The sequence below is a fragment of the Saccopteryx leptura genome, chromosome 1, assembly GCF_036850995.1.
Source record: "Saccopteryx leptura isolate mSacLep1 chromosome 1, mSacLep1_pri_phased_curated, whole genome shotgun sequence".
NCBI lineage: Eukaryota > Metazoa > Chordata > Mammalia > Chiroptera > Emballonuridae > Saccopteryx > Saccopteryx leptura.
Genome location: NC_089503.1, coordinates 108,826,808 through 109,030,576, shown reverse-complemented (window position 1 = coordinate 109,030,576; position 203,769 = coordinate 108,826,808). Strand labels below are relative to the sequence as shown.

Here is a 203,769-nt window from a genome sequence, read left to right as displayed (position 1 = left end):
TTTCTTACCACAAAACCTGAGGAGGAAGTGAATCTCTTAAGAAATAGGATAATTTGAGACTGTAGCTGAATATTTAGCAGTAGTGTCCTGTAAGTATCAAGGTAGAGCAATATTTTCCTATAATTATGACTCTTTGACCTCATGGAAACAATAAGTCACAATTCTATTATTCTGCCTGGGTCTAACTTCCTTCCCACAAAGGTTTCAGGTCAAGGACCAGGGTCAACACAAATGATCACTACAGAAAAAGAGAAGTTTTCAGCTCACTTTTCACATTGCCTCTGTCCTGATATTAGAGTCAATGGTGAGAAGCATGGAAAGGGGGAAGAGGTAAAACTTTAATATTTGCTTTAATCCCCGAGAAACTAACAATCAGTTAACTCTAAGCAGATTGCTTTTATAGGTTGTTTCAGGAACTTTGAAGCCTTTTGGTGGTTTTTTCCCCCTCTATTCAAAGAGGAGAACTTCTTTAGGCCACAAAGATGTTCACTGGAGTAAGCTAAAATTATAAAAACATTAAGCTATGGTGCATAAATTTTAAAAACATTAAGCCATGGTGCATAAGTAAAGTCCCTTCATTTCATGGTCACTTTCTGCTAAAAGGCTTAGAAAATATTTGTCCTCAAATTTAAAAAAACTAGTTTTGGGAGGAGAAGAAATGATGTCTTCAGGGAACCATAAGAGAGGGGTTCTGAGCACCAGAAACGGTTTTTTTAATAGCGCTTCTCTTAGTTTCATGGTTTAGGTGCATAAAAGGAGATTCAGATACAAATGGACCACATATCAGATATAAATTGACTTCAATTTTCTATTCGATTTTAAATCAGCATAAAAATCTGTGGTTGAGTTTTCATTTTCAGCTCCCAAAACATTGTGCAAAAAGTTCTTAAAAGTTGACTCTGTAGTAGAAGCATCAAAATTCTATGGATCCAAATTAACTTGAGAATGTTTCCATTATTTTCATTGTCAAGCACATAAATTTTAGATATCCTGATTTGCTGAACAGTATCAAATGTTTTGTCTTGAAATGTGTATTTATTGGAGATAATAATGTATAAACTATGACCGGGCATTCCTCAATTCTGTATAGTTGAGTACCAAAAAGATTATGCGATTGAAAGAATAGAGTTGAATCCTGAGAACAAACATAATATTTAAATATACAACCTAATATATTTTCCCTAGGAAATTCACCACCAAATGAATTATTGTATCCTAGTCACTCATTTTGATGTAGTATAGTTACTTTGGAAGAACACTAGAAAAGGTCACGATCCCCAATATTTGGAAAGGTATCCTCTGAAAAGGATCATTGCAGTGCGATTTTGTTTCTTATGTTTTCATCTAGATGAAATCTTTTTTTGAATTTGTGACAGGGGACTAAAATCTAAGCAGTCTACCGTGTTTACATTAATGAGTCAGCCTTCTTTATCAGGTCATGAGAGTGGAAAGGTTAAGACTTTGTGTGTGGATCTCCAGGAATATGAACTCTGTCGTCAGCTCTGACAAGCAGCTTTCTTTTTTCCATGGCTGTATGGTCTCCTTAAGGGTTCAGTACAATTACAGTTGCAACATTTTTAATCTCCCTCTGGCATCTTTATGGAATAATTTTCTAAAGGAATAATTCTCTACTAAAATATACCAGACCCCGGCCATATTTAATGTGCAGAGCAATCCCCTCTTAGAAAAGAAATACATTGGCTCGTACACTTCTTACAAGTTAATAAAGGAATAGCTCATTTTTAAAGCCACAAGTTTATGGTCTCTGCATCGTCAATTTAATTTAAGCATTGCCAAGACAATCTTTAATCTACTCCCCATTTTGTAATACCTTATTTATGATGCATTTTCATTTTTTAATTTGGGGGGAACATTAGCCCGACAGAGCCAGCAGATGAAAGTGCCGAAAGGAGGTCATATGGAAACAGTGCCTATTAACCACTGTGTTTCAGACAGGACCGAGGCACTTAGCTCAAGAGCCACTGGGTTATTAGATTAATTCCAAAAGAGCTTTTACAAGTGACTTAATTATATTTTTTCCTTTTTTTTTTTTTTTTGAAAACCCGTGGACCACAAATTCAAATTTCTCCTCAAATAGGGTTAATCTGACAAATGAGGCATGGACCCAGTGTTATGGAAAAAGCATTCCACTATAATGAGATCTTGGTCTTTCTTGCAAGACCATGCTATTCATGTAAATATGTCTACAGGCACCTTCTATAAGCTTTTAGTTTTCTATGATCTATTAGTTTTAGCATTTATTAAGGAATCAAATGTATAGAATTACTAGGCATTCCAGGGGAATGCTGCATAGCAAACATAAAGCTGATCTGCTCGAAAGAAACATAGGAACGCTTTAAAACCACTCTACTGTTTTGTTTGTGATTATTTCCATTGCTTTGAAAGTAAACTGCATAAGAATAGGCCTTATAATAAATGCTACACGCGTCTTCAGTAGTATCAAGCTAAGGCAATTTGGCATTCTCCTACTGTGATTTGTGATTTTCAACTCAGAAAATCAAAGCTTTCGGGTATTGATTATTTTTAATTAAAAATACTGCCAAGTACAAATTGAAGCTGATGCCACCCTTGAAGATTTACTGGCTGGAGTGCTCAGTTCATATTTTTTTTTTCTCAGTATTGCTCGTTTCTTTGGTGACAAGGACACCTGTTGAAAACCATCACTGCTCAGCTTTCATCAACATTTCTTGTTAGGGAGACTTTCCAGCCTCACAGGTTCCATGAGAAAGTTTTCTGTACTAGAAGATAGAGGTTGAGACGATTACTTTTTAATTCAATGTGGCCAGGCTTTCTGTTGTAGTCCAATGGCAAATACACGCTCCTTAAAATGGTTTATTTCCCTTTGTTTTCTTAGACGTATAAATTTGAAAAGAATGCAATTTAAAAAGTGATTTCTCACAAAGAGTAAATATGCCTTTTGCAAATCAATTTTTGTAACAAGTTATTTATATGATATTACTTAATAAACTGGTTTTTTTTCTAACTTGGTTTTTTTTTTTTTAATTCTCTGACACTATTGTTTGTAATCAAAGTTTTTAAAATGTACATGTGGATGCACACTTGATCTTCCCCAATCTGCTGTTTGAACCTCCCAGATGGCTCACTGAAGCCAACAATTAGCTTGTAAAACTGCGGTTTCTTCCAGCCAGAAATAGGTGTATCGTGGGCACTGCCCTGCAGACTTCTTTTCTTACCAGTGGGACACCGAGAATTCGGCTATTATTTATGGAGTTGCTGTATTGGGAAGAAAGTTGTTTATCCTCATAGTGATTTCTTTAGATGAAAAAAAGGACAGTTCTATATTTTTGCCCATCCCAAATCTCTATCCATTATTTCACTCCCATAAAAACAATTGTCTGTGGACCTCTAATTTAAAAAAGAAAAAGGAAGAGCAAGAACTAAACCAGAGGGAAATACTAAAATCCTTCCAGTATTCTGATACTATTAGTAAATAAAGTGTTTTTAGTAGAGCCAGAGCTATAATATTTTACATGCTTACTCCATTTTAAGCTGTCGCCTATTTCCACAAAGACTATTTCATAATTTTTTTCAAACTGGGAGAATTCACAGCTTTGCAAAGAAGATTTTCACTTATTCATTCATTTGTTCAGTATATCCCAGGCACTCCGCTGTGTGCTGTAGATTATTCGACAGTAAACCAGAGACCTGTATTCTCCCCCAGCCCCTTTCTGGAAGCTCCTGGTCTGGGAGGAAGGGCTGCCGTAGGTATAAGTATTATAAGTACATAACTGTAGTATCCACCAGAAGCTGACGTGGAGATGCCTTCTGAGAGGTACAAGTGAAAGCTCATAGGAAGAAGAAACTGCTTCTGCCCAGGAGGAGGGGATGGCGGAGATGTAGGAATTAGTAAGGTTGAGATAAAGGAAAATATGAAATCATAAAGAATAGCTGGGGAAGGGCAGAGGAGTGTTTCAGCAGTGCCACTAATCTCAGCTGAGGTTCCTGAAGGGTCTAGGCTAGGGAGAGTGCTGTAGGACCAGAGCACAGAGGACCACCAATGCCAGAGCAGCTGGTTTGGGGTGCTGTTTTGCTTTTACCTTTTTTTTTTCCTATTTGGTTTAAAGTTAACTTGGTCAGGTACAGAAATCCATAGAAAGGAATGATGCTGTTAGGAATACAGTTTTTGAAGGATAAGTCCATTGTACCTGTGCAGGATGCACGGGAGTGACATCCCACCTGCGCGCTCTGCACCACCAGAGGGCAAGAACAGCAGGATCCTGGAGAGTCCCACAGGCAGGAAGTGCAGTGTGCTGTCTCAAGGACCCAGTTCAGGAGGCAGATTCCCGCAAACATTCAGAAAGGCCAAGCCCTTTCCCATCACCAAAATAAGCCCTTCTCGTTATAATTATTAGTATGTGTTAGGGTAATTCACTCTACTGCTGCCACAGACAAAATCCACAGTCTCTGTGAAGTTTGTCTCTCCGTCTTATGACTTTGGGGTGGTTGCAGGCCTTTTTCCCTCTTGGAAGCTTTGCCATTTGGAGCACCATGTTCTGAGGTTTAACATGGCAGGGAGGAGAGTTTTCCGGATGATCATACGTTGCTAAGGGGCAGAGCCTACACATGGTTTGTACCACTTCCCATTGGCCAGAACTCAGTTTTATGGCCCAAACTAACTGGACAAGGATGGGAGATGTACACACTCTAAACATGAGTGGTGAGCATAGTTTCTGCCAGGCGTGCAATACCTTTTCCAGTTACCCCAATTTTAGTCACTATAATAAGCCATAGCCCATAATAACCACGAGGCTATTATCAGACAAACAGGTAGGAAGTCATTTACAAATTCAACCTCCAAGTTGAAAACCCCTTTAAGAGGTGTTTGTGGACCATCCCTGACTCCAGTGCCCATGGTAGATATTTCTATCAACTGACTCACGGGTCTCCTAGAGGTATCCTTAGAATTCCTAACAGAAATGCCCCAGCAGCCAACAACAGAATAATGCTGACCTATTGGCCATCCCAAACCTAAAAGATGCAGTTCTCCAGTGAGACTTGCTTTCTTTCATTCTAAGATTCATTGACTACTCACAACTGATATTTGGGAAGAGCAATCTGATCCTGAGAGTGTCAAAAATATGGAATAATCAAGGAAGCTAAAAAGCTCAGTCTGACATTGTAATTAGCTCACACCTTTATTTCATACATCTGAACCAACAAGCATGTATCTCTTTGAACAATTCAGACACAGTATCAGTTTGGTTGATGTATCACTTGTCAGCGATACCCCTGAATCTTTACTTTCATTCTGTAAAAGTCATTTGACAACCTACTATGGGGTCAGGCATAGATCAAAGTGATAGGAATATAGGGGTGAAATACACAGACACACACGTTGCTCTCTACATATTCTTTCTTCTAGGACTGCCATGATTTAATCTCCTACTATTAATCTTAGTTAGCCTGACTCAACATTTTATACTGAATGACACCCTGATTCTTTAGATCACTTTTCTAGGTCTCATCTTCCTGAATTCGATATTTTTCCAAATATGCTATGAATAGATACGGCTCTTTAAAAGAAGTAGATTGTCTCCTACATCTCTTTATAATATACTTATCCCTTCCTTTAAAAAAAAAAGTCTCCCTTGACATATTTGATCATTTTTATTGCTTCCCGAGCCATCTAGTCTCAAAAAACTTAACTTTCAATGGCAAATACATCTTATTTGCACATTCGTAAGAAAATGTCTCCTTGTAGTGAGTAAAAAATGGGTTTTATTAAAGCTGTTAACTTTGCTTAGCTGGTAACAATGCCTTACTTTTACACAGCACTTTTGGAATAAATATCCTACATCTGACTTACTGTAACTCTCACAAAGCCCCACGCATTGGCTGTATCATTCCCGTTTCACAAAGTAGGGTCATTTGTCCTTAGGTGCCATCACAGGAATTAGAATTACACTCACTTCTCTTAACTCAGCCTTGACCCTGAACCCCATCTTTTCCCCTTTGAATGCATCTCCCAATCTCATCCGTTTGAGAGAAATACTAGGAGAACAAAAGGGTTCTTTTTTCCTTTGTACAAATTCAGATGAGTTTGGAACTTAAGACATTCCTTTCTATAAGATCAGGCCGAACGCTCCATGAAGATAAAAAAAAGAATCTGAAAAAGCAAAATTCTGCCTATTAACCCTAATTTTACCCAATTGATTCCTATTATAAAATTGGAACAGGCTTCCCAAGGGAAAATATTGCCAAGAAATTAAAAACTCCACCCAAGACTGCAAAAGCTCTCATTGATTATATAATAACGATCTTGACAATATTGATATTTCAATATATTTGAAGATATTTTAATATCTTGACAATATTGATGTTTCAATAACACAAATATTGACTTGTGCTATGCCCTTTGTAGGGTGGCAATGCCCGACGGCAGGAGAGGAAAAAGAAAGGAATTGGAACTTCCTGTTGCTCTTTAGGCATTTCAGACGCCATGACCACAGGAGGAGGAAGGAGGGAGAGCCTGCCTGCCCAGGAGCACCCACTGAATCCAGATGCCTACCCCAATAGCGTGGTGGCTGTGATGTCTCTGGAAAACCCAACTGCCCACTCAGGTGGTATGGCAGAGTAGTAGCTACAAAGCTTTGCTAACAGACTAAACTTAATGTATTTATTTTCTATACTGGTCACAAAAATTAGGGAATATTTCAAAATGAACATGAAGCGATTAAAAAAAAGAAGCATTTGATTTTTTTTTTTATTAAAGAAGAACATCAGAAAAGCAAATGACAAGTCAAAGAAAGTTGTTTGATTATACCAATGAGATGCAAAACCAACTTTTATTTCATTGGCGAGAGTGCACTATACAAAAGGCTGAAAGTACTGGAGTATCGGCACGTTCCCTGACCCCTTATATTTGTGAACAGTGTATGTATTTCTACCACTGAATTTAACTTAAGTTTTGAACCCTGATTCCTAAGAGCACCAGAAACTCAACTTGAGTCATTTAGAGTTTCTTTTCACAAACTTTCCCTGATATTACAGCAAGGTTTTCAGGGGCTAAGGTTGCAAACAGTCAGTGTCTGAGGGAAGGTGGGCACGGTCAGAGCTTACAGCTGGCCTGCCAAGGGAGTTAGAAGAGTAGACGGATTCCGGGAAAAAATACGATAATTCTTTGAACCCTCCCTGTCTATCCTCTCAGCCATCACAAAATGGGGAGGCTGAAGTTTATTGATCTGAAGTGTTTTATGTCATTGTCATTATTTCTCATTCTCAGAATGTCAGGAGCAAAAGCTTAGGAAAGACACCTGATTCTGTCCTGATGTATGGCTTTGCTGAGATTCAGAAAGCTGAAAGTTACTGCAGAATGCCATCATTTCAAATTTAATGCAAACTTATAACCATTTTCTTATGCTTTACTATGTCAAGCTTTATAACAAGTATCCATTTATAGTATTAAAATATATTAAATAAGTATGTTAAGACTGAACCAGTCTTCAACTTCTGAACCTCTCTTTTGTGCTGAGAACTTTATTTCATACGTAAAATATATTTTTCTTTATCATAAATTAAGAAGAATGTGACAAAGTGTTTTCTGACTTGTGGATACATTTATATAAAAAACTCTTGCAAAGTTACCAAAATTAAAATTGAACATATATTTAACAAATAAATTGTATTGAACAATAAATGTATTCAATCCAGACTGCTCAGTTCCCTTTGGATCCAAAGAAATATATCTACCTGACAAGAATTTGGCAAAATGACACCAAGATTCAAATGATAGCTCTGAAGTGAGAGAAGGTGGTATGGTAGATTGCCTTTGGCATTAAGACTTGAGCTGGGCTTGGGCAGGAGCGTCAGAAGCTGCAGCAAAGAGCCTGCATACTTCTGTAACATGCAAATTCCCGGCTCCTGCTCCCCAACATAACCAGGGCTGTTCTATGTACTACACGGGCTGCAGGCATCCCCAACTCTGGAGGCTCCACCTTCAGGATTTTAAACATATTAAAATGTACCCACGCTTTCTTTATAGACGTGAATCAAGTTGTAGTTTGCTGCTTTACATAACACAGTTATACGAACCCTTAGGCTTTTATTGATTTTGTCTTTGCAATTTTCCTTCTGTATTTTGAAGCCTCCTTTTTTTTATTTTGGCTTTTATTTGGCTGTAGCTCATCCGAGAGCAAATAGGTACTAGTGCGTATTGTGCATAATGAATTCAGACATAACAGAGAAAATAAGAGTAGGATTTGGAAATCTGCATTTATAGCAGGTTTCCTGGTGATTTTTATGCACACCAGAGTTTGAGATACAAGCAAAGTTACTGAGGTAGCAAAGGCAAAGGCATGCTCACGGTGCTGTGGACAGATCAGTTAGACTAGCAAAGAAGGTTCTGGGAGGGATCGGGAGGGATGAAAGGTCTGCAATTTTACACATGCCTTCCAACTTCCCTTTACCTGTTGCATGTAAAGTATGCTGGCTTCTCTAGCAAACGATAAGGGGATTGAAACAGGTGCCCTCCCTAGAAAAGGTGGAAAGTTTCCAATTAAAATACCAGGAGTAGTTCCTACACATTTACCCCAAACCTCAGGTGAAGCTCTCCACTCTCCCACCTTCTTTTCACAACTTTCCTAGCTATTTTCCCTGCATGTGTCAGTCAATAAGTAAATAATTAAAATCTCTCCAGAGTTGATTCACCAGTCTTCCGACGACGCATTTGCTTCTACCTCTCATTTTAAAATCAGCTTCGTTACTCTCTGAGTCTCAGCTAGGGAACTCCTCCTCTCCCAGGGCCCAATCAGAGTTCCACTTTAATTAGCTTAATTGGAAGAAGACACAACCGTATTTCCAATTAGAGTTCTAAATGAGCTATTAGAACAGACTATTTTTGTCTTCTCAGAGAAAGCTCTCCTAATAGTCATTTTCTTAAAGGTAAAAATCCTTAAAGATGGAGGGTGAGCACAATCAGATCAATTACTGCTATTAACCATCCTTCAAAGGGAAGTGGGATCTTTTCACTTAGGTAATTTGGAAATAAGCCACTTATTCATTCTTTTCATAAATTTAATTTTTTATTAAATTAATATATGTATATTATCTAAAATGCCAAATAATTCTACAAAACTTAGCAAAATCTTCCCATCCCCCCCCCATTCACACACCCAGAGTTAATGCCCTTCAACTATTCCAGATAGTTCTTCTTGTATTTATTTCCATATTTCTAAGTAATGCTGATCTTAGGTTGGATCATAAGAAAGTTTCATTGTTGTGGGTAAAAAGTGGTCAGTATCAATAATTTCAGATGGTTCAACTTAATACTACTGTTTCTTAGGTTTATAGTTTTGAACATTACTATTGACTTTTCACTATAGAGAGTAAGGATTTAGATTTACTACACCACCAACACACACACACACACACACACACACACACACTCATTTCACCCTCATTCTTCTAATATAGTTATAGCACAATTGGTAATTGAGAGTTTACATTATTATCCTATGCATATATTGCTCATAGTTGAGCAATATTTTGCTTCCTTTCTTATTCAGCTGTTTTTTCCTGAAATTAATAATTGCTTAGTGTTTTTTTAACTTGCTTATTTTCCTATATATCTGTCATAATTCAGCCACGGATTTCCCGACAAGCTTCTTAAATTCTTCTCTACCGTATAGGTAATCTCTATCAGTTTTCTTTTGCTTGCAAAGCACTTTAGAAACGCTCCATCTCTCTGATGTCATGAATAATTTTTTAAAACATTTTCTTCTCTGCACAGTGCTTATCATTATTTTTTTTTCTTAATTTCTTTTCTCTGTTTGCTTTGGTCTTTGTCACATTAGAAGTCTTCCTTGCCTGACCAGGCAGTGGCGCAGTGGATAGAGCGTCGGACTGGGATGTGGAGGACCCAGGTTCAAGACCCTGAGGTCGCCAGCTTGAGTGCAGGCTCATCTGGTTTGAGCAAAGCTCACCAGCTTGGACCCAAGGTCACTGGCTCAAGCAAGGGGTTACTCGGTCTGCTGAAGGCCCACAGCCAAGGCACATATGAGAAAGCAATCAATGAACAACTAAGGTGTCGTAACGAAAAACTGATGATTGATGCTTCTCATCTCTCTCCGTTCCTGTCTGTCGGTCCCTATCTATCCCTCTCTCTGACTCTCTCTGTCTGTCTCTGTAAAAAAAAAAATAAAAAAAGAAGAAGAAGAAGAAAAAGTCTTCCTCAAACGTCTGGTGACCATTAGCTGTCTATTCATAGTTCACAGTGAGGTCCTGAAAAGCCAAGAAGCTCTATGTGTCAGCTAATCGGCCTCACCATAGGGTGGTTGAAGGAAAATGATGTTTTCACTGGAGCACCCAAATGTCGGAATTCATAAATCTTTTGTCCTGCATCAATCAGTTTCCACCAGGAGGACTCCTCCAGTCTCCTCCAGGTAGCATTAAGGTCCAAGTTGGTGTTCAAGACTATGAATTTGTAGTAGCTCCAATCACTAGCCTGATGGATTAAGGTTTGAATTATCTCCTTTTATTTCCAAATGCTAAAGGATGTAATGTAATATGAAGCCATGCACCTTTCCATCAATCTTGTAAACTACATAGAAAATTTAGGGGAAAGAGTAATACTGTACTTTATAGAACAATTCAGTTCTGAATTATAGAATAATTCAGCAGTGTTAAAATTTCATTCTCTTGACAACTTAGCTCACAATTTGAAAGGTCATGTTTCTTTGTTAAAAAAAAGAAAAAAAGAAAACTTTTAAATGATTCTCTTAAGCAACCCACTGGATTATTGTTGCTCCCTTCGTTTCGAAGGCTATTCACTAGGTGCTTAGAGAATGAGTAGCTCCAAACATACAAAATCTCCCCTCCTAATCATGGGGTCTCAATGACACATTGCATTAACACCTTTTGCTTTAAATCTGTATAATTAGCTCAGAAAATATGACCCTTATAATTAAGTCAGGCTGATCTCATTTTACTTGGAAATTTTTTAAACCATTGGTGTTCAGGTTATCTGTCCTCAATCAAATATAGTCTAAGTCCACTTCTTTCATACAAGAGTCTTTTTAAAATTCTCCTTGATTATTGGTAATATATAATGTATCTTTGACGGGACAAAGTTGTTAAGCTTTGCCTGGTCATGCTGCTACTGTACACAAAGAATAACTTCCAACACCATTTACAGTAATCAGTCCTATTTATTTCTGCTTTGTTGGTAAAAACCCTCTAGGAAATGATACACACACGGACCATATAATACGTTTCACATGTTTGCTATCCATTAGTGTACCTGCTGCGTTATGTACACAACAGGTTCTCAATGAATATTTACTGAATATCTAAACGAGTGAATTTTCATATCTTTGAAGAAGAGTTACTCTTTAATATTTATTCTTCAGGAATGTCAAGCTGTGTCTAACATAATCAAATGTGACAATTGTAATATTTTCCTAAGCTTTTGTACCTTCAATTTTACATGCTTCCACATTCACTTTCAGACAGCAAGTACAGAAAAGCATCTTTTTCATGCTTGCAATGATCCCACATAGTCAAGATTCTCAATGTGGAGCTATCACACACATTGTCCTTAAAATCCCCAGGTACAATATTGGATGGTGACTCAGGAAAAGACATTAAATTTTTATTTTTTTTTTAGTGTTGCACTTTGCAGCTGAGCTTCTTAATCAGGAGAAAAGAGGCTAATACCTGGGGAAAAGCATTGAACACACACTGAAAGGCAATGCTTGTCTGTTCTGAATACATGATAACGGAGAGGGGGTGCGCTGCTGAGCGAGCAGCGTGTTCAGGATAATAGTGTGGACCAGGAGGAAAGCCTCCACAATCAAAACCGAGGAGAAAAAGTTTCACCCAGGAGCTTTGGAAATGTGTTTGTTTGTTTGTTTGTTTTTTAATTTTAAAAGGTAATTTTTAAGAGTCTGGATTAAGACTGCATTCTAAAAATTTGGCTCTTTTTAGGAAGAAAACATTGTTTTCTGAATTTGGCTACTTATATCGATTGGTCTATTGTTGGGGTGAGGCTATTACAAGGTGAGATAACTGAGGCATAGCACCAGAAACTTCAGGCCAGGAAAAAAATGTCAAATCACTGGTTTAAACAAAAATAATGATTTCCCAAATGAAGGCCAATGAAATAGATGACTTTTCTTTCGCATATAAAAGCTATTTTTTTAAAGTTTACTCACAATGTCCCAACCATTCAAGACATTTTTTGTGGGTTTTGCTTTCAGCACAGTCTTGTCCAACTTTGTTTCTGCAACCATTTATTCAACTGTTACTAACCATCGTGCACCTACACCACGCAAAGTTCTCTGCAAAGCCATGTTAGAGATAAAAAGAAAGACGGCCTCTTATTTATCCTGGAAGAGTTGTTAAATATTTTCATGCTGAGCATGGCTCAGCATTGTTCATTAAAAATGGTTGCATATACTCTCACCAGTTAGAAGAAAAAAATTACTTGATTTCTCTAGCTATTTTACCTCTAATGGATGTTTTTCTAACTGTGATGTGGCTTGAAATTAATAGGCTTCCTTTCCATTTGCAGAATTAGATCCACTGAATGATGCTTCCAAAGTATTTCAAAGTCTTCTACTTTGCATTATTTTACATAGAATGAGGAAAGAAAAACGGTTTACAAAAAGTATTTTTTTCTAAATGAGGGTGATAAATAGTGACAGAAAGAGACCTGACTTGGGGTGGTGAACATACAATACAATATATTGATCAGTATACCTGAAAATAGTATATCTGATCATACTCCCTGGAAATAAAGTAAATGGCTTAATGAGGTGGTGAACACACAATACAGTGTACAGATGAGGTGTTGTACACATATATAGAACAGTATACCTGAAACCTATATAATTTTATTCAGTGTCACCTCAATAAATTCAGTAAATAAATTTTAATAAAATAAATAAATTTTCTATACATTATGATTAAGAAGATAACAACAATTTCTAGTACTATTATTGTCGTTGTTTTGCCCCCACTGGAGCTCATGGCCCTTCTGGCATTCGCTGTTAAGGCTTACTAACAGGTGAGTGGGCTAGCTATGTAGTGACTTAGTTATGTGTTCTTTTTCTACCCACTTGGGAAATCTGAGGGGGAAAGTATTTCCCCATTTGTAGGAAAACTTTAAAACTAGAATAATAGTTCAAATGACCAGTATCATTCCTTTATCATATGTCATAAAGTTAGAAGGAAAATTACTATAAAAATGAAATAGTCAAGCACTTTATTGATGTAAAATAGTGTTTGATATAGCTAATATGTTTAATATAATCATTTGATGTGTATTTCTGATTATTAGCTTATTTCTATATTTCCTATGGAGAAAGACCTTATGTGGTATTTTTAGATAATTTTCAAATTTGGAACAAAACAATATACCTTAAATGTGTCAACAGAGCAGGTTTTTATTATAACTTTCATAGTATTCATTTGATTAGACAAAATTATGTTACCAACAGATCTGCCTCAAATATTTTTCTCAAGTATCAAAATAACTTGTAATTAAGGAGCATACTTAATTATTACAGTTCATCAATCTTTGAGAATGCAGGTTATATCTGTAAAACCAAGTATGATAAAACATATGAACAAAAATACAGTATACAAAACCCTGAATTTTTAAAAATTGGTTTGCTATTTTTGAATTGCCTATTTTGAGTCAGATACTCCCTGGAAATAGATAAAGTGAATGACTTAATGAGGTGGTGAACATACAATACAGTGTACAGATGAGTGTTGTAGAACTGTGCACCTGAAACCTGTATGATTTTGTTAAACAGTGTCACCACAACAAATTCAGTAAAAAGGAAAAAAAAAGAAAAAACTGAATGACTATAAGATGTGTACTAGCTGGTTGGAGAAACAAACAGGTAAACCAGTGAATACAGTACAGCGTTCTTGTCAACACCTTCGAGACATCTGCTTAGCCCTGATTACCTGAGGACTGACAGTCCCACCCCAGCACCACTGGAGTCTCCTGGCCATAGCTGGTTAGATAAATGCTTTTGGTAGTTCATGTTTTGTTTCTGTTACTTACCCAAACAAAATGTTACTAAGAAAACTACGAAAGTGGTAGTTTGTGGTTTAACGGTCAGGTCCCAGAGTTCCTTATTCAAACATCAACATGCTGGTAGCAGAGGGAAGTCCATCCTATTGTGGCACCTCCAACCTAGAGAAGATGCTGTGACAGAGAAGTAGAGCTGGCTCTGGAGGATCATGTCCAAAGCACCACAGGTGGACAAAGACCCTAAGCTACTAGCCACCAGAGCAATAATAGTCCCACAAGGGGGCCTGCCCACTGCAGCACGTTCTCTGAGAAGGACACCTCTTTCCACTTCCTCCCTTAGCCACTTGCACAGGTGAAAGGCTGCTACTTCAGGTGCAGGTGGAATGAGTTCTGGTGTCTGTCACCTCATAGTCTACAGAGGGCAGATAACTTTAGGCAGCAGTGAAAAAAAATTGCTTTAACAACCTAAATGCCCATCAGTAGAGGAGTGGATAAAAAAGAAATAGAACATATATACAATGGAATATTACTCAACCATAAAAAAGAATGAGATCTTACCATTTGTGACAACATGGATGGACCTAGAAAGCATTATGCTCAGTGAAATGAGTACCATATGATTTCACTTATGTGCAGAATGTAAAAAAGAAAATAAATGAACAAACGAAACAGACTCACAGGTACAGAGAACAGACTGATGGTTGCCAGAGGGGAGGGTTGGGGGACTGGGTGAAACAGATAAAGGGATTAAGAAGCACAAATCGGCAGATACAAAATAGCCACAGGGATGTAAAATGCAGCACAGGGAATATAGTCAATAATATTGTAATAATATGGATGGTGTCAGTTGGGTACTAGACTTATGGGGGGATCACATCATAGATTATATGACTGTCTAACCACTATGCTGTACACATGAAACTAATATAAAATACTATTGAATGTCAAATGTAATCGAAAAAGAAAAAGCATTGCTTCAGGATGAAGAACGCTTCCTGGAGTAAAAAATACCAGGGATGGTTGCAGCAGCTGACTGTCGTGCCTTATGCTAAGTGCCCTGCTCCTCGGCGCTTGTGAGGGTGTTCTTCAGGGGAAGGTGGTCCATTTCACACACCAAGGCAGGCCATGCTGTTCCAGGCCTGAGACACCAGCCCTTTCCATTCCCAAATAACCACATCTCAGGGCAAGAGCAGACTCCAGATTAACCAGATCAAGGCCATTTCAGTAGCGGCTAATAGACTAGAACCATCATCCTGTTGCCTTAACCTTCTACATCTCTATCTGGACTGAAACCAGTGTTTTATGAAAAGCCTGTTGTCCTTCCCTATCATTAGACATTCATTGGGTCAAGCCTGTAAACCCCAAGTTCATCCAAAACCCAGGTTTCAGAAGAGATAGAAGAATGATTAACCATCTTTCTCAGACAACTCTATGCAAGTTGCCCAATCTCTGCACCAAAGCTGGTCATACAGTAAAATAACAATAAAGATTGAGTTATACATTTGAACCTGAACTAGGCCCTGTCTAATGCACATCTGCATGACCTTGGTCTAAGTCTAGGGTCTCTGCCTGCTGGGAAAGTGGTTATCAGGGTCTGTTAATGATGAAGGGAAGAAAGCCTCTATTAAGGCACCCAGCTATATAAGTATGAAGAGGGCTGTGTGCAAGAAGTGTCCGTATCTAACTTATAAAACACTTTCTGGAAGGCATGATGTTTGGATTGAGTTTTAAGGATGGATAGCAATTTTCCAGATGGAATTGGAAGTAGCCTTTCAAGCACAAAGTGATAAAAAAAAATGCTTTATTATAGCAAAGGCAAGGAATTTAATATGAATAGAGCCAATAATGTGAGAGAATTTCAAGCTGGAAATACTATGCCAGCGAGTTTGAATTTTCTGCTGAAGTCTAGCGGATGTCCTTGAAGGCGTTGAAATAAAAGAGTGACATAATCAAATTAGGGATTCAGAAACTTCAGAGCAAGAGCAATGTAAAGAATTGAGTAAAGCCCTGAGTTAGGAGGCTATTACACTAATTTAATCAAGAAAGTAACGAAGTTTTCTAAATCAGACGATTCAGTGAGAATAAGAAATAGGAAAGACATTTGGGATGGCCATGTAACAGAATGCGTTGACTAACTGAAGGTAAGGAACAGAGAAAAGTGGAGGCAAGGGTGGACACCAGCTCTTTCTATGACTGCAAGGACAACTGGCAGGTATGGAGGAAAAGTCAACACACTATTTTGGTTTATCTGCTCTTTGCAAAAGTGTAGTAATATTCTCTAGCCTCTTCCATCCACAATTGATCATCAGCTATTTCTCTGGACACTAAGCTAGTGAACAATGTTTGTGTATTAGTTTTTCATTGCTGTGTAAAAATTACTGCAACCTTGGTGACTTAACACCCACTTATTAGCTCAGAGTTCTGTAGGTCAGAAGCCTGCCATGGCATGTCTACTTGCTCTCTGCTCAGGACTTTACAAGACTGAAATCAGCTGTCAGCTGGGTTGGGCTCCTTTATAGAGGCTCTGGGGAATAACCTGCTTCCATAGTCATTCGTTGGCAGAATCCAGTTCCTTGCGGCTATAGGACTGAAGTTCCGATTATGTGCTGGCTGTCAGCCAAAGGCTACTGTCAGCTTCTAGAAACCACCTGCCTTCCTGACATATGGCCCCTTCCATCTTTAATCCTCATGCTTTGAATCTCTCTGACTTCCCACTTCTGCCACCAACCAGAGAAAAGTCTGCTTTCAAAGTGCTCATGTGATTAGGCATATCGAGATAATCTCCCATTTGCCATATAACATAACACAAACATGACTGTAATACAAGGGGACAAAGGTCATGGGAGCCATTTTAAAAACCTGCTTACACATCTTATAAGAATGGAACTAAAAGAAGTGATTCTCCTCTAAGATCACGGTAGTACAAAGAGGAGTTTTAAGATTGGAGTAGAGAGTTGAATAAAAAGCCAAAATCAGAGAGTCAAATGGAGAAGTCAAAGGGTCTCCAAGGAGAATGTCTAAAACCAGAATGTGATACAAGGATATGAACCCAGAAAAATAAGTGCCAAGAATATAAGAATCCAATGAGTCGAGAGAAAATGAAAAATGGAACTCTAGATAAAATACAAAGATGTCTAACCTTCCTCCTGGAAATTTGTTACAATGACACAATGCTTTTGAAAATAGTGAAAAATTTATCCCAACACTTGATCTAGGGACACTTCCTCCACAGGGCTTAACTTCAAAGAGACACAGTAGAGATGAAACCAAATGAACATAAATAAAGGAAGTTTGAAGCCTGGCTGCTGAAGAAAAGAATGAACCATAGAGCAAGCAGGAAGTACGTTACAAGGAACCAGAATCATTTGGAAGCAAATGTTCTGGGAGCCGAAGAGCACGGGCCAACCAACCCCACAGAGAGCTGGGCAGCAGGTGGGCTGGAGAACAAGATGAGTAGAAGGAACAGGAAAGGCACAACTCCATGGCTTGTGCCAAAAGTACAGGTCTGACTACACCAAAAACTATATATATATTTGGCTCCTGGAAGACAGCAGAGATATAGATAAATGGAATTTATATAGACATGGAATTTCTGAAAGAAAGACTAGAACAAATGGAACACAAACAAGGCTCAAAACAATAGCAGAATAGCTAGCATGTACTGAGAAGTTAGGTACTGTGTTCCAGGCACTATGCTGAGCACTGAACATATGCCATCTCTACTTGTTCATGTTTCATTGTGCTTGGGGACTATCACAACCTTGTTGATGACTCAGCCAAAATTCTGTCTTCTCAGTTCTTCAGTAGTTCACTTCTCTGGGCTGTCATTACTAGTCATCTTGGGTGATAACATTTTTTTTTGCATTTGCCTTGGTTTGTTGTGGGGTTAGCGTGGGAGTGGGAAGGTTTCACTCCCTTAATTTTCAACCTTGCTGGGGCACTTTGTTTGAGATGTATCTCTTCTATACTTCATCTTGTGAAATTATGTTTCTAAACAATAGGAAGTATGGGGATTTTTTTCTTTTTCTCTCAACAGATTGCTTACTTCATTTACCTTTATTAATCTGATCATAACTTTAGTCTAAGTTTTATATTTTATGTTTTTAATACTTCCATTGTTCTCTATTTTTCTATGTGATCTGGGTTTCCCTATTTTGTTTTTGTGTGATTTTATGTTTGTAATAAATTTTTAGTGCTTAGGTTTTATACCTTTGAAAAATACATTTAAACAACTTTTAAAATTTATTCATCAATCTTAAGCAGTATCTACAAACTTCCTCTGAGGAAGATGAGGAAATTGTCATACATCTCTCTCCTCCCAAATTTACATACTCCTCCCCACACTGATTTGGTTGGTTATGTTGCTTTTTCAAAATATTCTGGTGTTAGGCCCTGGCCAGTTGGCTCAGTGGTAGAGGGTCGGCCTGGCGTGCAGAAGTCCCGGGTTTGATTCCCGGCCAGGGCACACAGGAGAAGCGCCCATCTGCTTCTCCACCTCTCCCCCTCTCCTTCCTCTCTGTCTCTCTCTTCCCCTCCCGCAGCGAGGCTCCATTAGAGCAAAGATGGCCTGGGCGCTGGGTATGGCTCCTTGGCCTCTGCCCCAGGCGCTAGAGTGGCTCTGGTCACGACAGAGCGACACCACGGAGGGGCAGAGCATCGCCCCCTGGTGGGCAGAGTGTCGCCCCCTGGTGGGCGTGCCGGGTGGATCCCCGTCGGGCGCATGCGGGAGTCTGTCTGTCTCTCCCCGTTTCCAGCTTCAGAAAAATAAAAAAAATAAAAATAAATAAATAAAAATTCTGGTGTTATCTTTATGAATTGATACACTTAAACCTTCAAAATTTTAATTATCGGCATTGGTTAGAATTTCTTGGCCCTGGCAACTCAATGGTGCAGCAGTTGGCTCAGCAATAGAGTGTCAGCCAGGAGTGTGGAAGCCCTGGGTCCAATTCCTGGTCAGGGCACACAGGAGAAGAGACCATCTGTGTCTCTACCCCTCTCCTATCTCTCTCTCTCTCTTCCCCTCCCACAGCCATAGCTCAAATGATTCAAGCAAAGTTGGCCCAGGCACTGAGGATGGCTCCATGGCCTCACCTCAGGAGCTAAAATAGCTTGGTTGCTGAGCAACAGAGCAGTGGCCCAGCCAGGCAGAGCATCACCTGGTAGGGGGCTTGCCTGGTGGATCTCGGTCAGTAGGGAGAGCATATGTGGAAATATGTCTCTGCCTCCCTGCCTCTCTTTTAACAACAACAACAACAACAACAACAAAGAATTTCTTAAGCTCCATAATGAAATAAGAGGAAATGATATGAACATGTTCTCCCATCTCTACTTCCTCCTGACTTTCTGATTATTGTCCTGAGACCATCATTTCTGTGCTGTTACAATGTATAACCTTTACATTCTCTTCTAACACTTTCCTTCCCAGGTGTTTAGTCTTGGTGCTATATTTAAATAGTGTCAGTCTTCACATCAATATTCTTAATCTTCTATAAGTGAACTCTTTATTTTTATTCATCTCATCTCTCGACTAGATTTTATAATCAAGTACTTTATTTTTTGCCAACAAAAGCCAAAGAGAATTATATTTCCTGTGTTCTTTTGTGTGTCAAAATAATGTTTGTTTTTTGTATACTTGAATGATATACCTGAATATAAAAATCTTGGAACAGACTTTCTTTCCCTGAAGACTCTGTAGTAATTGCCTCACCATTTTTCAGTACTTTTACTGTGAAATTTAATGCCAACTTGGTTTTCCCTTGATATAGGTAAATTACTTTATTTTCTGGCTTGGTTTTATTCATTAGTTCCACAAGTATTTGTTGAATATCTGCTGTGTAATAGGCACTATTTTAACTACTAGGTTTATATCAACTTTACCTACTATAACTGTCCTAAGACATAAGGACATAGGTGCACCTTCAATCCACAGAATCGAGTCTTCTTTCAGGCTGTGAGTTGTTGGGTTTTTTTTTTCTTTTTAACCTTGAAATCTGTTCTTATCTATGTGGAAAAGTATTTGACATTTTATTCAATTCATGATTTAATTTATCTTCTGACATGTATTATCCATCTGGTTGTTTAATGCTTATTTCTCCACTCACCCAACTTTTTTTCTCTTTCCAATATTTATACAGTAGTCTATGCTTGTTTCTTTCTAATTATGGCTGATTTTTAAATGAGGGCAGACCCACCTTGTTAAGCTTTTTGCTCAAGTGTCACATGAAAAAGGAAAGGGGAACAGAGCCAAGGTCGCCGGAGCCCAGTTTCAGCAGCGTTGTCTCAGATGACCTTCTCATCAGCTCCATTATGCCTTTGCTCCAAGCACAGGTCTCCTCCCAATGACCCACATCCCTTCCGGAAGTGAGCAGAAGTCTCTGTGGCTCACAGTGAAGCCCCACAGGCTCGTGTTCTCTGTGGGAGGACTTGCCATTTATTGTCACTCTCCTCAACTTGACAATGAGCCACTGATCAAAGCCGACTGCACGCACACCACAGAAGTGCAGGCAGGAGGGCATGGAGGTTAAGCGTACAGGGTCTACAACTGACTAGTAAAATTGGGATAAAGATAGTAGTCTCATCATAGGAATACTGTGAGGGTTACCTAGGTTGCTACACGTAAACCATTTAAAGCAGTGCTTAGCACATAGCAAGCCTTCAATAAATATTGGCCATTGTGATGGTCAATACTGTTATTAATAGCATTATTGTGACCATTATATGCCTCCAGGATGTTTCCTGCAAAGTTTCTGGATTTTTCGCCGTCCAATACCATCTGCTCTGCAGTTCTTCAGCGTGGGATGTGGAATGAATGGTTTCCAGTAAGGGGTAAATTGGTGCAGCCCTTCCAAGTGTCCCACCTACTACCGGAAAACTGAGTGTGTGTGTAGACAGTCGAGTATGAATCTCCTTTTGCATCCTCCTGGAATTTGGGCCAAATGTCTCTATATTTAGAAGCAATTCTTCATAGTTTGGGGTTGTGTCTGCCTCCTGGTTTCATTAAAGATGGTCTCTTTTGTTAGAATTTGTGTTGCTTTCAGTCGATATTAGAGAGTGGAGCTTAATATAATTATCTTTATGCTGCCATCTTCAAGCAGAGCTCTTAATATTTTTAAATCCAGAAATATTTTTAAATAAATGAGAGAATGGTGAGCTTCTCTCTCCACTGAAGCTTAAATACGAAGATATTATAAGAAGGATTTAAGAGTTAATACAGTGTTCATAAAAAGGACAGTTTAAACCTTAAAATAAGTTTCTAAGGGAGATTATTAAATCTTATTCCAAGTCTGTACTTGTGACTAAATATTTTTTATTTAGAAAATGGTTTTGCTTCAGAAATGAAAGTATAGTTATAAAATCTTGGTAAATACATTTCAAGCTGTTATTTAAAACTTCTGTGACATTACAACTGAGTATAAATGGATATATTTTTATATTTCTATATAAGTATCTATGTATGTGTCTGTATATATATATATGTTCATATGTATGGATATATATGAATATAAAAATTCAAAAGATATTTTCAAAATTATATGAATCTGGTTTCAATCCATTTTTCCCAGGACACAGTTTGAATTTTCTGGATTTCACTCTCCCTTTGAGTCTAAGACTTAGTTAATATATTAAAGGAAGAAAAATAACTACACTAGTTAATGGTTATTTGTTATTTCTATCATGATGATGACCATCATCAATGATCTCACATTTATGGTATGCTAGGCACTTGCTTGCAAATTATTTCATTTTTTTTTCAAACAACTCCATGAGAAAAGAGCAATTATTATACCTACTTCACAGATAAGGAAACTGAGGCTCAGGGGGTTAAGTCACATACTCAGCATCATCCAACCAGCAAGTAACAGATTTACCAAGCAACTGGCTCAAAACCATGCTCCTAAATAAATAATGTGCTAAACTACCTCCCATCTTTCTCTAACACCGCCTACTTAGTAACATGAACATCACAATACTCATTTTACAAGGGAAAAGAGTACGTTTCAATTCAATAATTTGCTCAAGGTCAATCAATTCAAAACAGAGAAAAGATGCTTTTTTTACTATATCTCTTAAAAATTAGATAATTGAGGTATGTGTTCCAGAACACAGAGCAAGTGAGAAACTATTAATCAATATTTTTAAATTTATTTAAAAATTTTAAGACCTATTATGCATGAACTAAGGTGTGGTGAGAAAAGTACTCTCAAGAGTGTTCTTTTCCATTGGTGGCCAAATCTTTCAAAGCATGAACGCATCTCCAAAGCAAATGACCACCTGGCTACTAAATGTATGGAAAAAGAAATTGCTCTGAACAGTGGTGCATATAAACTGAATTTTTGAGGTATAATAAATATGACTCCCCTTGAAGTGATTTTTTTAAAATTCAGATAGCCGAAGTAAGTCGAAAGAGACAAATATAGCTCTTTGCTTCTATATGCCGAGGTTAATCAGAGAATGCATCTTTGTTTTAAAATTCGTGAATGTCAGAAGAGGAAACCATGCAGTGTCAGTTCATAAATGGACCATTCTGTTAGAAACCTTGACAAATGACTCCCTGGCTTTGCTTCTCTTGGCCGAAGAGGGAGGCAGTGGCCTTCTGGGGCAGCTCCTTAAAGATATTTCTCTGAGATTTATGTGGCACAAAGTGCTCTCAAAGACAAATCAATATATCCAAGTTGAGCATCCTAATATAATCACACTGATCAAGAAAAGTGCTTCATTGCCTCAGATCTGTCATTTCTTCCTTTTGCTGTGTGGAAACACCTAAAGGTTTGATGTCCCAGAAACAAAGGTCTGAATGACTACCTTCAGTCACGTTGGATTTTAACAGAATTTCATAAAATCAAGCTATTACCCCAGATGCCTAATTTCCCTTCAGAAAACCATTTGAGCTCAAACTTGGTGGGCGAAATCTCAAACAACAAAACTAGTGAAGAAGCACAGGCCTGCATTGCAGCCTTATAATTAGTTGTGAACCTAAAAACACGCACAATGTTGACCTCGGATATTCTGGCAAATCGCTCCTTTCATAGGGTTGGAGAAATGATGCTCTCATTGGTCCCCACTGCTTCTGAGGGAAGGCTTGAGACATGATGACTGTCAGGGGGCCAGGTTCTCACCAGGCCCTGTCTTGAGAACTCTCCAGGCCCGGATGATGCATAGCCTGGCAAGCCTGCCCCTACTGGGCTCCAGCCTCTGACTGTCACTGCCCTGCTTTTTCTTTAATGAAACTAAACTGTGCCCTCATTAAAATCTTTCTGGTTCTTGGCATTGAAATAAACAGAGGGAGGAAAAAAATCTGTCTCAAATTTGTATAGGAGATTGAATTTTAGAAGGAAGACAGGACAGGGGCTGTTGCTAGTTTTAGAGGATCAGTATGTACCATTCTCTCTGTTACAAGCTGAATATGACCCTCCCAAATTCATATATTGAAGCCCTAACCCACAGTAACTCAAAATGTATTTAATCACCCTTTAATCAACCTTTAAAGGGGCGATTAAAATAAAATTAGTCAGTGGGCCCTAATCCAATATGACTGGTGTTCTTATAAGAAGAGGAAATTTGGTCACAGGCAGCTACAGAAGGAAGACCCTTGGAAGACACAAGGAGAAGGTGGCCATCTACAAACCAAGGAGAAAGGCCTCAGAAGAAACCAATCCTGCCAATGCCCTGATCTTGGATTCTAGTCTAGACCATGAGAAAATAAATCTGTGTTGTTTAAGCCATCCAGTCTTTGATACTTTGCTTTAACAGCCCTAGTAAACTAATACACTCTGATAAATACAAGAAAGAAACCGAGAAATAGGAGCAAAGTGTCAGCCATACTTATGATAAAACCAATTTGAAGATGTGGTGTTAGATCAGAAATCAAGAGGACTCTCAGGGACATCAGAGAGCAGCCCATCCCTGGAAGCACAGCAGAGTGGGGAGCTAAGGACGCACTCTGGGCGGGCAGACGTACCTGAACCAAAGAACACCCGGGCCAGCTGGGAGTGCAGGAGTGAGAGGGTGGAGAGAGTCTGGGAGAGTTCTTCCCGCCCTTTGTCCTCTGGGTGGGGTGGAGGAGCCCCTCCCCTCCATGAAAATGTGAGGATCGAGAATCAAGTGTCTCCATGCTCCCATCCCCCTGATCTCAAGCTTTATTTTGTCCTGTGCTTCACAGACAAGTCATCTGTGGTCATCTTTACTTGGAAATGCCATACACAACTAAAGCGCCAGAAAATGAAATCCCGTGTTGCCCCTCCATGTGCTCACCTTTCTCCGATTCTTTTCTCGGAGGAAAGATATCCTTGTCCAACCATGGGACCCAAGGCTAGTTTTCCCTTTCTGTCCACTTGTAGTCTTGTATGTTTTTCTCTTAAGTGGCTTGACAACCTGTCACCCCACTCCAGCCCCCTGCCAATGGTTTACAACCCCTCACTGACCTCCCCTGGATGCCAGCTCCATCTTCCTTAGTGGCCTCACCTTCTGCCATTAGCCACATTGTCACAGAAGTGAACTTCCTCAAACCCCAAGCTGACCACAGTGTGTTCAAGCCCCTTGTGTGCACAACCAGGAACCTGCCTGACCTGGCTTCCTCTACTGCTCTGTCTTGCCAGAGCCATGGACAGACAGGGTTCAGAGGCCAGCCTAGATCTGGGACACCAGGCTTTGAGGGAACAGAAGACAAGTTCAGCACAAGGCCAGGGGTGAGTCCCCATTCTTAGTGAGGAACCAAACCTCTGCCCTCCCTGGGAGAAGAGGAAGGATCTTACTGGTAAATGAAAGAAAGGGACCACTATGTCCCTATTCTCTCTGGTACCGGCCTGGCCATAGAGGAGTGTCATCCTTTTGGGATGCAGTGTAAGTTTTCATTTGAAGGCTCTGTCCCTGCAGGAGAAAATTTGCATCCCAAGCACTGACCGTAAATCAGTGAGTTGTTTTAATTCTCAGGGGCAATCTAAGTCCATCTGATGCTCACAGTAAGCCTCATTCTCCTACGGTTGTATCAGCACTAAAGGTAATATTTTGATCTCCATCTACCTGTCTCTAGAGTTTCAATTATGAGCCTACTTAAGGGGAAATGGATGTCTTTCTAACCCACTCAGACCCCAACACTTTGGAAGGCTCATGATTCTGCCCCTGGGTTATGACTCTGAGATATTAAGAGCTAATGAACTGACACAGTAAAAAAAGGTCACAGCTAACTACTTTTGCTCATACAAGAGGTGAATTATAGATGAGGGGCCCCTTTGCTTTTCCAGCAACTAAAGAGCAGCGGCCACAGAGGCAGGCGGTCGCTACTGCTCCCTGCCTGTGGAGTTTGTCGTTCTGCAAAACACCTGTGTCTCTGAGTTCTCGATGTTCACGAATGATACAACCTTCTTATAACAGTGGTAACATCAGAGCTCTATGTCACCCTGATCTGCCTGCTTTAACCCTTTATAACTAATTTATTAGCAATCTATGAAGAGTCCACCATCTTAAGCCTCTCACACCCATCATCCCCCTTCTTTGCTGCTACCCTAATTCATTGCTTTTTTGTCAGAACACTACAATATCTCCCTAACTGGTCTCCCTGAATTGTGTCCCTCTCTGCTGCAATGCATCCAATTCATTGCTGGCAGATTAACATTTCCAATGGCCCTATTTGGTGACATCTTTCCCCTATTCAAACCATGTCAATGGCTTCCCACTGGTTTCTAAATCAAATATGACTTCCGCTAGAATCCCAGGTAAGCCCTTTAACAGTAAGGTTCCAACTTCCCTTTTCAGCTCTGTCCTCCAACATTTTGTATTGCAGTCATGCTACATGAATTAGTGTCACCACGCCACCACGCTAGTTTTCTGCCTCCTTGATTTTGCTCTAGCCTATGTTGAAGGATGTCTTTTGCCTTCTCCAAGATGAACCTTTGGAGGATAAGAAGGAAACAGGCAAACCAGAAGTAGTTAACACAATCTTTTCTTGTCTCTGCAACCCTGACGAAAGGTTGAGCCTTTCTTTTCTGACACTACAGCACCATAGTACTTGGTGCTTATCTTTCTGCATTCATTTTACTCTAGTATTGTAGACACGTATTGATTCCCTCGTCTCCACAACAGCACCCAAATCTTCCATTAGACGGACAATTTCGCCTTTCCTTTTCTTAGCCATGTGATTTGGGTGCAATTTAGTCCCCTTCTGTTTTCATGTGGAACACAAACCAATCCACTACCTCACCTTCTCCCCACCCCTATCCCTGATATTTTGTCTTGATATTTTGTTTAGGGAAGAAGATATGATTTATTTAAGACCCATGAAGCATGAAAGATACATACTAGGGCTTGAAGAATAGGCGTCTTCCTTATCTTCCCAAGGAATTCCAGGAAGGCGAGTTCTCACGTCTCAGAGGGGGGAGGGTGTCAGGGCTGGAACCGTGGAAGTCATTGCTAACTGGGAGGAGCAGCCTGAAGATAAATCCAGCCCAAAGAGGAGGGGACAGCTAGAACAATCGTGGGAAAATGTAGTCTCTTGAACTTCTGGGTAAGATAGCACTTGGAGCCAGGCCTGATTTTATACTTTTCAGCTGTCAATTAATGCCCATAGTTATGATGCTGTATCGTGCTTTCGAGAGCTGCTGAACCAGTGGGTCTAAAGAGTTCTTTCTCATCACAAGGAAAAGTACTTTTTGGAGGTTAACTAAATTTGTGGCAATCATTGCACAATACATGGCTATGTCACAGCATTAGGTTGCATATCTAAAACTAATACAAGGTTATAGGTCAATTATATCACAATTAAAAATAAAACATTCAGTGAATCACAAAACCAAGTGATAAATGCTGATGTCAGCCAGAGATAAGAAACTGTACAGAAAAAAAGGGTCCGCACAGACTCACATCTCACTAACGGACTGTCAAATCAACTAGTTTGCCATACTGGCTCTTAAAAAATAAACTTTTCAATGACTCTTTAAAAAACAAATGACTTATATTAGTTTCCTTTTGCTCCTGTAACAAATTATCACAGACGTAGCGGCTTTAAACAACACAAATGTATTACCTAACAATTTTCGAGATGAGAAGTCTAAAATGGAACAGCAGGACTATGCTCCTTAAGGGGCTCCAGAGGAGAATCCATTTCCCGGCCTGTTCGGCTCCGAGAGCCCGTCTGTGCGCATGCTTGCCCCGTGGTTTCCTCCCAGCATCACGCTGACCTCGGCCGCCATCCTTACGGGGCTCTCTCCTGCCCTCCCACCTCTGGATTACCCTGGGCCCACCCGAGAAACCAGAACAACCCTCTCCTCTGAAGGTCTTTCACTCAATCACATCTGCAAAGTCTCTTTTGCCATATAAAGTGACACAGTCCCTGGTTTGGGGGATTAGGACACGGCATCTTAGGGGGGGAGGGGGGACGTTATTCTGCCTACCACTCCTTTTCGTCAGTATGATGACTTTTGTATCCCAACACATATTAAATAAATGAGCTATGAGAAGTGATACTCTGAAATTATACTTTCAGGCAAAGACACACTCACCGATTTTCAGGCCGACAGCTTCTAGTTAGAGAACATCATCTGGAACAAATTGAACCGTGCGCACGTTGGGATGTTTTGCTTTGCGCACCTACACTGAGCAAGAACAAGGAAAAGGCGGCCTCTTCTCCTAACCCTCGCTCCGTGGTACCTTGCCCCGTCTCCGTGTCCTTCAAAGTGCTCTCACGTTAGCCCTCATTTTTCCTGAAAAACATTTGCCTGTACTTCAATTTATTTTTAAATACAGTTTGCATGCAAGATAGCTATGAGGCCTAAGATAGTTGAAAAACTGGTAAAGAAAATGGTGCAGAGACCAAAAAAAGGATAATAAACCTTCATTATACTTTATATACAAATTCTATGTGTTTTACAATTATTGTTTATTAACTATTTAATCTCGTTTTCATTATCCAATTGATATAGTTCTCTCTGATATATTTGAGAGAGCCTTCATATTTGAGAATGAAATTCATTACAACTAATGGGACTGTTTTTCATGGAACAGCTTTTCACTAAATGGCAGGGGTTTCAGGGAAGAATTCAAATGATAGAAGAGGGTTAGGTGTATCTGCCTTTAGTTGACTAAGCGGCCCATCCAGGTATTTCACCCAGAACAAAAGGATCATCTTGTTCAGAAAGGAGTCCAGAGCCCCCACTGAACTAGACAACTGCGGGCAGCTTTTAAATGACAGGTTTCCAACTCCTACCTATCAAGACGTCAAAAATCCGAGTGTTGAATTTCACCCCAATCACCCTGTTGTGGGTATAAAATATGTGTATGGAGCTTGGTTTTGATTAAACCTCTTTCTGTATTGTCAGCTGAGCTGTGAGCAAGCCCACTCCCAGCTGGCCAGACAGATGGACAGGAAGCAAAGGCCAGTTTTCAGCACCGCGTTCCAGCAAAAGCAATCTACCTACTCACAGTGCCTCCTGGTCGCTGCTGTTGGGAAAGCCAAACAGCACGGTAAGAGGTCAGAAGCTCCTCTCACCTCTCTGTGGCCACAAGAACGGACTTTGTCTTTGGTGGAACCATAATGGAGTAGTGAACAGCATGATTATACCCTGGGTGTCATGGGTTGGAATCAATGTTGACAAATAAATCTCAATTTGTTCTCTGATTTTTTTCAAGAGTTTCTGAAATAATTTCAGGAAATTCGTCAGGCGGAAAATTTTAACTAAACCCACTGATTGTTGTTACCAGTCATAAACCAACTTGAATTGATTTGGGATCAAGAATATATACAACACTTTATTGACTCTGCAGACTCTGTGAGAATGAACCTGGTAACGTGCAGAAATGTTATTTGGCCCGGGTTGCCTGAAGAAGCAATTAGAGAATGCAAATCCATATCACTAATTCACCTGCCCAGAATGTCTCTCTCCTGCTACAGTCCATCAGCCCAAGAAGATAATGAAAACCGTGCCAGAGTTAGTGCAAGAATCCTTCAGACTAAAAACAAAACAAGTGGTCTCAGTGTTACTACCGCACAGGGGTCATGGGCCTGACAACTTTACAAACATTCACTGAGCTGTTTCCTGGACCCATGTGAAGTCAGAGTCAAATAACCACCCATTTCAGTCATAAGTCCTCTACCTCCTGTCTGTCAGCCTCTGCCTATGAGAGAGGACATGGCAAGGTAGGGAGATCACAGTGTCACCGACTGTTACTGCTGGGGCCTCTAATTAGACTCTGGAGACTCAAGAGCTAAATAGGAAAAAATGATGATTAGTGGGCTAGGGTGCAAGCTAAACCCAACGTGTGTGTGTGTGTGTGTGTGTGTGTGTGTGTGTGTGTGTGTGTGTGTTTAAACTCCTGGTACATTTCACAAAAGATGATATAAATGTTACATTATTCATCCCACAGCCCCAACTGCTGTGCCACAGCCTTTCACACAATCTCTCCCACAATAACTACTTTGAAAAGTCTCCCTATATAAGCTTCCTGGGTTATTTGCCCTCTGGTCTGCCTCCTCCCCCATAGTTTCCGTTTCCTGTGCGTCTGGCAGTTGCCACAGTTGCCCGTAAAGTCCAGGAATTCTTGCAGAGCTCTGCAAAGCCGCTCTCTAGGGCATGGTATTCCATATTCTTAGAACACTTAGTTGTGCTTTTATCTTTAGTGTGTACATTCTCTTAGCATATACAGCTGCAGCACTCAGCACACACATACACACAGAGGCTGCTGATGACTCTCTTTCTAGTGTAATTTATATCAAAGTAACACCAGTATGTTGTGAGAAGAAAATTAAATAGTGAAGAATTTATGATGAAAAGAAACAATCTCCTGACTGACCAGGCAGTGGCGCAGTGGATAGAGCATCAACCTGGGAGGCTGAGGACCCCGGTTTGTAACCCAGAGGTCACCAGCTTGAGCACAGGCTCACCAGCTTATGCATGGGATCATAGACATGACCCCGTGGTGCCTGGCTTGAGCCCAAGGTCACTGGGTTGACCAAGGGGTCACTGGTTCAACTGGAGCCCCAAGTCAAGGCATGTATAAGAAAGCAATCAACGAACAACTAAGGTGCCGCAACTATGAGTTGATGCTTCTCATTTCTCTCCCTTCCTGTCTCTTTCTCTCTCTCGTTAAAACATAAAATAAAAGTCTCCTATCGGCCCTGGCCAGTTGGCTCAGCGGTGGAGCGTTGGCCTGGCGTGCGGGGGACCCAGGTTCGATTCCCGGCCAGGGCACATAGGAGAAGCGCCCATTTGCTTCTCCACCCCCACCCCCTCCTTCCTCTCTGTCTCTCTCTTCCCCTCCCGCGGCCAGGGCTCCATTGTAGCAAGGATGGCCCGGGCGCTGGGGATGGCTCCTTGGCCTCTGCCTCAGGCGCTAGAGTGGCTCTGGTCGCGGCAGAGCGATGCCCCGGAGGGGCAGAGCATCGCCCCCTGGTGGGCGGAGCATCGCCCCTGGTGGGCGTGCCGGGTGGATCCCGGTCGGGCGCATGCAGGAGTCTGACTGTCTCTCCCCGTTTCCAGCTTCAGAAAAATAAAAAAAAATAAAAAAAAGTCTTCTATCTACATCTAGTTCCTTTCCCAAGCAACAACCTCTTATCTGTTTTTTAATTCTTATACTTATTACCTTCACAATACTAAATAACATGAGAATGAGATTTCTGAATTATCAAATTTTATATTTAGCTTATTGTCTTCCAGAAATGAAAAATGAAGATTTAATTAACTTTTATAACCATCCTCTCCTCTCCTACCTCTTCCTCCTTATAGTATATATTTAATGTATCATCATTTTTATTTCTTTGCTTATTTATATTCAATTACTTTAAATAATATACTTACGCCTCAATTTCTTATGTAGCAGGTTACAGTCTCTGCAAGCATGTTGTTGGGCATAGAAAGGATTAACTTATTTATTTTCTGTACCTAAATGACCCATTTAGAAGCAGGCAGCAACTTTATCATTGTCAATAGGGAAAACTTGGTCACTTTACATTTAAACTATAGTCAGATGTAATCCCTCCATTCTCACCCACTTTTCATGGGAGGGCAGATCGTTTCCAGGAGTTATGTGGTGCTAGAGAATTGGGGATACGTAGGCTTCAATCTATGGTTAACTTCTGTCCTCCTCAGCATCTCCCCATCTCTGGTCATCAGCCTCTCTGTTGACATCCAATAAGCTGATCAAGATGCAGCATAATCTGGTTACTGCTTGTAAGGCCAGTAGCCAGGGCCACCATCACAGCCGCCTGGCCCATGTAGGTTCACATTGGATTTGGACAGTTGGTAAAGAAACAACGGAGCCAAAAACTGATGGGCCATCATTTTTAATCCTAGCTTGCACCCGGCGGGCAAGTAAAAACACACTGGGCTCCAAAAACCACTCACATTCAGTGCTCACAAAGCTACTGACTTATCTGAGTTTCCTAGAATCAAAGGTTTCTAGCTCACCAGACTTATTCACCTCTGTTCCCCATCTCCTTCCTTCTCACAAACTCTGCACAAACTGGCTTCTCACTCAGCACTCCGCCATCTTGGCTGCTTCTCCTGGCCTCTTCCACGTGGCCTTTCTCTGCTCTCTGCTCTCTAATGCTAATCTCAGGAACCAAGAGAGCAAGCTCCCGTTCTGCCCCCATTTTATAGTGTAGAAATCAAAACTTTAATCCAATATACAAAATAGGGAAGTCTCTAATACAAAGTCACCTATCTGGGGCATGATGGGATTGCACCACCCCACATCAAAAAGGGTGGGAAAGGCATAATCCCAAAACCAAGCCCCAGGCTACAAGGATCCTGCCTGCCCACAGCCCGCCCCCAACACACATTAATATCACCTGGGCGACGGCTTCCATGTGGGCAGCACCATCTTTAACAAAGTGAGCATAATATATTTTATCTGCCAACACTGCTCCACATGGTTTGTACCTCCATATTCTGTAAGCACTCTCTTCAGATCCACCAGGCATCTCAACCATTCTGAGGCTCTCTCAGCAGCACACGAACTGTTTCCTGACTCTCCTCTATGACTGTGGGGATACAGGAAACTCAGCAGGGCTGTCTTGGGCCCTCTTTGCCTCGGCCTGCTCTGCTACAATTTCCGATTCATGGCAAAGGCACCATTCCGCCAAGCACTGAGGGGTATGTGAGGCTCGCTGCTCAGCTTGCTGCCATCCAGTGGCGGGGCGCAGGGAGGAGGGCACTGGGCCTTTCTCCGCCCTCACTTTGCACCCCCCCCCCCCCCGCCATCCCAGGGCTGGTGGGCAGAGCACAGACACGTGCCCCAGTACTGGGTTTCTCTATGAACCACTGTTGGGCGGATAAAATGTATTATGCTCACTTTGTTAAAGATAACACGAGGAGGCAGTCGCCCAGGTGATATTAATGTGTGTTGGGGTGGGCTAGGGGCAAGCAGAATTCTTGTAGCCTTGGTTTTGGGATTAAGCCTGTCCCACCCTTTTTGGTGTGAGGTGGTACAATCCTATCATGCCTCAGAGAAGTGACTTTGTATTAGAGACTTCCCTGTTATGTATATTGGATTAAGGGTTTGGATTTCTACACTATAAAATGGGGACAGAACGAGAGTTTGGGCGCTTGGTTCCTGAGATTATCATTAGAAGAGAGAGCAGAGAGAGCAGAGAAAGGCCACGTGGAGGAGGCCAGGAGAAGCAGCCAAGATGGCGGAGTGCTGAGTGAGATGCCAGTTTGTACAGAGTTTGTATCTGGGATAAGGAAGGAGATGGGGAACTGAGGAGAATAAGGCTAGTGAGCTAGAAACCTTTGATTCTAGGAAACTCGGATAAGTCAGTGGCTTTGTGAGCACTGAGTGTGACTGGGTTTTGGAGCCCAGTGTGTATTTTTACTTGCCCGCCGGGTGCAAGGTAGGATTAAAGGCTATGGCCCACCAGTTTTTGGCTCCATGGTTTCTTTACCGACTGTCCAAATCCAATGCGAACCTGCATAGGCCAGAAGGCTGCTGTGATAGTGGCCCTGGCCTTGACTGCTGGCTTTACAACCACCAATGTCTTTCCTTACTTCAGAGAACCTACTGTTATGCCCTGATTCCTTCAGAAATTTTAGTTTTGAATGCTCAGACCAAGTGTTTGAAATTCAATGATATAGCCTTTCTCAGAAGGCTGGTTCTTGCAAATTAAGTCTTTGAATTTCAAGACAATGAATTTCAAAAGCATGCTTAGAATCTCAAAAGCCTAGACCTTGATTGTGTGTGTGGCTAGGCCAGACCTCCTCTATGCAATCAGTCCACAGGTCCCGGCCTAATACAGCATATTTGGTAGAGGAAAGATAAGGGGACTAAAACCAAACAAAACAAGAGTGAGGGCAGGTGGGGATTGTCAGACATTACTGGAGACCAGGCGGCTAGGGCAAAGGTCACAATCTCAGTTGTACTCATTGTACTATTGGCATCCCTAGCCTTCATTCCACCTTTCCCCCTTCAAGCTACCTTCTTTATGTTATTGATCAGTTGCTGTTCAGTTTCAAATGAAAGAATACCTGACTTATAATGACTCAAATACTTGATGTTGGGCAGATAAAATATATTATGCTCACTTTGTTAAAGATGGCGCTGCCCACATGGAAGCTGTCGCCAAGGTGATATTACTGTGTGTTGGGGGCGGGCTGTGGGCAGGCAGAATCCTTGTAGCCTGGGGCTTGGTTTTGGGATTAAGCCTTTCCCACCCTTTTTGATTTGGGGTGGTACAATCCCATCATGCCTCTGATAAATGACTTTGTATTAGAGACTTCCCTATTTTGTATATTGGATTAAAGGTCTGGATTTCTACACTATAAAATAGGGGCAGAGTGGGAGCTTGCTCTCTTGGTTCCTGAGATTAATATTAGAGGAGAGAGCAGAGAGGAAAGCAGAGTAAGACCACATGGAGGAGGCCAGGAGAAGCAGCCAAGATGGCAGAGTATTGAGTGAGAAGCCAGTTAGTGCAGAGTTTGTGCAGGGAGAAGGAGATGGGGGACAGAGGTGAATAAGTCTGGTGAGCTAGAAACCTTTGATTCTAGGAAACTCGGATAAGTCGGTAGCTTTGTGAGCACTGAATGTGAGTGGGTTTTGGAGCCCAGTGTGTGTTTTTATTTGCCCGCCGGGTGCAAACTAGGATTAAAGAAGATGGCCTATCAGTTTTTGGCTCCGTTGTTTCTTTGTTGACTGTCTGAATCCAATGTGAACCTGCATGGGCCAGGCGGCTGTGATGGTAGCCCTGGCTACTGGCCATACACTTGACTTATAAATTACTCAATTATTGGTAAGTGCAGAGACAGACACAAGAACTGATGCAGTGAATAACGAGGTTCTAGAAGACCCAGAATCTGTTTTCCCACTGTGTCACCCTTAGTATGTCGGCCAGGTCCCAGGAGACATGTGCTTCCTTCTTCCTGCAAGGCCAGAAAGTGGCAGCTGCCCCGGTGGCAGCAGCAGTCAGCTGTTCTAGCCATAGCACCGCTGGCTTCAGCCACCACAGTGGGAAGCCCTGAGCTCTGTGGCTGTCTTCCCTGCAGAAACCTAGCATCTCTGGCCACTTCAGTGCTTCATACCCTGCAGGAAACATGCCCAGTGGGAAAACCATTTCATTTTCACTTTCTTGCATCTATAAACACCCACATATATTCATTGTAAGTCGAGTTTTAACCAAACTCCTTTGAGAACTGTGTAGATGCAATAGTACTAAATAGGTTTTTTTTTTTTTTTCTTTTTAACCAGCCCTTTAAAATGGTTCCAGCGTGGACATATTTTAAAGCTCTCCAGGTGAGAGAGCAACTACTTATTTGCTGGGTTGTGCTGGGCACTTACTCCCCTGTAGTCTCTTGATGGCATCTAGTTATCTCATTACTCTAAAAGAGAAGAGATCACGTGGGGGGAAATTCTGCATGAGATTGTCACAAAGCAACCTAGGCGGAAAATAACAGACTATTAGTGAAATGCTAAACTAGAAAAGAAGTACCTGAATACTACATTTGCAACGTAGCATGGATAGAGAACAACACTGAACTGTTTAAGCTCTAATCAGTCTAAAAGGAGCACCAAAAATATCCAAAAACAAGCCTGGAGACCCATTAGAGTCTTTAAAAAGTTGTTTGCTTCCAATTAAGTGGGGAATTTTCCACTCAGGCTTAGTTTTCTTGGGTTCTTTTTTTTTTTTTCAGATTCTCATCGTAAGGCAGTTTTCAGTGACCAATTATTCTTAAACAAATTTTCTGCCTGTGCATGTGTGTATGCATGCACGCACGAGTGTGTGTTTTCTGCAAAGTGAAGAGCTTGTTGTAGTTCATGACCCTGCTAACACATGGTCAGATGACAACGGTACATTCCTGGAAGGTCTCTGCTAACTATTGCTTCAGTTGCCTTTTCACACCCATGATTCAAACTGTTCAGTCAGCTAAAATGTATAACAAGTGACCTGGTGCAAATTACAGGAATTTGCAGGACAAGCTCCAGAAAGCACTGGGCCAAATGCCTGGGCAGTTCTATTAGACAACCCACAAATTCTTCTGGGAACAGTCCAGGGGCCCCTTTGACAAGAGCATCTGTGATTCAGGGCACTGTTAAGCCGATCTGCAAGTGAAGGGAGAGCATTACTTTGAGAAGTGAGTCACTTCCGGGGCTGAAGACTGTGTTTTTAATTTATCTATTGAACTGCAGTCACAATGAGTGATAATCCTATCAGTTCTTCACAGGAATGTCAATACCTGGAGTAGAGTGTTTTGTGGGCTTCCTCATAGGACTCAGAAACACCGGATCGTAAATGGCAAATGCAAAATGCCCAGAGACCCTTTCCAGTTATGATAACACAACAGAACATTGAGGTTTGGTACCTGGGTTTTGTGCTTGTTCTTTTTGTGTTCACTGGTAAGCCCGCTAAAGCATAACTCATAAAATATATTCTTGATTTATAAAAGCAAGGAAAATTGAGTGTTCCTTGACTGCATTTCTTCACCCATAATTGAATTTCTGTTTGTGATGCTGCTCACAGGACAGGGAGGGAGGGAGCTGAATTCCCCTGAACACTTAACTCTGTCCTATCATACGTTCAGGATTCACATATTTTATCTCATTTAACTTGTATGCCACCCTAGGATATACTTGGCATTGCCTTCAATTGTATAGACAAAGGGGCTGAGATTAGCTTTCCAAGGTCACAAAATTAGGACGTTTTATATAATCTGACTTAAAAGACCACACTCCTTCAATGACCTTATTTCCTTGAACTAAAAATGGTGAGATGGTGATTTTTCTTCTTGCTCTACCTTAGAGATGAAACCAACATTGATTGTGCTCTTGTAGATGACACTATTACATTGAGCCACAAAAAAAGCAAAGAAACTCATTGTCCCTATTCTTTTATTTTATTTTTAGTAAGTGCAGTGTGCCTCTTTGTTTCATAGATTGAATTCAAGATTAATACTCAGTGTACTTCTGAGATAACCCAAAGTAACTTATAAGCTGAAACACGATGTAAAATATGACATTTATATCAGAAATAGAACTGAGTTGGTCCAAAGGAACCAACCATTCTTTCCGTAATACAGCAAGCGCATATTAAAACCAGGTACATCTCTAAAAGTCATCTTACCAGGACAGACGTGAATACATTATTATAATTAAATACTGAGTAAAGCTCTGGTAATAAGGAGAAATGGGAAATGCATGACATAGTACAAAGTTTGCATTTTCTAATAAGTTAAAACTCTAAATTTCACACTAAAAATAAAATATCCCCAAAACAAAAGTCAAGTAGATGAGTCATGTGAAGTCCTTATAGAAAGGGCATTGAGAAACCTAGTGGTAAAAATCAAAACTGCCGTTTTCCAACCGACACAACACGCTGTTCTAATGGACAACTCTTGAATTGATCTCCCTTTTAGTGACGCTTTATAGGAAGTAAAGGTTTCCTCATCAAACAGCATAGATCAATAACTGGCACCTAGAAGGAAATCTTTTCCTGTACAACAGCATGAGTGGACCTGGCGAGCATTACGCTAAGTGAAATAAGCCAGTCACATGATCTCACTCATATCTGGGATCTAATCAACAAAGCAAACTAACATTTTATTTTTTAAAAAATGGCACCAATAAGCATTTCTGAACTATCAGACAACAGTACAAGTTTATAGTGCCCCCACTAGGCAAAAACATATCTATATCTTTACCCTAGAAAATTTGTTTCAAAAGTGAATTCAATAAAGATTAATACCAATCATCTACTTTTTTTTAAAAAAAAGCTGCTATGATATGCTTTCAAAAGCAGATATGCATTAGGCCTAAAATATTTAACATAACATGTATTAGGTATTGTTTATTTTTTGTGTTGTGGGGTTAGGATGACAACTTGTCAAGCTACAGAAAGAGGGAAAATGTCCACACATACAAAGAGCACTGCTCATTTCTTTGTGATGGACCCTGATTCTTCCAGCCTCCTTCCTGGTCCCGTCCACTTTCTCCTGTCTTGGAGGTGGGGAGCTGAACGTAGTAAGCTGCTCTTCCTGGAAGTGTAGGGAGGAACCAAACCCAGAGGAAACAGACTGGTAAGGTGGAGTCTGTCAAACGATTTCTTTCGTCTTGAAGTACAGCTATCTTCCTCAGACCTCTCCCTACTGGATACTCTGCAAGCGTTGTTCAGTTTTGACAAAGCCACTATTTCTTAAGCCCTATACTCATTGCCTTTAGGATGTAAGCCCTCAGTGATGACCTCCTTTTTGCCGCTCATACCCCTCAACAGTGTGCCCGCCCTGTCACTCCCAGCGCCTCCGCCTCCTGAGGGAAATGTCTTCCTTCCTATTGCCACTGTTTCCCCCTCACCCTCTCCGTGAAAAAGCTCTCTCACAGAGAGGCAGCTCCCCCCCCCCCCCCCGCCGGGGTCCCCGAGCTCTCGGCTTGCTCAGGAGCTGTTCAACGGCTCTCTCACCAGCATCTAAAACACACCTGGCAGGGACCGGGCATATTCTTTTTTTTTAATGTTTATTTTTGATTTTAGAGAGAGGAAGGGAGAAAGAGGAAAGAGGAGAGAGACAGGAACATTGATCTGTTCCTGTATGTGCCCTGACCAGGGATCGAACTGTCAACCTCTGTGCTTCTGGACGATGATCTAACCAACTAAGGTATCTAGCCAGGGGGAGGCACATTCTCTTTGCTGTGTCTCCTCCTGCACATTCTGTATTGGATGATGGCCCGATTTTGGGAAATGCATTACAGTCCAAAGTTTGCATTTCATAATAAGTTAAAACTCTAAATTTCACACTAGATATAAAATATCCCCAAAACAAAAATCAAGTAGATGAATCATGTGGGTTCTCATACAAAGGGCTCACCATTTTCCCAGATATGCAGAAAATTGTTTGCATATGTTGTTAATTTTACCTTAAAAATTTCTATGAAGGTAATGCTTTAACCCTGTTTTGGTCATGAGCCTATATGGGAATACGATAAAGACCAGGTGCCCTGGAGGGGTCTTGGGAGTAAGCCTCTCTGATCTCCAGCTGCAGGGGAGGGGTGTCACTGACCGAGGACCCCAGCTGTTGTGCTCACAGATAGTGCTGCACGTGTGCCACAGCCACAGCACAGACAGGCTGTTCCCACAGAAGGCTACACCCAGCAGGGGTACCAAGGCACAGCGGCTCCATGACAGTAGGCACTCCTTTAGTCATACTGTGGCTGGAGAATTCCCCTCGTCTTCACTGTACTTCCTTAGGTGTCAGGGCATTCCAAAAGGCTTCCACCAAAATGTCCTTCACTCTCTCCCGGCCTCTCCCAACTCCCTCCCCTTCCCCTCCCACAGCATTTCCTCCAAGAAGTTCTTCAGTGTTTGATACCATCTTGGCATCTGCTTGTTGGGGGCAGTGGGCTAACAGAGTCCTCTCTCCAGTGAAGTCACACTTGTACATCCATGAGACTAGATGTGCATCCCCGGGAGCCCCCCGGCCACGATGTGAAGCACTCTGCCGGCAACCTGCTCCTTTCTCTCTACTCCTAACACCTTCCCTCCAACCTCCAGTTCAGACTTTTCCTCGCCTTTCACACAATATGTAACAGTTTATACTTTATATCACTACTCCTCTTCAATGTCTTCTTCATTCATTTTAATGATTCTCTAACTTTTTTTATTAATAGAAATAAAATCTATTGGCATCACTTGCTTATTCACAAACCACCATTACTTACAGGATAGCCCAATGACCAAGGCCGTCTCTGCATCTCTGCTCCACCCAACCGTTCCCCTTCCCATACTTGTCGCCCCTCTTCAGGCACAGAGGATTTTTTGTTTTGTTTTTCTTTGTTTGTTTGTTTGCTTGTTTGTTTTGCCATCCCTTATGTTGCTCCCCTATCCTGAAATGTCCTTTCCCCTAGTTCAGCCAGGTAAAAATTGTTGCACTCCTTTTAGGCCCAGCTTAAAGGCCACATCCTCCCTGAAGTCTACATTCTCCACAGAGAGTGCTTATCAGCACTTTCCTCCCCAGCAGAGCCCTTCCCACGCATGTGCTCAGTGCACATCAGGTGGCCAGGACCACACGCAAATACCTACATGCAGAATAAACTCAGTACTCATCACACTGGCATTTAAGACCCTCCGGAATCATGCTCCACACAGCACTTTCTCAGCAAGTGTGTTCTCAAGAAGCCTTACACAATGATGACTTCGTGCCAGAGAGCTGGCCGCCCTCCGGGGTCTGGTGGTCAGCCGCAGACACCAAACGTGGTCTTTCCACTTAGCCACACTCGTGAGTATGGCTAAGAAGAAAACCAGAAGACCAGTTTATTATTTTACATGATGCAATTCTTGTTGTAGAGGTTAGCATACTTAAGATAGCCATGACCGGTAATTGTTTCTCTCTGCAGGCAAATCTAAAAGAAATGCTAAGTTACAATAAAAAGAATACTTGGTGAGTATAGAAAGAGAAGAAGCAGATTGAGTATTTAGCAAGATAAGTTATCTCTTCATCTAAGCAAATATCAACCGAAGCCCCTGATCTGGGCATCTCCCCACACCATGCTCTTAGCAATGAGAGCAGACTTTATCCCCTTTTAGACAGGGTGGGACAGGGTTGGTCAAATTTCATTGGCTAGGCTTCTAAGACTGGCCTAGCCCTACTTTTTCTGATTGCTTTCTTCACACGTGTTAGTTCTATAGATTCTATCTTGTTACGATGAAACCCTTTACACAGTCTGGTGTTTAAGCAGACCTGACCTACCTGAGCTCTGGCCCACTGTTACCGACAGCCTTCTTCCCTCCATGCTCTCGGGTTACATCACTGTGGCCTCCTAGAGATCCTCCAAGCATTCTTCACTTGTCCCCTTCATAGAGTTTCCCTCATGGCCAGCCCCACATAACATGCCTCACCCAACTCCGCCATGATGCGTTCTCCCTACCTACCCCCCGCCTGCCTCCCCACAGCCTGCCCCACACTTCGAGATTCAGCTCAGATCCCAGCTTCTATAATGTTGTCTGCTCCAATCACTCTGCCTCATTTGTTACTTCTCCTGCATTAGAACACCCACTCATTCTGGATATCACTTATTAGGGTTTTTTTGTTTTGTTTTGTTCTGTTTTTTAGTGAGAAGCAGGGAGGCGGTCAGACAGACTCCCGCATGTGCCCAACCAGGATCCATCTGACATGCCCACTAGGGGGCCATGCTCTGCCCATCTGGGGCTGTTGCTCCATTGCAGTCAGAGCCATTTTTTTAGTGCCTGAGGCGGAGGTCATGGAGCCATCCTCAGCACCCGGGGCCAGCTTCGCTCTAATTGAGCCCTGGCTGCAGGAGGGAAGAGGAAGAGAGAGATAAAGAAAGAACAAGAAAGAGAGAAGTGATAGAGGGAGGGGTGGAGAAGCAGATGGTTGCTTCTCCTATGTGCCCTGGCCGAGAATTGAACCCGGGACATCCACACACCGGACTGATGCTCTACCACTGAGCCAATCAGCCAAGACCATATTAGATCCTTTAGTAAGTGAATTTGTCATCAGCTAAATTGTAATATCTTTGGAAACAAGAATTTTACCTTAGAAAGCAGCAGTTCAGATGGCTATCATGCATTTACAGAGAGAGGGGAGGCATTCCCAACAGCCCCTCCCCGGACCTCCTGCCTTCGCTACATTGCAACCTCCAGACAACTTTCCAGGCCAAGTCTCCCCTCTGGCCCTGACATTCCTCCCTCTCACCCTGGGCCTTTCTGCAATCGTCCAGGCCCCCTTCCTGCCTCCTACCCCCACCTCTGCCTTCCCCCACCCTCTAGCATCTCTAGCCACCGTGGAAGTCCCCATAGCTCCTCCTGTCTGTTTCCTGCCCCCAGCTGGCTCCTTGGAGCACCTGGGCCCCCCACCTGGGAACCGCAGTCCCAGGCACCTCATCCTCTTCCCCATCTGTGCTTCCATCCAAAACGAGACTCTGTGCTGTGGCTGAATGTGCTGCCCTCACAGGCCCTACCCCCCACTCTCCCTCCCTGAGCTCAGCTAAGGTAGGGTCACCTCTGCAGACCCCAGAAGCACAGTGAAAACTGTGCCTCCCAAGCAGCTGGCGGTCATGGGACATCCAGTCAGGACAAGGTGCCCAGCTCCATTCCCTTGCAGGAACTTTTTTGTGGGAAGACCTCTGGGTTCTCACTCCCAAGTGATCAGCACCTTGGCCAGCACCAAAAGAGCCACTGGCTAAAGTCCTGGGACAACAGGGATTTTCCCAGGCCAGGGCCACGGTTAGGACCAGGAGTGACTGGGTCATAAGATGTGGGTCCAGGACCTGAACAGAGTCACAGTGAACTAGCCGGTGCTCTCCAGGAACAAGTGGCCTGCCATGCAGAGGAAGAAGAGGCTCTGGGCAGCCCTGATTCTCACCTGTGCATCCTCTTGCAGGAGCTAATGACTGCGCACAACCAGCTCTGCCGCTGGCTCGGGCAGCAGCAGTCAAGGTTATGGGCAAGCAACAGACAGAAGAACTTAAAGAAGACAGAGGCAGGCGGGAAAGAGAAAGCTCTCCAGAACCCATCCGGGAGGAAGAGAGGCAAAGGAAGAGGCTGCCCACCTCAGCCTTACTTTCCCCAAGACACACCCTCAGCAAGGTCTATTCTCTATACAGCTCTACTCTGCGAACCCAGATATGCTGAATCAATAGGAAACCTACAGGAAGTGGCCCTATTTCTCGTGCAACCCTGGGCCAGTCCTTCTGAGCATAACTCTTAAACTTCCTCACCTTTTCCTTAGAGAAAGTCAGACTGAGAGAGGGTGAGACTTCTATCACAACCAGAAAATAATAATAAAATTGCTAGCCCTGGCCGGTTGGCTCAGTGGTAGAGCGTTGGCCTGGCGTGCAGGAGTCCCGGGTTCGATTCCCTGCCAGGGCACACAGGAGAAGTGCCCATCTGCTTCTCCACCCCTCCCCCTCTCCTTCCTCTCTGTCTCTCTCTTCCCCTCCCGCAGCCGAGGCTCCACTGGAGCAAAGTTGGCCCAGGCACTGAGGATGGCTCTATGGCCTCTGCCTCAGGCGTTAGAATGGCTCCGGTTGCAAAGAACAACGCCCCAGATGGGCACAGCATCGTCCCCTAGTGGGCATGCCAGGTGGATCCCATTTGGGCACATGTGGGAATCTGTGTCTCTGCGTCCTCACTTCTCACTTTAGAAAAATACAAAAAATAATAATAATAAAATTGCTTTGTAAAGGTGTTCACATGCCACAGCTGAAGAGCTCTTCGGCAGCCTCTATAAATTCTCATTCGCTAGGTGGGACGCTGCTACGACCGTACCTGGGGACCATCCTCTAACCCCTTTTCCCCAGAAGTCAGAGGAGCACTGGGAGGACCTGACACCCACCAAGCATAGGACGTCAGAGTCAAGGAGGTCGGCAGACAGTGGGGTAGAGAAGCCCATCAGATGGAACACAGACATTCTCAGGCACACCTCTGCCAACGGCATTCATGGTTTCAAAATGGTCTGTCATTTTCTTTTATTTAAAAGAAGAAAAAAAAGGATAAAGTATTTAAAACTTGCCTGGAGTCACACAGCTAGTAAAAGGCAAAGCCAGGTCTTGACCTTGTTTTGTCAGACACACAACCTCTGTACAGCATCACCATGGAAAAGCTCAAAGATGCTTTTTGATTGTATTATTTTAAATATATTTTAATAAAAATCTTCCAGAGATGGATCGTATACATCTCAAAATTCAAAAACAGAGAAAACTAAGCAGGGCCAGCACCCCCTTACTTCCGCTCCTTAGTCACTGGACAGAATCGGTGCTGGTTTGGTGTGATCTCAGCGGAACTTCCCAGGTGCTCCCCAGGCCTGGCTGATGGGCGAGCACGAGGGGAGAGAGAGGAACCTTCGTCTGCCTGCACTGCTTCCTTTACACTGGCTCGGTTCCCGCCAAATGTTCAAAAGGCACATGCCTGGGCTTTATATATTCATACAGCTAGTTTCCATACAGCACACCAGAGCCACCTGGACCACCCCGGGAGTCCCACGGTGCTGTCGCTTCGGGGCCCACATCTCCCTCCAGCAAGTTCCTCCTCGCAAGAACACGTCTCCCCTAGAGCACCGCGTGCCCTGAGCTTCCGGGCTTGTTGCCTGGCAGCTCCCACGTGATGGAAACCCTCACTCCAGTGGTTTCTTCTGAGTCACGTGGGCAAACACGCCAAGCTTCTGCGATGCAGATTTTGTGAGAAGCCAGATGTTTACTTCCAGTGACATCCTGTGAAAGGTAGCTGTTGTTAAACTAACGTTTTTCATTTTCTTCTTTCTTTAATTTTTATCTGTCTTTGGTGTAAATCTGTTTTTTTGTCCATATGTTATCTACTGCCTGCTGAAATATTTGATTTTGAGCTTACAAACATATTTTTATGGTCAGTTTTAACACATTATTTCATGCCCTGGAAAACAGGCCTTTTTTTCTTTGCCAGTTCTTGATTCAGAATTATCATGAATACACAATATTTGATTCTTATACAAAATATGATTCCACGTCTAGAATTGGATTTTCATTTGACTCTGCACTTAACACCTCCCTGGCTCTGACCGTGTCTGGCTGGTACCAAGTCGTTCTCCTCCTCCGTCTCATCGGAAACCGGATGCGCATAGTAAAGCAGCCTGGTCCAGGAGGGCCAGTGAATCTGACAACTAAGGAAGTAAACAGGAGGCTTTGCACAGGCAGAGTTTCTTAAGGGAGGCTTTTTAATACATCTGAGTCAGAGCTGTATTTTGGACAATTGAACATGTGAGGCAGGTAAGTGGGATAGGACAGTCCTTGAGTAACCCTACGGCATCCCACAGCACAGAGATAACCTTTTCTTTATTGACAACAGACTGGGACTCCGGAAGGCCCTCATCTGTCTGCGGCCTTTCCTTGAAAACACTTGCATTTTGGGTTATGCTACTGGTACCCTGACAGAGCAAAAAAAAGTACAAATAAAAGACCAGAAATATGTTGTATTTCCCCATGTATAAGACGCTCCCATGTATAAGACACACCTTAATTTTGGGGCCCAAATTTTGAAAAAAAAAATGTATTACATAAAGTTATTGAACTAAAGTTTTATTCATCATAAAATTTATACAACTCCTCATCACTGTCAAACTCCCAACCATTAGCTTGTCCTCATCTGTGTCTGATGAGGAAATCACTGTCTTCATATATTGCTTTGTCCTCAGTTCCATCTATGGCATCTGAAAGGCCACACTTCTTAAATGACTTGACCAAACTTACGTTCAGCAGCACGATTTCCATTCACTTTTGCAAACTGGATCACTTTTAACTTGAATTGAGCACTGTATAAAAATCTTTTCTGAGCCATTTCTGGGCAGAATGTAGCAAAACATAACCTACCGTAATACACCGGTAACAAGTGCGAAACAATGAACACAAAGACAAGTGCAAAAAAAACAGGAAATGCAAGTAAAATGATCTACAACAATGAGCGCAAAAACAAGCATGAAAAAGTGGGAAATGCAAGTAAAGAAATCTAAAACCACTGTATAAGACACACACAGTTTTTAGACCCCAAATTTTTTGGAAAAGGGTGCATCTTATACACGGGGAAATACGGTAATATGCAGCCATTACAAATTCACTCCCAAAACTAGACTGTGCTTCGCAGAGGGATTACAGATTTACTTGTGAAGTGCAGGGGCTTCTTACTTACTAACACGGTATTCCAATTCATCCGGGCAATGCTGGGCCTGGGAAATGTTCCCTCACATTGTTTTTTTTTTGTCTTGGTCATCTTATATTTTGTCTTTCTTCACTGGCCCTATTCTGTGAATGCTTATCATTCAAACTAGAGGCAAGGATTCCACTTGGGCCGTCTCTAAAATACCATGACTAAAGTTGAATGATCCTCACAGACAGGGATTTATGGCCCAAATTCCTCCAAATTACATTTGATAACAAGCAAACCCTTCTGATTCAGAGGACTTCCAGCTAATTAATTATAGGGCCCAACTAAAATCATTTTTGGCAGATGTCTCCCAAAATGTAATTGGTTCATATCCAATTATCTCATAAAACAGATACATTTATTTAAAACTAAAACAAGCATATCTTTCAATTAATGCATCCTGGAAGTTTCATCAGAACATGGCTTTGATCAAGACCGTGTCATCTGCGGGCACATTATCCAGGTTTTATGTGGTCATTGAAGGGAACCAGTAACAACTGCTCTAACATTTTATAGGCCCAAAGCTTCTCGTCATGCTCTGCAGTGTTAAATTTTCAAGACTTAATCATTTTTTTTCAAGTAACAGAAAAGCCCCAGAACTATTTCCTAAGAACAACTTCTAGTCCACTGCCCCATGCAGTGGTCGAATGGCTATGAATCCAAGTAGACAGCATATTTTGCCTCCTCCCATGTCATAAAATAGTGTCAAATTTCCATCTGTTTATCCATTATTACCAGAGGATATTGTTCTATCCTCAATTGACATACTATCCAAAAACATAACACCAAACTGTTGATGGTCCGATTTTTATGAAAAGCTCAGGTTTAGAAAAGCGATGTTGATGGACAGTTATTTTAAAGATGTGGTGTATACAAGCCAATGCGGCACAAGTCTATCCTGTCAGCAAATTCGACAGCAGAAAACATGGAACTGAGCTATGAGGTCTCAGCCTGTGCAGATCTGCCTTCCCTGAGCTATACTGTCAGTGTCAAGCCCTTGGCTTTGACAAGAAACAGTAGAAGAAAAAGGCTTAGGAGACTGGATGCCACACGTGCTGCAGGTAAATAAATGGCTTGAAGACACTGCAGTCTCAGTCACTCAGTGCCTCTCTGATGAGCCTACTGAGGAACGCGTTCTGGAATCCATGCTAACACAATCGATAGCCAAGCGAAGAGATATAAACCTTGCTGCAATCCAGGGGCCACTTACTGTGGGCTGCATTGATGGGAAGGCTCCTCTAGACCCGATATCAATATGATGGTGCCTGAAGGAGCTCCTTAACTCAGGACTTTATGGATCTATTAACAAGGCCAGTGGGAACTATGTACCTCACTTAGTTACGATGCCAGGGAATGATGGACAATGGAGTGGTGGTATCCGTTACTGGACCCGAAGAAGAGGTTGGCTGGTTGGTACTTGAAGAATCGTTTTGTCTTCCTCCTCTTCTTGCCTGTCCCATTCGGCCGATGGATGTGCTCTCCACTGCTCCTTCCTGTTTCAGGGCACTTCCTGTGAGATTGTGCTGGGCCCGCAGCAATCGTTGGCTGAGGACACCCCTGCACGTGCCCTCTGCTAAGTTCATTCATGAGCCCAAGGACAGTCAACTGCCTTTCTTTCCTCGGTGTCCCAAGAAGATGCCCTTCGTGAAGGCTGGCTCTTCTTGCCCAGCACTGAGCCAATAAGAGGGTTCACCTCTCTTCTTTGGTCTTGAAAAGTGATTTTCTGCTGAATCACATGTTGGGCTGAGAGTTGGGGCACCATAACAGTCCCCCGCTAACTCTCTAGAAAACAGCTTCCCCACTGCTGCAGCCCAGGAAGGCTCTTGCTGAACAATTTTATTGAGGAGTAAGGGCTTTGGGTACCCTAGGAATTGAATTTGAATCCCAGCCTTGCCTTCTATTAGTTGTGTGACCTCAGGCAAGCTAGCGACCTCTCTGAGCCTTGGTTTCTTCATCTACTTACTTTGGCAAGGTTGTAGTAAGGGTTGCAAACTAATGTTTCCCTTGAAAAATGAAGGGGGGGAGGAAATGAAGGAAGGAGAGGAAAGCAGAAGGGGAAGAGAGGGCAAGATAAAAGTGTAAATGTTTTTCAAAACAAATTAAAAAAATCACATCTCCCCGTTTTTCCTTTGACTCTCAAGAAAACTAAGTGATAAATTATTCAGTTTGAACAGTAGACAAAATCTCCTGACCCACAATTTTAATGTTTCTTTCTCCTAGATCTTTTGTTCCTACTTTTACCTATTCCCGAGTCCTGATTTTTAAATCATATTTATAGTCCATTATTTTGTGTGCATGTTTATTTATGTGGGTGGATTCTTCTCATGTATTGAGCTTTGCTTGAGGTTTAAAGACTACCTCAAATCTTTTAACACATGAGATGCGGTGTACATATAAATATGTATATATTGCTGTGTTTAGCAATATATAATAGAACACTTCTGTGGCACGATGTAATAATACAATATAGCCAGCAACCTCGCACCATCTTACTTAGTCCTCCCAGTGACCTTGTGAAGTAGACGTTATTATCTTCATTTCTAAGAGGAGACCACTCAGGCTCTGAGAGCGGCTTGCCTAAGCTTACCTTAACCTTTTCCCAAGGGTCAGAATTTGACGTGCAGCCCAAGTCTTTTGAATCCCAGCCCAACGCTTTTCCTTCTGCCATCAAGCTGCCTCTCCAGAGTCATCAGCCATTCCAGGTTTGCCACTGGGTTTGATTAACAACACCCATAACCACAGGGCACATGCATTGTGCTCCTGCTACGTGCCAGGCAGCTTACGTGCACTAACTCGTTTAGTGCTCCTCACGAGCTGACGATACAGTGACTACATCACCCTCCCCTATACTCCGTGTACTCTGGGAAGGCGGGCTCCCCAAGGTCAAGGCCGGGAAGGGGAGGACTTGGGATGTGAGCCCCGGTTAGTGTGACTCCAGAGCTCGCTCGCTCTTAACCGCTACCCTTGAGTGCATCAGTTCTGTCACCAAGCGGCACTTCCTGAGGGCAGTGTTCAAAGTGCTCTGGGCTTGTGTGATGTCACCGAGAGGCTGTGATAGAAGCAGGCAGCAGCAGCAGGCTGTCCCAGCTTCCCTGACCTCTCCCCAGAAGGAAGCTAGCCCCACACAGACAGTCGGGTGGCCTCGCCACTCACCTGCCGCCGCTCATAAAGGCAGCGGGCCTCTGTGATCTCACTCAGATCTGTGAGGAAGGGTCACCGTCGCTGCCTCTGTGTCTTTCCTTCAGGTCAACCTGTGACTGTGATTTTCTTAATATTCTCTTTGCTGCCTGCTTTAAGACCTTAACGCAGATGGTAACGACAAAGCATGCATCCTAGGCACTGGCCGTAGAAGCATCCTGGGACTGTTTTTGGAAGTATAATTATTACCTTGAAGTCTGTTCTTTTTATCTTTTGGATATATTCAGACTTTGGAGCCGTTTACCTTAAGATATGCTTTTAGGTTACAATAAACAAAGCTAAATATTTATGGAAACATTCAAAGAGGGAATGTTTTTTTTTCATCTCCATACATGAACCCAATTCCTTTCATGTGAGCGGGATTACTTTATTCTCGGTGGGCTGTCGCTCCTCTCCACTGAGCCTGCGGTGCCGCCTTTGTTGCTGCCCCCCTAGCCCCGAGCCACCCGAGGTCCCATCTCGACCCACGACCAGAGGCCTGATCTCAGACAGCGCCATGACTTCTTGAAGCCTTGATTTTGTTTAGGTCCTTTTCAATCATAAAATGAAGATAATAATTACCCTTTCAACCTCTCCGGTTGTTAAGAAAATCAAATGATACTCAATGTTAAAACACTTCAAAAATCGTCTGTGGTCATGAAAATGGAAGGTCACCGCTGTGGTCCCGGGTGCAGACTTCAGACAAAGGGCACATGCTGAAGGCTACGCCAGCATTCATTACAGAGGCATTTGGGCCCGCGGCCTAATTATCTGGAAGAGGAGTAGAAAATTCTATAATTTCTTCCATTGTCCCTACCTGCCCCAAATCACAGGCACTGACTCTGGGACTGAGGTTTTGATGAGATCACTATGACTGAGTCTGCAGAGCTACAGGAAGAACGGACGCTGTGAGTGCAACTACATTTACAGAGACATTTTCATTTTCTTAAAACAGAGGTGGTGGCAAACGACAGCCCAGGGCGAAACCCAGCCCACCACATGATCAACATCCCCCAGCTAAGAAAAGGTTTTACCACTTTAAATAATTGGGGGGAAAAAAAGATCAAAAGAAGATAATTTTGTGGCATGTAAAAGTTATATGAAATCCAAATTTTGGTGTCTACAAAGCTTTGAATGCTACCAATAAAAATTCTGTGAAAATTTGTTCTCTCTCTCGTTCTCGAGGTATCTACATAATATTCTCAGTTTTCTTTGTTGGCCCACGGTGCCTAAAATACACACTATCAGGCCCTTTACACGAAAAGGTTGCTGACCCCCGTAGTAAAGCATTCATTCTGCACTTGAATCCAAGGCATCTGGAGGATCTCATCAATTTGAATGCTGCCATGACCCCCAGGGACTTAATTTGGGCAAAACCCTAAGGGATAGGTGTTCTCTATACAGAGAAGGCTGAAGCTTGGGGACAGAAGGGCAGAGGGCTGGTGTAGGGCTCAGTCAGGAGGAGAATGACCCAAAACAGAAATGTGACAGAGGAGGAGAGATGTAAACGACTCGCAGTGGGAAGCCCAGTCCCCCTGGCGATGTGATATGATGAGGCCCAGTGGTCTGCTTTCTCCCCGTGGGCAGTCTGGGCCTTGGACTCGGCGCTGTTGATCCTGTTGCTGTCTTCCATCACTGAGAAGTGGGTGTTATGCAGATGCTCTCTCCAAGGAGACAGAAAAAGGGATTTTGTGATGCTGACCACACAGCTATGTGCCCCTGAAGCTGCACTGAACTTTTCTCCGTGTCCAGCCCAGACCCCTCCCTGTGCCTCCTCTGCTCTGCTGCCCAGCCCCCTTGCTCACCGCCCTGGCTGTGCCCAGATGCTGAGAACCGGCAAGCCACTTCATCCTGCTCTCCTGCCTTCTCCCCTCCAAGCCTTTGGTTTTTCTCCCTTCCTGAGTGATTTAGCTTTGTCCGGGCCAATCTCACACCCCACACTCACCACCTAACTCTGCCTTGAGGGCTACCAGCAAGTGCCCTTCTCGGGGAGCCGTCCACAAGCACCCTCCACGGCCTGGGCGCAGGCGCCCAGGCCGCGGAGCGCCGCGGCGGGAGCTGGCGCCCAGGCCGCGGAGCGCCGCGGCGGGAGCAGGCGCCCAGCACCTCCGTCGTGGTTTGGAGGGATTGGCGACGGCTGCTGTCTCTACGGGTTTCTTGCACAGGGAAGGACAGAGATGGGGCTGAGGAAAATGGAGCCAGGTCCATGCCAGCGGAGATGAGAGATCAAAGTAAGAGGGAGATCTTTCCGGCACTTGCCAACACCCAGTGCGTGGGGCTGAGCTCTGGGAAATCTGAAACGGCGACCTCAGAAGTAACTGTGACAGTGTCAGGCTAGATGAAAACAAAATTGCTCTGGTTCTGAGAGGTGTTTGCACACCAAGGTTGCCTTGCCACTGTCAGGGACTTATCCGGTCTGCAGTTTGCATTTGCTAGGTATGTTGTGCGATGTGGCAACATCAATTAAGCTACTTAATGTAGCTTTGCTCAGAGCTCTGGACCCGGGAGAACGGAAGAAGGGCGAGTGGTGCTCAAACCACCAAAGCCCCGCACAGTTAATGACCTGGGTAAATCCACAGAACAACGCTTTGATTAAGGAGGGACGCATTCCTGGGGGACCTTGGAGAACAACTGAGCCACCTGTGGACCCAAGGACAGAATGTCACTGACGAATCTTCGACAAGTGCCCTTTCCTGGGAATACTCAATTGTAAGAAAATGAAAGCCTATTTCCACCAGCAGCTCCTTTCAGCAGGACTGAAATATCCGTGAGTGGAATAACCCTGATTAGCGCAGCCCACAGACGCCTCCAGGGTCTGATTTCACGGCCCCCCTAGACCTTCTCCGCAGCAGTTAAGCGTTCAGGAGAAAATCCCTTCTCCTTATGTGGCGTCTTCGGCTGCATCATTTTGAGAAACAATTTTTAAGAGGCGAAGCACAATAAACCCCCACACTTTTATTTCTCTTATCTGAGATAGCTCTTGAAGTTTCCAACTAATCTTTAAAACGGTTCATTTCTCCCCACTTCCAAGCCTTAACCAATACATTTTTTTAAAAAAAGAGGAAGGGAAAAACAGACCTCCCCTGAGCTACTGGGCAAAAGGGTGTGATTTGTAAGTTTCTAAAAACCCTCCCAGCCTTCCTTATTTTGACAAAGCTACTTAACACTTCAAGCAATGAACTACAGGGCATAAAAGTATAATCTGCGGAGAAAACCTTAATCCTCTGTAGTAACCTATTTGAATCTCCTCAAACACATTGCGGTGTATGGGCCTGGAGAATTAAGTCAATTGTTTGATCTGAGAAGAAAGGCAATTAGGGCTCTCTCTTGATCTTTCTGGTTGAATTCTAGTCAGGGGCAGCCACTGTTCTCAACAGCTTCATTTGAGACCCCTATTATTATAATAATAGAGGTGAGCTACATTGAAGGGCCCTTTTCATTACGAGTTGTTTTATCTGAGAGCTTCCAGCTTCCAATCGTGATGGGCTACTATTCCGCATACAAACGATCAGCTAGCTGTATGGGTTTTTTTTTTCTTAAAGTTCAGTTAAAACTTCTTCCTTAACCTGACAAATATTCCAGCTGATATGGAAAAAAAAAAAAAAAAAAACTTTCAGAAGCAACTATCTGGGTGATGGGACTGCCGTGTTCATTCACCGCTCGGTTATTAGCAGAGATCCGATGAGGGTGTCTCTGGGGCCACTGACAGACAATGGGCAAGGCAACAACGGAGAATCTCGCTGGGTTGGTCTTGGGAGAACACTGAGCCTTCTGTCCTTATTTGCTAACAGCAACTCCCCATTTTCTAAACAGAAGCAGCAATCTAGTTGGAGGTGGCAACTCGGAACTGTGCTTCCATTATACAATTATACGAAACTGAATGAAGATCATTTGTCCACAGCAAGGAATATTGGAAAGGGACTTGCGGCTGGAGATTATAGGGGTCAAATGACTCAAGCCCGTCCCAAGCCACCCATTGGTGACATCACTGATGACCGAGCCCTCCCTTGGGCTTCTGTGGCCGGATCTCATCATCTATATAGAATGAGGCTCCTGAAGCTGGCCCACTTGTCCATTTATGTGAGCTCCCGCGGAGAGGTCTGAGAGCCAGTACTGGGGGAGACGAGAGGACAAGCTCCTCTGCTCCTTGCTGGGGGCCCTGGACTCATGCTGTCCTGCCCTAGCATCTTGTTCCTCACCAAGTCCAAGTGCAGACCAGAGAGGGTGCAGAAGTCCTGGCCTCCGTGGGGCAAGCTCCTCGCCACAGCCTCAGAGTTTGGCAGGAAGGCTGCTCAGAGCAAGCTGTTCTGCTCCAAGGTCACTGAGGCTTGTGGCAGGATGGCAAGGGGCAGTCTGGTTACTTTTATTCAGCCAACAGTAGAGAGCCCACGGTGCCAAGGCAGATCAGGGCCAGTCCTGTGCACCAGGAGCTTGTGGTCCTAGTGAGTGGAGCTGGGGGAGGCAAGAGATTGTAACAATATGGTGAGACAAAAGTGACTTGGGAAAGAACCCAAGATTATATATTTGACTTCAATTTAAGTCCAAGGAAAGGCTTGCAGGAGAAGGTTCTGAGCTGAGACCCTAAACATGAGTAATAGATCGTTAGCAAGGAGGTGGCCAATTTCAAGCAGTATGAAGTCTTTGAGAAAAAGCAGAATGTGTTTAAATATCTGCCACCTGCTCTGTAAGGTGGCACATAGTGTGAGGGGGTGGGGGCCAGAGGAGAGATGGATGTCTGATCCTGAGGGAATTTCATGCTTTATCGGACAGGCAATGGGGAACTCACGAAATATTTTAAACAGAATAGCCTGAACAGATCAATTGTTTAGAGAAAGAACAAGAATGTATGTTTTAGGTTGCTGCATAACAAATGACCACAAATGTAGCTAGCTACTTAGAATAGCATCTCTTCCAGCTAGGTTGGCACATACAGTTAACCATCCAAAAGAATGCGAGCACTGGCACTGTTGGAGTAATTGTTGGGGTGAGGGTGAGGGGAGAAACACTACCATATACATTTGCCACAAGTTTTGAACCTAAATCTAAAATCCAACCTTCCTATGTAATACAGAGGATAAAGGAAGAAAGTACAGGAATACCCCACATCTGGAATGTGGAAAGCCTAGGGGGCAGCTGACTGGATTTCCTCAATTAAAAACAAAGGAGAGCAGAGAAATGTTTTAGATGTAAAGAGATGTGACATAAAAATCAAAGGAAATGCATGGATCAATAATTGCCTGGACAAACCAGCAGTCCATGTGAAGACAGATTGATTATTAGAAGTTATTAAGAAGTTTTTAATCATTTTGTTAGGTATCATAATGATACTGTGGTTAAACAATAAAGTAGCATGGTTGGCCTGAAAAAGGTCTCTTTGTCATGAGGAATAGAATCAACAGCCGGGTAGAGTGACATCCTCTCTCATGGAGGTCCGACCTCCTGACTCCCACCCTTCCTTTGGAAGGAAAGATCCTTCCTATGGTACTTTATGTACATGGGTGTATTTCCTTTTTTAACAGTAAGCTCCTTGAAGACAAGGACTCCGCTAATCTTCCATGCCCAAAATATAAGATGCTATAAATACTAATAAATCTTAGAATGTTCCCCAAACCCTTAATTCCTAAGGATTTGCTTTATTTCATGATGGTTATATTTTAACAGCTGACCTAAACTAGGGGATATCAACCAGGGGTGATTTTGTCCTTAGGGGATATTTGGCAATATCTGGAGATACTTTCAGCTGTCACAACTGGGGGAAGGGATGCTCCTGAATTAGTGGGTAGAGGCCAGGAATGCAACTGAACACCCTACAAGCACAGGATTGTCCCTCCTGTCCCAACAAAGTCAACAGTGCCAGGTTGAGATACCTTGTCCTGCTCAGTGTCCTGCAGGGTCTACCTTAGGCATGGCCAACATATGGCCCACGGGCCGGATTAAATTTTTAATATTCTCTGCTACTTTAAAATCTCAGCTACTCAGAAATGAAAGTGTCTTTGATTATTGGAAATCGAGATATTTAAGAAGATAGTGATACGCAAAAAAGAATTCCACGTGACTAATCTAGGATTAACTTCCAATAATTAGTCTAATGGATTCGCGATTAAAAAATTCCATTATAAAGATTTACAACTTCTTTTTTTTAAAAATTCCATTATAAAGATTTACAACTTTTGTACTAGTCTGTACTCGATATGAACTGTTTGATGTTTAGCGGTGATGTGAAACCCACATTCTTTTAGGCAGAGTTTGCCAGTGCGCACCTAAGGTCAAACAATTCATTATTTTTGTGGTCAAGTGTATTGAATCAAGTGGCATTAAAGCATAGACAATAGCTGCAGTTGATAACTGAAAACGTGTCCAGGCTGTTTGTAAAACAAAATAATTGTTTTATTTGCGATATAACTTCTTCAAGCTTATTCTATTAATTAAATATTGTTTCGATTGCGATAGTTTGGATATTTATATGGTATGTAATTATATTATTAAAATAATATTGTATATTAAAATTTTTTCACTCCCATCTATTCATAAACAAATTACATAATAAAATTTTGTTTACTTAAACGAACGTTTTTGTATTTAACATTTTAAATTTTAATATTTCGTCTGGCCCATGAAGAAAGTTTTCTAATCTGTCCCGGGCGCAAAAACTGTTGGCCACGCCTGGACTACCTCCTCTGTAGCCTCCAGATCTGTTCTACCCCAGCTCCCCAAGCCCAGTGCGATTCAGGCCTTCATCACAGACAGTTCCCATGGAATAACACAGGTTCCTAACCCACATTCCTCCCACCTAATCCTGCTGCTCCCTTGGAAGGAAATGTCTTCCCCCATCACACAAGCTCCCTCACCTTCAAAGTTCAGTGACCTCAGGCAGAAACTGCTCTGTGAAGCTGTCCCTGTCTGGTCTCCTCTCCCTCCCTCCCAGTCTCATTCAGGGGCACTTTGTCTGTAGAGGCACCACAATTTGATGCTGGCTTTGGCATTTTGATGCACATGAAAGGGTAGTAAAAGTGCTTGTTTTAAAAAAAAGTTCAAATTTTTCCCTTGCTTTTTTGCTTTTGCTCATAACATTTTCAAGAACACTCAATGAAACCAGGATTCTTCCCCTTCCAGTTCTGCTATCTGTGGGGAAAGGTGGACACCAGGGCTGTCTTTTCTTATAAGTACCGTCTCATATTTTTATGATTAACAAATGTAAAACCCTTAGAGAGTTCTCTCTACCTCGGAATTCCCTCTAACGTGTATGCAACATGCGTAGGTGCATGTGTTTTGTTCACTGCTGTAGCCCCAGAGCCTAGAACAGTTCCTGAAATATATTAGGCACTCATTATATATATGCTAAAATAACAAATGAAGGCACATTTTTAAAAACGTTTTGCTTTTATTAATAAGAAACCAGGAGTGTTCAGTTTAAAACAACATTTTTTTTTCAATGTCATGTCTTTTAATGTAACATTAGCCCTTTGCTGCAGGGACCACTTTGAACTGATGCAAGCTATGAACCCTGTCTTCCAGTGCCCCCTCAAACCCAAATACACACATAACATTTCAGAAGGTTCTGAGCCTTCCCTAAAGTCCATTAATAAACTTCTTAAAGGGTCTGCTGACCCCAGGGTGAGAGAGTGTGGCTTAATGTGTCATTTGGCTTAGAATCATGATTTCGCCCCTATTCTAATGATTCAAAGAATATATGTGACTCAAATACATCTTTCCCCCTCCCATCGGCTAGTTAAACGTTAAGAGATTCTATCTACAAAGGATTCACTGCTTAGAGAAGTTTAAATTCAATATTTGCAGCTGAGAACTTGTAAACATCGAGATGAAGGCTAAAAAATCTAGTTAATAATCCAGATTTCAGAAAAGGATGTTAGTAGAGAACAGTCCAAATATCTGGTAAAGGGAATTTTCCACTTGTTAGCTAAAAGTCTAGAGTAACAATCTCAGACAGAGATAGAAAAACAGGATCTATTCCACATAGAATAAACTTCTTAAATTTTATTGTTTAAAGAAAAAAATAAAAGAGAATATGCATATTCACTAAAGTGAAGCTTTCCATTAAAAAGAAGAGAAATCAAATACTTGGTAATAAAAACTATCCAGCTAAAAACAGAATATAATATCAGTAAAACAACAATAGTGATTTCACTTTGGGTTTTATTTCAACGGTCACACTTCATTCATTGAATGTAGGAAAACTAGGCTAACTCTCAATGGGCAACAGTCACAGTTATTAAGCAAGTAAATACTCCAGCACTTCCGTGTCCTCCTTTATTTCTTTATGTCTTCGGTCTCATCTGGTTCCTTCTCTTGATGTTCTCTTTCCCACCTCATTTCTTTTAACTCTTGTCTGTATTTCCGTTCAATGAACCGCTTCTGATGGGCCATCTGGGGAAAGTTATCTGACACGAGGAGATATATTTTATACTTAATAAAGGATAGCCACTAGTGCAAAGAATGATGCAAACTAAACACATGCAAACACATATTCATATCAATACAGACAGCTGTATTTTGTAAGGCAGGGAGAAAAGAAAACATTGCACATTTTCTTCTCTTATTCTTTTCTCACTCAGAAACACCCTGGATATGTGGCTCAGCACCCTGATCCTAGACTGCAGTGTATGACGTGACCTTGAGTTTTGAAGGCACCAAGACGTACTGAAATGTTAGAACACGTACATGCAGTGTCTGACTGAGTCCAGGCAGACATTTTAACACAGTTCTCTAAGCAAGAAGTGATTTTCAGTGAGATAGTAAAGAATATAGTAAAATGTAGTAGTATGTTTTCACAAAGCTCAAATCAAAAAGTTCAAGAAAGTAAGAATATCACACCATTATTTACAAAGAATTAAAGTTTCTGAAAAAAGCAAAAAAAAAACGATATTGTGGACTAAAGGAGGCTATATTCTAAGTCACTATTTCTGATCATTTTATTTCTAAAGTTTACCATGAGAAGCCCAGAATTATATCAGCAACAACTCAAATAAAGGAAACACATCACATAATGTTACTTTGATTTTTAACCCTGTGCGAGAGTGTTGACACAAGTAAAAATCCTGATTTAAGATTTTTTACATTTACTACTTTGTAATATAATATATTATATGTAATATAACTCGGTTTGTAATATAAACCGAGTATAGCAATACAGTAAGAAATCAAGTACGGAACGAGAAATAGTCATTTCACAGTCTCTTGGTCAACAAACACATACTTCAACAACAAACTCACAACAGGATGCAAGCATGAATAAGAGCAACACAAGTTATTCGGTCATGTGGGGAAAATGACACGGTCCTGCCCAGCCGGGTAAGGGCCTGTTACATATAAGAGGTTCTACTTCGTATTTAAAGCACAAAGCAGCAGAGATGCAGAGAACACAGACTGCCTGGTGAAAAGCAATGTTCTTTGTGAAGGATGAAGCATAATAAAAGTGGATATAAATATAAACCATATTCCTAACACCCCCCCTTTATACAGCATCTTACCCTCCCCCCAGACAAGGGCGGGGACAGGGACAAGGGGGACAGGAAAAGCACCTGAAAGGCAGATGGGTGAGTCAGGAAAGACCTTGAACATCTGAGAGTCAGTGATTATTTTAAACAAAAGGGAAACATAATGACATCTGTGTTTTAGAAATAAAGCAGTAATAAAATTCTAACCCCCAAATGATATTAAACTGAATCCTCTTATACTGTATAAAACATAGGTTTCAAGTATTCTATGTATTTTTAAAATTATAAGTCAAACAAATCCCAAAAAGTTAGCCGTGGAGCAAGTTTCTACAAATAAGCCTTATTTCCTCAGTAGCTTCTACCATAAAACTAACAAATCCCACCACTCAGAGCTAGTCAGTGATAACCTTTTAGGATATATCCTCATAGCCCTTTTCCCATGAAGTCGTTATACTCCACACTGTAGATGTGTACATGTATTATTATTACACATACACACAAATACTTAAAATTATTCCCCCTCCACCCTTACACTGTGACAGTACACAATAGGTTTTATGGGTATACTTATTTTCACTTATTCTAGCATATGCATTTTCTCATATCATTAACCTTCAAATATACAGGGTGGAGCAAAAGTAGGCTTACAGTTGTTTGTATGGAAAATAATACAATAATTAATAAATAATAAAAAAAAATAAACTGTTTTGTATACTCATAATTGTAAACCTACTTTTGCCACACCCTATATTATTTTAATGGCTGTAAAATATTACATGTGAATAAAGGAAAAGTTGGTGAACTGCTGCCTGCAGGCCAAATACAGCCCCCACCCATTTAGGTAACTAAGGTGTTAATAGAACCAACACCCAACATTTGCATGCTCTCCAGGCCTGTGGGCCACAATGGCAAAGTCCAGGCAGGGTGACAGCCCACCTGGCCTGCAAAGCCTAACTATTTACTCTCTGAATCATTACAGAAAATGTGTGCCAACCCCAACAATATCCTATAGTTTATTTAGACACGCAGTCTGATTTATATATTTCTGTTTATTGACTATTATATATCAAGTTGTCACGATTATCATGGTACGATTACTGGTTGACTCCAAAAAATTAAATCTCTGGACCAAAGGGTATGAAACTTCTTTACGAATCAGATACATAGAGCCAAAGTGCTTCCCAGCAGTTTAAACAATTCACTCCTACCAGTTCAGGTGTGGGGGTCAGACTCCGAACAGGTTCTCTCTCCAGTACTGTTTTATCATTGAAAGCAAACAAAAAAAGAAAACTCTAAAAATAACCTTTAACAATCTTAGAGTGGAAAATGGAATCTCACTTCTATTTCGGTATGTGCTTGTGCATTTATATATAATAAATGAGCAAGTTCGCCCACAGGGTCAGGAGAACAGTGTCAGTGAGGAGTCCTTGGACAGCGGCCCTGAGAACGCTAGCTTCTCCCCCATGGACAACCCCCCCCCCATGCCCAGGATCAATGCGGTGCTGACTACACATGGCTGCTGGCCCTCTGTCCTTCCTGGAACCTCTCCCACGGCCGAGACTCGAGGACCTTCACTCGCAGCCTTTGCACTGTGCTCTCTCCCAATGTAGCTGGCACTTGAAGCAATTGGACTTGCTTTGTCATGCTTTGCCCCCTGGTGCTGCTGTGCAGCACAGTACAGACACCTCAGAAGGAAAGTTCCTTGCACTAAACCAGGGGTCCCCAAAATTTTTACACAGGGGGCCAGTTCACTGTCCCTCAGACCGTTAGAGGGCCAGACTATAAAAAAACTATGAACAAATCCCTATGCACACTGCACATATCTTATTTTATTTATTTATTTTTTATTTTATTTTATTTTATTTTGTATTTTTATGAAGTTAGAAACGGGGAGGCAGTCAGACAGACTCCCGCATGCATCCGACCAGGATCCACCTGGCATGCCCACCAGGGGGAGATGCTCTGCCCATCTGGGGCGTTGCTCTGTTGCAACCAGAGCAATTCTAGCACCTGAGGCAGAGGCCATAGAGCCATCCTCAGCGCCCGGGCCAACTTTGCTCCAATGGAGCCTTGGCTGCAGGAGGGGAGGAGAGAGACAGAGAGGAAGGAGAGGGTGAGGGGTGGAGAAGCAGATGGGCGCTGGGGAAGGGCGGAGAAGCAAATGGGCGCTTCTCCTGTGTGCCCTGGCCAGGAATCGAACCCGGACTCCTGCATGCCAGGCTGACGCTCTACCACTGAGCCAACCGGCCAGGGCCACATATCTTATTTTAAAGTAAAAAAACAAAATGGGAACAAATACAATATTTAAAATAAAGAACAAGTAAATTTAAATCAACAAACTGACCATTATTTCAATGGGAACTATGCTCGTCTCACTGACCACCAATGAAAGAGGTGCCCCTTCCAAAGTGCGGCGGGGGCAGGATAAATGGCCTCAGGGGGCCGCAGTTTGGGGACCTCTGCACTAAACCTTCCATTTACAAAGGCTAGGGCCCTCCGTGGTCAATCATGGAATGAAGTTTCTTCTCCCCAGCCATCTCACTCTTGGGTATCTCCCTCACAGAACTCAAAGCATCAATATATAGATACTTATTGTCAATAGTGATAAAGAACAAAAAACAAAGTGTCCACCAATAATAAGAATAAAACCAGAATAAACCAAGGCACATTCTCGGCATGAGCGTAATGCAGATGTTAAGCGAGAATGAACTAAAGTCACCATAAACTGCAAGGCTGCCCAAAATGAGCAGAAATAGATGAGTAAGAAAAGAAAGATGAATAGAAGTATGTAAATATCATCCCGTTTTAATAAAACAATGGCCAAAAACGAAAAAGAAAGATTCTTTGCATGTGTAAGACCTTAGAAATACTTGGAAAGAAACACGTTGGGCTGCTCACCTGGGCTGAGTGCGACTGTGCAGAAAAGGAACATGAACATCAGAGGCAACCAGAAACACTTTTTAAAATTATAAGCCCAATTTATACATACCTCACATTCTACTACACTCTCCGTGAAGACTTCAATGAAGAAAAGATCACATTTTATCAGTACTTACCATTTTTCTATTTTCCCATTTTCTTTCCATAAAACACTCATTACATTATGAACATATAATTAGAGAAAAAGAGATAGGCTTACATTTTTCAAGTGCATCCATCGCTGCTCCCATTTCCGCTTGCTGAATACTATTAAGTAAAATATAGGTAAGATACACTTTAATTCAAAGTTGTTGTTTTTTTCAAAAACAAATGGTATGGGTACAAATTATTCAGGCTGATTTTCATGTTTGGTACATAAAATTTCATCTGATTACTTCTGCTGTCACACACCGAATTGCACAGATAGGAACAGACACAGGGGCACGCAGAAATGTCATTTATATGCACAAAGCCTGTTTGAGTTATTCATTCCACACTCTTAATACTGCAATAAAATGCCTTCCATTTACATTACGTTTGAAGTATTTCCTACTTAAATTTTCACACCCTCTGTGGAAAGCTTAAAAAGGCAGAGCAAACAAATATATGGATAGACAGACTTCTAATCATTTCTCAGTTTAACATATAGATTAGAGGGTTCAAAGAAAGGTGATAATACACATAATTCTTGCACCTGAAGATGTTAGCATTTCCACAAAGCTCGAATAGCTCTAAGAGGTCAAATGTTTAATGACTGTGTCATACAGGACATGTTTCCTAAAACGCTTGCAGCCATGTGGGGTTCTCTACTGGGCAAATGAAACAGGACAGGCCTTACCTGTGCACTAGGTAATGCGGTTTTCTCTAGGCAGCCAAAGCCCCCTAGGCAATGGTATTCCCACTGTCCCAGGCAGACTCTCAAGTTTGGGGCTGGGCTTGGTGGGGACATAGGATTTACTTCTTTACCCTCGGACATTCTATACTCTAACTTTAACAAGTCAGTAGATTGAAAACACCAAGCAGGGACTTGTCAGACACACAGGATGTTCATCTGAAGGAGTTAAAGCATCGTCATCGTCATCGCATACCTTGGTCCCTTCCCACAGCCTATCCTTTCTCCCTTGAAGTAAACAGCCACCGTGTAGGTTCTCGCGTGGGAGGGCCCCACCGTTTGCAGGGTCCTGAGAGTGAAAAGGAAAAAGATGATTAGTTGCTCTTGCTAATCTATAACTACAAGAAAAATCATGTCCTTATTGCTTAGACAGAGAAAGGTAAAAATAACAAGACAATTAGAGGTGCAAGATTTTTATTTGCTAAGCCTGACAAATATAGAGAGCTTGAAATAGGAAATTTTAAAAATTCTAACACTAGATTTACATATATTTTCCCCGAAAGTATAAATAGCATAAATTATAAATAGCATCTGAAGGCTACCAGTGAAGTGTAAAGTGTTTTTAAGTAGTTTCAAAGAGTTCATATTCCAAATGTCATAAAAGGACAAACTTTTATCAGTGAAAAGTTAACAACTGCAGTCTATTCATTGTTCTTCAGTGCTAATCATGGCTAAAAACAATAAGTATCTAGTCTGACCAGGCAGTGGCGCAGTGGCTAGAGCATTGGACTGGGATGCAGAAGGACCCAGGTTCAAGACCCTGAGGTTGCCAGCTTGAGCACGGGCTCATCTGGCTTGAGCAAAAAGCTCACCAGCTTGGATCCAAGGTCGCTGGCTTGAGCAAGGGGTTACTCGGTCTGCTGAAGGCCCGCGGTCAAGGCACATATGAGAAAGCAATCAATGAACAACTAAGGTGTCACAATGAAAAACTGATGATTGATGCTTCTCATCTCTCTTCGTTCCTGTCTGTCTGTCCCTATCTATGGCTCTCTCTGACTCTCTCTCTGTCCCTGTAAAACAAACAAACAAACAAACAAACAAACAATAAGTATCTGGCAATACACCTCAAAGCCATGTCTGAATGGCTCCACATCCTTTATGGACTCTTTCTGATGCCCGTTATCTTATCTGAAAGATCAGAAAATCTGTTTAATTTCTGAGACATCTGAGATCATTTCAAAGGTACTCCATTGTGCTGAGGACACAACACAACTGCTGAAAAACAAAACTCCAGGTCCTCCGGACTTTAATGCCACAGTGCAGATCTGAAATGCAGGGAAACTGATAACTCCACAGGAAAGGGAAATTAAAAGTAGCCCACAAAAGATAACGGAATAAACACGTTCATCGTGAAAAAATTATGTAAAACAAGCCTTCATCTCGATGAGAAAGAACAAACTGCGTCCCTCCATCTGGGGCTTTATGAGAAGGGAGCAGTCATTTCCTCTGGGCGTGTGCTCTCCTGGGATGAAAGCCCCCGGGGCTTCTTCAAGGCAGCACTTACACGGAAATCATCCTGCGCCCGGAGAACTTGTCCATCCTCATTTTATTTATTGAACATTAATATCACTTTGATGAGAAAATACTGTGAGCCTTATATGTAATACAGTTGGGATATTCATTATTAGGCACATATTAAAGTACTCTTTCTAAACATTTGGAGTTTTTTTGCAATAAAGGAAGTATTGTTTAGCGGTGATGGCTTCTTGGGACAATTTATAGTAGCTTGTTGTGGGTTGACACACATTTCTCTTGGCCTCTTTTTCTTTTAGCAAAAAAGCCTATATCATGTTGTGGCCATTAAATAAAAACATAAAAACATAATGAAATCCCCTGCTGCCCCTCGGTGTGTTCCCTTGAGAGTTCTGAAGTTGGAGAAAGTCCACAGGGAACACTCAATATTCCCAGACGTGCATGCCGACGACCCTGTGTGCGCAGACAAGGGGCAAATGGCTGTGGTAACAGAATTTTAACCATCCTCAAACATGCACATCCAGGTAATGCCTTGGGAGGCACCTCACCTATTTTGATAACTCTTCCTTTTTGTAATTCCTCTTTGAAACCATTTCTGAATCAACGGACGAATGCCTCAAGATAATTACTCTACTTCAGAGTCAAACCTCCTGTTTTCATCAAAGGTGGTATTATGTGTGGAGTGACCTGCATTCCTTTTGAATATCTGGCTAACACTCAAAGAATACAGATCTGTCGCTAAACGTATTCAAAAGTACTCGCAGCTTTTGATATACATTCTGAGAAGGAAAGTTCCGAATATCTGAATAACACAGCAGCCTGCAGCCGGAGAGGCCGCTGGGCCCCACAGAGGGGAGGGACACCCAGGTCCCGTAACAAATTAAGCAGATACAATCTTCTGATCAAATGAACAGCAGAGGTTACAGGAAATAAGAAGACAAATATAAAAATGTATATAAAAACAACCTCATCTAAATTGTTCTTATCTTGGGTCTCCTAATCTTAGTATGTCTTCCTTGGAGGAAGTAGTTCAAACAGCATTTTAGAGATGAAAAAAAAGCTTGATACTCAAATGTGACCCATTTACTTAAAGCTAAAAGGCTGAGAAGCCCAGAGAGTTTCAGGGTGGGGTGAATCAGAGTTGAAAGTCTCACGGCAGACCTTCATCAGGGTCATCCCTCCGTGATTAGCTTTCCTCCAACCAACCTGGGCATCAACTCTGAGCTCATGGGATCCCACGGCCTGTGGGCAGGCAACACTCACTTGTACAGAGGAATGTCTGGCTCCTTTCCTTCCGTCCTAAGTGTCAAGCAACACTGCTGAAGCTGGGATTTGGGGTCATTCCAATCCTGATTCAAAATGAACTCCTGTAACAAGTCCCCAAAAAGCATTTAGTAATGGCTTCTGAGACCATCAAGCGTAAAGTGTACAACCAATTTAAATTTTATATGAACTTACTTTTAATCGTGGAAAGAAACAAACATTCATGAAAGTATGAACATATTCCAAGTCCTTGTCAATGTACAGAGCTGCAATAAATGCTGAAAAAGAGAACATTTAAAAATAAACCACGACTCACTGCCATTTACCAGAAGGAGTAAGAGACCTAGAGGTTTAAGGAACATTTTAATAAGGTTTTCAACTTCCAGGCCCTCTGTATTCTTCAGCATTACCATTTCATCTTTCTTGAGACAAGAACTACTCTTTACCGCTAATATTAGAAGCAACAATATAGATGTGTGATTAAGATGCAAAGTCACAGAGTACAAAGACTAAATTACGTTTGGCAAAGGGCTAAATGAATAGTTAGTTAAAATGATAGGCTAAATGCTATTGTACAGCAGGGGAAGAATGATGTCTGGGAACACAGCCATGTTAACACCAAATGAATCAAAATGAAACGTGAAGATCAGATAGGACACCAGAATGAGCACACCCTCGGGACTGCCATACTCAACACCGATTTGAGGAAGTCGCCTGTTTACAAGGGTCTGTGTTACATTCCATGAACAGAAATAATACAATTTATAATTCAATCTACCAAAACACAGAAAAATATAATCCTAGGCCTGATAACTGTAACAGTATAGCTAACTTCCCATTAATAAATGGCGACCTCAAAAAGCACTTTCTTAAAAGATACCTTAACCACGTAAACAATAGCAAGTTTAAAAGAATAAAAATAGCTTTCATTGAGCTAAAAAAAAAAAAAAGCCAATGAGAAGGATCACTAAACTTAATTTTTTAAATAATTTTTATCTTTAAGATACTTTTCTTTTATAGAAAAAGATGCTTTTCCAGGTTCTTAGATTGCCTTTGCACTTTGTAAATGAGCTGCTTTTGAATGGAAGACTTCCATATCTGCATATAATTCCATTGTCAAAAATACCCTAACACTGAAAAGTTCCAAGGCCCAGTGCACGGCCCACTCATTTTAAAGTAATATCAGAAGGGCCCTGGCCGGTTGGCTCAGCGGTAGAGCGTCGGCCTAGCGTGCAGAGGACCCGGGTTCGATTCCCGGCCAGGGCACACAGGAGAAGCGTCCATTTGCTTCTCCACCCCTCCGCCGCGCTTTCCTCTCTGTCTCTCTCTTCCTCTCCCACAGCCAAGGCTCCATTGGAGCAAAGATGGCCCGGGCGCTGGGGATGGCTCTGTGGCCTCTGCCTCAGGCGCTACAGTGGCTCTGGTCGCAATATGGCGACGCCCAGGATGGGCAGAGCATCGCCCCCTGGTGGGCAGAGCGTCGCCCCTGGTGGGCGTGCCGGGTGGATCCCGGTCGGGCGCATGCGGGAGTCTGTCTGACTGTCTCTCCCTGTTTCCAGCTTAAGAAAAAAAAAAAATAAATAAATAAATAAATAAAGTAATATCAGAAACAATCAATTCCGTGTATAATCCTTTAGTTAGCTGTAATAGGATTATTCATCATGCTAACAGACCGTATCAGAAAGTGTAAAAGATGACTTTATCCACAGAACTATGAGCCCAGACAAAACAATGGTTAATAGTTTTAGTACTCAGTGAGTAAATTATCTTTCTTTCTTTCTTCTATGTCCCTATATAAAGGCAGCTTGGTGGCAAAATAAATAAATATCTAAGATTCACTACTAGCAATCTTTATATTCTGTTAGTGTTTCCACAAAGGGATGTGATGCCCGAGAAGGATAAATGTTGGTCCTTTTGATTTAAACCCTGAATTTGCAGGTTAAGAGAAAAGCTTCATGCTACAGGACTCACATTCCAGAAGGTCTGCCAACGTCTTGGTCCTGAGGGCCACAGGCCTCTTGGTCTTGTCGTTGGTGATGGCGTATTCCTGCATGCCCAGCTCCTCTGCAACCTTGGCTTGAGTTCTGTTATTCACCAAAGAGCTTCGCAGTAACTGGCCAAAAGGAATCAAGGTGCATTTAGAAACCATTTCACTGTTGGGGTCTCCTTTGCTTCTGGTGCTGGGACCAGCCGGCGTGAGACCACTTCCCTGAGAGGGACACAGGGGAACTGACCGCTTATACCCTGACCCACGCCCTCCAGGCAGCAGGGACAAGCTGCATACGCTCCTAGCTTCTCCTTACGAACTTCCTCTGCTCCTGGATTTTACCTGACATTTAAACAGTTCACTTCATTGTTTAGTTGCAGTGACCAATGTTGCAGGGGATGTACTATTTAAAGGTCAAAGTTTCCATTAACTTTAATGCTATTAAATGAAGGAGCATTAAAATTTTTTTTAAATCAACTTTACAGAAGTATAATTCACATAATAAATGTGCCCATTTAAGTAAGCTAGATGAGTTCTGATAACCTTCTAAGTTTCTGTTACCCCAAACAAGTTCCCTGTGGCCCTTTGGAAGCAACTAATACATACAATCCCTCTTGCCTGGCACACTCGACCTGTTTTCCAACACAACCATTAGTTTTAAAAGTATTTTTAAAAAGTCTAAAGTAAGCTTCAAGTTTCACAGCACTGATGCTAATTTTGATATTATACGATTTGGGGAAGTGATGTTTTAGTAAGTATTATTTAAAATACTTAAATGACTTACTACATTTTTGCTTGTATTATTTTAAAGATTTCTACTACATAACCTGAGTTGCAGTTTTTCAAACAGAGACCCTTTATCTTTAATCAAATGAAAACATAATTTTCATACTTCAACTTCAGAAATTCAAAATAAAAATTTCTACTAGGAATTTCAATCAGATAAGAGTCCTCCAAGAACTATCCAAGTAGTGACACTAATCAGTGAATGAAAATTAGGCAACTGACCCACGGAAGAGGTGCCCATGCAGCAGGCACGTCTGGTTAAGGTTCAGAATAGTAACTAGCTACTTATTCACACAGGGGCAGCATGGAGGGAGGCGCGTGGAGGGAGGCGTGTGGAGGGAGGCGGGTGGAGGGAGGCGGGTGGAGGCAGGCGGGTGGAGGCAGGCGCGTGGAGGGAGGCGGGTGGAGGCAGGCGGGTGGAGGCAGGCGGGTGGAGGCAGGCGGGTGGAGGGAGGTGCGTGGAGGGAGGCGGGTGGAGGCAGGCGCGTGGAGGCAGGCGGGTGGAGGCAGGCGCGTGGAGGCAGGCGGGTGGAGGCAGGCGCGTGGAGGGAGGCGGGTGGAGGCAGGCGCGTGGAGGCAGGCAGGTGGAGGCAGGCACATGGAGGGAGGCGCATGGAGGCAGGCGCGTGGAGGCAGGTGCGTGGCAGGAGGGGTGGGAACAAAGATGGGAACCCACCAAACAAAAGCTGAAAACTGTCACCAATCTCGAAGATTTGGGGGAATAATGGACCAATAACAAGAACTTTTCTCACAACAACATAACAAATTCTTAGTCTATCACAATTCCTCACTACTGCTCGCTCGTGGACCCCAGGACCCCGGGGCAGGAAGTGGCTGCGAGCTGGCGGGTTTTATGCCCCTCCCGCTCCTCAGCGCACTCTGTTTATTAGATGCAAGTTTTATGCTCTGTGGCATCACAGTGTCAACTGAGCTTATGAAAACCAAGATTTATTCTCAACGCTTGAGATTGCATCCTTGACAATAGATAAATAAGAAACAATATGTTCTTAATTTGTCTGACAATGATTCATGAAGCAGAATTACAACTTGATCCTCGTAAGCCACGCTTGCCATGGAGTTACAGGCTGCTGTTGTTCTGTTTGTCTCTGCTCCCTTCCTCCTCCTATTTCCCCCAACTCTATCTTTTCTTCAATATAGCGTTTCATTAAAATTAATATCCACAGAGAAGCTCAAAATTAAAAAGACCTGGCATATAACATTAATAGAAGACCCAACCAATAGGGAGCCCACCAGCCTAATATCTTGTAATTACAGAATAATTGAGCTGGAGATATCTTTTCTGGTTTGGATTTCTAATGGGAGAGGCAGGGTTCTCAAAGTAGAGGCCATGGGAGAATAGGAGGGCCATTTTCAGAATCTGGCTATGCTGAGCAAGGTGGATTCTCTTTCAATATATGCTTTTGGTGAGAGGAGAACACTAATTCAGGCCGCATATATGGAGATTTCAGGCCTCAGAACCAGCAAGCCTGAAGTGCACATGAGCACATGGGAACCACAACACACCACTGGGTACCCGCCCAGCGGACACCTTCCAGCGTAAGGGCCCCTCACGTAGCACTGTGGAGAAAGGCTGTCTGGGGGTGGGAGGGGAGAAAGCAATGAAGATGGAAACAGAAATGCTTCCACTTTTATTTAAAATACACCGACAGGTCTTAAAGCAGCAGAATGGCCAGCAGAAACTGAAATCGCTAAATTCTTACCAAACCCAGCGCCTGAACTGAAAGTAAGAAAAAAGGAAGCTAAAAATCACCCATATTTTTAGCGTCAGTGCAAATTTAGAAGATGAGTTGAAAAGAGGTAAGACCTTGCTCTTTCCCTAAACAAAAAAGTCTGAATGACAATTCTTTCATTGACAACTTCCATCCTTGGCCTTCGCGGAGCTCTGGTTCAGAAGGAACTGTACTGCTGGGCAGCCTGGGGATCAAAGGGCATCACAAGGGGAACAGCCCCGAGGTGAGGGCAGTCCAGTGGAACAGTTGTGGAGGCCGGTTCTATTTGACGCCCTGCGCTGAAGGCTGAGATCAAAGGCTGGTCAACAACCTGCTGCTGCCCTGGCTCTGCTAACTCCGAGGAATCAGCACACAACCTGGCCACCGCACCGCACCGCACTGTGGTGGCCATAGAGACGGCAGAATCCACGGTACACACAGGTGCTCTTCTCCCTCCCAGCCTCCTAAAGACCTTCTCGGAGGCTCACAGACCTAGCAGTTGTATCAGAATCATTAAGTACTTTTCAGATATAGTGCTTAGGCCTCTTCCAAGAACCAAAGAATTAGAATTTCTGTGATGTCACCTGGACAAATGCATTTAAAAAAAAATTCATGTTGGCGGATGCTGGTTAACATTGAGTCAGAATTGAAAAAGAATGAGTTTGCCGGTAGAAGGGTGGGTGCTAGGGTCTGAATGTTTGTGTCCCCACAAAATGCATATGTTAAAATCCTAACCCCTACAGATGATGGTGTTAGGATGTGGGCCTGTGGGAGGTGATTAGGTCATGAGGGTACAGCCCTCACGAATGGGATTAGTGCCCCTGTAAAAGAAGCCCCAGAGAAATCTCTAGCCCCTTCCCCACATTAGGGTACAGTGGAAAAGTCTGCACTCAGAAGAGGGCCCTCACCTGATCATGCTGGTACTATATGACCTTGGACTTCCAGCCTCTAGAACTCTGAGCAATGAATTGCTCTTCATAAGCCACCTGATCTGAGATATTTTGTTACTGCAGCCTGAATGAACTGAGACCATGAGAAAGCGTTTTCAGGAAGAGAGAACAGCTCTGGCAGAAGCAGGGGATCATGGCACAGCAAGGTGACTGCTCGGTGGAAGTGGAGGAGAAATCAGAGCCAAGCAGAGGAGAGCTGACACAGGTGGGGCTGGCCAGCCTCAGGGCAGAGAGGGTCCTGCAAGTTGATGTAAAGAAGTTCGTATTTGCCTGTTGGGGGTGGGAGAGATCCCAAAAGGTTCAAAAGAAAACAGTGGCAAAGTAATTTTTTTTATTTCAAAAAGACCATTTTGGTGGATGAATTTGAAGGGAGCAAGACATGACGTTGGGAAAGCCTGCAAATGTTGATGCTATAAATGTCTGCTTTTTATTTTTTAGTTGAAGTCTAGAAAACAACACTAAACATACAACTGGGCAAAAATAGTTATCAGACTATTTACAAAATTGGCTCATGTAATGAAATGCGAAAGATTTGGCGCCAAGCTGCCTGGGTTTAAACTGTGGCCCTACCATTTCTTTGCTAAGTGACCCTGTATAAGTTACTAAATCTCTCTAAGGCTTAGTTGCTGCATTGATAAAATAAAGAAAGTAGCACCTGCCACATAGGATGGTAATGAGAATTAGAGCGAATGAATCTACAACCTAAGTACGATGACCACCACATAATAAACACACAGGCAACGTTCGCTGATGTTATCCATAATGGCCTCCATCCTTAGACAAGACACACTTCCTCTCTGGTTACAGGAAAAAGGTTATAGAAAGTTCTAGGAATTCCTCCAAATTTGTCTTCAATGCAGAATGTTCTGTATACCTGCCCACTCGTCTTCAAAGCTCTACATTTTACCAAATGCCAGGCTGTCTTTCTTTTAACCTCCCCCCAAAACAAAAAGTTTCATTGGGAATCACTGGAAAAAGTGACGAAAGTTGTAGTTAAGGGCTCTCTGTCAGCCTCAGAAAAAAATCGCCGAGTTCCCAAGGCGATGGCAGGGACCCAAGAACGTATCACAAATCTCAAATTCTGACTCTGAGAGTTCAGGATGTTTTCCATTATCTCAGCACAGCAGTTTTTTATAATTAGTTTAAACTTAAATTTTAATGAGAAAAAGGTTTATTGTTTTAAAACAAATTTAAAAAAAAACACTGGCATTCTCCCTTCAACCACTCTCTCCATTCTTGATTCTAAAAAGGAAACTGCAGCTGTGGGAAATGAGCTACCAAAGGGGGCCACCTAGTGTGAAATAAGTAGACTGATTATTATTTGGAAGACTTTAATGTAAGAGCATGGGGTGAAAGCAGAATATATTATTAAAAGTGACAGTGATGTGCCACACAGACCTATTCTACCAAGAGTGGTAGCCAGATGGTCCCCATTTCCCGTGATAACTAAAGAAAAGGTACACAAATCCTAGCAGGCAGAATGCAAAAGCCAAATTATACCAGTGACAGAGAAATTTCCAACCGGGAGGCGGTGGAACCCATCCTCTCAGAGAGATGTTGTAGATGAGACACTTTGAATGATTTATGCTTTGTGATGTAGGAATGCAGCAGGAAGGGCCTGGATCCCTAGTTTTCAATCTTTTTATTTGTAGTCCTTGCTCTCATTATCCCAAATCATTCCACTAAGAAGAAAAATGCATGCAAGTTCATCTTGCCAGTGCACGCCACGGCTGCACAGAGTGCCTTGCACACAGAGGGCATGGGGTTAGCAATAATTCTAGCTCAGTAACTTGCAGTAAAGGCTAAGAGAGAAGAACAAGAGTTAAAACTTGAAAAGTTAAAATTTGAAAATGTGGCAAGGCAGGCATTCTGGTCACAGTAAATGCTCTTTTGAGACTCTCTTACTACCTTCCCTGACTCTACTGAGTAGGTTCTACCCTAAAAAGACTTCACTCTATGAACTAGAACCTCTTCCTTCTACATTCCAATTCAGATTTGGTCATCCTAGATTTAGAACAACTAGAGAAGCCTGACATTCCTTACCAAGCAGACCTTTCTGAACACTCAACTTGTAAAGCACTAGGTTTTCTGCATCAGCATTCAAACGTGACACCATGATTCCATCTGCTCTCCGGTCCTCGTTCACCATAAACCAGGGTGCAAGGGAAGAGCTCAGAGTAATGCCTCAGGGTGAACGACTGCGTGGTGTGACTTTAGTCACAATCATGAATCATTTGCCATCACCTTCCAACAAATGCAACTGTAACAAGTAATCCTCTACAATTTTTAAGTTCACTTTAATCTTTAGACGTTCATGAATAAGTTTTCAGCTCCTTTCCCATATATGAGACAGCCGCTCCCTCCAGTACCACTTCCTCTCTGTAAGACTTAGCCGCCTGCAACACTCACGTTCACTTACATGTTTACAAATGTGCACAAGGAGCCTACCATATGCCATGCACTGCTGGACATGCAGTAATAAATAAAAACATGCTCCCTCAGAACTTCCAGGTTAGTGGGATGGGTAACTGAAATGAGGAAGGAAAAGAACATTGCATTTTGACTGGGGGGCCATCAGCGAACACTTTCCTAGTACCCAGAAGTCACGTCAGAAGTGACATCTAACAGAACCATAGGAGGAACCAGGTAACTGAGAGCAAGGGCTGGAAGGAGAATAGGCTCTAGACAGAATGGCATGTGCATAGCCCGATGGCAGGAAGGGACTAGGAGCACAAAGCAGGCCAGTGCAAAGGTGCAGCGTGAAAAGAACACAAGCCACGAGGCCAGGCAGGTGGGCAGGCCAGGCAGGTGGGCAGGCCAGGCCACGCGGGCCTTGCTTGTTCTTCAGTCACTACCCAAAGAATAACTGAAGAGCATTTGACTGCAATATAGCAACCATTCAGTCATTCAGAGCATATCTGCTGACCATGGATAGCCAGGAACTCTCCAATGACCCAGGAATCAGGAATGAAGAAAACAGACAAGAGACCTCGCTCTCCAGGAAGTTTCCACTCTGATGAGAGAAAACATACAGCAAACGAGTAAAATATATAGTATGTGCTAAGGACAAGATGGAGATGAGACACCAGGCTTGTTATGGGGCTGAGACAAGGGTACCATTTAAGCAGGTAGGTTAAAGAAGTTCTCACTGATGTTTGGGCAGCAAGATGGCGATGGAGTAGGCGGATGTACCAACTTCCACCTCCCAGAACCAAAGTGGATTACAACTTAATTTTAAGAACCATCATCTGGAAAAACCAACTTTGGACTAAACTAAATGGACTCTTCAACCAAGAAACACTGAAGAAGCCACATGAGACTGGTAGGAAAAGTGAAAACGTGGAGAGGGCTGCCCAGCTCCCGGGAGCGAGCAGCCTGAGGAGACTCACATGGTGGGAAGAGAGGTTAGAGGAGAAGGGGGGGTACTGGGCCCCAGGAACAAATCCCCAGCCTGCAACCCCAGAGCCTAGAAGAAGCAAATGGGCAGTATTTAGTTGCAAAACAAGTCAGGATACTGTTTGTGAGAAAGAGACAGATTTCTCAGACCCAGGATTCTTCTTAAAGGGACCGTGCAGAAAACCTCTCTAACAACCACCCACCTGGGGCTCCAGGGGATGGGAGAGAGGAGAGGACCGGAGTAGCAGGAAGAGAGTGTAATCTAGGAGGCACAGGGAGAAACATTTTAAAGGAGAGCCACCCTAATCCCTGGGCTGAGTCACCCCATAAATCTGAAGTGAATATTTCCCCTGGAAACAGCAATACCAGCAAAGGGAAGAGGGACACTAGTCAAACAAGCTCTCCCACAGCACTCAGAGCAGAGTAGCTTAGAAGGAGGGAGCTTTCGGGACTACAATATTGAGTGTTAGGGTCTGAGCTGCAGCACCCCCACCCACACGGCTGAGGGCTCACCTGAGGGTGGGTGGCGGCAGGACATGGAAGCACGGTCCCGTCCACGGGGGCGGAAGCCAGCTGGCCATGACTGAGGCCTGGCACTAGCTCAGTCTTGCCCGGCTGGGGCAGAAGGGACGCACTAAAGCAGTCAGACCCAGCTGCAGGCCAGGCAAGCAAGAGCAAGAGCAGCCACGCCTGCAAACCAGCCCGCAGGGGAAAGGCGAAAGCCTGGGAACTGCAGAGACCTGCGGGTGAGTGCAGGCACGCAGCCCCACCCGGCGTGGAGCTGGGGCTTGCGGCTGATGCACTAGCGTGGCTCCACCAGCCAGCGTCAGCAATGCTCATACCCAAACAGCCGAGGCAGTGGGTGGTGGGCCTCCAGCAGACCACACCTAGGGAACACAGAGCCCACATCCATTGGACTCCAGTGGCCATACCTTTCTTATACACAAAAAAAAAGGGAAGGCAAAGAAATGCAACACAAATGAATCAAGAGAAATCCCCACCAAAAAACTTGCACGAGTCAGATATAACCAAATTACTGGATGCAAAGTTTAAAATAATAATTGTTAGGATGCTCCAAGATCTTAAAACAACAGATGATCATAACGAACAACTAAATAAAGAGATAGCAAATATGAAAAAGGACACTGAAATAATAAAAAAGAATCACTCAGAAATGACAAATACAATATCAGAAATGAAGACCACAATTGAAGGAATTAAAAGCAGGATAGATGAAGCCGAGGATTGAATCAGCGAGTAAGAGGACAAGATAAACGAAGGCATGGAAGCAGAGCAGCAAAAAGAAAAAGAGACTCAAAAAGTCTAAGGAAACTCTAAGATGAAGAGAAATAACATCTGCATCATAGGGGTTCCTGAAGAAGAAGAGAAAGAACAAGGAATAGAGACTTTGTTCAATCAAATCATAGCTGAAAACTTCCCTAAATTGATGCAGGAAAAAGTGTCACACAAGTCTAAGAAGCACAGAGAATTCCATTAAAGAGAAACCCAAAGAAATCTACACCAAGACACATCATAATTAAAATACCAAAGCTAACTGATAAAGAGAAAATATTAAAAGCTGCCAGAGAAAAAAAGGCTATCACCTACAAAGGAGCCCCCATAAGGATGACATCCGACTTCTCAACAGAAACACTTGAGGCCAGAAGGGAATGGCAAGAAATATTCAAAGTAACGCAGAACAAGAGCCTATAACCAAGACTACTTTATCTAGCAAGGTTATCATTTAAAATTGAAAGAGAAATAAAAAACTTCCCAGACAAAAAAAAATTCAAGAAATTCATTACAACCAAACCAATGCTACAAGAAAAGTTAAGGGGCCTGTTGTAAACATATCAAAGGGGAAAAAGAATATAGCAAAAGAGGAATACAGCTTTAAAGAATAAAATGTCAATATACAACTATATATCAATAATAACCTTAAATGTAAATGGTTAAATGATCCAATCAAAAGACATAGGGTAGCTGTGTAGATAAAAAAACAGGACCCATACATATGCTGTCTACAAGAGACACTCCTTAAAACAGAAGATGCACATAGACTGAAGGTAAAAGGATAGAAAAAACATATTTCATGCAAATGGAAATGAAAAAAAAAGCTGGGTAGCAATACTTATATCAGACAAAATGGACTTTAAAACAAAGGCTATAGTAAGAGATAAAGGTCTCTACATAATGATAAAGGAGCAATCCAACAGAAAGATATAACCATTATAAATATCTACGCACTTAATATAGGAGCACCTAAATATATAGAGCAGACTTTGATGGATATAAAGGGAAAGATCAACAGCAATACTATAATAGTAGGGGATTTCAATACCCCACTAACATCACTAGATAGATCCTCAAGAAAGAAAATAAACAAAGAAACAGCAGATTTAAAGGATCCACTAGATCAACTGCATTTAATAGGTATCTTCAGAACCTTTCACGCTAACGCAGTAGAATAAACATTCTTTTCAAGTGCTCATGGTATATTCTCTAGGATAGACCACATGTTAGGGTACAAAAACGGTCTCAACAAATTTAAGAAGACTGAAATCATATCAAGCATTTTCTCTGATCACAATGGCATTAAACTAGAAATCAACCACAACAGAAAAACTGAAAAATACTCAAACACGTGGAAACTAAATAGCATGTTATTAAATAACGAATGGGTTAACACTGAAATCAAAGAAGAAACAAAAAAAATTCCTAGAAACGAATGATAATGAACACACATCAACTCAAAATTTATGGGACACAGCAAAAGCAGTCCTGAGAGGGAAGTTCATAGCATTACAGGCATACCATAAGAAGCTAGAAAAAGCTCAAATAAACAACTTGACTCTGCATCTAAAAGAACTAGAAAAAGAATAGCAAGTAAAGCCCAAAGGTAGTAGAAGAGAAAAAAATAATAAAGATCAGAGCGGAAATAAATGACCTAGAGGCTAAAGAAACAATACAGATGATTAATGAAACCTGGTTCTTTGAAAACGTAACAAGATTGATGAATCTTTAACCACACTCACCAAAAAAAAGAGAGAGAGGACTCAAATAAAATTAGAAATGAGAGTGGAGAAATAACTGGCACACAGAAATATAAAGGATTGTAAGAAAATACTATGAAGAACTGTATTCCAAAAAATTAGATAACCTAGATGAAACATACAAATTCCTTGAAACATATAATATTTTAGAAATCAATCTGGAAGAATCAGAAAACCTAAACAAACTGATTACAACAAATGAGACAGAAACAGTTATCAAAAACACTCCCAACAAACAAAAGCCCTGGGCCAGATGGCTTTACAAGTGAATTCTACCAAATATTCAAAGAAGAACTAACTCCTATCCTTCTCAAGCTATTTCAAAAAAAGTCAAGAGGAAGGAAGACTTCCAAGCTCCTTTGATGAGGCGAGCATAATTCTGATTCCAAAACCAGGCAAAGACAACACAAAAAAAGAAAATTATAGGCCAATATCCCTGATGAATTTAGATGCTAAAATCCTCAACAAAATATTAGCAAACCAGATCCAGAAATATATGGAAAAAATCATACATCATGATTAAGTGGGATTTATTCTGGGGAGGCAAGGCTGGTACAATATTTGCAAATCAATCAATGTGATTCATCACATAAACAAAAGGAAGGAGGAAAATCACATGATAATTTCAATAGATACAGAAAAAGCATTTGATAAAATCCAGCACCCATTCATGATCAAAACTCTCAGCAAAGTGGGAATACAGGGAACATACCTCAACATGATAAAGGCCATCTATGACAAACCCACAGCCAACATCATACTCAATGGGCAAAAATGAAAAGCAATCCCCTTAAGATCAGGAACAAGGCAGGGGTGCCCCCTTTCACCACTCTTATTCAACATAGTCCTGGAAGTCCTAGCCAAAGCAATCAGACAAGAAGAAGAAATAAAAGGCATCCAAATTGGAAAAGAAGAAGTAAAACTATCATTATTTGAAGATAATATGATATTGTATATAGAAAACCATAAAGTCTCAGTCAAAAAACTACTGGACCTGATAAATGAATTCAGCAAGGTGGGAGGATATAAAATTAATACTCAGAAATCAGAGGCATTTTATACACCAACAATGAACTCTCAGAAAGAGAAATTAAGGAAACAATCCCCTTGCAACAAAAAAAAATAAAGTACCTAGGAGTAAATTTAACCAAGGTGATTAAAGACTTGTACTCGGAAAATTATAAAACATTAATAAAAGAAATCAAGGAAGATATAAACAAGTGGAAGCAGATACCATGCTCATGGTTAGGAAGAATAAACATCATTAAAATGTCTATATTACTCAAAGCAATTTATAAATTCAATGCAATACCAATGACATACTTCAAAGATATAGAACACATATTCCAAAAATTTTTATGGAACCAAAAGAGAACATGAGTAGTCTCAGCAATCTTGAAAAGGAAGAATAAAGTGGGAGGTATCACACTTCCAGATATCAAGTTATACTAAAAGGCCACTGCACTCAAAACAACTTGCTACTGGCATAAGAACAGGCATATAGATCAATGGAACAGAATAGAGAACCCAGAAATAAACCCACACCATTATGGAGGTAAGAGTATACAATAGAGTAAAGACAGTCTCTTTAAAAAATGGTGTTGGGAAAATTGGATAGCTACCTGCAAAAAAATGAAACTAGACCACCAACTTACACCATGCACAAAAATAAACTCAAAGTGGATAAAAGACTTAAATGTAAGCTGTGAAACCATAAGCATCTTAGAAGAAAACATAGGCAGTAAGCTCTCCGACATCTCTCGCAGCAATATATTTGCTGATTTATCGCCACAGGCAAGTTAAATAAGACAAAATAAACAAATGGGAATATATCAAATTTAAAAGCTTTGCACAGCTAAAGACAATAAGAACAGAATAAAAAGACAAACCACACAATGAGAGAACATATTCGATAATACATCTGATAAGGGGTTAATAACCAAAATTTATAAAGAACTTGTAAAACTCAACACCAGGAAAACAATCGAAGAAAAAAATGGGCAAAAGAAATGAATAGACATTTCTCCAAACAGGACATACAGATGGCCAATAGACAGATGAAAAAATGTTCAACATCACTAATAATTAGAGAAGCAAATTAAAACCACAATGAGATTTCACCTCACACCTGTCAGAATGGTGCTCATTAGCAAAACAACACAGGACAAGTGCTGGCGAGGATGTGGAGAAAGGGGAACCCTCCTGCACTGCTGGTGGGAATGCAAACTGGTGCAGCCACTGTGGAAAACAGTGTGGAGATTCCATAAAAAATTAAAAATGGATCTGCCTTTTGACCCAGCCATACCACTTTTAGGAATATATCCCAAGAACACCATATCACCAACTAAAAAAAAGAAATGCACCCAACCCACATGTTTATAGCAGCATTGTTCACAATAGCGAAGACCAAGAAACAGCCCAAGTGTCCATCACTGGATGAGTGGATTAAAAAGCTGTGGTACATATATCCAATGGAACACTATGGGGCCATGATAAAGAAGGAAATCTTACCTTTTGTGACAACATGGATGGACATGGAAACTATTATGTTAAGTGAAATAAGCCAGGCAGAGAAAGAAAAATATCCTATGAGCTCACTCATTTGAGGAATCCAATAAACAATGTGAACTGAGGAATGAAATTGAGACAGAGGAGAGATCAAAGGGACCAGAGGAAAAGAGGACAGAGGGAAAGGAGATCACAGGATGGGATAAACCTGAAGGGAAGGGGGGAGGGCATTAAGGGGAGGGGGACAAGGGAGATGTTGAGGGGAATACAGGGGAGGGGAGATGCACTCAGGGCAAACTAGAATCTATGTAAACACAAAAAATTAAAATCAATAATAATAAAAAAAAGTTCTCATTGATAACTGGCATTAGAACAGAGACCTGATATATATATGTGCAAAGGCCCCAAGGCAAAGGCTTGCTTAGCATCCTGAGGAATCACACAGAGGCCAACACAAGGTCAGACACAGCAGCAAGAAAGCAGGTCAAACAGTGTCTTGCAGGTAAAAAAAAAAACTTTTTTACTCTTGAGATGGGAAATCTTTGGACGGTTTTACAGAGAAAAGGGTTGTAATCTGACTTTTCTTTAAAAAGTATTGCTCTAAGCCTTTTCAGGTAGCTCAGTTGGTTAGAGCATCATCCCAATATGCCAAGGTTAGAGGTTCAATCCCTGGGCAGGGCACATACATATAAGAATCAAACAATGAATGAATAAATAGAACAACAAATCTATGTTTCTCTCTTTCTTCCTCCCCCCCCTTCCTTCCTCTAAAATCAATAATTTAAAATAAAATAAAAATGATTCCTCTATATCAGGGCTAGTCAATCTTTTTATACCTACTGCCCACTTTTGTATCTCTGTTAGTAACGTAACTTTATAAAATTTATAAAGCAGAGCTACAGCAAGTTAAAGCATATAATAATAATTACTTACCAAGTACTTTATGTTGAATTTTCGCTAAGTTTGGCAGAATAAATCTTTATAAAACAACTTACTATAGTTAAATCTATCTTTTTATTTATACTTTGGTTGCTCCGCTACCGCCCACCATGAAAGCTGGAACGCCCACTAGTAGGCGGTAGGGACCAGGTTGACTACCACTGCACTATATAATGTGCTAGAAGGCTGTGGAGGAGTGGAGGGTAGGAATGAACCAGTTGGAAGACTATGGCTGTAATTTAGGGGAAAGATAACAGTGGAGCCAGTCAAACATTACAGAAAAACTTTTCAGGTACAATCAACAGGATATGCTAATGGCTGGGAGGTGCAGTAAGAGAGAAAGAGAAGATTTAAGGATGACCCTAAGGGTTTTAGCCCAAGCAATTAGAAGATTGTATCAATCCTTACTGATAGAACACCTAGAGAAATGCAGGTTTGGGCTGAAAATTAGTTTTGTTCTGGACATGTTAGGTTTGAGATGCCTAACAGAAATCAACTAGGGATTCCAGTATAAGATTATACATAGATATATGAGTCTGAGTTAGAGGTAGAAGTAAAGGCCAAAGACACAAATTAGGAAGCAGTGTACAGATGCAATCAAAGCCATGAGACCACTCACGGGAGGAAGTCGGAAGAAAGGAGAGGTCTGAGAACTGGACACTCCAATATTAAGAGGTTGGGCAGACAAAGAGGAACAACCAACTGGACTGAAGATGAATGGCCTGTGTGGTCAAAGGAGATGGGTCATGAAAAACTGCCCGGTGCAGCATAGACCAGACTGGATGGGAGCAAGAGCGGACACAGGAAGACCAGTGCAGGACGCTGCAACAGTCACACAGGCCTGCGGCCTGGGCCAACTGAAGGGCTTCTGCCTGATTCAATGTCCCCCAAGGAAGAGTACAAAAATGCCCACAAGACTGACAAAGACTGGCATTCAAAAAGGAGCCTGCATCTCAAAGGGATATCTGAGCCTGCTATACTGCCTAGTGCTTTGTATAAACACAATCTTTACGATTTCATAAATGCCACCGCTTCTAACTGGGTCTCTTGTTGATCAAATCCCCATAACATCTGACAGTTATGCAGAAACCAGGACAGCAGCACAGGTGACATAAGCTGGCAGAGAGGATCTGGGTGACCAAGATGAGGCAGTTACTCAAGGGTAACTGCCAGGATCTGTGAATGGTCTAACTAAGGGGAAGGGCAGTAGAGGGAGGAATCAAACATAACTCCCAGGTTTCTCTGTCTTACAACAGGTGATGCTACCAGTCAATTACTCAGAGGACCCAGGTGGGAGAAACTTGTAAAAAGTTCAGTCTTAAACTTGCAGAGAGGCTGAGAAGGCAGCTGCTACTGGAGCACAGAAAAGAAACGAACTGATGAGATCCGTCATCTGCCTATGGAGTGAAACTGGTCACATACACGGGAAAAGGTTACCTAAGAAAGACTCAAGCAAGAAAGAAAATAGCCTCAGAGTGAGCCTTTTGGGCACCAGAATATTCATCAGCTATACAGGATAAAGTAAGCCTTCAGAGGAGGGAGAGGAGCTCAAGAGGAGAGAGAAAACCCAAGAAGGTGCAGCATGACAAGCTCGCACAAGACGGTGTTCAAGGAGAAAGGAGGCAACCACACTCATCACTGAGGTCACATCTTTTGAAATATATATAATATTTAACTGAAGATAGGTCATCTTTGTTTTGCCAGCAGAATTGGTAGTCCTGTTGATTATTACCACAGCTTTCTGTGAATACAGTTAATAAAAACTACTCTAGTAAGATTTTGTCATTTGTTAACATCTTTCTAATAAGCCATCCAAAATTGTGTAATTTTAAGACAGCAAGGCTGATAAACATATTTTGGATACAACTACAGTTAAGGCATTGAAACAACTTTGGAAAGAACACAAAACTAGAGTCTGTCACAGTCCTGCTTTTATCTTTACCTAGACCAGGGATCCCCAAACTACAGCCCATGGGCTACATGCAGCCCCCTGAGGCCATTTATCCGGCCCCTGCAGCACTTCATGAAGGGGCACCTCTTTCATTGGTGGTCAGTGAGAGGAGCATGGCTCCCATTGAAATACTGGTCATTTTGTTGGTTTAAATTTACTTGTTCTTTATTTTAAATACTGTATTTGTTCTCGTTTTTTTTTTTTACTTTAAAATAAGATATGTGCAGTGTGCATAGGAATTTGTTCATAGTTTTTTTATAGTCTGGCCTTCCAACGGTCTGAGGGACAGTGAACTGGCCCCCTGTATAAAAAGTTTGGGGACCCCTGACCTAGACCTTGGACAGAGCTTAATAAGTTTTGGTTTCATTGTGTGCTCAACGCTGGGGATGCAGTGTGAGAGAGAGAGAGTGTGTGTGTGTGTGTGTGTGTGTGTGTGTGTGCGCGCGCGCGCGCGCAGTGACTAAGACAGGAAGCCGTAACCCTGTTGATCTATATAACATCCCACCTCCATAAAATCTGAGAGTCCATTAATAATTTTGTGTGTGTTTAAGTCACACCAATTTCAGCAGTGGCCTCTATATGGCCAAAATATGAATTACTACTTCAAACCGTTTGGTTTGGTTTGGCCATTTCTCAGATCAACCAGATTGTCTGACAGCTACAAAGTCTATTCCCTAGTGGAGGATCCTGAAAAAGCATTTACTGATTCCCCAACACAGAGAAAGAGTCAAGAGATGCTAGTTTATTTCTGGTGCATGCTTATATGTTCTTAAGGATCTAATATTAATTCAAGAAGAAAGCACTTTCTTTTCCATCCAAAAGCAGTTAACTTTAAATGGCAATCAAACTAATTTAAACTTAGAGTACTGCTGATTTCCCATATAATGACACATGGGGTTTGGTAGAAGCACAATAAATATTCATTGAGTGGGTAAATGAAAGGACTGTATTTGGTTGGGCTCAGAAATTCTGCTGAAAAATTACATTTAAACATAGCCAAATCACCATATTCTCCCTAATTCTAATATTTGTATCTCATATAAACTATTTCCAGGGTTGATAGTTGCAGATATAAGATCCAATTCTATTCAAAGCAAAGCAAGCATAAAATTTGTAGAAATGCAAAGTACAAAAGACTTACCATTCATTGCTTCAAGCATAACAAAAAAGAGTCTACACTAATAAACCATAATATAGTGTTCTACTACCGTAGCCCTCCCACTTCCAAAGGGAATACTTACCAAGATCCCCAATGGATGCCTCAAACTGCAAAAGGTACCAAAACCTATACATACTATGTTTGTCTATACATACATATCTATGATAGAGTCTAGTTTATAAATTAGGCACAGTAAGAGATTAACAATAATAAAATAGGAAAATTATAACAATATACTGTAATAAAAGTTTTATGAATGTGTTCTGTCTCTCTCTCTTAAAATATACTATTGTACTGTACTCACCTTCCCACTCGAAGGAAGCACTTTCTGGCTTTTCTTTGGCATTTCCGAATTGCCAGCATCACTACTCCTGCACTCTGGGGCCATTAGTAAGTAAAATAAGGGTAACCTGAACACCGCGTTTATTGATTCCCTAACATGATAGTCAGTCTACTGAGTGACTAGTGAGTGAGGAGGTAACATATACGGCAGGATACACTAGACAAAGGGATGACTCACATCCTGGGCAGGAGCAGAACGGCACATTTCATCACACTACTCAGAACTGTATGCAATTTAAAACTTATGAATTGTTTACTGGAATTTTCCATTAAATATTTTCAGACCACGGTTGATCACAGGTAACTGAAACCGCAGAAAGCAAAACCGCAGATAAGGTGAGATGACTGTATTTTTCCCTTGCCCTGTAACGTACTTGCCTTCTCAATGCCCAACTCTAGAGGTACTACTCAAAGGTTATTCCTTATGGCTTGGGAGACCATCATGACCAGCTTCCAATGTTTTGTTCACCACTCCAGTTATATTACTGATCAATAATAAGCTCAATAAAGTTTTATACAATGAGACAAAAGTGAGAGGAATGGGGACTTTCACTTTGTCCATAAATCAAACCTGGTCTCTGTAAGTCTCTTTCAACTCCACTGTATTCTACAAACTGTTGAGTAACCCTATGGCCTATCTTCTCATTTTTCATGTTTAATATTTGCTCCCCCCATGAAGCCTAGCTCAATGTCTTGAACAAAGCAATCATTAAGTGAAAAAGTATGAGTTCTTAACAGTATTCTTTTGCCTTGTACACAATTTGCATAATGAAATAAAAAATTCAATACGCTATACATGCTAAAGTCACCAAGAACTAACTCATCGATTCTATAAATAGATATTTGACTCTTCTGACCTTCACTCTCTATTTTACAGCAATCTAATTGGAGGGAATTAAGATAAACTCACAGTTAAGTGTCCTTCATGATGATCTGGGAAATGAATGAATAAGTACTCTGTGGCGACCAGTTGCATTATGGAGTCACCTAGGAATTCCATTCTCTGGTTGTGGCCTCTGAGTAAAGAAGCATCAGTGTAAAGGGGTCAATAAGTACTTATGTGTTTCAAAAAAAAAAAAAAACACCAGAATTTTTTAAAACACATTTTAAAAGGTAACATATCTATTCATCTTGCTTTAAAGCAGGGGTTGGGAACCTTTTTGGCTAAGAGAGCCATGAACGCCACATATTTTAAAATGTAATTCCGTGAGAGCCATACAATATGTTTAACACTAAATACAAGTAAATGTGTGCATTTTATGTAAGACCAACACTTTTAAAGTACAATAAGTCTCTGAATCTGAATTCTTTTTTTTTTTTTTTTTGCATTTTCCTGAAGCTGGAAACAGGGAGAGACAGTCAGACAGACTCCCGCATGCGCCCAACCGGGATCCACCCGGCACGCCCACCAGGGGCGACGCTCTGCCCACCAGGGGGCGATGCTCTGCCCATCCTGGGTGTCGCCATGTTGCGACCAGAGCCACTCTAGCGCCTGAGGCAGAGGCCACAGAGCCATCCCCAGCGCCTGGGCCATCTTTGCTCCAATGGAGCCTCGGCTGCGGGAGGGGAAGAGAGAGACAGAGAGGAAGGCGCGGCGGAGGGGTGGAGAAGCAAATGGGCGCTTCTCCTGTGTGCCCTGGCCGGGAATCGAACCCGGGTCCTCTGCAAGCTAGGCCGATGCTCTACCGCTGAGCCAACCGGCCAGGGCCATAACGTTGTTATGCTGATGCTAACCAATGATGAATAAAGTACTTCCTACCATTAATGCGACTTCTGGTGCTGCATGGTTTTGCTGATGGCTTTGTAGTCTGGTTTATAGGTGGTGAGGTTAAGCTTCAGGCAGGCATTGAGACTTCCATCCATTAAACATGATCGTAGGTTGGTCTTAATGTTCTTTAGATGTGAGAAAGACTGATAATATGTACATGTAGAGCCAAACATTGTCAGTACAGCAATACTCACACACTGCAATATGTGATATGTGACAGGAAGTGCGTTCCAAGTTTTGACAATCAGCTGGTCCACAGGTTGAAGTTTTTTCATTTCTCCCCACCAGTGTTTGCTTGCCAACTCTGCTTGCTGTCCTGCAAGTCTTTCCAAATCTTCATTCAGTGACTTGAACTTATTCACCCACATGTCTGAGGCCTTAAGGTCAGCAGCTTGTAGCTCAAAATCTCTGATGGAAACACCAGGGATGTAACTCAGGTTGGCACTGTCCATTGCACACTCGTGTGGATGGGTGATGAACTTAAAAAGACGAGTGCACTCACAAAATTTTCCAAAGTGTGCTTTGAATGACTGCAGGAGACTAGATGTGAAGCCCGCTAGCTGCTGGAGATCAAGGTGTTGAGCAAGGTCACTTGCTGTGCATGCATCTCTAAACTCTCCCAGTTTTTCAAAGTGTAGTAAACCAGTGGTCCCCAACCCCCGGGGTCACGGACCGGTACCGGTCCGTGGGCCATTTGGTACTGGTCTACAGAGAAAGAATAAATAACTTACATTATTTCCGTTTTATTTATATTTAAATCTGAACAATGTTTTATTTTTAAAAAATGACCAGATTCCCTCTGTTACATCTGTCTAAGACTCACTCTTGATGCTTGTCTCGGTCACGTGATACATTTATCCGTCTCATCCTAAAGCGGGTCCATGAAAATATTTTCTGACATTAAACCGGTCCGTGGCCCAAAAAAGGTTGGGGACCACTGTAGTAAATGACCTGTTTCAATGTTGGCGATGAAGAGTTCCAGCTTGTTTTCAAATAAATGCAAACACTGCTTGTTGAAGGGATAAGACTGTATTTCCAACGCCTTGCATTTTCACATTAAGCTGGTTCAGATGTTCAGTCATGTCCACGAGGTAGTAGAACTTCAGGAGCCACTCAGTATTAGCTAACTCAGGATGCTCGACGTTTTTCATTTCAAGAAAAGTCCAGATTTCACTCACACAAGCCGTGAAACGGCTGAGCACCTTCCTTCTTGACAACCAACACACATTGCTGTGCAGAAGCAGACCAGGATAATTATTCCCAACTTCATCCAGCAGTGTTTCAAACTGGCGATCATTTAAAGCTCGGGCAACAATAAAGGTGACCACCAGAATGACCAGCGACATCACTTCACCAAGCTGCTTGCCACACATCTGAGCATAAAACGCCTCCTGATGTAGGATGCAGTGAAAATTTAGGATGGGTCTCTTTTCATGTTCACGAAGAAGCGCTATGAATCCTCTGTTTTTCGCCACCATGCACGAAGCACAATCAGTACACACCAAATAAGTTTATCCATCGGTAGATGTTTTTCTTTAGTGAACTCAGTGAAAGACTTGAATAAATCTTCCCCTCTTGTTGTCTCTTTCATAGGCAAAACAGCAAGACTTTCCTCACGTAGTGTGTCACCAAGGGCATACCCTGCAATCACGCTGAACTGGGATAAATGGCTTACTTCTGTTGACTCATCCAAAGCGAGAGAAAAGAATGGTGCTGCATTTATGTCCTTCACTTGTGTTGCCTCAATTTGATTTGCCATCATGATGGTATGATCATGAACAGTTCTTGCTGACAGAGGCATGTCTTTTATTCGTTTATCTTGTCTTTATCTGAAAAGTCATCAAAAAGTTCACTGGCAACATCAAGCATGAATGTTTTGGCATACCCCCATTGTGAATGGCTTTCCGTTTCTCACAATTGCTAAAGCACCAGCAAAGCTAGCCGAGTTCCAGTCACCCTGTTGGGTCCAAACACAGAGTTGCTGCTGACTAGCTTGCACTCTGCACAGTAGCTCTTGACATACTCTCTTCCTGCTGTCCCCCGCTGGATATTTCAATGCAAATGTAGTATGGCATGTATCGAAGTGCCGCTTTATATTTGACCGTTTCATCAATGCAATTTTATCACTGCATATTAGACACACTGCAGAACCTGCTCTCTCCACAAAGGCAAATTCCTCTGGCCATTCCTGCTGAAAAGTACGATACTCCTCATCTTTTTTTCTTTTTAGCCATCTTCTTTGTCAAAAGGGTTTCTGCAATTAGCTAGCTAACTACTTGATTAAAAAGGAGGAAAGTTTACTTCCTGACCTCACAATGACCCATGTACGTTATACATTATCCAATAAAAATTTGGTGTTGTCCCAGAGGACAGCTGTGATTGGCTCCAGTCACTCACAACCATGAACATAAGTGGTAGGAAATGAGTAGATTGTAATAAAGAATGTTTTATATTTTTAGTGTTATTTTTTTTATTAAGGATTTGTCTGCGAGCCGGATGCAGCCATCAAAAGAGCCACATCTGGCTTGTGAGCCATAGGTTCCCGACCCCTGCTTTAAAGCATAAAACAAAATACAATTACCTAAGATCCCTCAACTGAGAAGAGCTCTATGGCAACACAGGTTGAGTTTCAAAAAAGAGTAAAGTGAGTACTATCTAAGGATTAAACAACTGCTCCAGTAAAGAATTGTATATACTGTCAAACCAGAACCCAAGGAGTATCAAGTGAAAGATAAAGTAGACAACAATCTTGTACAGACAATCTCTATATAGACAAAACAAGTAAAAAGTCCAAGAATTTCCTCTGCTTTAACTTTTTATTGAAATAAAGGGGTGGGCAAAAGTAGGTTTATAGTCGTGAGGACACGAAACAGTTTATTCGTGTGTTATTTTTATTAATTTGTACTTTGCCATATGAACAACTGTAAACCTACTTTTACCCAGCCCTGTATACACTCCATTAATCAAATCTGGAATCTAGGTTAAGAACACTGAAAAAACTATTATAAGGTTCTTTAATCTTTACAGTTTAAAGAACATTTGACTTGAAGAAGAGAGCCAAAAATTGAATAAAAAACAGCAAGCAAAGAAATAACATTTTGGTTATTTTATTTATTATTATACTAGCCCATCTTCAAATAACTGATCGAGCAAGGGTTGGAGGGCCAAACTCAGCCCATGGCCTGTTTCTGTCAATACATTTAACTGGGACCCAGCCATGTTCACTCTTATACCTTTTCTATGGCTGCCTTTATGCTACTACGGTAGAATCACACCACATGCCCTATACAGACCAAAAGATTTAATATCAGCCCCTTCACATAACAAGTTCTTACTTCCTTCACACTTCTCTTACACTTTATGAAGAAATGTGATGCGTGACAATAGAACCAAACATAACTGATTGGAGCCTATCTCCTTGTCCATGCCAGTGTCTGGCTATTTATCCATCTCACAATTTCCTAGAAATATGTTAGAAATCCCATTTGTTTTGAAGGGTACACAGCAACGGTTTGGGATTGCTTATTTAAATGGTCCCAATGGAACTACATGGGTACTTTTAACTCACAGGGTCAGATGGTTAAATCCCACAGTTCTCAATGTGAATGCTCTTGCCAGAAGTCGAACATGGGTAAAAATTACTCCAATTGCTTCTTCAAACTCAGTAAGTTTCTGTAGCACTGGAGAAGTCTCAATAAGTTGTCGATCAGTATTTGGCTCTTGTAGCTACAGGAAAAGAGAAATAAATAAAAATCACATACAGTTTTTGGTTACAAGAGTAATTATCAATTCTAGGATAGTGTCTTGTAAATTCTTTCTTTCATAGGCAGAAATTTTTGAAAGGCCAATAAAACATGGAAGCTTCTCTCTCATCCCTTAGAATGGCAAACAAACCTAATATTTAAAGAAGTTTCAAGTAATATTTTCCAATCTTCTATCAAATTTCAAGGCCAAGTACTGTACACAGTTCAAACTCCCAAGTATTCTACTAACTCTCCTAGGAAGGGGTGAGCCAAGGAACTGCCAGTGGACAAGACACACAGTGGTTCTCAAACTCAGAGGTCATCAGAACCCTTGTAGGGCTTATTACATACACATGGCCAGCACTCCCCCCCCCCCCCCTCGCTCCCTTGAGTTTCTGATTCAGCATGTTTGGGGTAAGGACCAAAATAGGCCTTCCTGGTAAGTTCCCTGGTGACAGAGATGCTCCTGGCTGGGGGCTGCCCTTTGAGAACCACTGCATTAGTCACTTGACTACTGTGTGTCTTCTAGGGACCAACCTATTTCGGCAAATGAGCATCATCTCTAGAACTGTTTCACCTTACAATAGAGAGTATTATATCAGTAGGCAGGTGCTCAACATAATAATGAGCCTTTAACAACTGGCAGAGAGCAAATAGAAAAGTATAACTGAACATTTCCAACAACTCTGGGCAATTTCACATTAATAAAATATTTCTAAAGTACTTTGAATTAATGCCATTTATTACTGTAAAGGTTCCCATGAGAGAGGTCGGTCACTAGTAATTATTCTTAGTATATATAATATACATATATCCATATATAACAATATGTATATATGAGGATAGATACATCTATCTCCAAAGTAAAATAGAAAAAAAGCAAAGAATAGCAAAAATTTTTAAACCAACTGGGGAAGAGGATGTCACCACATATAGATCTTTTAAATTCTAAAATCCTGAGTAAAAAGTTATCATACTGTAGTAAAGTTTTAACTTATAATATGTTTTCTGTAATCTGAGTCTAAGCCTGCAATTTCTAAGGTTCAAATCAGGTGACACTTTTGCAATGTTAATTTAGTATTTGTTCTTCTTTGCAATAAGTCCAGACTTGCTTCTATATCTTGTCTCCAACAGCAAGCATGTAGATATACAGGCATCAGCATATACTTTGAGTATTACTCTTGGGGGGAGGGTAGGGGCCAAACCACAACCACAGAAATAGTTCTTCCTGCCTCGTAAGGGAAGGTGTCCCAGGCCCCACGCCATCCAGACCACATAAATGCAATGTATGGGATCATTTTGGTATTTGTTCTGAAGTTTTCCACTTCTGACACCCAGCTTAAAGTCATAATGCCACTGAAGGGAAGCTAAGGATAAAAGCAGGAGGGGAAAAAGCAAACTGAAGTAAGACGATTACCGAGAGTCACAAAGCTCGCTGCAGACCAGGCGCACTTACCTGGAGTGGGTGCAGAGGATAATTGAGCCAGACTTCGCGCAGGTCCTGGAAAATGGAGTGGGGCCTTTAGTGCTCAAGGGAGCCATTTACCACCTCTAGAGTACTAAATAAAATGCCATTATGTGAAATACCGAACTATTTCAGATGCTGACTCCACTTACTGCAAATTCAATAGTGCTAGCAAACTAATTTTTATCTAAAGTGTAGTCACCACTCAAACCGCCTGTAGTGACTCTAATTAGCCTATTAAGCTGGGTAGGAAAAGAGCCACCCCATCCCCAGGAGTCAAAGACACCTCTGAAAACTAAGTTATACATTTGCTTAACCTAATACACTGGATTAAGTTGCTATTTTAATCATATTTTTTTAGTTTACCATTCCCCAGAACTGTGCATCAGCTGTGCCTTTTGTAATGAAAACCCATCTCAAATGTCCTTTATTTCAGGTACTTATTCATTATCATAGGAGCTGTCTGAGACGGAGTGAAAAACATCCTGTACCCAGTCCATAAAGTCTTAGATCGATAAGACCACACTTTTACTGTGAGTCACGGCACACGTTTACGTAAAAAAAGGGAAAGAGTGACTTTTATGGAGAAGCCTAGTACGTTATTTCCTCAGGATTAAAGTGTTTTTCCTTCAGTTTCAGACTCTAGGGAGCATCTGACTGAATCTATTTTCTGGCCTTGATGATAGGTTTTTGAAATAAATGAGAGGGAAAATATTTTTTTTTTAAAATCTGGGGATTGGGAAGAAGTACAGGAAAATTTGCTATCGCTTGTGACACACATGATGACAAAGTGAAATAAAACATCTGACACTTCTGTACAACTGGAATCATAATAAAACATACTTAGGGCTTTTTTTTTTTTTTTTTTTGCCAATATTAAAAATGCTTAAATATCAAACTGTTCTTTTAAAGCATTTTTAAAAACTTTTCTTAACCAAATCAATAACGTTTCCCTTGAATTCTCTGTGGCATGAATCACACCGAATGTCACTCCCTTGCAACTTGCCCGTTTTCTGGGTGCTTTATTTTCTCCTCCTATACCCAAAGGAGCCTTTCCCGGACCTCTGCCTCCCTCCCAACCTCCCCATCACCAGCTCCGCTGCCGAGCTCCACACCCCCACTACTGCAGCTACGGTCTCAGTGTGCATCACTTGTTCATCTCTGCTGCCTCATCCAAGCTACCAGTTCGTAACTCTACATGACTTAGTGAGCATCTTTGACCTCACACCCAAACGGCCAAATAATAACTTTATGCCTTTCCTTAAACTGGGGAGTGTGGTGATAGGAAAGGCCGCAGGCTCAGGAGTCAGGCAACCCGGGTGCACTTGAGTCCATGCTGGCAAACAAATAACTGCTCAAAATACCCCTTTCCTCAAGTGTAAGACAAGGACAATCACAGCACCTACTGCAAAGTGCTTTCAGACACCCCAAAGTACTAAACCAGGGCTGGCACACAGAACACGCTACTATCAGTAATGAGGATATTAACAGTAGTGACAAACAGCTATCTCTTCCAACCAACTCCAATCTTCAACGCTCAAAGTTCTCAGATTTCTTGATTCACCTTCTCCTGTGTGTTTCTCACTCAAAAACCCCAATTTCTGCTTTAAGATCTGCTGCCAGCCATCATGGTGTAACAGCTTAACTCCTCCCTCACAACACACTATTTCTTTTCTTTAAATAAGAGAGGGAGATAATGGGACAGACTCGCACATATACCCCAACCAGAATCCAGTCAGCAACCCCTGATGCTCCAATCAACCAAGTTATTTTTAGTGCCTGAGGCTGATGCACTCTGACCAACTGAGCTATCCTCAGCACCCAGGGCCGATGCTCGAACCAACTGAGCCACTGGCTGCGAGAGATGGAGAGGGAGAGAAGGGGGAGAGAAGCAAAGAGTTGCTTCTCATATGTGCCCTGACTGGGAATCGAACCTGGGACCTCCATATGCCAGGCTGATGTTCTAACCACTAAGCAAACCAGCCAGGGCTACAACACACTATTTCAACTGCACCCACCACCTTAATCCACTCTGCACACAGAGATGAGGTTCTTCTGTACCTCGATGTCAGAGAAAAATTCCTAGAAAAGATCTAGATTGGAATCCCAGTTCTACCCTTTCCTAGCTTTTAGGTAAAGTCTCCACCTTCAGTTTGCACTTCTGGAAAATGTTCGATGACTTTTGGGACACTTGTTCATGCATATGTTTTTAGTGAATACCTCTTATGTCTTAGCTTACTCAGATGAATAAGACACTATCCCTGTCCTCAAAGAAGCCTAGTGGGGAAGAATAAAGGTAAATAAGTATAATTTAGTAAACTTAGTTCAGCTCTATAATAGAGATACACACTACGTGCTAGGACAATGATGCCTGCAGGTGCCAGATAAAACTACAAAGAGAAGGTGACTCTCCAGATGTATCCCGAAGAGCACGAAGAACTAAGTGAACAGCAGCGGGAGATAACTAAAAACAGGGCACCATCAATGCACAAATAAGCCTTGCCGTGTGCAGGCACAAAGGGTAGCCTAATAGGCAGAGCACAGGGCAGTGAAAATACTCTCTATGACATGATGCTGGATACTTGTATTGATACATCTGCCCAAACCTACAGGATGTAGAGTAGCAAGAGTGAATCCTCACTGTGGAGTATGTGGAATCCTCACTGAATCCTCTGTGGAGCTTGTGGAATTCTGTGTCAATGTTCACTGAGTGTAATGAATGCACCACTCTGGGCAGGGAGCTTGATAGAATGGAGGAGGCTATGCCCGTGTGAGGCAAAGACTATATGGTCAATTTCAGTGGCTTCTGCTCAGTTGTGAACATAAAACCGCTCTTTGAAAAAATTTTTAATTAAAAGAAGGTAAATCCTAGAATGGCACAGAGGGAGTAAAAAGAAAGGAGACTGAAAAACTAGGTGGGCGTTGAATTATGAAAACTATTAAATGCCATGTTGTGTAGTACACAGACTGGCAGGCAGTACAGAAATCAAGGATTTGAAACTGGAAAGACTGTAATCAAATCTGTGCCTTAAAAAGAAGATGACACTAAATGCAGAATGAAGGATTGGCGACCAGTGAAATATCCCAGTGGCGACGAGGAGGACAAACATTACAGCAGCCGAAGGCCAAGAGCAAACCAAGTCGAGAGATATTGGGAACAGAACCGACAGGAGTTCGCAACTGAATGGATAGAGAGAGAAAAAAGTGTATGGATAAAAGAAGATCCTCAGATTTCTAGTTTAGGTCATAAGAGTAAAAGAAGAGAAGGATGTTTAGGGCGAAGGTGATGAACTTGAACACTGAAACTGTTGAAATGAAGTGCCTATGAAACACCTATGTGAATCAACCCAGTGGCAATTTGAGGACATTTCTTCCAGTTTCTAGACACCGGTACAGATGTGTAAAGACAAAAATCGATGGGGGTGTAGGAGACAAGGAAAGTCTACCCAGTAACTGCTCCCATCTTTCTAAGAGGGTCACTGGGACGACCAAACTGCAACAATGGCTCCGAATGTACTGGGTAAACCGTGAAGGGACACACAAACCAGAAAACACAGAAATGACAAAAACTATCTGGGTTGAAGGGTGAACATCAATCCAGGCGGAGAAAGAGGAAAAAGCCCCGCTATTACAGGGCAGAGAGGACAACACAAATACACCAGCTGCAAGGTTTGGGAGCCACGTTTCCCTCAGGGCCTGGAGCAGCTGTAAAACTCCAGGGCCACTGCTTTCCTGCCAGCGCTGCCCTCTGACCTGCTTTGCCACGTCTTATCCCCTAAATAAAGATTACTGGCGACATTCAAACTGCCCTCAGCTCCTGACAGCACCCAATCCCAAAGTAATCCCTTGCCTCTTCTAATCCAGCCTCAGATAAGGCAACCAATCAGGAATGGACCCTTGCTTCCCTGGCCCTCCTTAGCACCGGTCAGCACCAGCCCGGGTTCAGCCAGGGCAAGGATGCCCACTTCCCTCTCATGAGTGCCTTCCCCCCACACACGGAATCAGTAATTCTGACTTTGTCAGCCTACAGATCTGTCCCTGGCTGTCTTGGGCTGATTAGGCTTTCACAATGCCATTACTTAAAAAAATGTACAAAGGTCTGCAAACATCTCTCACAGATAGTACTATAACCAACAGATGTAAACATATATGCAGATGTCAAATGAGTTAGAATGCCTGGGTGTGCGCACCTGACCCTGCTGAAGTGGGAAGACCATCTATTACTAAGCCCTGTTCTATTTCATGAAGGGCACACTAAAATGACTTCTGAATCTCAGCCGTGCCATTTGTAAGATAATGTTCAAGATTCGGCTTCTTCATTTAGTCATTTATTCATTTCGTTCCTTTAACAAATATTTATTAAACACTGCACATGCCAGCCTTGCACTTGGTACTGGAAATAGAAGATAAGCCTGCTAAGGAGACAAGTGGGAGAGAAGCAATTTAAAGAGAGAAAAGAATCCCAACAAAAACTCATGCAATTAAGAACACAAGGTGTAAAGCTGCATGACTTCAGAGAAACAGGAGCGCGTGGATGGCGCGTGCAGATAAGACGGGAGAAAGAGCAGTGCGTGGGTGGGGGAGGCCGGCGGGTGTGCGGGCGAGGGGGCACACAGGAGCAGCACTGGCAGGAGGAAACGACACAAAGAGCTCACTACAACTGCCAGCAGAAGAGAAAGGCAGAACAAAGATATCTGCAGACTGGAGAACAGGACTTCAAATACATGCCATCTGCTACGGACATAAATCAAGATTCACACTTGTTTATGGTGTAGGACAAAGTGGGGGACATGGAACATCTGTAGATAATTTTCCCATCAGGGAAGAAATTCAAACATATAAAATCATCACATATCTATAAAAACAGATTTAAAAAAAAACCATACCCTCAGATACAAACATCGTCCAGGTCCCATATTTCAAAACTATTGATTCTTTTTTTTCAACTACCCTAAGTAATACGGTAATAACATCTGACAGCCACTTAAGCTGAAGGTTGCACAACAGCTTAAAACACTGGCTCCCAATGTTCTTTATTACTCCATGAGGGCTATTTCATTCAATTATAATGACATTTCAATTTGGAATACAAAGCTGCCTCTCCCTTTAAATGTTAAATTGACTTGTTTTGGTACAAAAAGCATCCAGTATGCTCTATTACATGCAGGATTAAAAAAGGTAGCTCTAGCAATATTCATAGCTTAAAACTTTAGTAACAACAGAAACTGTTTCAAAATCTATCATTTTTTCTTAAACTATAATTTGCTTTAAAAAAACATATTGCCGTAGTTTTTATTAATAGCCCTATCAGAAACTCCCTATGAACTGAATTCCTGAAGTATGCATTTATCTAGTCTACATAACATAGAAACAAATCATAAACAGAAGAGCCAAAGGCAGAGATTCAACTAAGCCTGCAAGGGGCCGGTACCCAACGACGATAAAACAGAAAATCATAATTAGCTCCAAGATACTTCAAAATAAAGCAAAATCCTGCTATATTAATATTCACATTTCATTTACAAATGACCAGGAGGGAAGAGAGAACTGAATAAGCTATTTCTGGTGCATTCGCCTCTCCTACACTCTCTTTAAAACACAAAGACTGATATAAAAATCTTCTGTAATGATATGTAACTGAGAAAAATCAAATGGGTAGAGATAAATACCGGATCATTAAAGAGTAAGCGTCCAAATAGCTGCTTGGCTTCCTCCAGGCTTCCCTCCAAGTAAACAGCCCCTAGATAGAAGAGAGTACCCGGAGGAAGGCTGCATTAATACACAAAGAAAATTACATATCCCGAGAAAAAGCAAAACGGCAAGCCAGAACCCACTCCAGAAGTAACTGACAAGATCAGAAGCAATTGTTTTAAAGGCAGTACTTTTCCTCTCTTGGCTATCCTTTGTATCATAAATATGAGACTGAAATACGAAATTCAATTTACTAAAATCTAAATCGAATAGTGTAAGTAGAAGAGGACAAATGTGAGCTATAAGGTATAGGTATGAACCTTACTACACTGCACACAAACACCTAACTTTACAAAAATGCTGTTTTATTTCCTATATTTATAGTTTGTTTCAGACCACAGAGGAAACCTGAGTTCAGATCAATGAGGGCTTCTGCAAATCAAAATCAGGACAACCTTTACCTTCAATTTGAAATAATTATTTTAAAATATTTTGAAATAATTAAGCACTGTACACACATTTACCATTAATTATAACCAGTAAGTACTACAGTAACATTTTAACTGCATATCAAATAACTCTGGAGTAGGGTAATCATATATTCTTATGTCTGTCTTCACAAAGGCCATTTTTCATATAAAATATTAAAGACACTTAGCCACTGGAGCTTTTGATGACTAAACACCTGTATTCTCCATCAACATTTGTAGAAATAACAACAGTAATAATAATAGGCCTGACCTTGAGTGCTTGATCTCTGATCTGAAGGAGCAGATGGAGGAACAGGGAAGATGGGGATTGGATCTCAGTGACCCCACCAACGAGCGGGACAGGACTGAAGCCAATATTTTTGGAGACCTGGGACTGTCTCTATTTGTATTTTAACAACAGACTTCAACTGAGCATAAGAATCTCTCTTTATCTTCCCTTAACTGAAAGCATACAGAGTATGAAAACCAGATTTGCAAGAATAATAAAGCAAGTTTTTAAAGCCTGTTGAAAAAAAAATATCTGGACTACTAAAGAGTAAGAGTCCAAATAGCTGTGTTGTAATGAGAACAGATCTTTTTGTGGTAAGAACTGGGGGCACGAATCACATCTGCCTGACTCTGAGGCCAATGGTAACACTAACTATCAAAAATATTATGTGTACATGGCTCTGCCCAGTTGGCTCAGCAGTAGAGCATTGGCTTGGAGTATTGAAGTCCCAGGTTCGAAAGCCGGCCAGGGCACACAGGAGAAGCGCCCATCTGCTTCTCCACCCCTCCCCCACTCCTTCCTCTCTGTCTCTCTCTTCCCCTCCCGCAGCCAAGGCTCCATTGGAGCAAAGTTGGCCCGGGTGCTGAGGATGGCTCTATGGCCTCTGCCTCAGGTGCTAGAATGGCTCTGGTTGCAACAGAGCAAGGGCCCCAGATGGGCAGAGCATTGCACCCTATTGGGCATGCCAGGTGGATCCAATTTGGGCGCACGCAGGAGCCTGTCTCTCTGCCTCCCTGCTTCTCACTTCAGAAAAATACAAAAAATAAATAAAAAATATTATGTGTACAGAGAACAGTGACTCCATGCGACAAACTCTAAAAATAAGACATATTTGTGCAAAAAAAAAAAAAAAGACATAGCTGTGAAAAGACTGGATAATTATTAAACATTCTTGCTACCATTATCAGCATAAAACTATAAAGGGAAGCTTTTATATTCATTTTCAAAGGAAGAGGGCAAAATTGATAAGGAAGTACAAAGGCCTTTGAAAAATAAAATGCATTCAATCATTCACCTAAAAAAAAAAAATCAAGGACCTGTCAATCTACTGTAACATTTCATTGTAAAGCATACTTGCAATCACCAGCTAATTAACGCTTCGTCACTTTCCTGCACCTGTATTCTGGGTGCAGTAAAAAGAAACTGAGGAAGTACAGTGTCTGCATCAGTCTTACATCAAGAGAATAAATAATAGCTATATAGACTCAAGCCCTGGGGTTTTAAAAATGCCATGTTTTTAAGAAGTTTAAATCAAAGAATCTTGTAAATAGTTTAAAATGTGATCAAAAGCAGTATTAGGGGCCTCCCCAGTAACCAAATTACTGTTTATTTATGGATGTGATCCTGAATCAAATCTGGAAAGTAATTTGTCTCCATATTAATTCACTTCAATTCAATTCAGTATATATATATCCAAGCATGAACATGACATCAGACCATTTCAGGGACCGGGGATATGAGAAAAGCAAGCACAACTCTGCCTGGAAGAACCACAAAAACTTCGGCACAATGAGAGGGTATTATTCTAGGGACCTCACATACTTTGAGAACAAGTCATTCTGTCCCAAGTCTGCAGAATGAATTTTATGTGCTCTCCAGACATTTCAGACATGCAAGAAATAAGATTATAAAAAAGAAATTACCTATTAATGCTTCAAAACAATTAGCCATTGCATGTCGAAGATCTGATTCTCTACAAAGGTCAGGTCCGTGGGCATAAAGCATAAATCGATCCAGCTCGAGTTTCTATAAAATTCAAAATGACAAAGACAGAATTTGGCAAAAATCATAACTATAGTAACTCAAACTCCTAGGGGTAAAGGGTGATGGTTACAAAATAACTGACTTCTGTCAGTATATTAAGAAAGTCCAGTCTACCATTTTCTAGGAGCTCTTACATAGGGTTCAGCACTGACAAACCTTAACTTTTCCCCAAGCAGGCTTCTATAAACTCCATGTTAGGTTCAGACCAAGTACTAGCCAAACTGGAATAAGACTTCACTAAAAGACTGTGGGTTCACCCAATATGTCCGGGGAGACACAAACCCAACCCAAAGTTAACCTCTTTGATTCCAGTTACGTGGTACTGATGATGCTGGTACCATACAGAACTGATTTTCATGTGGTGAGTAAATGGGGACCCCCAGAAGACTTCAAAATGCCTTATATCTCTAAATCTTTTCTTTCAAACTTGGCAAGGAATTGGGGGTTCCTGTATCTTTGTACTTGTGCCCCCTTTCTGAGGTCTCCACATTCACATTTTGAAGGCTCAGTAAGATCTTCTCAGCAATGAGTTAGATTTATTTTAACAGCTCTGGGAATATTTTTTGTAATGAATTATGTTTCCTTATTTTATTTGTCCTTAGAAAAATTTAAAACCAAATTTGTGGCCCAGTTCTAGAAATTGTGTAGGACTTGTAAATACATCTGTGTATACTGACTTTACCTCTCTCTTCATTTTACCCTTTGAGTAAAGACTATTGACTCTTTTCTCTTTACCTTGAGTTCAGTATCTACTTATCTCTTATCCTATTGTATTATAATACACAAATAATTCAAGTCCCTTTAGAACTAGAAAGAGAATGTACTTATGAGAGTACAACTTCTGAGATTAAATTAAATAGAAATCACAAGTCTTTCCATAAAAGGAGACACAATATTGCATAAGCAGGTACTAAATCTGTTTCCATTACCATGTAATTCAATTCAGTAAATACTAAGCAGTAACATGCCGTGTAACATGGAACAAGACACAAGTCAATGAACATCCCCACAATACAAGTCTCAGATAAAAGATACTTAGATTATGTATATTTTAGTATGTGTGCTAAAAATATCCATATCTATTTATACTGGAAAAAGACAGAGACAATAAAAACAAAACATATGCTCTCAGTATTTTGTATTGCTAGGAATTCATGAGTATAAAATATACCCAAATGAGAGTTTTGACTACCACATATGCAACAGTAGATAACATCTCTTAAAAAAGTGATCCCCAAGTACAAGAGTTTATTCTAGAATATGTAAATTTCATCTGTTTCACAACTTCACTGGAAAAATCCAATTGTTTGCTTTCTCTGGAGCCCTACTTGAGGGTAGACTGCAAGCCACATTTCATATTATAAACAACTATTTTGGAATACTACGAATTTTCCAACTTCTCATAAACACTGCTGTATATCCTTATTTTTTTATGTATGCATTAGTGAAACTTTTAAAAGAAAGAGTGGTATTCAGTTATGCATGTGGGGTAAAATGTTCATTTGTCTGAACAGTTATCTTAGAGTCACCAGTCAGTTCTCAAAGGGGCCAGCAGTCCCCATCTGCTTAAGCCCCACTGGTCTAGACGGAAGAGCAAACCAGCACTGCCCTTGGTGGAGCAGACAGGTGCTGCGTGCTACAGCAATGGGGGTGTGGGTGTGGAGGAAAACCAAACAGAAATCCCTGAAGGGAGAAAGTGGCCACCCCTTCTACCTCATGGTCTTGCAAAGCACCCAGCCTGTTACTTAGCACCTTCTGTTTTCACACTAGGGCAATCCCCCATACTTTGTAAACACATTAAAAAAAAAACAATTATGCAATTCCATTATATCTAAAACTATAAAGAAAACAACGGCAGAGGGAGATAATCTATTAATGTTATTTCCAATGGACATTCATGTGGACTACTAGGAAGCTGCTTCACAGTTTAATCAACTTCACACTGAAGCAGTTTTACTGAGACTTGTGGAACTGTATTCATTGTGAGGCTGCTAAAACCAAGTTAGCATACGTGTTGCCTACAGTTTCCATTAAGGTATCATTATCTTCTCTCTCAAATGCCACTAAAGCTGGGGGAGAGCCTCCTGCCATAGCTACAACGATGCTGCTACAGAAAAGGAAACAACGCACTCACTAACACAAACACCAGGAGATAAAATGAACCACATTTTGAATGTAATTAATGCCTTGGCAAGATCAAATTACGGTCAGCCACAAACTAGAATGGGTTTTACATGGTTATTTCTATCAAATTCCAACATTTATATCAAAATGAAGAAAATAAAACTTACTTAAGGTAAACACGAAGGACAACTCACAAAAGCCTTTTCAGCAGATCATCAGGGTGCGGGGATTTAAGAGCCACAATCTCCCCTACTACTGAATGAATCCACAGGTCAAGAAAATGCAATGATTTTTAATGAGAATAGTGGTAGCCGCAATAAAAACAACTACCTCCTTCTAATTCATTTATATGTTTGAGTGATTACCCTGACAACCAGGCACTGTGCCACACCCTTTATAAACCAAATCATTAAACTGAAAAGATAATTCATGTCGTTCCCACAGCTACTCTGTGTGGCAAGTGCTAACACCGTCTCCATTTACAGATGAGAGAGCAGAGGCTTGGAGAAGAACAATTCGTCCATGGTCCCCCACTCTGTCAGAGGGCAGTGCCCGTGTTCTTTCTGTTATGATTTATTATAATAAAGGCACACACAGGTAGGAACATCAACTGAGATGACATAAGTAAAACCTAAATCTTAATTGATGAAATCTGTAATTTTAAGGGATCCTTTAAGATCTATAAAGTATCCCCTATGGACATAAATGATATAAATGGTCTGGACAATTATGTCCAAAGCTGTAATTCTGCTTGTTAGAGTACATGAAAAACATATGTAATAAAAAATATTACACAAAGGGAAAATACAAAAAGTTCATTTCTTTTGTCTGCTCTCATGTTCCTTTTCCCCAAATGTTCACGCACATCTGTCAAAATTTTCCCCTTTTGTTATAAAGTTTCCTCACCGTGGAGTTCATTAGCTGCTGGTGAAACTCACAAAGGTATTAAATCCTTAAAACCCAAACAAAAAAATCCTTCCTGGTCTATAAAATATTAAACCCTAAATATATGCTAAAGCCGTGATGGGGAACCTTTTTATAAAAACCGCCCACTTTTGCAGTGCTGGTCAACCTGGTCCCTCCCGCCCACTAGTGGGCGTTCCAGCTTTGATGGTGGGCGGTAGCGGAGCAACCAAACTGCACCATCACGGTGCTAAAGGGTTACTTTTTCAAATGAAAAATCATGCACAGACTGAAGAAGAGATGGTCAGGCTTCCCTCCTGTGCTCCCAACGTGGCTGTACCTTCGCTAGCATGGCAAGGTGCTGATTCTGAACAATGGCAGTCCGGTAAGTCGCTAAGCCTCCTTCTTCCAGACTAGGGAACAAATAGTACAGATGGACACTGCAAAAAGAGCCCAGAAATAAATATGCATTAGAACATTTCATCTGTAGCTCTGAGTCACAAAACTAGGCCGGGCATAAAGGCTCAGGGCAAAAGATACCAGCTGAACTGAACCAAACCTAAAGGGTCTGACTAAAGTCTTCAAAAGTTAAATAGAAAGCACTATATACCTGAATGTGCCAAAACCCAAACAGCACATTTCACTCATATTTTCACCTTTTTTTTTTTTTCTGTTAAAAAGTGCCTCTGGGCCTTGGCCAGTTGGTTCAGTGGTAGAGTGTTAGCCTGGCAGTGTGGAAGTCCCGGGTTCAATTCCTGGTCAGGGTACTCGGGAGAAGCAACCATCTGCTTCTTCATCCTCCCCCTCCTTCTCCTTTTCTCCGGTTGGGCTCTGAGTGGCCCCTGAAGAGAAGCCCGGGAAGCCCTGGGCAGGGCAGCAGTGGAGGCACATTCTTCACAAGGACAGACAGGGACAGGAATAGAACTGAGAGTGGCACTTGTGGCCGGCTGGACTGTAAGAACGAGCCTACAGGAGCTGATCAGGACAGTGTGGGAACCGGGAAAAAGGCCCACAGAACACGTTGGGACCACAGGAGCCACTGAAGTCCCCTCACTCTCACACCAGCTGTTCAGGTCCACCAAGCTTGTTTAGTCCTATCGTGTCTGGTGAGAGCAGCTTTAGGGAGCAACCCCTTTGGCTCATTATGTCCTTCTTGGGAGAAAAAAGGTGACCTAAACAATAAAAATAGCTCAAGACAGTTGAAAGAAAAGCATGTGTTATATATCCTTTAAAGGAGAAATTACGTGAATATGAAAAAACAAAACACACTTTCCTGCCCCTACGTTCAAATTAAGGACCCTAAAATGCATCTGGGGAGAACACACACACATGCACACACACCAAATCTTGTCATTAAAATTACTTGTAAGCTTTACTTCCCTTGAGATCAGAAAGAGTGAGAAAGGGATCAAAGACAAATCCTAGAAAATGAAATGACATTTTAAAATATCATCCCTTTCTTTACAAATTGAATATAAGCTCTGAAGCATCTAGACCAAGGCAGGCTGATCTCTTGTGGCTGTAGCAACTTGAACATAAACTTGACAGGACAGAGACACCAGCCTTTCATCTTGTAATCTTGCTCATTACAGCAACAGTGAGTGCAAGTTATCAGGGCAAGAGCCACAGACATATGGCTTTTAAGCTCCACAGCAGAGACAAAATACAAGATGTTTCAATGGCTTATTTGACTAATTACAAAGAAGGCAATGTATTAAGTATGTTACTTACAAAATGTAATTAATGGGGAAGAGTAGAAAGCCTCCTTACCTGGTTAGAAATTCAACAACAGCATCACCCAGGAACTCCAACCGTTCATTGTGATTAATCCTAGAGGAAAATTTTAAAAATCACTTAAAATAGCAGGCATTTACATCCCCTCCCTCTCTCCTCAAAGAAAGAACACATGAGGGTTAGCTCCTTTAATTTTTTTTTCTTAGAGAGGAAGTGAGAGAGAAACATAGATTTGTTGTTTCATTTATTTATACATTCATTGATTGATTCTTGTATGTGCCCTGACCAGGAACCAAACCCGCAACCTTAGTGCCTCAGAACATGTTCTAACCAACTGAACTACCCAGCCAGAGCTTGTTCCTTTTAATCAAGAGCACTGAGTGCCATCTTAGCCCCCTGGGAAAGTGAGGGGACATTCCCTCCCACCAAGGGGTGCAGGCTTTCCAACCTAGGTGCTTCCTTCCCCTAGGAATCAGATTTAAAGTGAGGAGGCAGCATCCTAACAATCATGAAGCGTTCTACACAGCTGCAGGTAGGCAAGAGAAGGGAGAATGTGTTCTAGTGAGAGTTGGAACTGCACACTGAAAAATCAGTTTGGGGACAATGTTCTGAGGACAGCTTCCCACTGCCCGAACTCTAGCCTGCATGACGTTTCAGTCCCACTATGCTGCAGTGTCCCAGCTATGCGCTGGGCTCCTGCTTCACAGCTGCCTCATGCCCTCTAAGAAGGGCCCCCCAAACGCTCGGGGCCGATGCTTAGCGGCTCTCTGCCGCCTGCAGCCTTCCGCTCTGTCCTGGGCAAGGACCACGCTGACAACATGCTTGACCTTCCAGGGCCAGCAAAATGCTCACTTCTCTATGCACCTATGAGAGCTGGGATTTGGAAGCTGAGAAAAAGAAAAGAATAAAGGTCAAAGTCTAGACTTCGTCTTAGTAGCTGGGCAAAACCAGCTGCATTTACTGCAAGGGGAAGACCAAAAGCAGAAAAGGTCTGAGGAGAGGCAAGCGCTGCATTCTAGACATGCCTGCTCGAAAAGGCCAGAGTGCCCACACCCAAGTGAAGAGATGTGTTAACGTGCTGTTCACGGGCACGGACAAAGCCGGTAAGAAGTCTCTTTGAGTGTGGCCACATTTAGACAGGATTTCAGGCAAAGGGGCCAGGCGGCACTGCCTAGGGAGAGATCACGGCTAGAGGAAAGGGGGCCTCTGCTGGAGCCGGGGAGGGCACAGCTGAGGTAGAGCAGAAGGGAAGCCAGTGAAGGAGGAGGACTGGCCAGGCAGGTGGAAGGGAGGCCAGCGGCATCCTCTAGCCGAAGGGAGGAACATGTCTCCAGAAAGAAACATACAAGTATGGTGAGAAGCAGCAGCAGACGCCACTGATGAGCAATCTCTTTGGGTCATGGGCACAAACCTGCCTCTGATCGGAGTAGGCTGGGGACTAGTGAGTTATCTAAAGCCATAAATGAGAAGAATCTGAGTACCTGCTTCAGTGCTAGCTGCAGAAGGAGAAAATACGGGGTTTGGGGATGAGTAACGAGAGGAAACCAGAAAGAACGGTGACAACGGTAAGGAGGCAAAGAGGGCAGGCGGAGCCCCCGGGCCAGAGCAAGGACAGCAGGGCACAGGCCCGGCCTGAGAGCAGCTCGCCTCCCGACTCCAGGAGCTTCCTTAAACACCCTGGACACAGACCCTTGGCGCCCCCCAAGTTCAGTAACTGACTATCAAGTCTGAACCTGTCTGGCCTTTTAAGCCACTCTGTATCTAGTGCCACTGTACCCACCCATTTTTATCTGCTTGCAACAGCAAGTTAGAACCCTAAGGTGACCAACGTGGGCGCTGGCCCTGACACACGCCACCCTTCTCCCTCACACGTTCCCTCTGCTGACCCTGCTCGTCCCCAAGGTCAGCTGGGAGGCCTGCCCAGTTACAAGGGCTCTCAGGGCTGCGGGCTCATCCACCCCGCCATCCCCACACTTACCACTCAATTTAAGACAAAATTACAAACTATTTTTTTGTTGTTGTCTGTTTCGTGGGTTCCAGTTTAGTTTCCCTATTTAAGTCTTCCTACAGTTTCAGTATATGTAAAACAGTTTTTTTAATTTGTAGATTAAATGACAACTGTCTACCAAATCATCGACCTGGCATTTTGAGTTCTATTTTATATTTTTGACATATCTCATAAGTTCAATTTTATATTATTTGACATATCTCACACATAAGAGTATGACATATCTCATAGTCTTCTACTGTACCATCCCTATACTTTGGAACTTTGAAGGGAACATCAATGTAAAAGGAGAAAACTACAAAGATCTGAGCAACAAAGAAGTAATTCTGAACACTCATTTCAATGTATGGCCTTTACTTATATGAAAAAGGCATTCTGGAAGACAGTTAATAGCCAATAATGGGAAATGGGGGAAAAAAAGAAAGAAAAACTTATAGCTACTGTTAAGAATTCTTTATCTAAAAGTTTAACAAAAAAGAAAATAAAACAAGCATTAGGCCATAAAACAGTAGCAAATGTTTTGTTCCTTCTCCCATTATTTATACTTTCCTTGCTCACCGTCATTATAAATACGAGCGAGCTCCAAGATGAGACGTTTACCGAGCAGCAAGCACTCCATTTGTTTTTGAGACCGGAATCAACAGAGGCATTATGAAATCTAGATTAACTGTAACATTTATATAGCACATTTGCTCTGAGGAATTCAAAGCACTTTTATACAAGAATCCTTGTAAAATTACTGTAAGATGTCATTTACTTCATGGAAAACCATCTTGAATTTGAGCAAAGTCCAAGGGTAACTGCTAGAATGACAGTATGGAATACATTTCTCTTTGCCTTCAAAGCCCCAAGCAATGACTGGTAGAGTAGAGCAAGAAAGGATCTTAGAGTTCAGTTGAATCTTCTACCCAATTCAGAAATCCCTTCTATTTATTATATCCATCTGCCTACACACTTGGGGGAGTGGAGGTTACAGGGTTCTAGATCTGAGACCCACTGGAGCCATGGATCCCAGGTTATACATCTTTGGGATTTAACTTGAAACATTTAAGTCAGTAAATCCACTCAGAGGAATTCACATATTTTCAATGCATACTGTGACTGTATTTTCAATGCAAAATACTTGTGTATAACTGATTTAAAATACACTTAGCAATTAGCATTTCCTTAAACACACAGACATTAATAAATAATCTGTAGGTGCCTCTCTGTTGGTCCAATAGATTCTATGTTCTGTCTATCAATGATGCTACCAATCAAAACACAATAAACCAAGGCTGCTTGATTCCCTCATTTTTCCATTACCAGTCTCTGGCCCCTCTTTCCCAAAGGTCTGACTGATAGTACATGGATTACTTAAATGCCACCAAATGCCTAATCCTTCAGAGAACCTTTCTGTGGTAACATTTCATTGCTATTTGCACAAGTTAAATGTAACTGAAATTTATGAGGTTAAGCTCTAACACTTTAAAATTATGGGTGGCATATTCATTTGAGATGATGTCACCATAAAAGTTCATTATTTTGCAGTTTTGATAGGCAGATAGGATTTTATTTATTAAGTTTGTCCTCATGATTTTTGTATATCCTAGCTGATCCCAAATCAGAATAAGTAAAATACTAACCAGCCATTTAAACCTCTGCTGATGGCACCTGACCAATGGTGGCATAGTGGATAGAGCATCGACCCAGGACAATGAGGTCCCAGGTTCAAAACCCCAAGGTCCCTGGCTTGAACACAGACTCATCTGGCTGGAGTGTGAGGTCACTGACATGATCACATGGTCACTGGCTTGAGTCCAAGGTCACTAGCTTGAGCCCAAGGTCGCTGGCTTGAGCTCAAGGTCGCCGGCTTGAGTCCAAGGTCGCCGGCTTGAGCCCAAGGTCGCTGGCTTGAGCAAGGAGTCACTGGCTTGGCTGGAACCCCCCCCCCCCCAATCAAGGCACATATGAGAAAGCAATCAATGAACAGCTAAGGTGCTGAAACTACAAGCTGATGCTTCTAATCTCTCTCCCTTACTTCCCCTCTTCCATCGCTCTGGCTTAAAGAAACAACAACAAACCTCTGGTGATGGCTCTGACCATGACACTTCTTTAATGCCCAGTCCCCCTTTGCTAGCCAAGTAAATAACCTTTGATACAAGTAATATCATGAGTAGCATTCCTTCCTTTAATAATCATTTGCTGAGGCCCTGCTCTGTGAAACACACTAGTTGCAATAGGAAAGGACATTTAAAGAGAAAAAAATAGAAGAGTAAGACCACTTACAAGAAGAAAATCAGCCCATCACATAATTACAATGCATGGGGGAACTAGAATATGCAGGTATGCAGGTAGAGCAGATGCCTGCAGGGCTTGGGCAGGAAGTCACCAGGTTACAGCGCTCCACAGGCAGCTGCACATGCCTGGTGGCCTTCGGGGAAGGGGGACAGCACACTTGACAGCACAGTAAGTGCTTCTGGTGTCTCACTGGTCTGACTGGTGTGAGCGAGCCACAAGTAAGGAAAGACATACCTGGAAAAGCGGCCTAAGGCCAAGTTATGCACGTTGGGACTGCCAGGTGGGGAGGTTCCAACTTACTCAGTAGGTGACAAGACGTCACAGAAAGCTCTCAACTAGAATCAAAGTCCAGAAACAGCAGGTGACTGGTGGCAGTGGGAAGGGGAGCCAGCAGATTTGGGCATTAATTATACTGCAGGTGGGCAGGGTGGGAGCAGCTCTCAGGGGGACTAGGAGGAGTCGATCAAGAGCCCCTCCAGGCCTCTCCTCTGCCCGCCTGCTCGCCCAGCTCCCCTTTGCCATCAGTGCCAAAGACAGGGCAAAGACAGGGCTCCCAAACCACTTGCTGGCGCTCTCTCTCGCTCTCCTTTCTGAAGTCTGAAATTCTGAGCAAGCTTGCTTGGGAGAAGACATAACCACTGACACTTGTAATTTGATAGTGTTTGCTTCAAAGATATATAAACACTTCCAAGGAACAGAGACTACTGCATTCCATTTCATAATAGCAAACTAGGAAACCAATAGAGAAGGCAAATCCTTTCAAGTGAACTCCATTATTCAAGTGCATAGGATAAAAATGACCTAGAATCCCTAAACAACCACCAGGGCGATCCTAGCCCCACAGCAGTCTTGTGTGTATACTTTGGTTTTGCCCTTCACTGAAGCACTTAGCAGAGCCCCTCTGACAGCAGGACATTTACCATATTTCCCCATGTGTAAGCACCCTTTTCCGAAAAATTTGGAGTCTAAAAACTGGGTGTGTCTTATACAGTGGTTGTAGATTTTTTTATTGCATTTCCTGCTTTTTCACACTTGTTCTCTTTGTGCTCATTGTTTCATACCTGGGTGAAAAGATCCTGGGATAATATCAAGATTGAGATCATTGTCAAGTCATTTAAGAAGTGTGGCATTTCAAATGCCATAGATGGAATTGAGGATGAGGAAAGATATGAAGACAGTGATTCGTCATCAGACACAGATGAGGACAAGCTAATGGATGGGAGTTTTGACAGTGATAAGGAGTTGTATGAATTTTATGATGACTAAAACTTGAGTTCAATAACTTTATGTAATACATTTTTTTTCAAATTTTGGGTCCCAAAATTAAGGAGCATCTTATACATGGGGAAATATGCTATGTTTACAGCACTCTCAGCCTAGTCCAGGTAGTCAGGCCTCCTAGTGACTGGAGCTTTGTCTCACTTGCCTTTGGATCACCTAAAATACCCACCAACTGCCTCAAACAGCAAAAGGCACTGGATATATGTCTGTTCAATTACATTTGCATGAAGCTTCTTAGGTACAGTTCCCAGGGCTGTGCCCAGCTGGGGAAGGCTAGAGAGCAACACCCCAGCAGCTGCAGACCCAGCCAGGGGCTGGAGGCCAGGACTCTCCCTGAAGAGCCAGAACTCTCCCTGAAGAGAAACTCCAGTCAGCTCCGCAAATAGATCAGAGACAGGACAAGGGACTCTCAAAACCAGCACCAAAAGCCAGAAGTCAAAGGACACAAGAAATTATTTCTTCTCTGTCAACAGTAATCATTTTCAAAATGGGAAATTCAGGAAGAACAGTTTCTCAGCTATCATTCCTGTTGCCATTGTAAGTAAGCCATCTCTGGAATAGAGCAAAAGAAAACATAAATCATGGGGTCTGGAAGTGCTATCGAAGACATTAATTTACATACCAGCAAGTGTAGTTGGGGCAGATGAAACAAAGACCATTTAAAGCTGGCCATACCAGCTATTAGGCACCTGATTTCATTCAGTTTTCCGGGGTAATAAGGAGTTTACACAGGCCTAGCCCACTTCCTTCCTGGATTGTTCAGGGGCTCAAGGTCACACAAAATGAGAATATTAATATAGAAAAGTATCTTTTAAAATCAAGAAATAAAATAAGGAAAGCTAACATATCAACTTTCCAGCCTATTACATAAGGCCAGTATTATTCTCATAATGATTCCAAACAAAAGCATCACAGGAGGCCCTCGCTGGTTGGCTCAGTGGTAGAGCATCGGCCTAGTGTGTGGAAATCCCAGGTTCGATTCCCAGCCAGGACACACAGGAGAAGCGCCCATCTGCTTCTCCACCCCTCCCCCTCTCCTTTCTCTCTGTTTCTGCCTTCCCCTCCCACAGTCAAAGCTCCATTGGAGCAAAGTTGGCCCGGGAGCTGAGGATGGCTCCATGGCCTCCACCTCAGGCGCTGGAATGGCTCTGGCCACAACGAAGCAACGGCCAGATGGGCAGAGCATCGCCCCCTGGTGGGCATGCCGGGTGGATCCCAGTCGGGCACATGCGGGAGTCTGTCGCTCTGCTTTCCTGCTTCTCTCACTTCAGAAAAATACCAAAGAAGAAAAAAAAGCATCACAGGAAATTAAAGCTACAGAATTGTTTCTCTTATAGACACAAATCCTCAACACTAACAAATTCGCAGCATATAAAAAGGATTATACATGATGATCAAGTGGGATGTACCCCAAGAAAGCAAAGTTGGTTAAACAATTAACCAAATATCAATTAACTAATACACCATGTGAATAGAATAAATGAAAAATAACACACAATCATCTCAATAAATGCAGAAAGGGCATTTGACAAAATTCAACACACGTTCATAATAAAAACATTACGCAATCTAGGAAGAGAAGGAAACGTCTTCAATCTGACAAAGGACATCTAAGAAAAACGCAAAGCCAATACCATACTCAATGATGAAAGACTGAATGCTTTCTCCTTAATATTAGGAAAAAGACAAGCATCTGCTCTCTCCACTTCCACTTAATATTGTATATAGTAAGGCTCTACCCAGGGCAACAAGGTTAAGAAAAAGAAACAAAAGATATCCATACTGAAAAGGAAAAAGTAAAATTATTTCTATTTGCATGTGATATAATTATATATATAGAATAGCCTAAGAAATACACTAAAAACTTATTGGACCTAACAAATGAGCTCACCAAAGTTGCAGGATATACCATCAATATACAAAAATCAATCGTATTTCTATATACTTGCAATAAACAATCTGAAAATGAACTTAAGAAAACAATTCCACTTCTAACAGCATCAAAGAGAATAAAATACCTAGGAATAAATTTAGCAAAAGATATACAAAATGCATACTCTGAAAGCTATAAAACATTTTTGAGAGAAATTTAAAAAGATACCCAATGTTCAAGGATCAATAGATTTATTATATTTCCTCATGTATAAGACACTTCTATGTATAAAATGCATCTTAATTTTGGGGCCCAAAACTTGAAAAAATGAATTACATAAAGTTACTGAACTCAAGTTTTATTCATCATAAAATTCATACAACTCCTCATCACTGTCAAAACTCCCATCCATTAGCTTGTCCTCATCTGTGTCTGATGATGAATCACTGTCTTCATATACGGTCTCGTCCTGAGTTCCACCTATGACATTTGAAATGCCACAACCACTGTATAAGACACACCAGTTTTTAGATCCCAAATGTTTTGGAAAAGGGTACATCTTATACATGGGGAAGTACAGTAATATTAAGATGGTAACTGTTCACAAATTGATCTACAGATTCAACACAATCCCTACCAAAATCCCAACTGTGACTTTAGATTAGGCAAGGTTTTTCAGACATGACACCAAAAGCACTAACAAAGGAAACAGTAAATTAGACGATGTGCTTTAGTTTAAAGGACATCCTCAACAGAGTGAAAAGATGATCCACAGAATGAGGAAAAATTTTTGCAAATCATATATCTCATAAGGGACTTCTATTGAGAATATATAAAAATGATTATAACTCAGTAATAAAGAATAACCTAATTAAAAATGGGGAAAGGGCCTGACCAGGCATTGGCACAGTGGATAGAGTGTTGGCCTGGGACGCAGAGGACCCAGGTTCCAAATTCCGAGGTTGCCAGCTTGAACACGGGCTCATTAGCTTGAGAGAGGGGTTGCTGGCTTGAGCATGGGATCACAGACATAACCCTAAGGTTGCTGGTTTCAGACCAAGGTCACTGGCTTGAGCAAGGGGTCACTGGCTCAGCTGGAGCCCCCATTCCCCCCAAACAAGGCACATATGAGAAAGCAATCAATGAACAGTTAAGGTGCCACAACGAAGAACTGATGCTTCTCATCTCTCTCCCTTCCTGTCTGTCTGTCCCTATCTGTCCCTGTCTGTCTCTCTTTGCCTCTGTCACAAAAAAAACCCTAAAAAGCTATACACAGATATTCACAGCAACATCGTTCATGATAATCGAAAATTGGAAACAATGCAAATGCTCATCAATTGATAAATGATTAAATAAAATGTGGTACAATTACACCATGGAATATTAAGAAGAAATACAGTAATGATACATACTGTAACATGGATAAATCTTGAAAATATGATACTAAGTAAAATAAGCTAGTCACAAAGGATCACAGCATACAATACCACTAATACAAAATGTTCAGAATAGACAACTCCATAAAGACTGAAAGTGATGGCTGCCCAGGGCTAAGCAGGCTGTGAGAAACGGGGAGTAACTATTAATAGGCACCGAGTTTCTTTTCAGGTTATGAAATGTTCTAAAATTACCATATTTTTTTCTCCATAAGACACACCTGACCATAAGACACACATAGGGTTTTAAGGAGGAAAATAAGAAAAAAAAAATTCTGAACCAAATTGTGTGTTAAAATATTTAATAAAATACCGTATTTTTTTCTCCATAAGACACACACACAGACATTTTCCCCTCCACTTTTGGGGATAAAAAGTGCATCTTATGGAGCAAAAAACACGGTAGGTAGTAATCACAGTTGTACAATACTGTGAACATACTAAAAACTACTGAGTTGTATACTTTAAATGGGTGAGTTTGTATGGTGTGTGAATTACACTGCAATAAAGCTGTTATAAAGAAACCTACTTTACCTTGACGGAGTTGGATCATCTTGGCCCAGGCGTGACATTATATTTATTAAGGTGTTAATTCCTATTTTAGAAAGAAATACACAAATGAATACTGTTAGAAGCATTCAAGAGCCACGATATGACATGTACAAAAAAAATTATCTAGCACATCCCAATTTGACTTTAAAAAGTTTTGTATAGGCATGTGTACAAGTTTAATTAACTTAGTTACTTAAAACACTTGACAAATAAATTTTTCTAATAAATACATGAGCCCTTATTACGATGCTCTGCTCAACGTGAATGCTACTATTTATGGGTCAAGAAGCACTAAAGAATGAGAGGATGCAGCAGTCACCAGGGAGCCATTCCTGGTGGCGATTTAACTTACAACTGAGAACACAGGCCAAAGCATGCGAGTGGAACCCCAACGCACCTTTCTTTCGCATGTGCATGTGATGAACTTTTCTATCTCCATATTTGGGTTGCCGAATTCCACAGTTAGACAAAGAATTCCTGGCATGATCAGGATTCATTCCAAAATTTAAGTGGTGACTTGGGTGAGTCATGGCCAGCTAAAATTTCAATGAAATAAGTTCAGTCTTGAAGAGAAACAGACTCCTAGATCACAGAACGTTTTGACAAGTTGCCCGATCAGAGGGGTGTAAAGGAGGGGTGAAAAAGATGAAGAGATTAAGAAGCACAAAATGGTTGTTACAGAATAGTCATGCAGATGTAAAGTACAGCATAGGGAACACAGTCAATAGTCTTCTAATAACTATGTATGGTGTCAGATGGGTGTGAGATTTATCGGAATGATCTCTCATTGAGTTTTATATAATGTCTAATCACTAGGGTGTACACCTGAAAGTAATATAATATTGTTTGTCAATTGTAATTGAAAAATAAAAAATGATTTAAAAAAGAACTGTCTTTGTATCATCCCAAATGAATCAGAAAAGAGTCCTTTCCAACTTATCTCCGTAAATATCAAGTTTCCAGAACTCTACTGCAAACCCTCTTCTAAAAATAAATCTAAAAACCCACATCTTACAAGGAGAATTAGAGGGCTCAACACCTAGAAAGAAGAGCCATAAAAAAGGAAAAACTGAGAGAAGGGGCTCAGGTTTGCAGGGCAAATTTTTTCTTTAGTTTCCTTCTTTAGGAAGAGCCTCAAAAAAGGGTGAGAGAAAGGGTTTGCAAGTGGCACCTAGAATAGAGGAGAGAGCTACGTTTCTAAACATCGTCATCATCTTCCAGAATAGAGACTAACACTCCCTTTGAAACCTGCAGGATGAATGACTCCTATCCTGTTTTCATGAGTGTACAGGAGTAGTTATTACCTGTAACAGACAACGATCTTGGAAAGTATATCCTATCAACTTGTCCAGGTGCATTAGGCATTGGTGGTAGCGAATATGATGGGTCAAAACAGGTAGCATCATTGCATGCTAAGGAAAAAAAATATTTCAATATGTTTAACTCTATAAAAACTTTTAAAAAATGCAACAAACAAACCATTTCACATCTCAAATTCCATGTCACAGTGTCTTGAAATAGTTTACTGGCTGCATGGCATCCTGGCAAGTCATCTACCAAGGGTGGTGGACCTAGTTGCTTAGGGTTTATTCTCTGGAATTAGAATGCCTGGGTCCAAATCCTGCTTTGTCACTCATCCGTTGTTAGGCTTGGGATGAGCTATTTCATTTCTTGGCCTTAGTTCCCTCACCTGTAAAGTGGGGAAATCAGTATAGCTACTTTCAAGGACAGTTAAAAGCAGGGGTCCCCAAACCTTTTACACAGGGGGCCAGTTCACTGTCCCTCAGACCGTTGGAGGGCCGGACTATAAAAAAAAACTATGAACAAATCCCTATGCACACTGCACATATCTTATTTTAAAGTAAAAAAACAAAACAGGAACAAATACAATATTTAAAATAAAGAACAAGTAAATTTAAATCAACAAACTGACCAGTATTTCAATGGGAACTATGGGCCTGCTTTTCGCTAATGAGATGGTCAATGTCCGGTTCCATATTTGTCACTGCTAGCCGTAACAAGTGATATGACGCGCTTCCAGAGCCGTGACGCGTGTGTGCCGCGTCACCGGAAGTAGTACTGTACATGAGCGTCGCCACATACAGTACTCCAGGAGCACAGGATGAGGATGCATCCTGTGCTCCTCTCACTGACCACCAATGAAAGAGGTGTCCCTTCCGGAAGTGCGGTGGGGACTGGATAAATGGCCTCAGGGGGCCGCATGCAGCCTGTAGGCCGTAGTTTGGGAACCCCTGGTTAAAAGGGTTAAATAAGCAAATACAAAAACACTGCTTACAACAAGGCCCATTAGCCTTCATTCAAATAGGAGGAGCCTTGTTTTCATCACACTCAGCAAGGCGACCTCAAGGAAGTCACAGGACTTTCTGTGCCTCCTTGTGGATCTTAATTGTAAGAGAATGGGTTAGGACTCATCAATTCTGAAAACTTCCTCACGGTCAAAACACTTTTGAAAATCTTTTAAGAAAAATGATTCTTTCCCCCTAAAGCGCCCCTGCACATAAACATGCAAAATTGTAAGTCATTATACAGGTTCACAAACCCCTGAAGCCCATCACTATCCTTTAGGCAAGAACTTCTCAACTAGATGATCTTCAAGGGCTATTCCAAGTTTAACACTTAAGTGATCTAACATCCATGGACAACTTGTGAAAAACCACCAACACAGTTAAGGCACCTGAGAACATGGAACTTTTATTTTTTGTTCAATCGCTTTTCACTTGACTATAGAGTTCTCATTGGAAGATAATTTCATGAATAACATTTCCCTAGAATAAATGCAAGAGAATAAAGGAGTCATTCTTATTCATCAGAACCTGGAGGATGGGCAGAGCCCACCAAATGACTGACATATGCTTTATATTATTTGCCTTTGAAGTATTTTAAGCTGACATTGTTGAAAATACATGAAAATGGATTTGCTTGAAACTATGGAAGTTTCCTGTATTATTAACTTATAAGGAAAGATTAGTTCTCCCAAACAGGATCTCTAATCAACAGAACATCCTTCTTTCCAGTGCAATTTAGTAATACATACTGAGCACTTCCATGTGCAAGGCTTACACGAGTGTGGGAGAGAAAAAGATGAAGACATTCTTTTCACCCTCAAGGGCTTCCCAGAGATATGCAATTATGATTTGAATTGTTGGCACTTTTTCCACTTTGTTTTTATAAGTACTGTATTTAAAAATACAATAATATGGAAGTGTGTGGCCAAAGTATAATATGGTTTTACAGGCACTCAACTTGCAGGAAGCTCAAAGGAGTTAATGCTAAAAACTCGAGGTGGATAGGTCACAGGTTATGAAGAATACTCAGTGCAACTACCTTTCTGAAGTATGAACTCAAACTGGTGAATTATTTTTTAATACCTCTAGTGACAGATGATTCATTATCTGTCAAGAACATAATAACACCCTCTTTAGAGTACTCTGATTACTAGAAAATTATTATAACCTTAAGCCCAAATCTGTCTCCTTATCCCTTAAAACCTACTTACTCCTGGAGACAAAATAAAACACTACAATGAATAGCATAGTCCCCACACCTTCTCTTCACTAACCTAAGCCTTTTTTCCTTGGACCTTTATTCATGTGAAACAGTTTTGGGTACCTTAGCTCTTCTTCAAAACTTGCTCCACATAGAACCAGTTTTTCTTTCCAAATAAGGCTGTTTCTTGTGAATACCATGGGAAGGTAAGTCTCACCCATGCCCATCTTGTATCCCAGACAACCAAGTCTCAATATTACCTACCAGACTGTTGCAATCTCTAGCTCAGTTTTTCAAATTATCAATCTCTGCAATGTTGAAATGCACACAATCACTGGGCATCTTTTTGCCTCACTCTAATTCATGCCCGGCAACTGCTGTCATTTTTAAAATGTTCCCCTGGAGGATTGTGAGGAAATGGCAGTGTGTAGTTTTAAATCTATTTAAATTCTCCCATAAAAACAGAGCAACTAGAATAGCAAACTAGACCTATGAACTATACATAAAAACTAGACAACACGACAAAGTATCCCCAAGAACACCTAAGGAAGCATGGATGGGGACAAAGACCTACGTGGTCTTGTCACCCGAGAAAGAAAAGACAGGAATGTAACAGGGCCTTGCGAATGGAAGAACCCAGAAATCAATATTCACTGAAAAAGTGACCAAAACTGGAGAGGGGTCTGCAGAATCCAATTCACCAGGTGAGTACAAGAGGACAGTCTTATCAGAAAGAGCTAAGTGAGAAGACGCATCAGAGAGTCCAGTAACTGGCATGGACAAGAGTAACGGATTTAATCGTTTTCACTGTGGAGCCTATTGCTTTCATAGGCATGTTGGTTAATTACTCCTAATTTTCAGAATCACCACCTTAAAACCATACTGGAACAAGAAAGAGCATAAATAAAGAAAAACATTTCTTGTAAAAATACTCATTTTGAGCCCTAAATCAATTAAGTTAATTCACCCTGATCATTTTCTCTACGTCATTTTTACCTTATTTTAGGTTTGTGCATTTAAATTTCAACTGCGCAATGAATGAGTTGATGAGTAACACCTCCAAATTCTCTAAAGGTAGTATTTCTGTATGTTGATGTTTGAAGCTCAGTGCAAGCAACAGTTTACTTTCACAACTTCAAGAAGATCCATTGATGGTGAAGTAGTACTTGATGTCAGTACCGATAAATAGATACTTAATCTATTCACCTAAGGCTGTGAGCTACAGAATGCCTCCAAGATGATTTGATTTTGATGCGGAAGGCACTATTGCACCAAAGCACATTGACTTTCTGGTTTTTATTGTTTTTAATAGTCCACACCTCCTGCCCCCATCTCCCCATCATTGCCACTGTGCTCAGATTTCTTTCACTTCTCCTTCTATTAACTTCTCAGGTCGCTGGCTGATTTGCATTCATTCATTTATATGCATTTTTTTTTTACAAACCATAAAGCAATTCCTGTATTCAGTAGACGAACTCACAGCCAGCAATTTATACTTTATCAAGTCCTTTATATGCAAGAGCATTTTACTGAAATCTTAAAAAAGATTTCTATTAAGAAGACCAGAGAATGTAATGTGAACCCTGACAAAGAAGACACCTACTAATAAGAAGGGCTCCTGGTTGCTAACTGGGCTCAAATTTTAATAGAACCTAGCAGCCATTTCTACACAGAGGCCTCTCAAAGCAAACTGCACTTCAGGAAAAAGCCTGCACTGAATTGCTGCCTGCACTGTGTTTCTGCCATCTGAGCCAGACTTTATAAAGAAGTTCCTGGAATCCTATTTCAACCAATAGGACTGAGGCTTTTCCCATCCAATCAAAGCTACGCAGCTCCAATCAACTGGAGCGGCTCTATTATGACCAATCAGGACAGTGCCTTTTGGACTAATCAAACTGTAAGAATCTGGAGTCATCATCTGCATGAGGACAGACCAATCAGGGACCAGGGGTTGGGACTTCTGTCCATATAAGCCAGCTCCCCTCTGGCTCTGAGAGCGCACTTTCCCTTTCCACCAAAGACTGAAGACTGTGTCACCCTGGCTGAGGCTGAAACACTGAAGGTGTTTTGCCGGGCAGCATGCTGCAGACAAGTGCAGGCCAGAGACTAGCACAGAACGAAACAGACCAAAGCACAGCAAAGCAGACCAGCAAGGAGCAGAGCAGAGTAGTCTAGCCTGAGAGAGGCCTGGCCCAGGGCTGCCTCACAGCCCTGCTGTAACCCTACTGAGCTCTTCTACAGCCAGCCAGCCATTTATACTTTATCAAGTCCTTTATATGCAAGAGCATTTTACTGAAATCTTAAAAAAGATTTCTATTAAGAAGACCAGAGAATGTAATGTGTGCTGTTTTCATGCCCTGCTGTATCACAACTCAGCTGCTTTGCACTGAATAGTCTCCTTCTTCACACCCCACACTGGGGGTTCCTATCGATGTTGACTTAGCACCAACCATTCCTTGACAGTAAACTCAGCTCAGGTAACAGCTGTCTTGGAAGAATGGGAGTCCTGCAGAGGGAGGAGCTATTATCAGATCAAGAAGCATTCACCTTCCCATGAATTTTAATCAGGATCCATTTTCTCTGACCAGTTAGTCAAAGAAAGCAATTTGAGTGCTTTTGCCTACCAACCTCAAAACAGAATGAAAAATGTAATATATACAGAGAAGATAAACTAGTCCTCAAGCTACTTCTAATCTCACTGAGGAGCCAGAGTAAGATGTCTGTGACACGGCTGAGGAACACAAACTACAGTGGAACAGATTAGGATAATCTCTCCATACCTGTCACCCACCAATCAATCTGATAGTTAATGTTTTATCCTTTTACAAATTAGGGCCCCACAGGGTTTTGTTAAAAAAGAAAACGTCAGAGTTAACTGAAAACTCAGATTCAAAAATGACTAAAGTAGATCTCTAAGGTCCTTTCCAGTTCTCAATGCTACACAATTTTAGGATCTCTTAAAACAATCTACTCTGACTTGTCACTGAGATACCAGATTTTGAGTAGACTGTTTAACATTCTGCTCCCTGTTCGCATAGTGTCTACCTTAGGATGATGTTCTGTTGGACTTGGAGAAACATCAGCAAACAGGAAAACTGGGTGATATCGCTTCAAATGGCCTCAGAAAGAATAGACAGAGTAAGACAATCACTTCTGAACGTAGCTAAACAGTGAAAAATAATTGGTCAATTGGCAAAATAATAGAGAGCTTGGAAGATGTAGCTGGCTGCCACTGTGGATGATTATTCTCAAACTAACAGTACTGCATCAATAGCAGTTCATCTTAAAACAAAACTATTTAGCTTTGGACATCACAGGGTAAATGGATTGCACAGCAATACCTTTAATTATTGGATTAAATCCCACTGTTCAATATAATAATTAAATGTCAGCATTGACTTAAAAAAAAACACTTATTATAATGAAACGAATACCTAAGAGTGCCTGAACTTATTACAATATATGCTACCATCAAAACAGATAAGTGGGAGCCTGGAAAGAATCCTCCCAAAAGGCTGAACACAGCAAATTACATTACCTGACCCGAGCCTATGTAGTCATTTTCCTTTACTGTAATTCCCATGGAGCACAACCAGCATCAATCATAACAAAAAAATAAGCATGGGTCAAAGAATAGGCTGTGTTTGGGAGATCTCTGATCTGGTATAAATTACATCCACAGGGAAAACAAAAATACTTTCTAGTCAGTATATATATCTGACATGTTCCTCTACCGCAGGGGTCGGGAACCTTTTTGGCTGAGAAAGCCATGAACGCCACATATTTTAAAATGTAATTCCGTGAGAGCCATACAATGACCGTGTACATTATGCACTATCCAATAAAAATTTGGTGTTGTCCTGGAGGACAGCTGTGATTGGCTCCAGTCACCCGCAACCATGAACATGAGCAGTAGGAAATGAATGGATTGTAATTCATGAGAATGTTTTATATTTTTAACGTTATTTTTTTTATTAAAGATTTGTCTGTGAGCCAGATGCAGTCATCAAAAGAGCCACATCTGGCTCGCGAGCCATAGGTTCCCGACCCCTGCTCTACTGAGTTCATCTAATGAAAAAGTACTATCACTTGGGTCAAATATGAAATTTGCACTGCTTTTGTTCATTAATGCCTTCAGTTCTCTGCAGCATAGGTTTGAGTCAGGGGTCTGTAGTTTATTCACCTGGCCCTCCGGAGTCTGCCTGCAGAGTTGCTGGAGTGTCCCTTTTGACAAGCACCCACACGTGGGCTGCGAACAGGCAGGTGCATCTGAAGAACAGACTTGCCTTCACTCGATGTACAAAGACAGAACTTAGTGTTACTAAGAGCCCCCACCCTACCTCTGTGCACGTGCATGTGCACACACAGAACTAAACAAGACAATACCAAAACTGACAACAAAAACAAAACTCAAATGATACAAAACAATTTATGGTTGGTGTCCCTATTAGCGACAAGGTAATATGTTCCATAGAAACTTCTAAGAATTAGGAAAACTGCAGTGCCAGATGACTTTTAAAGGAAGAGGCATGAGGTACGACTGGGTTCTCAGGAGCGTCATTACCTGACAGACATCAGAACGGATGCCAGTTTTCCAGAATCCTTGGCTACTGAGCTCCACTGTTACTTCTCGCCTCATTGTATTCTTCTGTCGGATTTTCTGGAGCGCTTCCTAGAAAAGAACTCATTATGATGAGTAACCTGATGATTGTAATGCAATATTAAGCCGAACATCAAGCATTAGAAAATAAGCTAAATTTGTTCAATATCACCCTTACATTCAGGTATTCACGCTTCTTCATGCAACTGACAATAATGTACTTGAAATGAAGGCCAGAATGCTCAAAGCCTTGGGTAACCAGGTAAGAAAACAAATCTAAGCTGAATCTAGCATTCTCAAAAGTTCAAATAAAAAATGTCCTTTCATTGATGAAAAAAACAAAATGTAGTGTTTGGGTTTTGAAATCAGCATGTAAAAATTATATCAAGCCTTATGTCAAGCATTTACATCTAAAAAAGACAATCTGTAAATTAACCTGCAACCCACATAATTCTAAAAGTTGCTTTCAAATTTGTCAACCCGTTATCAAAACCCTTACAGCAAGGGTATATTTTATTTGAAAAAGACAATAATCCAAAACTTCTGCAAGACATAGTCAGAAAATGACTCTTTCCTTTCAAATCACCTCTTTGATTAGAAGAACAGTAAATGATTCATTTCAGAAGTCCACACAACCACGTTCTTCTTTGGAGGCACCAACAGAGGGACATTTCAGCCAGCCTCTTTCAGCCCTGCTTTCCTCCTTTATAATGAAGCCGACTGGCTCGAGTGACAGTAAGTGACAAAGCCAGAATTTTACCACTTCCCAGCTTCAAAGCCTTGCTTTTACACCACCAAACAGAATAAAACCTCACTGAGACAAAATCTATTTTGATACTAAATTTATTTACTCTTAAAATTATAACTAAAACATAAATGATCCTGGAATATAGGGATAATACTACCCATCGTAAAGAGATGTGGAATTTAGAATATAAAACTTTACAAAATAAACTCACCCTAATAAACTGACAGACATATGGAAGACAATCTTTTACAACCTCAAAACCAAGAAATTTGTGTGAGACTCAAAGTTGTATTATGTGCACTCTAATTAATGATAAAAAACTGATCCAGAAAGATTAAAACTTTAATTTCTATAAGAAATAATTTATTCCCAAAGGTAGCAATCCATTAATAAACTATCCTTTTTGGCCCTGGCCGGCTGGCTCAGTAATAGAGCATCAGCCCAGTGTGTGGATGTCCCTGGTTCGATTCTCAGCCCGGGCACACAGGAGAAGCACCCATCTGCTTCTTTACCAATCCCCTTCTCGCATCTCTCTCTTTCTCTTTCTCTCTCTCTCTCTCTCTCCCCTCCTCCTCCCCTCTTGCAGCCATGTCTTGATTAGAGTTCTAATCAAGACAGGTACTGAAGACGGCTTCATCGCCTCCACCTCAGGTGCTAAAAAATGGCTCCAGTTGCAAAAGAGTAGGGGCCCCAGATGGACAGAGCATCACCCCCTAGTGGGCTTGCGGGTGGCTTCCAGTCAGGGCACATGCAAGAGTCTGTCTCTGCCTCCCCTCCTCTCACTAAATAAATAATAATAATAATAAACTATCCTTTCTAAAAAAATAAATAAATAAAAAGAAGAGACTATCCTTTTCAGGGGGAAAAAGGGGTCCTTAGTTACTAACTAGTATGATGAAAAAATATCAATCAGCATACTAATGTGAGGAGGGGAGGAAAGTGTAATGTTTCAAAAAGTATTCTTCCATCTTATTCCAGAAGTGTAGTGCCATGCAAAAATCTTTAAATAAACCTCAAGCATATCATCAATCACAGAAGAACAGGGTTCAATACCCACCTCCCTCTGTGCCAGCTTCTGTTTGTCCGTTTGTTTGACTTTGGGACTATTTGCCAGGAGATGACGAAGTTTCACATAACTCTTCCACAGTTTCTGGTACCTAAGGAAAAGGACAAACAGACATCTTAAACTAAGAGAAGGCAAATCTGAACTACAACAAAGCCAGTTGTTTTAATAGGCCTGTTCAACCATAAATTACATTCTCTTGAATATCATAATGGCAGCAAACCCTTACTCCAAGGAAGGATATGGTTTTGGAGGTTGAAGTCAAGATGACCAAGAGTCAGCTTGAACCTAGTTATTAAGTTGATTATTGCTTATTTAGGTTAAAAATGAAGTGTCACTATACGGGAAAATCTCTTTGGAAAGAATTCTAAAGGAAATATACAAAACCAACAGAAAGATATGCCATTTCTCATTGTTACCTCTCTGAAAGTAACACATTGTATATAATATATGTGCTTTCTGAAGGTTGTTGAAAGAAAGACTCTCACTTAATAAGGACATTGTCAGTCTTTGAACTGCCTACACTGGAAGTAAAAGTTGAAGAGTATTAGAAAGAGAAACCCCAATTGTGCCAATAGCTGTTCCCATTCTTCCACTGGGGCGGAAAAAAGACAAACGGTGTACACCAGTTTGTATATACCATGACAAAAATAAGCACATTTGTAGCCAAACGTGTGATACCCTGGGTCAGTCTGAAAGACACTTTTAAAGCATCCTGGGAATGAAGAGAACATGGAGTCCTTCAGCAATTCACACTCCTGCCACCTGAGTCCACGAGAGCCTAATCACATTCTACTAACATTTTTCTGACAAGAAGCGACTTTCAAAGGATTTTCTGTCATCTTGAAACTGTTTCTGTCACTGAAACTGCTCCTTCCTTGGCCTCAGCTGGGTCTCTCCTTTTTGATAACAATTTCTTAGAGAAAAGGAGGAAAGAAAGGAGTACTTACACAGTGCCTGGTTCACTGCTTCATACTTTTATCCAAAGGGGGGAAAGAAAGAACAAAACCCTTTAGCCTCTTCACCAGAATTATATTTATGAATTGAAAATCTCCCATGCCCTTGTCTCCCATTATGAATCCTTTAAAAAAATTAAGTCAGGAAACTTTCTGTTTAACGAGGTAGAAAATTCAAACTCTCCTGAAGAAAATAATGGTGCTGTTTCCAATCCCACATAGCCTCATCTCTTCCCAGAAAAACACTAACATGTCAATAAGAAAATCCCAAATGTGGAAAGTAACATCAATTCTAAAAGTCAGAAGTCATGGCTTCTCCTTCCAACATAACCTTTAACTTTGCATGGGATATTGAGCTCTTTTAAGATGCTCCCAAAAATAAAGCTCTACATAAATTTAGCAGTGCTAGGAACCAACATGGTGCTACTTTCCTCTGGACGGCACTGACAAAATGAAAATAATACCAATAAGTAATGCAGTGATGAATAAATGGAAGTCCCCTAAAAGTTAAAAACATACAGGACGCTTGTTGATCAAGATTGCCAAGGATAACCTATTGAGTAATAATTTCCTGCAGTCAAATGTAGAGAAAATAACTCTTCAGGAGCTACCAAAACCTGTTCTACTTGATAACCTAAATTTGGAAACATGGCTCATTTTAGTTCTTAATTTCTAAAGAGGAAAACACCCAATAAAGGGATCCTTTGCTAATTCAGCTGTTAGTAGAAGGTGAAATTGGCTAAGACAAACACCGAGAAATATCTTACTGTGGGTCTCCTGCATAACTCAACTGTGCAGGGCGTATCCCAAAGTGAACGATAATCGGAAAAGTAATCACATCGGGGTTGAATTGTTCACGATCCAGTTGATCGATGCGGACAGAGCTTGGTTTCTACAGAGAAAAATCAAAGCCATTTATTCCCATAAGAAGTCATTAACCTGAGTAGGCAAGAAATTAATCGGATTTTTTTTCTAGGAAAGCTTCAACCCCAAAGAGAAAATGTCATTTAAACCCTTTAGTCATAGCAGCCCATACTATATAAAAACTATATAATGTCATCCCTGTAAATGAGTCTGTGCCATTTGGCATAATGAACAATAATCTTGTCCTTTATTTGCAGGCCACATAGAAACCTTTAAAAATTAAACTTTTAAAAGGACACCTAGTTAGATGTAACTTTTCCTTAACCTCGTCAAAGGCACAGGGGAAGTAGTCCACACCACAGGCAAGTGATATGCTGGCTTACTCTGCTTGAATTTCACATTGCAAATGAATAGCTTGTTTCTACTCAAGACACACAGACAGATGGCTCTATATAATTTTTCCATTAGCTCTCTGTATACCTTAGGTATTCCTTTACTTGCACATTTTAAAATTAGACAGTATGGCAGTACAAAGGCCAAACGGCTAAGCTTCTCTTATTATGTTCATGTAGGCCATTTTTAGTTTTAATAGAGAGCCCCATTATTTTTCAAGTCTAATAAAAAGGTGAACAGCTAGTTCCTTCTTGAGTTATTAAATTATGAGGAACCATTTGTAAAAAAAAATACCTTTCATCCTGAAAGCTTAAGTTTGTAAAGAGATGAGTATAACCATCTTGCTTATACCCAACTCTGAGGGCAGTCCCTTATTAGAAACAAAATTCTGACCAAGAGACTGTGGGACCTTTGGCTCAACTACTATAGAGCTGAAGGCTACAAAACTGATTGATCCACACAGAGGCCAATAAGCTTCACTCTGTGGCACAGAAATGACCAACAACTGGAGTCTGGTTGGTGGCCTGCACTGTCCAGGACAGGGGTTTCAATGCTAAAAGCCGAAAGCCCCCAGCTACTGGTAAAAGCTGGTAGCCCCCATCAGCCATCTGACAAATCCAAGTAGGTGACAAAGTGAATAGATTTGTGTAAATTCATTCACATTAATTTAAAGATAACCTACACTTACGTTTTTAAGGAATATTTAAATGTTATTTAACAATCAAAATTCCACTGGTATCTTAAAAAGTTGAACTCCACTCTCAAAATTAATAACTAGAGAAGAGTTTGTTCACAGGTAACCTAATATAATATTATTTAAATGCTTATCAACAACAGCAACATGTTATTTAGGTCTAAGAATTGTTTCCAATATTTTGGGCATCAAAGCAGCAGGATTACTTTTTAAAGGAACTGCACAACTGAAAAATGCTAGTGAATTATTCATGTTTCCATGATTTTAAGACCATGCTATGGTATCAACAAGGACATAGTGATTTAAAATATCTTTAGTACCTCTAAATTTATACGGTGGAGAAGGGGAATGAAGTAAGTTCTAGAATTTGGCCACACCCAACAAGATCTATCATGCCATCTCCGTAGAGGAATAAAAACATTCTTGCTAATGATCAAAGTGTTCTCTGGCAAAGGCAAAGTGCCGAGGGAGGGAGATTAATTCTTTTAAGTTCCGCAGCAATAAAGTACTTAATGTGATCATAATGGCTTGAAAATTTAATAAATTCCCCAATATTCTTACCACTGGGCCATCTTTCAAAGCAAGCACTGCGGAGGATGAAATGTGGTGCCATGCATACTCTGCCCTATTCTCAAAAGGATATGATGAGAGATGTTTGAATGGTGCTGAATTTTCAGAATATTTTCCTCCTTTAAACATAGCTTTAGGTAAATACAAAAAGAAAATTAACTTCAACATGTCCCTGGCATCCAAATTTACCTTTCTTAATTTATTTCTGATTACTTTCCAACATAAATCTTTCATCCTGACTAATCTGGTTTCCTCATTATCTTCATACTGGCCACACACCATGCCAACCATGTACATGTAAACACACCAATAATTTATACAATTTCTAATTCCTTAAGGACCTCACTGTGGTGTTTATGAAACATCCCTAGAAGCCCAGTTGAGTGACCTCACCTAAAACTACGGGCTTTCCTGGCTGGCTATTTTACTGACTGATCCATTGATTCAATGATTCGTCACAGACTCCTTTTACAGGGATATGCTGTGAAACTGCACCTGGAGAAACATCCTACAATCTCTAGACTTCACGAGCACCTGGCTCATGTCCCTCAACAATGAGCTGAACGATGATCACGGTAACGAAGTCAAGGACCTCTGTGCCACTGGCTCAATCACAAGCAATGAGTGAATCAGAAGCACCTGGGATTTTTTTTTTTTTTTAACTACAGATCCTTGGGCTCCTGGAGTATACCAGGTGGGGGTCAATCATGGCATTCTTGTATTTTCAAAAGCTCTCCAACTGATGCTGTAATTTAAGAAATTTGAAGCATGCCATGAAAGAAAGCCTCCAGGCTGACAGTATTTCCAGTGTCCCCACAAATCATGGGATGCCTGAAGCAGGCCCACCCAGATGAAAAGATTATGTCCGCCACCACCACCACACCAACCCATCTTCTGACCCCGCTATAAACCTGACAGAAGAAATGTAAATTAATGCAACTGTTTAAAGAAGAAAAATCAAATTCACAGTCATACTCTCATACTGCTATGACTCGTATATTTCTTTTAAAGTTACTCTAACATTTATGTGGCTTAATATAACAGTAAAAGCTGTATGGTTTTTTTAGTTTTAAGTAAGTTTTATGTTTGAAAACATTTTTATTAAACTTTCATTTTCGAGATTTGTTTACAATAATCAGCATTAGCTGGAATGTTTAACTTGCAAATAACAACACTCTGTTTGTGCAGATGTTACTGTCATGCTACAAAAAGTTGATCTAGAGTTTTATTTTTATGAATCATGGCTATTAAACAATTTGGCAGCCTTTTTAAAACAACTTTGCTTAAGTAGATCACTCTGTTTCTTTACATAAAAATATTTTAATTCTCCATTTTTGGAAAACCTTATCCTGATAAGATGCCAACATATAACTATTTTATAAAACAATAACATAGTTTGAAAAAAATTTTAATTAGTATATAAAACAGAATTTTCTTCATAAGATAAAGCTAGTTATCTTTTAATTCTCTTTAGTTTTTGTATTTCTATTTCAACAATTAATATTAGATGTTAATTTTAAAACAAAGTAATAACAAAAGAAATGGGAAATATTTGTAATAATTATGGCAAAAGATGAATAAAAAAGGACAAAACCACAGAAGAAAATTAGACAAAGGATATTAATAGGCCATTATCAAAAGAAAACATAAAAGGCCAAAAAACATTTAATTTCTTCATTGATTTTTTTTTCTTTAGAGAGAAGGAGGGAGAGAGAGAGACACTGATTTGTTATTCCACTTATTCACGCATTCATTGGTTGATCCTTGTATGTGCGCTGACCTGGGATCGAACCTACAACCTTGGCATATCAGGACAATGCTCTAACAGAGATACCCAGCCAGGGCCCCAGTAAACATTTAAAATATTGATTTTTGAGCCCTATTCAGATAGCTCAGTTGGTTAGAGCATTATTCCAATATGCCAAGGTTGCAGGTTCGATCCCTGGTCAAGGCACATACAAGTATCAACCACTAAATGAGTGGAACAACAAATCAAAGTTCCTCTCTGTCTCTCTTTCTCGCTCTCTCTCCTTCTCTCTCTAAAATAATTGTTTTAATTTTTAAGAAATATCTATTTTTTTAGAAACCAAAATAAATATAAAACTGAAGTAAATAATATTTTTCCCTATCAACATGACAAAGTTTTTCTAAAAAACAATATAACCAATATGAAGAACTGGCACTCTATATTATCCTAGTCAGGGTGCAAATTTTACAACCCTTCTGGAAGGTATTTGCCACATGTATCAAAAGCTTTATGATGCACATACATTCAGACGGCTAATTTCACTACAGGACCTCTTCCTAAGGAATTAAACGGACAAATATTCAAAGATACAGACATATACCTATATACACACATACACAAATTCAATATAGCATTATTTGTTACAGCAAAAATCTGGAAGCAGCTTAGGTACCCAACAATAAGAAGCTTGTTTTTTTATACTCCTAAAGAAATTTAAAACTATGGAAAAATGATAGTTTTGGAAGGGAATGAGAAGAAAAGGTATCAATATTAATATTTAATATAATAATATTTAATACTATGATGCTAATTTTGTTTCAAAATAATATGAAATACACTGCTCAAAAAAATTAGGGGATCAGGGAACATGCAGATACTCCAGTACTTTCAGCTTTTGTATAGTGCATTTTCACCAAGGAAATAAAAGTTGGTTTTGCATCTTATTTGCATAATCGAACAACTATGACTTGTCATTTGCTTTTCTGATGTTCTTGTTTAATAAAAAATAAATCTTTTTTTTATCGCTTCATATTCATTTTGAAATATCCCTTAATTTTTGTGAGCAGTATATATTTATCCTAGAGACCAGAAAACTAAATGGTATCATCTCTGCAGAATGGAATTATGGGGTCATTTTTATTGGATTCTTTGGGCTGCTTTCCTTCCTTCTTCATCTCTCTTTCTTTCTTTCTCTCTCTCTTTTTTTCTTTCTTTAACAGAGATGTCCAAATATCTTTTATTTTTATTTATTTTTTAACTGAATTTATTGGGGTTGAACTGCTATTCTATTTTCCTGATTTCCTATGGTGAAAATATATTACTTATATACCTAGAAAAAAATCAAGACTTGAACTTATCTAAACACATTAAAATTCTCCATAATGAGCAGAATAAATTTACCAATAAGATGAGCTTACTACCAAATATGCCTACATTATAATATATTTTGTATTTACTAAATATTGAAAATTTTACTCAAGTATAAGAAACAATGAGTACCTAAACCTTTGACAATGTTGTCACTGTTTTTCTGAAACATTCAAACCTGAAAAGAAGGTGACTCGGTCCCCCAAATGTGTGAGCAGAACGTACCGTTCCGGGGTTGGTGACAATCATGCCTTTGCATTCTTCTGCATATTTCTGCCATTCCAGCTCTTCCCACTGGAGCATGTTGGCGATCTCCTCTTCGGGAACCAGCGCCTTGCTACAGCGCAGTAAGTAGAGGAGAATCTGGTGCATGGACAGCACTTCCTTACCTCCGTCTTGGGTGGGAGCGAGGGAGAAAGGAGAAAGATACGGCTACTCAGTCAACAGCCAATCGTCAGCCAAGTAAGAAAAAACAAGGCAGGGGGGGAAAGAGCGTTCATATAAATGTAATTTAGAATTTACATTGTTTAACCAGGTACCAAATAATGCAAAAGCCGTTTGTTTCATTGACGAACAGTGCTCGTAAACCATCTCATTTACTAAAATGGGAATAGCAACAACACTATAAATGATGAAAGGTTCCATTTATGAGGTGTGAATATAAAAAAGGTGTCTACCTAAATAGATTTAAAACCACCTAGAATAAAGAACCACAATTTATAATATACAGAACTTAAATATTTTATCATTCTTTCTAGGGTAACAGATGAGAAAGCTCTTTAGAAGTAATGTTATTGTCTTAAGGAAATTCTAAGCTTCTAAGATATTTATGGATGTTTTCAATAAGCTATTGTTGTGCAATGGTCTAATTTTTTGGTGCTAATGTGCTGCACCTGCCGTGATGAACAGAACTAAAGAGCCTGTACTAATATCATAAGATCATCATCAAGCAAGTACATGGAAAAATACCAAGTATTCTGAGGCTTACAGAACACATATGACCAAATATGGAAGATAAAAACAACAAAGGACATAAAGTACCTTGGAAAAAGACAATTCACCTGGTACTTGATGAACCAAAGACTCATTTAATGTGGGCAGCTTCTTGACCTATACGTGTACCCACCTCATACTGTTTTTCTTTGCTTAGGCCCACCCAAAGGAAGGACAAGAGGACAATGACTACCCTCCCCAGGTCACAAGATATGCTGGGAACAAGCAGTACAGGACCAAACGCTTCATGGTGAAATGAAGGAACCAAGATGGTGGGGATGGGTGGACACAAGTTAGAGTGTCCTGTTTGTGCTGGAGGAGTAAATGACACCCAAGGGATTTGGGGTACCAAGAAATGGAAAAGGATGAAAGATTTTAACACAAGTTGCTATGGTTTAAGAACTTGAACAGGCCTACACATCTGATAAAGAATAAATATCAAGATTTCTTTTTGATTTTTTTTTTAAATCTCAGATGCTACTCTGAAAGTAGATGGCATTGCTGCTACAGAGCTACTATATATGTAGGCATGGGCTCATTTGCTAATCTAAATACTTGTTCATTCACTGAAAAAATATTTACTGAGCACCTATTATGTAGCAGATGCTCTTCTTGATGCTCTAAACAGTCAAAGCCTCTTATGTTCCAGTGAAGAAAAAGAGACAATAAACAACTACGTAACAGATCAGAGTGCTGTGAAAAAGAACCAAACTGGGCAGGGATGGCAGCCGTGTGTAAGTGCATGGTCAAGAGCAGTGTCTGTGAGGCGGTGCCATGGGAGCAAAGACTTGAAAGCAGCAGATGTGGGAGAAAACTGTCTTGGTTAAAAAGCAGAAGTCCAGGATGGAGTGAGACTGATGTGTTCCAGACCCTGCAGAGGCCAGTGCGGACGAAGTGGGGCGAGGAGTGTGAGGGAGGCAGCAGGGAAGTCCAGCCACGCCAAGCTCTAGGAGCACAGAAAGACCTCTGGATTTTATGCTCAGGTGGGGGCATGTTTCCCATTACATGCTACTATGAGTGGGTCCATGTCACAACCATGGGAGGAAATACAAACAAGAACATAAAGGTCTAGGCCCTCAGGAAGCACAGAGGTCAATAATGATTAATCACTATTCCTAGAGGAATCTTTGTAGAAAGCATTCTGAAAACAGAGTTCTCTTAACCAAAGACACTGAACCTCTCTAAAAAAAAAAACTGTCCAAGGAGTGACTAGAATGCAAAACAAAACCCACATGAGAACATGTTGTCTACTGACTCAGATTATTGTTCACAGCCGTGAAATTTTTTATGCCTTATTACAAAACATCTGCCTCAGACTCAGGAATCACCTTTGATTAACACACTTCCATAGTTAAGTACCCATTTCTCAGTGTTTGTCTCAAAAGAGAATTCAACCCGCCTGCAAGTGATATGCCTTTCTCAATGAAGTTCTCCCCTTCGCAAAGGAGCCCAGCAAACCCATAATGCCGGGGGCACGAGAGAACTCCGAAGCGGACCTGCTGACTTGCACCCAGGGCGGCAGGGATAGAGGAAGCCCGCAGAGGCCGAGAAGACCTGCTGCTCCAGCTAGATTCACGAGGCACCAAAGAAAGAAAGAGTAAAATAGTCTTTGGCTCATAATCTTTTACTTGGTAAGATTACTAAAGAGTACTTTGGGCCTATCAGGATACGTCAGAGTGTAGGACACCATAAGAAGGAGCAGAGGGCATCTGCTATAAGGATCAGAAAAAAGATTGAGATTTTATTTGGAGAGATTGGTGCATGGTGGATGGAGCAAATATATGCAGCTCCAAGTATACAAAAGAGCACTCGACTCTCGCCACCAGCAGTTACAGATGGCTGACTTCAAAGCACTTCACATAAAAGTGAAATAGAGTAGGGGCACTGGATTTAAAGCAAAAAGGCTAAAAAAAAAAACTAAAAGAATTATCCAAGAGAAGAAAATACTTAAGCCTACAAACCAAGGGTATTGCTCAATTATGGGAGTGTTCGCAAGATAAAGAAAGATTACCAAATGCTTATAAAAATGCTTCTATCGCCTGACCTGTGGTGGCGCAGTGGATAAAGCATCGACCTGGAAATGCTGAGGTTGCCGGTTCAAAACCCTGGGCTTGCTTGGTCAAGGCACATATGGGAGTTGATGCTTCCAGCTCCTCCCCCTTCTCTCTCTCTCTGTCTCTCTCTCCTCTCTTTTCCTCTCTGTCTCTCTCTCCTCTCTAAAAATGAATAAATTAAAAAAAATGCTAAAAAAAATGCTTCTATCTAGTCCTGGCTGGATAGCTTAGTTGGTTAAAGCATCATCTCTTATGCTAAGGTTACTGGTTCAAGCCCCGGTCAAGAAACATACAAGAATCAAGCAATGAATGCATAAATAAGTGGGACAACAAATCAATATTTCTTGTTCCCTTCCTCTCTCTCAAAACTCAATCAATAATAAAAAAAAAAAAAAGAATGCTCCTACCTAGTCTTGGTGCAAAGCTACCAACAAGAGAGTTTTACAGCAGCATAAAAACGAGAAACACTTTTTAAAAAAGTACACACATCAGGTGCAAAGTTGATAATGCTGAAGGAGAAAGTGTAAATCCCTGTTGAAATCTGCTAAATATTTAAAATAGCCACTAAAGCCTAAAAAGATAGAAATTTACCACTGTGAAAATGTAGAACCTTAGGACAGATACGCTAAGTAGAGGGACTGAGGCACTGCACCAGGTTCAATAACGGGGTGCAGTCCTTATGGAAAATAAGAAAGGGTAAACCAGGCTAGAGAGTCCTGCCAGAGCCCCTGCAAGGGCTGTATCCCTCATACTCAGCCCAGCAAAAAAGACTCTCATAAATATTTGGGGAATGACTTTCTGAAGCAGATAAATGACGTGGCCACTTGCTCGCAGACTGCCATGAATTTACTAATGTTAATGAATTGGCTCTTTTGGTTTGTCTGCTTTGCTACATGTTTATGTTGGGGATTTATGGAACCATGTCACCGAGGGCTAAGAAGTAATTTTTGTCTCATTGGCTGAGATAAATAGGACATGATATAAATGAGAAATTAGAGCGGGTAAGCTAAGGTTAGCAGGAATGGTGCCAACTCTGGGCCTGGAACCGTGACAACGGCTCATTATTCAGGAAGAGCTGGAGTTTGTGTTTCAGGGAATGAATCTGGACAGTCATTAATGAACTGACAGACTTTATAAACTGTTTCTTAGAGACCCAATTCTCTCCATTTATATTGCTTGGTTATTTCTAAGGTTATTTGCAGGGGAGGGCAATTTTTTAGGGAATTTGTGTTAAGAATATGGCTGGTTACACAAATATTTTTCAACAGTCGAACACTCAATTTTAACAAACACAAACAAGCCTTCCTCTTTCCCTACACTTAGTCTAGCTGTGTAACTGCATGTCCCCTCTCTGTTCCCACTAAGATGCCTTTTATAATCTTCATGTTTGAAAATTTGTATCCACAATATGCATTTTCTAAAATTTCCAAATATACTGCTCACAAAAATTAGGGAATATTTCAAAATGAATATGAAGCAATAAAAAAAAAATTTGATATTTTTTATTAAACAAGAACATCAAAAAAGCAAATGACAAGTCAAAGAAAGTTGTTTGATTATGCAAATGAATGCAAAACCAACTTTTATTTCATTGGTGAAAATGCACTATACAAAAGGCTGAAAGTACTGAAGTATATGCATGCTCCCTGCTCCCCTAATTTTTGTGAGCAGTGTATAAAGTTTTATCACTTTTATTTTTCAAATCACATTTACCTCCCTGGGAATTCATTCGGTTAGGCTTCTGGGCCTCTGTTACCACACCTGAGACCTAATTCTTTAGAACAAGGCAGCTTCCAACAATCAATCTGCCAGATAATCGATTTACAAAATTGATTCAGGATTTCCAAAGTTTACTGCAACAATGGCATAAGCAATGAACAGGCTTTTGCACAGATGCAGCCTTTCTATCTTGAATTATACCATGCCCCAGCCCTAACAACAGTCAAAATAAAACCTTAAACTGGCTCTAGGAGAGTTCATTTCAACTGACTGACTACTAAAGGTAGAGGCAGGAGAGAAAAAAAGAACAGATTTGAAAAAGTTTCTAAAATCTCAATAATCTGGGCCTGACCTGTGGTGGCGCAGTGGATAAAGCGTCGACCTGGAAATGCTGAGGTTGCTGGTTCGAAACCCTGGTCAAGGCACATATGGGAGTTGATGCTTCCAGCTCCTCCCCCCTTCTCTCTCTCTGTCTCTCTCTCCCTCTCTGTCTCTCTCTTCTCTAAAAATGAATAAATAAATTTTAAAAATCTCAATAATCTGGGCCCTGGCCAGTTGGCTCAGCGGTAGAGTGTCAGCCCAGCATGTAGAAGTCCCAGGTTCAATTCCCGGTCAGGGCACACAGGAGAACCAACCATCTGCTTCTCCACCCCTCCCCCACCTTCTCCTCCTGTAGCCATGACTCGAATGGTTCAAGTAAAGTTGGCCCTGGACACTGAGGATGGCTCCATGGCCTCGCCTCATGTGCTAAAATAGCTCATTTGCTGAGCAACGGAGCAACAGCCTCAGCTGGGCAGAGCATCACCCCATAGGGGGCTTGCCAAGTGGATCCTGGTAGGGGTGCATGCAAGAGTCTGTCTCTGCCTCACCATCTCCTACTAAAAAAAAAAAACAAAAAACAAAAAAACTCTCAATAAACTGGTTGTTCTATGGTTTGACTTCAGGTAAAATGACTTTCATTGTATAATCTTTGGTTTACACTCTAAGCTTAATACTGGATAAATGTGTACACAGCAATTGCAATAGCTGTCTTCAGAACAGGTAAACTGAAGAAGTGAAGAAAAAATATGACTGATAGACTTTCAATTAGTTGTAATAAACTGATATAAATGCAAAGCAGATGAGAATAAAAGGGATATGAAATACTGAAATATATACAAGCTGCTCTGTCTCACAGGAGTGCAAGTAAGATGCAAACAGTTACAATGAGACTACCTTTAGCCTATTAGGCAAAACGACAGAAGACGAGTAATGTTCAGTGTTGGCAGATGCACAGAACATGGGTACTGTTACAAATGCTGGTTACAACTACAAATTATGTCCTTTTTAGAGAGAACTCGGCCAGTATCTTTCCAAATTTAAAATGTGCATACTGTCGTAAAAAATAATTTCACTTCTAGGACTCTATCTTATAGAAACATCAACAGAAATGCAAAAGGACACATGTACAAGAATAGCCCTAAGTATTTATGTAATGGGTAATAAATAAGAGATCTTCAAAATACTCTTCACTAGAGGAATCACCAAAAAAGTCAATGTCCATTCATACTATGGAATTCCATCTAGGTTTTAAAGAATGAGGCAATATATTTATATAGAAGATGTCTGAAATAGTTGAGTACAAAGGCAAGCTGTGTAACATATTAAGGGTTGGCCTACTGAAAGAAAAACCATTCATTCTTCTCATACAGGTTAAAACAAATACAAATCAAAACACTTATAGCACCTACTCATTTCCACATGTCTAGAAAGGGGTGTGAATTTTTTACTTTATACACCTTTGTATTGTTTATCACATACACACACCCAGTCAACCCAATTAAGGGCAGAGATAACACTTTAATTCTGTGGCAATAAAATGGTCTTTTTATCTTTTTTTCTTTCGTGACAAAGACACAGAGAGACAGAGAGTCAGAGAGAGGGACAGATAGAAACAGACAGACAGGAAGGGAGAGAGATGAGAAGCATCAATTCTTCATTGTGGCACCTTAGTTGTTCATTGATTGCTTTCTCATATGTGCCTTGACTGGGGGCGTGGGGTGGGGAGGGAGCTATAGCAGACCGAGTGACCCCTTGCTTGAGCCAGTGACCTTGGGCTCAAGCTGGTGAGCCTTGCTCAAACCAGATGAGCCTGTGCTCAACCTGGCAACCTCAGGACCTCAAACCTGGGTCCTCCGCATCCCAGTCCAATGTTCTATCCGCTGTGCCACTGCCTGGTCAGGCTGGTCTTTTCAATATATGGTGCTGGGTCAAGTGAATATGCATACTGAAATCTCCAAGGTTTCCTTAGTATGTATATTTTTAAAGGAAAGTCTAATGAAAAAGTATACTGTGTTTAAAAAATAATAACCTTTTTTTTAATGACAACATAAATGTTATCCCTAAATAGTTATGAAAAACATTTTGTGAGAATTAAAATCCCACAAAGTAAATATCTAACACAAGATTTTTCTTTGAGGTGATTTTAAAACTGTCCACTTTCTTTTACAGATTTGTTTGGACATGCCTAAAGGCAGATACATACCGAAAGAAAAGACTTTTCAACAAACTCACTCTAACACCATTTTCTAATAAGTTCACTGCTAAAGCTCCATTATAAATATCAAAGATGCATTCAATTGAAAAGAAAAAAAGACTTTTCAATAAAATAAAACCAGATGTACAAAGAAGAAAAGCTTTTGAATACATTTTCTAGACAAAATAAACATTAACAATAATACTAAGAATCTGAGTAACACTATTGTAAAATAAAAAGTCACAGAGAGTGAGTGTCTGGAGTGAGGCAAGAACGAACCCTGAGGAAAATCTAAGCTCGAGTGAAGACACAAGGAACACAGGCCATGAAGGGATGCATCCGAGCCAGGAGCAGAGTGGGGAGAGCTCAGCAGACAGACCCAGGCACCACATCAGGAAGGAGACTGAAACAGAAGCATGTCCCCCAGATTAGGTCTTTTGGAGCAGTGGTCCCCAACCCCCAGGCCGCGGACCGGTACCGGTCCGTGGGCCATTTGGTACCAGTCCGCAGAGAAAGAATATATAACTTACTTACATTATTTCCATTTTATATTTAAGTCTGAACGATGTATTTTTAAAAAATGACCAGATTCCCTCTGTTACATCCGTCTAAGACTCACTCTTGACGCTTGTCTCGGTCACATGATACATTTATCCATCCCACCCTAAAGGCTGGTCCGTGAAAATATTTTCTGACATTAAACCGGTCCGTGGCCCAAAAAAGGTTGGGGCCCACTGTTTTGGAGGCTGGCTTTGACATCAGCTTTGACCGGCAGCAGCAGCAGTGGGGCGGGGAAAAGGTTAGAGGGGCAGGGCACCAAGCACAGAGGGCTGTGGATGGACTGGAATCCGACAGGCTCTCCCCTGAGTTCCGAGGCCTGGGGAGGAAGGCTTCCTGTGCCCAGGAAGAGTCGGCATGAGGAGGAGAACATGGGCATGAGGCTCAATTTCTGAAACTGTTGATATGCATTCATGGGCAGAAAGCTTAAGATGCTGAAATTATAGATCACAGGTTTATCACAGCAGCTACATTTTTTTGTCTGCAGTATGTCTGAGTGGCTGGCATATAGAAGAAAGGCAAATGGTTGAACTGACATTTCCATGGAAGGTGGTGGTTAGTATGAGGTGCCGAGGCTGCTAGAGTTGAGAGACAGAAATCGAAGCAAAGCACTTAGGCAAGAAGGCAAAGAAAGTGGGCTATGCAGGGAGAAGAGGAAGGTTTAAGTAGAAACAAAGACAAGCAGGGCACTAGCGTTGGGACACACAGGAATCGCTAGGATTCCCGGAGCACGTGCGATCAGAATGAGACCCTGGGGTGGACTCACTGAGGGTGGTGAAGACTGCACCCAAAAAAAATCCCACGGTCTCATTACAAACCCAAGTATTTTAAAAAACACTAAATATATTGCCGTATCTCACAGCTAGACTCTTGAAAAATATTTTAAACCAATTAAAACATTACTTAAAAATGTCCTAAAGTTACTTATATTTTTTAACTTAGTCAGAAAAGAGATTTTTTTTTCACTGTAAAATATATGTCAAAAAAATAGGAAAAAAACCTCTAACACTACCATCTTAATACAACTATTAATGCAGTCATTTTTAAGTTATAACCATATTGTATGTAAAATTTTATAATCATTGTTTCCCAATTAACTCTAAGCATTTTTAAGGCACATGCATTTTTTTTCATATGAATTTTAATACTTGCATGATATTTTATCAATCCATTCTTTAGTTGCTCATCTAATTTGGGGCTACCATAAATTATGCAGGGGTATTAATCAGCGTGGATAATTTTACATTTTTATGTCTGTCATAAGAAGTAAATGATCACCCGTGTCTCTGGAGGGAAAGTTGTCCCTAAGGATAAAAGGAGAACTGCAGGCATATTTTCAGGCGCACTTTACCTCAACGAGTCACTGACTAGCCAAGATTTACCTGGAAGGAATCTGACAAAACGTGGCATGAAATGAAATCTCGGGCAGCATGGAGGGCTGTCTTCAAACAAAGGACCTAAAGAGAACAAGTGAAAAGAAAATAAATAAAACAGCCTTAGAAAGCAAACACTGCAAGTTAATTCCTAAGATTCATTATAATGACAAATACCACCAGAAGTGGGAGTTTAAAAAAAAACAAACCCTGGCCGGTTGGCTCAGTGGTAGAGCGTCAGCCTGGCATGCAGAAGTCCCAGGTTCGATTCCCAGCCAGGGCACACAGGAGAGGCGCCCGTCTGCTTCTCCACCCCTCCCCCTCTCCTTCCTCTCTGTCTCTCTCTTCCCCTCCCGCAGCTGAGGCTCCATTGGAGCAAAGATGGCCCGGGCGCTGGGGATGGCTCCTTGGCCTCAGCGTCGCCCCCTGGTGGGCGTGCCGGGTGGATCCCGGTTGGGCGCATGCGGGAGTCTGTCTGACTGTCTCTCCCCGTTTCCAGCTTCAGAAAAATACAAAAAAACACACCAACCAAAAAAAAACCTACTCTTCTTCTCAAGAGGTGAATCAGTCCTTCAGTAACAGCGTCCCCTCCCGTCCTGTCCCGTCCCACCCCATCCCATCCCATCCTGTGAAGACCAAAGTGAGGAGACCACCCAAGGTAAGAAGAGAATGAAAACCCCAGTAATTTATCCTGTGTAGTAGATAAGGCAAAACTATTTTGGAAACTCAAAAAATATAAAGATTTTTGTTACAACTGAACTACTGCATGATATCATATGCATGTATTTTCATTCCTTTCTATTTTAGTCAATAAGAAAAAAGAAATAAAAATATTACAAAATACTTGGTTTGAAAAGCCATTCATCAATATACACTGTCCTGAAAATAAGTAACTGTCTTCTGGAATACAGACACTCCAAGAGTCAACTGGTAACTAAGATCCCTGTCCCAAGTTCTGAATCGATGCAGCTCACAGTGTGTGAATTGTGTTTTGAGGGCTAACCAAAGTTCTGTTTTTATCAACTGTTATCTTAGAAGTTTATTACAGTAAAGTTCAATAGATTTAAAATATTAACTAATAAGATTTTCCCCAGTACACATAAATCTAGGTTAACTCATAATAACTGATACCATCTTCTTACGTATAAATTAGGTCATGGATAATGGTTATCTTAGGTAACAGACACTATCAAATTGTATTAAAATGAAACCCATAAGAATTTATTCGTGTCAGATGATAGCAAGCATTCCTATGAACCACACTTTTCCCTGGGTATTTCAAAAAATAATAAAAATTTCAACTGTGTTCCCCACTCCTACCATATGCCACAATGTTCTATAAGCATCACACTCTCCTTTAAATCCTATTATTTACCTTTAAGATTCCAGTCATACAATTCCAAAATATCTCTGAATAGGAATAATGAAAAGAGTTCAAGTCCCCTGACACAGAAATTCTGAAAAATAAACCAAAATCAAATTACTATAGTACTGCAAATATATATTGACTGAAGGTTCAACTTGTTCCAGTCAAGTGTCTTTTAAAAATCTATGTACTCTAGTTGACCAATGTCACCCCGTTAAAATTAATTGTCTAAATTAAAAAAAAAAATAGTGTCTATTGAAACTATACTAAAACCATGTAATTTCCTAAAAGGTCTGACTGCTGTCCTACAAATAATAGCTCGTTGGCTTGAGACACAAATGAAGCAGGCAATAGTGGCATTAGGATTCCTAAGAAAATGTGAATTCAGTCCTTCTCAATGTTTAAGTAAATGTAAAATTTTAAATTTAAAGTCTTCTTTATGTCATAGTTTTCTAACTGAATTATAAAATTGGAATCTCCTCAGGATTTTTATTAATTCAAATTACACATACACACCAGCAGGTGCTCACAGGTTTGTCCCCCTCACACCACCCCTGCTCCCTGCCATCCCCAAACACACAGAATCACTGTCACAGAGTTACATAAACTGAGGCCCTTTGTACCAAAAAAGTTCAAATTCTTAATGAAGGCATATAAAGGGCTGCAACAAACTACAAAACTTGGTACCAAAATTTCTCCAGTAAACAAGCTTAACAGATGATATATTTGCAAGTAAGACTTGTCTCATAATTCTTCCTCCTATTTGTTTTGCTTGGGGTTCATAAATCACCCTGTGTGAGATAACTCCAGAGCCATAAACCTTTACAATAGCAAATGAAGGCTTATGACCTTAAAACTCAAAAGGAAGCAAAAAACCCTTTTAAGCTAGAGAATAAAGGGGTGGCCCTTTCCCTTTAATTCCTTCTGAAAGACAGGTAAATTACCGGGACTTGCTGCAAATGAAACAGGTGCAAACTAAGCACGTGTGTCATGCTTATCAATCCCCCCCTCCACTCACCGCCCGCCTGTGACAGCTACACTATTCAACAAGGTTCGCAGAAGAGCCGGGGGCTCAGGAAATCGACCCCAGCTCCAACACAAGGTTAAGTGCACAAGCTTGTTTGCTGTCTAGTTGTTATTTCTTAGTGTGATTTGTTGACATCACTAAATTCAAGATCAGGCGATGAATCATTCTGAGATTCACATTAATCTTGCTTTGGAATTTTAAACCTCTCGCATATATTTAGATAAATCTGCTGCTGAGCATCCGCAATGAAAAACAATTAGGAAAAATATGTAAATATATGGGAAGAAAAATGAGCCAAGCATTGATCTTGTCATTGGAGATAATGAATAAGATTATTCCGACAGCTATCAGATTCAGTTTCACTATTCTAATTTCCTCTGATAACAACCAGTAATCAAAATCTGTCCCCTATCCAAAACAAACTAGAAACTAATGTAAAGTTACTATCAGTAGATGAAAAACAAGGAGAAATGGGTTCAAAAGTTGAAAAATGACCCATATTTTAACCTTGTTTCTAGAGCTCCATATCATTGACATGATATAACAGTGGACATGATACTTTAGGGCAGGGGTCCCCAAACTACGGCCCGCGAGCCACATGCGGCCCCCTGAGGCCATTTATCCGGCCCCCGGTGCACTTCCGGGAGGGGCACCTCTTTCATTGGTGGTCAATGAAAGGAGCACATTGACCATCTCATTAGCCAAAAGCAGGCCCATAGTTCCCATTGAAATACTGGTCAGTTTCTTGATTTAAATTTACTTGTTTTTTATTTTAAATATTGTATTTGTTCCCGTTTTGTTTTTTTACTTTAAAATAAGATATGTGCAGTGTGCATAGGGATTTGTTCATAGTTTTTTTTATAGTCCGGCCCTCCAATGGTCTGAGGGACAGTGAACTGGCCCCCTGTGTAAAAAGTTTGGGGACCCTTGCTTTAGGGTATTCCTATGGCCAAAGCCAGAGCTGGCCAAGTCCGATGCTTTCAAGATACAAGTGCAGAATAAACAAAAGAGCAAAGCTGTTAGTAATCTTCTGCCTTACCTCAGGCATCATCTCTTCGATGAAGTGAATCGTGTAGTCTATGTTGAATCTGATTACTTTACACAATGGAATCTGCAATAATAAGGAGAGGTTCAGTTCCCAAGTACCGTCCTCCCGGCTCACACTGCACCAGGTTTGCTACCTGACCCAGAAAGCCATGAACCAAGTGAGAAAGTCTCACTTAGTCTAAGCTGCTAGCAATGCTGCACACGAAGCCTGAGCACTCTGCTGGATTTTAATGGCAAGGACCCAGCTGGCCCGGCCATGACAGGAAACCTGCATAATGTTGGTGTTTAATTAACTGTATGAGCAACAACACAAACATGGCAAGAACCCATTAAAACTAAACAAATCGCTTCTAAAGAACAAAACCATACTTAAATTCTCTCTCTCTCTTTTTTTTTTGCTTGGATTTTTAAAAACCTTTCAGAACTTGGGCTCTTTGGGCAGACAGATCAGGGATAGCTGGATGACAGGTCATTAGTTTCAGAGTCATGAGTCAGTGAGGTGCACACAAGTCATGCTGCTTGTTTAGCTCTGGAGCAAAAGCAACTGAGGTAATAATAATAAGCTAAAATAAAGATAATAATAGTTAGCCCTTGGTGAGCCAGGGACTGTTCTAATGCTCCACATACTGCACTCATGCAAACACCCCTGAGACAGGAGTAACTGCTGTCTGCCTTAGGCAGAGAGTCACCAGGTACCTTGCCTAAGGGAACCGGAAGCTGCTGAGTTCAAAAATCTTGCTCTAGACCCCAGCGCTAAGCCACTGGAGTATGTACCTCTCAGTACCTGTTCTAATACTCAGAGTCCATGTGAAAATGAAGGAAGGCTCATGTTAAATAAATCCATCCACACCTGTCTTGCTTCACCAACGTATCATCAGACACTAGCCTAGTGTCTCTAGACATAATGGGTTTCCCCTAAGTATACTTTTGAATGAAGGAAGGAATGAGACAGGGAGGATGTGAAGCTACCGCAGTGGCTGGCCTGGCTGGCTGGGGAAATAAAAGACTCGGAAGACCTAGAGATGCGTTAAGTAGACTTTTTTGGCCACTCAAACTGTCCATGAGATAATCTGACATAAACGTAATCATTTTTACAAATCACAGCAATCAGAAAGAGACAAATTTTAATTCCACCAGTCAAAGAAATGGTAAGAAAAACAAAAATAGTCTTACAATGCCATCTACTGGAAACCTTTTTCTCAGAAATGAAATCTAGGTGCTTTTTCTTTTTTTTTAAAGGATAATGGCTAATTTGAGTAAAATTCATAATTAACTTTTAATAAGAGATCCATATTCAACCCTCTTGTGGTAATAAATGAGTTCTAAAACACCTGAAGCAATATGCTAAAGTCATTACCATTTTTAAGTTCTTTTTATTCCTATATTTAAATGATTTGAGAGCTATAAATTTTTGGTCATTATTCCTATTTTTTTAAAAATATCATTGCTAACAAGATGTTAGGTTCAAAATTACTTTAAGTTACAGCCCCTACCTTTTTAAGAAGGTGGGGATCTAACAGAGGAAGAAAGAGAAGGAAGCAAGTGAGAACAGAATATGATACAATGTAACTTACAAGTACAATCAATACAGCAAACACCCAAATAGAGTATGAAGTCAAAAGAACCAAAGGAGGTAACATTTGAGTTGAGTCTTCATAGATGGATGGGGAGGGGTTTTCCAGGTCATCCAGAAAATTTAAGTTGGGAAAGAGCAGCAATTTAGTTCATAGCAAGACAGAGAACAGGGAGCTGGGGGAATACCAACTGATTTAGCTGTTCAACAGTAATGTTGAGTTGACAGCGAGAAGCAAGGTGATTATAGGTTGGAAAGTATGACCTATATTATGCAAATTTTATAAACAAAATTGAGGATTCAGGGCTTATCCTATAGCAGTGAGAAGTCATTCAAGTACTTTAAGTGAGAGACTATCATAGTTTACATTTTGGATGAGTTGCTATGCTACAGTGTAAGAATGCGAGCAGAGGTTTTCAACTGGTAGCGGTGTGAGCCAGAGATGTCGTGCAGGTCCACGGAAGACTGACGGCCCTGATGTTGTATGAGGATCATCAGGGTGGTTAACTCTTTCGCACACCAGCACGAAATTTCTGGTGGACCAGCAGTGGTCTGCAGACCTGCGGTTGAAAAACACTGGTTTAAAGGGGACCAAAGCTGGAAACCAGATGACCAGACTACACAGTTTAAAGAAACAGTCCAGGAGCCCCAAAAAAAGAAAAGCGGGGAAAATTTTAAACATCAGAGATGTTACTGAAATACACAGTGACCGTTCTGATGTGGAAGTGAGAGATGAATAGGGAATAATTTCCAGTATTTTGGCCTAACTAACCAGACACATCACAATGACACTAATACAAAGAAATTCATTGGGTATCCCTTAAGTACTCAAACCCAACATGCGGAAAAGATGATGTTCGGCTTAGCACAGGTTGGGGATGAGGTACCTAAGGGCACGCTATGGTGGGTATGCCAGCAGGAATCTGAAGTAGGAGTGTGAAACGTATGTCACAGCTATAAACATCAGAATATGCATAGGAGGAAAAACTGTGGGTGAGTCTACATCGCTCAAAAAGAGACTATACCAGAGAAAAGGACCGGAGCCCTTGGGAATAGTAAGCAGGCAGGCAGAGAAAAAACAAAAGTGTAAACTTAACTCCTTTACCATATGCAAAAGCAATTCTGAGGGGTAAGTCATACAAGTACAATCATTTCTACTTAAAATTACTTTTTGGAATTCTTTCTTTGACCTCTTCTATTACACTTTATTTTCTTTTGGACTCTCACCCACGTCACTAGAGCCCTTCTCAGATACACATGTTGGAAATGCAGGATCTCCTTTTCTAATCAAGCTTTCATTTCTCTCTGAGATGCAAACAGAACTTATCATTATCCTATACAGTGGAAGCTCAACTGACAGGGAGCTTAACTGGCCAATCAAATCATGTAAATATCTACCACCATTTCTTAAAACATCTTTGGATACTAACCCATATTAACTCCTTTAACATCATACCAAAAACAAGCAAAAAAAAAAAAACCCTCCCTAAATTTCTACATTCTAAGTCGACTCTTTCCAGACACTAAATGATCCAATCCAGGGCAGGGAAAGCCAATAGAGGCAGGAGGGAAATGACTGTGTGGCTTTTCCTGAGGATGGGATAAGACGTTATGCATCTAATACATACATCCTTATAATTTTAGTTCCGTTGTCAAAGCCCTTAGGTAACATCAGGTATGATAAAGGACTGAATTCTCCCAGAAAGCTCTGTACTTAGCCAATAAGACTTTCAATCCACTTCAATTCAAGCAGACCTTAAAAGAACTTGTTGAAACTAGATTTGGTGGAGATTCTAACATTATAATCATTTGCATGCCATTCTTCTTGGTGTGCTTTCTGTAGCAAGAAAATGAAGATCAGTAAAGTGATTTAATAATTCCTTTTCTTGGGAGGCTATTTCAAATTCAAGAGGCCTTTGATGGATCTAAGTCCTATGAACTGTACAACATTTAGCTTAAAACTTGATTTATTTTATCAACATCTCTAACATAAATGATGGGACTTATCTTCTCATTAGAGTGAAATTCTCAAATTTGGAGAACTTAAATATTTTTATATAAAATATATGCTAAAGCCAGTAATTTTCTAGTCTATATTTTATTTCATAAAAACAGTAACAATTGCAATTGATTTAGTATTAAAAGGCCCTCAGTGCCTAACCTGAGAAATTTTAATAAAGCTCAAAGAATCACATGTCCAAGGTCATTTAATATTAAGAATAAGTTAAAAACAAAACATAGAATTAGAAGATGCAAACTCAGGTCTGACATCTTTTCCAAAATAAGAAGTGCATTTTTCTGCCTGACCAGGTGATGACGCAGTGGACAGTGTCAGAATGGGACACAGAGGACGCAGGTTCAAAACCCCAAGGTCGCCCAGCTTGAGTATGGGCTCAGGTTCGTCCGGCTTGAGCACAGATTCACCAGCTTGAGAACAAGGTCGCTGGCTTGAGCGTGGGAATCATAGACATGACCCCCATCCTGCTCAATGGCTTGAGCCCAGAGGTCACTGGCTGGAAGCCCAAGATCGCTGGCTTGAGCAAGGGGTCACTCACTCTGCTGTAGCCCCTGGTCAAGGCACATATGAAAAATCAATCAATGAACAACTAAGGTACTACACCAAAGAATTGATGCTTCTCATCTTTCTCCCTTCCTGTCTGTCTGTCCCTATCTGTCCCTCTTTCTGTCTCTCTGTCTCTGTCACACACACACACACACACACAAAGTGCATTTTTTCAAGCAAGAGAGAGGGAGAGATGAGAAAAATCAACTCATAGTTGTGGCACCTTAGTTGTTCCTTGATTGCTTCTCACATGTGCCTTGACCAGGAGGCTCCAGCTGAGCCAGAGACCCCTTGCTCAAGCCAGTGGCCTTAGGCTCAGGCCAGCTACCTTGGGCTTCCAGCCAGAGACCTTTGGACTCAACATGATCCCATGTGCAAACCAAATGAGCCCGTGCTCAAGCCAGTAACCTTGGGGTTTCAACCCTGGAACCTCAGCGTCCCAAGTTGACGCTCTAAGTACTGCGCCACCGCCAGTCAGGCAAGAAGTGAAATATTTACTGTATGCCAAGCTCTGTATGATAAATACTTCCCATATGTCATCTCATACTTATGTACAAAAGCCTACTGCTAAAACGAATATTTCTATCTTAAGATAAGAAAAATGAAGACTTATAAAGACTGAAATGTCAACTCAAACAGTAAGTAGAACTAACTAATGTTTAAAACCTGTTCTCTCTTAAGCCAAATTGCTTTTCTTCTTTGAGTAAGCTGATCCTAAAGTTAAAATGAGATCTACAGTACTTCTAGAGAATTAAAAAATAAGATGTTGGATATTTTTAAATATTTTCATGGTAACTAAATTATTTGTATTTGCAAGTTCTTTGAAAGAGAAAAAAGAGGAAATGCATTAGGGAGGAGAAAGTTGGACAACAGGACTACTAAAAGTCTTTCTTACTCTAAGTCTAAAAGGTTTGCTCTAACCAAGAGTCAGAGTGCCTGACGCATTTTTAAAAAGACGACAAAACCATCAAAATTCAAAAACATTTTAGTGTCTTTTTATATAGTTTGTTTAAGAATAGTCCAATATAAAATTCTGTAACTGTGTAAGGTAATGAATGTTAACTAGACGTACTGTGATTATTTCACAATATATACAAACATTGAATCATTATGTTGTACCCCCCAAACTAATACAATGTTATTTATCAATTATACCTAAAAAAAAGAAATGTGGTCCAATATTCTACCCTTTTCTGTATTATGGTCTACCCTGGAGCTAAATGTGGTATGTATTAACAAATGATTCTATTTTTATGTTTACAATGTAATCATCTCATAGAAAATTCTCTCCTATAAAATATACTGTGGGATAAAAAAAATCTCATTAAGAAAACAATTTGTTTTAAATTATTATTACTACTATGGAATCATGTCCACATATAAAGAAAAAATAATAAAGAAAGGGACATGGCTGGGCAAAGATTTGAATCTTTACTCTCCAAACAAAGAGAATTTTGAGTTTTAAGTAAATAGTACTAAAATAACCTTTTCAAATTTCTTATGTTATTTTCTGCAACCAAACCAGAAAGGATTAAAGAACACTGTATTTTGATGGAGATGCACCAGCGTCTCATAATTCAGTGAGTTCTATAACAATATCTAGCCTGGCTGAAGTGTACTGCTCCTCTCTCTTACTGAGCGGCCGCAAATTCAACTACGTCCACCTGGAGCACAGAGTCAGAAAGACAACTCCCAAGATTGCCAGCTTTGAGACAAAGATTGTGACGCATAGATACAGAACGTCCATGTGAACTATTACTAACAGAGCAGCCTTATTATCTGCAGAAGAAATATCATAGATCTGTATGTCAGAAAAAGTCTCTTAAAGAAGACATATTCCTGGGATTCAAAAGTGGAAACCTGGCCCTGGCCGGTTGGCTCAGTGGTAGAGCATCGGCCTGGCGTGCAGAGGTCCCGGGTTCGATTCCCGGCCAGGGCACACAGTAGAAGCGCCCATCTGCTTCTTCACCCCTCCCCCTCTCCTTCCTCTCCATCTCTCTCTTCCCCTCCCGCAGCCGAAGCTCCATTGGAGCAAAGATGGCCCAGGCGCTGGGGATGGCTCCTTGGCCTCTGCCCCAGGCGCTAGAGTGGCTCTGGTTGCAACAGAGCGATGGCGGGGGGGGGGGGGGGGGGGGGGGGGACGGGACACGGGACACAGAGCATCGCCCCTGGTGGGCGAGCCGGGTGGATCCCGGTCAGGCACATGCGGGAGTCTGTCTGACTGTCTCTCCCCGTTTCCAGCTTTAGAAAAATACAAAAAAAAAAAAAGTGGAAACCTGTATGAAATTAATTCAACCTCCAGATGTCCTAACCCAGCTCTATTTCTTTCTCTTCTGCTCAGAGACTAAATAGTGGCTTCTTCTTGAAACTTTCCAACTTTTCTTTGAAGGACGCCCTACCCAAAATAGCTTTGACACATTACTCTGCAGTTTATCCTTCTTTTTCAATCGTTCACACTCTCAAAATGTTTTTCTGACACATTTACTTACACCATTTAATATGGACCACCTGTGACTCACTAGCACAGATGTCCCCCTCCAACCTGACACACCCTGCCACAGACTGCCTGCAGCTCACACAGAAGGACACGAGGTAAATGTTACTTAGAAGTCAGATGAAAGGAAATTTATTTTGACTTTTAGAAAGAAAGCATGAAGGGAAGGCAAGGAAGGAAGGGCTACAGGGACAGAGAAAGCCAGCCAATGAGCACATACTTACATTGGTCAGGGGGGCGTGTGCAAACATAGAAAATCCTTCAAAGATGTACTCATGATCATCATATTCTATAACAGTTGGCCTGTCAGTCTGAAAGTGACAGAAACATAAAGCTTGAATTAAATACCGGCATGGTTTGCATGTGGAGAAATCCATCAGGACACAAAGCAACCACCAGAAAAATGTAAGGACTCCACAAACTTTGTTAATGTTTTTGCAAACACCAGGGAGAACTTTATACAAAACTATAAATTTAGGTGGAATTCTCCAGCTTCAGTAATATTTATATACTGAGGTAATCAAAAATTATTATGGAAGCCATAAAAGAAAAAAGGCTATATGGCTTCATTTTTTTAGGGGAGCTCTATTTAATCTCACAATACTACCAGTCCTCCTCTTACTGAACTATATTTCTGAACCAAGAAGTTCTATAAGAACAAGATAATTACACATTGACTCAAACTTGATGGTGAAAAAAAGACTCACCATCAAGACGGTTAAGACTAACAACCACCGGAAGCCTCCGAAAGGCCTCAGGGTGCCCAAGCTCAACTCCTCACAGCTCTACTCCCAGAACCTCCAGGAGAAGCCAACCCACCAAATGCGGTAACAAACCAATTCCTGCATAATGCCAAAGACCTTCACTACCTGAAAACTGAATCTATAATGAAAACATACAAATGTTTATGCATAAGAGGCTCTCTTCCTTACACCATTCTTATACTCCACAATTTTTAATCCTAAATGCTAAATATAGAACTAATTATCAAGATGGATAACCCAGGCCCTGGTAAGTTGGCTCAGAGGTAGAGAGTGTCTGCCCAGCGTGTGAAGTCCCAGGTTCGATTCCTGGTCAGGGCACACAGGAGAAGCAACCATCTGCTTCTCCACCCCTATCCCTCCCCTGCTCTCTCTCTCTTTCCCTTTCTCTCTTTCTCTTCGCCTCCCACAGCCATGGCTCAAATGGTTCAAGCAAGTTGGCCCCAGGTGCTGAGAATGGCTCTATGGCCTCTGCCTCAGGTGTTAAAATAGCTCAGTTGCCAAGCAATGGAGCAGAGGCCTAGATGGGCAGAGCATTGCCTTGTAAGGGGCTTGCTGATTGGATCCTAATTGGGGTGCATGTGGGAGTCTGTCTCTCTGACTCCCCACATCTCCACCTCTCAATTAAAAAAAAAAAAGATTGATAAACCAAAAGGTATATTTTGTACGTAAGTTCTGCACATTATTCTTTTAAGCATTTTACACATACACACGCACACACATACATGAAGAACTTGGCAAGGAGAGGACTAAAGAATATCCACACATATATTATTTGTCTTGTTAATATTACTGTTACTTCTATTTAAATAATTCAACAAAGTTGGTCTAAACTAAATATAATAAAAAAAACTTCTAACAAAATAACATGGCACAACCGCTCCAGAAAAGAGTTTGGTAGTTCCTTAAAATATTAAACATAAAGTTACCAAACAGTCCAGCAACTCCAGTCCTCGGTTTATACCCAAGAGCAGAGGTCCCCAAACTACGGCCCGTGGGCCGCATGCGGCCCCCTGAGGCCATTTATCCGGCCCCCCGCCGCACTTCCGGAAGGGGCACCTCTTTCATTGGTGGTCAGCGAGAGGAGCATAGTTCCCATTGAAATACTGGTGAGTTTGTTGATTTAAATTTACTTGTTCTTTATTTTAAATATTGTATTTGTTCCCGTGTTTTTTTTTTACTTTAAAATAAGATATGTGCAGTGTGCATAGGGACTTGTTCATAGTTTTTTTTATAGTCTGGCCCTCCAACAGTCTGAGGGACAGTGAACTGGCCCCCTGTGAAAAAAGTTTGGGGACCCCTGCCCAAGAGAAATGAAAACATATATCCACACAAAACCTGTCCACAAACATTCACAGCAACATTGTTCATAATAGCCAAAAAGTGCAGACCACCAAAATGTTCATCAACTGGTGAATGGATAAATAAAATATAGTATATCCATATAAAAGAATATTATTTGGCCATAAAAAGAACTATAGTCACATGTTACAAGATGCGTGAATCTTGAAAACATTACGCTAAGTGAAATCAGAAGTCAAAAAGATCACATATTCTGTGATTCCATTCATATGCAATACCTAGAATAGGCAAGTGATAGAAAGCATCTTAGCACTTGCTGAAGGCTGGGGTAGGAAACAGCTGACTGCTACTAAGTTTCTTTAGAAATGATGAAAATGTTCTAAAATTAGATTGTGATGATAGTTTCATGATTCTGTAAGAAAACTAAATATAAAATATACTTTAAATGAGTAAATTCCAAGGTATATCAATTATACTGACAAAGTTGTTAAAATAATATCATTATTAATATCTAATTTTGAAATTAAAATCGCTTGATGATACTAGTAATCAGAGCAAATAAATTTTGTACTGTGAAGGGCAAAATAGCATAGTTAAATAGCTCACAGCCACGCACAATGGAGTCAGACTGCCTGGGTTCAAATCCTCTCTCTGCCATTTACTACCTGAATAATCTTGAGCAAGCTACTTAACCTCGTCTGTAAAATATGGACTGCTGCCCCACTTGCACAGTGGGGATAATAATATCTGCTTCGTAAGTTTATTATGAGAAATAAGTTAATACATGTCAAATACTTAGAATGGTGCATAATACCATAGTCAAGAAATATTAAGTATTATCATTGTCATAACTACAATAGGTTTTCTTGTTTGGGTCACCAGATAACATGTAAGATATCCACTGATTTTTAAAAGATGTAAAAAAGTGTTCTACGCATTCTCCCACCTCCACAGTTCTGGTATTCTTTGGCTATTATGTGGTACCAACAAAATAAATAAGTAAAGGTATGGCAAGCAGCATAGTAAAAAGGTAATAAATAAAAATCATGATAAAGGCCAACATGCTCAACATAAAAATAGGTTATTTTAAGAAAAAGAACATTTAAAAACTGAATCGGTATTTAGTCTATTCATATTTTAACCTATTTAGACACATTTGACTTATTTACATTCTAAAATAAATAAAATCCGATTTTGTTAGGAACTTACTAAAAAGTTTGTGGGAGGGGAGACTGTAATCCGATAGTGGAAAAGCCGGCCAGCATTGTTGGTCATAGGACGACAGGGCTTGATGGCCTGAGGGAGGAAACGAGCAAGTAACAGTAAATGAGCCAAGTGTTTTTATTTAAACATACTGTTTTTTCTAGCTTCGCATCTGACACAAGGTTTCCGAGTGCTCCTTCCCAGGCAGGTAGGAAAGAACAGCACTTGCTTCACTACTAAGGGGCTGGTCCCCAGTATCCAGCTCCCTTCTTCGTGTGCAACAGGACAGGTTCAGACAACGCCAAGATCTTTCTAGATCTACTTTGTCATGACTATCTTTCTGTCTTCGTAAAATAATACAATAATTGAGCTTTGGCTAAACTCCCAATAAACTGGAAAAAAAAAAGACAGGAAAAGTTATCTCAGAAGGATTAGCAATAGGTTTTGATTGGGGGATGGGGGCAGTGGAAAGATTAAAGATGCTGAGCACAAACAGAAGGGACCAGAAATGAAAAGAGCATGAGAGGTGGTGGAAGAGAAGAAGGAGCTTAAGTCAGGAAAAGGGAAACTGAAAGGGGCCCACGGAGCACCAGTGGAACCATGGCAGCTGCGACAGACACAAAGGGTGCCCCAGACCTTTCCAGGAAGGACCTGCTGCCGACGGGGGGAGTGGACAGCAGTCTCCTGGCGAGGCAGACATTTGAAGGCCCAGCCATCGAGCCCAATTCAAATGGGCAAACACTCCTCGGTTCATGGGGCTTTGTTGGGGCTGACTCATAGTTTGGTTAATCCCTCTGTCCAATCCTGCTTACACCCTCCTCTTTTCACAGGGAAGACCCCAAAGAAACACCACACACCCCAAACAGCAACTCATGATCTGCTTCTGGAAAATCCAACGCGGGACAATTGGTACCAACAAAGTGAAGCCATAGGATGGGGTTTGGAGATAAACCACTACCACCCAACCGGCAACAAGGGTGGCAACAAGGGCCCATCGTGGTGGAAGGCGGAGCACATGGCCCCTGGCAGCAGATGACGCACCAACTGAAACTTTCAAAGGAGGGGAACTGAGAAGCTGTGCCAGTGGAAGCAGGTGCTTAAGAAATGGTAGCTATGAGGATAAGGGGATGAATATCTAGTGCTAAGCACCACTGACACTTTACCATGTTCCTCAAACTTCAGTGGGCCTTTCACTCACCGGCAGGGCTTGCTGAAACTCAGACTGCTTGGTCCCCACCTCCAGAGTTTGAGTCAGCAGCTGAAGCAGGCTGAGAATCCGCATTTATAACCAGTTCCCAGTGACACAGATACCAGGCAGGAGACCCCAGTTGGAGAACCATTCCTCTATAGAAATGAACAGCAGAGGAGGAGTAACGGCAGCTGAGAGCCAAATGTAAAAGCCAGAGGGTCTGCTGGCGGCAGAAAGAAGCTCTGGTTGCCTGCAGTGAGGTCAGAGCAAACCAGGACCAAGCCCAGAGCTCATCTGGGTCAGAGTGGGTGGGCCTTAAAGACAAGTAACAACCAATCAAGGTAGGTCTGTTATGCCAAGGTCAGGGACCTACAACATTCCCACCCCTCACCTCCACCCCAGTCAGTACCCAATCAGTCTCCCCTCCTGATCAACAGACCTATGATTAGGGTCATTTCACAGCATAACCCAGCTGGGAAGGTGCTGGGAGAGATTATGCCCCAAAGGAGATTTAAGAACTGGCCAGCATGTGCCAGCAGGTCCGCACAGGACTGGATGTTGAGAGTGATTGATCAAAGGGCCAGAACATAAAATTGGATAAGGAAGACTTAATTGACTTGAGAGCATTCAGGATTCAAGGATGCCAGGACATGCTAGCAACTCCCTACTAGGACATCTTTTAAAAGCATGGAAAAGTGATGACCCAGGCAGAGTAAAGTTTAAATACTGAAACTGTTGTGACGGGCAGAGGAAGGAATTCAAAGACTCAAGAAATTGGACATACTGGGACAGATATAGTCTCTATGACTAAAGATAATCATATTGCAAGGGAAGGCCCAGAGGACCCGACGGCTACCAAGACAGAAAGGAACGTGCTGGGGCAGGGGCACCGCGTCGCTGGGCAGATCGAGACCACCTTCTCTGCGGGGCAGGGCAGGGCGGGGCTGACTGTGAGAGAGGCTGTCACAGAGCACAGCTTGCTGACAGCAACCAGTATCACAGGCTCTGAAACAAGAGAGGCCAGAGAGGACGGGGCTGTCAGAAGCCAGGGCACACAACTATCATGACGAGCAGGATGGAAGTGGCAGTCAAGGGAGTCTGACACACAGAGTCTGGAAAAAGTCAACAGAACATGGTGACCCTGGGTACAAAATAAATGGAGAGCTGACCCATGTATTACTTACTTAGTTTGTACCAAGAGAAGAAATCAAGAGTGATGACTAAGTGGCTGAAGGTAGGCTGCTCCAATAAAGTCAGGATCCCTTCACCAGTTCCAGAGGAGATCAAGTTTTTAGACTGATATCCACCATTGACTGAAGAGGTGGTCAGTTCCCAAAAGACCCTGCAGCACCATTACAAGCAAAAATGTTCATAACAACCCTGACCCTCCCCAAAGGGGCCTATCGTCATTCACTGGGGTAATAATACAGCGGGGAAAGAGGAAATCCAGACAGTTCAAGGAGTGTTGGACACAGCATTTGAATCAACACTAATTCTCAGAGACTGACTGCATTGTCCTGGTGCCCCCAGCAGGGTGGGGACATGAAGCCAAGGTAGTGAACAAAATCTTCATCAAGATCCAGCTTATGCCTGACCAGGTGCTAGTGCAGTGTGAATAGAGCATCAACCAGGGACCCTGAGGACCCAGGTTCAAAACCCCAAGGTTGCCGGCTTGAACATGAACTCACCAACTTGAGCATGGGGTCACCGGCTTGAGCGTGGGATCACAGACATGACCCCATGGTCACTGGCTTCAGCCCAAAGGTCACTGGCTTGAAGCCCATGGTCATTGGCTTGAGCAAGGGGTCACTTTGACTGCTGTAGCCCCCCAGTCAAGGCACATAGGAAAAGCAATCAATGGACAACTAAGGTGCCACTAAGGTGCCACAACTATGAGTTGATGCTTCTCATCTCTCCCTTTCTGTCTCTTTCTCTCTCAAAATATAAAATAAAATAAAAAGATCCAGCTTACAGTAAGTCCACTTAGTCTACAAATGTGCCCCATGGTCATTTCCCTGGCCCCCAAATGTATCTTGGAATTGATTAAATTGACTGGTGGCACCCCCCAACACTAGGTCACTGATCTGTGGAGTAAGAGCCATCATAATGGGAAAGGTCAGCAGAAGCACTGAAATTACCACCAGCCTCAACCTGGGCACCACTCCCAACAGTATCACTCTAGAGCAGTGGTTTTCAAAGTGTACACCAGGGCGCACTAGTGCATCCTAGAAAATTTCCAGGTGCGCCCTATGGTATTCCAGAGAAATATGTGCCTATTGGGGACCAAAAAACCAACAGGATTTTTAGAGTTTAGATATTTGAGGGACATAGGTATGGAGAATGGGCTGTAAGCTGACAGTCTGCCCAACCCCCCACCTCACTTGCCTGATTAGGTTGCAAAATAGTCTTTTGCAACCTAATAATGGTGCTGTAGTGCTGGATTGTTTACACTACCCTCCATGTTCCCCGGAAAGACTGGAGGCAAATTTCTTCTATCCTTTCTTTGGTGTAAAGTTAAGATGATATGTATGGTGGGGGGTTTCTGCACTCAACACAATTAAGAGTAAAGAGAGAGGAATTCTTCAATGTACTGATGAGGAAATGAGAGTTTGCCTTTCAAATATATGCCCAAACACTGAAGAAATTGCTAGGACCTATCAGGCTCATGTTTCTCATAAACACAAGAATGAAAAAACTTAACATATTCACACCAGGACCTACCAAATTTACTAAATCTTACTAAGAATGTATCTATATGTATAAAAAGATAACATTTTTGTTGTTTTTTTATTATTTTTTAACCCCTCTTTTTTAGAAATTCTAAAAAGCATAACTCAAAAAATGTTTTAACATAAAAATGTTTTAATGTCAGAATAAATTTAATTTTGTCGTATTTATTTTGTTTAATTACCATAAAGGCACTCTTGGACTTTATATTTTTTTCTTTAATATTTGACTTAATTATTATAACATATTTCTCAGAAATTTGTATATAGTGCACCTACAATTATTTGTAAGATTTTAAATGTGCCCGACTTCAAAATGTTTGAGAACCACTGCTCTAGGGGGGTTAGTGGTTAGTGTCACCCATAAGGATCTGAACCACACAGGGGTAACGATCCCTCTTATAGCTCTGATCATTCACCAATTGGGCTCCTGAAGAAACTAAACAGACCCTGGAAAATGACTACATACTACCATAAACTCAACCAAGTAGCAGCTCTGGGTACACCTGCCGTAACATGTGTTGTAGCTTAGTTAGAGCAGATTAATACAACCCCAGGTACAAAATATCTGGCAACTGATTTGCTGAATGTATTCTTTTCCATCCCAAAGTAAGGACCAGAAATGGTTCACACGCACAGGGTACAGACATTTACAGTTTTGCCACTGGACTATGTTAACTCTCCCACTCACTGTTAGAACACATTCAAAAGCTCTTGACCTTCTGGACAGACTACAGAATATTACATCTCTGACGTCACTGTGCTGATCAAGCTAAAAGCCTACATGAAACACACATGCTCCTCTGGGTGAGACAGACTGTACAGAGAATCAGGAGCCTACCACAGCCACCCTGTCTCAGTGGTCAGCTGTCTGGGGAGTGCCAAGAAACCCACCCAGAGTGAAAGACAAATTAATTCAGCTTCCACCCAATGGGCCTCTTCAGGTTCAGTGGGCAGCATACTCCCCACCGAGGAATACCGCTCTGGCCCGTTTAAGGAGTGGTGCGCCAGGCTGCCGGCTGTGTGTGGCTCAGCCAAGAGGCCTCCAGTTCTAAGCTGCACAGCCACACAAGCCCATCGTGCTCAGAGCAGTCTGTGGCCACACTGGGGGAATCACACTGCTGGTCTCGGGGCCCTGGAGCAAAGCCATGCCATCTTGTGTAAAGAACTACACGCCTTTGAAAAGCAACTCCTGGTGTGCCCTGGTAGATACAGAAGGTGAAGCCAAGGGACAGCAAACAGACGTGTGGCTGGAACTGCCCATCGCAAGGCGTGAGTTTGGGTAAGACCAGAAACGATCCATCATGGGATGAAGGTGCCACATCCAGGATCAAGCACGTGAGGAGCAGCGGGCCGTCAAGCTGCAGAAGCAGGCGGCCCACTGCTGTGCACCAGCACGCCTCGCCTCCCTCGGCTGATGACCGAGGATGGAAGGGTGGAAGCAGAGGGGAAAGCCCAAGCTTGGGTTGCAAACGGATAAGTCGGGAAGGGGTGCAAGCTAAGAACGGCCTGTGCTGCAGCCTCATTCAGGGATGGATCCGAAAGACAGTGATCAGGGAACATCTCCCTGGTGGGCAGTTTCAGGTGCTATACCTGGTCATCCACTTTGTGTGGAAAGAGAAGTAGCCTGAGGTCAGACTACAGATGGACTCATGGCAGAAGCACATGGCCATGCCACCTGGTCAGAGGCCTAGGAGGAGAAAGAGGGGAAGATCAGGGATAAGAAGGTCTTGGGGAGAGACCTGAGGGTGGACCACTGGGAGTGAGCAGAGCGATCTCCAGAGCACCTGTGGCTGCGCATCGAAAGGCACTCACTACGGAACAGGTTCCAAGCCCCAGAGTCGGCAAAACGACTCAGCCAGATGGTGTCAGCATCCTCAGTCATCGGCCCCAGCCACCACGGTTGGCAGGAAGGGCACGTGAATGAAGTGGCCACAGTAGCGCAGAGGGAGGCTTCACATCACTCAACGGCACGGACACACTTACCAAGGAAAAGCTGGCTAAGCTAACTGCCACTGCAGAACGTCCCACCAGCCGCTGACAACGACCAATGCTAGGCCCCGAAACGGCACCATTCCTTGAGGAAACCCACCTGACACTTGGTAGGAAGCTGACTACATAGGCCCCAGCCACCTTAAAAGGGCCAGTTTGCTCTCATAGGAATAAACAAGCACTGTGTGGGTTTGCCTGCCCACAGGTACTCGGCCAGCACCCCCGTCCACCCAGATCTCCCTTCAAAGAGCCTGCTATCCACTTGGGGGGACAGCAGCAGGGAGCCTGCAGCCATCGGCTCCTTCAGAGTCAGCCTCCGCTGCAGAGCCCCCTTCCTCAAAGCATGCCCTTCCTGGGGCAGCCTGCTCTGGGGACAGAGGGAGCAGACGGGGGGAGGGGGGAGATGAAGGGTCAGTCCAGCTCAATGCAAGACAATTCTTTCCGACAAGCCAGGCTTTCTCAGCCCGTCAGAGGCGCACTGCTCCCTCTGCTCCATCCCGCCCCCACTCTCCTGCCTGATTCCGCCTCGCCCCCAAGCTCCACTACAGCATCTGCCTCCAGAGAGCCAACCCGAGGCACGCATGCGCACTGACAGGGTGCAGATCTTGTTCACTGCCCCTTGCTACCCTTGCCAACTGTCAAAGACAAATGCGGTGAAAGTGAGGCAAGCAGTTCAAGTATCTGTAATGACTCACCCTCTTTATTCGAATTATTGCCATGACCTCAAACAAATTTTAGATAGAAATTAAGGACTTACATATACTATGTTTAAACATAAAATGCTCAATAATAAAGTGGCAATCCTAGGATCAATAAGAATAACTTACAAAAATAAAAGATGATGAAGGGAAACAGCTGAAAGGGAGTCATTAAATGTAACTCTATTATGTACAAGTATCCAGCTCAATCAGTCAAACATGTTAGGACTGTCCCTGACGAACCAGGAACTGGGGTAAAACCAATGAGATGGGGACAGGAAACTGATCAAGACAACAGCACACCCCAAGTCCTCCAAAAGAGGACGTATGCCTTATTATAGCACCTGAGGGAGATCATTTCTCCAGGTTAATTCATAACCAATTGTAATAAAAATATGAAAAAAATACTGCAATACATACAGTTTTAAAATAATGAAAGCCAACTCAAAGACACCTTGACTATTCTAAATAATGAAAATTCCAAAATTTTTACGGTTTGCTGATCACATTCCCCACTCGAAACCTGAACCCAAGTACTTTCTTCTCCAATTATCATTAGTGGAGACTATTAGGGAATATGAAAAAAACGTTTTCAATGGTATTCTGAGAAAAGAATAGCAACAGCATCTGTCTACTTCTGGCTTGTCAGTGCGTACAAATATAAGAGCCCAAACCAGTTACCTCTTCTCCGGGATAAATGCTGTGTCTAATTCCTGTGCGCCTGGCTTTTGCGCTGCACTTGCAAAGTGGGCCATCATTCATCTGTCAGAAACAAAAGGGGATTCGTTTTTATTGGTGGAAACTCCACACCCTGCACAATGATGCTTTGGAAACCGTGTGGGTTTTAATGTCACGAGGACTGAAACTCTGAAGAGACTTCACGGTTAGAAGGTTAAACGGATGTTCCAAAACCAATAAAGCTGCGAACTGTCCCCACTGCCTGATAAAAGGACACTGTATGCTGGGTTCCCAAGTTCTTTGTGCAGCCAAGCAGGAAATAGCAGTGTCGGCGGGCTGTTGGCCCCCACCGTTTCCTACCACTTTTCAGTAGGTTTCTCCTATTTCTTATTTCAGGAAAAACGACTCTTTCTCAAAAGAAAAGCATATTTTATATACTGAAGGAACACACAGAATGCTTTGAGGGTAACCAGCAGATTAAATGTTTATAAAAGACAAACCTAAAAGGATCTGAAGCAGAGAGAAAAAAATGTCTACCAGACCCAGGAAGACCTTTCAGCTCTGATCAGGTACAATCTATGTCTGGTTTCTCACCTGAATTCATTTGACTGCCCTGAGCTCCACCACACGATTCAATAAGGGAGTGATTCCTCAGTGCCTCTTGGGCAGAAGGATGACTGCTAAGCATTGGGGGGGGCAGGGGGGCTGCTAAATAGCTCAGGGTCCATGTACTCGAGGAATATTTACTTATTCTAGATAGGAGTAATAATATATGATATGCTTAGTAATTTTAAGGAAACAGAAAAAAAGTCAGTCCAGATGGAGATACCACTGGCTTCAAAGAGACGAAATCTGTGAATGGCTGAACAGGACAGGAAAAGAAGATGGTTATTCTATAAGAGGTGCCAGCGTGAGGGGAAAAAGAAGAGGAGGAAGCCCAGTGTTATGCTCCAGGGACAGGAGAGGCCATCTAAATGGAATAACCATTACTGTGAGCAAGATGACCAAACAAGCAGAACTGAGGTCAACATCTTAAAGGGCCTTAAGAGCCAGTTTCAGGACTGTCTGCAACATAAATGGCAATATGGAATTAAAAAGGAGACCAGAGCATCAGTTGGGGATGAGTGTAGAATTTCATTTCTCTCTCTGTGTTAATGAGAAATCTATATATACACATATATATATATATATAACATATAACATATATGTTTACACAAACATTTCTTTAAAGTTCTAGGGATTTGTAACTCATTGTGTCCAATGAAAATACCTCAATAAAACTTTGAAAAGAAATATTACAGTGAAAACTAGAACTTTCTCTATTCTTTTGGGAAATCAAAAGCTCCAGGTGATACAGCAGAGAAATAACATTGCTACCTTAAAAAAATCAGGTTAAAATATTATCTGAAGTAACAGCTGGCAAACAGGGCTGTGATGGGAGCTCCTCGAAAGTCAAAGCACACTCCTAATGATGGTCACAAGTGGTGATAGGAACGTGGGAAAATCATGTGCTCACCCATTCTCAGGGGAGAGACAGACATCCCACGCTCTGGCCTTTTACCAGGGCCTGGGCTCTGAGGCAGAGCAGCCCTTTCTAAGGCTCAACTGCACAGAGGACACAGAACCAGATACAGTGAACAGATGGTGAGACCACACGGGATACCCTGGGGGGACTATGACCCACAGAAACCAAGGGGTAGACTTCTGGACAGGAGAACAATCCATTAAAAAAACCACCCTGGGGGGAGGGGAAAGACTACTGACAGACACAGGATTTCTTTAAGGGACACGAAAACGATCGAAAACAAGATTATGATGATGGTTGTACAATCCTGTGAATACCCTAAACAACACTGAATTGTATGTACACTTTACGTGTGTAAACTGTATGGTATGGAATTAAAACTCACTAAAGCTGTTTGTGAGATCATATATGATTACTATATCAAAATAATTCATTGCAAACATTTCTGCTTAATCCCAAGAGAGAAAAGGGCCCACAAAGTACATTTCTGTCAGACCTCTAACTGTATTAGTTCTATGGAGAAAAAAAATTTAGATAGCTGTCACTTAACAAGAGCCAGAAAAGCATTCAAATTAATATCGAATGGCATGAATTTATTTGCAAAATATAATTTTAAATTTTTATAGGTATATGTTCAATTATGCTTAATAACTTCATATGCATCAGATACTATTTTTGTTCATGTTGTACACCTGTAAAACACCAGTGTCTTATAAAGATATTATTTTGTATTATGTAATACTTCACAGTAGAAATAAAAACACGCCCAGCTATGACATCATTAGCTCAAACAAGGAAAAGAACTTATATGGAATTGTGACTATTACCAACTAAGAAATAGGAAGTCTCATAGGACTGAAACACTGTTTATTCAATTGCTGCAAAATACCTCTCAGACAACTGCTTTTCAAAAGACCTGCGCCTCTCTCCCTCATCCTACCATTTGTCTCCTTCCCTTTATGGCAAGTTTAACGAGGCAGTGCCATTATCCGGTTCCCTGACACAGGATTTACCAACATCGTCAAAGGTGATTCAAGGGACGGTTGCCCTGGTGCTTATGCTCTGGAGCTAAACTCTGAAGCTGAAAATAAATGAGATGTGAAGAGTGACGCACAGCCCTCAGAGTGAAATTCAGCTTTGATACCAGTCAACACGCACTTCCGAGCCTGGAGTCATAAAGGTGATGTGTGAGTTTGCAACCCTCAGAGCAATAACATAAAGCGTGTGCGCACCTGGCCTGGGTCGTTGTACCAGAGTTCATCGTGAAGTCGGTCGGGATGGGCCTTTTTGCGTTTGATTTCTGCAATGACGTCAAAAACTTCAGAGTCTGAGCTGCTAGAACAGGTGCTATCCTCATCGGACTCACACTCGGATTCACTGGAACTTTCTAACGGAGGTGAGGGAGAAACACGGAGAGAGGTTGGAGAAATTCACAAGGTGGTTGTATGTGGACACTTCCAAGTAACCCAAACCTCTTAATGTAAGGAGAGCTGTTTATTCTTTCAGCAAGTACATATCTGAGCCCTGCTCTGCCCCAAGCACGCTACTCAGCAGTATCATGAAAATAACACAGCCCATAGTGCTAAGTCACGACCTCTCTGGGAAAGCAAACAAGGACTTTCACAGAGAAAGACTCAGTGAGCGATGCCAGAGAAAATACAAACCACAGTAGTGTAGGCTTTCACATTTTACAAGGTGTGGCAATTCAGAAAAGCGCAAGTCCTCCTGACCTGGAAGGGCCACCAACGATGTCCTGGCGGGGGTGCACGGACCCAGGCAGGGAGGTGGGGGGGTGGCTGGGGGGGGGAGGGAAGGAACACAGAGGGCACAGCGCAGGCAAGGGCATGCGGGCGAGAGCACGCTGGACTCTGGCAGGAGCGAAGGTCCCACCGGTAAATACCGGGACATGAGGGACTGAGGGTAATGACGCCAGACTGGGGGCTCTGAATGCCAGATTCAAGAGTTGACATTTTTTTCTCAATAGTAACAACAAAAGATTTAGATATTGGAAGTGACTGGACAAAAACAAACAGAATTACACTAAGTGAAGTGAGCCAGTCCAAAAAGACAAATAATGTGTGATTCTACTTATATGTGGCATCTTGAGTAGTCAGACTCAGAGACAGAAAGAAAAATGTGGGTGCCAGAGTCTAGTGGAGGGGGGATGGGAGCTGCTGCTTATGGGAAGAGTTTCAGATTAGCAGGAAGCAGAGAGTCTGGAGATTGTACAACTCTGAATGCACTTAACACTACTGAACTGTACACTTAAACATGACTGTGTTTTGTGTATTTTAGAACAATTTAAACAAACAAACAAAACACCAGGCCTAGACCTGAATTACCCCTGCAAGAGACTGATGTGGTACAGCACAGTAATAGGCCCCGACCTTCACACAGGGTGTTCTCGAGTGTGCCGTGGGAAATGCTCCGGTCACCTCACTTGCAAAGATGACCGAAGGGCGGCACAGAGATTAATCAGGCTGACCGGCTCCGCCAGGCTCCACCCACATGGGCTCGCCTCTCAGCACCTGACACGGTGCAGGCAGGCAGGGGAGAGCCGAGGACACAAAGGAAAACGCACACAGAACATCTCACCCACACAGCCTCAAAGGCCTCTGCATCTACTGGAACCTCAGACACGAGGGAATAGTCCACCATGTGAGAAAGTTATGGAAACCGTCTCTGTGAGTCGAGCAAAACCTCCAAACAGACCTGGGCTATTGCTGCATATCCTCATCAAACTAACAGCACCCTGACAGTGGACAGGACCATGGGGGATGGACGCCTGCCTGTCAGAGCCACGAGGAAGGGGAATGGGTCCCTGCTTTTGGCCAGAGGCTGGCTCTGGTCCCTCTGATTCAAAGGGGCGAGATAACTCTATAAGGACACAATGGTTCGCAAATGAGATCTCTTATGCATTTTGCCGAATGTGACTGACAGAAACTAACATCAAACAGGAAGTTCCATTGCATGTATTTTGCTGGACATAATTAAGGAAAAAAGAAAAATAAGAGCATTTCAATTTGGGATTCCCAAGGACATAGCCCAGAACCCAGGATTAAGCAATAATGAAGGCACAGGGTCGTGTTCTAGAAACTTCTGACGCACCCAGGTCTTCATCCAGCTTCGTCTTGGGCGGCTCCCATGGAGGTCGAGCAGCTTTGGCCTTTTCTTGCCGGCTCCCCAACTCTTCCTCGAACTTGTCATATAAGTCGCGGAGCCTACTGGTTCCAACTACAGTGGAATCGCCCTTTGAAAAATAAAGACTCAGCATTAAAAATTATACCAAAAAAAACTTTCCAAAGAAACCTCACAAGTAATCAAAGATTTGCAACAGCAAGGAGCTATTTTCAAAATGCCCGTTGCTGGGAATTATGCTGTCAATCAAATACACATCTATAGCTGACAGTGCTCAGGGAGGTGCACTTTGCCAACATTAAAAAACATTAGAATTGCTTATCTTTGCTTTTTTTATGACAAAAAAAAATCATAACCCCCTGAGAAGTCATTATACCTGACACCCTCCTAGAACACATACACCCCCCTCACTGCAAAAACACTGACAGTCTATCTTCTACATTAACCCAATGATCAAAGAAATGTACCCCATACACACAAGGATACACACACACACACACAATCCACACACACCATAAACACAGGGCACACACATGCCCTCCACAAACCGCTAACATAGGCTTCTGCAATGCATTCCTAGAGGAATCGCTTCCCAGGATGAAAACAGTCTTAAATGACCATAGTCTGACATAATTTTTAAAATGTAAGAACCAGACCTTTCAGGCATAAAAAGAAAATTAAAACAAATCATAAAATCTGCAGTATCCCCAAAAGGGGACACTGTTGTTCCTCAGCGTCCCCTCATTACTGACGCTGGTGATGCCGGGATCACACTGCCATTCTCAACAGCTCAGTGCCCCGATGACAGAACCAGGACACGGAGGCCAAAGCTAGGCTTCCGGTTCAGCAGCCTTCCTTCCCCGCTGGAGCTTTCACGCATTCATAAACATGTAAGGAAAACATAAAAGTTCTGCCTGTCGGAACTCTCTGAATCTCAGTGTCTTCAACTCTGTTGTTTCCAGAATAACACCTATGGCAGCCCAGCCACTGTCCCCTTCTTCCTTGCTAACTGAACCATGATTTTCTTCAATTTGAGGCAGAGAACTCCTCACTTCAGGGTAGGGGTCTGAGCCACAATGCCCCAACCCGTAAAGATGTCCCCATTCTAATCCCCGAAACTGAACACTACCTTTCATGGCAGAAAAGAGACTGCAGATGCGATTAAGGTTACAGAACTTGAGGTGGGGAGACTATCCTGGATTAGCTGGGTGGGCCCAATGGAATACAGGCCTTTAAAAGCAGAGTACCTTTCCCAATGGGAGTAGTCGGAGGTGCAACTGAAGAGACAGGAGATATTCAAAGCACAACAAGAACTTGACCCACGTTGCTGGTTTTGAGAGGAAAGAAGGGGTACGTGACCTCTAGACATTGGAAACCACCCTTACCTGCCAGCCAGCAAGGAAACAAGGACTTCAAACCACAGCCACAAGAAAGTGAACTCTGCCCACTACATGAATGAGCAAGAAAACAGGTTCTCCCCAGAAAGGAACACAGCCCTGCTGACACCTTGAGGTGGCTGGTGAGACCCAAGTTTGACCTCCAGAACTGTGAGGCCATAAATGTGTGCTGCTTTAAGCCATAGTTCACGGAAATTTGTTATGGCAGTGATGGAGAACGAATCCCTGAGGAAGACAGAAGACAGGATGAAAGACACAATCTGTGGACAAATTACTAGAGGAAGACTCCACCCAGCACTTCCCGCTGCATCCTGTGCCCGGTGTGCAAGGACATGGCGCCTGGAACCCTGCGGCTGTCCGTGGTACCAGACACAACACATGTCAAACTACAGCCCAGCGGCACCGAGCCACTGAACCAACCAGGCTCGTTTAGGTCATGGTTAGTCAAGTGTTGTTTCAGTCATGCCCAACACAATGATGGGGGTACACTCTGAGAAATGCAGCATTAGATGATTTTGTCATGTGCAAACATGGAGAGCACTTGCACAAACCTAGGTGATACAGTCCACTGCACACCGGCACACGTGGGAGAGCCTATTGCTCCTAAGCTGCAGGCCTGCACAGCGTGCTACTTGACAAAAGAACCCAACATTAAATCAAGCTCAAGAGAAAATGATGCAATAATACACAGAGTAAACGCAAGACACAGGGCAGCTGCCAGGGTAACATGGTATACTGTTTACAGCACTTTTTTATATAAAGAGTGCACTCTAACACGGTAAAAAGGATAGCATTATAATAACATGGTAAAAAGAATAGCATTATGAACATATAAAGTAGTAACACAGTTATTACCATTATCAAGTATTATGCACTATATGCATGTAGCATGAAGATGGCTACAAAGTCACCAGATGATGGAAAGTCTTCAGCTCCTTATGGGACCACCAGCGTATACACGGTCCGTCAGCTACCGAAATGCCATTATGTGGTACACGACTGTACTTACAGCAACATTCTTAAGTGACAAATACCTTCTTTTCAGGGATGTTTTGAGGATTCAATAGGATAATGTGAGAAGCACGGAGTTAAAGTTCTGGCACCATAAAAGTGCTCAGTGTGCGAACTTTTCCTTCCCTGTATCACATGAGCTATGACTGAAAACCCTGCTCTAATTTATCAAGTAAAATATCACATCACTATGAGAGACTTCTCAAACCCTTTTTTCCAAAGACACAGGAGTCTCCATAAGTAAGGGTTCAGTCCTAGTAAAAAGCTATTTTCACAAAATTCCAAACAAGAGAATGCTCTTTTATCTGACCCCATGCACTAATTCTAACACCTGCAACCTCACAGGCCCTAAATCTGTGGATAGTCATTCCTTTACTTTCTCATTTAATCAGTGAACATTACTGTGTGTCTTCCCTGTGGCAAATAGAATTCAATTAGTGGGATGGAGGCATAACACCCATCCGGAGAACAGAGAGATAAATAAGGGGAGAGGACAGAAAATAAAATGCAGACAGAAGGAAAGGAGAAGAGAAGCAAGTACATGGAGGAGGTCATGGAGTCCCCACAGTGAGGGCGCGGGCTGCCAGCCCCACCCCAAGCAGCTCATGCACCGAGCCTCTCAATGGCCCCCTAAGAGTGACCAAATCTGCCATCCCACAAACCAGCCCGTATGCACGAGGAACTTTCCGTGATCACCTTCGGTCAAGACGAGACTTAGAAGACAAACTCAAATGTTTGCTTATTTCCCACTTGGAGGAAACACATACACATGCACACCATAAACTGCATAGAGTAGCTACATGATTAAGAGCTTACAAAGCACCAGGATAAGACTAGCAGCATCATAGAAAATGCAGAACGGACACTTTCACTGACCTGCTGCACCCCTGCCTTTATAAAACAGCTTTTGTCTGCTGCAGTGGTTCTCCACTGGGGTGGGGGTTCCCCCAGGGGACACTGACAAGGTCTGCAGACAGCTTTGGTTATCACACCGGGGCGGTGGTGCTACTGGCACCTAGTGCAGAGCCCAAAGATGCTGCTCAAGGTCCTACAATACACAAGGCAGCCCCCTCCCCCACAAATTACCAGCACAAACTGCCAACCGTGCCCGGGTTTAGAAACCAAGTCTGCAGCCTTGCTCCCTTCACACCTACCACCTGGTCCATGGGGTCGCTGGAGTAGTAGTTTTCCGAGTGGGTGCAGCGGATCCACACGGGCTTCAGCAGCTCCTCCTCCTCCTCCTCGGCCTTGTCAGGCAGCGCCTCCTCCAGCTCCTTCTCCTTGATCAACGTGTAATTCTTCTCCTTGCCGGAGCTCTGGCTGTCACTCCATCTGTCCTTCTCTTCCTCCCAGCGAGCTCTCTTCTTCTCCCTGCTTGGGGAGCGACTTCAAAGGGGGGAGGGGGGTGCGAAGGCAGCTAATTATTAAAAAAGTCCTTCTGTTATAAAATTATTCCATTTCACTTGTTCAGTTCACTTTTCAACTAAAATTAAAATGCCATGCCAAACCACCAGATTTACTTCCATTAAACCAGCCAATCCCAAACACCAGCCTGGTGGCATCAGAATCACCTGAAGTGACTTGTTTAAAAATACAAATTCCCAGGCCCTACCCCAGATCTACTTACTGATTCACAGTCTCCGGGGCTGGGGCCCAAGAATCTGTATTTTTAATAATCTCCCCAGGTAATTCTGGTGAGCATCCAGTAGGTTCAGGAACAGCTGGCACACCGTAACTCCTAGAAGAAAAAGATACTTGGGAAATTTTTGGAAATCTCTACGTACAGACAAGACAGTTCCACAGTGAGAATACTAGTTTTGATCCTCCACATCTTACTCTGCCAGGAAAAAAAAAAGGTTTCACAGAACACAGTCTCAACTTGAACATAAATTTAGCCTGAGGACCATAATCTAAGTGATCCAGATACATCACCCTCTCCATTCCTCTAGAATCCTACACCTGGGTATTACTACATCAACCACCACTTTCCTTAATTCTAATCTGTACAATACTAGTACTAACTCAGTTAAAAAGGATAGAAATAACTCTAGCTCTTTGACTTTCTGGGGCCTGAAATTTGCAAAGGCCCATCCTACGGATGTGCTTGGAGGGGAAACCTACAGGACAGATTTTAATTTAGGCCCCAGAAACTCAGGTGGGACCACACAGAGCCTGAGACCCAGGCAGGGGAGTGACTGCTCTGTCGTGCTATGCCTGCCGCTCTGCAGCTGCGCAAAGTTACCGTTACCCAAGAAAGCTCACATCTGCATCGAAGTCACAAATGAACTCTTTCCCTCCACTCCACCACTAACTTCTAATTTTATGACAGGGAAACTGTCAGTGTGTAGGTGTGTATACATTGAGGGAAGGGGTGGGTGATAAGGAAGATTATATACATCCAACTTGTTGACATAATTTCTAAATATTCCAATGTACATCATCTGTCAACAGGAGAAAAAGTCACTATAAAGTAAAATGTATTCATTCACTGTAGGAAAAAAAATTTAAGCATTAATAAAATTAAAACAAAAATCACCCCAACTGGCCCTGGCCAGTTGGCTCAGCGGTGGAGCGTCGGCCTGGTGTGCGGGGGACCCGGGTTCGATTCCCGGCCAGGGCACATAGGAGAAGCGCCCATTTACTTCTCCACCCCCCTCTCTTCCCCTCCCGCAGCCAAGGCTCCATTGGAGCAAAGATGGCCCGGGCGCTGGGGATGGCTCCTTGGCCTCTGCCCCAGGCGCTAGAGTGGCTCTGGTCACGGCAGAGCGACGCCCCGGAGGGGCAGAGCATTGCCCCCTGGTGGGCAGAGCTTTGCCCCTGGTGGGCGTGCCGGGTGGATCCCGGTCGGGCGCATGCGGGAGTCTGTCTGACTGTCTTTCCTCGTTTCCAGCTTCAGGGAAAAAAAAAAAAAAAATCACCCCAACTATCACACAGATAACCACTATATTTCACAAATGTGTTAAAACATATCAATATACAAATGTATATATATATTATAAGTAAACACAAGCTTTAAAAAAAAACTCTATAGCTTGTCCTTCTCACTGAGTGGTTAATTAGGAACACCCTTCTATTTCAATATATGTATATCTGAATCATTTATAAATGAATATTACTCTTTCATATGTCTATAACATAATTTAACAAATCTGATCATAGTTATTTAGGTTGTCACCATTTTTTTTTTTGCCATTATAAACAAGGTTGCCATGAACACACCTGTCAGATTATTTGACACAAAGTATGTGTGTGTGCTTTTCCTTAAGGCTTCTCTGCAGACAGGTAGTGCCAGATTAGTGCCAGGTTGGATGATCACCCAAACAGTAGCGGCTTCCCATCTGTCAACGTGATTATTTTTAATCCCTGACATACTGATGAAAACAGTATCTCATTAAATTTAACTTGCTCATTTTCATCACTAATGAAATTATACATTTTAGGTTTGCTTCTTTTTTTAAAATAATTTTATTTATTTATTTTAGGTTTTATTTATTCATTTTAGAGAGAAGGAACAGAGAAAGAGAGAAGGAGGGGAGGAGCAGAAAGCATCAACTCCCATATGTGCCTTGACCAGGGAAGCCCGGGGTTTCGAACCGGCAACCTCAGCGTTCCAGGTCGACACTTTACCCACTGCGCCACCACAGGTCAGGCTTAGGTTCGCTTCTTTTATGAACTTCCAGTCATATGGTATGCCAATATTTTTTAAAGTAGGGATGTAGTCCTTTTATTTATTAATAGACTTTCTTAATAAGATAATCACCCTTCTTCTGTCATATGTAACATAACCTTTCTCAGTTTTCTGTATTCCTTTTAAATTCTACCTGTTTATTGCTATATGTAACTTGTGTGTGGCCAAATTCAGATTTTTACATTTATGCTTCCTCCTCAGTGTTATGCTTACAATCCTTTCGCAGCTCAAGGTTAAATAAATACTTTATCTTTTCTTCAGTTAGACATAACACTACATTTTTTTTTACTCTATCTCTCCAAGATGTAAGGCAGAAATTTCTGTTTTCATTCCAAATGGCTTGCTTGCCAGTTGTCGCCACATCAATTTTTACTCTAATTTGAAAATCCAAATTTATGGGGGATGTAGGCATTTATATAGATTTGACTGCTGCTCAATATTTGTTTCATTGATCTACTTATACCCATATCAAATTGTTTTAATTCTTATGTGTTTTATAGAACATTTTAATATTACTAAAGCTACATTATCTTTTTTTCCCCTTATTCTCATTTTTATTCCAAATAATTGGGTTCATGAAGTTCTAAAGCCCATATTTCAACTGGTGACACTTAAATGATAGACTATTTTGAAGAAAACTAGTACTGTCCCAATGCTGTCTTCACTTCCAGTATCGGAAGGTGGCATGCCCTCTATCTACTTTTATCACCTGCTTTGTTATAAGCTGCATTTATATTTTCTCCCCATTGAGCTATATATATTTTAAGTTGTATTACAACATTTAATTTTGCCCTGGCTGGGTAGCTCAGTTGGTTAGAACGCTGTCCTGATACACCAAGGTTGCAGGTTCAATCCCTGGTCAGGGCATATACAAGAACCAACCAATGAGTGCATAAATAAGTGAAACAACAAATTGATGTCTCTCTCTCTCCATCTCCCTCCCTGCCTCTCTCTCATATATCAATAAGTAAAAAAAATTTTTGAGATTTAATTTTAATTAATATAAATTTTCTGTAGTGAATCTACATTTTTTTCCACTACATTTTCTAAATAAGTATTCCTGGTTTATTTAGGAAGGCTATTAATTTCAGTAAGTTTAATTTATAACTGTCAACATCAATGAGTTAATGCTCATTGTTTCTTAGCTGATCCACTCAAATTTTCCTGATAACTCCATTAGTTAATGATGGCAACTCAGCTCCCAGGGGTGAGGTTTTGTTTGCTTCTGGAGCTTCCCTCAAGCCTGACACTCCTATTTAATCCTCACAAGAACACTAGGAGGCAGATACAAACACCCCCTACCGAGGGAACAGAATTAGAATTATGCCACTTGTCCAATATCACAAAGCTAGAAAGTGGTAAATGATAATATAGTTATCTGACACAGACATTTTAACATGTACTAAAAATCCCACCAAAAGTTTATTACTACCAAGAAACACAGGAGAAAGCCAACCTGATGCCCCTCCGGGTTAGGCAGGTATAGTGAGTGATGGGTGGTTAGGGTCGACTGTTGTGAACATAATTAGTATTCCTCTTTTCTTTTTTCTAACACTTGGAGAGGGGCATTTCAAAACAGGACATCTTTATTAGGTAAGTGTCTCAGGCATTCCAAATTTCAAAATCCGAAACTGTTTCTTAACAATATACTATATTACAAATTATGGTCACTTTTCCTCCTTTGCAGTATTTTCATCTCTAACTTTTTTCTCATCTACTGATCAGTGAGAACTCACAAGTTCCAAGTCTCTCTGCCTTCTCCACAAGCTACTGGGCATTGGAAAAGAAGCCAGCAGACTGAAGACTGATTTCCAACCCTTCACCTTAAAAATCACCCACCTCAAATGGGTTCTCAATGGTTTCCACCGTGCACAGTACCTCGGCTGTTTTCCATCTGTATCTCCTCCTTCATCTCATCCTCCACAGGTCCTTTCTCACTGAACGAACTCTGTCCAATTAATCTCATCTAATCCAGGGCTTCTCGTTTTTCCATCCGGGATCTCTTCTCTGAATTTTACACCTGTTTATCCAATTTACTGCCACACAATTCCATCTGATTGTCTCACAGGTTTTCAGCTACATATGCCCAAAACTGACTCATCCTCTCGCCTTTCTTAGTGTTCCCCACCAGATCTCAGAGGATGAATGTGGAGTCTTGTGCCCTCCCGATCAGTTACAAAGTCCTACTGAGTCTATTTCATAAATATCTCTCAATTAGCTCTACCGTTCCCTATTACTGTTGTCACTGCCTAGGTCTGGGCACTATCATTTCTGTCTGAATTAATTACAAGTGCCTTCTATACTCATTCCCTCCAGACTTGACCTTTGCAGAGCATGTCTCCACACTGCAAGCTTCATACAGACTTTTTTCTCTTCCCCCTTGAGCCCCCTGCCCTAATACATCCCTATACATACTGTAGATATCAGTAACATGTCAATTTCTCTATGACTACTCTAGACTGATTTTTCAGAGAAACATGAACTATATCAAAAGCAATTTTCACATCACTTAACTGTCTTATTCCTGTAAACTGGGGACTGCTGTTAGCAACTATCACTTGCACCAGTACAATAGCTGGGACACACAGTAATGTAATGCACTTATTTGCTTGTTGATTAAGTTACACAAGGTTAGGTGACAGTGATAGGCACTGGAGCCTTGCCTTTTTTCTAATTTGTATGGGAAGGCCTGTAAGGTCTCAACATTAAATTTGGTTATTTTGACATGGTAACAATGCTCATCATGAGATAATGTTCTCCATCATATTAAAGAAATCTGCTTATATTCCAACTTTACCGAAGTTTCTACTCATAAATCAATGCTGGTTTTATTTCAAATATCTAATGTGCAGGTACTGAGAAAACCCTATTAATTTTAACACTAGAAATTAGTTACAGATTTCCTAATACTAAGCTATCTATCCAAGCAATCTCAAAATAAATTCTGTTATTTTATACACTACTAAAAACAACTTGCTAATATACTAATCAGCTTTTCATATCCATATTCATAAGAGATATTTTTTTAGTTTCCTTTTCATTGATTAGGTTTTACCATGAGTATTTCTAATATCACAGCATGAGCTGAGCTTTCCTGTCATGTTCTTCAGTGTTCTAGAACAGTTTAAAACTTTTTAAGAGGTGGTACAAATTCAACTTTTTCAATTTTTTCCCATGGTTAATGACTATTAAAATTTCCTGCTTCTTGTGTGAAGTTTGAAATTTTTGTTTCCGTAGAAATCAACCCATCACATCCAAGTTTCTAAATTTTTAAAATATTTATACTTACATCAACGTGCTGTAAATTTTAAATCTTTTTCATTACTCATACCTTTCTCATATCTAATGCAATGTATGTTTCTCTTTCCTTGATCTGCACACTCTTTAAATTGTTGGACCTTTCAAAGCAGGCTTGCATTTATTTTCAAATATTATAGTGCTAGAGTTCTGCTTTTTATTTCATCAATCTCTTTTCTCTTCACATCCTTTTTTCTGCTTTTCTTGTACTCTATAAGTTTCTAGAGCCAAATGATCAAGTAATAACTATATATACAGTTACCATTTATTTGGCATTAATTCTGAGCCCAGTTCTAGTGTTTTGCACAAATTATTTCAATGACCCCTCACCACTCAAGGCGAGGATTAAGTGTCCTTATTTTAGACAGACACTGAAGCTTAGAATGGTTAGATAGCTTTATCTAGTAACAAAGTTAGAAGGACTAATAACTGACCCCAAATCTGTCAGACTCCAGAGTGCTATTCTTAATTACCAGTATATAAAACCATAAATTTTACTTCTCAATATAGAATTGGTTACACCTTGTAAGTTTTAGTTTATAACAATCTCTATTTCATTTTTCTAAAGGTGTGTCTGTAGTTTGCTTTCTGAAAGTTTTAAAACAATTATGGATATATGGTTTTATTAATATATAGTTTTACACATATAGTTTTATAGCAATTGACGTCAGAAAAAGCCCATATAATTTCTAATTTTTGGACATTTATCAAGATTTTCCTTGTGCATAATCAATACATCTTGAAAGAAAAGATTTTTAAGTTAGTGGCTGCTTTAGCTTTTCAGAAGGCATTTTTGGAAGACTCTCAGGCTATTCAGAAGACGTGGCTGATACTTTGCATAAGCACCAAATATGAACTCACGAAAGAATCCTATGACTTCTTCCAGTGTGCACTCCTTGCTTACCTTCCAGATCTCTGATACTCTTTTTTGTAGGACCTTTCCAGAGATGGTGATCTTCTGCTGTCCCGGTGCCTGTGTCTCTCCCGTTCCCGCTCTCTTAAAGGAATTAATACACAGAGCTGTTTTCAACAGAAAGACTCAAAAACACCATCTCTTTTCACTGAATTCATCTTCTAAATAAATAGACCTGACCTAAGAATTTTCCAGGCACTATTCTCTACGGGACATTTTTATTCATCCTTTATTTATTAGAGAAAAAGGGAGCTTTTCACTTTACAGAAGTGAACTAACTTGGACATTTTCTGCTGTTTCCTTTAAAGAAAAGGAACCTGATGCTAAGCAACAAAGGGAATTTTATTATAATCTTCTCTAGAGACCTTCCACTCAGCCAATTCTTGGTTATGTAACCTAGAGGGAAAACTTTAAAGAATTCTACTGCCTTTGATTTCTAGGACACTCTCAATTTTACCCATAAAGAAATGTAAATTAAAACTTCAATTGTAATGATTAGAACCAAGTTCTATGATGAAAGGGTTCTAAACACCTGTACGTTACAGGCCCGAGTTGTAGTTCTAGCTTCACTAATTGCCATGAGACTCTAAGTCACTTTACTTTAAATGCTATTTCATCAGCAAAAAAACTCTGAGTTTAATATAGAAACAGAATGGGGAATTTTAAAACCTCCCCACATAAGACTAGAAAAATGTAATGATAACAATAATAACTTCTGAGTCTATTTAATAAATGCAATGAAGATCTGGACCAAAAATCATAACTCTAGTGGGTTTGAATCAGAATTAAATCAAAGGGAAATAACCACCTGATCTCAGAAAGAAACCAAAAATGCTTATTATCCTGAGTATAGCAAGACTACAAAATGGTATGAACTCAAAAATATCCCCCAACCTATAGTCTAGAAGAAATGCAAATACATTAAAATTAAACTTACAAAAGAGATATGTCACTGCTTCAGTATAAAAAACAAAAAATTGTTTTTTCACTTAAGTATGACCCTTCCACAAGGAAGACTCCTTTGACTAAACACTTTGGCATAAACATAAGCCTCAGGTATACACCAGCTGTCCAAAACAAAGTCGCCAGACCCTGGGATTCTACAGACTTTATCCAATACGCTTCAAAAATTACAGTTCACTTTTAGTAAGTGGTACCACGTGACAAAGATATAATTTGTAGTGGCATAGCTGCTAAAAAGAATAATTTAGATTACCTATATTCCAAATAAATATTCTACTTAACAGATAGTCCTAATTTTTTGTTTGCTTTTTAACATCTAGGCAACAGAATTTTGCATGCAAGAAAAGCACCGCTACCTTTGAGTGGGTATCAACTGAAAAGACCAATGTGGATATAAATCACCTTTGAAACACATTCTGAGGAACCCCTTTAAAGCCAGAAAAACAATGTTTGGGTTCCTTTCCCAGAGACTCATCCTTTACTCGCGAGCAGCACTAAGCTATCCCTAGACGTAACACAAGCCCCCCACCCGCACCCCGTGGCTGTGGACCAATGGCTGCGCACCGTGCGCCCCAGGGACCTGCGCAGTAGCACTGGTCGGTGACCGAAGGCCCCGCACTGTTATCGTTATCGTCACGCTGCAAACAGCATGGCCAGCGCGCTGTCTCAGCGCTCTCTCTTCCCATTCCCTAGAGTAACCTTGATCTCTCACAATAATAAATACATACATCTACTTCCTCACAAACTTTCTCTAGAAACAGTTGGCCTTAAAACATTCCTGTAATTACTCAACTACATTTTGGGAAGGAGAAAAAGCAGGAAAATGGAATTTGAAAAAGGATAAATTCTCTTACCCAGAGATGAAAGAAGAGTAGTCAGAGGATAGACTATATAGCATTTGCATCAGCTTAACACAATCTAGTGGGTAAATGTGTCAAGTTTTACTTTTCTCCAATATATTGTACTTACAGAAGTTACACTAGGTCTTCGCTTGCCCCATGTGTATTTCACAGAAGCACTCTATGTAGACAGATGACAGACACCCTACCTAAGATCCCAAAGGGAGCCAATGATAATGTGGCTGTGACACTAGGTGGCTCCAGGGCAAACACCCAAACTACAACATCATAAAACAATTCCAACATAAATAAAGGCCATTCAGAAAGATGAGCTGACTGCCTAAGCAGGTCCTTCATAGTAAAAAGGCCTTGTGGTTTAGGACAATGGAAATTAAAAGTGATTCTTTTGGCACTGGTTTCATTTTCTATTAGACATCCTCAGTTTACAAGACATCTGAGTTTCTTCAAACACATAACTCCAAGTTTAAGCCAGGATGGAAAAATTTAGGATTTTACAGCAGAGTCCTAAAAACTCAGCTCTAACTTAAACCCCCAAACGGGAAAACAGATGCAACCTGGAACACATAAATTTGCGCCAAAATGCTTCCCCACAGACAGGATTATTAACAATCATTTTTAAGTCTGAAGCAAATCATTTACAGTTTAATTTTCATTATACACTATCACAGGCGTCTGCTAACCAGTCCAACACAGATAATTAAGAATAAACCTGACCAGTGGTGGCACAGTGAATAGAGCATCAACCCAGGACACTGAGGTCCCTGGTTCAAAACCCTGAAGTCGCCAGCTTGAGCATGAGCTTGTTGGCTTGAGCCCAAGGTCACTGGCTAAAGGCCAAGGTTACTGGCTTGAGCAAGGAGTCAGTGGCTCAGCTGGAACCCAAAAGTAAAGCAACTGTGACTTGATGCTTCTCATCACTCTCCTCCCTCTCTTCTCTAAAATACAAATAAATAAATAAAAATTAAATGGACCAGAAACAGTAATTCATTCCCTCCTGCCTCCCACTGGCATAGGGAGAAGCAACAACACATTTCCCTTCCAAACCTTCCAAGCACTACTCCACTCAGAGCTAAGAGTGACTATCGCCCTTGACTGGAAAAATGTTCCAACAGAAGCAGACTGACAGCCATGATGAAAACATGGAAACCGGGAAGGGAACTGACTGCACAGGAGCCCAGCTCTCTACAAACCCACACAATGACGGGAACTGATTTAAGGAGCTCAGACATTCTTAGCACAGAGATCTCCTGAGACAATGAAGGTCAATATACCACAGGAGACAGAAAGAGAATCGGCTTGCAAGGGGAAATCTCAAATCTTTCATCAATATGAAGAGTTCACTGAAAGTACAAATAAACATTAGTACAATCGTTACCCGTGTATTTTTATTTTTCCATCTAAACCAATGGTTCCTAGACTTTTGGGGTAACAGTCACACCACCCCTTGAGAGTCTGGTGTTAGGTACTGATTTACTTATAGAAAAGCATATCTACTTACAAAACTTTACATATACCCACCTATAAACCCTGGTTGAAGAGCACCTGCTGAAAACTTTATTCTCCTGTATATATAGATATTTAGTCTTTTGAAAAAGGAAATGTAATCTGGAATGGAATACTATTTTTTAACTACACTTTCTTCAGTGTGAATTTAAGTGCAACAAAATCAAGTTATAGCTATGTTGAAAACTATAAATTTGATAATGTATAACTAGTATTATTTCATTTTACAAGGAAACAGAACAAGAAGGCAACAATGTACAATAAACTCTATTTATCCTAAAAATCAGAAACCAAGTTCTGCTTATTAACTAGTTTGATTCTTAATAGATGACATATGCAGATCATCAATTTCAAAAGAATTCAAGTGCTGTAACCTGATATGATGCTCATAATTCAATAGAATGCAAAAAATATGTAAGATCTTTCACTGGATCCTCATTAAAATGTGAGTTGTATTATGCAGAGTAATCAGCTTACATCCATTAAAATGAATCTACATGGATAATTTTGGAATGCTTTTCAAAAGTGCCTTTTTCTGACATCAATTTCGTTACTTGTCAGTTGTCTCTTCCTCTTTAAAACAGCCCAAAACAAGCTTCATCTCCTTTCATACATAGAAATGAACTGCTGGACCATTTTGGTCTGGTTGGCTGATCAACAGAAACGGCCTGTGTAGGGGCCTCTGCATTTCATTAAGAAACACGTGTTTTACCTGCTCCGCTCATACCTCCGGTGGCGAGACGGCGTTCTGCCCCGGTCATAATCTGATCTGTAGCGGCTGTCTTGTCTTCTCCGGTCAGGGCTTCGGCCTCGCTCCCGCCGATCCAGGGACCGATGCCTCTCACCTCGCCCATGACTGTGATCCCGGTGCCTGTGATCGTCATAGTGTTTGAGCCTCTCGGGGGACCTTCTCTCACTGGGAGCCTTTGGCAGTGGGTAAGGAGGAAGATGCCTATAATGAGGACTACTGCTGCTGTTAGCACTGGGTGGGAAAGAACTGGGGCTGTTCTGGAAGCTATTAAAATTGGGGGGTGGGAAATTATGGTGCGAATATCCAGGAGGGTACTGATAATTGACCTGCTGTGGCATGACTGGAGGGGGTGGGGGGTGGGGCATGGAAGGAGGGGGCATCATGAAGGGGAAAGTGCCTTGTCCAGGAGGGGCTCCAGGGACTGGCGGGTTATTCGGACAGGGCATTGGGGGTGGCATGGGAGGAAAGCAGGGCGGCACAGGGAAGGGGGGCCTCAGCTGGTGGTTGGGGAAGGGCGGCCGGATTGGGCAGGGGGGGAGAGGGCCCTGTGCTGACGGAGGCATCGGTGGAGGAAAGGGTACGAAATCTGGTCGCGGAGGCAGAAAATTGGGGGCTGGAGAGTTCGAGAACGTGGTGGAAGGAGCACTTGGAGGTTCATATTGATATTGCACAGGAGGCTGCTGAGGGTGAAGCAGTCTCAGATTCTGGGGCCTGAAGGCTGGCGCTGAGGGTCTGGCTCCATGTCCTCCTCGCCCTCGGGGACACCCTCGTCCTGGGTGGAACGACATTCTATGACTTTGTTGTAGACAAGAAAAAAAGGGAAAAAAATCACTATAAGACTGGTTTCACAAATGCCTGAATAGTCTTAAAAGCAACTGTAAGACCCTTTGGGCCACTGGAATATGCCACCCATCTAATACCAAGTGCTCTGTAACACGTGCCACTCCTCATGGCTAGGAGGCTCCTCTTTCCCTGCCTCAACCACCCAACCCTCCGCCATGGTCGCTCCCGGACCTTGTCACTCCCTAAAGCCGCTCCACTTCCATAATGTCAACTTCAACATCCCATTGTTCAACCACTTGCTACCATGTCCTTGTCTGAGTTCCATGAAACTCCTGACCTCCCCTGGTACCCCGTCTGCACACCCCGTGTTTTCTATATCTGTACCATCATCTTCCTGTGTCCACCTTCCTTCCACTCAGCATGGACTCTAAAATCAACATAACATGCCCTAAAAGGAATTAATCATCTTTGCTCCCAGACACCACCACTTGCTCATTTTTATGCATTTCCTAGCTCAACAGATACCATTTAGGTTCCAGGTACTTTCACCTTTATCATCTTTGCCAGAGACATCTTTGCCACAAACATTTTCACTGCACAACTAACTGGTCTCAAAGTAATTTTTCCATAAAAACGATAACACGTAGTCCAAATTTACCTGAGCTGTGCCTTTCTACAAGCTGGTTCTCCGGAGAGTCAGTCCTTCCAAGGAAAAGCTAGAAATCCACTGCAGGCCTAGGACCCTTGCTTACAGTGGATGTAGCTAGCAGGTGACAGAACTAGTGTTGGCGAGCAAGGTGGCTGCTCCAAAGGTTATTCCTCCAGGGACCATCACACACAGCTTGCACCACTGCCTACAAGGAGTAGCCTCACCACGGCAGAAACAGATGTCCCTTCTCCTCCTGGAACTGCTGCACAGTTTAACACCACAGCTGGTCAAGAGTAAGTCAAGTCAGCCTCCTCCCTGACCATGGCAGGAGCAAGTGTCTCAAGATCTTCGGAGAGCCATTTCAACTTCACATATTATACTTAGCCAAGAACTTGTCTTCATCCCATGAGAAATGTGAGTTCACGTTTTAGGATTGTCCCTCTTCCCTATTTTCCCATTAATGTCCCCAGAAGTGCATCAATAACTGAGTGCTTTTTGACAAAAACAGATTTTAATAACATCCTAGCACAGCTTCCTCAACGTAAGTAAATTCACCTTTGGATCAAAACAACTTTACTTGGCCCTGGCCGGTTGGCTCAGTGGTAGAGCGTCGGCCTGGCGTGTAGGAGTCCGGAGTTCGATTCCCAGCCAGGGCACACAGGAGAGGCGCCCATCTGCTTCTCCACCCCTCCCCCTCTCCTTCCTCTCTGTCTCTCTCTTCCCCTCTCACAGCCAAGGCTCCACTGGAGCAAAGTTGGCCCAGGCGCTGGGGATGGCTCTATGGCCTCTGCCTCAGGTGCTAGAATGGCTCTGGTTGCAACAGAGCAACGCCCCAGATGGGCAGAGTATCACCCCCTGGTGGGCATGCTGGGTGGATCCCAGTCAGGCGCATACGGGAGTCTGACTGCCTCACCGTTTCCAACTTCAGAAAAATACAAAAAAAAAAAACAAAAACAAAAAACAACTTTACTTAGGCCATAAACATGGATTGAAATCATAACAAACCAATATGCAACACCTCATGGTGATGGTCTTAATTGCATTTCAGGCACTGGCCACCTGGCTCAGTGGTAGAGCATCGGCCCAATGTGTGGACATCCTAGCTTCAATTCCTGATCAGGGTACACAGGAGAAGCGATCATCTGCTTCTCCAACCCTCCCCTTCTATCTATCTCTCTTCCCCTCCTGTAGCCCTGGCTCAGTTGGAGCAAGTTGGCCCCAGGTGCTGAGGATGGCTACATGGCCTCGCCTCAGGTACTAAAATAGCTCGATTGCCAAGCAACGGTGCAACAGCCCCAGATGGGCAGAGCATCACCCTGTAGGGGGCTTGCCTAGTGGATCTCGGTCAGGGCACATGCAAGAGTCTATCTCTCTGCCTCCCCATTTCTCACTTAAGAAAAATAAAAACATAAATTAAAAAAAAAAAAAAGTTAGCCTTTCATCCAGATGACAATCATTTGTCCCAAAAGTGAGTTTCTTATTTTGAAACACACTACAATGGGAAGAGAAAGAGGCCGAGGGTCCTCTTTTAGGGGCAAAGTTGAACCCACATTTCCCATAGAACGAAGACAAGTGCTTAGGTACAATCCACAAAATAAAATCAGTTATATGTATAGTATCGCCTGAACCTACACACTTGAGATGCATTCAAATATTTTGTATTCCACAATAGTCTTTTCATTTGTGTTATTCATTCTATCATGTTTCATGATTTCCTTTTTAATGTCCCTCTATTATTTATTGTTACCTTTTTCACAGCAAAATTGCCTTACAGCCAATGAGTCACTCTGCAAACATTTTGCATGCAACAGAGATGTCTATAACAAAGATGCTTATGACGAAAATACTAGACACATATTAGTCCTAAAGTCATACACCAGGGAATTGTCTAACAATTTTTCCTTCTTTACTCTCTTTAACTAAAAATTTATTTTAAAATTCCTACCATTTCTGATTTGTAAATACTTCTTGAGTTCACCCAGTTCACATCATCCTCTCTGACCTGGCTACTACACTAGACTTTATACAATCACTATCACCACCCCTCAAGCGTGTTAGGATTCCTGCTCTGTGCTGCTTCTTAGCAGGCCCTATGAGAATTACAACTCACCAACTAATTACCCAATTCCATCTTTGATGTCAGCCTGCAACTTAGAACCACAAGTTCCTTCATGGCAGGGCCCTGGGTTGTCTCATTAACTGCTCTGGTCCGAGTTGCTAGCCATGTACACAGCCCACATGAACACAGTTTCCCCCCGCTTCACATATCTAAGTCCTTCCCATAGTCCATAACCCAGCGCCACTATTTTCTCCTCAAACTGTTCTCCCAAAAGTGCCATCACTACCAAGCACTCACCACGTATTGCCTTGCATCATGACGTACTGTCTTGATCAATGTCACATCTTCCACAGAGAGTATAAGCTCTAGAGGATGGAAAAAACAAAATAGACATACAAATGTTTCCTAAACTGATAATGCCAGAAAATATTTCTGCAGTTATCTTAACATTAATTTTTGCATTCTCCAATGCATTGAGCATACTAATAAAATTAAGAAGACATTGAACTGAATTATTAAGTTTACAACTAACTTTTAAGATGTCCTTAATACTTGTCCTGCTGACTCAAAACAATCAGTAGCTAAAAAGACTGAAAATTTGGGCATATTCCACTTCTAATTTGCTAAAAGATTGGGGGGAAATAATCATCTCTTCTCCCTCTACATATTTTCATTTCTCCCAGTGTTCAAACTCAAGCATAACCATAATCTTGTAGAGATAATAGTTATCCTTGATTTTAATTCTCCATTCTTCCCCTAGAATAATGTTGTAAATGTAAATGACTCTCTAAATACTTAAACTTCAGAAAAATGTTATAAAAACTCAAATAAATATTAAATGCAACAACATTAATGTAGAAGCATCTCCCTAAAGTCTTTCTAACTCAAGTTTTACCAATAAGCTTAAGGTAGGTTTTCAAATGGCTCCTGAAAATACTTTCAGGTTATTCAGCTGTTATCAATCACTGGAGTTAATAATACAGAAGACACCAGATAGTAGCTAATGATAATTTTTCAGTCCAAGGTCCTCAAGAGAAATCTAAGGCCCAGCCAGCTGGTCTTCCCACCACCAGCCACTCACTGCCATCGAGTTCCAACTCCATGCTTGTTATTAAGGCCCTCTGCAATCTGAGCCCGTTTCTGCGGAGCTTATTCTCCATTATCTTCCCCACGAAGCACCTGTCACCCCAGAGTTTCCCAGTTGCCTCACACAGTGGTCAGCAAATTCATTAGTCAACAGAGCCAAATATCAACAGTACAACGATTGAAATTTCTTTTGAGAGCCAAATTTTTTAAACTTAAACTATATAGGTAGGTACTTTGTTATTAACTTAATTAGGGTACTCCTAAGCTGGCCTTTGCGCCTGCACATGGTATTTTGTGGAAGAGCCACACTCAAGGGGCCAAAGAGCCGCATGTGGGTCACAAGCCGTGATTTGCCGACCACTGGCCTAACATACCAAATGCTATCACCCAGCTTGTTCTTTGCCCTCGCTTTTCTGAAATCTCCTACCCTATGAATTTTCCCACTGAATTCTACCCATCCACCTATGTCAAATGCCACTCCTGTGTAGCCTTTCCTGGTTCCCTTTAAGAAGCAATCCCATTCCCTCTAGTCTTCCCTTAGTCTGTACTTACTTCTTTTACAGCACTTACCAGAGACTGCCTCCTGTTATAGTCATGTGTGCACATGTCTAACTCCTTCACTAGCTTATTAGCTCCTTGACGACATGGGTTGATTCACAGTCATTTCTGAATTCTTCACAGCTCCTGGCAGAGCATCCTGTACATAGTAGGTAGTCAAGAAATGTTTACTGTCTCACCAATAGTATATGTCTCTATGTTGCTACTGTACATTTCCCTTTCACATATATCCACAACAGATTCGCATTACCAAAACCAGACAGAGACCTTTCCACTGATTAATGCACCATGTAATGAGCCAATACAGTGGGGCCCTGTCGCAGGCCCTGTGGACTCAAGAATAAGTAAGACATACAGCCTGCAGGACTCAAGGAGCTCAGAATCAACACACAAATACATTTTTTAAAAAAATAATATAATGCAATAAACACAAATCTGTGCAGAGTCTAGGAGAACACAAAAGAAAGTGTTGAACCTAGAGGTGGGCTACAGTCAGAATTGCTAACACTCTCCTTCACTGTGAAATCCTCAGGGACACTTTTATAGATAAAATATCTGCAAACACTGATTACAGAAACTGACCTACTAAAGCTCTACTCAGGCTGTGCTGTGGAATGCAAGCTTTAATTCAAAAGTTAAGGAATTCACTGCGACTGGAAAGTAATCATTTTCTGCATCTGCCTAATCCTAGGTTGATGTTTGGTCGCAGGGAAACGGAGCTCTTTGGAAAAATTAACACATCCAGGAACATCACTCTATAAAGAGAGTTGTAAAGTGTGACTACAATTTTATTAAGAATATCCTCTCCCCACCCCACCCCCGTTTACTCCGCAGGCCCATCACCTTCCTCCGGCTGAACTGCGCGTTTCTCCGTTTGCATCTCCCGCCAGACTGCGAGCCCCAACCAGGCAAGCGCGGGGCTCACGATCTACCTCCCGTCCCAGAGGCGGGCGACCCCCGGCCTGGACCGGCGCATGCGCTCTACAAATGAATGAAAGGTCTCATTTGTCACTGCTATGCATGTACCGTCCTTGGGCCGCTTTTCTGCCCTTAGCTGCAGATCTGAAGAGGGGCTGTCCTATCCTAACTTCCAGGCGCCTCTCGCCACAGCCCCGCCAAAAGCCCAATTTAAATCCGGACACTCGGAAATACTCCCTCTTCGAACACCGGCGAAGTGGGCCTTTTACCTACAAAAAGGCTCCTGGGCCAGGAGGTCGCCGTCAGAGCACAGCCAAGTTTATCCTGCCAGCCTCCAGGACCATAGCGCTGCCTGTGTCTCCGGAACAGGAAACGGGGGGAATTAAAAAGCAAACCTTAGAAAGCTGGATGGACCTCGAGGGAAGCTGCTGGACTCGCCGCAGCGCCTCGTGCACGGTGATTGGCGCGTCAATAAAAGCGATGGACATCTAAACCAATCGTCCTCATTGGGCCCTTCCATGCCCGCCTCCTGCCCTGGACGTCCTCCAATCCGGAACCACAACCGGGTGAGCGCGCGTTTCTACCCCGGGAGGCTTGGTAGGGCCGGCTCTCCGGCATCGGCGGGTTCCCGGCCCGCGTCTCGGTCTCACTGGGACCCCCGAGAGCGGGACATGAGTGACTCTGCGGGAGAATGCGCTCGCCTCCGGCGCTACAGCGAGCTCCCGGTGTGGGTGGTGGAGGACCATCAAGAGGTGAGCGGGCTGCGGCGGAGCCTCCTTCGTTACCTGAGTGAGTCGGAGTGCTGTAGGGGGAACACCTGTCCCCGGGAAGCTAACTTGGAAGAATATGCGCTTACTCTGCCTCGCGCAACTGTAAACTCTTATGGTTTGCCCAAAGTCCCATAGCCAACCAATGGTGGTATCGGGATTCGAGCCCGGGGCACTGTGACTGCAGAGTCCCGTATTCTTAACCTACACCTTATTGCAGCCTCCGGCATCTCCAGCGCAGTCCAACTGTGTAGGTGGGAGGCTTTTTGATAAAATGAGGGTTGTCACGTGAAATGGGGACAATCATCGCAGCATTCTTGGTGCCAGTAGTGTACACAGACATTTTTTTTTTTAACACGGTGCCCTGTTTTTCTAAACGCTAAAGGTATTTTCTATTTTAATGGCAATGCTGTTTTAGAGTAGCGAAAACTGCCTGAATGCACACTTCTGGAAGCCTGCAAAGGAGGCCCATGGATCTGAGACTTTTTTTTTAAGTCGCATTAATAAACCTTGGGAGTTCTCGATATGAAAGAAGAAAAAGGGCGATTCCCGACTTATGAATAGAGAAAGGAAGTTGGCTTCTCAGGACCTGGGTATAGTGTGTACGGATCTGAAAGAAAGAGCAAGTGTGGGTTAGGTGGTGCTTTCAAATTCACTCCTAAACCTACAGCTGATGAGACTAAATGGACAGAGCCCTCCAGACCACCTCACCTTCCTAAAGGAGGGAAAGGTGGCTGGACACATTTGTCAATGCCAGAACGGGTGTTAACCAGCAGAGGGTTTTTCTGAGCATCAGCCCTTGTCTGTTTCCTCACATTTTTATTGAATTTGTTGTGGCTGCAAGGTGGCAGCAAGAGACGCCCATTAAAGCCTTTGGAGGTGCAGGTTGGAAGTTCTGAGGAAAAAATAAAGCTTGAGATCATTATCTATTCTAAATCATCTATAATAAACATTTCCTACTTGTTAACGACTTAGTGTGCATCCTGTTATGTGCAGTTACATTTGGCATTGTTTTTCACTCTGCAGTTAGTTGAGTGTATGTTCATGATTTCAGTGCTATTGATAATTCTGAATGTGCATGTGTCTTTTACAGGTCCTGCCTTTCATATACCGGGCCATTGGCTCCAAACATCTTCCTGACAGTAATATAAGTTTTGTGCATTTTGATTCACATCCAGATCTCCTCATTCCTGTGAATATGCCAGCTGACACTGTATTTGATAAGGAAACTCTTTTCGGGTAATGTATAATTTTGCTAATGATCTTTTATGTCCTCGAAATAACATTTGCAGTAGTAGATGATAAGCAGTTAAGGGAAATAGACTTTATTAAGCTCATGAATTTTTATTTGTTGTTTTTTTTTCCTTCTTTTCCAAATGAGAGGAGAGAGAGACAGACTCCCTCATGCTTCCCGAACGGGATCCACCTGGCAACCCCCATCTGGGGTCGATGCTCTGCCCATCTGGGGCCTTGTTCCCAACCTGAACTATTTTTACCACCTGAGATGGAGGCTCCACAGAGCCATCCTCAGCGCCCAAGGCCAATGCACTCAAACCAATCAAGCAATGTCTGCAGGAGAGGAAAAGAGAGAGAAGGGGGAATGGAGAGAAGCAGATGATTGATTGTTTCTCCTGTGTGTGCCCTGAGCAGAAATCGAACCAAGACATCCACATGCTAGGTGATGCTCTACCACAGCGCCAACTGGCCAGGGCCTTATTTGCCTTTTCTATTTTATTTAGAGCTCGTGTTCACAAATATTTTTCTTAAAGAGCCAGGTAGTACATATGTGAGGCTAGCTGGCCACATGGTCTCTGTTACAACTACTTATATCTGCCCTTAGAATGTGAAAGCAGCCATAGACACTAGGTAAACAAATGCTGTGGTTTTGTTCCAATAACACTTTATTTACAAAAACAGGTGGCCCCACCAATGATTGCCAACCTCTGCTTTAAAATACAGAATTTTAGAAATAGAAGAGACTTGAAGAGTTATCTGAGCCAGTTCTCCCTTCCTCTCTGCTTTAAAATCTGGATGCTGAGGCACAAGAAAATTATCTTAAATACATAGTTCACTAATTTAATGTGTATTTTTTCCTTCCGGTATTGAGTTTTTTTAACCTTCCAGTTTATTTTCAGGTCACAAATCCTACTGACGTTTAGTTAATAAAGCATCATAGAGATGGAAGTGAAATTGGTAATTTGTACTCCATCCTTCAGGAAGGATCATACCTAATGTATCTGAATAATGACTTCCTAGCCTCTCTTCTGTAAGAAAGTTCCTTGAAGTTCTGTCACTATCTCATTATGTACATATTTGTTAGAATGTAGCCTACTTGTATAATATAAAAAGTTACATAGCAATAATTTTCCTGTTTTAAAAGAATTAAAAGATAAATGCTGTGAATTAAATTTGTTTACTTCATTTGACTTTTTCCAAAACCCCAAATCAGACCACTAGTTTCTAAACAAACATGGTAGGTAGCTCTGCCATTGTCCTTACTCCTTTTTATTTAAAGGTTTTATGTTTTAGAAATTGAAAAGAATTATGAAGCAGCTACAGCTTTACAGAGAAAGAAAACTAGTGAGAAGAGTTACAATGTTTAAATTTTTGTAACTCTCTTTAATATTTGCCTTTCTATAAGACAGATGGATCCTCATATCTGCTACTGCAATTCAGTCTGTTGCAATGTGTTGTTTCGGTGGAAGGGTATGAAAAAAATTCAAGAATTTCTCATACCTGTTTCAGATAACTGAATATTCTTTAATACTATACTGACAAGTGGTAGTTCCTTAAAGTTTAGTTAGACTAGAATCCACAATTCAGAATCAAGTCTGTATAACCATGGCTTATGAGTCAGTCTTTCAAGAAAAATGGTGTTTAGCTTACAGTTCAATCACAAGCGCTTTTCCTTGAGACAACCATTATACTTCAAAGTATATAACAAAAGTACTTGCAGTTCACTTCTTATTTTGCCACTGGAATATTTTAAAATGTATACTTTAATCAAGGATTAATCATGAAAGGACATTCTTACTTGAAACTGGCTTTGGGGAGTGAGGGGAGGGTTAGTGCTTGGTAGTGAAGAATACAATGACTACTAGTGGAGTTTGGTTCCATTGCTTGGATTAATCTTAGGGCATCAACCCACCATTGCTTTGTCCCACCTGTGCCAATGTCAATACCATGGAAATGGGAAATAATGCCTTAGTGTTTTAAAAAAATTAGTTTTAACTAGTGGTCACAGGGAGGATCTCAGGAACTGTCCAAGAGTCCCTCAGACCACACTTGGAGACCTTAAATTATGTATTTAATATCTTAAAATAATATTGTAAATGAAATTACATTTGGAAAAAAACCACTCACTGATAGTTTTCATTCTTCTCTATTTCTATTCCAGAGAATTAAGTATTGAGAACTGGATTATGCCTGCTGTTTATGCTGGCCATTTTTCTCGTGTAATATGGCTTCATCCCACATGGGCTCAGCAAATCAGGGAGGGAAAACATCACTTTTTAGTAGGCAAAGACACTTCTACCACGACAATCAGGTAATTTCATTATATTTATGAGTATGAAAGGGGTTGAATGCTTCTGACTTACTTTAGATTCCTATAACAAGTATCTCGACACACATTAGAGTCAGATTAAGCCTTGGCTCTTCCAAAGAGAATTCTCAAAACACCAAGAACAAGTTTTCAAGTCTCTTCACCTTCTTCACACATTGTTTATAGTTTGTTGCTGGCCAAGTTTGTTTTTGAATAATGTGATCTCATCCTCTATTAATGACTAGTTTTATTAAATCATTGAAGTACTTTTTAGATTGAAGTATTTAATGATACATTTACTATTTCTTGGTCTACTGAATAGAGCAATTAGCAGTAAAAAAGCAAAATCATCTCAATTTTTCTATATAAATCCAGTAGCTAAAAAGTAGATTTGGGGTTTCAATTTTATTAATAGGATTAACTTTAGATAATTTAAATTAAATTATAGAATTCAACTTGGGTTACATATATAACTATTTTTATTATAGCAGCTATGTGACCAATGTTTTGTTTATGCTCTAAATTCTCCTATGATGGGCTAGATATTTTAAGGAATGGAACTATAACCTTCTATAACCTGAAGGATAATGGGATTAAATAGTAATACATTGAAAATGAAATCATCTTTTCACTAAAAACGATACATTTTACTTCTGACCTACCCTTAATTGTTGTATATTTTTATCAAATACACAAAAAACAATTGTTATACACGAAATTGTATTTATTGAGAACGTAATACTCGGGAACTAGGACTCCGCATATAGTAAATATTGTACATAACACTGGTACATGTGAAAGGGCAGCAGGGTTTTTATTGAGCACATTAGTGACTAGGACTCCTTTAACCTATTGCAGGTGTCTGCAGAATCAAATTATTTTGAACAATCTGAAATGGACCTTTTAAATTCAGTGTATAATAATATTAGGAAGGTTTTAATTACCTCATGATTTTAATCCTGCAAGTAAAAATTTATGGAAGAGACTCACATACACGCAGTCTGAAACGTGTGTGTTTGTACTGATATAAGTAAAGTGAAATATCCATTATGACAGAAGAATGCAGATTTATATTAAGGAAAATAGCCTTCGTCTTTCTTAGGATGATACAGTTCTTTGTTTTGTTGGGGTTTTTTTAGGATGGTACAGTTTTTAATAAGCCTGGACATTAGTTTTATTATGTCAGTAACCTTTTTGGGGGAAATTATATCTTTTTTTATTTAAGACTGTCTATGTTGGCATAGAGTGAGTGGGAAATAAATATTCACCATTTTAGTTGGCTAGCGCCTGCCTCTGGAAAAAACATTTGGTTTCACTGTTCGTACTACCACCAAGGCATAATATAGTTGAAAAGCTAAAATCATGCCAGTATGTCTGAAATCTCATATCTGCAATTTGTACATTCAGCACGTGTACAAGGTGTTTTTTTTTTTAATTAAGTGAGAGCTAGAGAGACAGACTCCGGCTTGTGCCCTAACCAGGATCCACCTGGCAAGTTCCTTACTAGCCGATGCTCTGCCCATCTAGAGCTGTTGCTCCATTGCTCAGCAACCAAGCTATTTTAGCACCTGAGGTGAGGCCTTGGTGCCATCCTCAGCTCCCGGAGCCAACTTGCTCGAATGAACCATGGCTGCAGAAGAGGGAGAAGAGATAGAGAGAACGGGGAGGGGGGAGAAGCCAATGGTCACATCTCCTGTGTGCCCTGACCAGGAATCAAACCCAGGACTTCCACATGCCAGGCCAAAGCTCTACCACTGAGCCAACAAGCCAGGGCCAAGATTTTTTTCAAAGTTACTTTTTATATTAAAATATGACTATATAACTAACATTTAACAAAGTTTTGAAATATGTGAGAGGGAGCTTCTAATAAGAGAAATTATTTCTAGGTGTAATTTTTCTCTTAAGTGATTTTTTTTTTTTTTTTTTTTTTGCATCAAGTTTCAACTAGTATAAGAGAAAGCCAAAGTACTGGCTTAAACAGGATTGTTTATTTCTTTCTCATATTAGAGTTGACTATATACTGTGAGGGCCTATATGGCTTTTCTATAGTTTGAATAACCTTGGTTCCTTCTATCTTTTTGCTCTACTATACATATCTAGAATATTGTCTTTGTCCTCATAGTGCAAGGTGGGCTTGGCCCATGCCATATGTCAGTCAGTGCGGAGCAAAAGAAAGACGAGAATTTGCACATCTAGCTTCAAGACAGACTGTGACTTTGGGCAGTTAAGTTCCCAGCTAAAATCTTGGGGAACACTTTCAACAAAGAACAGCTCTCAGTTTTTTTCTAATATGTCCTTTCTTATAGTTCTGTAGTGTTGTGGAAATGCTATATGAAATGTGTGCTAATTTGTCCATTCATCTTTAAAATAGTTTTTTCCTCTGATCCAGGGTTACAAGTACAGATCATTACTTCCTAAGTGATGGTCTTTATGTAACTGAAGACCAGCTAGAGAACCAAAAACCATTACAATTGGATGTAATTACAGTAAAACCATATAAACTCTGTAACCACCAAGAAGAAAATGATGCAGTGTCTTCTGGTAAGAAACCAAAGCTAGCACTGGAAGACGCAGAAAACACTGCCTCTACTAACTGTGACTCTTCTTCAGAGGGATTGGAAGAGGATGCAGTGGCACAGAGAAGGGTCCAGACTTGCCTAGAACCTTCAAGTTCACGTTCTTCTGAAAGCCAGGGATGCCAGACTGCGGTCAGCACTGGAGAAATTCTGGGAGTTTTGAAGAAAGGGGATGCATTTGTTTTAGATATTGACTTAGATTTTTTTTCAGTCAAGAATCCCTTCAAAGAAATGTTCACTCAGGTAAATGCAGTATTGTTAAAACATAGAACTTAGGGATTATATGACATTTTTCTGGATCAGGATTCAGCAGACTTTCTGCAAACAGCCAAATAATAATGACTATTAGAGGCTCCTTTCGACCTTTGTCACATATTCTTCTTCTTGTTCTTTCAAACCCTTTAAAATTGTGTATGTCATTTATAACTTGAGGGCCATGCAAAAACAGATTGTAGGCCATAGGTTGCCGATCCCTGCTCTAGATGGTATATGTTATTTTGCATTTATTAATTAGGGTAATGTGTACATGGATGGTTGAAAAAAAACAAAGTCGTATAGGAGAAGAAAGTATACATTACAGAACGTCACTCTCTTTACCTATTCCTGTTCTCTTCCCCTCAGTTTCTTCCCAGGAACATACACTGTGGCCCAAATTTTTATGGTGTTTTTCCAGAGATAGTCTATATCTATAAAACCCTGTGTGAACAATAAGGTGCCTAATGACACATGTACTATTTGTAGCTAATCATTGAGGTCTGTGAGCTTTAGGATACCTCAGCAGATCTTAATGCAAATCACCTAACAGTATAAGTATGCACAGATCTGACATAGAATCATACATTTAAACTGATAAATTCATGATCTAAATGAGCATTCCTAGGTGTATTTTATGGACACATGTATCTGCTTACCTTAGCATTCAGAGAGTTGTTCCAGATCTATAGTATTTTGGGAAGATTCAAATTAGCTATCTTTTTTTTAAGTTCAGTATTTGATTTATAATGCTACACTTTAAAATCCTAATTCTGTATACATATTGGAAGCCATTGTGGTTTATCTAAATAATCAAAGACTTCTACTGGTCATGCCCAGATGGATGGAGTTGTGGTGATAATGATAATATTTACAATGAAATGTAAGTGGTACATTTTGCCTGATTTTCCCAGACTGATCTGTAGATGATGACATAAGATGTTTTTGTATCACAGCCATTTTTCACCTAAAGCATATCATTGAAAAAATTAAATTTTTTTCTACTATGTGGATTTTTTGTTTTGTTTTTTAGGAGGAGTACACAATTTTACAAGAGCTGTACCAATTTAAAAAGCCTGGCACCAACCTAACAGAGGTATCCTCCATTTATTTCTTTGGGGTTTTATCTTTTTATCACATTTCTAATAATATCTTACAGTTTATTAGAGTGCTTTCAAACAACTGGCCAGGGGGGGGGGGGGTGTCTATTAGGGAAGTTCATGATTAGTGCTTGAAAACCATGTTTTAACTCAGGGGTCCCCAAACTTTTTACACAGGGGGCCAGTTCACTGTCCCTCAGACCATTGAAGGGCCAGACTATAAAAAAAACAAACTATGAACAAATCCCTATGCACACTGCACATACCTTATTTTAAAGTAAAAAAACAAAACAGGAACAAATACAATATTTAAAATAAAGGACAAGTAAATTTAAATCAACAAACTGACCAGTATTTCAATGGGAACTATGCTCCTCTCACTGACCACCAATGAAAGAGGTACCCCTTCCAGAAGTGCGGTGGGGGCTGGATAAATGGCCTCAGGGGGCCGCATGCGGCCCGCAGGCCGTAGTTTGGGGACCCCTGTTTTAACTGATTGAACTTGCGATTTTTATTGTAATGTGATCTCACTTGTTTTTTGAAATAACTATAATGTTGGCTTTTCTGTGCATTTAAAGGAAGAATTGGTAGATTGTGTTGATACTCGAATTCACCAATTAGAAGATTTAGAAGCGACCTTTGCTGATTTGTGTGATGGTGATGATGAAGAAACTGTTCAGAAATGGGCTTCAAACCCTGGGTAAGACCCTCAAACAGTGTTTCTCCAACTCTACTAGATTTCAGTCCTAGATATATTGCTAGATTTACTAAATTGCTTTTAAAAATTAGTATTACCTTTCAACGCAAATTTACTAACACTGGTTAGCATTTCCTGTGGATTTTCTATGTGCCCAATATAATTCTAAGATTTTTCCTCACATTATCTCATTTGTTCCTTATAATAATCTTATGGTTTCGTTATTACCATTTCTACTTTATAGATGAGGCAGCTAAAGCCCGGAGGTTAAGTTGCCCCGAATCACATAGTAAGTGGGTATGCATTTAGTCCTTGTGAGGCGGTTGCCCCATATATATAAGGCGCGGTGGTGGGTTTCATGGCAGGTTAAGTATGAGTAAGACAGTCCCTGTTCTAACTAGAATAAGAAAAAAATATTAAAAATTAACCTATCATTTAGTAAGTTACTAGACAGGTAAATTACAAGCAAAAACTTGCTTCTTTTTTAAGGCTAGCCCAGGTACAAGTAGTAGAGTTCATTTTAAAGCTGCCCATAGCATCAGGGAGCAAGATTTGAAAGCTGGGTTTTTCATCGGGTCATTTATTTGGCCAGTTCTCTCAGTGTTGACTGACCTTGAAAACAGGGAGAGAAAAGTTCTTTTAGAGTGGTCGTCTGTTGATGGAGGGGGTAAGGCGAAGAATGCCTTTAGTATTAATGCTAGTTTGAAAGAATAGTGGCATAGATAGTATAGTTACTCTTCTCTAAAATAGTTCTTTAAATGAAAAGGCCAGACAACTAAAATAAAACTATTAGACATAAACTTTTTGTCCCCATGAGCATACAAGACCAGTCATAAGGTAGGAGTAAAGTATGGACAGTTAGAATCTAGTACTTCAGTCCTGTAAGATTTATTATGTCCCAGTTATTGAAAATAATCTGTCAGATGTGTGGAAGAATACTGAAGAAACTAGACAAGCAGTCACCTCTGGGGAGAGAATATATCGCTAATGGTGAAGCACACGAGGGAGAGATCTCTTCCTTTGCTGTGTGTTGTGTATTCAAAACATTCAGTGTAAATTTTACTTTAAAATATTTAGAAACATCCTTGAAATATAAATACCTTAAAACTTGATTATCATAAAGGAGAGTCGTGGTTTGGAAGAATAAACTATAATAGTACTAATCACATCAGTAACTATTAACCTGGCACTTTAACATAAGTTAATCCTTTTTCTCTTCAGTGTAGGAAAGTAATTCTAAAAATGATTCCCTCCTTTTTGGAATCATGATGGAATAGGGAGGTATTTTTGAAGAGTCAAGCTGAGTTTAAAACTTAAAACCAAATAAGGTAGCCTGATAACCTTGGAATCTGCATCGAGCCGAGAGATGAGGCCACCTTCCACTGAAACCCACTGTACCTGCTGAGCATGCCCAGTAGCTCTCTCACCTGCCGGGAGCTCTGGCACGGACTTGAAGAAACAAGGAGACCTCAGCAGTGGTGAATTTAGACTTGGTTGCAATTGGGAAGGGGTGGGGGAGGAGGATAACACAAAAGAAAAGTGGTGAGACAGCAAGAAAAGTCTCCCCAAACTTACCGTGCCCCTAAAAGGCCAAACCCTAGAAGAGGTGGGTGATCGGGGTCCAGCATCCCAGAAAGTGTCATTAATGAAAAGGAAGAAATAACAGGATGAGTGCATACACATGCCTTCATGCCTCCTCTTATCTTTTCTCTTTCCCTCCCAGCAGATGATTGATTGGGTGTTGGTGAAGGAGGCATTAAAATACTAGAAACATTAATTAATCAGGGCTTCCAAAGAGTTCCACCTGAATTAAGTAATTTAATTGCAACATTGTAATTATATCAAACAGTATAGAACTTTTCCAGTTATAATTGTGTTTGTCAGTAAATATGACTTTAATTTTTTTAAGCCTTCAGGAAACTCATTTTTCAACATTGTGTGCTAAAAGCACTTAGTTTTCTGGCTTATCCAAATTATTTTTAAAGTCACAGTAGAACTTGCATTTTAAAGAAAAGGAAAACTAGTTTCTTGAGTGCCAATTTTCAACCTTTAACACAATATGTAATCCTTTTAGGTAAGAAAGCAGAAGGAAACATTTCTTAATATTTTAAGATGATATTTGAACAGCTTTATCTTTCATTTCCTAAAGATCATATGAAGCATATTGTTACTGGTGAATGGTAAGGGTAATGAATCATCGCTGCTCCAGTTTTGGTTGAGGTTTCATGATGTTTAATTGACAGCTGCTCTTTTCCAGAATGGAATCTCTAGTTCCACTGGTACAGAGTTTGAAGAATCGGATGGATGTGCCAGACTATGAAATGGTAACTATTTTATATTGAGATTAAAAATTGGCGCTTTCCAGCCCTGGCCGGTGGCTCAGTCACTTAGAGCAGTGGTCCCCAACCTTTTTTGGGCCACGGACCAGTTTAATGTCAGAAAATATTTTCACGGACCGGCATTTAGGGTGGGACGGATAAATGTATCACGTGACCAAGACAAGCATCAAGACTGAATGTAACAGAGGAAATCTGGTCATTTTTTAAAAATAAAACATCATTCAGACTTAAATATAAATGAAACAGAAATAATGTAAGTTATTTAAGTTATTTATTCTTTCTCTGCAGACTGGTACCAAATGACCCATGGACCGGTACCGGTCCGCGGCCCAGGGGTTGGGGGTCACTGAGTTAGAGCATTGTCCTGAAACAACAAGGCTGTGGGTTCGATCCTTGGTCAGGACACACACAGGAAGCAACCATTGAATGCACAACTCAGTGGAACAATAAATGAATGCTTCCCTTTCCCCTCCCCTCTCTCTCTGTCTCTCTAAAAATCAACCAATAAATAAAAAATTAAGCCCTGGCCAGACAGCTCGGTTGTTGGAGCGTCATTTCTAAGCACAGGTTGCCGGTTCTGTCGCCAGTCAGAGAATATACAGCAATAGTTCAATGTTCCTGTCTCTCTCTCTCTCTCTCTCTCTCTACTTCTCTCTAAAAAGAAAAAAGAAAAAAAGCCAAAATGTGCTTTTTTGTTAAAATGGGTCATTATTTGTATTCCTGGGAAGAGTGAATGAGTAATTTTTTTAAGTGCTAAAAAAAAAAAATCCCTGCTTTTTAGAAGCAGTTACATTTTCAGTTTCTAGGAAAAGCATACTTTTTCCTAATTTTATCCACGAAGCCAAAGTGCTGAGGTTTTTCTGTTTTTTGTTTTTGTTTTTGGTCAGATCTCCTCTTTCCAGAGAAAAGAAAGAATACAATTTTTAAAGTTGTTCATTCTTTATTGATGTTTTTACTCCTTCTTTCTTTTCTCAGTAAACTTTTTTCTAGTTATAAACACCAAAGGGAAGAACAACAGAAGGCGCTCTAGTAAGTGCGTCTCAGCTGTGAGAGGTGTAACTGACTGTGTGCGGCACTAATGGGAATTCTGTGCCAAAAGAGAATGCCTGTGTGGTCATTTCTTTTATTTTGGTATCATTCAGCAGTCCTTGAAGCTTAAATGTTCCCATTAGCGGTTCACCTGCCTGTTCTCAGACTTCTGCCGGAGCTGAGACCTGCAGGCCTTCTGTTCATCTTTTATCTCTGGTGCTTCTTGTACTCAGTAACTTGTGGTTTTGCTTTAATATTTTATTTAGTCATGGAATATAATCAGACCACCATATTTGAACTGAAGTTTACATATTGATTTTAATGCTAACTTTATAAGAATAAAAAATACCAGCGAAAGGCCCTGGCCAGTGGCGCAGTGGATAGAGCCACACCCCAGAGCTCCGAAGTTGCTGGTTTGATCCCAGGGTCGCCAGCTTAATCCCGAGGTCCCCGGTTCAATTGCTTTTAGAAGCAATCGGAGCACAACTAAGTGGAACAACAAGTTGATGTTTTCTCTCTCTCCCCGTCCTTCCCCCTTCCTTTCTCTCTTACTCTCTCCCTTTTCCCCTCTCCCTTCCTCTTTCTTCCTCTCTCTCAAAAATAAATAAGTAATTTTAACAATAATAATAAAGAAAAAATAACAGCAAAAGAATGTTTTGGTTAAATCATGGCTAATCCAAGACTTGCCCTTTTTTTTTAATTTTTGTTTTACTTTAAATATTTTGTATTGGTTTTTGGTATACATCATAGTAGTGAGACAGTCACATACTTTACAAAGTATTCCCTCGATATTTCTAAACCCAGCTTACACCACACATAGTCATCCTTCTTTTTAATGGCAGTTATTAAGAACGAAAGAGAAGACACTTAGGATTTGAAAATGCTTTGAACTCACACAATATTAATGAGTGTGTCATCGTGCCGGCCTGCTGTAATTGTTCCTTGGCATCAGGGTTTTCTGACGGTTGGGAGGGTTTGTACATTGTTGAGAGCAGGGCTGTCATGAGCTGGTTTGCAGATTATGTCATCAAGTGTGGCATGCCTGTAGTGCAGGGTTAGAACACTAAGTGTTTTTAGTCATTCTAGTAGAAAAGATCATGCAGAGCCTGTCATTTTACTACACTGACGGATCATTGCCAGTTAAATCTTTGATGTTAATCCAGAGCCTCCATTAAAATAACAGATTAGTGTTTTTCCACACTCTGCACTTATCTACACTAGGCAAAACTGGGACATATTTGAGATCCAGTTTTCAAAACTTAAAAGCAGAAGCTGTAAAATGTCAGCTCGTGAGCCACTTCCAGCTTTCTGGCATGTCTAGGTCGATGCCAGCCGTCGGCCCATGTGTAGATGTCAGTGGTGTGTGCTCACACGTGAACAGTACCCAGGAAACTGGCAGCAGTGGGTTAGGTGAGGTAGGAGAAACGTTCCCTTGTATCCACTTGCAGCTGTGAACGTAGCGCTAAGTGCATGTATTTCAAAAGTAAATAAAATAACATGTTAAAAGAAAAGGTAAAGTGAGAATGTTATAAATAGTTTTATATCAGCTTTAGGATTGAGGTGAAATGAATAATTTGCTAGAAAATGTGAATTGTTGGGAAGACTCAAGTAAAGACAGAAATGTAATGACTCCATAATCATAAAATAAAATTTAAAAGTAAAGAATTATTTCTGGGAAAAACAGGTATATAAGTCAGTTCTTTGGTGGCACAGAATTATTAAGGAAAAACATAATCCCAATTCACAAAAATATTGAAAGATTTGTCAGCAAGGCCAGTAATAGTTAAAAAACCTAAAAACAATGAAGCCTCACAGTGTAATGTTTGTCTTTTTTCCAGGTTCACCAGGCTGGTCTAACCTGTGATTATTCAGAACTTCCTCATCATATCAGCACAGAACAAGAAATTGAGTACCTTGTTCAGTCTGTATATTATTTACTGAAAAATTTACCAAAACCTACCCTTGTGACAATTGCCAGGTGAGTATGATAGTCTGAATAATGGCCCATCAAAGGTGTCCACGTCCTAATCCTACAGACTTGTGAAAGTGTTGGCCTATATGGCAGAAGGGACTTGACAGATGTTGATTAATTCAAGGTTCTTAGCATGAGGAAATTGTCCTGGATTATCTGGGTGGACTCGATATCATGACAGGGGATCCTTATGAGGAAGACAGGAGGGTCAGAATCAGACTGGAAGATGCTAGGACACTGGCTTTGTAGGTGGAGGGTGGGGCCACGAGCTAAGTGGATGCAGTGGACGCAGCCTCCAGAGGCCGGAGCAGCAGGGGACAGAACCTCCCCAGAGCCCCGAGGGGCACAGCCCTGCGGCCCCTGTATTCCAGGACTTGTGTAAGACGATAAATTTGTGATGCTTAAAGCCTCTGAGTGTGTGGCAGTTTGTTATAGCAGCAGTGGGAAAGTAACACAGTCTCCGTAGATGAATCTAAGGATTACTAATACAGTAATTCCTAGCCAATTTATTTTTACTCTCTGCTCAAATTTCAGATGTGTTTTCTCTTTCCCATTAGTAATAGTTGGCAACCTGTTGTCTTTGAAGTTGGTGATATTATCCAAATAAACACAAGAATTCCCATTTGTGTGTCCTACAGAGGAATAGTTAGCTGCAGCCATATTTTAAATTTAAACATACTAATGTGCTGAATAGTCGTAACTATTTAACAAAACTTCGTTTTCTCTGTTAATCTTTGAGCTAGTTTTATAGAGAACTGTTAGATTCTAAAATAAGTGCTTTAAATACTCAGATAATATTTATACTCTTTATGACAAGCATGTTAGAACATCTTTTACCATCCTGAAATATAACTCATAGATCATCTAACTTACATATAGACATAATTTTAAAATATAGAAATATTACACATAATCTATAGATAATATAGTTGTCTTAGTTTGTTCAAGCCGCAGAAACAAAAATATCATAGAACAACAGAAGTTTCCTTCCCAGTCCTGGAGGCTGGGAAGTACAGGAGGAAGGCCCCGCTGGACCAGTGTTATGGTGAGGACCTGGTTTCTGGTTCATAAACAGCCGTCCTCTCCCTGGAAGCTCACATGGACGGGGTGCAGGAGCTCTCTGGGACCTCTGCTGTAAAGGCACTGATCTCATTTATGAGGAGTCTGCCCTCATGACCTAATCACCTCCCAAAGGCCTCACCCCCAGATATGATCACATTGGGAATTAGGTTCAAACATGAATTTCGTGGGGGGGAGGGGGGCATTTCTTCTATAGCAGTAACCACTTATACACATAATATAAATACAGGTGTGTATATGTATATAAAACAAAATATCTGTAACATAAAGGAGAAATGAGTGTAATTGATAAATTAGTGATTTGATAAAGTAATAGGTATTAAAATGCCACACTAGACTTGCATCTTTACAAAGAGTCACTAAATGTTAGTTACAAATGCAGACACTGGCATCTTGCATGAGCTGAATACCATCAACAGCACTACCATAGTCAAAACAGCCTCTTGGTAAAGTTCTGAGAACTTAAAATCCAGTCTTCCCTCAATTAACAGAGTAGTTACTTTCATTTCTGAAAAATTGAACGCATATTGAATCCACTTTCAAAAATACTTTGTTCATATATAGTAGGGTGTTAAATTCTAGATTCAAAAAATTGAAAGCAGGACACAGGTTGCTCACTCAGGTGAGTGCTCTGTGGGCTTTGGGAAGCCTGCAGGACACAGGACAGTTACTCATATTTATGTTGCAGGACTACCTGCATGCTGCGAGCATTCTTGCACCCCTGCCCAGTGTGTGTGATAGGGAGCAGGCGGGGTAACTGACTCCGTTTCTGTCTGTACAAATTTCTGTGCCACTGCTCCCAATCCGTCCCTCCTGAGAACCAGGAGACACTGATCACATTTCAGTTCTTAGTCCAGCTCTCTGTGTCAGTGGCATGGTAACTGCTTGGCCATCCAGGCTGTAGTGGGTGTTTCTAGAAAAACTCCCCTTGATTTCTGCGCCATCCCACTTGGCTCTTTTCTCAGTACTTCCCGCCTAGGAAACTGTTCCCTGCAGCAGGACACCCCCACGTTTCATTCTGCACAATCTCGTACACGTGTGTAATTAAACTGTTTTTAGGCGTGGAACCCTTATATCTGTTGGAAAGCCTCTGCCCTCCTAATTTCTAGCCCTAATGTACACACAAAAGAATTAAAGTGATGCCCCGTCACTAGGACCATGAGCCCCAGTATTTCTAAGCAGCATCTCCCCCCTCTGGGAAACAGCAGTCTAGTGATTAAGCACTGAGACTTTGAAGGTAGCCCTCTGCTTTCAAAGCCTGCCACCAGCACTCACTTATTAGCCACTAGCTGTGTGACCTGTGCATGTTAATCCTTCTCTGTTTCTGTGTCCTTTAAAGGGAAGGTAAAGATACCTATTTCTTGAAGTGGTTGAGATTAAAGAACATAGTTTCTGTCGTGTGCCTGACATGAATAAACGTTTAGTAGCTTTCAGCTGTTCAAAATTCAGCACACATCTGTATCTATTTTACATTGAAATCAATCATTACAGGCTTTTCCTCACTGCACAGTATGATCTTATCCTTTCTTTGTACATTTTTTTTCCTCTTGGTTCCAGGTCAAGTCTGGATGATTACTGTCCTTCTGAGCAAGTTGACGCCATTCAGGAAAAAGTCCTCGATGTGCTGCGCGCCCTCTATGGGACTCTGGACGTTCACCTGGTGTATTCAGCAGAGTCTTCTCCATCTTGAAACAAGAAAACACTAGGCTCCTGTTACAACTCAATGTAGTGACAGGGTTTTCATTAACTTATTTGTGAATGAGTCTTCCAGAGAACACTTTGTTTCTATATTAACTTTGGCTTAGAATCTTTCAGGTACAGTCAATTGTTGAATGATGGCAATTTTATTAGCATCAGGTCTACCCCTAGTCCTTATCTTTCTTTTCTGCAATTGTCCTCACTTTTGTGAGGGTGTTTTTTTTTCCCCTCTTTTCCCCTTTTTCCAGTAGGTGAGTTGAACTGTATGAAATTCCTTTACTTGTTGATGTATTTACTCAACCAGCTGACATTTATTGAGCACTTACATGTGCCAGACATAATGCTGGGATTATGGTAATGAGTAGAACAGACAAGGCCCCTGCCTTTGTGAGGGACACTTAAGAAATCAATTATGGCTTGTAAGAAATGTTAGGGAGGAAAGGACCACCACAGACACGCCTTAGGAGTGCTCGTGGTTCTCAGGGCACCTTGGCCTTATAGGAAAGTTCCATTCTCAGAAGCTACTACCAAAATAATAATAATCGAACTTGCCAGCCCATGAAAATGTTGCGGGAAGTCTACCTCACCGAGACTGGGTCCTGTAGCCAGCTCTTGCTAAAAGTGCTCTCAACATTGTTGGTGTTGAGGAGGTCTGGTTGAGAAAACTCAGCCACACGAAAACTAACTCTAGTTTGCTAATCAGAAAAGCCCTCCTGGGGTTTTGTGCTTCTGTGCAGTCAATGTGAGCATTGATTATCATTCTAGTTCCTAAGTGCCACTTTATCAGCAGTCTGGGCAGATACTTTTTTCAAATAAACCAGCTTTTTCTGTAAATAGTAGGAAAAATGTTAAATCTCTTATTCTGGCCTACCATGAATACTGCCTTCCACCAGCCTCCACATGAGTAAGGAGCCCTACCTGACTTGCTCTTTAAAAAAAATAATTATTTATTGGTTTGAGAGAGAAAAAGGCACGGGACAGGAGCAGGAAACATCAACTCACAGTTGCTGCTCATGTGTGCCTCGACTGGGCAAGCCCAAGGTTTCGAACCAGGGGCCTCAGCTTTCCAGGTCAACCCTTTATTCACTGCACCACCACAGGTCAGGCCTGACTTGCTCTTAGCTGTGGAACTTTTCATTTATTTAATTGGCCAAAGTGTTACTCCTTTTCAGTATCCCACATGTTCAGTACTCATTTTTAACTACCTACTTGATTTCTTTTCCTTTTAAAGGTAGGGCGGCATTTAAAGAAAAAACATCCCTTATTCCTCAGTCGGTAGTTGTTTTCATTTTGTAACTTCCAGGCCTTGGCCACATGTTGACCTGCCGAGTTGCATGTAACTCAAGTGTTACCCAAGATCACAGTACCGTTACCACTCACTAGATGGCACCAGATCCTAATTTTCAGTGATTCTATTTTCCAACAAGTATTTCTTATCAAGTTATTTCCCAAGGCTGATAGTGTGAATGCTTATTTCTGTTGTGGAAAACGAAGCAAACTGACTTAACTTTCCATTTTGATAGGGCATTATGTGCCCAAAAAAGCTTTATTTCTCTGTAAAGTCAGAATTGTAAAATAGTGTTATTATTTATTTTTAAATTTTGGAAAAGTTTTATTAGCGTTCTATAAATAGCTGTTACTTGTTTGAGTAAATTAATATTGTATGCTAAAAAAAATTAAAAGGTGTGTATTGAGGTCTTAAAGATTTAAAAGCAGCCTAAAGCATGAATTAATTGTATATGATTTCAGTATATTCGTAGCATTGTTCTACAGGTCTGGTTTAGTTAGTAGTCGTTTATTACAATCCCATTGTCATTTATTACAATTCCCATGAACTATGATGTGATTCATCATTGTTTTAACTCAGAATAAAAGGGCATCGGTTTCCTTTTTAGGAACACTTGGCTTGTTTAGTTCTCATGCTCTGTAATTCTCTTAGAAGAATAAAATTCAGTCCCTACTGTTGACTAGAACCAACATAGTAAATTATGTCTGCATATTTCAGACAGGAAATATGTAATGTATCGAGGCATCCTTCAGCTGTGGTGTACGGACCGGGGAGGGGGGCCGCAGTGCAGCGTTCGGGTTAGGTACATGTCACTGAAGCATGGGATTTTGAGCAGCTTTTTGGAAGCTGTGACTTAAATGTAAGCATAGGCCATAGGTTTACTGTCTTCAAGTGTTCTAAGTCCTCAAGGAGCCCTTGGTCAAAGTCTTTTATTCTTTATATGCTGTTATCTCCAAACGCTGATTTTATTTGAGCCATAGTGGCCCCTGGGTGCTGGCAGTACCGTCACCATACGGCCAGTGGTTTATCATACATCTCATGAGGAAGCGTGTTCGTGAAACACAAGGAGTTTTTGTCAGACAGCTTTCCGAAATGCCCATGGTACATGAGCCCTGTATAAAGGTTCGGTACTAGACTGCGGCACTGCCCGCGTCCTGCGCAGCCGCAGTCCTGCAGTGCTCCGGACCCGACTGCCTCTGCTTCCGTGCGCCCAGCCGCACTCTGGCTCCCAGACATCGTGCCGGCCTCACCGTATTCTCATCTGAGCTCAAGCGTGGACCGTGTGGTGCGGGTTTCTGTGACCCTTGACTCTCAGACGCGGTCTCTGGATGGAGTACTCTGGTCACTCACTGGCAGGCTGCATCTGACCACTGTGTCGGTTGGCATCCTGCACGCGAGCCTTTGGTTAGTGGTGCCTGCGATTCAGAAGCAGGGAACGGCCGCAGAGGGACAGACAAGGCCAAGGCTGCCCGGGTGCACGTCCTTCGAAGACCTTCCTTGTTGAATA

General features: G+C 41.4%; 2 protein-coding genes across 9 annotated transcripts; one reads left to right on the top strand and one right to left on the bottom strand.

Annotated features, from left to right (window-relative positions):
• Positions 1 to 55,678: 55,678 nt before the first annotated feature.
• Positions 55,679 to 184,286, bottom strand: DROSHA (drosha ribonuclease III). 7 transcript variants are annotated; one of them, XM_066373948.1, is made up of 36 exons: positions 184,190 to 184,282; positions 183,846 to 183,983; positions 183,015 to 183,141; positions 181,656 to 181,723; positions 177,829 to 178,662; positions 173,782 to 173,874; positions 167,520 to 167,630; positions 167,047 to 167,278; positions 163,455 to 163,596; positions 161,579 to 161,733; positions 158,825 to 158,905; positions 151,545 to 151,631; positions 148,497 to 148,583; positions 141,635 to 141,706; positions 139,578 to 139,659; positions 138,212 to 138,286; positions 129,216 to 129,385; positions 124,122 to 124,246; positions 122,393 to 122,492; positions 120,552 to 120,659; positions 113,785 to 113,892; positions 112,878 to 113,016; positions 112,463 to 112,523; positions 103,087 to 103,146; positions 101,657 to 101,756; positions 98,169 to 98,271; positions 95,745 to 95,815; positions 90,067 to 90,111; positions 88,436 to 88,593; positions 84,010 to 84,115; positions 66,270 to 66,411; positions 64,494 to 64,576; positions 64,299 to 64,402; positions 61,759 to 61,851; positions 60,891 to 60,937; positions 55,679 to 56,695 (listed from the first exon to the last, which is right to left on the bottom strand). In XM_066373948.1, the coding sequence occupies exons 4-36, from the start codon at positions 181,673 to 181,675 to the stop codon at positions 56,565 to 56,567; spliced, it is 4,125 nt and encodes a 1,374-aa protein (XP_066230045.1). In that variant the 5' UTR covers positions 181,676 to 181,723; positions 183,015 to 183,141; positions 183,846 to 183,983; positions 184,190 to 184,282; the 3' UTR covers positions 55,679 to 56,564. The 7 variants fall into 7 exon arrangements, with proteins under 7 accessions (XP_066230045.1, XP_066230055.1, XP_066230036.1 ...); XM_066373958.1 differs by having other exon boundaries at positions 184,194 to 184,276; XM_066373939.1 differs by lacking the exon at positions 183,846 to 183,983 and having other exon boundaries at positions 184,190 to 184,286.
• A 211-nt stretch (positions 184,287 to 184,497) lies between these two features.
• C1H5orf22 (chromosome 1 C5orf22 homolog) lies at positions 184,498 to 202,879 on the top strand. Of its 2 annotated transcripts, XM_066373927.1 has the most exons (10): positions 184,498 to 184,672; positions 185,781 to 185,926; positions 188,085 to 188,234; positions 190,621 to 190,772; positions 190,842 to 191,050; positions 192,093 to 192,155; positions 192,738 to 192,859; positions 195,114 to 195,180; positions 198,063 to 198,202; positions 200,834 to 202,879. In XM_066373927.1, exons 1-10 carry the CDS (start codon positions 184,592 to 184,594, stop codon positions 200,964 to 200,966), a joined length of 1,263 nt encoding a protein of 420 aa, XP_066230024.1. In that variant the 5' UTR covers positions 184,498 to 184,591; the 3' UTR covers positions 200,967 to 202,879. The 2 variants fall into 2 exon arrangements, with proteins under 2 accessions (XP_066230024.1, XP_066230015.1); XM_066373918.1 differs by having other exon boundaries at positions 190,621 to 191,050.
• The last annotated feature ends 890 nt before the right edge of the window (positions 202,880 to 203,769 follow it).

Excerpts from the sequence above, each read along its gene's own strand:
- DROSHA (XM_066373939.1), bottom strand. The coding sequence starts at position 181,675 with ATGATGCAAGGCAATACGTG. Across the intron at positions 167,279-167,519 it reads GCCCCGGAGACTGTGAATCA|TCGCTCCCCAAGCAGGGAGA; the intron begins GTAAGTAGATCT and ends CCCCCTTTGAAG. Across the intron at positions 98,272-101,656 it reads ACCTTGCCATGCTAGCGAAG|AAACTCGAGCTGGATCGATT; the intron begins GTACAGCCACGT and ends TGAATTTTATAG.
- C1H5orf22 (XM_066373918.1), top strand. The coding sequence starts at position 184,592 with ATGAGTGACTCTGCGGGAGAATGCGCTCGCCTCCGGCGCTACAGCGAG. Across the intron at positions 184,673-185,780 it reads TGGTGGAGGACCATCAAGAG|GTCCTGCCTTTCATATACCG; the intron begins GTGAGCGGGCTG and ends TGTCTTTTACAG. Across the intron at positions 192,860-195,113 it reads AAATGGGCTTCAAACCCTGG|AATGGAATCTCTAGTTCCAC; the intron begins GTAAGACCCTCA and ends GCTCTTTTCCAG.